The sequence below is a fragment of the Caloenas nicobarica genome, chromosome 19, assembly GCF_036013445.1.
Source record: "Caloenas nicobarica isolate bCalNic1 chromosome 19, bCalNic1.hap1, whole genome shotgun sequence".
NCBI lineage: Eukaryota > Metazoa > Chordata > Aves > Columbiformes > Columbidae > Caloenas > Caloenas nicobarica.
Window position 1 is genome coordinate 10,908,419 of NC_088263.1, and position 279,713 is coordinate 11,188,131.

At 50.3% G+C, this 279,713-nt stretch overlaps 13 protein-coding genes across 31 annotated transcripts in view; 6 read left to right on the forward strand and 7 right to left on the reverse strand.

Annotated features, from left to right (window-relative positions):
• The first annotated feature begins 387 nt into the window (after positions 1-387).
• On the forward strand, positions 388-24,657 carry ADGRD2 (adhesion G protein-coupled receptor D2). The gene is made up of 25 exons (XM_065648581.1): positions 388-447; positions 523-586; positions 1,013-1,243; positions 1,977-2,630; positions 3,275-3,373; positions 3,857-3,942; positions 4,334-4,615; positions 5,878-5,989; positions 6,364-6,498; positions 6,805-6,925; positions 7,404-7,509; positions 8,051-8,106; positions 9,253-9,379; positions 9,491-9,594; positions 9,693-9,795; positions 10,404-10,557; positions 11,364-11,497; positions 12,144-12,259; positions 13,900-14,020; positions 17,472-17,513; positions 17,727-17,780; positions 18,137-18,281; positions 18,829-18,887; positions 20,876-20,906; positions 24,580-24,657. Exons 1-25 carry the CDS (start codon positions 388-390, stop codon positions 24,585-24,587), a joined length of 3,204 nt encoding a protein of 1,067 aa, XP_065504653.1. The 3' UTR covers positions 24,588-24,657.
• Positions 24,658-27,869: 3,212 nt separating this feature from the next.
• Positions 27,870-43,437, reverse strand: NR5A1 (nuclear receptor subfamily 5 group A member 1). The gene is made up of 6 exons (XM_065648582.1): positions 43,336-43,437; positions 42,788-42,929; positions 39,228-39,868; positions 32,409-32,528; positions 31,775-31,922; positions 27,870-28,117 (listed from the first exon to the last, which is right to left on the reverse strand). Exons 1-6 carry the CDS (start codon positions 43,435-43,437, stop codon positions 27,870-27,872), a joined length of 1,401 nt encoding a protein of 466 aa, XP_065504654.1.
• A 7,478-nt stretch (positions 43,438-50,915) lies between these two features.
• NR6A1 (nuclear receptor subfamily 6 group A member 1) lies at positions 50,916-124,098 on the reverse strand. 4 transcript variants are annotated; one of them, XM_065648671.1, is made up of 10 exons: positions 123,971-124,098; positions 109,487-109,546; positions 68,720-68,950; positions 66,503-66,558; positions 64,407-64,564; positions 63,339-63,563; positions 62,611-62,865; positions 59,598-59,719; positions 57,321-57,473; positions 50,916-56,709 (listed from the first exon to the last, which is right to left on the reverse strand). In XM_065648671.1, the coding sequence occupies exons 1-10, from the start codon at positions 124,035-124,037 to the stop codon at positions 56,621-56,623; spliced, it is 1,416 nt and encodes a 471-aa protein (XP_065504743.1). In that variant the 5' UTR covers positions 124,038-124,098; the 3' UTR covers positions 50,916-56,620. The 4 variants fall into 4 exon arrangements, with proteins under 4 accessions (XP_065504743.1, XP_065504742.1, XP_065504744.1 ...); XM_065648670.1 differs by having other exon boundaries at positions 63,339-63,566; XM_065648672.1 differs by lacking the exon at positions 109,487-109,546 and having other exon boundaries at positions 63,339-63,566.
• A 377-nt stretch (positions 124,099-124,475) lies between these two features.
• On the forward strand, positions 124,476-132,696 carry OLFML2A (olfactomedin like 2A). 3 transcript variants are annotated; one of them, XM_065648759.1, is made up of 8 exons: positions 124,476-124,663; positions 129,012-129,275; positions 129,487-129,594; positions 129,718-129,903; positions 130,048-130,306; positions 130,421-130,654; positions 130,791-130,976; positions 131,207-132,696. In XM_065648759.1, the coding sequence occupies exons 2-8, from the start codon at positions 129,039-129,041 to the stop codon at positions 131,806-131,808; spliced, it is 1,812 nt and encodes a 603-aa protein (XP_065504831.1). In that variant the 5' UTR covers positions 124,476-124,663; positions 129,012-129,038; the 3' UTR covers positions 131,809-132,696. The 3 variants fall into 3 exon arrangements, with proteins under 3 accessions (XP_065504831.1, XP_065504829.1, XP_065504830.1); XM_065648757.1 differs by lacking the exon at positions 124,476-124,663 and adding an exon at positions 124,860-124,965; XM_065648758.1 differs by lacking the exon at positions 124,476-124,663 and adding an exon at positions 128,733-128,749.
• A 5,797-nt stretch (positions 132,697-138,493) lies between these two features.
• RPL35 (ribosomal protein L35) lies at positions 138,494-140,284 on the reverse strand. The gene is made up of 4 exons (XM_065648669.1): positions 140,208-140,284; positions 139,841-139,977; positions 139,336-139,417; positions 138,494-138,714 (listed from the first exon to the last, which is right to left on the reverse strand). Exons 1-4 carry the CDS (start codon positions 140,208-140,210, stop codon positions 138,565-138,567), a joined length of 372 nt encoding a protein of 123 aa, XP_065504741.1. The 5' UTR covers positions 140,211-140,284; the 3' UTR covers positions 138,494-138,564.
• A 573-nt stretch (positions 140,285-140,857) lies between these two features.
• On the forward strand, positions 140,858-174,818 carry SCAI (suppressor of cancer cell invasion). Of its 2 annotated transcripts, XM_065648747.1 has the most exons (17): positions 140,858-141,009; positions 152,232-152,363; positions 157,735-157,830; positions 158,446-158,532; positions 159,101-159,199; positions 161,424-161,520; positions 162,364-162,462; positions 162,706-162,858; positions 163,682-163,783; positions 164,071-164,172; positions 165,453-165,531; positions 167,634-167,733; positions 168,158-168,239; positions 171,794-171,866; positions 172,333-172,506; positions 172,721-172,821; positions 173,906-174,818. In XM_065648747.1, exons 1-17 carry the CDS (start codon positions 140,957-140,959, stop codon positions 174,053-174,055), a joined length of 1,779 nt encoding a protein of 592 aa, XP_065504819.1. In that variant the 5' UTR covers positions 140,858-140,956; the 3' UTR covers positions 174,056-174,818. The 2 variants fall into 2 exon arrangements, with proteins under 2 accessions (XP_065504819.1, XP_065504818.1); XM_065648746.1 differs by lacking the exon at positions 173,906-174,818 and having other exon boundaries at positions 172,721-173,848.
• Positions 174,819-176,261: 1,443 nt separating this feature from the next.
• On the forward strand, positions 176,262-191,963 carry GOLGA1 (golgin A1). Of its 6 annotated transcripts, none has more exons than XR_010607273.1 (24): positions 176,262-176,328; positions 176,686-176,994; positions 178,489-178,579; positions 179,081-179,155; positions 179,643-179,740; positions 180,224-180,256; positions 180,495-180,623; positions 180,936-181,105; positions 181,504-181,615; positions 181,738-181,833; positions 182,051-182,176; positions 182,519-182,614; positions 183,051-183,146; positions 183,402-183,554; positions 183,787-183,882; positions 184,085-184,174; positions 184,968-185,070; positions 185,947-186,104; positions 186,591-186,752; positions 187,243-187,302; positions 188,109-188,279; positions 189,106-189,192; positions 189,383-189,536; positions 191,794-191,963. XR_010607273.1 is itself a non-coding variant. In XM_065648535.1 (23 exons), exons 2-23 carry the CDS (start codon positions 176,863-176,865, stop codon positions 189,461-189,463), a joined length of 2,415 nt encoding a protein of 804 aa, XP_065504607.1. In that variant the 5' UTR covers positions 176,262-176,328; positions 176,686-176,862; the 3' UTR covers positions 189,464-191,721. The 6 variants fall into 6 exon arrangements, 4 of the variants coding, with proteins under 4 accessions (XP_065504607.1, XP_065504608.1, XP_065504609.1 ...); XR_010607272.1 differs by lacking the exon at positions 191,794-191,963 and adding an exon at positions 190,411-191,721; XM_065648535.1 differs by lacking the exon at positions 191,794-191,963 and having other exon boundaries at positions 189,383-191,721.
• Positions 191,964-192,468: 505 nt separating this feature from the next.
• ARPC5L (actin related protein 2/3 complex subunit 5 like) lies at positions 192,469-195,136 on the reverse strand. The gene is given in 4 exon segments (XM_065648543.1): positions 192,469-192,954; positions 194,275-194,451; positions 194,682-194,874; positions 194,876-195,136. Coding segments are annotated over 4 exon segments (651 nt in total). The 5' UTR covers positions 195,094-195,136; the 3' UTR covers positions 192,469-192,891.
• A 259-nt stretch (positions 195,137-195,395) lies between these two features.
• On the reverse strand, positions 195,396-199,196 carry PPP6C (protein phosphatase 6 catalytic subunit). Its single transcript, XM_065648540.1, has 7 exons — positions 199,084-199,196; positions 198,924-199,019; positions 198,722-198,787; positions 197,998-198,139; positions 196,968-197,047; positions 196,632-196,841; positions 195,396-196,200 (listed from the first exon to the last, which is right to left on the reverse strand). The coding sequence occupies exons 1-7, from the start codon at positions 199,156-199,158 to the stop codon at positions 195,952-195,954; spliced, it is 918 nt and encodes a 305-aa protein (XP_065504612.1). The 5' UTR covers positions 199,159-199,196; the 3' UTR covers positions 195,396-195,951.
• A 79-nt stretch (positions 199,197-199,275) lies between these two features.
• On the forward strand, positions 199,276-201,840 carry RABEPK (Rab9 effector protein with kelch motifs). The gene is made up of 7 exons (XM_065648630.1): positions 199,276-199,392; positions 199,467-199,612; positions 199,715-199,864; positions 200,103-200,264; positions 200,817-200,966; positions 201,134-201,283; positions 201,486-201,840. Exons 1-7 carry the CDS (start codon positions 199,334-199,336, stop codon positions 201,755-201,757), a joined length of 1,089 nt encoding a protein of 362 aa, XP_065504702.1. The 5' UTR covers positions 199,276-199,333; the 3' UTR covers positions 201,758-201,840.
• A 344-nt stretch (positions 201,841-202,184) lies between these two features.
• On the reverse strand, positions 202,185-206,589 carry HSPA5 (heat shock protein family A (Hsp70) member 5). Its single transcript, XM_065648539.1, has 9 exons — positions 206,502-206,589; positions 206,248-206,377; positions 205,919-206,150; positions 205,469-205,606; positions 205,121-205,233; positions 204,653-205,043; positions 204,104-204,341; positions 203,779-203,946; positions 202,185-203,411 (listed from the first exon to the last, which is right to left on the reverse strand). Exons 2-9 carry the CDS (start codon positions 206,361-206,363, stop codon positions 202,852-202,854), a joined length of 1,956 nt encoding a protein of 651 aa, XP_065504611.1. The 5' UTR covers positions 206,364-206,377; positions 206,502-206,589; the 3' UTR covers positions 202,185-202,851.
• A 1,333-nt stretch (positions 206,590-207,922) lies between these two features.
• GAPVD1 (GTPase activating protein and VPS9 domains 1) lies at positions 207,923-237,569 on the forward strand. Of its 7 annotated transcripts, XM_065648374.1 has the most exons (27): positions 207,940-208,127; positions 214,056-214,271; positions 214,675-215,289; positions 215,377-215,518; positions 216,744-216,830; positions 217,809-217,943; positions 218,062-218,251; positions 220,039-220,199; positions 221,047-221,176; positions 222,075-222,200; positions 222,752-222,925; positions 223,230-223,370; positions 223,882-224,016; positions 224,571-224,690; positions 225,182-225,259; positions 225,386-225,753; positions 226,233-226,320; positions 226,413-226,493; positions 227,141-227,263; positions 227,778-227,907; positions 228,304-228,413; positions 229,020-229,179; positions 229,654-229,841; positions 231,221-231,434; positions 231,986-232,058; positions 232,913-233,110; positions 233,809-237,569. In XM_065648374.1, exons 2-27 carry the CDS (start codon positions 214,087-214,089, stop codon positions 233,947-233,949), a joined length of 4,293 nt encoding a protein of 1,430 aa, XP_065504446.1. In that variant the 5' UTR covers positions 207,940-208,127; positions 214,056-214,086; the 3' UTR covers positions 233,950-237,569. The 7 variants fall into 7 exon arrangements, with proteins under 7 accessions (XP_065504442.1, XP_065504446.1, XP_065504441.1 ...); XM_065648370.1 differs by having other exon boundaries at positions 207,923-207,958; positions 214,675-215,518; XM_065648369.1 differs by having other exon boundaries at positions 214,675-215,518.
• A 14,690-nt stretch (positions 237,570-252,259) lies between these two features.
• MAPKAP1 (MAPK associated protein 1) overlaps positions 252,260-279,713 on the reverse strand; it is an 82,530-nt gene continuing 55,076 nt past the window's right edge. Inside the window, exons 8-12 of one of the 2 annotated variants that reach the window (XM_065648523.1) lie at positions 276,570-276,677; positions 268,927-269,067; positions 263,804-263,941; positions 255,350-255,447; positions 252,260-253,790 (exon numbers count right to left, since the gene is read on the reverse strand). In XM_065648523.1, the coding sequence (XP_065504595.1) occupies positions 253,665-253,790; positions 255,350-255,447; positions 263,804-263,941; positions 268,927-269,067; positions 276,570-276,677 (611 nt within the window). In that variant the 3' untranslated portion in view covers positions 252,260-253,664. The remainder of the gene's footprint in view (positions 253,791-255,349; positions 255,448-263,803; positions 263,942-268,926; positions 269,068-276,569; positions 276,678-279,713) is intronic. The other variant, XM_065648524.1, reaches the window with a different exon arrangement.

Consider the following 279,713-nt stretch of genomic DNA (forward strand, 5'->3'; position numbering starts at 1 on the left):
AAGCTGCCAGTGATTTGATGCTGTTCAACAGTGCAATTTATGATGGCTTTTTAATTTAGTTAATGCAGATAAAGGGGCTCTGCTGACTTGCCTGTCTATTAATATCACATATCTGTATATGTTTTATGATTAATTATTCTGTTTCCTGGAAACAAATGTTAAACCGAGACATTGAGTTCTTTAAGAACTGAGAATTATTTTGAAAGGATACTACCCAGGATGGGTATTTCAGAGAGAATTGTTTTCTCATTTTTGATTCAAAGCTTTCTGAGGAAAGCAGCTGTGGCTAAGAACTAGCTTCCTGCAGAACGCTTCTGTCTCTGCACTGCATCTCCAGTAATATTTTGTTTATTCTAGCGAAGGATGAAAGATTTCCAGCTGGTCAGCATGGTTAGAAGAGACTTGAGACCTGATTCTTGGTTCTTCAGCTTTCTGGTGGGTTTTATAGTAATTTTTATAATTTGAGTATTTGAGATAATGTTAGTGCTTTATATTAATGTTACAAAACATCCTTTCCAACAGGTCGTTAGTCTGTCCAGAAGTCTCTTAGCCTTTGCAGCCCTTGCCAAGAATCAGACTTCTAAAGGTTAGTGTTTTTATCAGCACTTCTGTATGTTTTCACAAGCAATATTCAAAACAGAGAAACAATGCATAAAAAAGGTGTCCAGTGGCAGAAACGAAGGTAAAGAGACTTTTTCCAGTACCCTATTTTGTGCCTGAAATTGTATTTGCATAGCTAAGTATTTGCTTGGCTAACTGACATTTCTGTCTCAAGTCAGCTAAGTAGTGCTAGTCTTTGTGCCACTGTCACCGCAAACAAAACAGATAATTTTGTGCTGGCAAATTGCATCTGCAAATGCAGAAGCTGGTAGGAGCTGGGAAGTGGAGATAAAATTATGGGGGTTGCCCAGGCAGGATTTGTAAATGTCTGGGGATGCTGCAAGTGTATGTGGCACAGAAGTGGGTCAGAGGCTGGAGTCTGTCTGTTTCTCCACATTGTGTCTTTCTCCAGGTTTTGCTCCTCTCACAATCGAGACCTCAAGACACATGTACGAATATGTGGCCACTGCTTTGGACTGGTGGCATGCAGACAGATACTGTGAACAACGCTTTGCTCAGTTGCTTTTTGAACCCCGAGGCAGTGAGCAAGCTTCCTTCAGCAAACTGCTGCAGTCCCAGCACATCAGAGGGTCTGTCTGGCTGAATGAGAGGGACGGTGTCCTGCGCAAGCCCAAACGGAGGTGTGAGTATCAGTGGGCTTGGGCTCTTTGAAGGCGTGTTCACTGCTGGATCTTTTTCATCCTGAAAAATTAATTTGACTGGAAAAGCTACAACTCCATTTTTATTGTCACTGTGGTACCACATAGGACCTCCAGTCACAAGCTGGGACTGGCAGTGTGGACAACAGTGACCCCAGCACATCAGCTGCCTGGTCACTGTGGAGGTTTTTTAACACATCGCAACAGAAGGGAGTTGCAAAGGGGCTTGACTGTTCTGTCCTCCCTGTAGGGCAGGTCTGGCTTTCCTCAGCCTCACTAGTTGTGACCTGCGGGTCCCACAGGGTGATGGTGCCAGGGACAGGACCAGGAGGGCGGGTATCACCCGGCAGCAGGGCACCGCACGGCAGATGCCTCCAAGGTGTTATTTGACTATGGTCTTGGTTGCTATAGCATGGGGTGCTTGGGAATGTGCTGTTCCTTCCAGATCCATTGTTTGCAATCCTATTTGCTAGAAACCTAAGTTTCTGTAAATGACACTTGCTGAAATGATGCAGTCTCAGCTTGCCTGAGATCCCCTCCAGGCACAGGCGCAGGGGAAGCCTTGCTGCGTGCTTGCACCATGTCCTTGCCTACAGGGTCCACGAGTTCTTAGCTTGAGTAGGAAACAAATGAAAAGGATGGTTTCCTCCCAGTAGAAGACAAGCAGACTTTGGCTCATGCTTCTTCCTTTATGCCGGCTGAAATTTCTCCTTCTAGGGGACCACATTGTACCAGTCTTGGTATTCGGAGAAAAAACAGACACAAAATACGTGAAGGTGCTCTCTGACTTCCCAGCTCTGCCTGCTGTCACAGCCTGCGCACACCTCCAGTGGGACACCAGCACCCAGGAGATTGCTACTGTCTTCTCCTATGCTGTGCCAACTTTCATTAATGAGTTCCAGCTCCGCGGCTTTGTCGACGAGGAAGGTTTTGTTCGGTTCGCTCTCATAGTCCACGGGCACCATTCCCCATACCTGCCCATGTTCCGTGCCGACAGACAGTGGCATCACTTCTGCGTGACCTGGCAGCAGGAAAATGGGACCTGGGCCATCTACGCTGATGGTAAAAGGAGGGCGTCTGCCAGCGGTCTGTGTGCTGCGGGGCCGTCTGCCCCCCAGGCCATCTATGGCCAGGGGACGTTCATAATTGGGCAGGATCAAGATTCCCTGGGGGGCACCTTCAAGGAGAAGGAGTCCTTCAGTGGGAACATCACTGACTTGCACATCTGGCAGAAGGTCCTCAGCGCGGAGCAGATTGAGAAAGTTCGGTCGTGCTCGGTGGTAGAGCAAGACCTTGTGTTTGAGTGGAGCTCCAACGCTCTGGAGGTTGAAAGCTCCGTTCAGGAGGTGACTGTGCAGTTCCTTTGCCCAGGTGAGTCTTGCTCCCCTTCGCTGCTTCAGCTCCCACCTGCCGCGGGGGTCAGCACGCAGGGACGGCCCAAGAAGCAATCCTTAGAGAGGGAATTCGGTGCAGTTTGTGGAATGATGCTTCTCTTTTGGGAAGGGAAGCACAAGCGGATTCAGAGCTGGACTGAGCGGTTTCCAAATTGTACTTAAAGGCACAGTTGTCACTAAAGCATTGGTCATTGCAGACCTCTGCAGTGACCCTCGCAAAGACGGCTCAAATGTGCTGGGCTAATTGCAGGCTTTCCTCCTCCTGAGAGAAACGGCTGACTGGTCAGTGATGGCGTTTGCTGCGGTTTGCACACCAGTGCTTTGGTGCTCTGCTGGGAGCAGGGATCTGTCCTCAGCCAGCCCAGCATGACATTACCAATAAATCACAAACTCAGGACCTGGCACTGCCACCTCCTCCGGGTTCCTCTGGAGAGACCAGGCTCATCGATGGCAGATTCTGAGCCCAGTCCCTGCTCTGGCTCAGCCATGGGGTTGCGTAAGGAGCAGTTTGCAGCTTTTGTTTTCAGCAGGGTGTGTGTGTTGCTTGCAGGAAACATGCTGCCTGCCGGGGGATGGCATGTCCCTGGGGAACATGAACCTTCTGTTTGTGTGTTTCCACAGGGCCTGTTGAGGAATGCCGAGTTTTTGAAGTTGGCAGCAGTGGATTCAGTTACGCATCTTGTTTGCAGTCTTTGCCTTTTATCTGCCGCTACAGAAAGGGTACAGCATCTGGTCTTTATTTATTTTTTACTTCCACGGCATTCACTCCTGGAGGTCCTAGCTAGGATGATGGCCAGTCATGGGGAGGCCTCATGTCTGCCCTGAAGACATTGCATACAAAACATGGTGTAGCCGTGACTTTGCTTCAGTTGCATGCACTCAGGTTATTTTGCTATTCTGCAGTTATTCAGTGCTTGCACATGTAACACGGCTTCTGGATGCGATGCTGTAGAGTCCCTCCCTATCCAGGCATCTCCAGACTCGCTTGCCAGGGAGACATGGGGAGGAGGCAGAAAATAAGTGTTAGACTGTCTCTCCAGATGCGATCTTGTACTAGAAGTGAAATACAGCTGTGAAATCTCTTTGTCCTGGCTGTCCTGCCACCCACCACTTGAGGACCATTCTGCAGGCTTTGAACATGACACATGTTAACCACATTGCTAGACGCCAGAGCCATGGTTGTGCTTTTTGTTTTATTCCCAGATGCATACTGGCAACTGAAAAAAGCTCAGCTGGAATCCAGCCATTCGCTCGTTGGTCGTGTGAACACACTTGCAGAGAGGACGGCGGTGAGTCCTGCAGCCCCACGCGGCAGCTGACAGCGGGAGCAGGCAGGATATGCTGGGGTGGACTTGCTGGCACCTGCTGGTGCTTGAGATCACTTTGCCAGCAGTTGTGCCTGTGGCCTTTTCTGTTGGAGAGTGTGGCCAACACAACTGTAACTCGTGCTGTGATCAAACAAGGAAAGTGTTGCTTCAGGTTGACTCCTGTCATTGAGGTTGAGGGGCTGCACAAGAGAGTTCAAAATGTCAGGGCAGATCTCCTTGCCCTAAGATACGCCTGGTTGGCCAGGCAGATGTCCTCACAGCAGCGAGGGCGTGAGGGGCATTGCCAAGGCATAGCTGATGATCAGGCAGAATCAGAGCTCTTTGCTGAACTCAAACGTCTTTTCCATGGCAGATTCTTGAGAACGTCTTCACAAGTGATGCCCAAGACATGAACCTCTCTGTTGCTCTTGGTGCCCTTGATGTCTTGGCAACTGTTCTGAGAGAACAAGAGACACCCGTGCTGGAGTCGTCTGACCTCCTTGTGGTGCTTCGGTTACTAAAGCAAGTTTCTGATGTGGAAGTCCAGGAGGGAGAGGACCTGGAGATGCTGGAGCAGCTGGGCCAGTATTACATGGAAGTGACTGAGTTGATCTTGGAACAGCAGAACATTGAAACATGGTCATCAGTCAGCCAGGTATCAGTGTCACAAGCAGTCTGGCCACATCTGTTGATCTTGTGTGTGCGGCTCCTTGGCCTGCGGTACGACCACAGGCTGAGGACCTGTCCTGGCATGGTCACATGTAGCCTTTCTGGCCGTATTCTGGAGCTTGTGAAGATGCTGCAAGCCTGGACATGGAGCCTGTTTGCGAGCTCAGCTGAGGGCCGGCTGCCTGCAAACAAATGTGGTGCCTTCCTTGGAAACCCCTCCAGTGGTTGTCTCAGCTCTCTTCAAACATCTCCCTTTGTCAGATTGGATTTACAGGGTTACACACAGCTGGCAGATTCCCGGTGCTCTGTAGATTCCCTGCTCCCACATCCCGCGGTCTCTGGCAGGGCGATGCCCTTCGCTTTGTAGTTTGTTGTATTTTCTGTGGGTGGGCTGCCAAGGAGCTATCTGTCATCGCCCCCCACGCTGACCAAAACACTGTCAGGCTTTGTGTGAGTGACTTCCATCATCCCACCCCCGCCAGAATTTTCTCCTTTGGCTTCTTCCCTTCTCACATGGGTCTTTTGTGTCTGTTGTCTGGCCCGTACTCCCCACCTGTCTCTGGGAAATGGGCAACAGTGTCTGGCCTGGCCAGTGCTCCAGGAACCAAGCCAGGGACCTCCAGAGACGAAAGGATGCTGAATAGTTCAAGTTTACCTCATCGCTTAGAGTTGTTTAGGTCTCCGTGGCCACAATTACTCAGAGCTTCCCGATAGTGGCATAAAACCAGCTCTGGCGCAGCATAGCTGGTGCAGCAGATGTATCTGTTGAAGGAGAAGGGGTTGAGTTTCTGTGCTACAGGGGTGGCACTTGTGCTGCCCGGCACACACAGGACCCTGAGCGGCGGGGCCGGTCACCTGCTGCCCTTCCGGCAGTGGATTCTATTTCGGAGTGAAACCTTCTCCAGGAAGAGAGGAAGGTTGTTCTACAGCTTTGCAAAAATCAGGAATCAGGTGTGAAAAATCAGTACTTTTTTTACAGAGGCTTATTTTGTTAGTTATTTCCATGCTGGTTTAGTGACTTTTTATAAAGACCAGCAAGTTTCCCTCATTGCCAGTCTTGTCTCTGTTGCTGAAGGAACTGGGAACATTCTTTATTGAAGAAATCAAAGAAAAGCAAAACAGAAGCCTTGAGTCCCAACTTCTCTTTTTCTGCCAAAGACCAAGCATTTAAGAAAACCCTTGTGAGCTGTGGGAGGTGTGAGCTGGTGATGCGGGTGCTGATTTCTGTTGCTCTCTCTGTGTCCGCAGGTTATCGGAGGGCCCATGGCTGTTGTTGAGCTCTGCGACAGAATGGTGTCACACTTAGCCCCGCTGCTGACCGCGGGGAGGACAAAGATCACGATCCGGCACAGGAGTGTCGGTGAGCGTCACTGGCAGAGCTCGGGGAGGGCACCTCACTGGGGCCCAGCTCAGTCAGCCCGGCTGGTTCCCAGTCCGGTCCTGGCACCTCTGCACCTCTGGCTCATCTCTCGTTAACACTACGGCTTTCTCCCCATTTCCTTCGTACGAAGTGTCACAGCGTGGGGGACATCTCTCACATTGTGAATTGTAAGAGACCTTTGGGCACAGGAGACAACCTGAGCCCAGATGCACACGATTTGTGCTGAAAGGGATCTGTGTGCTGCTGCTATGAGTCTTGGCTGCAGTTATAACGTCCTCGTGGTACTTTGCTGTGGCAGTAGGTCTGGAGGAAGGCTGAACCCTGGGTGGGTGCCTGATTTTACCCCTCCACAGGGCTGGAGGTCAGGAAGCTGGAGCTGAACAGGCAGGAGCTGGGCAGTGAGACATACCTGGTCCAGAGCCGTGAGAAAGGCGGGCATGACCTCATCGAAGTTCCCACAGAAGAGCTGCAAAGACTGAAAGCCAGAGGTGGGTTGTGACGCCTGTGCTTCGCTGGGTCTCCCCGTGGCACTTCTGCAGCATCATCCTTGATGGCAGGAACGGCTTACCTGCACACGTGCAGTCTGCAGAAGTGTGAGGAGGAGATGCCCGTGGTGAAAGGGAGCTGGGCTCTAGGGGAAGGATAATCTGCAGCCCCTCTACAGGCACAGCCTGGAGCTGTGGGTGCCCTGGACCCTCAGTATCACCCCCAGACTGGAGAGCGGTGCTGAAGCATGGGCCGCTCAGAACTGTCCCGTGTGCTTGTTCCCGTCCTCAAATGCCCTCTCTGTCCAGGTCTGCGCAGAGTCATGGTGAAATACATGTGGTTCGGCTACGGCTCCCTGCAGCGGTCCCTGTCTGGCACTAGCGGGAGCGCTGTCGTCCAGGACGTGGCTGCCTCTGATGGAGGACAGAAGTGAGTGGAACAGAACCCCCCTGCACCCCAGGGCTTCCCCCTTGGCACCACAGGATAATTAATTTCCAAGTCTACGTTGGGTCCCAGTGAGGTTGGGGTCACCTCTGCCCTGCTCCAGCCATCCCGTTGCTCCTTGTCTCCTGCTTTCTTCAATATTTGTCTGGTGACCAGACAACACAAAGGGGAGTCGGTGCTTTGTGGAGGCAGCGGCCCACGGCCCGAGCTGTGCGCTGGGGCTGCCGGTGTGCGCTGGGGCTGCCCCTGTGCCGTGGTGCTCGGGGTGGCTCTTGGGCGTGTGGCTGCTGCCCGTGCGGCCACCCGCTGTGCCGGAGCCGCGCTGCTCCCCGGGGCGCTCTCTAAACACTAGGTGGGGATGGCAGCCCGCACAGCTCCACAAGTGGCTTGGAATCTCTCCACTTGTATAGCGCGAGATCTGTTTTCTGAGCACATCTCGAGGTTCCTGTGCTTTCCCTCGCAGGTACCTGGGCACCACGGTGGGCACTGCTGTGATCTCGTCCACTCTGCTCAGCGACTACCAGGAGATCAGCATGTCTGTGCGCTACCGCCTGCAGCACCGTGTCCAGGTAGCCTGCGAGGGGGCTCTGCTTCCCCCAGCAGTGGCACAGTCATAGAATCATTTGGGTTGGAAAAGACCTTTAAGATCATTGAGTCCAACCGTAAACCTGACACTACGCAAGTCCACCGCTTCCAGGGATGGTGACTCCACCGCTGCCCTGGGCAGCCTGGTCCAATGCTTGATAACCCTTTCACTGGAGAAATTTCCCTTATATCCAATCTAAACCTGCCCTGGTGCAACCTGAGGCTGTTTCTTCTTGTCTTAACACTTGTTACTTGGGAAAAGGGACTGACACCCACCTCGCCACAAGCTCCTTTCAGGTCGTTGTGGAGAGCGCTGAGGTCTCTCTCAGCCTCGCAGGCTGTGCCCAGCCTTCGCTGCAGGGCCCCAGAGCCCTTGGGCGTAGGGCTGTCCCCTGCCTTGGCTCCTGCCCCCAGGGAGGTGTTCGTCCCGTGCTGACAGACCTTGTTGCAGCCCAGGAGATAAACTGCATCCATCTGCGCACAGTACGTGCACGGGTGGGTAATTTCTTCTCCCTCTGCCCGCAGGACCTGCCTGACAAGCTGGTGGGGCCCATCTGTGCCTTCTGGAACTTCAGCCTCAGGTGCCTTGTTTCAGTTCTGGTCCCCAGATTTATGACCTTTTACTTCCACTGCAAAACCAAACATAACAATATAAATATAACGGTAAGAGTAGGGATCTGGAATTCTTGGCCTGGTTTGCATGCTGGCATCCTCTGCTGGAATAGAGCTTTCTCTGGGGAAGATTTCCTTTGGAAAAGTCACTCACAAGCAAGTGACCTTTAATGAGGTATATACAACTAAAATGGAAAGCCCTAGTTAATTATGGTAGTTCCCTGCAACAAAGAAGGTTTAAGATATATGGCTCAACAGACATGCAGGACTCCCAGCCTCATAAATAGTGCTTGACACCAAGATGTGTTTTTGCCGAATGTTGCCGCAGCGAGAGCACTGAGACTGTGATATATTATGGATTGGTAATCAAGTCATTCAAGTGCAAAAAAACTCCCTAGAGGCACAGTCTTGTAAGAGGCATGGATCACTTTGGGGAAGGCGGGAAGAGGGTATTTTTGGAAGCAGCTGGTTGCTGCAGAAGCAGTTCCACCAGCCCTGCTCTGGATCGGATCATCCCTCGGTACCGGGGCAGTGCTGCGTGGTGAGGACAGGGCTGACCCGCTGCAGCCGTGGTCCCTGCACAGGGAGCCGGCATCCGGAGCTTTGGCAGCTGCCCGTGCAGCGGGGAGCAGCCAGCTGAGCCAGGCCGTCTCGTCCTGAAAACCAAGGGTCTGGTGGAACCGCACAGGGCACGTGGCAGGCCAGGCTGACAGAGGGGATTGGATATGGATATATGGATATATGGACATATATGGATATATGGACATATATGGATATATGTCCAGCGATGCTCTTGGTCAATGTGCTGTAAAAGGAGCTCTTCCCAGAGCCATGCAATTACTGCATTCTGTTTAAAGCAGTGATGGCTGAACTGTGCTTTTTAATGCAGACATTGACACTAGACTTATTTTCTTGTGCATGTCTGATGGATAAAGCCGATCTGCAGAAACACAGGATGACCCAAAGGAAGGTCCATATGAAGAGCTGTCTCTGATGTCCTCTTCCTCATCTCAACTCTGCTGCTTCTGAGAGAATGAAGTTCCCTTAATGCCTTGGCTTTCTGTTGAAGCGGATGGTAATTTCCATGTATTTTCCATTTTTTTGCTGCATGTTAGCCCAGATGCTGGTGGGATGTGGTCCACAGCCGGCTGCCATGTGGTGACATCTCTCCCAGACTCCACTGCCTGTTTTTGCAACCACACCACGAATTTTGCTGTGCTGCTGCAGGTGTACGAGATGCAGGTAAGCAGGGAGCCTGTCTCTGCTGATCTGCGGGGTGCATGCCAGAACTGCAAGCAGTCTGTGCTTAATTTTGGCGGTTTTGTGTCTTCTGTTGTTTCATGGTTGGAGCAGAGGACCACCAAGGAGGAGCTCACACTGCAGACCTTGACTTTTATTGGATGTGGAGTTTCTTTCTGTGCCTTGATTGTTACCTTCATTTTATTCTTGGCAGTTGGGTAAGAAAAGTCCAGACACTTGTAGCCTTCTCTGCTAGTAAGAACATGTGCACCCTTTCCTTTGGCTGCAGCTGAGACCTTCCTCTATCCTCCCTCAGTGTCCCCAAGAGCGAACGAACAACCGTGCACAAGAACCTGATCTTTGCGTTAGCTGCAGCAGAAGCTCTGCTCATGTTCAGCGGATTAGCCAAGACCAGCCAGGTAAGCTCACCACAAAGTGCCTGTTCAGCCCGCAGGACCAGGCCCACTGCAGCATTATTGTCAGAGCAAACAGACAAAAGGGTCATTCCTTTTATTAATGTTTCATTAATTACCTGTAACTTGCATCTAGGAAAGAGCTGTGTCTCTTTGTTTGGAGATATGCATATCTGCATTGTGCAATCTGTCAGGAACATTCATCTCTTTATTCTGACAGTTTATGACAAAAAAATTCTTCAGGAAATTTAAGTAGTTGTAAAACAGCAACACACAGTTCTGTCCCTTTCTGTGTCCTCTTCTGCATTGTGGGGCTGGTTCAAGAGCTCTGAGATGAGACCTGCAGGGAAAGTCCAAGAACTGCAGGAAAAGATGCCATCAGTTCCCTCTTCTGTGGTTTGAGATGGTCACAAGATGAAATGAGTGTGAGCTGCAGTAGCTGGGCTATTCATGTGCTGCAATTTCAAGTACTCTTCCTGATGCTTGTGGATGTTGAATACATTTCTGCACGTTCTGCAGCATAATTTGCAGATGACTCTTCCTCCTGAGCTCACCCACTCAGGAGCTCCCAGCAGACTCCTCGCGAAGCAGCACGTCATTTCTTTTCTCTGTAGATGCTGTGTTTCGCCGTCACTGCCTTCCTCCACCTCTTCTTCATGGCAGCCTTCTCCTGGATGCTGGTGGAGGGGCTTCTCCTGTGGAGCAAAGTGGTTGCAGTCAACATGAGTGAAGACAGGAGAATGAAGTTCTACTATGTGACAGGCTGGGGTAGCTGCAGACTCCTCTGTGCTGGGGACTCAAAAAATGTGTCAATTTTTTCTCTAGCAAAAGTTTCAATAGGAGGGATTCCCTGGTAGTGGTGCTGAGTTACATGAATGTTTGGTTTGATTCCATTTGAGAGCCCAGTGCCACTGCTCTGTAACGGCTTTCTTACCTTTATGTGTCAAATTGTCGGTCTTAGAATGTAAGTTAAAAAGAAGTTCTGTTATTTTTCTAAAACCAAGAGTTCAATACAAAAAGATGGAGGAGGAGATTTATGGCAAGTTCTTGTTCTTGGAGAGCATTACTGCTGTCTGATAGTAATTAAAATATAAATATGTTCCTGACTAAGCACCCTTTATTCTGAGTGAGCCCTTGAGGGACATAGAACTCATTTGAATATGCTGAGTTTCATACCAAAGAGGAGCCTCTTTATGTCGGTGCTCCTTGCGAAACACCCACCTAGCTGGGCATTGGAGAACTGGTTAAAATATTTTGGATTGGTTTATGTCTTTGATTGTCCATTTTGTTAAAAAAGCAATCTGAGGAGTAAATTGCTTTGGTCAGGACTCAGGACTTGGAATGCTTTATACCTTGGAGAATGATGCTGACAGCGTATAAATCTGATCTTGCAGAGCCAGGACAGATTTCAGCTGCAGCAAATTGATGTTGCTCATGGGGTTTCAGAGGCTGGGCTGGCTTATGGTGGAGCGTGTCTGGTCACGGGCATTTTGAAGCAATTGTCTAGAGCGCGGCTGACCCGCGTGGGTCACCTCTGCTTTTCTGGGGGGTTAATCTGTGGTTTTTTTCTGCAGGCCTCCCAGTCGTTATTGTGGGTGTGACCCTTGCAACATCCTTTAACAAGTATGTGGCAGACAACCATTGCTGGCTGAATGTTCAGACCAACGTCATCTGGGCCTTTGTTGGGCCTGTCCTCTTCATCCTGGCCGTAAGTGCTCAAACCTGCCGGGATGGGTAGTTCCTTGTGTCCGGTTTTAGGAAAGCACCACAGAATCGGAGTGGTCGGCACTTCTCTAGCTAAGGTGCTTGCTTGCAGGGCTCATCATGCCTGCTGCTTTTGTAGGAGAATTTTTATTATGCTTTGTATATATGTTCACAACACAAATAAATCTCTTTAACGAAAGCAACTTTTTGATTTAAAAAAAAGAAAAAGTGCTTTGGGAAAATTTTGCTGACCAGTTCTTGTATTGGCTGTTAAATTAGGAATGTAGGTAAATGTGTGAGTTGGCTGTGACATTGCCTTAGGTAAAGGTCTGATTTTATATTGGAATATGTACGTCCTTGAAGCGCTATCAGTATCGTTAGACAGCATAGTAGCAGGAAAAGGTGCAATGTTTAAGGGGTTCAGAGTAGACACTTAACAGGGAAGACATTGTGTAGAAGTTTTGAGATAAGTTTTATGCATTTCATACATGTGTGGATAGCTTGATGAAGCATTTTATTCACTGCTTCCTCAGAGGTGATACATTTCTGCCCAACTTCTGACACTCAGTTATTGAGTTCCCAGCAGAAAAGTCTCACCCCACCGGAGCTGAGATTCCAGCAGGTTGTTGGGTTCAATGGCTCTTTGACAGGTGAACACCTTCGTGCTGTTCCGGGTGGTGGTGGTGACTGTGTCCAGCGCTCGCAGGAGATCCAAGATGCTGACGCCCAACAGCAGCCTGGAGAGCCAGATTGGAACACAGCTCTGGTGAGCAGGGAAGGGGCTGCTCTGGGTGTGAAATGGTGGAATTACTTTTAAGCTGAGAGGCTTTGCCGTGGCGAAGTGAAAGACCGTGAGTTGGGGGAGTCAGGGCAGAAAGGATTTTCTCCTCTGTGGTGACTGTGCATCACCCAGAGGTGATCTGTCTGCTCGGACGGCTGTACCACTGAGAACCCAGCCTGGGGAGCCCAGGACGCCGGGGAACTCCGTCTGCACTCGCACTCCTAAATCTCAACTCTGTGGGTCGGGAGACCCGTGGCGGTGCCTGCTGAAGTCAAAGCTCCGCTGGGCCTGTTGGCGTCACCGGGAGCAGCAGTCAGGGTCTGGGAATGGCTGGTGCGAGCGTCCCCATCGTCTGCGGTGGCGACAGCGTGCGTGAGAGCGCAGGTCACACCGCCGAGCCGTCTGCCCCTCCGATGCCATCGGCGCTGTGCTGTGAGCAGCTGGCGGGTGTGCAGACGTCCTGGGGAACAGACCACAGGGAACAGGGCGGCAGCTTGGCGTGTTCCAAGGAACCCAGGGACCCAACTGGGTGCCCAGTTTCCCTGGAATTTTATTGAGCTCTGAGCCGCAGAAGCAGCTCCTCCCCACTTCCCAGAACACTGCAGTTTGAAGGGGTCATCACCGAACTTGTCTCACACCCTTCCCATCCTTGGCGCTTGTGTGTGCCCCGCAGCAGGATGCCAGCCGTAGAGAGTGTAGGGGGTCTGGCTATTCACCGTCATAAAAAGCATTTTCTGTATGAGTTTGGGACTTGGTGGATTGAAAGTCGTGCTGGTGGGGATTACATACATGGGGAAAGGGGCGATGTGGACTTCTGTAATCAGTCAATATAGAGAGACCTCTAAAAAACTGCTGCTTGAGTCATTACTTTATCATCCTCTGTGAGTCTTTATTGTTATTAGCTGGCGCCGGATACCCCTGCTAGACACACATTGTTCCCCTGTATCATAAATAAATTTTCCCAAATTTACAGAAGCACAAAGATAGGGCATTGCTGGAGGGCAGGGTGACATCCATATGCTAATAAAACAAACACAGAAGCCATCCTTGTAGCAGAAATTGGGGAGAAAATAGCTGTTTTCTCATGGCTAAAGACGTCAAAGAGCTCTGTTCTTGCTAGCTTCCAGTGATAAATAAAGAGCAGAGCTGGAACAATGGGGGCTGGGAGATGAAATGTTTGGTTTTTCCCCTCTTAACTTGTTCTGTTTACCAAGAAATTGGTTTGCAAAGGAATTTGTTCCATAGCTACCATCTTGGGTGCCTCTTGGTGCACACATCGTCTGAAAGGCACTTGCTGGGAAGGAGAGCTGTCTCCAGCATGCAGGCAAGGAACGTTTCTTCAAAACTGCAAGATACAGGTGCTCCTAAAGCTGTGGAGCTCTTTCCAGGGCAGTTCCACCCGTGTGCCCTGTAACCTGGTGCAGGTGCCCCAGCCAGATCACGGCAAGACCCCGCGCAGGGTTTGCAGAGCCAGGCAGGATGTTTGTCAGGACACCCCTGGGCTCAGGGACACGGGACACAACAGGGACCCCCATGGAGTGCTGGCGGTGGGGAGGCGGGTGCCACCGCACGGCGTTTCAGCTTCGGAGTGTGCCTGGGTAACCCTGAGCTCTTCTTCCCGGCAGGGCCACGGCCAAGCCTGTCCTGGTGCTGCTGCCCGTGCTGGGGCTGACGTGGGTGTGTGGGGTCTTTGTCCACCTCAGCATCGTTTGGGCCTATGTCTTCATCGTGCTGAACTCCCTCCAGGTGAGTCCTGTGCCAGGTGGATCCTCACTTCACAGCCAAGCAGGTCTCTGTGGTTTCTTGTGCTTCAGTGCACTGACTTGCAAGACCTTGGGTGGGTCAGGTCATCTCCTTCAGCCTCTTCATTCCTCTTTAGGAATCATCTGGCTACATTTTTAAGGCTATTTGCTTGTACTGGTGTCTTCCAGGGACACATCCATGACTACTATACTTCAGAGTAGTGTTGTTAATATGTTAGTATTAATAGGGATCTCTATAGGGCACAAAGTAACCCTGGGGTGTAAAACAATACTTAATATTTGCTTCCAAGTTTACCGATTTCATCAAAAAAGTTTAAAACTTTAACCAGCCTGTATGTGGTTAGGAGAGCAAAGAAAATGGCATTAGTCACAGCAGCCAGGAGTGCTCAGTTCTGCACTGAGCTAGGACTGTTCCCAGGACCTTGAGATACCTGAAACTCAGGAACACACGGTGACAAAAAGTCCCAGAATATGTGCTTGCCACCTGCGATTCGAAGCATCAGCCCCTCGTTGGCAGAAGCTTTCCGCAGCTGGAGAGCAAGCAGCTGTAGATGGAGCTAGAGCAGCGCTGACACTGCTGCTGCCCGCGCAGGACAGGACCCTCCGGGCGGAGGGACCACGCGTGGGCTCGGTCCAGCACGAACAGCACACGGGGTACCCGCACAGACCACGCGTGGGCTCGGTCCAGCACGAACAGCGCCCGGGGTACCCGCACAGACCACGCGTGGGCTCGGTCCAGCACGAACAGCGCCTGGGGTACCCGCACAGACCACGCGTGGGCTCGGTCCAGCACGAACAGCGCCCGCGGTACCCGCACAGCCAGCCCTGGCACTTTGCATTGCAGATTCACAGAGATATTTTTCAGAGTGCCTTGCCCAGTGCTCGAGGACAAATCCTGCTCCAGGGGATCCAAGTCAAACCACTGGGATCCAAAGAGGTCCCCTTCCCCATATCCCTTTTTCGTTTGGATGCACTAGAGAACAGCTGCAGCTCTCTCAGATGGAGCGGCAGAGTTCGCAGGGCTTCCCTCTGGCACACTTGGCTGGTTTCAGCGTGGCGTTGGCCCAGCTCTCCAGCTCTCCAAGGGTGGATGCAGGCGTTAGCACCACGTGCACAAGCCGGGTGGTTGCTCCAGGGATGTTCTCCCTGTGGCTGGCGCTGGTCCAGCAGCCGGGTGCTGCTCACGCACATCCGTCGGCTCTCGGATGAGGATGTTCCAAGGCCAGACAAGGGCCGCCTCTCCCTGCTTCGGCTATTAAGGCTATCAGAAGGGTGGCAGGAGGCCTGTCCTAACTGTAATTAAATATAGCATCAGTTCTTCTTGGCTTTTCATGCCATGCTTAAGTTATTGAGCAGAAGAGAACTGCAGGCTCAGTGCTGTGAAGAAGTGCAGTGAGCAGAACTGAGAACAGCAGCAGCATCTTTTCATTCACAGATAAAACCAACATTTCTCAACTTGGGTGAACTCTGTGAAGTTAAGAGAACACAGGGACAAAGCTGTCCCATTTCAGCCCCTTTGCTGACTGTCTTGTGGATGGCCTTGGGATTGCCTTTCAGGCCAGCGTGCTACTTTGCGCGCGAGTCTTGTGCAGGAGAGTTTTGCTGCTGTGGTTGTTTGTTTGTTTGACTGCCTTCTGTTTATCTGTGGAAACCAAAGCCTGGCTTCAAGGTTACTCTGTGCGTCGACACCAAGCATGACAGCTTCTGCAGCCAGGCAGTGCAGGAATTCAGCCCAGGGACTGAAAAGCAACGTCGTACGGCTGTGCTGGTGGCTGCCTGCAGGCTGGCGAGCAGCGGCAGCACCGTCCCTGCAGCCCACGGTTTCCAAGGCAGCAGCGCCAACACCCTGCCAAGCACCCAGTGCCGGGCAGGGGTGCCCGCTGCTGAAAACCAGCGTAGGGAAGACTGGCTGGCTTCGTTGGAACTGGTAGAGCTGGAAGGGTGGTCCTGAGGCTGGCTGAGGGCAGGGGCTCGCAGAGCCACTCGCCCATCGCCAGTGAGGCGGGAGCAGGAGATGCCATTGCTGCCGGCTGGGGTGTGCGGAGCACGTCAGGACATGGGTGCTGGACAGACGGACACCAGGCAGGAGCATCCGTCCTGCTCTGTGGGTCTCGGCATCTTCTGTGCTCTCCCTGTGGCCACCCAGTGCCTTCCCCACTGTGACCAGGGAGCCGGGGCACCGCAGGCCCTGCCGGGAGAAGATGGCATGTAGGCAGGAGCGCAGAATGCAGGCAGGAGCACGGGCAGAGCTGCCTCCTCGAGCCGCGGCTCCACTTCCACACGCCGCTGCAGCTGGGCCTCCTCTCCCTCCCTGCTCTCCTCCCCGCAGCCTTGCTGCCCCCCTTCCCCATGCTCATCCAGAATGATTATTTCAAGGAAGACCTGCCTTGGCAGCCTGGCCAGAAATCTGGTCTGGGGGAGTGACCGGCATTGCTGGCTGAAGGACAGGTCATGGCCCGGCGCCAGGGTACTGCTACCATCGCGCCTGCCAAGAGCTCGCAGATGAAGAGCGAGGCTCATTGAAGACAAGATGGATGACTTTTCTTGTTGCGGCTGATTTATCTAGCTGCGATAACAAACACCCCACAGATATAACATAAATCTGGTGGGCCGGATAGGGCTGCCTTAAGGCCAAAACTGTAGGTCTGGAGCTGTAATTAGCCCCAGGCTGTGGCCTCCAGGCGATGCTCGCTGCGGGCACAGCCTGGGCACGAAGCTGTGGCCGAGCGTTTGGTCGCGGCAGAGCGTGTCGCTGCTCAGCGTGTCGCTGCTCGCTGGCCTCAGGGTGCGCACACCAGCGTGGGCTGGGCGAGCAGGGTGGCCGAGCCGGTGCTGCCGGAGCCCTGGGCGCAGGCAGAAAGGACTGTGCAGACTGGGGTGAGCAAAGCCTCTGGGTGCGTGCCCTGCTGAATTCGGGTCAGAGGGTCCCGTTGACACTGTGGTCTGTCTCTGCGTGGGACACAGGAGCTGTCCCTGGCATCCTGCTGCACGTGGTCCGTGGGTGACTGGCGAAAGCCCCCCCAGGTCTGTGCTCGGTGGGAAGGGAGGTCTGCTTCCCAGATTTCAGTTCCTCTAGCAATCAGTTCCTGGTGGTTTCTGCTTCTGAGAGCTGAAGGTGTTTCCTGGGGGATTTTGCATGCACCAGTGAATGGGAGTACAGGAGAGCTTTGGGCTCAGGAAGCCGAGTGCCCAGTGAGAGATGCCCACTCCCCGCCGATGAAATGGGGGGAGAGGAGAAGGAAGAGGGACTGGGGCAGGAACCATCTCTCCTTTGGATTCTCTGTGAAGAGCCTGGTCTCGAGCAGTCCCTGGCTGTGCCATGCCCCCCTTAGCCAGGGTCCTCACCCGTTCTGGTGCTCATCAAACTCGTTTCCTCCCAAGTAACAAAAACCAGCTGCACATCTCTAACCCTTCCTGTGCTCTCTCCTTTGCAGGGCCTGTACATATTCCTGGTCTATGCCATCTATAACAGCGAGGTAAGTGATGGCCCTGGCTGGGGCTCACTCACTCATCACAGCAACTGTTCATTAGCAGTCAAGGGGTAGCTGGGGTTGTGGTAGGTACAACAGCCAGCATAACCCCGACTGTGCTACTAGAACAGTGGTGGCTTTTTCTCCATGACTTGCTGGCAGATCTCTTGGTCCGCTAGAGCTCCTGTGGCCCTGTCTAATGTCCTTGCTCTGCTCCAGGTGAGGAATGCCATCCAGAGGATGAAGGACAAGAAGAAAGCACTCTCCTTCACAGTAAGTTGCAAGGAAGCCCTGGTGCCCCCGTTGTTCATCTTGCACCACCAGAGGAGGGCCCTAGATGTATATGTGGACTCCTTTGAGGAGATGATCTTGGAAAGAAGTCTTATTTTTCTTGTCTTGTGTAGAGAGCCTGGCAGAGGCTGTCTCCCCTCTGTGCAGTCCTGTTGGACAATGCAGGCCCAAAGATAATCTACTCTGCCAGGCAGCAGCCTGCTGCGCCGGAGTGGGATGAGAGTTAAGGTCCCAGGGGCCACAGTGCAGATGAAATAAATCTTTACAGTTGGACCAGGATCTAGCAAAGACTCATGTTGCAATTTTCACTGTCCTGTATCGCTTCCCTGTCATTACAGAACTGCTCTCATCCCATCAACTACTTATCAAGTCCCAGAAACACAACGTCCTGGGAGACGGGGAAACAGAGTCCTTCTGCAGCTGAGGGCGCCTCGTCGAGCCCTGGGCAGAAAGACCCTCCGGTGAAGAACATCACCAACAGAGGTAAAGAGGGTTGTCATTGCTCTTGCCTCAGACTCTGATGAGACCACAGTAAAATGTTATTCCCGAGGCTTGAATTTTAGTGCAAATTCATTTGGCACTGTGCTGACTCATTTGTACACTGTGCCTGTGTGAGTGCTTGGGGTCTGGTGCTGCAAAGGCAGGACAGGGTGAAGGATTCCGGGGAAGGCAGGGACCATGTGCATGTGGATCTCCGAGGGGTCAGGGAATCCTGCAGGCTGGCTGGGCGCAGACATGGGGGTCTCATCACCATGTCACGCAGCATTGAATTCTCTTGAGACCAGAATCCATGTTTGTGTCTTAAAAGTGAGTTTTCTGGAGAAGGGCAGGCAAAAGTGGCAGTAGGAAAAAGGGCTTTTAGCTTCTGGGAAAACATGGTGTTGCATGGTCCAATCAATTTGTGGGTGCAATTATGCAGGTAATGTGTTTGGTCTCTTTGCTTCAGTGGGAGATATTAGGGGACACAAAACACTGACTTCTGGGTAAAGCTCTCTGGTCTCCAAACTCATTGTGCTGCTTCATCCCCTAGGAAATTTTGGAGCCAAAATTCCCATGGGGATTTCATCAATTATGTCACCCGAGAGACCGGTATGTAATGTCCTCTGTTACTCTTCCACCTTCAACCATACACAGAGCAGAGTAGTTAGGCAGGAACAGTGTCTGATGGTTCCAGTGCGGGGCTGGGACTGGGGACCCCTGGCAGTGTTACCAGCTCTGGCACAAATTCAGGGGTTTAGGTTCAGCAAGTCCCAGGAGCTGCCTGACTCCCCCGTCCTGTGTGCAGACTGCGGGTGACGCTGGCCCCCTCTGTCCCGGAGGGTCCAGGGGGTTGCCGAGTGTTGGTCAGAGACCAGGCAGCGCGGCAGCTCAGCACACGTGCTCTGCTCCTGGGGCCGGGGGCACACGGGAACAGAACAGGAGGAGCCGCTGAGTTTGAGCCAGTAAAGCACCAAGCAGAGGTCGGTATGGACCAAGGCAGGAGATTTCCCCCAGGGACAGCAGATTAAAATCGGGCAGCAGGGACTTGCTGTCCTGTGGTGGGCAAGTGGCATCTGCCCAGGGAGGGCAGGCAGGGCTGTGCTGCGTGCAGTGTGATGCAGAGCTCAGCAAGGTATGGCCTAAAGCAGGGAACAATTCAAATTTAACTACTCTTATACCACTTCCATCTCCCACTATTGAAATGATCATCAGTCCTTGTGCACTTGACATACAAGTGCTGTAATTTCCTCAGAATAAAATCCAACACTACTTTCATACGAGTCTCTCACTGAAGGATCTCTCTCTCCCTCTCTAATATTTATCCTTTGAAAACCTGTGTCACGTAGACAGCTCTTATTTATCCAATAGATAATACTTCTATAGCTGGCATATCGTTTTGAAGCCACTCAATAAAATCCATATTTTCATCTCTCATGATTTATATTGTGGTTAATGCCATTCTCCCCTCATGCTGAATGCCGACCAGGATGCATTCGCAGGTGATGCTTTTCTCAGCCAGCCAGGTGCTGGCTGTGTAAACCGGGACCAGGGCTAAGCTCCTGGCACCAGATACGAGACGTGGGCCAAAGGGATTAGCCAGGGGCAGGGGTTCCCTGAGCCACGGAGCACCAGGAGGCGGCAGATCCTCTAAATGCCAAGGCTGTGGCATTTACCAGCAGGCAAAGACAGAAAGCACTTTCTTCCGTGTGAGGGTCACTAAGGACTTAGCTGTATCTTTTGCTGCTTAAACATTGCATTTTTAACGTACTTGTTTCCTTTCTAACTAAGATGGATGCAGCGAAAGGCGAGGCCGATGCCAGTGCCTGCTGGGGAGGGGGGACACGTCCCCACTGCCGTTCTGTGCTGGGGCAGCACGGCTCTCGGTGTCCCTCGGCATCACTTGAGCCCCGGCCGATCCCCCCAGCCCCATCCTCCCCGCAGAGGTGGCTGGTGCGGCTGTGCCCCAGGTGGGGCTCCCCGCAATGGGTGCTGCTTTCTGTGCTCCTTAGTTACATAAATCAGGGCTGTTTTTCCTGCTCCCTGGCGAAATGAGTCACGGCACTCACTGGAGGAGTGGTGAATTAAGAATGTCACTGGCAGCTGCACAATAGTTTGGATGAAGAGAAGATGCTACTTAAAAACGTTTGAAAACACTCAAAATGACAAAACAGTGGGCGAGTGAAGATACAAACACAGACGAGATGTTCTTTGTGTTTCAGCTTTTTTAAATGTTTTTTGGTGATGTTTATTGCTGTTGGGCTTGGAGCAGGAATTTCACACCTCAGAGCATTAGCCATCCCTTAAGCACAGGGTGCGTTTTTTTCCAGCCAGTACAGAGGAGAAAGTCTCTCTCCTCTTTTCCTGGATTTTCCTGTGGTCTCAGCACAGTGTCCAGGTCACCCCGAAAGGTGCAGCTGTGTGCTCTGCGAGGTGCCCATCCCCTGGGGACCGGGATGAAGGCTCAGGTTCCCGGCTGGGCAGTAGCTGGGTGGGAGGATGAGTGTGGTGCCGGGGGAGCCCTGCCTGGGGCAGGGGGTGCCAGCAGCGAGACAGTCAGACCTGTGCCTTCTGCTAACAAATGTTCTCCCCTCTTTCAGGCTGTAGAGCTGACAGCGTTCAAATCTTCAGGTAACATTTGCCTACACCATTTCCTTTAATCTTTATTACTGCTGGTACTGGTGTTTGTGGTTGCATGGCGGAGTGCTGCCCAGAGGGCAGGGGATTTTTGCTCAGGCTTTAGGAAGCGTTTTATTTCCAGACTGCCCTGGTGGCTGCAGTCCCAGCCAGGCTGTTGGGAGATCCGTGTCCCCCCCAAACAGCTGAGGGACAGAGGGGGCTATGGAGCCCTGGCAGCTCCGCCTGCGCTGCCGGTCCCGGGCAGCACCGGTGGCTCAGCCAAGGGTGCCCATCTTGGGGTACCCGCCTGGTTTCTCCTGTGTCTCTGCACCTTTCTTGCTGCCCCTCGGTGTCTGCAGCTTGCTGCACGCTGGCTCCCGCGCCCCTCTGTGCCCATCGCGGGCTGTGGTGGGCAGCGGGTACCTGCAGGTACCCAGTGCTCAGCTCTCCAGCTGCACATCCCAGCACGGCCGGTCCGCGGGGCGCAGCAGGAACCCGCGCACGCTGCTTGCCACGACCTGGGCCGTTTTGAGGGGTGGCAAGAGCTCTTTGCTGCCATGGAGTATTTTAGAGCAGCAGCTGCTGCAGAAGGCGCTGGCGGGTGTTCGCAGTGACTTGCTCCCAAAGAAGGGCAGCCAGGGAAGGTGGGGTGTTCAGATGGCGCTGGATTTATGAGCTTAAAAGCAGCCATTTAGCATCTTCTGTTTCAGGTTGTAGAAAGGCCAATGTCACCATGGAGGTGGGTAGAATTAAAACCAGAAATCCCTCCTAAGCCCCAGACCTCTGCTTGACTGCAGTGCTGGGGAGAGGCTGACCAGGCACAGCTCCCTGCTCCCCCCGACCTCCCTGCCTGGCTTTGGGCAAGTCACCAGCTCCTCTGGGCACAGGCGTAGCATGTTTAGCTTTATTTCTTTTTACCAACCACTGCTGAGTCCTCCCAGTACCCACCATACAGTCTCTGGATGGGGTCACTCAAGCAGGTAGTGCAGTGAAGAAGCAGCGGGGATGGATTGATATTATTTTTTCTGCATTGTTACATTTTCTTTTGTCAAAGGAAGCAGTGCATTAGAAGGTTTCTGATTTTGCTCTACATTAAGTGTCTAAGCAGGGCATGCTTAGACTATTTTCAAGACGATGCCACCCAGCAGCATTGCAGCTTTCCTCCCCACAGTGGACACATGAGCGAGGCAGAAACGGTGGCATCTGGGAGTGAATGGGCTGCAGCATTTCAGGCGTAGGAGTGGGGTCTCAGAGGCAGCACGACTGCACCCAGCACATGCATTTGTGCTCTGTTCCCCCACACTCACCTTCACCTGCTCCTGCATATTTTAATCCAGCCACATCTGTAATTAAACTCCAGCTGTGCAAAGAGGCGGGTTGTTTAGTTTGGTTTTGTTTTCTAAGGTAAGCCCTCAGTGTATTTTTAAAAGCCTGGGTCTGCCCAGAGGATGGTGGGGATGCAGGGCTGTCCCCTCGCACGCCGGGGCTGCGGTAGGAGGAGGGGGTGCAGGGCAGCGCTGAGCACGGCCACCCCCGCTCGCACCCAGGGCCAGGGAGCCCTTGGCCGGGCAGCCCTTCAGCCTGGGGTGAAGGAGAAGATCTCCTTGAACCAGAAGAGCTCTCCTCTGCACACTTGTGGATGTGCAAGCTGGCGTGCGGCACAGCGCTGGTGCTGGCTATGCTGGTCCCGGGCGCCGGGCTCAAAGACAAGTGCTTCCAGCCATTGAAAAAAAACATAAAAGGCAATAATGCCCAGCTGTAGTAATGCCTGGAAGACCCCAGGGCAGCTCAGTGTTGAACAGGCTCCCGTCTTCACAGCTTGTTCAACAGAGCAAAATGTGGTGCAGCTCTTGGGGAAAACAGCTGCCGGGGGCAGCAAACCATAAACCTGTGTGTGTGGTGGTGAACGGGAGACAAATCATTTCAACACAGCCCCGCTTCCCCTCTCCTATTGGTTTTCTCCCAAAATACTTTATGGAAAAGAGATATATTTTGCCCCAGGTATCATTCTTTTAAAATTTCCAGCTAGCTCTAATGGAACTGGTGCTGTCCCAGCAGCCAGCTGGAGGAGGCTCATGCAGAGACCCCGAGGAGCCGCAGCCCCGCGGGGAGCGGGTGGGTGGGAGAGCGCTGGAGCCCGGGCGCGGGTGGGAGACTCGCGGCTTGAGTGACTTGGCGGCGATTGCCCAGGAAAGCTGTGCTGGATCTGGGGTGGGATCTGCCTCCTCTCTGCTCAGCGCCTCAGCCGTGCTGGATCTGGGGTGGGATCTGCCTCCTCTCTGCTCCAGCGCCTCAGCCGTGCTGGATCTGGGGTGGGATCTGCCTCCTCTCTGCTCCAGCGCCTCAGCCGTGCTGGATCTGGGGTGGGATCTGCCTCCTCTCTGCTCCAGCGCCTCAGCCGTGCTGGATCTGGGGTGGGATCTGCCTCCTCTCTGCTCCAGCGCCTCAGCCGTGCTCCGCGGGCACCGCGCTGGCTGCAGGCGCGGGCAGCAGCAGTGGGTCGGGGGGGTGGGATGGGCTCCCCACGGTGCCTCAACACGTGTGGGGACGAGGACAGATAAAATGCAGGTAAATACCAGGCCAGTTTCTGAACCACAGAAATGAGGACTTTTGCAGTGTGGCTGTGGCTGGGCGGCAGGCGCGGGCTCCCTCGCCACCCCCAGTATTAGGGCTCCCCCCACGAAGACTCATCCGCTCGGAGAGGCCGCACTTTTCCGCAGTAATGAGCTCCAGCCCAGCTGTACAAAGCTGCGTGTTGCCGCGAACACGCTGCCCGGATTCATTACACCCTTTATGTAAGCAGGGGATGGCCGGGGGGGGTTCACATATTTGCACTAACAATAAGTACCGTCTTCCTTGTCTTGGCAAACAAGAGCTCCAAGAGGCCTCCACATCCTCCATCTCTTCAAGCGATGGCTGCTTTGTTTCCCCACAATAATTTCATTATTCTGTCTGAATACATTTATATGTTGCTAAGCCACACATAGCAACATGGATCTTGTCTCCATGGCCCAGCCTTTCTGTGATCAATATTGAGTAATTCTGCAACTGTCGCCATACCGTGTTAAATATGATTGGGTTTAAAATAATAAGGAAATTATGAGTCTTTGGCATTCAAAGCCAGTGAAGCACCTGAGTGTTGTGGGCACTCGGAGAAATGCAGACCCCCACGCCAACCCCTGCGGTGGGATCGCCGCTGCCGGCCGTGCCACGGTCCTTCCGACGGGCAGAGGTACCTCGTGCCCTGATGGAAGGAGGTGCAGCCCATGCAACATCTGTGCTGTCTGCCACAGTAGCACTGATATTTTCATTAAATCCCATTTAAACCTCAGTCTCCAGCACTCTCAGAGCGTGGCGCTGTGCACAGTGTGCTAATTGCTGAGCAGGGGGAAGAAGAGGTTTCCTTATAGCCCCAGTCCTGTGCACAGAGGCTGCTTTGGCTCGCTGCCATAAGAACCAAATTTCAGAGACTCCTAAAGGGGCAAGGGGGGCCATGGGGTGGCAGAGCCGCATCAGCAAAGGCAGGGCTGGCTGTGCCCCGTCCTACATGCTCGTCCGACAGCAGGTCTGGGCTGTGCTTTCTCGCGGTGTGCTGGGGGACCCCAGTGGTGCACCTGCTGTCCCGGGAGGGACCCCCGCCCTCCCCGCTGCCAGCACAGCTGACACCGTCTCTCTTTTGCTTTAGGTTTCTGAGAGCGAGTTTCTGGGTGACGGGCCCTCGTGCCGTGGCTGATCCAGCAGCCGGGAGGACGGCAGGTCGCAGGACGTGGCTCCCGTGCGGAGGGCTGGCCCAGCCCGGGCAGAGCTGCTGGCGCTGCGCTCCCTCCCAGCAGCATGTGCGGACAAACCAGGGCAGGACTGGGGCAGCGTGGGGTCTCACGGGCTTCATCTGCAGCTGGAGCCTGCCCTGCTGCCCTCCAGGGATGGTAACCAATGGGCAGGTGCTGAGGAACGCAGCGGCTGGCTTCAATCCCTCGCTAACGCAGCTGCCTTCAATAACTGCTTCTGCCATGTAGGACAGAACTCTCCCTGCTCCTCCCAGGGCTCCCCCGGCCGGCGTGGTCCCTCTCCAGCTGGGGTTGTTTTCTCTTCCTCCATTCTTTGCGTCCAACTGGTTCTCTGTTATGTCCCTAGTGTTTAGGGAACATCAAATGTGTCAGAGTTTTTGCTGATTATGATGACAGTAAATGCTGATTTTAAAGGCAACCTTCCCTTCTTGTTGTATCCTTGTTGTATCCTTGTTGTATCCTTCCCTCCTTCCAGCCACAGAGCGGGCTTATGCGGCACTTGACACGGCTGAGCACAGGGGAGGGTGGTGTGGTCGCAGTGCAGGGGACAGGATGGGGACAGGGGGCAGAATGGGGACAGGACAGCGCACGTGCCCGTGTGCTGCCTCCCGCCACGCTGCGCTCCTTGGTCTCAGCACAGCGTGTGCTGGCCCACGGGTATTTACGTGCTGTTGGGAACTGCGGCTCTGGAGCAGCTCTGTGCTGCTCAGAAGCGCGAGATGGGAGTGCAGCGTCGCTCCGGGTACCGGAGTCAGCCCAGCAGCATCTCCAGCCGCTGGGGCTGGGGACAGCCAGGACGTGGGGCACTTCCCAGCACCGAAATATATGTACAGACGGGTCATCAAACCTGTGGCAGAGCTCTGTGCTTTGCTGTGGTTTGCTCCCTGCCACGGTGCCTGGCACACCGGGGGCTCTTGGCCACTGTGACCACCAAGGGCTATGTGAAAAATCCGGAGTCTAAGCTAGTTGCCCATAAACATTGTCATCCATGAGCTCACTTGCAAAACACACTCAGAGTCGCTATGGCAATTCCCAGCAACGCTTTGAACCAGATCTTGAATCACCAAAGCCTTGAAACACACCACAGCAGCCGTCAGGCTTCCACAGCCACCGTGTCCCTGTCCCGCCGAGGGCAGGTGACACTTGGGAGAGACACGGTGGGCAGCGCTGTGTGCCAGGGCCACACGCTGCTCTGCTGCCAGGAGGAGGCGGGGGCACCGGCAAGGAGAGTTAGAAAGATAGTCAAAAAAGACAAAGTCTGCCTTTTTAAATGAACTGCAAAATTTATTACAGTGGTTTGCTCCTGACAAGGAAGTTGGTAACCTCCTGCCTGGGAATGCAGAGTGGGGAGTGGGGAAGGGGAAGGATGAAAGGGAGAAGAGGATGTGAGAGTCACAGAGAGAGACACTTAAGGACACTTCTCATTTTCTGAAAATAAAATATCTTTTACCTCCAAAACCATTTTCTCCAGTTCTTTAAGTTCACAAAAAGAAGGTGAAACTGAACCACAGACTTCAGGAGGAAAATGCACAAACGTTGAAAAGCAGAGACAAACATGCTCTTCTGCATCTAACAAGCTTCCATAAACCGCGCGGCTCCAGGCACAGCGTCTGCAGCTCCTCAAGGCACCGGCTCTGCGCAGAACGAGGAGCCAACACCCACCGTGGAGAACAGCCCTGACCCAAGCCCAGCCACGGCAAGGCCGTGCGGGGCTGCCCGGTGGGGCAGGAGGAGAGGAGAGTGTGAGACTGAGAGAAAGCAGCAGGGACAGTTCAGCACGTCCCAGCTCAGGGGACTGCACCCCCCCAGCGCTGCCCTGTCGTGTCTGTGAGCCCCTGTGCCACAATGGGAGAGGAACCTCCAGCGCTTTGCTTGTGGCTTCAGCACAGCATTTGCTGTCACCTGGGGACACGCAGAGCACAACAGGGATCCAGGGGCTCAGCCCGACCTGGCATGAAGCACAGGGCAATTCTTATTGTTCCACTCATGCGCTTGGGCAGGTAAATGCAGGAGGGGGCTGCAAAGCTCCCGCAAGCCCCCGGGCACGTGCTGGCACGGAAGCAGCTCTGGGCTCTTTGCAGCCTGGACCTGCTGCTGCTGCACGGGCCGGACCCTGCACCTCCCTCCTGCTCTGCCACCAGCACGCGTGGGCAGGAGGGGACTGACTTCATCCCTGGTCCCGTGCTGCTCTGTGGGCCCTGCCTGGGTACAGCTGATGGCTGGAGCGAGGCAGGACCTGCACTGCCCGGGGACACCATCTCGGGGCCACCCTGTCCTCACACTTCAGATACCAGCTCGGGTCTCAGTGCTGATGCCCCTTGGGCACCACGACCCGCAAAGCTTTCCAGCTGCAGGGACGTTGTGCTGGCAGGGCCATGGCCCAAATTGTCCCAAGACAGTCCCCTGCTCCCAGTACCACAACTCTTACAGCCTCCGCAGCAAAGCTTTGACATCCCAGAGACAGGGTGACCACGGACACCCCTGGGCAGCGGGCACTGCGGCTGCCACAGGCTGCAAAGCCATGGCTGCTGCCTCCAGCACCAGAAAGCACTGAGCAAACGAACCTCAGCTGAGGGCTCAGCACTGCCCGTCCCTGCCTGCCCTCACCTGGCTGGGCAGCAGCAGGACGCAGAGCAGGCAGCACCCAGCATGTGCTCCTTGGGGTCCTGGCAGAGGTGTGCGGTGCCACCATCCCCAACCCCAGTCTTCTGCCTCTGTGACAGTGCCTGGGACACCCCAGCTGCTGCAAAACCACTAGCTGGGGAGTTCACCTCACCTTTCCCCTGCCCTGTGCACGAGGAGCCCTGAGACGTTGGGCAGGGTTGGGCGAGTGATGGCAGCGGTGGAGAAACGGCTGGCAGGGGCAGCAGGAGAGGAGCATAAACAGAAGAAAAGCTGCAACAGTCTTTGCCCTTCCTTCGTGCTGCAGAGCCGGGTCAGGCAGGCGACAGGCTGGGCACCGCGTGTGCAGAGGAGCAGGGGCAGCGCTGCTGATGGGCCAGTCCAGCAGCTGAGCGCACGGCCCCGCAGCCATCAATTGTCCTTACCATGTAGTAAAATAAACCATCTGGACTTTTCCAATAGTACAGGTTAAATAGCATCACTGAGAGAGGCGGGTTGGACAGGCGGCACCGGCCCGCCAGCCCCGGGCACACGTTCTGCCTCACCACACTGCTGGCAGCCGTGCTCAAGTCCGCTTGGCGTGCAGCATCTCGATGAGGAGGTTGTTGCAGGGCACCTCCCCGCTCAGGTGCTTGTGGTACAGGTACTCCTCTGCCTGCATGCTCAGCGCCCGCACCTCTGCAAGCCGCAGCAGCAGCTGCCGGAACTTGTCGGTGGCGTGGGGGTAGTGGCAGACGGTGTACTCCAGCAGCGCCGCGTTGGCCGTCTCCTGAGCTTCCTTAACCAGCGCATGGTTCTGCAGGTACTTCACGTCTGCAAGGGAGGAGGAGGATGGTGAAATGGTGCCAAACCCATGTGTCTGCCCCACCTGTGCCATGCTGCAATGGGTGCCCTCACACTCCCATGTCAGTGCCCCTTGTGCATGAAAATGCAGTGCAGGAGGGGTTCTGCTCCCCTTCTCTGCCCAGCCACAGCTTCCCATACCCATCCTGCCCCGCAGCTCTCCCCCAGTGCTAAAGACAGAGGCCCAAACCCCCTGGCAGCAGTAGGGCAGGTGCACCCCTGTCCTCACCGCGCAGGAAGCTGCAAAGCCAAAACATGTTACTGGCTGCACCCACACACATGGAGCCGCTACCATCAGCCCTCTCTAATTCCTGAAGGTCGAGGAAGCGGCTGAATTAATTCCCCAATAAACCTCGTCTTTCCAATGTGGCAACCAGGCTCACCAGCCTGGAAACCCTAATCCTCTGCACCTCGCCAGGGCTGCAGCAGCTCTCCCCTAATCCCGCTGCCAGCTCTGCTGCCTGCAGGCAGCAGCACCCGGGCACAGGCAGGACCGGCGACCAAGAGGCCACTGCAGCCCCGATGGCAACATGGCAGAGCCGGGCGCGCACAGCCCCAGGGCAGGGTTTGTCCCTAGGGACCATGGCCCAGGCTGCTGGGCTGGGGTTTCTCCAGGCTTTTGGGGCAGCCTGAGTGGGGTCTGTGCCCCAAGGACACTGCTGTGCTCCGGCAGAGCCCGGGGTGCTGCGGAACCCCCGGGGAGATGCAACCAGTGGCCATGCCCACGGCCGGGCTGGGCACTGCGTGGCGCAAGCATGAAGCGCCGCAGGTTGTGCCAAGATGCACTTTATCAGATCACCCTTCCCTTTTCACTCCGGTGGCACATTTGCTCCCATTGTGGCCATCTCCCTTCTACCCGGGTTGTTATGAAATCTCTTTATCTGCATAAGGTTATTGTGCGTGTCATTAAAAAAAAGAAGTTATATTGATAAATGTCAAATCTATCCCCTGAGTTGGCTCAACAATAGCTAGTTCTACTCGATGAACTCACCTGGTTCTCTGAAAGACCCTATTCACTGTTTAATTGAATATTTGAATAATCTTTTCATTCCTGCAAGGAATAAAGAATGTTGTCCAAATAACATTGACTCACTTCATTTAGAGACACTGCAGCAGTTGCAAAGACTGTCCTGTGACAAAGCCTCCCATCACACATACAGATATGCCTGGGATTATTTCTATGCCCTCAAGTGTTCTTCCTATTCACAGCTCCTTTTGTTTGGGAGAAGCTGCTGATAAATTGCAAACGCTTAAGGGAATGTGGGCTATAAAAGCCTCTCTTCCTCCCCTCCCCGAGAGTAGCTGCTTCATGAATGTAAGTCATGAAATCGAATGATAGGTCAATCCATTAAGGCTCTATTAAGCCCTTCTGTAGAACAAAGCTAACCTGTGCCGTCCTCATAAATATTGCTATTTTGAGAAGCCCTAATTTTAATTAAATCTCTTTACCTGCTCAGGAGAGAAATCTATTTAGAACTCAAATGGCAGCTCTTGTGAGCGGGGCTTGGCTTTGATTGTGTTGTGGCAGAGTGGTAAATGTGGAAATTCTCTTGTTAAAGGCAATTACATCCTGCACATAATACACAATCCCATCCTCTACAGCTGAGCCTGCGAAGGGCAAATTACTCCAAGTGAGCTCTGCAATATGGAGAGAAAAAGTTGGATTTGGGGCAAAATGATGTATGGGAAGATACAGCGATTTGATTCCACGTCCTCTCTGAAAGCCACTGCTCTGGGGAAGCAGAACCGCAGCCGCACTTGGCACAGCAGCCGTCAGTGCTGGGACCACGCTGCTCCTGCTCGCTGTGCCATGGGGCGCCACGGGGCAGCACACGGGGTACCAGCCCTCCCGGTGCTGCGGAAGGTCCTGGCTCGGGCATGAGCCCCACCGGCTCCTTTATTGCACAGCCTGGGCACTGTTTGTGCCACACCTTATCACTGTTTGAGCAGCAAACTGTCGTATCTAGTTTCTCTGGATTTCAAAACAGCTCCAGAGGCAAGCAAAGCTGCGGGAGGAGAAGCCGCAGGTGCAGGAGGGGCCGGCAGCATGGCCCCCGCGCCCCGAGACACCCACCCTGCCTGGCCCCCAGGGCACCCGCCGCTGCTGGATTCACCTGTTGACGAGGCCACCACCACTGCAAACCTGAGTCAAACTGGTGGGTCCTTCAGCCCGCACCGGCCCTGACCCCAGCCCCTGGGGAAGTGGATTCCCACTGCCTGCAGCATGTCAGTGCTCCCACTTCACCCGTTAACCCAGTGGGTGCTGCTCCTGGAGCAGGCGGCTCCTCAGGGACAGTGACATACAGTGCTGCAACCTCTCCATCAGGCACAAGCTGCCAGAACACAGAGAGGTGTCCGTACGGTGCAGGAGAGCTGCTAACACCTGCCGCACATGGTGATGGGGCACAAAGCCACTGGCAGGAGCAAAAGTGCAGAAGTGCAAGCACAGATGGAGGCGTTTGGACAGGGATAGTGTCAGAAATGGATTGGTATAGGGCGGGGGACAGTGCTGCCATGAGCTGGGCTCAGTGTCACAGCTCAGCATCAGCACCCTGGTGACCCAAGCACAAGTTTTCCTGGGGAAATGCCGATTCCTGCCCTGTCCGGGTGTGTGCAATTAGCAGTGGCCATGGAGGTGTGTGAAGTGAAGCAGCCGTGGCAGCAGAGGTGCGAGCTGGGAGCACGGCGGCCAGCTGAGCCCCTCACAGACCCCAGCACTGCACTCGTACCGGGAGGGGAGATCTCCTGCCGGGACAGGGCTGAGGGGGAGGCGTCAGCACCGGTAATGAAGGTGGACGGGCACCCTGTAGTCCCTGTGGTGCTCAGCACTGTCTGAGGCCACGCTGCAACACGGAGGGCTGAGGTCACTCCAGTGGGACTCTAACAGGCATCTCTGCCTTGGGGCAATGCCTGTGGGGAAAGAGGAGCACCCCTGGCCATGGTGCAGGGGGAGATGCTGCCCGCAGGGGCAGCGGCGTGGCCAGGGCAGGAGTAGGGCAGGATCGGGGGCAGGATCGGGGCAGGATCGGGGTAGAGCCACTGCGCAGTCCTGGGGCCATTGTGGGCTCTGGCAGCAGCACTTGCAGCTCCCGTGTATTTTGTCTGGGTGAGCCGGCACCGTGTGAACCCGCCGCCTTGGCCCAACCGCAGGCCCCAGGCTGAGCCTAATCAGAGCCACAGGCAGCCCCTGCCCGCCGTGCACAGGCCCGCTGACGCAAATCCCAGGAGATACGGCCGTCCCCGACGCTGCCTCTGTCAACACGCCTGTTTTGCTGCAGCTGTATCAACCGGTTGTTTCCCTGCCTAGTGCGACGGGCAAGTGACCAAAACAGGCACCGCTCACCCAACAGGTTGGCAACATCCCCCACGGCCGGGGGCAGAGCCTGGCCCCACAGCAGGAGACGTTTCAGAGCCCCCAGCGAAGTGTGGGAACCAGCAGGTCCAGCCCTCACTCCTGGCTCCTCATTGAAAGCCTCTTGGTCACCCGTCAGTGCAGCAGCCGGTACAGCCTGGGCTGCGCCTGCTCCCTCCAGCTGCGCGCCTGCCCCCCGAGACCCCGTGGCAGCACATCTGTGACCCCCAAATGCGGCCATCCCTCGTCCCAGTGGCCCCCACAGCAGCACTCACCGAGGCTGAAGAGGATGAGGAACTTGAGGCAGACGAATTCCTGCTGGTCCACCTGGAGCGAGTGCAAGTGCAGGACGAGCTCCTGCGCCCGCAGCACCAGTGAGTTCAGGATGGAGCCGGCCTGGGCCGCGATGGTCGACAGGTCCACCTGTGGGGAAAGGGACAGCATCAGCCACAGTCGCCCCGGCTCCCCCAGACCCACCGCAGGAGACTCCACGCAGAGCAGGAGCCGCGCACCAGCCACTGCACCCACTGAGAAGCAGGGGCTGATGGGTGAAATGGGAACCCCTTTTATCCAGCCCCACTTACAGCAGGGGAGCCCTTTGCAGAGCGCTGGCATCGTGGGCACCCACATCTCTAAAAATCATCCCTGGGGAGGGAAGGGGCCCCTTCTCACACCCAGCTCTGCAAAGGCAGTTGTGGCTGTTGGTCTTTCCACAAGAAACAGTTTTTGCCAGAAGCAGAAGCTGGACAGTGGGTTAGGATGGAGTCATTTGCACAAGCAGTCTTGAAGCGCAGCAAAAACAACCCAGCCCCCAGCACTGGGCTGGCCACGCTTGGTCAGAATTAAGACAAAAGTCACCCCCATGCCCCTCTGCAGCCACCGCCGCAGTGTGCGAGGGCCAGCGCTCACCTCCTGGCCGGTGACGAGCAGCACGCTGTGCTCCTTGCTGTGCTGCAGCTGCCGGTAGACATGGTCGAACACCAGCAGCTCGCTCCAGCAGTTCTGCAGCAGCTTCATCTGGTCGCCCACCTGAAACAGGCAGAACCGCCGCTGATCCCCCGCACGTGGGGCACGGCCGGGGCTGCCCAGGCTGCGTCTGCTCCCTCTTGTTTCCAGCTGGCAGGACAGGGCTGGGCTGTCCCCATCCCCACACCGTCCCTCCAGCCCCCAGCTCTGGGCTCAAGGGCCAGATCCACACTCCAGCCCCGGGGGCAGCGACAGCTCAAACTCACACATCAGCCACTGCAGCACATTGACACATTCGCACTGGACCTGGGCAGGACCCACCCAAGCTGTGTCTCACCCTGAGCGCAACAGAAAGAGGGTTTCTAGCAGTCCACCATCAGTGTCAAAAAATAACTTATGTTCACTGCTCACGCACTCAGAAGTAGAGCAGCAAGTCCTGCCACCACTGCTGTTACATGGGGCAGAGTGTGGATGAGCAATGCCTTGGCACGGATACGGCACCAACACGATGTGTTGGAGATGTGACAAACCTCTGCCTCCCTTTAAGACCCCAGGTGACCTGATCTATGGAGACTTGCCCACCCCAGGTCTGCTTGCAGCCCATCGCAGGAGCACATGGGGAGTGTGGGGTCATCACCTGCTTCTCCTCCAGTCCCCTCAGGTGGGCAGGGGGAGCTGGAGCTACACCCCAGCAAGGAGGACCCTGGGCAGCTGTGCAGAGCCAACTTGGAAGCAGCTCGCCATGTTTCGGTGGCACTTGCTGGCACTTATCAGCATGAGTTTTCCCCCATCGGGCACAACGTCCCCAAACCACACACAAATCTTTAACAAAATGACTGCTGGCCGCATCCCGGGGTGGGAGGGAACGTGCAGCTGCTGCACAAAGGCCCTATGTCTGCAGGCAGCTCCTCCGGATACTTTGAAATGAAAGAGGACAGTATCCCCCCTCTCCTCCCTGCCCGGGACGGCAGGGTTCGGGGGGGCACAGAGCAGCAGGGCTGTGGGGGAGCCGCTGGCGCCGGGACATCGCTGCGCCCTGCAGCTGCCACCAGCCCCTGCCCACGCACCAACACACACGTGATCACGTGCACCTTTGCACATGTGCCAGTGTGTTCGTGCAGGCACAGGTATAAACATCCACAGCTGTGCTTTCAAAGAAATGCCTGCAAATGCCCCTGGTAAAAAGCTCAGCCCAGGACACAAACTGCAAGGACCTCCAAAGGTCTCGCGGGAAGCGGCTGGGCTGCAGGCAGCGCCAGCCCCTGGCAGGATGAGCTGCCAGAGCCAACGGATGAGTTTGGCAAAACCAAGAGCCACGCCAGGCCCCCGAGCCCAGACTTGGGGGTGCTGCCACCCCAGGAGCAGACAGGAGGCACCGCAGGCGGTGCATCCCGCACTGCCCTGCCGACAGCCACCACGGGTCACCGGCTTCGACCCCTTCTCACGGCTGCCCGAGAGACCCAAGTCCTTCCTGCAAAGAGCTGAACCCCACCCTGCCTGGAGCCCCCGTCCCCTGCGCGGCTGGCGCGGGGCAAGGGCCGCGGTTCTCAGCAGCACCTCCCTGCAGAGCAGATCCGCTGCCAGCAGAAGAGCTCTGCAGTGCCATTGTGCTCGCTGCCTTTGATGGAAGGAAGACAGATGCAGTATCATAGGACTGGATAATACCCTCGTTTTGCTGAAGAGTCTGCAATAAACCAGCGCTGGGAGATTGCAAAAGGAATAGAAGTCAGATGAGAAAGAGCTTTATGGTCTTGGAGCCTGGCACTCCCCACAAGCCGCCGGGATTTGTTTCTCAAGTGCGGTGGGTGGGCAGTCCTGGAGGCGCAGCAGCGTGGGGAGGGAGATGTGGCGCAGGGGCAGCGACGGCGGCCGGGGCGGCAGAGCCCGCTCCTGCCTGATGGCACCAAACCTGCCTGCGGCGGTGTGCGGTGGGGCTGCGAGGCCGGGCTCGCCGCCACATCGCCCAGAGAAGGGAGGGAACCGCGGTGCACAGCCCAGCAGCACAGACCAGGAGGTTCCCATTCAGCTGCTGAACAAAGAAGTGGGGAAAAGCTTGTTCTGTATCAAAACAAAATGGAGATTTTCTACATCTGTGATTACGTCTGCCCCAAGCTCCTCCACTGCGGCTGAGCCCTGGCCTTGTTTTGGAAGCTCCTTCCTGTGCCTCATTCCTGAGTGCAATGAGCTCCGGAAGGGGAAGACTGAAGCTTTCGCACTGAAAATGGTTTTAAAAAATTCAGCTTTTCCGTAAAGAAGCATTTCAACATGCCATGGTGTAAGGGGACACAGTTGGGAGTGTGATGGGGTGGGCTGGGGGCTCTGGGGGCCAGCCAGGGCTCAGGGACATCTCCAGGGACCCCAGCCCTGCCTGCAGCCCAGAACCAAGCTGGTGTCCCCGTGCCCCGGGCTGGGCGGCGGCGGGCATCCCTCACAGCCCTGCTCCGGCGGCGTGGCTCCGCCGCGAGCGGTCCTGCCTGGAGACCCCTCCCTGTGCCCAGCGCCAGCCTGGCCGCCTGGGAGGAGCGGGTGGTTAATGGACACCACTCAGAGTCCATCAGCCCTCCCGGCCAGACGGCACGCACGCACTCTTGCCTTTAAAAGTTAAGCAAAGGATCTTCCTCTTTTAATGTCAAGGCTTTTCAATGGAGGGCTTTATCAGGAGTCTGATGCAAGCTGTCTTTAAGAGGCAATTTTTTTAAAGCAAACATTTAACCCATTCACAAAACACAGCAGCAAAATGCTCCCTGTGTGGGGGAGAGCTCTCCCCTGCCGCCCAGCCACCAAAAGTGCCTTTGCTGCTAAAGGGCTGCGCCCCACAGAAAAATGCATTTCCCTGCAGCAAAGGGGCTGGGACCAAGGGACAGGGGCAGGCCAGGCGTGCAGAGCACAGGCAGTGCTGCTTGGGTGCAGGGCTGCAGGACCCGCATGAGGATGGAGTTCTAAACCTCCTGCAGCCCTCTTTGTGGGTTCACAGGTGCAAGGGGAGGAAGGTCTTCGAAGTGTTGGGGCCCCCCAAAATGTGCCCAGGCCACCCCAACACCTCAGCACTCCACGGGAATGGTGCAGATCTCACCCCAGAGATGCTCTCCGGCCTCCTCCCAGCTCACTGGTGCAGGATTTGCCCCAGCAGCTCCCGCACAGGGCTCACACCAGCACGCTGAGCTGCAGCCTGAGCAATTACTGGGTGCGAGCAGGACCTGTCACCTTGGCTACCAAGAAGTGAGAAAGCAGATTAGCATCCACCAGCCACCCACAATCAAAACCCCACACAAGTCTGAGGTGTTAATGGTCAATGCAAGCGCCCATCCCCCTGCCCAGATACCACTGCGATGGGCATCCTGAAGCAACAAACCATCACGACCAGTGGGGCACAGCCAGGATCTCCTCTCCCTGATGGCAGAGCACGTTGCTGTGTCCCTGGCTGCTGCTTTTTGCTGGGGCTCACAGGCTGCAAGGCTGCATGAGCATCGTGGCTCTGAGCCCATGCCCAGAGCGCGGGCAGGGCTGTGCCAGCGGGACGTGAGCCGGCAGGGAAAGCTGTCACATTTCCCCCAGTGCATGGGATGCTAAACATTGCTGCAGCATCCGCAAGCAGAAGGAGATTTTCAATCTGCCAAAAACGCTCTGGCTGTTGGCCAGGAGATGGGGTCAAGATGACCCACACATGCGAAAGGCAGAGAAGCAACCGGCTACAAATCGGCTTCATCGTGGCTGCGAGATCTCTAACAAGATGGCAGGGAGAGCAGCCCAGCGGGAGTTTGTCCGTCTGTGGGAACGGTGCTGCCCTCTGCCAGCCCCCCACCGGCACTTGCCCACGGCTGGGAGGGTTCGCCCCGTCCCCACGGCAAGGAGGGCTGAGGAGGGGATCGGTGTGAGCCCATCACCCCGTGGCCACGCTGTGCCCCTCCACCGGCAAGAGGGACCCACCGCACACCCAGCCCAGTCTGGCCTTCAGCCTGAAACCGCGGCAATTTGTTTAAAATTCCTGGCTGCTCGTCCCAATCTAGAGTTCACTGCACCCCTGTGTGCACGATATTTAGATGTACGTACAGCAGTAACACCTATATATACCAGGCACTGCAAGATATGTCTACATAAACCTAACCAAATCAGGCACAATATGAGCATGCAAGTGTGCATATGTATGCACATCTCTCTGTCCGTCTCTCTCCATATATATATTAAAAAATTACATCTGAAAGGACAAAGTTGCCTGAGACTCATGACCCAACAAAATATATTTCAACCCCAGCCCATATTTTTCTTCCCGAAGAGATGCTGCAAATCTTCCCTCAGTCCTGACACATCTCATCTAGACTCAGTTAAAGTTCGTATTTATGGGCGTCAGCGCTGACCTCTTCCACCTCCGCCCGCGCAGCCTCGCACCGCGGCTGCCTGGCCAGCCCTCGATAAACAAGCAGGCCCCCAAATCCCCCTCTGCCGCGCGGCATTATTAGTCTTGCCTCCGAAGGCCAGCGCAGTCCGTAATTCTCTGCCTGGTGACACGAGATGAACGCTGCGACATCAGTCTCCCCAGCAGATTGGCATGGGGACCCTCGTTTGTCAGTGGCAGACTGACAGAATTACTGGCCCTTAAATGAAACGATATATCTGGGAAGTTAAATCTGTTTTCAATCTGACTGCCCCGCGCCTGCGGGCAGACGTGGCGTGTGAGCCGATGTCAAGAGGCCATTAGCCCATCTCCCCCCTCCTTCCGCGGGCGCAGCAGTGGAGCCGGGGGGGCCCTCCACAGCACCCCCCACCCCGCCGGGAGGAGATGGCAAAGCACCCGTCCTGCCCCTGCCCCTCGCTGGGCTGCTGATGTAAGAACGGGAATGGGCATGAGGGTGGGAATGGGAACAGGAACGGCAATGACCTCCCAGCTCTTGGGGGGATCTGCTCCTGCTCTCCCTGGGCAGGGAGCAGAGGCTCGTCCTGGTCCGGCATGAGCCAGCAGGTCCCCATGTCCCCAGGGTTTCCCCCTCCTCCCCAGGCTCCCTGCGAGGCTGGGGAGACGCCAGCTGGCTGCAGAACAGCCCTGAGGCAGGAGCACGGGCGTGCTGGGGAGCGGTCAGGCAGGGGATGCCGTGCATGGGGTATCAGCCTGCACCCCCACGGGACTGCCTGCAGCAGGGCCATCGAGCTCTGGGATCGTGACCTCGCTCTGTGCTAGCGGGCTTTAGGGCAAAGCCACAAACTCTGCGCTAGCAGGAGTTCATTTACCGCCCCAGCAGCTCTTTGCTTTTCTCTGCCGGGCAGGAGCAGGAATGGTGTTTCAGGAGCGGCAGATCTGCTCCCGCTGCCCCACACCTTCTCTCCGTGTGCCCAAGGGAAGCCACCACCTCACACCAAAGAGGACGTGCCATGCCGGGGGGGTGGCAGGCAGCCCCGAGATGTCAGTGACAGACCCAGCTGAGCTCCTGTCCCTGGGGCACCACGTCCCGTGTCCTGGGCACATCAGGGGACATGCCCCTCTGCCAGCAGGATGCCATTGCCTGTGCCCAGGTGAAGCCACTGGCACTGCCATCCCCCCAGAGCCCCACGGGAGGAGACGCACCCGCCGACACGGATTCACACGGAAACAGCCTATTTTGGTGGCACAATCAGGCTGACAATGGAGTTACAAGGCTACATGGCAATGCAGCCGGCAGCTGAATTTACACTGTTTACAATATCTCCTGCGAAACAACAACCACCCTGTTCCCAAAATCCAGGCTGGACACTGATATGATTGAAACGAGCCTGACCCACCCCCACAATGCCGTTTCCTGACACTGTTCTGGCAGCCGGGGGCTATTTTGAGCTGCGAGGCTCTGCCACACGGGGCCCCATGGCACCCTGCGGGTGGGCATGGGACAAGTCTGGCCCTGTTGGGGACATGGTCCCCACGGCATGCGGGAGGAAGGGGATTTTGGCCAGAGTCAGGTAGCACAGCCTCACACACGGAGCACAGGAAGGCACCTGAGTCTCCCAGCCACCCTGGGACATGGCTCTTTGGGTTTTGGCCACGTTGCAAAATTTTCTGTCCCATTTTTGCACCAGTTTGGGATCTTAGGTCAGCCCAGGACAGAAATGTAAAACAACTGAAAGTCTGGCAAGGTTGGCAGGATGGCAGAGGCTACCCTGCCTCTGCTAATCCATCCCTTGGCCCTAGTAAGTATTTGGGGGGGATTTACTAGATGGCATGGCCTGGCAGAATGGGGGTCGGCACCACATCCCCCAGCCAGGCATGCCCATGTGCTCCTGGCAGCAGAAGTGTGTCTGGAGGAGACCTGGTGGTGTCTCCTGCCCCGGCTGCCTGCTGCTAATAGGCACCCACCTGACAGCATCGATTTTCCTCCTAAAGGCAGAAGAGAGAATTGTCTCAACTATAATTCCTCAACGTTACATTTTTCAATTATATCTTGAGCTTGACACCACAGTCACTCTGCTGGCGATTGCCTCCACACCTGCCCCCACCGTGATGAATCTGAAATCATTAGCCCCACAGCAACAGCGGGAATCGCTCCAGCGCTACAGTCAGGTCCTGGCGCCTCCAGCTCTTACACACGGGGAGCCAGGAATGGGATGGGGACACACCAGCAGGTCTGCAGCATGGGTAGCCCCAGGCTCGTGCCCATGGGCATTTCCCCTTCCTCACAGCATTTCAGCCCCAGTCCTGCCTGTTACAGCATCCCGTCCTCATGGCATTTCAGCCCCAATCCTACCTGCCTCACACCACCTGCACAGTACAGCATCCCTCCTCCCTGCCCTCTCTCCTACCTCCAGCTCCTTGAAGAAGATGCAGCTCCGTGCCCACTCCACGATGGAGAAGAGGGTTTGGTCAGCCATCTTGCACATGAGGCCGAAGGTGCTGAGCTTCTCGTGCCGGCCTTTGCCTTGCTCTTGCTGCAGGCAGCCCAGGATCCGCGCCTTCACCTGTGCCTCGTTGGGCTCCAGCTGCAGCAGCTTCAGGATGACGTCGGGGATGTCGGGGGGGGAGCTGCTGGGGTAGGTCTCTGGATACACGTAGGCTGGTGCAGACTCGTGAGCGTTTGTGTAGTGGTCTGGGTATTCAGACTTGATGGTGCGGTTGGGGAAGGAGGGGTAGTGGTAGCTGGTGAGCGGCATGTGGCTGGGCACAGTCATTCCCAGGGAGGGCGTCCCGTAGGGGCTGCGCTCATAGTCAACGGGTGGCAGGGTGGCAGGGTTGGGTGGCAAGGTCTTGGACATGGCGTGGATGCTGTGGATGGCGGAGGACAGGCTGTAGTCGTTCTGCACTGGGGACATGATCTGAGGCACGGTCTCCAGCTTGAAGCCATTGGCACGGATCAGAGCTTTCTTCTGCTGTTTTAAGGCACGGTCCCGCTTGTACATGGGTCCAAACTTGTTCCTCCCTCCACGCATCCTGTCGGCACGCACGGCTGAGGGCAGAGAGAGGGCAGAGGCTGCAGTAAACCTGCATGGAGGGAGACCAGTGCTTCCACGTGACACAGAGAAAAAGACAAGGGAGAATCTGGTGGCCAAATGGGGCTGGGGGGCACGGGGGAGACCTTCCCAGAAAGCCACTGGCAGGACTGTGCCCATCCTAACCCGGTTGTGCACACGAGGGACATGGCACGGCAGGTTCAGGTACCTCTCCCTGGCTCTTGATTTGCTGGTGTAAACCTCAGAGCCTCCAGGCATTGCAGGAAAAGAAGAGACATTTGGCTTTAACTCCAAAATGGGCTGGGGGATAAAGCAGCTTGCATCCCTCACTGGTTGGGGGACAGCCCGTGAAGCCTGGGCAGATGGCAGGGCTTGACATCAGCTTTCATTTTTTTAACACCTGACCGTGAACCAACCCCAGGGGCCCTGGTTCACCCGCAGCCAGGCTGCACCAGCATCTCTCTGGTCCAGCCGGGCACACTGCACCCCACGGCAGGGCTGCGCCAGCTTTTGGGCAGGAGCCTGCCTGTCCCCGCTGGGTATCAGCCACAGCCGAGGGGCTCTGCTGGAGCGTCCTGCTGGTGGAGTCATTCTGATGGCCCCATCGCAATCTCACGGCTGTAGCAAAGCAGATGTTCCCTCCGAGTCCCCAAAGAAACCCAAGAATGTGTCAGAGCATGAGAGAGCAGGTGCTTCTCTGCAGCAGGAGCTCGTCCCTCTGCACTGCCCTGCTGCGCTCCCTTGGAGGAACTTCAGCAGGCTGGGAGCTGGACGGCGGTGCAGAGGGATGGAGGAGCGCACGCCAGCGAGCACAGCCCGCACACTTTGCATCAAAGGGAAAAAACCCTCTGCTAGTTTGTGTTCCCGCTGAGAGCAGGCAAGTCTTGCTTTTGTGTCTCAGCTGTTACCTCTGCCTCCCTTTCGCCTCCTCATCCTGCGGCCGCTGGAAGCACAGCCAGCCCTTCGAGGGCCAGGACACCTCCCAAACTCTCCCCAGGCAGGCTGGAAACGCGGGAGCGTTGGCCGGGAGCAGCAGCATTTCCAGGGCGAGCAGGAATGTGCTCCCAGGGGAGCCGCCCTGTGCTTCCTCCCTCATTCTTTATTCATGAAAACAGCATCTCGCTGGGAGCAGGGCAGCCAGAGACATCCTCTGAGGCGGGGGTGCCGCGGCCCCCCTTTCGGCAAGCCTGCCCGCACACCTCTGGGCAGCAGACAGCTGCCCCGGGGCAGTTCCTAACGGGGATACAGGGAGACAGCTGCAGGCAGCGTGTGTGCAAACCCCTGCCGGGACCCCCTGGCACAGACCCCCTCATGCAACCCGAGCTGGCACCAGTGGGTCTGGCACACCCTGGCAAAGCCAGAGCACACGGGGAACCCATCTCCCACCCACTCAAAGTAACGTGTTTGCATCGCTGCTCAAGGCCGGGCGGGGCAGTGCTGCTCTCCCCGGCCAGGCTTCACTGCAGCATCTCTTCAGGCACTTCAAGGGGGAGCCTGTGTCAACACTGTCCCCAAAATCAATTATCTCAGGCTTGCTTTTGTCCTGCAGAGCTGGAGGCTCAACTTCAGATTCCCTACCCAAGAATAAGAGGAACCAGGAAAGGTGGGCTCTGTTTTTTACCACAGAAGAGCAGGTCTCTGCTGAGGAGCTAACAGCAGGAAAATAAACAAAAATTCACAGTCACTGCCCTTAGGGGCTATGGGACAAAACGAGTTCCACAGTGAGCAAAAACTGCTGAAAACAAACAAACTGAGACTGTGCCTGTCACCCCGGGAGCCACCCCAAGCACTGTCCCTGCCTGCCTGCCCCCAGAGCCCCCAGCCGCTGCCCAGTGCCCCAGCTCTCCTGCAGCACCAGTCAAAACTGCCAGAGCACACATGGATTGATCCAGGGCACCAGTAACTCCAGTCCAGGGAAGACAGCGAAACTGGGAACAGTTTGGAGATGGGGCTGGAAGCCAGCCCACGCCGGGAATTTGCAGGGGCTGATTTGCGGCTCGTTGTTGTGTCTCATTCCCGCTCCTCTGCTCGCAGGCTCTCACCCCGCTGTGCAGGTACACACAGTACTTTCTGATTAACCTGCACTCTGCCCTGAGCACAGTGAGCCCAGCCAGGTGAGGGGGCTCAGCCTCACCAATACATCTGGCCGCTTTCATCCACTGCAAAATGTAAACGATTTCAGGGGAGAAGAGGTGCAGGGGCAGCTGACTGTGGCAGAGGGGAGCTCCTTTCCGCATCTGCTTTTGCTTTGCAGCCACTTGCCAGCAATCTGTCGCCCCGAATGTGTTTTGGTGGCCTGTGCTAAGTGTTGCAGAAACCATAACACACAACTTGGGCATGTTGGGGTCCAACTCTGATATCTCAATTGGGATCGACTTGTCTGACATGAGTGAGGTGGCGGCCGTGGGGGCTGTAATTGCACTCCCTGAGAGTCAGGCAGCCAAGAAATCTGTTATACTAAATGTCACCAACAGAAAAAAATATAATTCGTGGTAGGTCTGCAGCAGTTTTATTGTGAGCCCCATTATTTTTAACGTTTTCCTTAAGTCTCGGCTTCTGAAATTATGTGCGTAAGGAAAACAATAATTTCTACACTATTTCCCAACCATTCTGCCAGTAAAGAAAATCCTGGAAAGTTGAAACCGCAGCAGGCAAAAACCCGCGGGAAAACAAAACAAAAACAAAAAAAGAAAAAGCAGAAGGCGACGCGAAAAAACGAATTTTTTTTTAACTTGGGATAGAAAAACGGAATCGAAGCGGCCGCGGGGAATTACCGGCCCGGAGACGCGGCGGGGGCGGGCGGCAGCGGCGGGGACGGCGCGATCGCCACCGGGGGAACCGCGCAGCCCGCGCAGTCCCGTCCGCCGCCCCCGGCCCCGTCCGCGGGCGCGCAGCCCGGCCGTGCCCTGCCCTACCTTCCAGGCGCATCCCCACCGTGAGGCACTTCTGGAAGCGGCAGTAGGGGCAGCGCTTGCGCTGGGTCTTGTCGATCTTGCAGTTCTGGCTCTCGGTGCAGGTGTAGTGCTTGTTGTTCTGCACCGTCCGCTTGAAGAAGCCCTGCGGCGGCGGCGATGCGTCGGGCACCGGCACCGGCATCCCGGCACCGGCATCCCGGCACCGGCACCCGTCCCACCGCCCCCCGCCGCGCTCGGGGCGCCCGTCGCTGCCGCGTTCCCGTCCCGCCGCCGAGAGCGAATCCGCCGCTAACGAAAACGGGCGAGAAGCGGTCCGGGGATGGCCCCCCGGCCCCGGCCCCTGCACGGCCCCCTCCCCGCTCTCCGCACAGCCCCGGCTCCCGCTCCCCGCACAGCCCAGCTCCCCGCACAGCCTCGCTTTCCGCACAGTCCCAGCTATAGCTCCCGCACAGCCCCGCTCCGTGCACAGCGCCGGTCCCCGCACAGCCCCAGCCGCGTTTTCCGGTCCCCGCACAGCCCCGGCCCCGCACGCCCCGGCCGGCTCCTACCTTGCAGCTCTCGCAGGTGAGCAGCCCGTAGTGGTACCCGGAGACCTTGTCCCCGCAGACCGGACAGAGCTCGTCCAGGTCCTCATCATAGGAATAGTCCATCCCCTCCAGCGGCCCTGCTGCGGGACAAGCCAGCGGGTCAGCGGGACGGGGCGGGCGGGGGACGGGGACAGCGGCCCCGAGCCCCTGCGCTGGGTGCGGAGCGGGAGCGCGGCGCGGAAGAGACCGAGCGGCAGGTGCCGGAGCCCTTTATAGCGCCTGGAAGAGCATCTCCATGTTGGTGCGGGCGGGCGGCCAGCCCCCCGGGGGCTGGGAACCTCCTCTGGGGAGAGCGGGCGGCTCACGGCGCCGGGGACGGGGTGGGGGCGGAGGGACCAGCCAGCCCGGGGACACGAGGACACGGGGACGGGGCCGCGCTCCGTCCCGCTGCCAGCCAGCTGCCTGCGGGGAGGTGCTCACGGAGCCCCGGGAAACCTGCGTGAGGAGCGCTGGGGTGTGTGGCACCTCCCGACACCTCCTTTGGGACCACTGCTAGCGAGGCGACGGTTTGGACCTATTGCCGGTCACCCTGTGCCAACCATGTCCTGGTCTGCCTGTCAGACAGAGGTTGTTCACCGCCAGTATTTAATGCATTGCTTCACGTTCAGGGATTCTTAACGAAATGTTCCATGACGCCAGCAGCCTGGCACAGGAGCATCCATGCTCCTGGCACGTCCTGTTCATCAGGACACTTCCAGGCCGGCTTGCCATGTGCCGTGGCCCAGGCCCTCAGCCATGGGGAGCTCGAGGCTCCGGCTCACAACTCAGTCACTGGAGCTGAACTCGTCCCAGCAGCTGGGCCGCCCGCTCTTATCAGGAGCCCCTTTGTAGCTGGTGCAGACAGAGCCTGTCCCAGCGCGGGCAGTGGCCGCTGGCCCCACACAGCTCATTCCACACGTCTCATCCCGCACAGCTGATCGCACACGGCTTGTTCCGCAAGGCTCATCACACGCAGCTCATCCCCTGGCTTGCCCCACACACCCGCTGCGCCCACGGGTGCGGTGGGTAGGAAGCGGCACTGGCAGGGAGAACGGCAAACAGGAAACGGGCTCAGCAGGGCATCGCTCCAGAGCCACCAGGAACGGAGCCCAGGCTAAGAATAGCAGCAGAGCAGCCCCGGTGCGGGTCAGCGCTGTTTGGCTGGGAAGGAGCACTCCCACCGCCCGCGGAGCCCCTCGGACACAGCCCCCACACTCGCTGCAAGCTCCTGAGGGAGCTGCCAGGCAGCTGCAGAGCAGGACCTGCCATCCGGGAAGAGGAGCCCAGGAGGGGCTGCGGGTCGGGAGAAGAGCCGAGCAAACACTGTGAGGAACAAAAGCAACTTGGAGCTGAGTGCTGTGGTGCTCACCAATGCGGGATGGGGAAGGGACATGGGCTCAGCCAGTCCTCAACACTGAGGGGTCCAGGCCACCCACACGCCTGCTCCATGGTGTGGGGGCTGCCTGTCCTTCCATGGGTAACACACAGTGCTGGGGTGACCAGGGACATCAATCCACCACCCGGTTGGGCTCCCAGAGCCCCTCGGCAGCCAGATCTGCATTTCTGGGCAGCAGTGTGGCCGAGGGGCCAAGGCTACTGCGAGGCCTCACTCTGCTGCCCGCGATGAGCAGAGCCGCCATCCCCACGCCTGCTGATGGGGACGAGACGGGAAGCAGAGGCCCACGCACGGCTCCCGCTTCCTTGCCAAGCCCTGCCGTGTCCCCAGCTCTGGCCCCGGTTGCCACCGTGCCGGGGAATGGCGGCAGCGGGTGGGAGACAGGCAGGGTGGGGCAACCACGGTTCTCCCCACAGCCAGCTACTCACCGTGTGTGGGGCCAGCCAGGCAGAAGAGCCTCCCTCGCACCGCCGGCTGGGAGCTGCGACTCGAGAAGCCTCCGCGGGGTGCTGGGCACTGCTGCCCTGTCCGTCCCAGGCTGGGGGATTTATGGGACCCGTGTCCGCCGGGAAGGTGTCGGGGCTCTGGCTGCGCACACACCGTCCTGGGCAGGACACCGGCCAATCTCCTCCCCATGGGGGCCAGGCTCAGCCGGGATGGACCCACTTCGGTGCCTTATTGGCTTCTGTGGGCACGTGACCGCGCTGAAAAACATCATAATTAAGCTACAAAGCACTGCCCATAAACTAGCATTAGAAAGTGACAGCAGAGATAAGTGGGACCCCCACCGCAGATAACGTGCCAGGGGAGAGAGACCCCGCGGGGAGGCGGGGGGCACGGGTGGGCGGCGTGAGCGCGCCAGCGCCCACGGCCACGCTGATTTACTGCCCCGGCAGGAGGGAGAGGGCCATGGGCACGGGGCAGGACACATCCAGGAGGAGCATGAGCCCACAGCACCCACCCAGCGCCGAGACCTGCAGCCGAGGGGTCTCCTCCGCAGGGGAGGGTGGAAGGGGGCTCCTCCCTGCACGGGGCTCGGTGCCTGTGGCCACCAGCACCCACAGCCAGCAGCCCCACGTGTGCCGAGATGACACTGGGGGTCCCCCTGGGTCGAGGACATGGCGGGGCAGCCAAGGCCCTGGCAGGGGAGGTGTGTTTGCTGTGCAGGTTCTCCCACACCCCATTGCCGCGTACGGCCCTGACCAGCGGGCGCCACGCCGGCTGCAGGGCTTGGATTTCCAATCACCCTGCGACAACACGAGGGCAGCGAGGCCACGCGCTGGGGTGAGAGGCCACAAGTGACACCTCCTGTCTGCCAGAACAGGGACTTGCTCGTGCCGCTGGCCCTGCACTCTGGCCATCCATCGCCGCGGCGCCTCCCCTGTGTTTGTGCACAGGGCTCACCCTGTGCCCTGTCCCACAGCCACGACAGCCCCAAGCCCTCATGCCACACAGTGAGGGCTGTGCCATGGCTGTGCCACAGCTGTGTCACGGCTCTGCCCCAGCCAGGTGGCCGCTGGCATCCGGGGGGCACGGCCAGACCCACCATCCTGGGGTCTGGGGTCGTGGAAGGTTCTTCCTCCCTCGGCACTGACGCGGCCCCAACACGGTGTGACCCTGACAGGTTCTGTGGTGCACCCACGCTGAGGGGGGCTCTGGGAGCCACCGGTGCTGCGGGCAGAGGAGCAGCAAGCTGCACAGCCCTGCTTGTTTTTTCCTCACTCTGCAGCTGAAAAGAGGAGAAAAACTTATGAAAACAGAGCTCTGGAAGAAGCGCCAGGCCCGGAGCAGCTTCCGCCCTGATCCCCAGCAATTATCAGCCGCATGCCAGATGTTCCGACACGATGCCAATGTCAGAGAAAATAAATCTGTGGCAGGTTCAAGGTCCCTGCTGGGCCGGCACGCAGCGCCTCGCGGCTCAGCACCGCGCGAGGCGGGGATGGAGCTGCGGGGCGGCCACGGCCGCTTCCTCCCGCCCAGCATTGTTCCCCCGGGAAGCCCCAGCCTCACACCGGCCACTTGCTATTTTTGCAGCAAGGTGCTTTCAGGGGTGAATACATCCCCGCTGGCCTTGGGCACTTTCCTTTGCACGAGCCCTTGCCAAGGCCGTGGCCCAGCTCCTGCAGCGGGTGCACAGCCCCGGGTCAGGGCCAGCACTCGGGCCCCGGGGCAGCCCGGCAGGTCCGGGCCGGCAGCGGGAGACTGGATTTGGGGAGGGCGGATTTGGGGAGGTCGGGTTTGTGGAGGCCGCTCTGGATCAGCCACGCAGAGACCAGGCAGAGCCAGGTCCTGGCAGGGCGGGCACGTGGGGCGCCAGCACCGGGGACATTCAGGCCCCTCTGCAGCGCGGGTGCCAACACCAACACCACGGCCCTTTGCAGCGGCAGCACCGAGCTCATGCCTGTGCTGCTGTTCTCCTTCCTCACCCTGTGCCGCGCTTGTGCTGGCATGTGGGACCAGCAGTGCCCGTGGGGACCGTGGACACCCCCGCAGGACCGGCCAGCACGCACAGAGCCCATGCCGACGGCTGCACGCTGCCCCGGGATGGGGAGAAGGTTCAGACTAGGGTGACAATTAGGTGGCCACAGCACCCGGCAGGGAGGGACAGAGCGGCCCTGTGCTTTCCGTCACACAGGTCCCCAGGGATGTGCTGGGGAAGGGTTGGCTGATGTCCAGGGACAAGGACAGGCCCCAAAGTTGCTGCCCTGTCACAGTGTTGCCTCAGCCAAGGGAGCAGCACAGCCTCTGCTTCGTGCTCCTGCTGTGCCCAAGCACCAGCACATCCCTCACCAAAGCCCCGGCTTCCAGCCCAGCGCCTGCCCTGCTCCATCTCCTGCCAGCTGGGCTGTGGGGCCAGCGTGGCCATGGCGGAGCTGGAGCCCGCGGAGCCGCACCACCCGCCACGGGCCGCAGCCGCGCTTTGGCTCCTCACTGGTGCATAGCCTTGATGCTCAGCAAAGCATATCTCCTTCTTGGATTTTATCTCCATCCACTCAGCTTATCGGCAGCGGGGCAGCCCTCCTGCCTGCGCCACGTTCCCGGAGCGTGCCTGCAGCAGGTGTGGTCAGCACTACTGTTTGCCAGATCGCGCTGCCTGCACCGCCGGCTGCCCGCAGTCCCTGACTCCGGGGCCCGTGCCGATAACGTGCACGCGGCGAGGACTTTGGCGATAGTGTTCCCGATGACATTACCTTGTCCTCCGCATTCTTCCGATGCCACGCACGCCTTCGCTCGGGGGCGCGGGCAGGCCCGGCGCATGGCGGTGTGTGCAGATGGTGTGCAGGCAGCGCCGGGAACGCTGGTGGTCTCCTCCCGGGGGAACTCATTGACATATCAGTCACATAATTCTGCATAATTGGGACTTGGATGCAGCCTCTCTTTATGTTTCCTCTTGGCAGTTGCCAACAACATGAAGCACTCCTGGGTCAAAATGACAGCCTTTTGCTTACTATTCCTGCTTATGTGCCTCATTTTCTTCAAGGATAAGAGCTCTTTATAGGAATCTTTATTGTGATGAGGTTAGCAGAGAGAAAGATTTCTCTCCAGCTTTCTCTCTCTCTTTCACAGCTGATTAGTGGGGTCGGTCCACAGGGACAGCAACATGGAGCTTGAATCCAGCACCCATCTTGGGGTCCCCCTGGCCGCAAGCCACATCTGCTCGAGTGCTGTCCTACCCCTCCAGCCCCACTCAGGGGCCAGGGTCGTCCCACGGCACTGCTCGGCCCCGGTCCTGGGGGCTGCACAGAGGGAATGCCACCACCCCAAGCAACAGCACGGAGAAACCCAACCGCCGGGAGCTCGGGCAGGACTTACCAGGAGCACGCACCTCTCGAGCACGCTGTCACTGTCCGGCCATGGTGGCCCAACCTTTGTCTGACCTCTGCAGTGATGATCAACCCCGTCAAAAACACCGAGAGCAATTCTTGTACCTGCACTCGGCAAACTGAGACGTGAGACTCATGCTGGCCCATCAAGAGAGACCCACCAGTCTACTGCACGCAATGGACTGGTTTGCAGGTTTGAACTCCAGAGAGACAGAGACTGGGCAAGAGGTGAGGAAAGAGGTGAGAGCAAATGGTGACAAGATCAGGAGAAATTCAGGGAAGAGATGTGGCCTGTGCCGGACATCAATGAAGTCCTTCCCCAGCCCAGCAGGACACCCCGAGGGACCACCCCAGCCGCGCGGTGACCCAGCCTCACCTGGCAGCCCTGTCCTGGCCACTGGCCCTGGGGTGACACTCCTGGGAACAGCAACTCTTGTCAAGAGGAAAGCAGCTTATCCTTGAAAGTTACTTCGTGAAGGTCAAGAGTGGGACTGTGACAGAGCAGCCTGACAAACGCATCTCCCAAAGTCCTTGGGCCCGATAATGTATGTCCCATGCAATGTTGACACTAGTGATCCACCAAAGATCAGGTTAACAAGTTTGACGTTAGTGACAGTGTGATTTGTTCAGCGCTGGCTCTGAATTCATAGAGCGGCTGGCCTTCGGTGATAAACTATTGCACCGTGCGCACGAGGCTGTGGCAGTTGTCACCAGCTGGAGCACCGAGATGAAAAGGAAGCAGAGCTCTAATCAAAATACAGTGGTCAGCAGAGGTTGAGCCGAAAATTAAAATGTGCTGGTACTTTTCCCACTCCAGCCTGGCTTTCCAAGCAGCCTGTAGTGCCAGTGCGAGCAGAGGCTGCCCCGGCGCAGCTCCAGGGGCTCCTCGCGCCCAGACTGGCAGTGGGGACAACCCCACCACCCCACGTGCGCAGCGCGTCCTCTGCCTCCTCCCAGGGAGCGCCCCCACTGCTGACCTTCGGGCCCCTCTGTGGGGAATAAATCCAGGGCAGCGCCGTGTCAAAGCCACTCGAGCTGCGCCACGGAGAACTGCTGTAAACAAGAAAAATTAACACAATAGAGAGGGCAGGAGACCCGGGAGCGCTCTGCAGAGGAGCGGGGCAGCGCAGCTCACGTTGGGGTTGAAGTGAGGAGGCAATAAACCCTCTGGAAGGAGCGAGGGGCGGGTGCTGTGGTGGGGGGAGCGGGTCCCCGCGAGCGCAGGGGGTGACGGGCACCATGTGAGCAGCCGGCCAGGGGCAGAGGCGGCACAGCCGGGAGGTCCATGGGGGCACCAGGGGAGATGGGGCAGTTTGGGGCCAGCAGCAGCGGGAGTAGCTCTCGGGCTGATGGGGAGCCCTGCAACTGGGAACAGGCTCTGCCCCCACAAAAATGGCTTATTGCGATCCAGCAGCTCCGTGTTCAAGCCCAGGAGCTCTGTCAGTGACAAAATCCTTCAGCTCAGCAGAAACACAGGGAGGGCTGCATCACTGTGTGCCGGGAGGCAGACACCTCATTGCTATTTCTTTGCCATAGTATCTCCCATTATAAAAACGAGCGTGGAAAAAAATTCCTAAACACTCTTAAAGCACAAGAGCTTCTAAACGTTAAGAAGGAAGAATTTCCACTTTTATGAGTTTAGCAATGCGGAAAGTGCCAGCAGCCCTGTGCGAGGGAGCAGCGGCACAGGGCCGGCTGCTCACTTGGAGCCACTTTGCGGCAGCACCGCATGTCCCTGAGTGGGCCTGAACGCGGCTCCCCAATAGGCACAGACACGCAAATACAAAAAGTGCTTCTTAGTCTTTTAACACAAACACACCTCAATGGCACGGGGGATTGTTAAATGCCTCCTTCAGTCTGTCTCCGAGCATGCTGGTCAAGGATTTCTGGCATGTTTGCTTCTTCGGATTGTTCCTCCTGCCTGCAGCAGCCGTCACCGCACAGGTCTCCTCCTGCCGCTGGTGCAAACCCCCTCCTGCTGCAGCCCGCAGGGACAGTGGCCCACGTGAACCGCTGCGTGTCCTGGCCACCCCACAGCCAGGACCAGAGACCACATGAACCTTTGCTCTCGCATTGCCTCCGCTCGTGTCCCCGCTGCGGCTGCCCCGGGCAGCACTCGTGCGCCCACCCGAGCCCCCCACAGCACCAATGGCACCGAGGCCTCCCCAGACCCACAGGCAATTCCAGCCCGGCCGCAGGACGGTGACATTCTGGGCAGCACCACAGCTGCCACCCAGACCAGCGCTGGGCTCCGTCATCCCGGTGACCGAGGGAGAGCATGTAAGCAAAGAGCAGATGCCAGCGGTGCAGAACAATTCACATTTATTAGTTCATACAGCTAACACTCGCTAAACATGCGTTCAACACGTATTGGTCACATTTCCACAGGTAGTCAAGTCACAGAGCAGAGCAGCGGAGCAGGGGCAGGTCGGGCTGACACGGACCCGCGCCAGTCCCACCGCGCGAGGGGGACCGGCTGTGCCACAGCACGCCCAAGACCCGGCAGAAACATTCATTTGGTCATAGCGTAGTGAGGGAAAGGCAGCTCCCGAGAGGCGCAGGACCCGTGTCCCCCCGGGTGCTGCGGGGTGAGGGCGGCAGCGGCCAGACGCTCCCCAGCCCCGGCTCCGAGCGTGCCAACGTTCACCGTGTGTCATGCCGAGGCAACATCCTGCTTCCCTGATTTACACAAGGGATTGTGAGAAAAATGAGGTGTTTTACTAGGAGAAACCATCACCTGGAATACCAGCTGAAGGACCCGACGACCGGGACCAACCCACCTTGGAAACATCCAACAAACCCGCGCTGGGCCCAGGTTGTGAACAGCAGCTTGGGACAGCCGTGGTGACACCGCCACGGCACAGCGGTGCTGGGCGAGAGCACGGCGGGCACAGTTCAGCGCCTGCCCAGGGATCCAGGGGGGCTGTGAAGCCAAAACCGTCACCCGCAGGTTGAAATGCTGCGGGGGAAACAGGAACCAACACACAGCCCACGGGAAGGGAAACAAAACTCCCGCCATCACACACCCTGGGCAAACAACACCGGCTGTATTTTTGTTTTTCACACAATCCCTTTGAGATGATAAACAGGATGTCACACGAGGTAGTTTTGTTATGGAAATTGAGTCAATAATGTTATCAACTATTACAAGACATTTTATAAATTGAAAGAAAACAACGAATCACAAAAGGCTTTGTTAAGGTTGATCGTCATCTGGTTTCAATTTCTGTTTCTTTCTGCCCTTGGGGGCATTTCTTCCACCAAACCATATTGCTTCTTTCATAGACTTGTTAGAGCTCAGCTGCACAGAGGCTCTTTTCTATTTTTTTCAATGGGTAGATATTGCCTGGATTGGCCTCACCAGTCTTTTGCAGGGCTGGTTTAAACTCGGCTTTGCAGACCCTGGCGGGTGAGGCTGCGGGGAGGCGGTGTCAGCCCTGCCAGCCGCTGACCGTGCTCGGCGCTGGCGCTGCGGGCCGGACCTTCCGGGTGCTCCAGGCACCTGGAACTGAACCCGTTCCACACGTCAGTGCCCTCCTCAAGCAGCCTGACCGAGTCTGCAGCCTCATCGACCCGCGGTGAGAAAGTTGCCCTGACTGGGAACGAGGATGCTTGACCGTCAGAACACACCTCGGCCTTCCGGCAAACTGCCCACAAGCCAAATCGAAACCTTCTCCCCCAAAATCTCCATGTGGGGGCTTTATTCAGCTTTCGATGGGTCCTCCAAGCAAGTCGTGAAAGAAGCAACTGTTGCAAGATCAAAACGAGGGTTTCTCTGGGTCACTTTTTAAATACTTATCCCTGAGCTTCCGTGTATTGCAAACAACACACTGTGAACCCAGAGAAACACCACAGCTTGATACTGACACAGCCTATGTATTACCCTCCATTTACACATCATCTACACTTAAAAATTAGTTTCATACTTAAACTAGTTCCCCAAGTTTCCCCCTTTCTCCTGCCCTTTATGTGGCAGGGATGATTGCCGCTTATTATCCTGAGAAATACAGAAATAACATTTTCACAGACGCCAAGCTTCATAGCTTCAAATCAAAACCAAGAAAGAACGAATGGTAAATAGCACATTCACAGGAGAATCTTTTTGTTTGCTTGTTTTTAAAAATGTAGTAAAGATAAAAGAAATTCAAGTTTTGTTTTGTTTTGTTTTTTTCTCTTCAAAAAGGTTGGTTTGAAGGACAAGACTTAAAACCCCGCACCCGAGGTGGCTGCGGTTCTGTGCAGGAGCCTGAAGAGCAGAGGGCAGGCGGGTCCTGCCGCGCGTGGCAGCGGGGGACGGGCAGAACGCGGCACTCAGCAGGAGCTCCGGCCTTGGCGTGCCAGCGTGGGGGACACGGACGCCAACTCGGCCAGCGAGAGCCAGCCTGCCGAACGGCCGAGTGCCCGGAGCCCGGTTCGCTCGCCGGCTCGGCTCGCGGCAGCACCACAGCGCTGGGAGACTGGGTATCACTGGGGCAGCAGCTCGCCGGCACCGGTTGCCCTGCAGCTGGCAATTGACTGACCGGTTTGCACCGATCGCCCGGAAAACGCCGTGTCCTCCCCCTTGGTCTTTGCGTGACGGGAGAGGGCGAAAGCTCGGGATTTAGGAATTACAGAAAAAGCCAGAGCTGCGGCCCGATGCTGCAGAGCAAGCAGTGCCCTGCTCAGCACGGCGGGCGAGCAGGCGTGAGGTGGGAAAGCCCAACACCACTGGCATCATTAGCAGTTAGAAAGTAGCTCGTGCATACGCAGAACAGCCGGAGAGTTGGCTCCTGCTGCATCAACCTTGCCGTGCCCAGGGCCCCCCATGTCCGGGTACCCAGCACCTCCCAGCACCCCAGGCGCCCCTCTCGAGAGGCCAGGCACGCCGAGGACAAGGACACGGACAAGTCATCCAAGCCTGACCCAAAGGCAGCGTAAGAAAAGCCAGTCGCTTCCACAAAGCTCATGTTGGGGTGCTGGGGTCCCAGCTGGGCTCTCCCGCCGCAGCAGCTCCCGCTGGCGGCTGCGCTGGCGACACCTCGGCCGCGTCCCGCTGAGCCCGAGCTCTTCAAATTTATGTCCCAAATCTCTGTTTGGATTAAAAGTAACTCTTCAGCTTCACATCTGCACAAATGCTATGAAGGAGAGGAGGGGGTCAGCCAGCCAATTTATCTTTCAAATCGGGGATAAAAATTGACTTGTCATGGCAGAAAATTCTACCAAAGACTATTATTGTTGATTGATTCCTCTATGACAGAAGGTCAGATAAGCAAGAGCAGATAGATACCAAAGATAATGAACTTCCCCCTACTAGCATTAAGCACAAATAAAATATGAGTCCCTGTAAACCGAATGTAACGTGAAGAATGGAGCAAAAATTCCAACCTTTCCAGGGTGTCCTTCAAACCAAATTCACAAATACATCTAGTGACTGACCTAACGTCTCTACATCTCTAGCTACATTCCTACCTTCTCATAATACCTGAGTTTGCAATGCAACACATTCACTTTACCCTGTTTAAAAAATACAAGTCATTAGAGGACTTGGTGCAGAAGATATTACGCATGACTGTCCTGCGAGCTGGATTCTGGTTCACTGTATCAGGTCCTTCCTTACAGTCAGCTCAGGAAGGCTTTTCTACTCCCTAGACAAATGGGTTGTTAACGGACGCTGCTGTCAATCAACCTTTGTAAAATTTGCTTTATACAAGAGAAAGTAGAACGTTCTTGTCCATTCATCATCATAAATGAATTTAGGTTTTTTGTTGTTGTTGGTACAGCATTCGTCTTGGGAGTCTATTTTGGATAAACACTGAATATCTAATAGATTATTTTTGTTGGGTATTTGGCAATAAGATGACCACTTTTATGTACACTAATTAAAACAAACTCTTATTCATCAACAGATCATAATAATTCAGTAACTGTAGAATAAAATTACTCCTATTCAATTTTAACAATTCCTTGAGTGTATAAAACAGCAAGCCAGAAGATAACCCGTAATAAAAAGATCATATCAAGCTATTTGGAAATTAAACTTAAAAGCTGAGAAAGACTTTCTAACTTACAAACAGATACACTAAAATCTTCCCATTTACACTTGAGGTATAGGCTGTATGCAGAAGGCTTTCCTGAGAAATACGCGCTTGTCTCATTTTACAGTCAGAAAGTAAATGAGATTTACGGAACCACCTTTGGATTGTGAAGCTTCATCAAGCTGAGCTGCTGGGCCCAGCAGCTGATACCCGTAACACCCTATTAAATAACCCACACCGAGCAGCGAGTGGACGTTCAGGAAAGAGAAACCGTCGAGCTGGAAGGTGCCCAAGCGGGACGGCAAAGGCGGCGACGGCGCCGCGGGGCTGCGCCAGCCCCAGGACACGCGCCCCTCGCTGCGGGGGCACCGCAGCGGGGAAGGAAAGACGCCTTGGGGAAGGGGGTTTCTCCTCTGAGCAGTACTCACCGTGCCGCACAGCCGTCAGCGGGACGGGGAGAAACTGCTCCCTCCTACCCTGAAGGAACAGAAGTCGTTTCCCCAATTATTATTAAAACGGCATTCAAACATTTGTTGATGAACCTTCTTGCTACATAAACATCAGATTCATATCTAAGGACACGGGGAAGGAAACTCAGCCAGGGCGACACGGCTGCCCAGGAGAGCGACTGAGTCTGCGAATGGTAATTCTTAATGAAGGAGATGAGAACGAGAGCATCTCACCAACCTCCCCACCACGAGCGGGAAGCCATGAGGTTACTCGTGAGAACACCCAAGTCTAGATAAACACCAGCACTGAAGAGCTACTCAAACAACTAACCAGTTGTCACTAAACCAGTTCTGTGTGCCGCACTGGGGTGTGGAGGTTGCAAGATGGAAAATCCAACACTTCCAACACCCAGGACAGAAGAATTGACCAAGTGCTGCATTCATACCACCTTTTCCTGGTAAGCAGGGATTCCAGAAGCAGCAGAACAGTCCTGGCAGGATATGACCAAGGACCATGCACATTCCCCGAGTCCAGCAGAGAAAGCCATGCCGGGGGACACTGGAGTCCCCTGTCCCTGGTGGCATTGGTCACATCCGACCACAGATGCGTTAGGTGTCCCCAGAACGGGCTGCCTGCGATTGCTGCAGCGCAGCAGCTCCTCAGTGCTCAGACACCACCTTGGAGGAATGCACTAAGGGTCACTCCTGCCTCTTCACCAAGGAGGTTTTCCCTACTTTTGTGAACCTAAAACGGATGTTAAGGAACTGATGAGAAATTACTTGCTGTTCTTTAGCACCAAGAGTACCTTTGTGTAATATCAGGATCCTGCTGTGAACCTCAGCAAGGCAATTTCAGTGGAATGGAAAGGCGTGTGGGGACAGCGAGAGGCCGGCTGGTCATGGGGGCTGGGGCAGAGCCCCCGCAGTCCCGTTGGGACGAGGACAGTGACCCCCTCGCACCCCGATGCCGCTGGGGCAGGGAAACTGCCGGAGCTGCCGCCTGCCCCCAACAACTGCCGGGGAAAATAAACCAACTGGCTGCACAGACTTTTCCTTCTCCACTCCCTGCCTTTTGAAAGTTATTATTATATTTAAAGAAAAAAGGCTTGGCACTTCTCTAACACTCATTTCTCCAAAATTGTCCATTTGGGATCCTAACAGCTCTGTCAATGCGGTGAGGTCGTTTGCTCTCTACGACAAATGCTTTTGGATACAATTCATGGAAAGAGCAGTGCATGAACAGCATCTTCTCCTTGAGGTAGTCTTAGTCATCTCAGTCCCCAGCCCCCAAATACAAAAGAACTAACCCTAACAAACACTGTAACACTAAACATCTTCACATTTGTAAACCGCTGGAGAATGCATCTGCTGCATTCATACAGAACCATGTGCATTGTGTTGAAGATCATACATTCAACTCTGTCGTGAAATAAATATATAGGAAAAAGAGTAAAAAAACAAAAACAAAAAAGATTCTTGCTACACTGGCAGGGCCGCCCGCCATGCCCTGCCTGGTGGCGTTTGCCCCTCTCCCGGCTGAGCCGGCTCCCTGCCCAGCTCAGCGCCGGCCGGGCCGAGCTGCGCTCACTCTTTGCTCACGCTCGTCTTGCAGGAATGTAGAACGGCCTTAAAAAGGAGAGGCAGCTGCTCCAGGGGGACATTCACCATTTTTCCTGGTAAGAAAAAAACAAAACAAACCTCAGAATTAGCAGCCACTCTTGAATCAGATTTCAGAGACACCTAAGCCAGCAACGCTGGAGATGGTTTTACCTTGAACCTCTCAGAGAAACAGTTAATCATCCTACTGCTACATTAGACATTTGATATTCATTTGGACACAACAGGATTTATTATTTACTGAATCAAAAGCAAAATAAATGGCCAAAGTCAGATCAAAATGACTTTTCCACAATGGAGCGGTATTTATAGAAACTGGGAAAGACTGAATCCCGTCTCTCCTCCGACTCCCTTGCTGATCTCGATGAGTAAATGACGAGAGCTTCTCCGTGATTATTATCTAGATCGTTACAACGGAGCAGGATGAAGCAAAAAGAGCCTTGACACAGGGAGGCAAGTATCTCCCTTTGCCATAACATTCAGGAACAATGCTTTAGTAACACTGGACCTTGTGGATCTTATTAGTGACACGACTGTGTGTGAAAATTCACCTGCGGGTTTCAGAGGTCCAGACAAGCTGAAACCCAGTGGTTACAATGCAGAACTTTTAAAAGCAAATGTCATAACTTACACGTGATCCCAGTGGGAAAAGAGCTCGAAAAGTTACCTGCAATATATCGTATCTCTGGCAAACACATCATTAAATCCGGAAATCGGTTTGGCTGGTGTGGGTATTTGTACTCCGTAAAGTCCTGGCAAACGTACCAGTACCGCTTGTTCAGCTGCTCCAGCTGGGACGCGTTGCTCAGACCCCTGATGTCTGAAAGCGAATATGATCAGCGTAAGGAAAAACACGTCAAAAACACCCTAGAAGGGCAGCACTCGCACTTACTGCCATTCCTTCAGGAAACACAAACCGATTGCTAAAGCCCTGAGCTGGGTTCCTGCTTTGGTGACTGGCTCCCAGTGCCCAGCTGGCAAACACCAAACCCCCGTTCCCCTCGCCGTGTGCCGGCGTTGCCACGTGTCTTCACACGCGTCTGGGCGCGGGATTCCCCTCCACGGAAGGCCGGGTGAGAACAGCCACGTCCTAAGCTGCTCATCTGCAGAGCTCAGGGGACGCTCTTGGAGATAACAGCTCCAGCAACCTCAAATCCGCACCTGCCTGGTGTAAAGCAGCTGCACGTCAGGGTTTAGTCCTCACAGCAGATTCTGCGTAATGCTTCCTCAGACAGAAACATGTTGATTTTAGCTATATCATCTTGGCTGAGGAAAGCGCTCGACTCTATAATTCAAGGTATCATCATATTTCTCCCTATCTGCTTATGAATTATGTCATACGAGCTTTATAAACTTGTCAACTTCTTATTTTTAAATTTAGCTTTGCCAATGTCAGGCAACACACACAAAGGGAAAACAGACACTTCCAAGCTATGGAATTGGCAGGAGGTCCCACTGCGGTGATCAACAGCAGCAGGATGGGGCCGGGAGGATCCGCCGGCGCAGCAAGGACGCTGCGCACCCTCGCTGCAGGCTCCACGTTCCGAGACCATCTGACAGAAGAGCCATTTATCTACTGCCCAAAAGCTGCCTTTTAAAAATAATTCTCAGGTATTTCACATAAAAAATTGCAAACTTCAACTAAAAATAAAAGAAGACAGGAAGTTAATGGAAATACATTTTGGAAAACAATGGAGACAGCTCGAGAAGTGCATTACCCAGTGTCAGGAAACTGCCCAGGGAAGCAAACCGGATCCTCACCCGGCTCAGACTGACGCGTCAGCACTATCTCCCGCTGGAAACGGGGGGAGGAAAGAGCCCGCAGCACACTTGTACAGACTGCAACTATCTTTCATGGTACAAAAGGCTTTGGGGACATTTATTTCCAAAATCACAGTGGAACACCATCCAATAAGCATTTACAACATGAAGAAATGTCCCACAAGGCCACAACCAGCGATGGGGAAAGGGGCTCGAGGAGAGGAGACAGAGGCAAGAACCGGAGTGGGGACATGGACAACTGAGGACAAACCCATCTATTCCAAACTACCACAGCCTGCTGCGGCTGCTGCGAAACCACCGGCATCTCACACATTGAAGAGTTACTCTGCATGGATTCTGAAATGTCATGGGCTTTGCAAGAGACGGGACAGCAGCTTTACCGGGCTGGTTCAACCAGGGATTTAGTCCCTTCCCAGGGAGAGTTCATTGCCTGCATGTAAATCACAGTTACCTTTCACTTTAGAGAGCTGGGATGATGCATAGAATCTAAATAGCAGGAAGCTAACTAGGTGACCTGAGAATACACTGTGAAAGTAAATATTTAAAGAGTCAGAAAAGCTCTAAAAAAAGGGAGCACTGGTTTTACAAATTCACTCTTTAAAGCAGAAAAATGAGCAAATACATTTTCTAGTTGGGAATCTTTGAAAGGCTGTTATGCAAACAGCCAATGCTTACTTCAGAAAAAAAAAAGTCACACAAATTAACTGGTTTTAAAGTATCATCTAGTTAGCTGCCTAAACACTTACCTAAAGCAATAATACTTTTAGATGACACATTTTTGCCTGATGAAAAGTTTGTTAGCAACTGGTAGGTCATCACTCAGCCAAATCTTACGCCGAAGGTTTCCCTGGCCTCTCTGCTCTGTTCTAACTCTGGGGTCGGTACTGTTGGCACACATGTAAAACGACACCCTGACTGTCCTTGGTGTCAGCATTTAAAGGCAATAAAAGTTAGCTCAGCAGAGGGGTTCATTCCCTTCAGGATCTCTCCATGTGGGTACACAAGCGTCCCCTCCGCGGGACAGCGAACGCCCCAAGAGAGGTCTCGGCTCCAGCCCCTGGGGGTCTCGGGGCCCCCATTGTTCAGCAGGGAAGCAAAACCTGCTCAGGCTGTTTCAGAGAATCTCTCCAGTGGGACGGACACCTTCTCTCCATCGCCTCACCTTGATTTAGGAAGTTGATGGCTTTCATACACGCGTACTCCTCGTTGCTGACCTTCAACTGGTTAAACTTGCGAAAGAGGTAGATCAACCGCTCCATCACCTCCATCCCCTCTTCACTGAACCTGGAGGACAGAGATCACACATCAGCGCATACCAGATGAGGTCTGTACAATATAGGCAAGAAGCTTATTTTAATAACTTTGGAGATTTTAACATCTCGCAAGAGAATTAAAAAAAAAAAAAAAATCATCATTAAAACTGCTTGAAGTCTGCTGGCACCATTAAAGTAAAGCAGAAGAAGGAAAATGACTCAGTTATAAACTTGACTGTTACAGATGCATGGGGGATGCAAGTCTGCACAAAATCTCCCAGGAAGCCGCCTGATGGAGATTCTGCGGGTGCAGGACGAGGTTCTCCCGCTGAAGGTGGTGCCGGCTGCTGCAGGAGCGACGTCCCGCATGCGGCGCGGAGCAGCCGCGCTGCAGCACCCGGCGGAGCGGAGCTGCCGTGACCGTCCCACGCACCCAGAGCGGCCCCTCGGGAACACACCTCGCAGCAACATCCCCGGTTTCAAAGAAACCGCATATTGCAGAACTGCTCAGAAGTGGAACAGAAGTGTTTAGGGAAGCTTCAGCTGCGCTCTGGCATTGTACAGCGTGAAGAATAAGAGCACAGCCAGAAAGCCATCTTTGAATAGAACAAAAATAGAACCTTTTTCACTGAATAACACCTTATTTTGGCATGTGTGTTTGTTTACTTCAAAGTTACTTGTAAAATGCATGGTGGAGTTCGACCTCAGAGAAGTGGAAACAAGCTATCTGAACTGCAGGTCACTTCTTCAAGAAAGTAATATTGTAAGTGATGAAAGCCTTGTCGGCTAATCTAAAGTTGTACGAGTTTTTTTGCTCTCAAGTTGACATAAAAAAAAATCTTGCAGGTGCAAGATTGCAAAGCTCAAGAAGTTAATGAGCACAAAGACCACTCAGTCGTCTGTTGGGTTTAATTGTTTTTAGAGCATGCACATTTTTACTAGCCACTCATCACTTCATAAATCCAGGAGAGCTCTTCTCTCATTCCTGCAGTTGAACTGTCTTACTTTTGCGTGCATACTTTCCTCCCCCTTTCAAACAAAGCTGTTCTGTTTTTCACGGCCCTATTTCTTCTCGAGGGCTGACTCCTCCGCACACTCTTCCTCGCAGTTTACACCAGGCAAGTTTCTGGCTGGGAGTTATCGCGATCGGCCGGGAGGAGGGGGAAGGGAAGCGCTATCAGGAGTGCTGGGGGAGGTCAGGAATCTATTCATTTCATATTCATCTCCAGAAAAACAGCACAACAAAAGAAAACATTTGATCTAGCAAACAGAACATTGAGCCTGTTGTTAGAAGTGATTAAAGCACAGGGGCTGGGGAGCTCATCCTGTGCCTTCATTCCTCACCTACCCAAGCGTTAGCATTGCTCCCGTCATTTCGCAAAATAAGAACAGAAATTAACCCCAGAGTGCCACACGGTCACGGCTGTGAGACCTAAGGAGCTTCAGTTTGCAATGACTGCTGATCAACGCCAGAGCTCTCTGAGGGAACAGGGGCTCTTGGAGGACACCTCCAAACCTGAAGGGAGCAGCTTTTCCAGGAGCACGGGGGGAGCTGATCGCAGGGAGCAGCCGCTGCTGCTGGGCCGGGCTGCCCAGGGACGCCCCCCAGACCCCCGCCCTGCAGCCTCCTGCCCAACGGCTTTGTTGGTGTGCATTTCCCCACCTTACTAATGACAATTAATGACGTTTAAAAAGCAAAGTCAGAAGAGACCACAGAAACATTCTGCTCCCAAGAACACCTGTTTTCATCCATGTGCACAGATCTTCTCTGAAGGACTTTCGAGGCGACCAGCTCTGAATTGCCGGCTTCTGAAGGGCGAGGATTCCTCCTTTGTCTTGTTTTCTTACCTCTCGCTTGTATTTATCGCAAACCCAAAATGAAACAAACACTTCTCTTTTGAGGCTCTGACCAGGATAGCAGGAACAAAAGGATGGCTGAATGCAGGAACAAGTGTTATTGTGGTTTTCTATGACCCTCACCGTTCCTCGCAGGAGCAGCACCAGATGCAGGATGAATGGCCGGGCAGAACGGCGCCGTGGAGGAACCTGCCCCAGGAAATGAGACACCTGGGTCCATCCAGCACCCAGCTCCTCCGCTTGTCAAAACAGATGCACAAAGGCACCTCAAGGAACCGTTAGACACCGCGATGGCTGAGGACCACAGCAGAATTTTAGATCTCTGCTCAGACACTTGGATCCCCAGTGACTTTTGCAAAAATCGCCAAGCCCAGCAAAGGCAGATGTCAAAAGGGAGCACGGGCAGCAGTTTCTGTAAATCCTACCTATTCTGCTGTAATATTGTGAGACTGTGAGTCTGCTACCAAAAGGAGGCACCAAGACTACAAAACAAAACACCAAAACCAAAAAACAACACTCTGACCAAAATGATAAATGAAAGGCAGGCTCCTCAGAGCATCAGATAGCACGTACTATGGAAAAAACAAGAGCTAAGTTGCAACATCTTCAAATTTATGTAATCAAAACAATGAAATAGCAATTAATAATAAGCACTTTGATAATACAGACAACCAGCTTTGTGAACAACCTTTCCACTGCCCCAAAGTTTTTTAAATAAGACCTTCCATTCTGTATCTCAGGGTTACCCGAAGTGCTGGTTAGTTTTACTCTCCCTATAAAAAGGGCGGTTTGCAGGGCTGTGCTGGAGGCCGACAGCGTCGCTACAGCACCACACAGCACTGCGCACCCGCCCCTGCAGAACGCACTTTTGATTCACCACTGACTAACCCATGGTGCACTTTCTAAGCCTGCAACAACCATCCCCTAAAAAACAGAAAAGGAAACCAACAGCAGGTGAAGTGACCCATCGCAGGAAGGTGGTTGGTTGGTTACAGGCCAGAAACACGCACCCGACCGCCATCCTCCCGACAGCTCCTCTGTCCCCAGGTCCCACTAACATCTCACCTGTGCAGCTCGTCGTCAGAGGGAGAGTACTTGGAGGTGACGTCCGCGAGGTCACCAAAGATCTGCTTGCTGTACACAGTCAGCGAGGAGAGCAGGATCAGCTCCTGCCAGGTGGAGCTGAGCAGGCAGGTATAGTCCTTGATGGAGAGTTCGCAGAAGAACGGCAGCTTCTTGATCCAAGCAATCTGCCTGAAAAGCAATTCATCCGCCAGACGACACAACAACGCAAACAGCTCTGCCTGAGTCACTTTGTACCTGCAGGCACAGTTAATACGAAGGCATAAAAACAATTAACAACATTGAATGACATCATCTGACAAGGCACTTGAAAAGCAAGGCAAATGCCATGAGAATTCGTGTTCAAGTGCCCGACGTGCTGCTGCCCAGTGTCACCTGACAGTGGGGGCTGCGAGGGGAGCCCCCCGGGGTCACCCACCCGGCCGGGGGCTGCGAGGGGAGCCCCCCGGGGTCACCCACCCGGCCAGGGGCTGCGAGGGGAGCCCCCCGGGGTCACCCACCCGGCCGGGGGCTGCGAGGGGAGCCCCCCGGGGTCACCCACCCGGCCAGCTTCTCCCAGAGACACGCTCCCCGTGCCGATCGGGCCGTGAACACCCCTCCAGCCATCCCCCTCGCCACCAGCAGCCCCTGCGGCAGAACCTGGAGAGCTGGAGCGAGGGGACAGGCAGTGGCAGCAGGTCGGGGCAGCCTTTCGCGTCGCGCACACTCACCCGTCCTCGATGAGCATCGGCGTGCCGAGCGGCTCCACGTCCTCCGCTGACACCAGCTGATTGATAAGACTGTGCGACTGGGGGTCCAGGCTGCGCGTCTGGGGGGGCACCAGAGCCGAGTGCGCAGAATAGCTAAAAAGGTGCGGGAGGTACTGATAGTGCATGGACACCGGGGTCCCGATATACTGATCCCTGAGTGCGGCGAATCCGTTCAGCTCCACAGACCTGCTGGAAAAGGAAAAGCTTTTCAATATACTCCAAAAATTCCACCCAATTCATTAAAACGTTGCACCCAGCTCCATCAGAAATGTTAATGAAAATAGGGAGAAAAAAACAGAATGGAAAATGTCTTTGTATTTAAACTCTACACTGGAAATAATTGAGAGCGTGCAGACCAGACGCCTCACACTCATGAGCCTGGCTCAGCACTAGTTCCACTTAATGGAGGTCTGGGAGCTGCTGCTGAGCAGCCGTTTGGAGAGTAAACCAGAACTAACTGCACAAAGTATTTCCACCCCAGCTTCCTCAGAGGGCCAGAACTCGGGACTGTAAATTAAGTACTTACACAGCCAGTGAACACAAATATCACCCAGCTTAAAAGACAACTGAAAGCAGATGGAATGCAAGTCTGAGATTTTCGCCGTGTTTACAATCAAAGGCTGCAACAGACTTTAACGTAACACCATCAATTAGTAACCTAAATGGGGACATTTGGTTACAAAATCTGAGCACAGTGCAGAAAAAGAGCTTATGCAGAACGAGCAGTGAAAGGTAATCAAGTTCCCATGACCAGCAGAAAAAAATATCAATACAAGATACATATTTTAAATATAACTTGAACTCAACATGGCCTTCTTTTTCGTTTGCTCACAAGCATTCCACCTCGCAGTTCACCGCTTTTCAAGCCAGTGACTGTCTTTGTTAAAACACTCTGAAGCTGCAGGTCTCTGCAGCATGCTCAGTTCACAAAAAGATGCACTCACAGGGTGTTTTTCCTACACAGTACCAACCCAGGGAAAGACGGTCAAGATTGCTGTAATACAAAATTCTGCCAGGGGTCATTCCCACCTTGAAGACGGAGTGGAGACAGGTGAAGGCTGGTTGCTCTCAGAAACTCCATTTCCAGGGGAACTATGGTCACTGTCACCGTTGTTGCTCCATGACATGTTTGCCTCTCCCTCAAATTCTTGCCCAGACATAATTCTCTCAATCTCTTCCTCTGATATCTGTCAAATACAGGACCGCTACGGTTACTTCAGCTGAGAACAGAAATAAGGCAGAACCTCTGTACGTGAACACCTTGGCCGTGCAGCAATGTCCAGAGCTGGAACCACCCGCAGCAGGAGAAAGGCTTTGCCATTCCTGCACATCTCACATCTTCCCTTTACATTTACCAACATCCACAAGAAATTCTATTTACAGCTAATCGCGGTGACCTCCAGTGCCTGCAGTACAATTCAAGTGACGACAACACAGTAGGCAGGAATGGACACATGAAAAGACGATGTCAAATACATACAGCGATGAGCCATAAATCAGCCACTGTCACGCAGTGAAAAACCTGGGAGTAACTGAGGCCAGTTCATTGGGAACATCACTCAGTACTCGGCTGAAGAAAAGGCAAACGGAGGGTGGGGTAGGCTCTGGTTTGATAAAGCAATTGAGAGAGGCGAGGTGACATATATAAATTCAGTCAGGAAAACGTAATCAAACACCTAATACTTAAAACAATTATTAGTCAGTAATACACAGGAAGCTAAAATGGACCAAAAAAATAGAAGAAATGGAGTTCACTGAAGTATAAAAGTTTCAAGAAAGAGCTGGGTATGCTCCTGGAGAAATGTTGCATCAGTAGTGGGGAAAATGCAACATGACAATCTCTGGGCTTTTTTTTCTTTGATTCTGTGCATGTCCCTTAGTGAGGCTGGCACAAAAACCAGACAGACCTTGAGTTCATGTGCTGCAAGAAAGTGCAGTGAACTCTGAACATCATTTTCAAGGGCTAAACATTGTTTAGATGGTTTATTCCAGTCTTGCAAAATGGTCAGAAAAACATGGTAGGCTCCCCCAGGTACAGAATCTGAAGAGTGCAACAGCTGAATATTCTCACTCCAGGAAATGGAGCTGTTGGCGTAACCGATGGTCCAAGACAAGTCTCAGATGAGCCAGGGCCCATTAAGCCAGCAAAGGTGCTGGTTTACTACAGCTACATTGCTCAGAGAGGCAGCAAAAAAATGTTACCTGGCCAGAAATTAAATGTTTGCTCTTCCTTGATAGACTCACACAAGCTTTGAGAATCAGTAACTAATGCTGTTATAAATACGATGTCTGCAAACAGCACAAAATGTCCTGTCATTACTAAGAGATGTCTTTCTGATCTGAGCCAGGCTCTCTGGTGCTGACCACGGCACGGCTGCCCTGGCTCGCTGTCGCCTGCTCCTCGGTTTGCTCTGGAGGACCCTGCAGAGCACCTGCTGCTGGGCTTCTCACCCTTGGCTTTTGCACTGGGGTGAGCAGTGTCCTCATGGGCACGGAGTCACAGAAAATGCCTTCAGTGTTGTTTCTGTTTTATTAAAATAAATAGTAAACTTCTAAAAGACCGCTTTTCCAGAAGCGAGCTGGAAATGGCCATCATTTCTCAGGCGCGCGGTACAAGCTGCTGTGCTGAATTACCTCGCGCTTTACAAGACATCTCCAGACAAGCTGCACCATCAATCAGCGAGACATTTACTGGGTGCCCCACTTGCAACGACTGAAGGAATTGCAGCCGGCAGCCCGTGAGATTTACTGGGAGCTGTGGAGGGACAGACGTCCTTGTGCGGCTCAGAAAGGACAGAGCACTGTGACAGCCAGAGCCCGGTGTCACACGGGTACCCCGGGACTGCACCGTGTCCCCTCGGGGACCAGCAAGTGCTGAGCTTTATTTACACATCTCCTGTTCATGAGGTGTATCCCTAACACTGCGGAGAGCCAAAGCCCTGCTGTGCCCACGGGAGCTGAGAAAGGCTCAGCAGGGCTGAGAAAGGCTCCGCCAAACTGGTCTCACCCCCACCCCACGACGAGCTGTGGCCGCGGCCCGAGCCCACCGCCCCCGGTGTGTGTGCCAAGGCCACGGCCGAGGCCGCGGCAGCTGAAGGGAACCGCGGACAGGCAGCCATGCTCACCTGGACAGGTCCAATGCTTTTGTTTCTGCCTCCCGGCATGCCATCCTCTCTGATTGCTGAAAGAAAACAACCGGCCTCGGTGAGGAACACGACTGTTCAGTATGCCAGAAAGCCATAAGAAGGTATATGATATTTTTAAAAAAATCTTTACATCTGAAAATATCCATTTTGTTCATGAAAGCTGTTTACACAGAAACCTCCAGCGCTTCCCAGGGCAGTGGAGAGCTCACGGAGCACACAGCACGATCCTCACCCAAAGGGCATAAACACACCCACGGGGCTGCCAGCATTACTCAGGGAGTTTGATTTCTTCGTGTGATTCTTGAGTGACCGACAATAGCCATCCTTTATCACCATGAGTTCCAGGACAATTTGGGAGGTGGCGCATGGAAAGCCACCTGTGATTTAAAATTCAAGTTACTAGACTGGGCTATGCAGTTTCATTTCAGAAGAGCAGCCCAGTTTCTCAATACAGCAGCTGCACTTTTAAGGCTCTTTAAACAACTGCCAGGGAGCTTCAGTGAAGTCCAATTAAGGAGATCATCCTTTTAAGGCTGATTCTCCACCTTCCTCTTCCCCCTGCTTTTCCCTGCAGAAGACAACAGCGTTCGAGGGCTCCGCTGCTCCCTCCCCTCCCGGGCCGGGTCCCCCTTTATCAGGTCCCAATCTCTTTCCCACCGCAACCTGGCCAGACTTGGCAGGAGCCTCATCCCAGCTGTGCAGTGACCTTGCTGCTGCCGCTGGCCTCACGCTGCCGGCACCCGGGGCTGCACGGGCCCTCCCGGAGCAGAAAACAGCACAAAATTGAAGGGAAAAACAATTCTGTAGCAGAAAAGCCACACCGCTGCTCGACTTTAGATATCCTCAGTAAAAGCCATCCCGTCTGTCCCAGCGCTGCGCCCCGCTCAGGGTCACGCAGGCGGGTGCAGCCCCGGTGGGTGCAGCCCCGGCAGCCGCAGCGCGGCCGAGCTGCACACACCTGCCCGGGAACCGCGGCTGCCCGGGAACGGAACCGGCTCGGCCAGCGGCGCGAACCCCTGCGCGGCACCGGCCCGGGGCGGGGGCAGCTCAGCCCGCACCGTGCGGCACCGCGGCGCGGAGGAACCGCGCACCGGAGGAACCGCGCACCGGAGGAACCGCGCACCGGAGGAACCGCGCACCGGGCCGGGCAGCGGGGCCGCCAGGGGGCGCTGCGCCCCCGCGCCTGAGCCGCGTCCGCCGCCACCGGAGCGCGCGCTGCCGGCACCGGGCGGGGCCCGCGGGGGGGCGGGCGGGCACCGGGGGGCAGCTCCACGCCGGGGGGCAGCTCCACACCGGGGGGCAGCTCCACACCGGGGGGCAGCTCCACGCCGGGGGGGGGCAGCTCCACGCCCCGGGGGGGCTCCCGGTGCTGCTGCCCCAAGCGCACGGCGCCGGTGGGAGCTCAGCAAATGTCCCTGCGCCCCTGTGACAAACCCGCCCCAGGCACCGAGCAGCTCCCGGCGCCTCTGCCCGCCCGCGGCCCCACTGCGCGGGTGAAGAGGTGAGCAGAACACGCCGGCCTTCTCCAGCCAGTCCGGCTCCCCAAGCCAATTCCTAACCAAAGCTGCCCGCAGATAAGCTTCCCGGCTCAGCCCCAGATGCATTTTCTAAGGAAGATCCTGGTGGATTGCAAGAAATTTATGGAAGTTTTAGTGCTTTTGACAGGCGGCTTTCACATGAATGATGATGCTAAAGGCATCGATAGCTGCATTTAAAAACCATGAGATGACACCTGGGTTTGGCGGCAGGAAAGGGTCCCTCCCGCCATCCCCCCGAGCAGCCCCTGTGCCACAGCAGCATCTGCTGCTGCTCAGGCTCCTGGCTGCCATTACACCAAGAAATCTCTGCTTGTAATGGGTGGCAACATTTCCAGAGTTTAACAAGTCAGGATGCAAGGACAGATCTGTCAGGAAGGGCAAACTGTTATTTTTCCTGAAAAAAGGCATCACGGCAAGCAGTTCTCCAAATATTTACATGTGCTTTCAATTCATACAGGTTCTCCCTCCAATACAACAACGAAGTAGTTCAGGAAGAACTTTTCATCCATGTATAAATGTGCTGAAGTTTCACTTTTTCTTGTCAAGAATTTTAGGGGCAGAATTGCAATAGGAAATGGCAGCTGAGCAAGGGGCACCTGCGCTGCTGACACTGGCCCCAGCCTGTTCCTCCACCAGTGAAAATCCCGCTTCTCTTTACCTTTCCGGTTCATCCCCATCTGGAGGCATTTGAGCAGGCGGCAGTACTGGCATCTGTTGCGCTGTTTGCGTGACATGACGCAGTTCTTGTCCCGACTGCATCTGTAAACCCGCTTGTTGCAGATGCTGCGTTTGAAGAAGCCCTTGCAGCCCTCGCAGGAGATGATCCCATAGTGCAGCCCCGTCGCTCTGTCCCCGCAGATTAGGCAGGTTCGCTGATCCACCCGCTCATCTGGAGGAGAAGAGGAAAGGCTTGTGGTCAACCAAACGTCCTCACCGAGCGATCAGAAACTCTCCTGTGGGGACTGGGAAAGTCTCGGTGCCCGTGCCTGCCCGGACAGACGTCTGCAGAGCAGAGCGCGGCACAAACCTGGAGGGGAAGAAGGGTCTGACGCGCCCTACGCCAACTGCACAGACCAGGGGCTGCAGGTACAGAAACGGCGCCTGGCAGACACCAACGAACGTGAAATACCGTCCCACCTCACGTATTCCCGGGGCAGGCAGAGGGACCCACTCACCTCCTTGCTTCCTCCTGCAGCGCCAGGAAAAGCCTCGAGGCACAAGTCACCACCCAGACCCCAGTGAATTATGTTATTATTACAGAAATGATGGTACAGTTAAGCCACAATGATGTGATTTTCCTGTTCCTTTTCCAGACCTTTGGATGGCTAAAAATGTAAATTGAAGGACTCCCAGCAACAGGAGCTGTCACATTGACTTCAGTACCTTAAGACTCTAACGTTGCCTCTGAGGCCGAGCAGGGATGATGCACAGCTCAGTGAGAACCTGTGAGCAGCGAGGGATCTCTGCAGCGGCCAGGGATCAGCAGGGATCCCCGGAGTGGGCAGGGATCCCCACAGACACGGATATCAAAGGGAAAGGAAAAGCGAACGATGGCTGAAGAGACCCAGGTAGTGAACAACCCAGACGGACCCTCGTTATCTTGCATCTGCAGAGGGAGGCCTAACCCTTGCTTCACATCACAACTCAGCTACACTGGAAGTAATACCAGCAAGTTGCACCAGCAGCTTTTCCTGCAGCAGATGTTTAGCACGGCCAAACAGCTTAACCCCTCCCACGCCAGGCCAATCTGCCTTCCCCGCCCCAGGGGTTTAACCCATTAACATCCCGATGTTGCAAACAGAGCTGCACTTTGAGGATGGCCACTGTTCAAGTGCGTTCAGGGGTACACACAAATCCGCAGGACTAGCTCACCCTGGCCAAGGACAGCGGAGGCACCGAGGAACAGAAAGGACATGGCTTTGGTTTGGAGCAACAGGACTCCAGGAACCACACTTCTGGTTTTCACTGTCATGCATTTCCTAGGGTGTTGGTTAGAACATTACTTCTGGTATTTCTTGGCTTGAAGGTGCAACCATGCCATCTCCAATGGGCAGATTCAAAACAGAGAAACCACCTGACATGATTACTCTAAAAAAGAGAGCCTGGCCAGAGCAGGGAGGGAGGAAGAAGCCAGCACAATGCTGGGAGCAGCGGTTCTGTGAAACCATGCGGGCCTTGAAAAGCCCCAACCTCGGCACAGCGCTGGCTTGTGAGGATGAACTGGTTCAAACTCACTTCAGCACAACAACGCCAGGCCTGGCTTTCCTCACTTAGCTTTGACCAGGGACTTCTCCCAGATAAAGCTGGGTTTACCTGCAGGACTTCTGGAGCAGCAGGACGTGGAAGTCACAGTGAAGTCCTCTCCAGTCTTGATAAAGCCCAAGCAACCCGACAAACCAGTGTGTAGCTTCTTACTACTGGAGAGCATGTGAACCCAATAGAAATAAACGAGCCAAATGCATCGGAAATGAAACCAAATTTCAGTTACACAAGTCAAGTAAAAATCTAAACCAGCTGCTCTTATTCATGGGCAGCTTCCTCCGCAGTTTAAACCCAGTAAAAACCATAAACAATCTATCTTAATCTTTAAAAGTTTCGCTAATGCACAGCAGGCAAATTTGCGCTTTTATGCGAGTTTCACTGCCATTGTTATAAAACCTTAAAATAAAGAGATGAATGAAGGAAACGTAACCTTTAACTACAGAAACATATGTGGTGTCATCACCTCACTAAAACATTTCCCAGTTTTACAGGACAGACGACCTCAGGTATGTGCTTAACACAGCCCCAAAGGAATGCTGGCACAGATCAGGAGCAGGGCTATCAGAGCATCTCGCCGAAGGGAGGCAGCTAAACATGACTTTGTAGTCACCAATTGCATAATCTCTACCTTCAGCGATCTGATAAACGTGGGGAGGGAGTCAGGGGATTAGCCTGCGACAGAAGAGTCCTCTATCTGCAAGGCTTAGCTCAGCCCCAGCTTAACTCCCGGCCCTCCCCCTGCTCCCACCAGCAGCGCCATAGATCGCGGGGGATCCCGGGGTCAGCAGCGGCGGCCGCGCTCGCCCCGGCACACGGAGCCCCGAAACCAGCGGCTCGCACGCCCGGCGAGAGGCAGAGGGGACGCGGGGCCGGCGGCAGCGTCCCGGGGCCGGCGTCCGGGGCTCCCTCCTCACCCCGGCAGCCCAGGATGGAAATGAGCCTCATTTCCAGGCGCTGCTTTTTTGTTGTGGGAAGAATAGGGCCGTCGCCTGGTGAACATGGGAGGCCGGGACGATTAAAGAGAGGAGGAGTCAGAACCCTTCCCTCGCGTCCCCATCTCCCGCGAGCAGGGCAACGGCGAGGGGGTGCGAACGGCCCCATGGCCACAATCGCCGCACATGCCTCTCTGCACAAACTGTTCACTGGGTGCACTTCCAGATTAAAATCCACCACAGACCAGCGGCACACACCGTGAACAAAGACATGGACCTTCCAGGACAAGAGAGAGAAGTGCCCACACACCCCGTGAACTGCCGCTCGAACAAAAATCAGTAGATGAAAAGTAATTACCTACACAAAGTCTTAAGAGTTTCAGGGGTTTAAAAACGTCGTGCAGGCCCCATGTCCAGGCCCAAGGCTCTCCCTGCGGGTTTGCCGGATCCTGACCTCTGCTATTTTTCACCCTACTTAATGCAAGCGCCTTGTGTAGGCGAACGCAGGGACCGCCGGGGCAGAACCAGCGAACTCTGCAGAAATGGTCAAACACGGGCACATTTCAAGCAGTTTTACACTGGGGGTGCTCTGAACTCCCTTAACCTTGACATTTCACTAGAATATCAAAACACAAAGTATAACACTTTTAAAGCAAGTAGCCTCCCCCCTCCCTGGCTCTGTTACCTCATCTCACCAATTCCTCTGGTTTCAAAAGCCACACACGACGACGTAGGTTAAGAAACGAAGCAGTTGGTAAGTTTTTTCAAATACCTTGCACATGTTTTATTTCAGAGAGAGCGAGCTGAGAAAGCTCCCCCCACCTCAATTTTCCTGATGGGTCTCACATTTGACGAACTCATACTCGGGATATTCTGGCTTTGTTCTCACAGCCCATTGTAGCAGGGGCCACTAAATCAAACAGTTGCTGCTACGACAAAAGCACTCACAAAAATCTCAACCTCATCTTGAACCCTGAAGATTTTTATGGCTACTCCCTCACTAACCCCTCCCCAAAGCCACATTAAAGGATGTATTGTTTTCAAAGGTCATGGTAGGTTTCATACCACATTTTAATACAATGTAAATTCTCCAAGAATATTATGATGTTACACAAGAGTCACAGAAGATGATGTGAGAAAGTGAAGAAATCTCTACTTGTCTATGTTTTATAAGGCAAACGGTACAAGCAATACACTTATTTTTTAAGACCTGCTTTTCCCCTCCACAAAATGAGTAGTCTTGATAATTTTTAAAATAAAATTCCTACGAATTTCCAAAAGGAAATGTCTTTGAATCCTGCTGAAGCACACAGCAAAGACACGTACAGAAAACACTAAAGCACAAGAACGAGCATATAAAATACAAGGCAAATAAATTAAAGTACCGGGACACAGGTCCAGCCTTCAGTGAGGCTCCACCTGCACCGCTGCCGAACGCCGGGCGGGTGCCAGAGGAGACGCGGTGCAGCTCCCGAGGATGCTGCCTTCGTCTCCCTGCTGCGAGGAGGAGGAGGAGGAGGACGGCACCTATCCCTCCAGTGATCGCACCCATCCCTCCGGCACAGCACCCGCAGCTCCCTGCCTGAGACCTGCCCTGGAAATAAGGCCGAGTGCCCCACAGGCAGCTTGCGTGGTTGTAACTGCTGTGCTTTATAATGGAGCAGAAACAAAGACTTTATTTCCTAAAGCGAGGCCAAAAGCGAAGGCACAACCCACCCCGAGCAGACAGTGCTGGGACTCGGTCCTGCTGAAAAGCGAGAGGGAGGACATGGAAAGCTGCAGCTTGCAAAACTTCCCATTCGAACAACAGAATGAGATTTTTCAGCTAAGAAAACCTTATACAGCTAAAAAAAGATTACAGATGACACTCAGCACTGCAATTCATTGATATATTCAACATCTTTTCAACTGTGTATCATTTATTTGCTTCGTGATTAACTCACCCTATCACAACATGGCCCACGGTACCTTTAGCTGTTTAAATCTCAGTCTGCTCAATCCCAGCTGTTTGGGGAGGGAACACGCGTATGTTACTTTAACCCTAACAAAATCTCGCTCTCCTCTGATGATGCCGCAAACACAAGCAAATGTCTTCTTTTCCCCCTTATCTTTCCTAACTTTTTTCATAGTCAATTTTTAGTTTCAAGTGAAACATCTTGTTAAATTCAGTCCAAAGAACTGGGGTCGTCCCCCTCTCCCCACAGAGTGCTGCATTGTCCAAACAAGCCCACCCCCAAAACCAGGCGCGTTTGCTTCAGGGCCTTTTCTCTAACTTATAATCGATGAACACATGGATTAAATTTTCCGTTGGGCGGCTTCTCCCCAGGACAGCAGCAGCCGAGCCCATGGGCACAATGTACCGGGGTGTCCCGCTCCCCCTGCACCCGCAGATGGGGGTCCCAGCCCCTCGCTGGACGCGGGGAAGGCACCAGAGTCCTGCCTGGCCAGGCCAGGCTCAAAGAGCAGATTGTGCTGCCCCGGATCAGGCCGGCCATAGTGTGAGCCCGAATAGAATTAACCCTCTGTGAACTAAAACAAAAACATTTGTGTGCCCAGCTGGGATAAAGGTTAATTTAAATGCACAAGCCTCCTCAAGTCCTTTAAAAAAAAGGGGGGGGGGAAGAAAGAGGTTGCCTGCAACCTTATTCTCTGTACTGTAAAAAGATGTTGTAGTGACAGAGACACAGAGTGTGGCTGCAGTTTGAAAAGCACCAACAGAGTATTGAAAAGAGGAGACAGGCCAGTGCATCTCAGCTTTGGTCTCTCTTCCCAATAATTCAATAGAAAACTCACGGTCTTATTCCACACTGATTTTATTCCTGCCAGAGAAGAGCTCAGTAAGAAGAAAACCCTCACGAAAACAAACAAACAAAACCAGAAATCATCGGCTGCTTTTTTTTCGTGTGGGTATAAATCAAGAGCGTGCAGCTGATGAAACCCATCACCCTTCCCTTCCGCGGGCTGGGACCGATCACCATTTGCATATCAAAACCTCCTCTGTAAATGCCGCCTCTCCCGGCGGGCTGGGACCCCGCACCCCGTCCCGCAGGGCCCGCCGCCCGCCCCATTGTGCGGACAGGCAGGACAGGGCCGGATCCTTCCCTGCAGCACAAAGAGTTTGGAACAAAAGCCCCGGCCCCCAAATGTGCCCCCGGCGGCCCAGGGGCAGCTGCAGCTGCTCCCCCAGCGCCGTCCCACGGCCACAGTTCGCACATCAGCTCTCGCTTGCCGGTCGCTCTCCCAGGTGATCAGCTTTCTCTAACCCAATTGAAGAAGCAGCTTTTTGCACGGTTCCCTGCCCTTGCTCCAGCACGGCCATACGCTCCAAATTAAAACCTGGTTTAGGCTCTTTTTAAAAATGGGTACGTTCCAAAGCAGTAAGATTAAAAGCTGACTTGCCTGCCTAAAAATAATTCTGTTGGACCTATTTAAGTTGCCTAGATGTGCAACGACTGAGAATGATGCAGAATTAAGAAAATCTACGATTAAAACAACAACAACAACAAGAAGCCCCAGAAGTCCCTGCCTACAAGGAGGCAGGGCCTGGGCACGGCTAAAAATAATGACTTTTCAAAACGTGTGTTACACAAACATGCAGTGTGCTTTCCCTAAATATTTCGTCCTTACTCTGAAGAAAAGCTTTGCCACTGTCCTCAATCACAGGGAAAAAAAAAAGGGAAAAAAAAAAGCTGTAAAATATCTGTGGACTAGTCTTACTCTCAGGAGAGATGGAGCTACGTTATCAAGTGCCTACATGACCCTGATACTACCGATAATTAACAATACTAAAAAAAGCTCTACCAGATGGTCAATGGGATTAGGAAGTTTAAAATATAAACAAATTAAGCCACAAAACAAACTAATACCTTTTTTTTTTTAATTGCATAATCCGGTGCGCAGCTGAAGGCTGCGAGGCACGGCCAGCAGCCCGGAGCCGCCGTGGAAAGAAAGAACAGGAAAAAGCCTTTACAGCTGTTTCGCTACCGCAGCCCCGCTGCGGAACCCGAACCTGGCCCCGGGCCCCGCAGCCCCCGGGCGCTGGGACGGGGCAGCCCCGGAGCGGCCGCGGGGGACGGCCCCGCGCCCGCCGCACCCCCGCTCACCTTCCATGCAGGTCGAGTCCCGCTTCATCCCCCCGGCCGCGCTCAGGGCCGCCTCATGGCCGGGCCCGGCGGGGAGCGGGGCCAGCGGCGCGGGCAGCCCGGCTCGGCCATCGCCGCGGCCCGGGGCCGGCCCTATGCTAACGAGCCGTGATGTCACCCGGGCAGCCCGCCCCGGCCCCGCCGCCCGCCCCGCGCCAAGGGGCCGCCCCGCCCGGGTCCCCCGGGCGCCTCCCCGGGCGCCGGCGCTCGGCCCTGCAGCGCGGCCACAGCCCGCCCGCGTTTTTCCCCCGAGCTCCTCGCACGGCCGAGACAACCGGCTGCTGAGGGACGGGGTTAACGCACGGCAAGAAAAAAACAGGCCTTTGTGGTTTGAAAAGGATTTCTTCAAGCTGGTAACGACTATTGGCCAAAACCTCATGTTTCATTTTAATGACCGAGTCCTGCTTTGCGGCCAAGCAAACAGGCAGCAGCACACGGCGGGCAGAGCTGCCCGCACCGCACACACCAGCGTGGGGACAGGGACCCGAACCGAGCGGTGGCCCAAGGACCGAGCGTGTGCCGAGAGACGATGGCCGGGGTAGGGCTGCTGCACGGGCAGCTGGTGATGGACAAGCGCAAAGGTCAGGCAAACGATCAAACTTAACAGTATGACCAACACTGGCTGGTCAGTGAGCTGGCGTTCACCTCCTAATGGAAACAGTTTCAGCAGCACTATTGCTAGAATGGAGTTAAAATCACACCGGCCATAGCTCCAACAAGAAAATCAGCACTATGATGAAAAACACTACATGATATATTTGGTGTTTCATCTTTTCCCAATTTCTCCCTCTCATATGAAAAAGTCCATGCTGCCTGTCCTCCTGAGGCAGATCATCTCTGCCTCGAAACTGGGTGGCAGCACAAACTTTCATAATAAAAAACCCATAACTGATCTGCCTGCCTCAAAACAGGGACCACCGTGGCAGCCCTGGTAACGGTGAGCTCTGTCAGACACAGCCACGTGTTCTTCTGCAGCAGTCACCGCTTTCATGAAGTTGTTCTGCTCCTTCATCCTCCTCTGGGGATGAACTCAGCATTGGATGCTGTGCGGTTCCTGTATGCTGCAAACATGGGATGCCCGATACCCTGTCCCAGGGCTCAGCTGGGTTTGGCCAAGCCCAGCCCCAGGCTCTCCACAACAGGGCACTGAAGGGAATGGCCAAAAACGTTCCCGCTAATGCCCGGTTCAGCCTGTGCTCCAGATGTCTACACCGACCCCGTTCAAAAGCCAGATCTGCCTCTGTTCCTCATCCTGAGGACGGCAGGGCTCAACCACGCTCTGAGAAATGGTTGACTTAAAATAAACAAGGCACAGAGGCAACAAAAGAGGTCATATTTCACTCGATCCCAAGCCTGAAATTTTATTGCTTTCTGGTGACATCCAGCAATGCAAATAACACCCCCGTGCACGCCAGAGCAGAGTTGAGCAGCGTCCTCCTGCAGGCTGGGCACCCTGCTCCAGCAGAGCCCTTGGCGGGGGGGTCTAACCAGATGGGCTCAGAGGTCCCTGCCAACCCCAACCCTTCTGGGATTCCGTCTATTCATAATCCCATTTTTAACCCAGCATTTCTGCAGGAGCGAGCTGTCGCAAACCAGTCGTGCACTGGGCCAGGTCTCCGGTTTGCTTACGCTGTAAATCTGCAAAGTGGCTGTGCCGGTCCTTGACATGCTCTTCGGATTGACCTCTCTTCTTTGCCTCGGGGGTTACCCAAGCAGGGCTGTGTGAGGAGCTGGTCCCTGCCCTCGCAGCGCATGGCCAAGGTAAGCCGTGCCCCGCTGCACTATTGACACAGCTGCTTGCAATTGTGCTGCTCCCAAAGCTCCGCATTCTTCATCCCCTGCGAGCACTCGGCTCGCTCCGGCACCCCTTGGAGAAGTGTGACCAGAATGCAGAGTGCTTGTTTTGTAACACCGCAGCGCGATGTGGACACAGCCATCTGAAATAAAGCAACTTAATCTCAGGACAACAGGCCAGCATGAAGCTGCGCACATAACTGCTGCTGGGACTCAAACCAGGGATACACCAAACACTGCTAATTCAAAAACAAGTGCGAGTATAGACAAAACCTGGCCGGGAAAAAGGGTAGTTGACCAAACAACTTAAATCTTCCAAATTATGCAAAACTCACATTGAATACACGTCACAGTTTGTCCATAATAAATCCTTAAGGGAAGAAAATAATTGCAGAGATCTGGAACTGTCCTGTAAATTGAGGGGCCAAACTAGGAATGGGCAGAGGGCAGACAGAGACAAGAAAGATTAATTCCATTGTCTGAACCAAACAGCCTTACAGCCAGCCTGGTAAAAGGAAAAATGAAGTGGCTGGTTCTTATTTTAGCCTGAATCAGCCAATTCCCACCCCAAACAGAAAAAGCTGATGCTATTGTAACTGACATCTAAAATTCTAGAATAACACCAGTTTATATCAGTAAAAGCCAAAACCATTGCCAAAAACTTGACAAGTGACACTGCTGCCTCCAGTGGATTTATTGTCTTGACATTATGGCCATAAGGGACGGGCACAGAAAACAAGAGGCTGGGATCTTCCAGGACGCTGGACAGGCAGCCCCTTCCTCCAGCTCTCACCCTCCCACCCACCGGTTCATAATTCTCCAGGCTCCAGTGAGGCTTTGCCCATTTTCATGACAATCGGGGCTCTGTTGTGTCAACGCAGTTTGAGACATCGGCCCCTTTGTGGCACAAACAAAGTCTGAGCTGCGGATGACAAAACCGAGCACATCTTGGTGCTGAAGGCAACTAAACCAAGAGCTGCCTCCACATAACCAAGCTTGCCGCAGACCAAAATAAAACACTGAAGTGCATATGATTTCAAGCAACAAATTGTGCACAAGGAAATCCCAGACTCCTGGCTTTGGTTTTGCTTTACCAACAAACGATGGCACTGGCAGCATCCCCGTCCTGCAGCATCGATGCTCCTGAGCCCACGGTGCAGCACACGCAGGAACAGTCCCATGGGCACAGGAGCCTCCAACAGAGAGCGAGACCCACAGCCCATGTGCCAGAACCAAGCTGGTTTGCAAATGTAGCTGAACAAATGATATAAACTGAGATTAACGCATCTTGGCAGCCTCGGTACTGCAGACGTTACCACTTTCAGCCACTGCAGTGAGAAAACTGGCTCCAGGTAAACACAGCGCATACTTTCCCAAAAAACTCTGTTCCACTCACTCTATGTATACAGATATTTCAGAGGCAACTAAAAAAAATTAAAATAAAATTGTTTACAGAAGCTACGGAAGGAACTGCAAAAAATGATAATAAACGTCTGCCTGACTTCTGAGAAGTGTTGTGACAGCAGTTTCATCACAGATGTGGGTAATTCCTCTGCTCCCTAGTGCTAAATGCACCAGGAACACGGTGTTGGTAATTCTGGTGAAGGCATTCACTTGGTGCACATAAAATGAAGCATTTTCCTCCTTCTTACTAGTTTGAGAGGTTGTTGTGCAAAACAAAACCTTTTATCAAATGTCTGGTTTTATCTGTTTGTTTACATTTTTATCTGCTTGGCACTGAATTTGCCATCCCAGTTGACTGAGCGGCTTGCAAGCAGTGTTTGACTGCGGCTTGCTGGGTGACAAACAGGGGCACCGGCTCTGTGTGAGAGGGGGAAAAGCTGGGGGAGGTTAAGGGCTCCTTAGAGAGGTCACCTTCAGAGGAAAAAGGGAAAACAAATGGGATTGTAGGCATGAGGAGTATATGGTTTTACTGCCCTAGTGGGCAAGTACAAGAAAGGAGAATTGCAAAGGGAGAAGCTTTACATTTCTATGAGCAGGCAATCGAGGTCCATTCTAAACCCTTTGCAGAAAGCGCTTCCCTTCCTACGGGATGGCTCCAGCCCGTTCCGGGAGCGTCTTCTGGAACTCCCAGTAACCCAGATGGGGTCACGCAGCATCAGATCATTCCGGAAAACGGGGAGAGGTCCTTGAGCTGGGCCGCGTTCCCCGCAGTGCCTGAGCACCCACCTCTCACAAGGCAGGGGGCAGCGAGCCCGGGCTGCAGCCACCCTCGCCCTCCTCCCGTCCTTCTGCTGCTGGGGTAGATCCCACCGGGCCAATATTCAGGCCGAGCATCCTCCGAGGACACACCAGGTGCACATCCCACCTCCAGAACCAGCACACCCATCAACACCAGCATGTGCACGAGGGAGCAGAAATCTCTTTGTCCAAACCTGAAATGGGCCCATGCCTGGGTAGAAAAGGCAAATGTTCAGCGGGGTGCAGGAACAGAGGAAGGGCAGGCAGGTCAGAAGGCAGAGAGTATCTCCAGGATTTGAAGAGGTAGGAAAAGTTTGGCGCATTTAAGCAGTAAACTGAAACCCCAAAAAACTATTTTAGGCCTGACTTGCATAAATGGCAGTTGTACCAACTACACTGTCTGCTGCAGTTGCTGGTATTTTTAATAACAATAACAACAGAACTGTGTTTGTTATTCTAACTGTTGTTATTATTATTGTTCTGACCATGATTTCCAAATAGGCAGCAACAATTACTGGTATCCCCAGGAAAGGCAAACAAACAAACTAAACAAACCAAACAGTGAGAGTACATTTCCTCAAATTTCAGGTCAGATAGCAAAACAAAGAAGAAAAAAACTCCAGAACTAAAGCTGCAGATTCTGTACCTGCATGGAACACATTGTTATGACTGCAATAGTTAATTAGCTGGTTTAGATCATTAGGTGTGAGGGGCAGATCCTGCCCTGTGCCCTTGCTGGTCGGTGGGACGCGGCAGAGGGGACGGGAGGTGGCACAGCCCAGACCAGCGCACAGGGGTCGGGAGGTGTGTGACACCAACGTGGTGCTGAGCAGAAAGGCACGACCATTGCTTGGTCTAAGTGGCTTTATCTCCAAGCAAAGATAAACGCACGGATTCTATGGAAAGAGAGAATAAGTCGACAGCTGCTATTCCTGGGGATTTACAGCAAGTTCAAGCAATGTCCTACCCTGAGGTGTTCCTGTGCATGGCACTGAGATGGGGTCCCAGCTTGTCCCCCGCTGCTATCCAACCCTGTGTCACTGCCGCTGCCCCAGCCCGTGTCACTGCCGCTGTCCCAGCCCGTGTCACTGCCGCTGCCCCAGCCTGTGTCACTGCCGCTGCCCCAGCCTGTGTCACTGCCGCTGCCCCAGCCCGTGTCACTGCCGCTGCCCCAGCCTGTGTCACTGCCGCTGCCCCAGCCTGTGTCACTGCAGGGAGCAGGGCTGGCTCTGGCTGGCGGCTGGACAGGAGATGGCAGCATCCGACAGACGGACGGACGGACGGCCCCGCCACGGTGTCACCCCGAGAGGCACCGCAGCACCAGACGGTGACACAGAACCTGCGCTGTGCCATCCTCATCACACCGGAAAGCTGAGTACGATAAAGATACAAACTGAGACTTTGAAATCAGCTTTTCCTTCCTCAGGAGCAGAATCCGCCCAGCTCTGGGGCTGAGCTCTGAGCCCTCCTGGCCACCCGCGTTGCCACCAGACACGGCTCTGACACACTGTCACTGTCCCTGGATGCTCCTTAGGTGACCGGGACACAAATGACTCCTGCTAGCAGGCTGGTTGGCCCTTTGGTCTTATTTTTACTGCGATTAGCTTTTCTGTTATTGGGAGTAGCTATTTAAAATGTCTCTTTTTGCCAGTCTTCTTTGAGTATTACATTTAACTTGCTGAAGCTTGCAATGCTAGTTTCTTGTTTTACAAGGAAAGGAAAAGCTGAGCAGAGGTGTCCTTCCAGAATTTACAAGAACGGGAATAAAAGTCGGGGGGAGCTGTCTGGTATGTGCTGACAACACCCACAGGCTTCCCTTTTGTTCCCAGGTAAACAGCCAAGAACAGATCCATTCAGAAAACAGCTTATCCCATGGAAGAAACGAACATCGCCAGAATTCCCAGCTTCTGATCTTAACTCTGCCAACACCTGGGCTCAGGAAATTAAATCTTGTTATTCTGTCTGTTCCGTTGGAGCAGTCTGGAAATCCGGGATACTTCTGCTTTGCTACCCGCCTCCTACTGATATTGCTCTCTCTTTGGAACAGTTACCTCCCTGCCTTCCTTCTGCTAAATCCGACTCTATTCCTTTCCTTCAGATAAACCAGATTCTCGATTTCCACATCATTTCTGCCAGCAGCTCCTGGGTCCCAGATCGCACCCGCCCGTGGCAGCACGAGGTCCCAAATTAAGATGTACGTGGCTGCAAGAGCCCGTTTCAGCAGACACCAGGGAAACCCTCTGTCCTGCTCGCCGGCTGTGAAGCTGCACAGGGCAAACGATTCACATACTGACAGATCGCGAGGCTGCTGAGAGCAGGGACAGCTTCTTTGGGTGCAAAGACTGATCGAACACGCAGTATTTAAGACAATTAGATTTTCAAAGAAACTACACTAAACATTTCTTTCATGTGTAATCAAATTATGTTAAAGCAAACCTCACAATTTAAGCCATTCCATTGGTCAGCTCCTATTTGTTTTCCCTGCACCCTCATTTTTGCTCCAGATCTGTCACATTACATTAACACCTTTCCTACTCACTGCCTACAGAAATAACAGCCTTCGACATGCCTGCACAATCCATTTGTCCTGCTCTAATTACTTTTTGACATAGCCTCTTTTGCTGTTATCTTGCCTTTTCTGACCTCTGTCTGTATTAAAGCCATTTAAAATAATCTTTAAACTCAGTATCTATTGTGATGTGTCTTATATGATACTACTGGAGAATCAGGCAGCAACATTTTGTAAATCAAATATTTAAATCTATGGCAATAAGATAATGTAGTTCAGGAGGAAAGCTAGTCCATACTGGTTATAGCTGCAATGGGCTGTTCTTAACATGAGTCCCCAGGACTGCAACACATTTTCAGGATTAAATTCCTATAGTCATAAAACTGTTCTATATAACTAGGTAGCTCAAAGATAAATGGGGTTTTCTGTATACTAGGGAATTTCCCTCAACTCCACAAACGGGGAGAAAAGCAGGAGAAACTGAGAAAAGTGGTCATCTTGCACAAACCCACCCCAACAAGCACCGAACAAACGGAGCAAACAGGAGCCCCAAGCAAGGCTCCCAGCGGCGGCAGCTCAGAGGAACCAGGACAAATCCCTCTCCTCTGCAAGCCCGGAGGAGAAACCAGGAATCTCTGATCCCAATATCCCCCTGTTTCCACCAAGCCCATTCAAAAAGTGTGTCCTCATTCTCCTTTGTGTCTGGTTCACAGAAGATGAGTCTGTAATTACCAGCTCCTTCCCCGCTGGAGCAGCAGAGGATCTGCCCTGTGCCAATATCTCCTTCGGAGTCAAGAACTTATTCCATGTGATGGAACTAATGTTTTGGATGTCAGGTTGATCCCTCCGTACATATGTCTCACGATACAGTCCCTAACTACATTTTCACGTGCTATTTCTCACATAATGCCACCTCAAGCTCACTTAATTGGTAGCTAGTCAATATTTTACTCACTTTAGAAGATACTTCACAAACCCACATTTGCTCGGGTTCATTTACACCATAATTATCCAGTTCACACAAAGTCTGGTCTTCCAGATACAACCAGTGCGGATCCAAGCACAGCTCTCCTGGGAAAGCAGAGCTCCATATTTTGTCTTCCAGATGACAGCACTGTAAAACCAACGGGGGACAAAACCAGAGTCAATTAAAATACATTAAATGTAATGTAACAATGCTGTGATTTGTCATAGCCAGCCAAGCGGTTTCATTTCTTTGAATTCCTCTAACTTTGTCCTCAGGACATGAAGAGCCCATGCATGTTGTGGAAAGCTCTTCCCACGACACTTCCCTACACACATTTTTTATTTTTCCCTTTTCTTTCCTGTCAGCAGCCCTGACCACAAAAGCCTATCTCATTAAGGCATCTAAACACAGAAGGGACCCGTGGATCAAGGACCAGACCAGCCTGCTACCGGTCTGCTCAGAACACCCCTTGCTGGAGAGCTCTGGCATCCTTACGGATGGCACCGTGCATGCAAATGACCGACCGAAGGAACCCACCACTCCCCCGGCTGCCCGGGACTACGGCCCCTCAATTAGGGGCGTTGATTGCCCCTCATTAAGCGTGTCCTGAGCCGCACTCTGCGCACGGCAAACGCCGGAGCAACACGGTGCCTTCCCGCGACCCGGCGCCGCTGCCCCGTTCCGCCAGCTCTGCTGCAGGGAATGGGAAACCGCAGATTGGCCAACCCACCCAACTCTGCCCGTTCCTGCCGGGGGGCTGAGCGGCGTGTCCGTGCGTGCTGCAGCGGGACAGACAGACAGACAGAGCTGCCCTGCCGAGGTTTCCACGGCTGCTCCCCCGCCGCGCACGGGGTGTAACCGCGGGGATCCCCCGCGACGCCGGGGGCTGCGAGCAATGGGAGATGGTTTCAGAGGAAACATGTACCGTTCAGATTGGGAAGTAAAATGATCTGCCCCCACAACAGTTCCTGGACCTCAGCATCACATTTTTGAAATTCCAAGTGTATTATATTTTCACGTTGCTTATTTAAGATAAGCCTTCTCATTTTTTGAAAGTTAAAAATTAAAATCTGCATTAGTGCTTTTATCATATATCTTGAAAACAAGGCAAATAAAAGCCTCCCAGTGCTTACCACCAGGCATCTTATCGGCAGAAAATACAGGGCTGTTTGTGCTGTGTTGTGATGACTTTGCAGCGCACGTACCACAAAAGCAGCCTTTGCTACTCACAGGAGACGCTCTCTGGATGTTCAGATTCACAGATCTGATCACAGCGAGGGTGCTGTACCATGTGTTAGAACAGGCTAAATCACATCCAGCAAGTTTCTAGCCCAAATTTAGCAAACTATGCTTGCACTACATTTATAGGAGCAAATTCAAGATGTTAGATAAAGGCCACACCGGAATAAAAACACAGTCAATAGTTGGTTAAATCTAGAGTTAGGTTTATATAGTTCTACAGACACAGATGCCACTTAACAAAACGGAATATAAATATCCACAGGGCAGTGATGCTCTTATTTAAAGCAAAAAAAGACACCCATCTTTTCCATCCCGAATATAAGTCCTGCTGAAACCTAGTTACATGATTGCTTATTATTTGTAACAAAATACAAATGTTTTCCTTTATGCCCTCAGCAATCACAGATGAATCCCTACACCCACACCTTACTATATACGGCTGTGTAGAATATGAAGTACTCTGATCTAGTCTCATCCATCCACTAAATGGCTCCAAACTTTCCGTGCACACATTCTGTGGCAGTGCAGGGGGAGCAGCTTTGTGCCCTGGCGAACGGGGAGCGCAGGGTGACAGTCTGACATGGTGTCCTGCTGGGATCCAAGAATAGCAATGCCTTAAAAGGCAGCGATGTCGAGATCACAAGGAAAAGAGAATTAGGGCACAGCTGTGGAGTTCTGTAGGCTAAAACATAGACTCAATATGTCAGAGAAAATTAAATCACAGAGCTACATGTAATTTCTAGTCTCATAACTTGGCTGTAGCTGTGCAGAATTTGTGCTTGGGTCATACGTGTGAGCTGCTGTGTTTCTGCACACAGAAATAAGAGCAGAATTATTTTAAAAAGAAAAACCAGAGGATTTATATGCAAACAACAACACGAACACCTATGCTTTGAATGATGTTTACATACTATTGCAGCTCAAACACGGTTTTACAGCCAGTGTTCCACCCAGCCCTTGGGGACAAACAGAAAAGCTCCAGCCCCGTTCGTGGAACGCGCAGAGCTCACGGCTTTACCCGCAGTACTCGGCACAGGAAACTGAACCAACATGTTAGCAAGCTAAACACATCTGAAAAACACCTGCGTTTTCCTGTGGCTGTCAGATAGGGGAAAGAGACCTTTCCTCAAAAACAAAGGTACCAAAATGGATAACAAACTTTTGCAGGGGCTTTTCCCCCTTGAAGAAGTGACATTCTTTCATTTTTCAGAACAGTACCTACATATCGATTTGCTAGTATTTCTTTGTGCTTGAAGACCAGTAGTAGCTTGTCCTGTAAAAGCATTCCGTGTCCACGGAACACAGTCCATTATCCTCGCCAATATCTGCTGTTGCGGCCTGTGTCCGACCCGCGAACGCCGCGGGGCGCCGGGGCCTGCGGCGGCGAGAGCCGCGTGTGGAGCGGGGTTCCGTCCTTCCCCAGGGCCTCCTCCCCAGCTCCGGACAAACGAAATGCGGTAGGCATCGCCTGACGAGGCTTCACTGATCTCTTTAAATGGCTCTGAAGGCCAAGGATGGAGGAGGAAGGGAAGCTGGCAACACGGGAAGAAGAGGCTGACTGGGATGAGGCACACAAGGCGAGCTTTCCTAAATAACTGGTACTTGAGCACTGACGTGATACAGAACAGCAGGGGCCCAGAGGTGGGAAGCTGTACGTAATTACGACTCTGTTTAGCTGAGTGTATTTCCCGTGGAGCTGACAACGCACGGCTGCATGCAAGCATGCGGGTCTGTTGGGATCAGCTGTCCTTTGTCCCCAAAGAGGTAAATGATACATCTGATCTGTACACCAAGTTGAAAAACTGTTAAAGATTATGCTCAAGCTGCAGGCAGAGCTGTGGACCAACAACCTACAGGAGGCAATGCCTATGAAGGGATAATATAAGGAGAGATTTTACGAAGGGTAGAGAGTTCGGCGGCCAACAGATGGGGAGAAGCTCAAACAATCCATCGAGGGACCGGCCAGGGGACACAGCTCAGCGCTGGGCAAAGGAGGAATGTGCTGGGACAGCCCTCACGTGGGGAACAGGACACCCAGAGAGCAGGGGACGGGACACCCAAGAGCAGGGGACGGGACACCCGAGAGCAGGGGACGGGACACCCGAGAGCAGGGGACAGGACACCCAAGAGCAGGGGACAGGACACCCAAGAGCAGGGGACGGGACACCCAAGAGCAGGGGACAGGACACCCAAGAGCAGGGGACAGGACACCCAAGAGCAGGGGACGGGACACCCGAGAGCAGGGGACAGGACACCCAAGAGCAGGGGACAGGACACCCGAGAGCAGGGGACAGGACACCCAAGAGCAGGGGACGGGACACCCAAGAGCAGAGGACAGGACACCCAAGAGCAGGGGACGGGACACCCGAGAGCAGGGGACGGGACACCCGGAGCGCAGGGAGCCAGCAGAGCTGTGTGAATCCAGGCTGCAGCGCTGGAGGTGAGAAGGCTGTTCTGGAAGCTGCACACAGCGGCAGGTTCCCGAGGCAGTCCTCAAGCACACACGCTACACACGGGTACACGTGCACACCGCAGTTTAACTGATGGAGAAAATGCCAAATGTTTGAGATGAATTGTTTTTCCCAAGCAGAACTATGTATCACCTTCTTTAAAGCACAGCCTAGTTCATACATTTGCAATGTTTTTCACAAATACCGCACATGGTGCAGAAAACAATCCTGTAAATGAGGATGCAGAAAGAGGTCACGAGTTCTCTCAGAATCTCTTTTGAACAAGGGCTCGTCGCAGCCACACACATTGTCACCATCCATGCTTGGGTCCTTACGGTGACCTGCCACCCCCTGGGAGCTGGGACCCTGCGCTGCGGGGGTGCCCGGACCCCCCTCCTGCAGCAATTCCACACGGGGACAGAGGTCCCAGCAGGACAAGAGTCACCTCCCAGCACATGGGATGCTCCACTCCCTACTTCTTCCACCAGAAGAATGTGTTTGGCATTTACATGCAGCATTTACATACACAAGCATGGCGCTACACAGAAATGCATGGAAAACGCATAAATCGCAGGAACAGAACTAGAACGACAACAAAAAATCCAGTTCTCATGTGCAGAATCTCCCTCTGAAGCCGACGCAGGGCTGGGAGAGCGGCCACATGAAATCCGGCCGCTGGATCCTCTGCCTGTTCCTCCTGCCTAAAGCTCCTTCACAGGGACTTTGCTCGTTTCCCTCTGGCTGGTTTCAGCACCCCTATTACCCGAATCAACCCTGCCCTTCGACTTTGACCAAAAGAAACACACCGAGCCAACCAGAACATGCTCATTCCTTCATTACACCCAGCCAAGGCTCTGAGGCTGTGAAGAAATGCATTTTCCACCCCAAGCCCTGCGCGTCTCACGTACTGTCCTATTTCCTATTCACTCAGTCCCTGCGGAATTACAGTGTATTGACTGCAGATGCACCCGTAGTTCTGATGTCATCTCAAGGCGCCTTTTTTTTTTTAGGTGAAGCATCTATATTTCTTCTGTTCTGAAATGAAACTATAACAAGCCTAAAATGTCTTCAATGGGAAATTTCACAAACAGAGGATTATGACTTCAGCTACAGAATAAGCAGCAGGAGCAGATGGAACTCTTCAGAAACAATGATTCCATTTTCATGCAAATTTCCTTAGTAGTTAAAAAAAGACGAGGAAGAAAAAAACCACCAAGATATCAGAATGGTTTCTAAATGGAAGGTTTTTGAATGATGCTAAAAGCAAAGGCCTGGTCGCTCTCCCCAATCCAAAGCATTTTAGCAGCAGCCGGGAAAAAAAAAACACGACAAACTAAAACGAGATTCTGCACCTCCTCAGAGCCGTGCAAACAGAAATGGAAAATGGAATGAAAGTATATTTCAGTTTTTATGATTTTCAACATCAGCAGCAGCTTTGTGATAATGCATACTTCAGAGCTGATTCTCATGCTCTTTAAGAGCACAGACTTCATTCATGAAGCAGCATGACAAAAATTCTTTATCCACTTGATGAGTACAGAAGGTGACAGCCAGCGAGCAAAAGACAGGCCCAGGGACAGCGCCGGAGCGCCGACCTGCAGCGCGCGCTGGGGGCACGAGTGCTCCCTGATTACAGAACACAGACGTGCATTTTTCAGAGCCGAAATGTGGAAACTGAGCCAATTCTTTTGTTATTAATACTGGCAGCATACCCTAAAAACCAAATACACACACGAAGTTAGCAGGCCCTGTTTCTGGCTCTTCTGCTGACTTGTTACTTGGCTTTGCTCTTACACTTTCATTTTTCGCTCTTGTTTACTCCTCGAGTGAGAGAATTCAAGCTGCTGTGAGGACAACTGACACTGCACAACCCGCCCTGCAACTGTCGCTGTGCCACACCGCGGTGTAAATCACCGCACTGCTTTGTGTGTGGAATACACTGCAATGGCAATAAATGGGAATGCTATGGAAGGCCCGTGTAATTCCACTTTTACACGCTACTGTTTTCAACCAAGGTTTTAAAGCAGAGAGAAAACTACATGCACAGAAAAGCCAGAGTGAAAGGCAGTGCTGTTTGCCACGATGAACCAGGGGAGATGCTGCAGCCGGCCGGGACGGGTCCATCAGATGAGCCACCCCACGTCCCAGAGTTCTTCCTCACACCGCCTCTCCTGATGCTGCTCCTCAAGTTTTGTAGTGAGTCTTCATACGATTCTATTGATTCTGTCAAACCATTTCTATTTCAGTCAGTTTCATGTTGATTTTTTTAAAAATAGATTTTCTCCTTCCTTTTTCATGCAAAAGAGACACAAAATTAGCTTTAAATAAGACTGCAAAGAATGTTAAAGCAGAGGCCTCTGAACTATGTGGTCAATACCAAGAATACTTCTGTTTAATCCCATTCTACCTACACTCATACCTTTCATCATGCCACTGGCCAAATGTTTTCAGTTTGCATTTGCTCTCAAACTGAATCTGCTTCCTTCCCTCATTGAGTTGGATGGATTTACGTAATGACAGCTACCAAAAGCACAAAGCACATACAAAACAACTCAAAAAAATGGGCTCAACAAGGTTTATTTTCAAGCTTTTCCTTGCTTACTTCTTAGCAGAAGGATGTACAAGTAGAAACGATTTCCTCAGTTAATCCCTCTTTGACCCAAATTAACTTTTCCCAAACTATTTTCTTAAATACTTTGTTTTACAATCTGTCTGAATGAACTCGACAATAGACATGTTTGGGTTTCCCAGGGCAAGGCAGGGACAGCGACGGGAGGATAAGACAAGCTGGCCGCTGGGACGGCGCAGTGCCCCGGGCAGGTCGGGCTGTGCACCGCGGGACTCGGGGCTCCGGCAGCACCAGGACCTGCTCACTCGGTCACGATGGGTTTGGGTTTGCACAAACTCATTCACACTCTTCAGCAAGGAGGGCCAAGGAGAAACAGCGACCAGGACCTTGTACTACGCTCCCAAAAGGGAGGCGTTTGTACCGCAGCAGTAACTCAGGCTTAGCACAGACCTCAGCCGCAGGAACTGCTTGCCTGGCTGGGTCAAGCGTATTGGGTCTGAGCAAACTTACTGGAAGGTTCTTCCTTCCTCCTTCCCCTGTCTTATCACAGTTTTCTCCAAGACAGAACTGCCAGAAGGACTCCGGAATAACTGGGAGCAGCACACGGGAGTGCCAGCGTTACCTCTCTTTTACACAGAATCACAGAATCACAGAATGTCTGGGATTGGAAGGGACGTCAAAAGATCATCTAGTCCAATCCCCCTGCCAGAGCAGGAAAACTTAGGTGAGGTTACACAGGAAGGCGTCCAGGCGGGTTTTGAATGTCTCCAGAGAAGGAGAATCCACAACCCCCCTGGGCAGCCTGTTCCAGTGTTCCGTCACCCTCACTGAGAAGAAGTTTCTTCTCAAATTTAAGTGGAACCTCTTGTGTTCCAGCTTGAACTCATTACCCCTTGTCTTACTGTTGGTTGTCACCGAGAAGAGCCTGGCTCCATCCTCGTGATGCCTCAACAGATCTTTGCTGCTTTTTCCTTTTGACTTGGGTAAATTTAATGCAGTAAAACATAACACCAAGTTGATTACAGTATTGTAAAATGGCTGAAGGGTGTCAAACTGGGTCAGACTCCCACCCTGTCCCCCAGCCCCATCCGCCCTTGCCCGTGGAGCTTGTTCACGGCTGCTCCAGCAGCTCATCCCACTGGGAAACGATGGTTTCCACAGATCTAGTGAAACGCGGTTCTAGGTTAGTAATTGCAATGTACATCCAACTGAGTAGGACCCAGTGTTTTGAGAATGAGAGAAATAAAATTAGGATGAACCTCAAAATATTCAAGCAACTTAACCATTTGAAGATCATCTCTGGCGTGGGAGACAGAGAGAGGTATTTGGAGATTGGGATGTGAGTATATTTATACACTACGCCAAAACACTGTTCCTTTTTCTAGACCCTAACATTTCATATTTGAGGACTTTTATATTATTTCTGCAAATTTTAAAATTGGTTTACCAGAGGACTCCTGTCGGTCTTGCATTAGGCAGACGGCACTGAGTAACTGAACAGCAAGGAAGCTGGCTGGAAACTGGAGAGGTCACTGGGATGGTTATTGTGGGCAGGGTGGGCAGCAGATATGAGCTATCTCCTTCACACTCACAACAAGGAGGTGGGAACGTCTTGATCCACATCAATAGCAGCTGCGTGACACTGATATGAGCCTGGCTCACCATTAAAGCAGCATATTAACCTTTTTTTTTTTTCTAAATTGTTTCCTTTTGGATGAGTGCCATGTAACTGTCATTTGTTCTTTTCATTTCATTTTCTATTTATGCATTCATCCAGCCCTTGAGGGTGAATTCTATAGAAATCCATGTCAAGAATGCCCAAAAGGGACCTGTGACCCAGCCCTCCCCTGTGTCCCAGTGCCAACAGCGCGACATGTCTGAAAATGCCCAACAAACCTCAGTTCTACGAGACCAGCAAAAGGGCACGAACCGCGTTACGGCTGCAGCTCCTTCCTTGTCCAACCTCCAATGCAGAGGAACCTGAACCAGCAGCAGGTTACCACAGTCAGTACTAAAAGCATTTTAACAGCAGCAAAACACAGAGAATGGCCTTGTAGTGTTAGAGAGAGAACCCCTCCTACGGTGCATCCTTCACCTGCGGGACTGCAGGTTGGAAAGGACCTCAGGAATCATCCAGTCCAACCTCCACTCCAAGGAGGGTGTCCAGTACTTTGGTCTCCCCATGGCAAAATCTCCTCAGAGATACAAGAAAGGTCAGCTACTGAAAACAAGCAGAGAAAGAAGACTAAAAAGACCAGAAAAGAATGAGAGTGAGAAAATGGAACAAGTACATTAACTCCTCTCCACAGTCTTGCGCTCCCACTGAAAACACTTTAAAAAAACGAAGTTAGCGCATCCTTGTTATGCAATTCCAGAGACATCTGAGAGTCTGTTTTACTGTTCCAGCACAGGGAGAGGTTACAGACGAGTCCATGGGAGCAGCTTTGAGTTCCGTTAGTCTACAACCACCAAAACTAGCAAGTTAGTGGAATTCATTTATCTTCAGGTGATCTCATTTGAGAACATGCTAAAAGGCATTTTACTTCTGTCCTGCAATAAAAACAGCAGTAGTTGTTCTTGCTGGTCTCCCACAGCGGTGTTGTTACTAACAGGGACACTTGCAAAACGGACGGAAAGTTGCCTTGATGTTCTGTATTGTTCCGAGGCAGCTTTGCCCCTGACCGGGGCGGGATCCATCCATCTGCTCTGGGGAGACCATCCCCGAGATGTTCTCCAGCAGCCTACACTGTACTTTTAGAGTGAGGGACCCTGACTAGGACATATTATTGCCTTAATGCGACATTATTATTGCCTTTAAGCAGCAACATGGGGTCGGCTCGCATTAAATAAACGCCAGCGACGTGCAGGCGCTGAGCAGAGCCGCGGACAGGCCACGCAGTGAGCCGGTTTCCCAGAACTCGGTCCCAGGTGGGTTCCGGGTGATGGGTGCGGACCCCGCTGGGGACGGGAGCGCGGCCGGGGCGGCGCCGGGGCCGGGCACCGTGCGGGGCGGCACGGACCGGCCGCGGGCACCGGGGCCGGCCAGCGGGGCCCCAGCGCGTTGCTCTGGCACCGTCAGCCCGCGGGAGGGGCGGGGCGGGGCCGGGGCGGGGGTTCACTTCGGGGTTTTTGGAACCATTGTGCGATGCAGATATAAAACAAATCCCTCGGCGCCGCTTCGGGCCGTGCGGGAGCAGGGCAGCGCTGCCGGCGCCGCGGGGGCGGAGCAGCTGTGGGGCGGGGGCGGCGCCGGGCCCCGCAGACCGCCCCGGGCCCCGCAGACCGCCCCGGGCCCCGCCGGCCCCGCCGCCGCCCGGCACCCAAACAAGCGGCCCCGCGCCCCGGCCCGCGCCCCGCCGGCGGGGGGGGCGGGCGGACCCTCCGGTGCGCGGCCGCGGCCCAATCAGGCGGCGACCCCGCGTCGGGACAGCGAATCGGCGTCGCCGCAGCGCGCACATGACCGGCTGCGCCCCTGCCCGTCATCTGGGCCCTATATAGCGGGGCGGGGGGCGGCGGACGGGGCTGCACGGCCGGCGGGGGGAACCGCTGGGGCCCGCCGAGGAACTCGGCCGCCTGCCCGGGCCGGGGCGGCCCGGAGCTGCTGTCCCGCCTGCACCGGCACCAACTTTTTGGAGAGGGAGCCAAGCGCGGAGCCTTCCCCAGGAACGCGCCGCCCCGCCAGGTAAGGCGTTAATTGCGATTAACCGCTCGTTAGGGCTAACGCCGCCGGGGAGGGAGGGCGGGGGCCGCCCTGCGGCCCGACCTGCTAGCAGGGATTTTTATTTTTATAATTTTTTTTCCAGTCTCATTTCTGCACGTGTTCCTTTGTTCTCCGAACAGAAGCTTTTTTATTTTTTTGAACACTCTCTCTCTATATATAAAAATCTGCTAATGTAACACAGCTGGAGAGAGCCGCTCCCTGCGGCGGCCGGGGGGGCGGGGAGCAGGCAGCAGTTCCCCCCTCCCCGAAGAAGAAGGAGAAACTCGAGCGATTTTCCCCCAGCGCTGGAAGTTGCTCCCGGGGCTGGGTCGGTAACCAGACCCGCGTGTCGCCCGGGGGCTGGCGGGGAGGAACTGAACCAGACGGGGACACAAAGGGGGGGCAGCCCCGGCCCCGCGGGGCTCGGCGGTGCCGGTGGCCGCTGCCGCGGGGCGGGGACGCGGAGGAGGGAGGTGCCCCCGCTCCCCGCTTTTGTGTGGCTCGGTGCTGCTCCGGTGGCACCTGCGGATGATATCGCGACCGGGGGGCGCTTAGCGACAGTTGTGGCTGTCGGGTGAGGGCCACGCCAGCCCGGCGCTCTGGGCTTTGGTGTCCGGCGGTGCAGACAGGTCTGGTTCCCCCAAGCAGTCTAGCAGCCTTACTTCACATTAATTACCGAAACCCAGAAAAAACCACCAGGAAAATGAACCTAAATTTACAGTATTCTTCCAGTTCCTGCTCAAACTACCAGAAATTTTTCTTATAACTTACTCCAAAAGAAATTCAATGTATTTGCTCACCAAACCAATCTGCAGTTATTAAGTGTGACGCTTGCAACGGGCTCTGTGTACAATAAAAGACTTGGTCAACATGCGCTTACAAATCTGGTATGTTCTAAGAAAATAATTTTCATAAACTTTTCGTATCAGTTTTTCAGCAAAACCAGCTCATTTTTAAAGCTGTAAGTAGAATTACTCAACAAGTTTATAAAGTTGAGAAGGGGATGGTTTACCCTCCTGTTTTGTCCAGGAGTGCGTGACAACATATTTGTAAAGTTAATAAGTATTAAAAGCCACGAGGAGCATTCAAAGTGTATTTCAAACTCCCGTGCTTTCTGCAGCCCCGCCAGCCAGTTAAGCGTTTGCAGCCTCCACGCAGAGCAGAGGTTATTCACATAGCTGTTCAAGAAACTCCATTCATATATCTGACTACCTGGATTTGAATAGAAACCAGACAGCAATTCTTTGGTCCCAGCCACTATTCGCCCTGCTGGACAATAGAGATTTGTTAGCACACAGGCACAAGCCCTGGGACACAAAGCTGGAGGCAGCAGAGATAGGGGGGCTTCAGTGCACAGGAAATTACGGCTTTTGATGCACTGTTGGCAGGTCTGTCGGTTCAGAAAAGCAACATGACTGTGCCATGTTTAAGAGCTCCTTACTGCCATTTTTAACCACCTAGAATGTCATAAAAGCTTTATTGTCACAGTACATAAAATCATGAAGTCCATATGGCTACTTCTCAGCTGTGGTTGCTACCCTGTGTCTGGAAGGCAGAATCATGATCTGGCTGGAGATTTTAATTCATGGGTGGTGGAAATTAAAAGAATTTTGAGGCCAGAAAACCTCAAAGTGTTTATAAAAAGCAGAAATTCATTACTAAGGCAGCTGCTGTCTAGGCTGAGATGTGCTGTTGTTATAAGGGACCTCATTTTAACAGTGGCTCTAAAGGGATGAGCCTGGGCAGCTGATTTCATCGTAAAAGGTTCAGTAAATTTACTCTGTGCATCTCCTGTATGAGTTGTGTAGGAGAACATTATTCAGTTGTGTCAACATGGCAAATACCAAAATAAACACGAAAAACAAAACCAAAACATTGAGTGTCTGGTACCTCCTATTTCCCCTACTTTCCCCCCAGACTCGAGTTAAAATGAGAACTCCTCAGAGACTGGGCTTTAATCTGCTGATTGGAGCCAATGAGCAGAAATTATCAAGATTAGAAAACCCACAGGCGGGTTTATTAGATGAAAACCCTGCCCCTCGCTGTGTGCAGAGCCTCAGCTGAGGGTGGAAGGTGGGTCACTCAGCACCCACATTACAGGAAGGTTCGGGCTGTTCCTCCTTGTTTTCCGTATTTTTCCTGAGGTCTTACGCACCTGGTGAAAGCCCTGGTCCTGCTGGGGTGCACAGGCTCTTAGAGCAGCCGCATGGCTTGGTGCGAACATCCCTGCAGCACAGTGGGAATGCCAGGGAAAACGGTGAAACCGAGTTGTCATACAGTGCAGATGGGAAGTGGCTGTTTTTATTATCAACTGCAGATACAAAGTATCCTCAAATACAGAAAACAAAGGCTGGGCTGTTAGTTGCTCCTAAGTGTATTTTCTCAATGCAATCCTTGTGACCTCAGAACAAGGGGAGGAAGTTTGAGGTTTGGAAAGGCCATTTTCGGGGTGCTTTGAGATGCCCAGGAAGGCTCATGCTGATGATGGACTTGCTGCCCTTGCTCCTTGGAGCACCACAGGGAACAAGAAACCCTGCATGACTCAAACACCAGCATTTCTGAAAAAGTGACACTGTCTCTCAGGTACTGCTTGTAGGATTAACAGCAGCTGTGTATATGAGGGGCTGGTTCATACCATTTTCAGCTGCTATTTCTGAACATTATAAATACAAATGTGAATGTAAATACTTTTCACAGGAGTCAGTCTTGTCTGAATAATTATATAATTTCCTTGAGTTCTCTTCCTGATGTAGTACAATGGCTTGGGTGTATTACTTCTCACTAAAACTTGGGTGATAAGAATCAGGCTAGATTACAATCAGGTTATTTTGATTTTTTTGTTTGTGTGGTTTTGTGGTTTGTTGTATTTGGTGGTGGGTTTTGTTGTTGTTGTTGTTTCTTGCTGGTACTTAAAAACCCAGAAGGGCTGACCTAATGGAAGCCTTTGAACAAAATTATTACAGATTTTTAATAAAGGTTAAGGATATTGATGGCTCTACTTACAAAGCACTTTTAGATTAAATACCATAGCATTAAAATACAGCAACCTTTTCCATTACCTCTAGGACTGTTAATACTTGGTATTCATCTGGAGGCTGATTTTAAAATCTACCCCTTGAAAGTGCTGCCTATTAAAAAAAACATATACTGGAAAGTTAAATTCTGCCCTTGCAATGAAGTCTTAGAGTTTGAATACCTGTTAAGCGTGTCACTTTGAAGGGAAAACAGACCATTAGAGGTTGGCAAAAAGAGCTTCTGCCTCACCAAAACAGCCATAAAAGCAATGTCAGGCATAACTCGCCCCATCAACATCTGCATTCTGCACCTGGCCATGGCAATAATTCCATCATGCACACAAGAAAAGGATGCTGGTGGCTGCACTGGTGTGGTTGGTTTTTTTTTTTTTAATAACTGCTCACAGAAATAACAGAATTTAAAACTCTGTTTTCCCAGCTCCAGTTATGACTATTCCAATATAAAGTTTGTAAAGACTCACAAAAAAGAAGAAACCTGTTCACCACCACCAGACTTGGAAGTTGCAGCTGATGCAAAAGACCAACACATATATAATCTGACTATTCATTAACATATAGTATTGCTTTACAGGGTTAGTTGCCAATAAAAATGCATCAGGTATGCTGAAAGCTAGCAATACACTTGGCAATTTAACAAAAAATGTGGAATCCTAAGAATTTCATTTTATCTCAATAATAGCCAGCAGATGCTGTAGTCATTTCAAAACCACAGTATTGATTAGTATCATGCAAAAGTTTCAAACATTAATAACTCAAAAGACAAAAAACCAGGTATTTTTATGTTAAGGATAACATGGAAGCATGTTGGTTTTTTTCATAAGCAGCAACACTGACATATCCAGATGACATCACCTTTTAAATAGACTTCATTCTTACTTTCCCTGTACCGCCTGAAAATGTTGGAACCAACATGAGGACCGTGAATTGAATGACTGTAGCACAGAACCACAAATTCTGAGTGCACCGAGGTGCTGCATCTCAATGCCAAACCCCTTCTGCATTCCCGATTAACTGTGCCACCTAAATACACACGCGTGTGAATGAACATTGCAGAAAGCTTGAGCGCAGGAATTCTGCTGGGCAGCAGGGCACGTCATGATTGCACAGAACGGGGTTGTGCAACCCCCGTTGCTCAGCCCACGGTCAGCCCTGTGTGACACAAGCAGGCCAGACTGTCTGCATGAGACGCCAAGACGTGATTAAGGGCAGGGGAGCGCTGGGGGCGGCTGTGCGGGAACGGCACGCGGGCGCTGCCGTGGCACCCGGGGCTGCTCCCGGCACAGCTCCCGGCGCTGGGGGGTCTGATGGTGGCTGGGGGGTCTGATGGTGGCTCTGGGGCCAGGCACGTGGTGCCAGATACGGGCACGTGGAACCAGCTAGCCAGGTCCAGCCTGCCGTGCGTTATCAATCCAAAACATTCCTGTGGTACATTTGCTGAGTCTTAATTTGGTAACCTACATCAGTTTCTGGTTATCTGGAAAAGTAGTTTGTCATATGAGCATTCAAGACTTTACTACTTAGTTCTTTAGTGCTTCCTGGCAGACCGTACACTTACTTCACAACAGCACACGTCCATCTTTCCTCGTGTAGGAAGTCTGTAGTGCCTTCTCTAAACACATCTAAAGCCCGATGTCATGACCAAAAAGGACCGCTCTGGTCTATAAACAGAGGCGGTCAGGGTTTCACCATACGTACTGTAATTTCCAGCCTCCCATATGTACTTACACGTACAGCTGCACGCACACGGTGCCCTGGAGCATCGGCAGCTCCTGTGCACATAACGACAGCACCCGAACCTGGGGCTGCGCTGCCTGGGCCGGGAACGCGGCACCTCCTCGGGAAGGGCCGGGGGGCCACTGCCTGTCAGGACATGGTTACACAAGGACAGGAACACTCTCCTCTGTAGTGTTATGAAAGGCTATTCGTACTCAAATCTGTTTCTTCAGATGGAGTCTCAAATTCAGATTTTTTAAGACAATCAACATGTTTGCAGACAAGGTTCACATGACAAATACGGATTCTGGTTATAAAACAGAATGCGTTCAAGTTCGCCATATATTTTTTTTCTGCTAAAGATTTAAATATCATGTGGCTTTAGCTTTCTTTCTGTTCACTGAATATCAAGGTCAATTAGGAATGATGTCTGGCTAGTACTCTCAGAGCAGATTAGACAGTTGCATCAAAAACTAGGACCATGTATAGGTCATCTGTTACTGTGACCTAGATTTCTGAGAATCTGTTCAATTTGTTTTATTGAAAATGTGGTACTGTCTCAGTTCTATTTCTCATAGTAAACCTCTCTATAATAGCAGAAAATAGCTTTATTAGATACTAACAGACATTGGTTACTACTTCTGCTAAGACACAAAATCAAATCCATGCAGCAGACCTGTGCCTGTCATCCATTTAATTTTAAAATAACTTAAGGTTCTGAAAGGCTTATGCCTTATAATCTAAAGCATTTGGTCCACATGCCAAATACTAAGCAATCTGAAATACATAATAGCTTAGTTTCAGCTTTGTTTGCCCTATTTAATTCAACTTTTTCCCCCTCAGTAACCAGTGGATAGATGCAATATTTCTGCAGCCTACTTTGGAAATGGCCACCACACTGAAATATTTGAGTAAAGCGAGGCCATTTCGTGTGAGCTTTGTGGTGCCCTCGCAGGACGGCTGCTTTGGGTTACGCGGTCTGAGAACAGAACCCTGTTCCCTCCTGACCCCCCGTGTTTACCTACAGAGTATAAAGATTTTGCCATCTGAATGTTGCCACTGTTGCAGTATATCCACCTACGCTTTCTGGGTCATCTTTCTGAAACCACATAAAAGCAGATTTCCATTTGGAACATTTTCTGCCAAATTTCCCCTCCTCTCACAGCTCTTAGCTGTTCCGGTTAGAAAGCAATTACTGAGACATAGATCATGCAAACACACTACTTTGGTGTAATTGTTTTGGAGAGGGACAGGGAGAAGGTGAATCTTAAAATATTGGAAAATATTTTCTAAACACCAGTGAGTTCAGTGTAAAAGGAAAACTACCAAAATAATGAAGCGACTGTGAAATCTGCAATTCCAAGACTAGTACACCAACCAGATTTTAGAATTCTCAAGATCAGTCTGTGTGGCTCATCACAGCTGAGGTACCAAGTGCATCTGAAGAGCTGGGTGCTCATCTCACCCCGGGAGACGGGAGCTAATGCCGAACAACCGCAGGAGAAAAGGACACCAAAAAAGCCGATCTACTGAGATTCAACAATTAAAATCTCCAGTATGTTACTCCCTCATAAATTGTACTTAGTAAATCTGTTCCAAATTTTTCAAAATTTTAAAGCCAGTTCTACCAAGTCATCTGAATTTTATGCTACTTTCATATTCAAACTTTTATGTGCATCCCACAGCACACTGGGACCAATTTATTTTACAGGCAAGATAAAAACCCAGCAATATTTGGCTGACGTTATCCAAAGATCATTCTTCTAAATGAACATAAGTACATTTTCTCCTTTTTGTTTCACATGATAGCTGCATTTAAATAGCCTAAATGTATAATTCAGGAAAGAATGGCCAAGTCCTGCTCACCTGGGGGTCATACCCACATCCATCCAATATTTAAAAGCACAAAAAAGCAAAGAAATTAAGTACATGACAGAGGGAGGGAAGTCTTTCTTCCAACAGAATATTTGCCTGGTAACCAGATATAAGAGAGAGCCTTTTTTATTCCCCTCGATCATATTTAGTTGTTCTGCAAGAGTCTCTGAAGATACTTCTATTTTAAATGTTAACACCTGAAGAACAGTGACAAAGGTGCCGCTGCTCCCGCGTTTCCAGCTCAGCCAGAGATTGGCGAGCGATGAATCTCACACGGGCTGGGAGGACGAGGATGAGGAGGGTGGTAGGATGGACCTTCACCCATCTTTGTCCTGCTCATTACAATGTCACTGTCATGTCATTTGCTTTCCTCCGGTTATTTATAGTCATTGGAAGTAAAATCTTAATCATATCATGAAATTGAGTCTTACAAGATGGCAGCACAGAATCTCGAAGTCTATCAGATGAGAATTGTTGGATTATAAAGCTGAAAACCAGAAACTAATTATCTTCAAAGGGACAGTTATCAATGAATCAGGAGGCAGGATGATTACGAAAAGCCAATCCTGCATTTGATCCCTCTCCATCCACACCGCTTCCCAAGCAAACACTGTCATACCGATGACTGTGCCAGCAATTTCTAAAACGCTTAAAGGCAGAAAACACTCTCAGTAACAATCATCTGTAGTTAGAATCATCTCTCTCCTTCCCCAAACCAAGGCACAGGAACTATGCCTAAATTCGCAACTAATGGGAAATTGGTTTGATCTTCACAGAAACAGTTGCCAGCCAAAAAGAGCAGTCAGCATAGGAGGATCTTCTGAGGAAGTACTTATCCTAAATTCACCACCATAATAAAACAAAGTGTCCTCACTGTAGAGCAACGCAGTATTGCAGTGATGAACAATAATCAGCATGTTTGATATACCAAAAGAGACAATGTTATTTATATCTACAGAAGCTGCTTACCCAGCATTAGATGTGTCAGGGCATAGTACAACTGCAGGAATTCACGAGGAAGACACCTGAGATTCCTCTATTAAAAATGATTAATCTCATATAGACAATAATCTTCATGGCAACAAATGTTATCTTAAAAAATGGGGGATAAAACTTCACAGGGAAGCTGTGCAAATTAATGAAAAGCAAATGGCATTGATGGTTAGTGAATGCACAGAAGCCTGTCTCCAGAAGTCTGTGTGTGTACTGAAAAATGTCTGCAAGACAGGAGATGATTAGTGGGAAATATGCAAGTTTCTCCTGCTTAAATCCCTTTCCAGGCATCCATTAGCCACTGTTTTGATTTTATTTTAGAGTCAGAACTGCTTTATTGATTGCAGCCAACAGCTGCAGTTCAGTAGTGGTCCCAAACGTCACAGTAGGTTTTCTTCCAAAGACAATTTCTGAAGTTATGTGCAGTGAGATAAAGATCCACGGTTACTAAGGTATCATGGGCTGAGGTCACTTTTGTTCCATGTATGCTGCAGGTACCAACAGCTCATAAACGGGGCTGCTCAGACACCCCTCCCACCCTCGGGGGCTGGAAGCTGCTCTGGTCCCAAGGAAGCTCCTGATCCCCCTGGTTTGCCTGCTTGAAATTGTACTTATTCCTTTGGGAAATCTGGTGAAGAGGCAGGCAGGTCCTGCGACGTGTTGTGTAAGGTGAAGGGATGAGACGCAGCCTGTGAGACAGGAGAGCGAGCGGGAGCAGCCGGCACGGCTGGAGCGGAAGCTGGGCCAGGGCAGCGGCCCCGGCGCCCTCCTCGCTACGGGCACGCTGCACAAACACGTCCTTTAGCTGGGAACGGGACTCGGAGGGTTTGATTCTGAGAGCTTGTATGTTTGTTCTAGAAAGGTAAAATACGTTTTGTTTTAAAAATATAACTGTTTCAGTGGCTTGGAAAGAGTTTGGTAGAGTGCCTAAAAAAAAATCAGAGGGTATCTGATTACTCAACCCGGGGTGTGAGATTGCAAGAACATCCAGGCTAGCTCATTCATACGTGCCTTATTTTAAACTATTATCATGTTCAGCAAAAATAAAACCAAAATAATATTTTTCTGCTAAAAAAAAAATCACTTGTCGAGACTTAGTCCAATATTTCCCAAGAATGAGGAGTGTATAATATGAACTAATTACTGTTGCAAGATCACCTCCCTGTAGTTCAAAAAAGCTTTCAACTCTTCCATATGCTCTTGAAACAGAAGTTCAGACATCAAGTTTCTGAGGAGCAAGTCAAACCATTTTCCCTGCTAACACCCGACTCCAACGTTCCGCTTTCCCCCGCAGAACCAGCCCCAGCCCAGGGCAGCGCTGCTGGGCTCCAACTGGTCCTTTGTGCAGGCGAAGACATTACCAGGCAGGACAGAACTCCCTGACCCCCACTGGTTCACTTCAGAGGACTTCATTTTCCTGGTGACAGTCTGATTATTTGACCGCTCTCTACTTATCTTGGCCACAGCCTGTTCAACTCTGTGATCCCTTCAGGGCAGAACCAGAACCAGACAAAGTGTCATTTCAGCAGATACAGGAGAACTAAATGCAGATGCAACAGCCTCTGTCCCTACTCAATACTTCATTGTTTGTGCCGTAGTGTAAGTAACAGCAAAGTTGTAGGACCTGGCCAACAGTTACTCCAAGGCTGCACCAACTTGACCGAGTTCCTGCTCACAATTGCATTGAGACCTATGTTTGTCATTTTTTTAATCCTTTTAACATTTGCCACAGCAAAGGTGTATCATACCAGTTTAAGCTGTCATACAGTATTAAGTCAAACACCTTACAAAGGTCTAGGGTATGTTGTATCCACAAGAAAGCTTGTCAACTCAAAATGAGGTCAAAATAACTTGGTAAGTCCTCCATAAATCACTGGAAACTGGTATTAACTGCGTTTCTCTCAGGTCCCAGAAGACCTATGAATTTATTTTCTCTCGAATCGCTATCACAGCACTACATTCTAAATGGGCAAATGGGACAGACTGGTAACTCTGTCCCCTGATTTCATGTAGTCCCAAGACTTGTCAGGTAGTAGTCAAAGGAGCTTTCAACAGTTAAAAAATAAATCACCAAGGCTATTTGTAGAAGACTGCTGAAGCTGAAGTGTTTGGCCATGGCATCACTACTTAAGCACTCACCCAAATTTCAAGGAAACAACAGCAATAACTGAAAATACTGCCAGAGATTAGATGCTCTTGCCTCCCCATTGTCTCATCAAGGTGTATTTGCATGCTTAGGCTGCTGAAGGCATTTACACCTACAAAGAAACCAGATTTTTATAGTACAATTAAAGCTTGTTACAGGACAAAATGAACATGCTTGCACGTGGCATTTCCATGGGTGCTCGAAGGGCAATGCCAGCACGTGTGCTGAGCAGCCCCAGCATCCGTGAGCAGGGCCGCCCGCGCGCTGTCCGGCAGGGCGGCGGGGCACAGGGCGCAGCTGGCTCGCTCTTACACCACATGCACACGGTACACGTATTCAGCAGCACGTTAGGGCAGTGCTGTTAGGATTCCTGCCCTGCTATACATAAAAGCCTTGTTGTGAGGAACTAGTAGAATGATTGAATTGGGGTGTAAAAAAAAAAAAATTGTTCGGGCACTATAAATACACAGAGTACCAGAAACATCCACAAAATTTACCAAGTCCTGTCCCCGTACTTCACACAATTCACAGGTCAACCTCTCTATTTCAAAGTCTATAGACGTATTTTGAGGGAACCATTATTACTTATGTTGAAAGAAAACCTCATGTGCTCTGAATCTACAATATTTTCATTGTAAACTTGTACTCCTGCAATCCACCCCCCGACTCATGTCATTACACTGATGAACCTCACAGGGATTGCAATTTATAAGGCATTCCATGTAAGAGCTAACTTTCAGAGACCCATGTCCGACTGCCTTTAGCATCTGGGGAAGGTGTTGGGTCAACTTAATGCTTTTTCCATTACAGGGATAATTAAGGAACAACAACAGAGGTGGCAGCTGTCAACTGTGGGCAGGTTTCAGTGTGTCCCAGCCCAAACAGGTCTGAGGGGAAGGTGTGTTGAACGTTCAGGGCAGATGACAACTTTTAGGGTTTATCAGACCAAAGTAAGCAGGCCACAAAATAACATTCTCAACAGCATCTTACCAGTTCTGCCATGCTAATGCAAACAAAATTTTACAAAGCACAGAAGCTCCTGTCCTGGCTCAGACAAGTCGTTGCGTCCAGGCTGCTCCCGCTGCCGCTCAGAGACACCTCAGCAGAAAGCAAAACAGGGAAGCAAGCTGAAAAATGGCAGGGCCTGTTTTGTGATGAGAGACAGGCAATCACTTGAGCAACAATAGGAAGAGAAAGTGCTGGGCCAATGTGAAAGGGAAATCCCGTCTCGCTGCTGGCAGCGCTCGCTGCTGGCGTTTTCAGATGCCTCTGGCTGGGATGGGGTAACGCTCTCCATACAGATATATACACATCTCTGTATAGACACCCCCCCCCGCCCCGAGATAAAGGACTTGGAGAGTAAAAAAGAACATGGATTTTTATGCAGTTCTGGGGGTAAAGTGTCCAACAGAACAGCTGTAAATACTTCATCTTTGTCTATCCTGAGCCTTGGACTTATTGCCACTTACATTGTTTCCAGAGAATTATTTTATGATCTCAGAATCTGTCCAAAAAAATCTAGCTGATGGAGAGCTTTGAACTTTGCAAGAGGGAAGGAACATGCAGCCAGGATATAGAAATAACATGTACAGGGTTTTTTAAACATTCAGAAGAAATTCAAGCTCTCAAAATCATGAAAAGATAAAAGTTACCAAGTCAAAGGTCAGCAGAGGTACAAAAGGAGGAAGAAGTAGTGAACTGAGGACAAAGCCTCGCTCACAATGTAGTTTAAATGCAAACACACTGGTTTGGTTTGTTAAAACCAAAGTTTCATGCTTGACTTGAACTGCATTCCCTTGATTTATGTTATACCTACCACATGTAGTCACTCTCACACTGGGACACTCAGGAGGCTTAACACTCCAGGCTGAGCATTGCTTGTTATTAATTCAAGTTCTTTGTTCTTTCCACCAGCTCCCTCTCCAAAAAGAGGTCAAGAAAAAGGTGAGACTAATTTTCAGAGAATTCTTTAGATTTTCAATATCAGTTGATATTTAAATGGTGCCACTAAAATCAGTCCATTAAGGTGCAGACTACAAATGGTATTCTGGGAGCAGGCTCACCTCTCAAACAGCTCACCCAATATAGTATTTTATTAGACAGTACATTTATTGTTAAGTTACATGTATCAGCTCAGGATATTCAGAGAGACACTTAACAGTTGCTACAGCTAGAGAAAGTCTCTGAATTAAAAAAGCAAGTCTCCAGAATTTTGAAGTGATACATTACCCCCACTACCTCAGTAGCCTCCACCCACAGCAAAGTTTTTTTCAGATACAGCAGCAGATTTCACTTTTAACAAACAAGCTGCAAATAATTATTCTCTCAAACAATGCCAGGTGGAAAGAGTGAAGATAATTAGATGCAATAAAGAGAGTCCCTTTTTCTACTTTTCAGGGTAAAGATAATGCAATTCAGTTATTTTAACCAGTGCACTCTTAGGCAGACATTTACATATTCAGTTCAAAACTTGCAGTTAAGCTGCTCCAGTAACATTCTAGATCATATTAAAAATTATCTGAGGACCAGAGAAAGTTCTCATGCATTCCAGTAAGAAGCAGATCTCCCCATTCTCACTTTTGTTGGTTTACAGTTATGGGTGTTCCCCCCACTTTTTTTAAAGTGAACTTTATAAAGAAATTTGAAATATTACAAACACCTTAGCATACCTATTTAGCATATGCATCTCCACAGGAGTAAAGGCTGTTTCACAACTGCAATTCAGATACATTCAAAGCTGGTTTAAGAAACAAAGTCAACTTAGCATCCATAACTGTAGCGTTACACTTCTGCAACTCGTTAGTCCTCATGGTTCCATTTTGTAATTAAAATACTTGCAGTTTAAGACTTTACAATAAAGAATGTGCAGTCCTCAGCAGCATTTCCACTGCTAGTCTATAGAAAACATATGCACGGAAAATCTGTACGGTGCATGGTATACGGCATCTTTGGATAGCTTCAGTGAACATTCAACGCTGTCGGTGAGTTTGAGAACTACAAAAAACCATCGACCGTTGACTGTACCTTGAGGTTTATCACAAACCCTCTCTTAAATGGAAAGCTTGAACCTTCACAGTTTTTCACATATGGTTACCATTAACAGGTCATGATTTACTGATTATATTAAGAGCTACAAAGGTTGAGTTTTTCCAGTTCTTCTACTTTCACCAAAAATGAATTGCTATAAAAGAAATGTTTGTTTTCTCTTTAAAAAAACCAAAACACAGCAACTTTATAGTACAGCAGAATTTCTGCAAAACAAAGTGTCAGAGTAATGGAAGGTTTCGTATGGACAGCACAAAAGCAGTAATGTATCCACACCATATGGTACACTTGGAAACAAATCTGAGCACGGTATACATTCAAAATAGCAGAATCCAGGCCAGATCAGGAGGGAAACCTCCTTTCCATTTGGGCTGGCAACTTGAGCTTCACTGGAAAAAGCTTTGGAATGTCAGTTCATTTGCTCACAGAACCTGCGCTCGATTTCAGCAGCTGCTCGCCAGGAATGCCGGCCGGACCCGCACCCTGCCGCCAGCTCCAGCTGCTCCCGCGGCTCACGTGCTGCTGCACAGCCAGCCGGGGAACGCGCTGCCCCTCGGGGGCAGACAGCCCCTGCCCAGCAGCCCGCGGTACCCCAGGGCACCTCCCAGCGGGCTCCGTAGCTCCTGCCCGCACAGGGGTGCAGGGGTGCTCCCCCCAGGGACTGCAGAACCCAGAAAAGACGACAAGACTCAAAGCCTGTGCAGGGAACACTGTCTTGGGCCACTCTAGAAGAGCTCTTTAACATATATAATTTACTTCTGTATAGAGTCACAGCTGGGCAGCACTTCCAGAGCAGAGGCCTGTCCAGGCCCAGGAGAGCACGGGCTCCTGGAACTTACGGCTGTTCCCTCCAAGCACATTCTGCACCTTTGTCCAGAACGCTCTGAAGGAGCGGCACTGCGTCTTTAGCATCTAATGGCTGCAATCAACATTCATTGCTGTCGGTGGGTTTTCTTTTCTATCAACTCACTGATCAATGAATGCAAACTGCGGACCAGCCAGCTCAGAGACTGCAGTCACACAGCTCGGGCGTCTCCAGCAAGACAAGCGACTCCCGCTGTTTGCTGAAGCAGCATTGTATTCAAGCTACGTCTACGTAACTGTGTAAAGCACATCTATGGCTCTGCCATCATCTCAAGGAAGTTCAGGACACATCATCCAGCTCCTTTGGAGCACAGGTGCTCTTTGCCACCTGGCAGCCACTGCAACAATCAACATCTCACAGCAGTAAATTCTGGATAAAATAAGTATTTCTTGTAGAAAAGCAGCCATTGTAACAAGGCAGACACAGCTTTGAGGCATACAGACCATATGAAACATTCCAGGCACTTTGAGCTTCACCTGCTTATAGGAAATGAAACTTCCTCCTGCATGGCTTTGGATTGACAGGGACAGGAATGGGAGGGGGCAAAGCAGAAAATCTTGTTTCCTCCTCCATTTGCTTATAGGATTATTTTAAAGCAGCTTGTTCAGACATGCTGTGCTCACACCCCACAATAACAGTCTCCATAAGCTTGCTGCACAGTTCAAGTCAGAACTTACTAATGACTTTTAAACTCCAGTTAGGTGAATGTTCAAAATAAATCCCTGTTTGCTTGTTCTTCTAAAAGGCTTAAACTTGTTCAGTTCTATACAGGAGCAGCTTCACAGAGGTCACCAGTTACAAGCTAAACAGACTGAACTCTTCGCAAAACTGGGGCTTTAGAAAAAAAAAAAAATCTCCCCTCTCCCGCAGTCTGACAGTCATTCATAGCGATCATTTCTACCAAACCCCTCAGTAAGCACAGCAGTTTGATATAGGGAATTTACAGCAGTAGTACGAAAGTGAAGAGCCTGGGAGCATACCCATGGGAAACACAGAGGGGCCATCACCATTTGCTAATGCACAACAAGCAGAGGCTTAAACAGGCACTCCAGAGCTCAAATACTCTGGATGCACAAATAAGCTTAAGAATTCAGTTTTCTACTCTGTTGTGAAAATCCTCAAGTTTTTTTTGCTTTAATCATGTTTGGTAATGAGATGGCAAGGAAAAAAAAAAACACACATACTAGGGGAAAACAGGTTAGCAGACATGTTCAGAATTTTTGAAACTCCATGCTTGGGAAGCCTTAGATGTTTCTGGCACAAGCTGTTCGCTCCGTACCAGAGATCAGCAGAGCAGAGCCGCCTGCCCCCGGCACCAGCCCGGCAGGATGGCGCTGAGCACCAGCACAGACAGGGCAACCACTGCAGAACTGGGGGCTGAGAGCCCCCCAGCAGGAGCTGCAGGGCTCTGGCCGCCCACGCTAAGGACGTGGCTGCCCAGCTGTCACCCAGCCCGTGGGGTCACGGTGCCCGCACCCCGGCTGCTGCGGCTCCACCTGCCCACCAGCACTGAGGGGTTGATCAAAAGACAGGAAGACATCAAAAGAACTCAAGGAGCTCAGTTTATTTAGTTTATCAAAAGTTTATATAAATATCTTCATAGGGAACAGAGGTTTGACAAGCATTTTTCAGTTTAGCGAAAGATAAGGAGACAAGAAAGCTGAAGCTAGACAAATTCAGGCTAGCAATAATATACAATTAAGGGAAAAAGAGGGTAATTCAGTTCATATTAGATTGCCTTGCTTTTAGTATTTGGCAGATACATTATGATGTGAAAATACTCTGGAAAATTTAGGGGGTTTTGTACCATTTAATGCATGAGAGGCCTGAATGCAGCAGACCTGAGCTATGTCAGGCTATGAAGGTTCAACAGAATAATAGCCAATATATCTTCATAAACTAGACATGTCTAAACAGCAACTTAAATTAGTCTACATACGCATGTGAAGTTATCTGTTTCCTTATACAAGTGATGAACAGCATGAAAACCTAGCTAGATGCCTACCCAAGTGTGCTTCATTAATGAACACCAATAACTACACACATGTGCAACTCTGAACCTATTTATACATTTGTTACACATGACTGTGCTCATTATAAGGGGAACCATACTTATTGTAGAGGAACCACAGTTTGCCAAAACTTCAAAGCTCTCCAGTAAAAGTGCAAGTCCATGAGCACGATGCCAGCAGCAGAAAGGAAAGTGTCCTGACTCTGGAAGGCTTTTAGCAATTCTGAACATCTGAGCATTATTTGTAAAATGAGTTGTCAGTAGTCTATCACATTTGAAAAATCCAGAGACTTTCCGAAAAATGACATGAAAACTTGCTTTAAATGAGAGCACACAGAGCTCACCCCTTTGAGCACAACTGTTTCCCATGGATGCCAGAACTTCCACAAGTCTGACAAGGACTTGTTGCCATCTAGTGGGTTATAATCGACAGAATGCACTTGGTCCTTTGACACAGCAAATGCCACTAGATGGAGTGTTAAGAATTCTGAATCCATATTACTTTAGGTGTCCAGCAGCTCAGATTTTCACAGTCTCAAAAAGTTACAGGCCCAGAATTACAGTGCAATTGAAGAGAATTTCCCCAACTGCTTTCAGTTTCATGAGAAATCCCAGACTACGGATTTCCCAGTATAATACTGATACACTTAGAATACTTTAATTTCAGCATAATCTACCAGCACCTCAGGAGTTTCTCACTGTAACATACAGGCATCTCCACAGCTTTCACAGAGGTATCTCTGGCAGAAGAGCTCTCATGCAACCTACGTTCTGCTGCTGTAAATAGTGATGTGCAGACCTGCTCTGTGAGAAAGAGCTGGTCAGCTATCGGATACGGGAATCCTCACCTCCAGGAGTGAACGTTAGCTCTAAAACTTTGCTCAAAGTCTCTACCGTGAAGTATGAACTAATGTCTTGGAATTATCTCAAAGAGAAAGTGCACCTCATCACATAGCAAGAAAGGGGTACTTACTGCCCATGGGGTTCACAGGAGGGACGGGAGAGGAGGAACTCATCTGCTCCACATCTGCAGCTAATGGGAAAATGAAAACGAGAGAGTTGGGATCTGCATGTTACCAAGAAGTCTTTACTTTCAAAAACTTTCATGTACATTTCAATTGAATATGTGTATCTTGGGTCATCTGAGGAAGATGCTTTGAGATACAGATAGTTTAGCAATGTTGTCCTTTCCTCTTTTAAGGTATTTCTATCTCATAGACGTTATCTGCAGATCTACTTTTCTGAGCAGTCATATCAGTAGTCTAACTTGTGATGGTTTGAGAATATCAATTCAGAACAATGTCCAGCACAAAGAAACCCTGAATGTCAGCCTTGGACTGTATACAGTATTAACTTGTGAGTGGAGCATTACTGGGGAATGAAAGGACAGTCTCCCATCTGTGTCCAGTGCACCTGTAAAAGATTCCTGATAGGAAGAGACATCCCCTTCCAAAGGTTTGCAAAATGCTGGCAGTTGATCTGAAGCAGTATCAGAAACAAGTATCTTTAAATACAGATGCTCCAAAAGCTTTATTTTCTGACAGCTGAAAGAAGAAACAGAACTACCTTCCTGTGTTTGCCAATAAAAAATCCAAAGTCGGAACATGATCTGCACCAGATGCCCTCAGCATTTTGAGAAGGATCCAGCTTTCCAGGACCCAAATCAGGAAAGAACCATCTTCCAGTAACAGCATTAGTTTTAACTTAAAATGAGGTAAAGAAAGAATACATTCTTTGGGGCTTGGTGTCTCTCTCAAGAAGCCACATGCACTCTTGCCACATCACCACAAGTGCCCAAGTCAAACAAACCAGTCTCCATCTCCATCATGTTGATGCTAGTAGATACCACATAATTATATGTTATGTAATTCTCACTTAGCTTTAAGACCCAATAAATGCATACTACAAGTTTACATTCCTAACCACAGAACAGAGTCCCAGAAGCATAAGCTCAGCCCACAGCCAGGCTTTGCCACTGGTCCCAGTCCTGCGTTTCACATTCTTACAATTCCAGTTCACCCAGCAGCAGGCAGCTCCCTGCACGCCACTGTTTACTCTGGGAAGTGCAAAGTTCTGCCCTAATTAGGCAAACCACAAACAAATGTAAACACTTTAGCAGACCATTTTCACCGAATGTGGAGAGCAGCGTAGCACCACTTAGATCCGCTTCATCCTCCTGCCGCGCTGAGCAAGCACTTCACCTGATCCTACCTGGTGTTGCTGCACAACACTCACAGCTTTAGTTTAACACCCTGAATACCAGTGACAAACACAATGACAGTTATATCCAGACATGCCATGGGTTATTCCTGTCCTCCATTCAATTATGAAGACATTTACTGCCTGGAACATCTAAACATTCATTTATAATCTCACTTGGCTCTTCCTTGCAGTTCCTGCACTGCAAGTGTTCCGAAAGCTGCGTGTGCCATGCGAGGCTGCGGCATTCCTGACACGCTCCAAGAACCTTCCTCAGGCATCTGATCTGCTTACAGGAAAAACTGGATTTTGTCTTCCCATTTTCCACCTTATTACTATAATCTCCCTAATGTGGGAAGATTCTTCCTATGCACTACAGCAATTTCAAGTACCTGGAAAGTGTTTTATATTTTTTCCCCTATTTAAAGCTACACATTTTCACATATAGTCAAACTAGCCTGAGAAGTACAGCATTAAAGTTACTTCAGCTCTTGTGAGAGTGGCGAGATGGAGCCCGTGTGTCAGTAGGGAGCGCAGCTCGGCTCCCGGCAGGGCCGCAGCACCAGATGGTGGTTCAGAGGTACCTGCCGCCGGGCAGATGGCCGGAGCAGCGCGGGCACAGAGACCCTGGTGTGAGGAACAGCTACACCTGTGAACATCTGCAATAGCTCAGCAAGAGTCACTCAAAGTTAACCAAATAACGAATGTACTGCCTAAAGAGACATTTCTGAGCAGTAAGCATTTAGAGAGCCACTGTAAATTTAAATCCCGTAGTTTTAGATTGTTCATTGTAATGCCACATTAAAGGCTATAAACAGCAAAAGGCTAACAGTATTTCCTAGCTATACCTGGAAAGGATAATTTCAGTTCATGCTTGAAATCATAGATTTTAATTACTATTTCTAACACGTTCGCCAAGGCTATCACACTGCAGACACAGCTGCCTGGCTGCTCAAGTTCCAAGTCTAGAGTTGCCTCAGTGTCCCATCCAGTGCTGCTGTGACCCAGCCACACGGGACACCGTGCGACACCGCGCGACACCGCCAGGACTGCAGAGCACGAGCCGGGAACCCGGCGGGGCTACGGTACCAGCAGAGCACGAACACCTCTACACCCGTGTGCTACCGGCAGATGGGTGTTTGTAATCGATTAATATCAAAATCATACTTCAAATTATTTTTTTTTTTGTTACAAAGTATATAAAAGCACAAGTACTTATCCTACAACTTGCCTTGAATGGGTGGAATTCTAAGTTTCTCTCGTCCATGTAAATTAATATTAAAAAAATTTCAGACAGCTCTTTATTAAACATGGCAATGGTGGTTTTGTTCTCTTCACATACCCTTGACCGTTTTCATTTCCATCATTATAATGCAACACATTAAACACCTCAAAACAGTTCCACTAAGAGAGGAGATATGGATTAACAACCAGCTAAGATTTTTTGGAAACTGGTTTGCTCTAAAAGATGAAAAGGACAAAAGTCTGCTCAGCTATGAAGAACAGCTGCTGCCAATACAACTATTTACCCTCTGACCTCTCCTCTGCCCAGTAAGTGAACAGTGCCAATTGTTTTCTTGTATTATATACTGTTTACAAGCCCTGAGTGGCATGAAAGGAATTAATAATTTAGCTCATGGAGCTGATGACCTTTATTGGGGTACCCCTATTTGCTGAGCAGAAATCAGAGCAAAAAGCTCCCTTGAAGCCACAGGGTTTCTTTAAGAGTATCTCACTTTACAGCCTAATTGGCCACCATAACATAAATCAATTATTTATCCTGTTTTAAGCAACAATGCTACCTATTCTCAAGCACTCGATCTCTAACTTCCCTTGTATCAAGCCAGGCCTTGTTCTTTGACTTTTACAGCTGTATAGTAAACACGATGGCAAGGATGGCTTGGAGAACTCTGCAGGATTAGGAAGGTTTGGGAACACCAGCAAAAAGAGGTTATGCTATTTTGAACTTCTCTTGACCTTTGACTGCCCTTGTCCCTGTTTATGCTAATTGAAGGGGTATTTGGGCTACTCCTAGAAATGAACTTAGCCTGAACCTGTGACATAGCATTGGACCTGGAAGATATGGTGCAGGAGTTGTGGTACCCCTCCCCACAGGTACCTGCCGTACGGGAAGGGGACGGGAGGTAAAACACGGTGCCCTGAGCAGATGCAGGGACACCCACAGTCACAATAAGCAGAACGTGCTGATTCGGTGAGTTGCATCATCTTGCAGCACTTGAGCAGCTGCTGGCCTGCTGCAGATCAGTCACACCATCCAGCTGGTGAAATGCTGCGGTGCTTGCGGGGTTGCAAACTGAAGGACATCCACATGGTAAAACCTCAGTAAGTTGGATAACATTTGAGTAAAGGCTTTCTGAAATAAGCACACTATAAAACCAGGAATTCTGACCTTGGAAAAAATGCAGATAATCTAACATAGGATTATAGACTTCTCCCCTCGCAAAGTTAAAACCGAGGCATCAGAACTTCGTGTAAGAGATGGTGCTCCATACTTCAGACCTTTCAGTAGAATTAGACTTCTATTATCATTGAATAATTCAGGTCGGTCAGACATGACCTCCCTATGGTGAATGCTCCCAGTTACCTTCCTGTCCCCGTCCCGTCCCTGGCAACCCCTTCCAGCAGGATTCACCCCGTGCTCCTCCAGGCGCTGAGACCAGGCTGGCCAGCCTGCAGCTCCCGCCAGCTGCCGCACAGAGCTGAGCCAAAGGTGATTCATTACCCCTTATCAGCCCAATTTTACTATACAGAGACATTCCTCCCCTTTCCCCTACATAGGGTAGGGCTTCTTGTCTCACCTCAACACTGAAAACACACGCTGTTTGCAAAGAGGAGTGGGAAGTAAGGTCACCTCATGATAAATACTTTGAATTATTTTCATTGACATGGAAAATAATCACAGCTCCTGCTTACCAGCGTAACTGGAAGGAAACACAGAAGTTTAATGCTCCACATACTTAAAGAGCTATACCTGCACTGTATTCCTCAATAAACAAAATGCCTGTTTACATTCCAGTAAAATTCTGTCAGCATGGTATCTGATTTATTGATGCCATCAAAAGTCACAGGATTCCTGAAATGCCTCCTGAGACAGAAAAAAATCAAAGTAGACAGGAGATGTGTGTTGCTGTGGTATCAGCTTCACCGCATGGTTACAGCCTAGATTTCCAGCAGCATTCTGCATTTTCTGAAGCTGAGCACAGCCGCTCCTGGAGCTCAGTCCTGGCCCGCACGGGGGGACGAGCCCCCCCGGGGCCAGCCAGGGTCAGGCTGCTCCAGCCAACCCCGGCCGCTAAAGGCGTTCCTAGAAATTGTGCATCTTCATTTAGGCTTCTAGGCTACAGAAAGGGAAAGCTTAGTACATAGTCAAGAAGCAAAGCTTTTCAGAAAAATAATGACGATGAAGAAAGGCTCCAGGCATGTCCTAAACAAGAAGTGACATTGGGTCACTTAGTGTGAGCCCCAGGAGGGAACTGGAACCACCACAGTCTCACCAAAAAACACTGCTCACTAAAACGTCTTTCTTTGCCTGGAAATTGAAATCCATGTTAATCTTTCTCCACAGATCAATACTGGAATGTTTTACAATCTTATGGTGACATTTCCTTTCACTTTCCAAGTGTTTCATTCAGAAGGGACATGTTTGCGATGCTGAACGGTTCCTGCAGCCAGGCTTCCCTGCACAGGCACATCAGTGCAGCACCGCAGGTCACATCCAACTAGCACAAACGAAGGCTTCCGAAAGCAGTATGTCCCTTATTCACAAGGCTCAACTGCTTTTAAAAGGCACTCCATCCTATCTCAAGGATAAAAAAAGCCTACAAAATGAAGCAATAACCAATAGGAAAAATCTATCAAGCTGCCTCTCTCTTTTTGGGCGATTCACAATATTGTAAGAGATCAGCATCAGAGTTTTATGCAGCATTACACTATCAGCATTCCAATGCAGCACTGTCAGTATTAGATAAGCAGTAAACATAAAAGACCTACTTTCAATTTCCAAAGGACCACATTAGTGCTTTTTGCTACTGCATTACAACAACAGGCACTTACTCAAATATTTCCATCTGTTCCACAGCCAGCACTTCTCAGCATGCAACACCCCATTCCACAGGCATGCTGTCTTTGTCCCTAGACATGACATTTTGCATCTTCTGTACCATTTTGGTTGAATAGGATATCGCCTACTAGGCAGCCCAGACTGCTCCAATATTGAAAGATCAATTGCACAATCATTCTGTGAATCTGTGGAAATTCTGTATTTACTTTTTGATCACTGATAAAGTGTTGGCCAACACAAGGCATACTACTACAGCAAAATCCATCTACTGAGTCCACTAGAATGCCTTCTATTAAAAAACAGAACTAATATTTTACAAAATTAGAGATGCCACTGATATTTTTTAGAAGTTATCAACCCAGATTAATAGTCATCTACTGATAAATAATAGCACATGATGACAGAGAATATGCCAGAAATCATGTTGCAAATTAGCCAGTGTTGCCGGAGGTAAGTGGTTCTAGACACTGACCAGCACGTCAGGATAGAAACACCACTGCAAACAGACCTTTCATCAAAGCTGGTACCGTGCTCTTGGAATTCAGCAGCTAGTGCACAAGTGGCACCGACACTGGGATCCTGGAGAGGCACTGACACGCCATGTGTCTGAAAACTGCTTTTGTCTCCAACCTCAAGGTTAACCAACATAACAGCATTTATCTTCAAATTTGAATCAGTGGCAGTAATAGCACAGCTTCTAACTCTAACAGACTTGAGCCACACGCTGCCAACAGCTCCGAGCACTTGGCTCGCTGCGCCAGCCTGGGGATGAGAAGACCAACTAGTACTTACTAGTGGATGAATCGTGCTCGGGGGGAGGATCTTGACAGAATCCTAGAATGTGAAAAATAGGTGTAAGCACTACACAAGTTTCCTCATTGTTACCACACATGCACAGAAAGACTGAATCATCAAAATCAACCTGTGAATGTATAATCAACATTAAAACAGCATTAGAGGGAAAAAGCTTTCCAAGCACCTAGGTACAGTACATTCCTGTGATGCTCAACTGTGAAATGAGATGGTTGAGGACACCGACAGCAAACAGGAGCTGGGCCCACCGTGGAGTGTGCACACTCCAGCAGCGAGGCACTTCAAACAAATCATCGCCGGCGCCGAGGAGCTGCTGCTTGTGAGAAGGGGCTTGTGCTCTCCTGAAAGCCTTCGTGTGCTGAAACACAAAACAAGCACTACAGAAAGCCAGCAATTTCAATAGGCGGCAAATCAAATTGCAACAAGTCAGGCAGCATTTCATGTGAGGGGCAGTTCAGGCCGATCTAGTCTTGTGTGGGGGCAAGGGAAGAGCCCCCGTGCTGCAGTGTGATACCTGCTGGGGATCCACGCGAGCCCCCAGTCCTGGCCTGCGGCACGCTCATCTGCACAGCTTCCAGCACACGGAGAGCACGCTCCAGCTGCAGAGCCACTGACGCTAACATGCTTTAAAGCTGCAGCTTAATTGTAATCCCTGTGCTAGGGCTCATCCTCCTGTTTCTCTGCACCCATCCAGCACAGCAACCCTTGGGAAAGCACCATTTGGTGCCACCATTAGGACTGTTCCCTCTACGAGGCCATGGCACGGATGGGACCCGACCCGTGGGTCAGTCGTCAAGGCTTCAGACCAGCCAGCCGCAGCAGGACACAACACAGGCACAGCAATTAACTGCTGCACCTACACCCTCAAGAACATAGGTCCATACTTTGTTTCTTGGCAGTATTCACAGCATTAAATAAGGAACCGAGCAAGTCGCTGCAGACAATTGGCAGCGTATCAGTTCAGACATCTCCACTGACTTAATAAAGTCATAAAACGGCAGATATGCGCCCAGCAGCTGTGCCAGCTTCCAGCAGCGATTCAGCCTGTCCTCGCACGGTTCCTGCCGCGCTGGCACCCCGAGGTGGCCGTCCCTGTGCCAGGCTCCGCAGGGCACAGCTCCACCGCTGCACACACTTCAATATTATCTCTGGCAACTGTCTCAACTCTTGAGATCTTCATACTTAAAAACCACAGACTCTTGAGTTCTCGCCTCATATGTTAAAAAGGAAACACTCTAAAAATCAGAAGCACTCTCACCTCGGCACTCCCTGCTGTTCGCCGCTGTCGCGGTTCACAGATGGCCGCGTTGCGCTTGGCCAGCAGTATGGGGCAAGGCTTGTCATCCGAGCGCCCTCACCCCAGCCACAAACCGCGTCCAAGCTTGAAAACACCTTAGGCACCCAAAGGAAATAACACCGGTGTGAGCCGCTCTTTAGCGGACCGAAGCAGGTTAGGACGGTTCTGGAGCGGCTGCGCTGCACCGGGAACCAGCTCCGCACCAGCTACATCACTTCAGGTCATGCAAACCCCCAGTTTTACAGCGCACAGCACACTGCTGTACCAGAACTCTTTTGCAATGGAGAAAAGCCAAAACTTTACTTCAAGAGAGCTTTAGATTCAAGGTCATTTCAGAGCTTTTAATTACTAACTGGGATTTTGTCCTCAGCATTTCAGCGCAGCTGGTGATCTCAGTCATTAACTGTCACACAGGTGCATTGCAGAGGATCCCCGTTCCTGCCTGGCTCACCTCGGCACCGCCAGCTCCATCCACAAGCTCCGGGACTTGCTACGGCCATCAAACCAGCCCAGCGTGGCATTTAAACGTGTATTAAACACCAGTGACAAAGAAGTCAAGACTATTTCTGATGCAGTGTTTCTAAGTAAAGGGTCAGAAATGCTCTTCCTTGGCAGATACAGGATGCAGCGGGACAGTAACTGTTGTTCCGAAGGTGCTTTGCAGACAGCTGTATGCCAGGAAAATGCACATCATGTTGGACACAGGTCGGAGCCCTGACTCATGTTCTCCATGAAGACAGCGGGGGTCAGAGCCTGTGCTGGGGGACCCCGTCCCTTCCCTGCCCACCCTCCGGCCGTGCCCCAGTGCTCTCCCAGCCCCAGGGAAGCCCCACACAAAAGGCTCTTGGCCTCCCACCATCCAGGAAAAACTGGCACTTTCCTGAGAGTATTTGTGGAGAAGTGCCAGATTTTTTAAAGTTACACCATTTGTTTCCAGTTTCTGTAACTATTGAAATAGAAAAGCAGACCCAGCACTTGAAGCACAGAGCCAGGTCTGTGTCCAGCCCTCGACTGCACACAGGTTAACGGGGAGCAGCTCCAGACCCCCGGGTGCCCCTGCTCCGCCACCACCCAGACGTTCCTCAGGCACCCCAGGGAGACACGGACCAGAGCTCGGTGGGGCCACGAAGCTCAATGCCTCTTATTTCCTACCATACATGCAAGAGACGTTTTCCTCGGGAAGGAATTCTAGTGATCTACTTGCCAATTGTTTTACCATAAGTATTACAGCATTCCTTATGTAGCAGCTATTGCAGAGGCTTCCATAAAAAAGTTATAAACAACTCTGTTCCAATCTATAGCATCTTACCAGGAAATAACTCAAACAACCCCTATCCACTTGCTACAGTAAAATATCCAACAGATGTTGACAACTACCATTTACTTATTACTGGGCAACCTATATATCTACATATTTCTTTAACAGAAGATAGAAAAAGAGAACAAGCATCCAGAGGGACATTTCTTCCCAAGTATCAGTTTGAAATAGGACCTATTTCAAACTTACGTAGTTTCATGAAGAAAGTACAAAATTTTAAAATTCTGATCCTCTGGAGAAAAATATCCTGCTGCTGTATTTGCTGCTTACAGGACACAGCAGTTTGGGAACAGGAGACAAAACCTTCACCTATCAGCTACAGAAAGGGAATGAAAAAAAGTCTCAAAGCAAAACATAGTTCATCACTGGAAACAAAATCTTTAGTTCAAGCTCGGGTTGCCTGTACAACATTAAAGCCTTTTCTTTTACAAAAGACAGAGTCCTTTATACCAAGGGTATAAGTTACTACTTGTGAATAAGCACAAACACTTTTACTCTGTCAACATGAAGGGACATTTTTGGTAGGGCAAGCGATCCCTGTTTCCCACGTTGTGTGATTGATTAAGCTCTGTCCCTTAGAAGAGCTGATTGGTTTCCTGGTGCCAGGAAAATGATTGATGAATATTTCAAGCCATGGGCCTCTCTTCCCGCTGGGTGTCCTTTTCACAGGTCTCCAATGGGCCTGGGGATTTTTTTTCAAGACTAGGAAGTGTCATTTTTATGGATATCATCCTGTGATAGGGACAGTTCACTGAGCGGAGCACTATGTAAATCAAAGTGGAATACTAAAGGTCAGCTCAAGTGTTAAGGTGACAGAGCCACACAGCACATACCAGGTAAGCAGGAAAACACAAGAGGGCAAGGAAAAGCCTCCCAATGCCAGCAAGGCAAGCAGGAGAGCTGAGTGACCACCCTTGACTCGCTCCTGCAAACGGCAGCTCGAGCCATTACACACCACCAGCACCAAGTGGTTTTTCTCCGCTTCATCAAACACTGCAACGGGCCGTCAGACCCATTCTGTGGGAGCTGGGGTTTCCTTGCTTTTTAGGTACACGTGCGCACTTTCAAGAAAAAAAAAACTTCAAAGCTCAGAAACGCATTCTGCCTGGCAAGCACCAACTAAATATCTAATGAAGCAGCAATCATGAGGCTAAGATGTGATTTCCCAGTTCACATGCTAGATCAGAGTTTTATGAATCTTCAAACCCATCTCCAAGCATCTTATGGTCAGCATAGTCTTTTCATTTCAAATCATATGATGTCATTAATAGAATAGCAGTTAGCTTTTATGGGTGTTCAAGAAAGTTGATGAACCTGACACCACAAAAAGGTGACCAATCAGCATTTCATCGCAAGGCTGCGAGCTGCAGGAGAGGATCACAAAACCACAGAACAGCCACAACAGCTGTAATTTCAACCAGTTCCTACAATACTACCAGGAAAATTTCTTCCTGCTACCAGTTCTATCTTTGCTGCTGTGTACAGAACACTTAAGCTTTCATTACCATTTCACAGGTGCTTTAGGCAAATAGGACATCTAAAGTAACAGTATACTTACAAATAATTCTTGGTAATATTGCCAAATAATATAAAGTCAAGTTACAGCTGTGAGACTGAAGGGGCTTTTGGAGGACAAGTTGGTGTTCAGCAGAACTTTCAGAAACCAGTTCTTTGCAAATATTTTTACTACGACCATGACAGGCATCATTTAATCACCTGGCTTCATGATGAGGGCTCCAGAACAATTCCCACAGATAAACGCTGTGCTTCTCCGCAGTGCCAGGGTCAGCATCAGCCAAGTGAAATAACCCCAGCATGTACAGAGCTGCACAGCGCACACCATCTGACGGGTGAGGAACCAGCACGGCTCACCTGAGCACACCGAGCACCTTTGGGAACACAGCCCAGTGCTGCTGTTCCTGCTGCAACAGGAGCAATGTGGTGCTGTACGACAAGAGAACACTGCGATTTAGTCCCAGGGGCTTCAGAACTCTGGATTAAATTTCCACCAAAAAAACCCTAAAGTTTGCACCAAGTTTGAGCTGAGAGATATTTCCAGACAAGGTCACCACAGCAGTTTGTAGTCAGCCAAGCATTGGAGCCCTGGTGAATTTATCGGGATTTTTTTCTGGTGCATCCACAAATGGAAAGAGGGCTTAAAAAAAAATCCTTCGCACTGACCAGATGCTTCTCTAAGTTTAAATTTCACCACCAATCCAAGCCTATAACTGAGATGATTAGGCAACGGGAGGTAGACATGTAACTAATACTCTCTGAAGGACACGGGTCCACCCTTTGTAAATGAAACCTCCTTATCGAAGAGCTGTGGTAGAATTAAGATCCTCCAGACATATACTGCTTTTAAGATAAGTTATTGGTAATCATTTACCAATAAAGAACTTCACCAAAGTTAGCCTATCGGTGGTGTATTTCCTCTAACAAAATCTGTGCAGAATCATTTTTATCAATGTATAAAATCTGGACATCTTCTAATTAGGTAATGAGAGCTGTAATAATTTAGACTACAGCTAAAGCTCGAAGGGTCCTCTTGCCCCCCAACTTCCCTTTCTCAATTAACTCTGCAAAGTGATAACCACTCCGGCTTAAAGGCTAAAAAAAGGAAAGGATCGAAAGGCCAGTTTAATAGAGCTGGAGGGAAGAACGCACTGAGGTCCCCAGCAGCCAGCTGATGAAACCCGGGCCAATTCTCTATGTAAATGACTTCATTAGAATTACCAGATTACACTGCTGAAGGCCCTATTTAAATAGGCAGTTTATCAGCAGGATAAACTGTGCTCTCATTCTCAGAGAATGCTAGTGTGAATGCATTTGTTCAAAGCTACCACCATATAAGAGTTGAACAGTAATTTAATAAAGCACTTGCACGTTCCCTCCCACCCCAAAAAAAAAAAAATCACAAACGACTTGCTGGAGACAGGACAGAAAGATGACTATTGCCTCCCAACAATCAAGAAACAATCTTCTAGATGGAAAAGTTGCCTCATTTTCTATAATACAGGTTATTTATACACTGAAAAAATCCTGTTGGTGCAGTGTCATGACACACACTGCATCTGCTGAACATACACTGCCAGTCCTGGGTTTAGTACGAAAAGGCATGCATAAACCCATTTTCCTGATTAATGATCTACAGAGGCCATCAATACCAAATTCCAACTCTACACCAAGAGGCATTTTTCCATCTTGCCATCAAATTGTAACAAAATATTCAAGTTCCTCCTAAATTACAAGTCTTTTACTTCCCATCACAGACCCAAGCTCAGAATTCTATTATTTATTATTGTCTATTACTATTTACAAAAGCGAGAGCCATCTGCATTCAAAAGCCAGTACTGAGTCAAAATAACGCTGTAGCTTCTTGTTTATTCAGAGACATTTGACTTCAGCAGCATTGCCATTCGACAACTCCATTTGTTTTTCTTCCTAAATCTTCAAAGAAATGTTTATAGCAAGTAAACTAAGACCTAACTATATCAATGAAATCGTCTTTGTTAAGCAAAGGCTTATCTCATCAGATGCAAAGCAATCAAGCATAAAGAGCCACTAAAAATGTCAGTGTGTGCCAGCAGAGTTTGAGAGGCTGTGGAAAAAGGAAGGGACGCAAGCAGGGGGATTTTTCTTTGGAAACTTCACATTCTCTGTGCTCTTACAACCTTCCTCTTCTCTCTGCTGTGAACTTCATCCAAATTAGTAATCTGCCTATCTTAAACTCTGGTAATTTTAAAGGAGCACAAAATTCAAGTAGTTTCCTGATACTTAAATCTGTCTTCCAAGATCATACCACACAAAGATATTCTATATAACCTGTTTTATCACTGCTTTAGTTAAAACATAAAATAATTAAAACCGTGTAAAAGCCGTCATGTTTCATTCACAGGGAAAAAAGATGTCAACAGAAGCTACAAGGAAACTGCTCTTAAATGGGACCCTGTTGAGAAATAATTGCTAGTAGTGCAGGAAAAATGAATACCCTAATAAAATTATTTTTAAACTGATTTTATTCATTGTCTTTGATTTAGACAATGATAAAATGTTTCTTACATAAAAGGGGATGTACTCAAATTGACAAGGGAAAATCATCATCTTGTATTCTAAGAATGTCAAATGCCCCTTCAAATAACAAGACTGTAATTCACCATAACTGCTGAAATGAAATCATGTAACTGCATTTCAAAGTTATTCTGAGGCTTCTTTCACTGAAGACACCAATAAACTTACAGCAGTTCACTCAGGGTTAACATAGAAACCACACGGAGAGCTTAAGCTCAATGATTTTAACATAGCCACCAAGAATATAATGCTAGTTTTTATATATATATATATCTTCTGTATGCATGTCACACAATTTTAACTTTCCATAAAGAGTGAAGATGCTATACTTCAAGGCAGCAGAAGTGCTACGAACCTTCCTTAAAAAGGGGAAATGTTAAAGACCATTCGTTTTCCATTACCATTTGCAGATATTTTATAAGCCAACAAAGTACTAAACCAATCTTTTCTGCTCCTCCCCTGGCTGTTGTAGGCTTTACAGAGACTGAAGGTCAAGCAATGGCTCAACACTGTGCCAGTATTTCACATTTTTTAAGGCAAAGTAGTAAAAGGCTGTTACATCATTCATTCAGAAGACCAACCGCAGCCACAGCATCTATCACATGAAGCAGCCACGCAAAACACAACTAATTCTTAAAAGTAATCTGATGAATCAAAACAGATTCACCAAAAATGCCACATTTATGTGGGAAAAACAGTTAATGCAGACCAAGTGTTAATGTTGTTGCATTATTAAGGACATGAAAGGAACAGACACCTCAAGTCAGAAACTTCAAAAAATTTTAAGGACAAAAAGCATCATTTAATTAAGAGAAAATAAATTGTTTCTAGCATCCTCACAAAGTGACACAATTCAAAATTACATTTCAGGGTAATTATAGAAATACTCGTTCCTGTAACCACGAGCACCGTGTATGTATCTCGGTAGTGCTTCTATCCAGCAAATGCCAGCGACATCGCCTGATAAGCCTCTTTTGTCTGAGCAAATCCTTTGTAGAAAAGGGTACCTTGAGATGGTAAAATGCAATTGTAAACCATAAAAATTGGCAGGGACATTCAAGTGCAGATGCAGGCTCTGCATACTGAAGTGTAAAAGCGTCCCAAATGGTGCCCATAAAGCCCCGAGCAGCCCGGCCGGCAGAGCCGCGTCCACCGCCCAGCGCCGGGGCCCGGCGGCACAGCCCGGTGCCAGCGGGGGCAGCGCGCACCGACCCGTGCCGGGGACGGGGCACGGGGGGTGCGGCAGCGCCCGGGCCGCAACGCACACGGGTCACACGGGCACAAACACACTTCTTCGGGGAAAGAGGGCAAACGAGCAGGGAACAGCCCCGCTCCAGGAGGGGACCTGCTACAAGCGGAGGAGAGCCCCGCGCGTCCCCGCCCGCCGCAGCGCCGGCCCCGGGAGCGGCGGTGGGGCGGGCAGCACGCGCCGCCCGGCGCGGCCCTTTGTTGTGCCCCACGGCCAAGGAAAGTTGCGGCCGCCGGGAGCCCCGCGGCCCCGCAGGGAACCCCGCGGCCGCGACCGACCGCCGGCCCCGCCGGGGAGAGCGAGGCGGCGGAAGGGCGGCGGGCACAGCCCCCGGGACCGCGGGCACGGCGCTGCGGCACGGCCCGCGCCACACGGCCCCCGCGGCCCCGGCCCTGAGGGGCGCCTGCCCGGACCCCGCGCTCCACTCACCGTTGCGGGGCGGCCCCTTGGCGGCTGCGCGGGGCTCCGGGAGCTCCGCGGGCGGCTCCAGCTCCATGGCGGCGCCGGGGCCGCGCCGAGGCGCGGCGGGTCTCAGGGGCCCCGGCGGCCGCGCTGCCCCATGGCCGCTCCGGGCGCTGCTGACAGCCAGAGCCGCCGCTGCGGCCGCCGCGCTCGGGCCGGGCGCCCCGCCCTCCCGCGGGGCACGACGGGAAGCGTAGTCCGCCCGGCCGCCCGGATGTACCCGCGGGGCCGCCCCGCCCCCGCTGCGGCCCCGCCCCCCGCTGCGGCCCCGCCCCCCGCCGCGGCCCCGCCCCCCGCCGCGGCCCCGCCCCCGCTGCAGACCCGCCCCCCGCTGCGGCCCCGCCCGCCGGGCTCCGCCCGGGTCCCGTCTGGCTCGGCCGGGCCGGGGCAGCGGGATCGGCGGGGCGCTAGGGGCGGGGCGCTAGGGGGCACCCGCCGTCCGAGCCCGGATCGCTGCCTGCGGCACGGGGCGAGCCCAGCGCGGCACCGGGCACCCCGGGAGAGGGAATCGTCCGGGGCACCCGCCTCGACCGAGGAGGGCATCGGCCAGCCCGGGAAAGGAGTACCGGGCAGCCCGGGGAGGGAGCGGGCAGCCCCGGCACAGGGCACCGGGCAGCCCGCGGTACCGGAGAGCCCCGTCCGGGCCAGCAGCCGTCCCCGGTACAGGGAAAGGCCGGACGGCCCCGGGCGGGCAGCGGGCAGCTTCTCACGGGTGCGACCGCGCCACCCCCGCCTCCGCGGCGCCGTTCGCGGGGCCGGTGCCGCCGCCGGGACGGGACGGGACGGGGCGGGGCGGGGCGGAACGGGCAGGCGGGCGGGCGGGCGGCTCCTCCCCGTCGCCGGGCCGGGCCGGGCGGAGCGGGCGCTCGGTGCGGGCGCTCGGCGCCGCTCTCGCCATGCGGGCGCTGCTGCTCCCGGCGCTGCTGCTCCCGGCGCTGGCCGCGGCGCGCGGCGCCGCCACGGTAAGCACCGGTGGGACCGGGAGCGGGGGTGCGCCCGCCCACCGTGCCCCTGCGGGTGCCCGGGAGCGGGCGGGGGCAGCGCCCCCTCCCTGCGGGGCCGGTGCCGTCGGGACGGGCGGTGCCGGACGGCGCCGGTAAGGCCCCGGTGGCGGCAGCGGTCGCTGCTGTGCCCGGGCGGGCCCCGGGCCGTGCCGAGGCGGAGCGGACGGGGGGTGCCCGAGCACTCCGGCACCCCCGCGGGCAGGGCGGGCGGCACGAGCCCCGTCCCGGGCTAGCACCAGCACGGCAACCTACGCCGGGGACCGAAGACCGCGTCCCCGGGCACGGGCTCCCCGCTCTGGCGGGCAGAGCCGGTGTTTTCCTGCAGGAACAGATTTTGGGTCCCCTGGGAGAGCGGGGCGGCACAGCCCACGGAGCCGGAGCGTGGGACGGTCCCGGGCGAGGCCGGTGCGGTTCGGTGCCGGGCGCCCGACGCTGCGGGGGTTTCGCAGGGGGAATGTGTCGGGGGCTTGGAAGGTGCCCAAACCCCGGCGCTGTAGTGATGAGCTCTGCAATTAGCGTCTCCGTGCCAGAAAGAACAGCCCGGACAGGATTCCCCCGCGGAGCCGAGAGGAGCGCGGGAGCGGGACGGGGCAGCGTGCGGCAGCCGGGCCCTCCCCCGGGGCCGAGAGCCCTCGGGTCCAGCTCTCCCCATGGCTACTCTCCCGTGGGGTCCGTGTCGCAGCCGGGCCAGCCCAGGGTCCGGGACATGGGGACCCAGAGTAAGGGAAAGTGGTGGGAGCAGCCCCCAGGGAGTAAGGGCGATGATGCCAGGATCACTAAAGCGTTAAAGAGCTAAGATTTTTTCCAAGTCATTTGGTGGCACAAGATGAAAACGCAGCTGTTGTTTGCAACAGTTGGCGGGGAGTGGTGTCGGGGGGAGCCCCGTGCTAGGGTTCCCAGCAGGGTTTCAGGGTGACGCTGTCTGAAGGACTCTGGGATCTGCAGCCCGTGGACCCACGCAGTGCTGTCACCACCTCCCTCTGTCCCTCCTTGCAGGTGCTGCCTGCTGTACTGGGAGGTATTTTTCCAGTTCTTGCCGTTTGGATCAGATCCCATCAGTGGGCATGTGTGTGCCACCAAGTGTTTTGCATGGCTGTGTCCCTGTGACCAACATGGGACACCCGAGAAGCGCCTGCACCCAGGGCCTGGCCACCATCAGCCATGGCCAGCTCTGCCAGCCCCGCTCTGCCTCGGCTCCCCGTGCTGCAGAATGTGCCTAATGCACTGTGCCAAGCTTGGGAGGAGGAGGAAGAGGACAGTGACATGGTTTCCCTCCTGTGACAGGGACATGCCATCCAGCAGCTGTGCGAGAGGCGTGCAGCGCGACAGCGTGCTTATCAACACAGCATGTTTTCCTCCGAGACAAGTCCTCTGGCAGCAATCAAAGGACAGCTAAAAAGCTGGCCAAGGTTCATTGTCAAAGGTCCTGCTTTCTTCAAATAACAGCACAAACTCCATGCTCACATGGATGCTCTTGCAAGAGGTCCCAGAAACTAGTGAGGAACCCCTCAGCGAGGTGCAGGGATGCTGTCCCACGCCAGCCACGGCTGTGCAGCCTCATCGCAGAGCTGGGACCCAGCTGTGGAGGAGGGGCAGCACCCACCTGCCCGCACCCTGGGCTGGGGTCTGCAGCGAGCGGGGGGATTCAGGGACCTGCCAAAGAAACACCAGGAGACACCACAAAGGTTTATTGGAAAGCTATTAGATTTTGTCCCCAGGCAGCCGGGCAGCGTGCTGGCCTTCGGCAGGGGCTGCCTTATGCCCCTGCATCCCGACCCACCTGCACGCCGTCGGGGAGCGGGTCCCACCTGTGCTGGGGGTGCCGGTCTCTCCCGCACGGGGTCAGGGCACAGCCGGGTGCACCCAGCCAATGGACCGAGGCAGGATGACCCTTGCAGAATGGACTGTGTGGGGACCTTTTTTTAAGACTTCCTTGTTTATAACCTTTTCTGTATAAATAGGACATACGGTTCCTGTTTAAGGAAGCCGTTTAAAAGGCAGAACGAGGTTTAATGTTACTACCTCGCGTGAAGGCAGGCGGCTGCCCTGACTGGTGCACAGCGAGGCGCACACAGTCCTGGGAAGGCGCAGGCAGTCTCCCCCCGGCCCCCCAGCACCCACTCGCGCCTCGACCCGAGGTGAGCAGGTTTTTCTGTTGCTGGGCAGCCACGAGGCACCAGTGGCTGCCGGGTCCCTGGGCCGCTGCCTGCCTGCCCGGCCGGCTGCCCACGAGGCTGCACCCTGCCCGGGCCAGCGGCCGTTTGCTGGGACACAGGAGGGAAATGGCTCAAACCGGGAGGTCTCTGGGGAAGAGGTTCCCGCTTCGTGCCACAGGGCAGCCTCCATTTACTGGCCCCCCATGCTCTGCGCAGTGGGTACAGCCAGCGGTGGGGCTGCTTGGGGCACATATGCCACGCGTGGTTCTGGCCCGCTTGTGCCACACCTCAGCGGGACACGCGGGGCCGTGGTGCCAGCCGTGCCGCCCGCCGCGGCGCTGCCAAGGGTGGTGGGAGGGAACACACAGCCCGGGCCGCCCGCTCCCACGGGAAGGAGCTTCCAGCGCAGGCAGCTGCAGCCCTTCCCTGCGGAAGGTGCTGGCGGGCGGGGTCGCAGTGTGTCCCCGCTGGCAGGAACGCAGCATGTCCCTGCGGTCGGGCTGTGCCGCGGCGGTGGCTGCTGCCCCCGCGGTTGGTGCTCAAGGTGTTGGTGGGAATGGGGGACCCCAGCCAGGGGTTCATGTGGGGCTCCCTCGGGGGACACCAGGACCTCGTTCAGGGCTCCCATGCGGATGTGTGTGCACACCGGGACCTTGTGCAGCGCCGTGCATGTGGAGGGACAGAGGGACAGAGCTCACGGCAAGAACAGCAGCCTGGCTTGGGGGCCGGGGAGCTGCGGGGTGTGTGTGGAGGGGCCGGCAGCTCGCCGCCGGGCTGTGAATCGTCCTGCCTGTTTGCACAAGCCAGCATTGCCATGGGGAGGGCAGGGGGCCCAGGGAGCTGTGAGAGCCTGGAGACGTGGTGTTTGGGAAGGGGGTCCTGCTCCCTGCCGAGAGCTTCATTAGATGCTGTTCCATTTACAGCCCTCGGAACCGCCTGGTGTTTTCCTCCCACCCAGCTGGACCTTCGTTTCCCTTTGAAAGGGAAAGGCTTTTTTGAAATGCAAAATGCAGGAGGTTTTGCTGCCGCTTTAGGAAGGGCTGGGGGGAGCTGAGGGTCCCTGCGTGGGGGACTCTGCCCAGGGAAAGCCGCTGCCCGAGCGCCGCCAGCGCATCAGCCCGGTTGGGTGCAGGCAGGAGGGTGCCTGTGTGGCCGTGGGTGCTGCCGCAGGCGGGACGTCGGCCCTGTGCGCCTCTGCCCTTTCCCACACTGTGCTCGGGGAGGGTGGGAGAGCCAGTGCTAAGCTCATTTCCCAGCTCTGCCACCGTTCTGTTTCCCAGGGTGAGTCAGAGTATCCGTGGGCAGATCCTCTCCCTGGGGTCACTGTGCTGCCTCTCTCCTTTTCCCACCCCCCGGGTCCTTGGAGCAGGCACGTCCCCACACACGGGACGCCCAGCGCAGCCTGGCCACGCTCCTGCCAGCCCAGATGTCCCTCGGGGTGCACAGCTGGTGGCAGCGGGGGAGAGGGACCCAGCTCCCCATCCTGCTGCACAGGCGGTGCCTCAGCCTTTTCCCGAGCGCAGCGGGGGACAACAGTTCCTTATCTGCAGAAACCAACTGAAAAGCACCCTGGGCTCCATCGTCGCGTGAGTCAGGGCCATGTGCGGAAACAAGGGAGCCCTTGAGTGTGTGCCTCGGGCCATTGCGGGAGCTGCAGGAACCAGGCTCGCTCCGAGGTGGCTGCATGTCACCACGAACAACGAACCCTGTGTGGGCTCAGGGCTGTGGGTGCAGGGGGACGGGGGCGCTTCTGGCTCTCCTCATTGCTGTCCCTGCTCATTATCGCCTGGTCTTGCTTGGGTGGGATGCTGGGCTCACCAGCCACCCCACTGCCGCGTGTTCCCCCAGGCGCTGGGTGAGGCGGACCAGGTCCGGATGACCTCGGAGGGCTCCGACTGCCGCTGCAAGTGCATCCTGCGGCCGCTCAGCAAGGACGCCTGCAGCCGCGTCAGGAACGGCAGCGCGCGGGTGGAGGACTTCTACACGGTGGAGACGGTGAGCTCGGGGGCCGACTGCAAGTGCTCCTGCACCGCCCCCCCCTCCTCGCTCAACCCCTGTGAGAACGAGTGGAAGATGGAGAAGCTGAAGAAGCAGGCGCCCGAGCTCTTCAAGGTATCTGCAGGCATGGTGGGATGGTGAGCTGGGGCCAGAGACCCTCTCCCCACATGCAGGAGCCCATGCTGCCTGTCTCTGCCTGGCAGGTCCCAGGGCAACAGAGCGGTGTGGTTCCTGCGCCCCGTGAGTAGGGACGGGGACACGTGGGGGCATCCGCAGCAGCTGTGCATCCCTGCCCTGTGCCCCAGCTCCGGTTCTCCCTCTGCAGCTGCAGTCCATGGTGGACCTGCTGGAGGGAACGCTCTACAGCATGGACCTGATGAAGGTGCACTCCTACATCAATAAGGTGGTGGCCCAGATGAACACACTGGAGGAGGTGAGTGAGCTCCAGCGAGCGCCACCCCCGTGGCATGTCCTGTCTGGCTGCTCGGGACCGTCTGGGGCTATCGTGGGTTCCCCACGTGGGGCTGTGGGGCTTCACATCGCTCCTCTCCTCCAGACCATCAAGACCAACCTGAGCAGGGAGAACAACTTCATGAAGGAGAGTGTCCTGCACCTCAGCGACCAAATGAGACGCTATGAGAACTACTCCGACATCATGATGAGCATCAAGAAGGAGATCTCCAACCTGGGCTACCAGCTGCTGCAGAAGGACGCTGCCGCTGTCCCCGAGAGCAAGGCACAGGTACCCTCTGGGGACCCAGCACCCACGAGCGTATTGGGGTGCACCACACCGGCAGCCGAGGGCTGGTGCCCGTGCCTGCTGCCCGGCACGGTGACAGGGCAGGGGAGGGGAGGGGAGGGGGGCTGACTGGGCTGTGCCCCCCAGGACACGGCAGGCGGCCGAGAGAAGGAGGTGGGACGGTACCCCAGCACCCGCAAGACACTGGGGGACAGGCCGGCCCCCCGAGCACCCAAGGAGAAGCAGCTGAAGCCCGAGAAGCCCAAAAAGGATAACGTGAAGGCCAGGGCGGGCTCGCAGCCTACGTCCAAGCCCAAGCCGTCAGCGCACCAGCAAACCCTGGTCCGGGGCGTCACTTACTACAAGGCCGGGCAGGCGGGGGCAGCGGAGGGGGCCGGCAGCCGCGGTGAGTCCCTGGATGGGGCAGGGGTGCGGGGGGCTTGGGGCACCTTCCTGCCGAGGTGGAGGGCGAGGGGCTGCCCCCACAAATGTGCTGACCCCAAAACCCGTTCCCCCGCAGAGAGCGCTGCGAGGGGGCCGGCTGTGCCGGAGCGGCAGGAGGAGAGGGAGCCCCCGCCCCCCCCGGTCAAGGGCACCCCAGCTCAATCCATCGCGCGGGTGGAGACCCCCGTGCCCAGCGCCACGACTGCGCCCAGCACCGCCCTGTCCCCCCGCACCACCGCCCGCAGCCCCTCCGCCACCGGCCTCGGGCAGGGGGCTGACAGCACCAGGGGCCCCGAGGCACCAAACAGAGGTGGGTGACCAGGGGGACTGGGAGAGGGCACTGTGGTCAGGCTGGGCCAGCAATAGCCCTGCCATGGGGAAGGGCTTCCCCGCCCCGCTGCCTGGGGCAGGGGTGAGCCTTCCTCCTCCTCCTCCTCGGTACCCAGTGAAGGAGGTGGAGTGCGAAGGAACCATCGAGTCGGTGGATCCCCCCACGGAGCACCACAGCTACGGACGCAATGAGGGGGCCTGGATGAAGGACCCAGTGGCCAAGGACGACCGCATCTACGTCACCAACTACTATTATGGCAACAGCCTGGTGGAGTTCAGGAGCTTGGACAACTTCAAGCAGGGTGAGGGCTGGGGCGGAGCAGGCAAGGGGTCCGCTCCTCCGGGTGGGTGCCCAGCACCGGGCAGCACCGGCTGTGCTGGCTCCTGGGGTGGGGAGTGGATGGGGACCCGGAGGGGAGCACCCATGGGGCAGCAAGAGGGACACGAGTCCCCTGCTGCTGCCAGCGTGCTCGGGCCATCACACATGGGACCCCGGTGCTGCAAGGGGTCCCAACGCCTCTCCCGCCCACAGGCCGCTGGAGCAACCTCTACAAGCTGCCCTACAACTGGATCGGCACGGGGCACGTGGTGTACCGGGGGGCCTTCTACTACAACCGCGCCTTCACCAAGAACATCATCAAATATGACCTGAAGGAGCGGTACGTGGCGGGCTGGACGCTGCTCCACGACGTGGTGTACGAGGACACGACACCCTGGAAGTGGAGGGGCCACTCGGACATCGACTTCGCCGTGGACGAGAGCGGGCTCTGGGTCATCTACCCCTCCGTGGACTATGACTACTCGCAGCAGGAGGTGATCGTCCTGAGCCGACTGGACCCCGGGGACCTCTCGGTGCGCAGGGAGACCACCTGGAAGACGGGGCTGAAGCGCAACGCCTATGGGAACTGCTTCGTCATCTGCGGCATCCTCTACGCTGTGGACACCTACAGCCAGAAGGAAGGGCAGATCTCCTACGCCTTCGACACACACACGAACACGGAGGCAGAGCTGCGGCTGCCCTTCCTCAACCAGTACGCCTTCACCACGCAGGTCGACTACAACCCCAAGGAAAAGGTGCTCTACGCCTGGGACAACGGCCATCAGATGACGTACGGGCTCCGCTTCGTGGTCTGAGCGCTCGGCTGCGTCCCGGCTGCCCCCTTCCCCCCGCCACGCCGGGCCGGGGGTCCCATCGCAGCCCGGCCCCGGCTCCCCAGCTGGCCCAGGGCTGCGGTGAGCGCCCGGCTTCCACCCAAACCCTCCCACCCGCCGTGCCCGTCACCTGCGCCGTGCCTGCTTCACGCGGGGCAGGGCTGCAGGTAAGGGCAGCCCCCAGCAGACACCCCCACGACAACGTGGCCTCTGGGGCCATGGGGCTGCCCCACAGCCGGCAGCTCGGCCGGCATTGCCTTCCTGGGGATGCAGGAGAGGAGCCCAGCCCCACATCCCCGCGGCACCAGGAGGCAGCCGGGTCTGTGCCACCAGTGACACGGCAGCACCCGCCCCCACCACTGCGCCACGCACCCGCCTGCGCTGCACCCGGCCTGAGCACCGCTCCCGCACATCCCCACACCCCCTGGACCCTCCCTTGCTGTAACCACCAGCTGCCAGCGGTGCCAGTGCCTGACCAGCCCGGTGCCGGCTGCCGCGGCACGGTGCCCGCGCCTGCCCCGAGCCGCCGCGGTGCGGCCAGGGCCCCCTCGCTGCTGGGGCAGGAGGAGCAGCTGCAGCTGCCCATTGCTATTTTAGGAGACGTGATTAACATGCCTTTGCTTTTGCCGCTCGTTAGCTTATTATTTAAATGCATTCACCAGAGCCGGGTAGAATCCCCTCTCCTGGCAGCAGGCGCAGAGCAGCCTGCCCACAGTGCCAGGGGTGCCCTGCCTGCACCCCTGCCTGCACCCGGCATGGCGGGGGACCCTGCTGCCCTCCTGCTCTCTGCGGGGCAAGGGGCCGGGAGCACTTGGCTTGGTTTTGGTCATTTTAGACGTGAACAGTATTAAAAAAATAACAGATGTGAAACCGGGCTGCATGTGCTGTCGTTTCTCCCGAAGCCGGGCAGGGAGGAGCGGGCAGGGCGGGCACTCACCGTCCCTGTCCCGTGGCCAGCTGTGCCCAGGGTTTGCTGGCACACATGGCTGCCGTTCATTGCACGTCCGGCTGGCGCGGCTCCCCACGCCGAGCCCAGGGAGGGCACCCTGCGTCCTATGGCAGCGCCAGGCTGGGCAGCGCAGGGGCTGGTGACCCCGAGTGCAGACCTGGAGGGACAGGCCCCGCTGGGTCCTGGGGAAAAGGGGATTTGGCGTTTCCAGGTCTGAGCCACAGCCCGAGCAGCCGTGGGAGCGGAGCCGGCTGCGGGCAGAGCAGGGACGGGAGTGCAGAGCAGCTGCGCGTGGGCACGGCCGGAGCAGCTGCGCTGGCTCTGCTGCAGCGTTTGGCAAGTGTGGAGCTGCTGGGGGCCCCGTGAGAGCAGCCCCCACGGCCCGGCTCCTGCCTGTGTGTGCCAGGGCAGCCACCCCTCGGCCCCGGAGAGCCCCGCACACCGGGCCGGGTGTCCCTTCGGGCTGTGGCCGGGCTCCTCGTCCCGCAGAATTGTCACCGGGCAGCTGAGGCCAGTGTCCCAGGTACCCGGCACGGCTGAAATGTTTCCTACTGCAGAGAACCAAAGCTGGTGCTGGGCACAAGCAGCCCGGCATCCCCAGTCCTGCTCTGGCTCACGAAGGCACTGACCGTCCCTGCCTCTGCCCAGGCTTTGGCCCCACAACCCCGCGCTGCCGGTGCGGTGCGTCCCTCGCTTGGCCGCATGGCCCCTCCACGAGAAAGGACCGGGCTGACTTCCCCCCAGCTGGGTTCCTGCCAGGCTTTTATCTAGCAATCCCCAGCAAATCCCTGTCCAAACAATACAGATTTCTGACATTTTTTTGCGGTAAAGTAAACTCCCAGCACATCTCTAATTCCAGGGCTTTGTTGTTCTTCACAGGGGCTGCCGTGGCTCTGCCAGGCTGGGCTGCGGGACGCCCCTTCGCTCCCCGCGGGAGGAAAATGCGGGACGGGGTAATTAAACCCGCATGGCTGGAGGGCAGCGTCACCTCATTGCAGCCGTGGGGCCCCCTGCAAAAGCAGCACCCCTCTGAGAGCACACCCCTCACTGCTGCTAGCACCGTGATAACGAGAAGCTTTAAGTACACCCACATGACAGACATCTCATGAAATACATTCTCTCCCCTGGCCTTGCCCCTGAAACCTGCAGCCGTGTGCACCGGCTCGGGCGCAGCCCAGGGGCAGCTGGGCAGGGGGTGACACGGGGTGATGCGGGGGGACACGGAGGGATGCAGGGTGACGCAGGGTGACAGGGACAGTGAGCCTGCAGCAGACTGCGGTCTCAAGACTGCCGGACTCGGCAGCTCTGGGACACACAGAAGCCTCCCTCTCTCCCACCGCTGCCTGCGGGGACAGGGCTCAGATCTGTGTGTGGTGGGGGCTCCAGCCCCAGCAGCCCTTCCCCAGCGGGTCCTTGTCCTGGTCTCTGGTCCCGCGTTCCGCTCCTGGGCCCAGTGCAGACGAGGCAGGCTGGGGAGGACGGGGGTCCCCAAGCAGGACACGGTGGGGACACGCAGGTGGGGGCAGGATGGGCTCCCGCCGCGCCGGGCGCTGCTGACTTCCAGACATTCCTCCTGTGCGCGGCCAGCACCACCTCGGCTCATAACATGATTAAAAGATTAAAATCTCTCAGTTCAGCAGCAAGCAGCAAATGAAGCTTGAGACAGGGATGCTGAGGGACTGCGGTGCCTGAGGCCCCCGTGACGGCAACGCCAAGGGCGGCCGGGGCCATATGGGCGCGTGGTGCTGGCGCCACAGCCCTCCCTCCAGAAACCCGCTCCCGGTGAGGTCGGGCAGTGAAGCCCTAATCCCCCCCCCTCCCCTTCTCAGTTACCGGCTGGGTTGGTTTGTTTGTTTGTGGTGGTTTGGCCACAGTCCTGGCGGTCCTGCTGTCCACAGCAGCTCTGTGCCATGGCGCTGCCACCAGCCCTGCTCCAGGTGACATCCAGAGCCTGTCCCTTGGCACCTGCTGAGGGTGCACCAAAACCTTGGTCCTTGTTCCACCAGGTGCCAGCAGCCTGAGCTGGTGCAGCTGAACCCCCCCAGCTGCAGTTTGGTCCCACGGTGGGGCCCTGTGCCACAGTCACACAGCCCTTCCTTGGCCACGGAGACCCGAGAGCCGCCTGCCCTGGGGCTGCCGCGCTGGGACCGGCTGCGCTCGGAGCATCTGACGGGGGAATCGGGCCCTTCCCTCCGTTCTTATCTCCATCGGGGGCCAGTGACCCAGGGAACAAGGTGATGCGCGTCCGGCAGCAGGTGGGAGCAAGTCCTGGGGCTGTGCCCATATTGCAAACACACTTCAAAGCCGGAGCCAGCAGCACCGAGCGTCACAGGGATCTATTTTTATTGCCCTCCCTGAGCCTTCCCTCCACACGGTCCCTGCTGCCGGCAGGCCTGGCGCAGCCCTGGCAGCGCGGGGCGGGAAGGCGTTTTGTGCTGCTCCTCTCCCTCCCGCTCCTGGGCCGTGCCCTGGCTCCCGGCACAGCGGCAGCGCCGCAGGACACGCTCTGCTGGGGCGGCTCTGCTCTCCCATCCCTAAGCTGTGGCTGGCAGGGCAGCGACTCGCCAGGATGGGCATGTTCCTGCTGAGACCCACCAGCCCATCGCACCCAGGGCCAGCAGGGAGCCGGGGAGGACATGGACGGCGAGGTTCCGCTGGAAGGTGGGAAGCCATGAGCCTGGGCAGTGCTGCTGCTGACTCACCAGTGGAAACAGAAATTGGTTCCCAGGCTCACTGCTGGCAGCTCCAAACCACCCCGGCCCCATGGGCACGGCAGCCCCTCGGGGTGGTGGGTGCACCCCACAAACACCCCTTCCCCGGCAGTGCCGCACGGCCAAGGGGAAGGAGGGGTCTGCCCCCATGGCCGGGCTGTGCTCCCAGGCACAGCGGCTTTCTCCGTCACCCTGCGGATGCACAGCCCGGCTGGCAGGGACCCAGGAGCCCCGGCACACAGCCGTCCTGGCCCCTGGATCCCAAGGGCCACCTTTGTCCGGGAGCCCCCGGGACGGCGGGAGCAGGGCCCTGCGGGGCAGCGCCTGCTCCAGACACTGCCCGTATTCATGGGAGGAGGAGACCGGGGCAGCGCGGTGCTGAGTCCTCCACCAGCCCAGCCAACAAAACGGGCATTCAGGGCCGGGAGCGGGGGCTGCCCCGGGCAGACCTGAGCCGCCCGCGTGGCTGTTGGGACAGCTCACAACGCAGGGCTTGTTGTCAGCCCGATGCCCTAGACATGCTGCTCGCACGCAGCCATGCGGGACCCCTCTGCCCCAGCCCGTGGACGGGAGCGGGTGGCATGGTGTGGCGGAGGCCACCTGGTTGTGCCTGGGGGGGTCACTCCAAGCTCCCTGCCTGTCCTGCCTGCACAGCACTTTGTGTGTCCTGCCATGTCCTGGTCCCTGCGCAAACAAGGGTCAGCCCTCAGTGTTGGTGCTCAGGAGAGCTGCTAAGGAGCCATCTCGGAGGAGAGAGGCGACAGGAGCATTGCCAAGAGCGTCAGAAGGGCTTGTGTCCGTCGCAGCAAACACGAGCCAAGGGAGGTGGAGCCAGAGCTTTCCCACTCAGACCTTGCACGACTCACATCTGCCTCTGCCCTCTGTGAAGCTCCCCCTTTCCCCCAGGGAAGCTGCAGAATGCGGCCCAGGACCAGGTCCTGCCAGCTCCCAGAGACACCACCTGCACCCGGCCGGTGCCCACTGTGCCGGGGAGCGGGGACGAGGAACATCTGGTCCTGCTGCGCACTCGCCAGGGCACACGGCCAGGGCTCCCTGCGCGGTGGCATCAGCCCTGGGCCGTGCCCCGCAGTCAGTCGGCAGCTGTTCCTCCTTCCTCATCCCCACCCTGGAAATTATTTATTTGCTGAAGAACAGCATTCCTTGGGAAGTCTGCGCTAACACTGAGGGACAGCTTCAGTTACAAGGGAAAAATAAACATTTTGAGCCTTAGAGGCATGAGGCTCTGCCAACACTGGTGCTAAACCCAGGGCCAGTGTCTGCAGCAGAGCAGGGTCAGCACAGAAGAGCAGGGTGCCCCAGGACAGGGGCTCCAGGCGCCCCCCATAACAACCAGGCGGACTGTATAGCAAAGCTTCAAAGAAAATGCAGCAGGTTGTAATGGAAACACCCATTAGATACCTGAGAAATTGTACAAAGTGATTTACTTTCACAGGTGGCCTTGCTCTGAGCAGGCTGTTGCACCAGAGATTTCCAGAGGAGCTTCCAACCTTACCTGTGTTTGCTCTTCTGTGTCAGGAACGCTGGTGAGAGGCACCAGGCTCTCCTGGGACACGCTGTGGAGGAGCAGAGGGGAACAGAACATCTCTCCAGAAGAGAAGCCCAAACACAGCCAGGCACGATGTGACAGGGGCAGCCTCTGCCCCGCTCCCAGCCCAGGAACCAGCCTCTCCCGTGGCCCTTTCAGCCACCAGGCTCCCAGGCAGGAGCGCGTGGAGCCGGGATCCTCGCAGCAATGTGCCACAGGGCCACACGTGCTGCTGACAGGTCTCTGCTCCTCCAGGAGCTGCTGCCCCGCAGGACATGCAGGATGGCAACACAAAGCGTTTGTACCCCCCCACCTCCATGGTCCCACAGACACGAGCCAGAGGACGGTTCCACGCACAACGCTCCATCTCACAGCACGCTCCAGCAGCCCAGCGCTGTGCCAGGCTGCGCCCTTGGCTGCCAAACGTATTGCGTTCAGGCCCACACTAAGCTCCTAACAAAGCCATTGCACTGCCAGCACCAGCATCACCACAAAGCTACCCCTCCCCACAGCTCAGTACATGCAAAACATACTTCACCACACATAATTAGATCTCTCTGGTTAAAACTCGAGCCTTAAAAGTCCTTCAGATCTATGGTAAGCTCAGAGAGCAGAATTAACTTCCTTTGCCTAAACAGAATCTGGATCCAATCCAAGGATTCCATAGTGGGTAGAGAATTTTTCATGTGAGAATGCATTAGCTACACTAACACAAACCACAACTGCTGCAGCACTAATGCTTGAGGAGCACTAACTCTTCCTCACATCCGAACCAAAAAAGGCCTTTGGAATCACAACTCCATCTCTGAGTTCCAACCAACTCCATGTGGGACAGAAAGTCAAACCATTTAACTGCTTCAACTAAAAGTGTGGAACTGTGAGACCAGGGAGTGCCTTGAAACTTTAGAGGTAAAATCTCCTGGTTCAACCAGCTTGAGTCCAGTTTCCCGATTTGACCTCAGCAAGTCTTCACAGGCACACAAAAGGAACACTCGGTCTGAAACTGTCACACCCCCCTCATTTTCCTAACACTTAACTAGTCGTGCAAGGATCCAGAACAAGTGCTGACAGAATTCTTCCGTTTCAATGAAGTCCTCTAAACCACCTCAGCAAATTAGTTCATCTCTAAAACACTTAAACACTGGCACAAGACAGAAACTTCAAATATTTACTCTTAAGCTACTGAAGAGATGAATACCGACTCACTGGGAACATTTGTGTGAAGTTTCCATTTTAAATTGACCTCAAGCTAAATACTTTTTACATGTTAAGCTGAACCAGCTTCACAGATCTGTACTCATCTGCCTGCTCTTCAAAAAAACCAACAACCCTAAACAGCAAGTTATGTTAGTATTTTCATTACCAAAGTTGAAATAAACTTTCTGTAAATCCTCCAATTCACCTTCATAAAGCTGATGACTTCTTCATCCCACTGCTACTGAAAAAAACACCAGTGACAGCTTCCAAAGAAAATTCTATTTAATGAGACATACTCAGCCAATATAATTAAGAACTTTCGGCACACTGTAGTTTTATGCCTTGATGGCATATTTCCGGACAGGGTACAAACGTTCTTTTCGCTGCTGTTTCTTGGTCTTCAGATTTTCTTCGTGCTTATTTAATCTGCGTCGCATGGCACGAGTCTTCTTTGGCCGCAGATCAAGAGGCTTATACTTTTTGCCCTGTTTGCAAAAACACACAACAGTTGAGTTTGAGAGGCTGCAAGGCAGCAATCAGGTACGGGAGCTCACAGGGAGCCGAGATGCTTGTAAGAACAACATCAGCAGCAACGGTTTACACTCCTTTTTGATGGGACTGTCATTACAGTCCAAAGCTTAAGAGAACTTCTCTCCAATAGGAAACATGAGCTGATTCTATTTTTTGTACCAGTTGTACTAGCGTTGGCTCAGGTTGAAGTAATGCTTCATCTTAGAAGTCCCAGTTTTCCACCACCACCTGAAAAGGTTTTTTTTTTCCTATCCTATTCAACCCCCAAGAACTAATATTCTGAAAATTACAGAAACTTTTCTAGAAGTACACTGCACCCCGGAGAGGTGATGCTGGCCAGAAGACTGATCTGGCAAGCAGATTCACACCCAGCTTAAACAATTCAGGGCAGTCTTCCAGTAATATTTAAAAAAGAACCAGGACTAGAGGATTTTAAAACTAAACATAAATGAAGATTTTTTTCCTTGAGTTTTAAGCTTTCAAGTAACAATCCATAAAATTAGGTCCTTCCTTCAAACTATGTATTTGAAAACAATAAGAGAAAAAAGACCACTATGTAAGATACTTGGAATTACCTTATAAAACTTCCTCAAGTTCTCCTTCTGAGTCTGATTGATAACAGTTAAGACTCTGGCAATGGATTTGCGCACCACACGTCTGCAGGTGGAAAAAAAAAAAAGCACGTCTCAGAACATAGTGAAAAACAAGCACTACAGATTTAGAACCAACATACAGGAAACATGTGCGTGCTACAACCAAGTAACTCACATTGTGTGTCGCTGTAGCAAAACACTAACAACTTCTGGCACATCTCAGCTTAACATCTTTCGAGGTCCCTTTCAATCCCTAACATTCTGTGATTCTGTGATCTCCGAGCAAAGAGACGCACAAATGGATTTTCATGCCTACAAGCATCTGTGCCCCTTCCCTGCCCGGCCCCACGGCCTGTGCCAGCCCCTCCCAAACACGTCGCAGCGCGGCCCGCGCTCCCAGGCGGGTCCCCCCGCTCGGGCTCGGGGAAGCTCCCCCGCAGCATCGCCCCCAGCAGCCGCTGCCCCGGCCCGGCCCGGTCGCACTCACATCTTGGAGAGCTTGGAGGCGGCCCCGCCGGTCACCTTGGCCACGCGGAGCTGCGACAGCTCCACCTTCAGATCGTCCAGCTGCTTCAGCAGCTCCTCCTTCTTCTTCCCGCGCAGGTCTCGGGCCTTGATCTTGGCCTGCGGGCGGCGGACGGGCCGTCAGCCCCGCGCCCGGGAACCCGCCGCGCCCCGGCCCACAGCGCCCGCCGCCTCCCCGCCCCGCCCCCCGCCCTCATCCCCCCCCCAGCACGGCGACGGCGGGGCCAGGCGGGCAGCGCGGCGGGCTCGGTGCCGCGGCGGGCCGGCCGGCAGCCCGGTGCCCGCCCGGATGCCGCCGGATTGCGGCCGAGGGACAGGACCCCTCTCACCATGATGGCGGCACCGGCGCGGCTCGGGGCGGAAGGGACGGAAGCCGCGCGGGGACAGGGGGCGGAGGGTGCTGCCGGCCGGAGCCTACCAATCCGCGGCCGGGCGGGGGGAGGAGTCTGCGCACCCCCGCGGGCAGCGCGGTGGTAGCGGCCCGCTGCTGACAGGGAAGGCGGGAGGCTGCGGGACAGCGGCCCCTGGCGAGGGGGCTGCTGCGCGCCGCTCTGCCGCGGCGGCTCGGTGCTGCCGCCGGCTCCCGCCTCTCCTTCAGCCGCTGGAGCCCTGTCAGAGCGGAGCCGGTGTTCCCGCGCTGGCCGAGGTGCGGCACTTTTACTCCGTTAGTGGTGGGGACGTGACGGCGGGTGGGGCGGGAGCGGCCACGGCGGCAGAGCGGGGCTGGGGCAGCGGGGTGGCCGTGCGGGACGGGCCGAGGAACGGGCAGAGGGAGCGGGTCGGTCCGGCTCGGCGGGACAGGCCTCCCCGCACGGTGGCGCCGCCTCCCGCCGTATCCAGGCAGCGCCGTGCCTCAGCCGCCCCGCGCGGGCGGGCCGGGGGTTCCTGACTGACAGCCTGCGCCGCTAATCAGAGGGCCGCCTCGCCGTTAGCCTGGGCGCTCAGCCAATAGGAGCGGGCGGGGGCGGGGCGAGGCCGGCCCAGACCAGCGTGAGGCGGCAGCCGCGCTCCGCGCAGCCGGAGCCTTCGCCGCGGCAGCGCCGGCGGCTTTTCCCGGGAGCTGGCGGGGGCGGCGCGGATGGTGAGAGGAGCCGCCCGGCAGCGCCTGCCCCACGCCGGCCCAGCCTCCAGGTGCGAGGGGCGGAGCGGCGGGGCGCGGGCGGGGCGGTGGCGCGGGCGGGCGGGAGCGGCGGCGGCTGCGGGCGGCTCGGGGCAGGCCCGGCGGCGGTTCCCCCGCACCGCCGGCTCGGCCCTCACCGCCGGCTCGCCCCCGCAGAGCTGCAGGCCCCGCGGAGAAGCCGCGCCGCAAGCGGGAGCCCAGGTAAGGCGGGTCGGGCGGCGCGGCAGGTGGGGCGGGGCTGTGCCCAGCGGCCCCTCCCGTGGGGCTGCTCCCGGCGGCGGGGCGGCCTCGCCGCGGCGTCTGGCGCCTTCCGAAGCCGGGCGCAGGTTCGCAGGTGTGTGCCCTGGCCGGGCTGGGGGCAGCGTGGCGGTGAGGCTGCCCAGGCCCCGTGCACGGAGCCGCGCTCGCCGCCGCCTTTGCTGTTAACGGAGAAGAGAAATGCGATGTGACACGTTTTCTGCTTAGGCCTTGACTTGCAGTGTAACTGCAATAATCACGAAAACGGTCCCCTCTCTATGAAGTTCTCCGTTTTTTATGGTGTCTTCCCTCTCGCCACCCCGCCTCTCCCCGCTGGGGAGGCTGTAGGTGTTTTGCATGCCTTTGACAGGTACCTGCAGTTCTGCATCAGCTAATGAATCCTTTTGGATGAAATATTGCTGGGTTTTACAACAGCTGCCTGTGCAGTGCTGGAAATCCAAATTGCAAGTTCAACTGAACCATCGTGGATTTGGTCTGATTTAAAACTTTTATCTTAGCACCTCCCTCTTCACCAAATTCTTGTTTTGTACTGAGAAATGACCTGGATAGTATGCGATGTGAAATGCCCTTGGGGATAGAAGCTGGATGATTGTTATGTTGGGTCATCCCCCCGATTTCTTGCCTGTTACTAGCTATAAAAATGTCAATAACCAAAGGCTGCCCCAGATAAAACACTCAGGATCAAGACTGCAGGTTTTCAGAGTTTGGGTCTAATCTCTCACCTCAGAAAAGGACCTGTTTTTGTCAAAGCCTGAGTTGCACTTTTGCAGTTTAATAACCAGGCTCCAAGCTTGCTTGTTTAAGCTGTGTCTTGGCTAAGCAATTCTAGTCCTTCAACCTGCAAAATGGATCCCTTAATACAGAAGATTACCAGTTTTTGCAAGAGCTATCCAAATGCAATCCATAATTCTCAGCATCTTGTCTAAGCTAATGTAAAGCAGCACTGTTAGACCATGTGATGGCTAAAATGGTGATGTGAGACATCTCCCACCATTCCTGCGAGCAACAGCACCACAGTGTTGGTGGCAGCCTTTGGAAATCGTAGAAGATCGTCCTGTTACAGGTCTTGCTATGGAAGTTTGCAGATGTGGTTACTGCTGCCTTGTGTGAACCCTGTTGTGTAAGAGTTGTGACTTCCCTCGCTCAGACTGCTGCGGCAGTGATTAAGAAGCGTGACACCTGACTGTAGGTCATGTTCTTAGAGATGTTCTGATAAACTGGGTCACCATTTATGTTAAATAGAAGAAACAATGAGTCACTTAATTAGAAGCAAAGAGCATAATTCTCTGATCATTCTGGGCTGCCAAAATAATACAGGAAGTGTATGCAAATGTGATAGCCAGCTACTTTGCTACAGAAAATATAAAAACCATTTACAGAAACTAAATGGAGAGAAGAAATATTGCACTGTGCTATAAAGGAGATTGTGATCATTGTTTTATCTTGAAATATAGGTACAACACAGCATCAAAATTCAATTGGCAATCCATGTCCCTTGCAAACATTGGAAGATTTTATCACAAAGATGACTAGTCGGGCTAAGCTCTACATGTAAGAGCGATACAGACAGCAGCACCCTGTTCTGTGTTCGCCTGCTCAGCTGAGAAACTAGATCTACAAGTGATAAAATACCCAAGTGCTTAGCAGCGGGAGGAATACGTAGCTGGCCTGCATCGTTATTCGTTTCTGTGTTACTGTTTTATTTGGGGAAGTAATAAAAATGAAGGATAACAGTTAAAACCCGTCAGAAGCTTTTCCCCTCATGCAGATCTGCGCTGAAACACCGTGGTGTTGCCCGTGGTGTTGCACGGAAGGCACAGATTTAGGCGGGTGGGAGGCCGGGGCTGTCGCTGCCTCCTCTGCTGCCAGCGCTGCTCCCGTCACACGCTGCGACTGCACAGTCCCTGCTCCGCTGCAGCCGCGCTCGCCGCGTCCCTGCCAGCCACACCGCGCCTCTTTTTGCATCGCTTTTATTCTGGTTTAGCTCTGTTGGCTTTAAATAGAGTTGTTTATAAACTGTCGTGGAATAAATGGGTAATGGGAATTAATTTGATCACCTGGACGTGTTACTTTATTGGCTTATCTTTTATTCTGCATTGTGCGCTTTGGGCAAGGGAGGAAGAGTTCTGGCGTGAAAGTCTGTTCTGAGGGGCCGTTACTGCTTAAATAGCTAAAATTTAACTGTACTTTAAACAAAAAACCCTAACACCCCCCACTAACTCCCCAAAGCACGATACAGCTTGTGTGTTGCTGTCTTTTTTCACTGAACTTTTAATAGGTTAGGGTTTTCATGGCTTTCGTTTTGTTTTAATTTTTTTGGTGGTTTGGTTTTTTTCATAGAAATCTTCAGTTGCAGCAATTTTTTTAGAAGGAGAACCAGGTCCTGTACATGCAAGTTTTATAATAATTTTCTTTGGTGTTCTTGCATAAGAACATTCTGCAGGCTTGGCTTTTGTGGCTGAGCAGCTCCCTTTAAGCACAAGCGCTGTTCTGGTGTGTGCAGAGGTATGGAATGGGGTACGTGTTGCAGCAGAGGAAGCAGTTTAAAGGAGTGGACCAAATTGTGTGTGGGAGCTGCATGGAGGGTCAAACAGAGGTCTGTTTCTATAAAGTATGTAGGTTAGTTGCCAACACAAATATTACCTAGCAGTTTACATGTGCTGAGAGAGCGCAGTGCAGCCCTGCAAGAAGAGCAGGATAGAATAACCATCGCTCTGGTTCCCTGAGGATGTCAGGCAAGAAAGGAAGTGTGCGATGCCAAAAAGCCTGGATGGAGCAGCAGGTTTAGAAGACTTGTCGTCTGAAGTATTTTTAATTATTGCTACTATTATAAAGGAACACAGACTAGAAGCTGACTTTTTAAAAAATGTAATTAAAGCAGAAGTCAGCAGAGGGATTTCTGTGCTGCGTGACAGAGGAACGGTCCAGGAGCAGTTCCGACCCAGGCGGGTGAATTCCCAGCATGATGCTCTCGGTGCAGTTCCCGAGCTTGCTGGCAGCTTACTTCGGGAGGAGAACCGAGCTGATCAAAAAGCTTTCTGTAGCTTGTACTGCGCTCTCTTTTTTCAGAGTAAGGTTCCAGTTGGACACCAGCCATTGGCACCTTGGCGGGGAACGCTAACGAGATGCAGAATGTGATGAGAACTGCCCTTGTGATCGGACGCTGGCCTGAACTGCCATTGGGGCCATCTAGTAAATAATGGGACTTGCTAGAAAAAGGTGTCTCCATTGCATTAACATCAAGCTACATTGTACAGCAACCATTCAGTTTTGAATTAATGAGTGTACATCAAAGAGTTAAAACATCGGTTGTTTTCTGAGTAAAGAAAGAAAAAAACAAATGTATCTTGTAACTCAGATGCTTTTCAGGAACTTGGCCGCTGTGGATACGAGAGGCATGTGCTTTTCCGCCCTGCTTTAGGTGATGGGTTAGTTCAAGGGGGCCCAGATTTGGCTCAGTCAACACTTGTGTTGGCATCTTGCCATGGAGTGTGCATAAAATGGAGCTGACTGCAATTCCCTCCTCGCTCTAACATGGAGGGGCAGCCTGGGAGACCCGTGGCCTCGGGATGCCATGCTGGAGGTTGACTTGCCTGTGAGAGCCACGCTGGGATGTGCGATCCCTGCAGCATGAACTTGAAAGCAACGATCAGGTCACAGTACAAGTCCCTGGGTTGTATTTTGGTGTCCTGTCATAACTAATGTATTTCAGCTCTTGTTGTGCCTGTGCTCCCAAAATCTTTCTCCCTTCTCACAGTGGCTCACATGCTTTTCCAGATATATGAGGTTCATATCTCATTTGCAGACTCTTTCTATGATTTTTGTGGCTTATGTGCATTGCCACAAAATCAAGATAAAACACAACTGGCATTTTAGCTGCTCCAAGAACATTGTGTGTAAATAAACCACTAAATAGTTTAGCTTGTGAAATGTAAATATACACAGCTCAGCCCTCCGCAGCTGATGGTGTTTTTCTATCTCCCTTCTTCCCCTCCCACCCCTGCCAAGAGTAGGCTAGCCTGATGTTCTTTTTGCTATTGCTCTCTCACACAATTCAAATGACTACCAAGTACCATGTAGGTGGAATGCAGGCACCACTACAGATTCATGATTTGAAATTGGATAAAAGGAAACACTTGCATCCTCTTCCACATGGCTTCTGAACCATCTCCTAGGGATTCCTGGGCTCTGCTGACCCAGAAACTGACTTTGAGCTTGAACTCATTTTTAGTAGCAAGCCAGTTAAGTCAGTGGAAGAGCAGAGGCCCAACTGCGATGACATTTTTAGTCTTTGCCCTTTTTTTCACCCTGTACACAAAAGGTCACGAACTGCAGCGAAAGAGGGATCACAGAGGCCTCAGAGTGGACAAAGGTGGAACAAATTGCCAGTGGCAGAAACATAAATAAGAGAAGCAAAAGTTTTGTGTTACGTAGGCAATTGCAAAAGGCCATGTGCATCCCATGATGACATCACATCTCTTATATTGGTCTGTGCCTATAGTGAATTCAGAAGAGTGCTGGTAAGGTGTGGCGTCTATGATTTCAATGTGGAAGGCAGGAGAGATGACACTGTTTCCATGGGGTGATGGTCATGAGCAGCTCTGCATTTTTCTGGGAGAAAAGATGCCAAAGCTGCAGTTCTGGATACAGACAGGTGTGCTGTAAGCAAGAAAATGATTTTGAAAGACTTGTATACCAAATTAAAAGTGATTCTGTAGACTAAGCACTTATTCGAAACTGAAATAGTAGGATTGACACTGCATGCTGGATATTCAAACTCATTTGACTCAGAATGGAGGCAAATTTGTGACATTGGCTGTTTCCCTATGAGAGATATTGAGACTGTTCCTGCTGAGATGTCAAAGGTAAAGCAGAAGTTGCAGCTCACATGAGCTCTGTCTTAGTAGGAGACAGTGTTTGCAAATCCTCTGGTCTTCCAGCATGCTGAGGAATGAATTACACATTCATGTGAAAGTATTAAACTTTCCATTTGCAGTAACAAACTAAAAATCTTGTGTACCTGTGTGTACCTGCTGTCTGTCACTTCCACTTGCCACACCAGTGTGCATCTGGAGAATTGTGTGTGCATGTTTTATTATTTTTTTTAAAATGTCTTCCCTCTTGCCTAATCTTTAGATTACTTCTAGTACTACTTCTGCAAATTAACTGCAAAGTTAGTATTTTAGTAGGAAAAATACTTCCTTAGTGAATTCCCAATTGGAGTAGAACTAGTTGCACTTGCAGGTGACTTTAAGTCAGCTGCACTGTAGTTAGTTTACAAAACAGAAGTTCTTCACCCTCCTAGTTCATGTGGCATTTCTCCTTAGTACCCTTTTGAAATAAGCAAACATCCAGGCAGAGAGAACATGATTTGACCAGCATCATCAGCAAAACAAGCTAGCTCCATGTTTCTCTTAAAGTTACATTGTGAGTTGGTTTTTATTGTGGTGTTCAAACACAAAATGTCTCTGAAGCCTGGGCTCTGCCCAAGCGGCTCTCATTGTGCATTCTGTGTGCGTGTTGGTACAGCAGCGAGCTCAGCAGGCGCAGGAACCGGCTGGGTGTTCTGACACGATGCTGGACCGGGTGCTGCTGCCCCGGCTGCAGCCCCTGCCCGGCCGGGTGGGCTCATCCTGCCGCGTCCCAGCTCGCGGCTGTGCCAGGAGCTGGTGCAGTTGCAGGAGCTGCAGCCGCTGCAGTGCAGACATGCCCTGAGGTGAACAGTGGCTGGGGATGAGAAATGGCTGGGTTTGCTTCCAACTTGTACTAAAAACCTGAAATAAAATACAGATTCTTGGTCTAATTTTAGCCAAGAAGCTTCATTGGGTGACATTGATCAGTTCTCTGCATTGTAGTAAATTTGTTCCTGTGCATAGTGTGAATGTTTAACATCCACACTTTATCTTTGGAGGGCTGGAACGCCATGGAGATCGGTATTTATAAGGTCTGTGAAGTCACCTGTTAAATGGCACAACAAGTAACATGTTCTGATTTTTGGAACAGTTGCTTCTGAAAGATGCGCTTGTACTTAGACTTACAAAATCATACAATTTTTTTCTGAATGTGATAGTTTAAAGTATAAATGCTTAAAGATTAAAGACTAAATTCTTCTGGTTTTGAAGTAAGAAAGACAGGTTGTATATAATATATGTGAAGTATCTGTACTCCAGACTGCTTGTGTTCACTACTACGGGCTCTGGTTTCCTTGGTAAAATACCAGACAGAAAAAATGTGCCGCCAAAGCCTTTGTAATGAGATTGTTTGCCTCTAGTAGTACAAGATGAGAGTTTTAAGGGTAATGCTGACGCTCTAGTGAGAAGAGTTGTTCTGTCAATGATGGTTTAGGTGAAGTAGATAAAGCGCTGCTAGTAGGTACTCACAGTTTTTATCCTCTAAATACTCAAGCGATGGGGCTGTCCAGGTGACTGGATGCAGGACACAACCAGCGGAGGCTGAACAGAAGACAGACAGGTTGTACAAACGCTATGTCAGGAGGTCATGGTCCTGTGTCCAGCCAACTCTGCGGCCCTAGGAACCTGCCCCTGACTGCACCTGGCCCCACTCAGCGGAGCTGACACGTTCCCAGCTCCTGCCTGGACAGTGTGCCGGGCAGCTCACAGCGCTTTCTGGGGAGGGAGGTTTTGTTTCCTGGCGAGTGTCAGGTGTGAAGTTACGACCACCCTCTTCTACCAGGCAACGGAATGGCAGGTTACAGTGATCCTGGCTAACGAGTTGTGCACCTAATACAGTAATCTAACATATCTATGCTTGACTTCCATTGTCAGCTTCATTTCCTCGAACCAGAGTATTCTCCCATGGTTCACAGAGCGTGCCTGGTTCTACAGGCCCGAGTGCGAGCGCAGGGCTGGTAAGGAGTGCATGCCGTGGACTTCAATGCTCTTTTTCCCATCCAGCTGAGCCTGGAAAACCTTAGCTGAGAGACGGCAAACCACAGGGAAGTGGAAATGTGTGTGATGTAAGTGACACATCACTTGAAAAATCCTGGCTGGCATCGTGAAACTTTCATCCGCTTCCCACACCCATCCTCCCGCTGCTCTGCACAGTCTTGCCACCCTCTGGGATTCTCCTCTACCCTGCATGCTGCAATGGGTTGAATTTGTAAAATCTATTGATGTGTTGTATGAAGCAAACCTGGAATTGTGTGTTCTGAGAGTGTGCTGGAGAGAACCTGGCACACAAAGTGCGGTGCTTGGCTAGCACAATTCTTTTGCCTTGTTTGGCCTGAGGAGTTGGCAAAATCTTTGAGAGAATAATAAGTTCTGCTGCAAGTCACCATTTTCTGACTTATTTTAATAGTCTTTTAAACCAGTGTTTCAGTGTCTCCTTTAGCAGATTCTGGAGATAATTTTTTTTTTTAACATGCTACTTAAAAATTGTCACGCAAAACAGCCCAACACTTTTGCATGAAAGAAAGCAAAAAGTGCCAAATACAAGAACAAGAAATGAAGTAGGTGATATTTCTAGTATAGCTGGGCTGTCAAAACTGGGAGAACTGTGTTTGCAGAAGAGGAGCACAGATCTGTGGGTTACTTCTGGTACCAAAGAGAAGGGGAGGTCCACACTGTGGATGTACTACTGGTTGCATTTTATTTTCACGTGGAGCTCAGCAGTCCCTGAGGAAAGGGCGATGTCAGTAGCTATATTCCTCCCTCTGCTGTGCCCACTTGCTGTTTCTAATAATAATTCTTTCTCCTGTCTGTAATGCTGCTGCATTACAACAGAGTCTTTAGCGCAGGGAAGAGCTCCTCCTCTCCTGAGCTACTTGTGATAGTAGTTCTTGCTTCGTACAGCACCCAATATCACCCACTCCAGCGCATGATAAGCCAAAACAAGTGCGTGAGATAACTGATTTTATTTTCCTTCTCTGTCAGCTGGAAAAGCCAGCTTCACCTATCATTTAATGGCTCCTGTTGGCCTTTTTCTTTCCATCTTCCTTCATATTCAGAGATGTGCTGTGGCTGAGTGAAACCAGGGTTTAAATTGCAGCAGCGCCTGTCTCATGTCTGTAACCAAAATGCTTCTTTGAATTGGAGATCTGTAGAAGAATTACCTTCTGGCAGCTTTTCTAAAGATATCTCACAGAGGGAAATGGTCGTGCTTAGTACTACTCCACTTAGTTCTTCACTGCTTTTCTTTCTTGGCTGAACCCCTTATTCCTTTTCCTGATTATTTTTTCACAGAATCACAGAATGTTAGGGATTGGAAGGGACCTCAAAAGATCATCTAGTCCAATCCCTCCCGCCGGAGCATAGAAGGAAGACTGTGTGCCAGTGATGTGATTCAGTCTGAGTATCTTTATAATGTATTTTCTGTATGGTGTTATTTTGTAATCATCATGAAGATAGATTTGATGTGTAGCGAGTAAGGAACCAGTCCATTCTGAGCAGGACTCATGCTTACTGTTAAAGTGTCACGATTTTCAACAGGACTTTCCACTGCACCACGTACGCATGTAGATGCACTGGATCATTTCAAAGTCTTCCTGCTTTCTGAGTGCTGTATGTGGCAGAGCCAGAACCTGCCTTTAATTATCCTGCAAGAGACTGAAACTTGATCTGCTCCGTGTCCACCATCCCAGGTTGATGCTGTGGTGGCTGGGGCTGTTCGTCCCACGGCAGCTGTGCAGCTGTGCTGCATCTTCAGGTCATTACGGACAGGCCGTTTCATCGTGGTGTGGATGACTGAGGTTTCATGTCATTCTACTTTTAACCATGATTTGGCTATTTATGTACAAATGGATGTACTAATGTACTATGTTCTAACTTTCCACAAACTAGCATTGTGCTAAATATTTAGGAATTGGCTGGGCTTGCAGTAGGCTTTCAAAATACACCTTATTTGCCTATAACCTGAAAGGGGTTTTTTCTCCTTTCTCTGCAATAAGTATTTTTCCTGCCTTCTGATACCGCTCAGGTCAGCAGGCAGTGAATTTTCTCCCGTATCTCTCACTGATTTAATAAATGTCCCTCTTTGCAGTGGGTCTGGGGAGTCCCGCACCATGAGAACTGTGGCTGGTTGTACTTGCCTGCGCGAGGGTGGGCGCAGGTTCAGTTGGCCAATGTTAGCTGGGCAGTATAATTTAGGGGTAGCATAAAAGAAAATTGGCTTTGCCATTAAATTAAAGGAATGATGTGCAGACTGTATGAAACATACTTTGCAATTGAAGCAAACTCCTCAATTTTTGCAAATGTGTCCGAAGCTGCTGTCGCGTGCCTGGTCCAGCTCGGTGGAGTGCTGCCGACCCCACCGGCCTCGCCGCGGGACTCGGGTCACCCTCGCTGCGGAGCTCACGGGACCTGGGTGTCGTCCCTCACGCCGACAGCCCTGACTCGCCTCCTGGCTACTTCTGACTTCGTGTGTCAGCTTGCGCTGCTTGCTCCGATTTCATACGTTGGTGCTTTAAGTACTTGGTGTTGTGTGTGTCGTGCTGTGTGAATGTAAATGTTGAGAGATTTCAAACACAGGCCGGTGCTTCACCAGATTCACGTCCTGCTTGCTGGGCTCATACCAAAAGCTTGTGACATCTGGTTGGTATGTTTGAAACTCTCTTACGCTGTCTGGCACCCATGTTGCAGTTACCTGACAATAAGTAGATACTTCCTACCTTTTTCTGGAGCTGTTCAACAAGCGGTTTGTGCAGTGCACCACGTGTCCTTGCACCAGTGCTTCCGTGCACTGTCACTGGGTGTGTAAAAGACCAGTGGATGTGTGTGCTGCATCCTGGCTAAACTGGGATGTCATGGAAGTGCTGGGATGACAGGGTGTGCTCACTAACTTATCCCCAAAAGATGGCACGAAGTGTTTGTTCGGGGAAGTGTTTCTAAAGTCTGTTTGGATATTGTGAAGGTTTTTGTGACAGTTGATGAAAGACACCTTAGGGTATTTTCCAATGACCAAAGGAGTTAGCTTTGCCATTTCCTGGCTTGAATTGGGACTTGTAGGTAATTATTGATACAAATAGCATCCAAACGGAGATTCTGCACAAATGGAAACTTGTTGCTTAATAAAATGCTTGTCAGAACCGATAGAAAAGTTGCTGAAAGTCCAAGCTCTGCATTTGCCCATTTAGAGGAGTGTTTATCTTGCATTGAAATTATGAGAGACACAGCAGAGCCCGAGGCCTGGCAGCCATGTTCAGAGGAGTGCGTGGTGTTGCTGCTGCTGAGGAATCTGTAGCTCACCTTTGGATGGTCAGAAGGATAATTTTATATCTATGTATGTATCAAGCAAGATTTTAAAAGCCATTCTGCCTTTAGAGGTTTTCATATTCCTTTACTTACCCAATACTAGGATTAAATATGTTATATCTTAGTTTGTTGTTCAGGTGAATACTGTACAATATGACATTTTGCTCATATGATCAGTAAAAATAGATCTGCAGGTATAATTGTGGGCAGTGCAAGCCATGGAATTAAACAGGCATGGGACAGTAGAGAGGAAGCAGGATATTTTTTTAGCATTCTGTCCAAAATTGCTATGTTTTAGCAATAGCAACTAGTGAGCTACAGTTTTCAGCAGTTACAGAAAAAAATGAAATGTAACCAGACCTGAGGCAAGTCTCTCTAAATACAGCTGCAGGATAAACACCTCTGCAAAAAGGCAAATTTAGAGAGGATTTCTTTGTCCAAGTATGAAACCCAAGTACTGTTTGTGTTATGGTCCTTTTGTTGGCAGTTTTGTGTTTGTGAATACAGTCCTCAGAGATTTTTTTAATTTTATGACCGTTGTACCACTTTTATTTTAAATTTTTGTCTGTTAACTGGTGCATTGTGCAATAATTAGTCCCGTGCTTTGATTCTCAGCTGTTACTTTTAATGAGTCTCGAGAAGAGTAACCTGTGGGACAACTGCATGCTCTTTGTCGCCATCCCCATGGAACTGTACATGCATCTAATCTGGATGAGTTCATAGCAGCCCTCAATTTTTGAGTAATATGGCTATTTTCTTCTTCATAGGACTGAGTTTGCCCTAAAAGAAATCATGTCATCAGGAGGAGCTGAAGATGATATTCCTCAAGCAGAGAGGAAAACAGTGACAGACTTTTGCTACTTATTGGATAAATCTAAACAGCTATTCAATGGCTTAAGGTTAGTGCATTTTTGACAGTATTCCTTCAGAAAAGCATTGGAACATACACTTTAGTGAGTGATGCTGAAGTCAGTTGTACAATGAACATTTTGAACTCAAACCCAGTATGTTTATTTAGGAGAGAACAATATATGGGTAGTTTTGGACCATGTATGTAAGTATATCTGTAGGAGGAGAGGTTCACACATTTCTTCTGAGACAGCAGGGAAGGAAATGTGAGAAAGGTGAACTGAATGTCTCAGTCATGGTAGTTAACAGTAAACTAGAAGCTGGAAATTCAGTGAAACTGATAGAATTCCTTCTGAAATGTTGTGTATGAAGTACGCAATCAAGGGCTAGGTGTGGCTGTGTACAGTCAGCAGTGTGCAAGTCCCAAACCCCACAGTGTCTGTTCAAAAAAACCCCCAGTGATATAGGCACCCTGTTTGTATAAATATATGCTGAGTTAAAGATTATATATTCAAGAGCTGTTGTATTTCGGAGCTTTGCTGTAGAGTCTCTTAATGGACATGGTTTTTAGCTCATATCTTGTTGGCAGTTCAGCCTCTTACTGGTCTCTGAGTAATGCTGTATGTTTGGGCCCATATAGCTTGCTGTTATTCAAACACAGATGGTTAGCAAAGATGATAATCCTTTCGTGTGCTTTAGAAGTTGATTACCAAATCCAAAACAAACAGTTTGTGCTCCAAAATCAGAATGGTAAATGGGCAGCAGGGACAAGGAGTTTCTGGTGATACATTCAGCACCTCATGAAACAGCTGAAAGCAAAAGGGCTGAGATCTTGAGGCCAGGATTTTCAGGACCTTTTATGTCATTAGATTGCCTTGCTCGAAATTGGCCTGAGTCACTGCAGAGCACAGATTCATACAGTCCATGTGTGGATCATGGCACTCAAGTCGTATCACAGAGGTGGCAGAGTGCTGCAGCCCTTCTGGCTTTTCCTCTGGACATGGACTGAGATAGTGCTTGTATCAGATTTCCAGATCAGAGGTGTAGTTTCCGTGCATATCCATGGTACTTTGCCAAAAAGAAACCTTCTTATCAGTTAAAAGAAAATAGGAAATACCTTTGGATGAAACTTGGGCAATAAAAATAGAGAGATGGGCTTCAGCAGCTGGCTCTGCTGTGTGAAAATAAGAACATACCGGAACAGCAGCCCGCCTCTGTCCTTGCTTTAACTTGGCACGATTAATGTGGTTGCTTCTTGCTGTGAACTTGACTGCCATTTCACCTGTAATGCCTGTGATTGCTATGAGCATAATGACTGGATAAAGCAGCATTATAATTTTGAGGTATCTCCTCTGTTAGTGCGTGTTCTCTTCTGGGTAGTTCACCTGGAAATGACTTGGCAAATATCCTAATTCTTAGTCCAGTTGCTTGCTTTGCCCCCTAGCGTAATAAATGCGTTAGATTCATGCCTGCTGCCTTCTGTTTTGAGGATGACGATGGCCTTTGCTGCTGTGTTTTGTGCCATTCTCTTGTCCCTCCCCTGTTTCATGGAAAAGGAGTGATGGGGAGGAAGAGGAGAGCAATGATTTCCTTCCTGAAACCTCCTCTGGGCACTTCAGCTCCAGGGACTGAGCCTATAGCTGCATTGGCAGCTGCTGAGCTGCTGCTGCTGCCAAAACGCAAGGCTCAGCCTGCCACGTCTTTGTTTCAGTAGCGTTTCCTTCCTCTCTGCCCAGTACGGATGCCAAATACAGCATTTGAGGAAAACATATGATGATCTGCCAAGGTGGCTGCTCCAAAGTATACTTCATGCTCGTGCTACCAGCGATACCATCCTTTGGTGGCTGTGCCTGCTGAAATAGCTTAGAGGAGAGATTGTCTTTCTGGTGTCTGTACTCCCTTTTTGAACACCCTGAGCTGTAAGTTGGAAACAACTCGATGAAGTATGTTCCAATTGCTCTCTTCTCTCCTTTCACCACTTGCCTTTTTCTTGGAATAAGGCTGGAAAGAGAGAGCATGTATGGGGAAGCTACAGCACAATGCCGTTATCCCACTGCTGCTTAGGTTCTGGGAACAGGAGCCTGTAATTACCACGAGCCTATGAACATAAAAGGAAATTGCCTTTTTTATCATCTGTCAAAACTGTGAATGTATTTAAAGCTCTGAATGCTAAACTTACAGTTATTGTAACCTTTCTTTTTGAAGTGTACTGCTCAGTGTCTAGGACTTGCTCAACATCTGCAAGTCTCTGGAAGTTGTCCCCGTGTTGACAACTTCCATGCGGTGCTGACCAAACAAACCTCAGCACCTTTCATTGGTTTTCAGCCAGTGTTATCTGGCTTCTGCCAACAGCATGGCTGGAAGGAGCTTCTGACGGGAAATGAATTATGAACACATAAATGGTGCTGGTCTTTGCTGAGACTGTATGGCAAGATTCGATAGAATTCTAGACTGTCTCTGGAATTTATTCACCAGCCACCCTCATGTGGCAAGTGAACCAGTCTCCTGTGCGCCATGTGAGAAACCCATCCTTTTACAACATCTGAGCTTGTGTCTCTGTGTCCAGTTTGGAATGTTTTAAAAGCCAAGAAACTGGAAGCAGTTTCCACTTGTTGGAGGCTATTGTAATGAAGAGTGTAATGGTCTTCATGTCTGGATAGAACCATCCTAAATCAAAGGATCTCCGTTCCCTCCTCTGCGTCTGGATTCCTTCTTGCTGCTGACGGTGTGGAGCAGCAGCGTGAGCGCGGCCCTTGCCTCTCTGGTACCACGTCCTCAGCCACGCACACCCCACACCTGGAGGCTGCTGCCGTTTTCTCTCCATACTGCTCTAGTATCCTTCTGGAGATCTGGAAGTAGCAACATGTCTTGCTAAAACATAGGTCTTTTGCTCTCAAGTTGGGTGTGTAACCGTTTCTAGATCATATATTCCCCGTCTCCTGCAGTGGGAGGACCTGTGTTAATAACCCACTCTGCAATCGACTGAGACTTTAGTATTCTTTTGGGCTATTTCTCACCAAATAATGCAGATCCTCTGGTTGAATTTAAAAAAACTGCATTAAATGTCCTCTTTTGCATCAGTTTTCAGACAGCAAAATTTCTTCATATGTGGGAGCAGCATGCATGATGTTCAGAACACAAAACAGTAAACGCATGACAGCTCTTGTCTGTAAAAATCTGTGGTGAAACCACAGTAATGTATTGTCATAAATGAAGTTTTATTACAGCCATGTCAGAATACTATCAAAAGAACAAGTGCTACTGTCTGTTTCCATGGAGATCTTTCTCGTTCCCTGGGGAGCTGAGGAATCAAGGGTATTGTGCAGCTATGCCAGCTGCAATTAGGCAAGCAGGCTGCTGGAGAAGTACACGTGTAGACACCCAGCAGTGACTGTGGGCAACAACGGCCAAACACGTGTGCGCGGCGCTAACGGAGGCTTTTTAAAATGCCACTAATTTTCATATATTTTAAACTAATGCAGCGCAGCGAGCTGAACTGTAGGCTTTACAGGAATGCTTATGCTCATACACAGGAAGGTACAGAATTGAGGGGGACAGGAGTGAGCAAGGGAAGGTGGCAGGTGAGGTTTAAAGAGCGCCTTAGTTTACTGATGAGGAATATATACATAAGCATCACCAGCAAATAGTTACCTGCTTATTTCTTAATTTGTGCACATACCTACTTACCAGTGCTTGAGAGAAGAAGGGTTTTTTCTTGTCTCCTTATGTTAGGCCTTTGCTCCAATATCCTGAGCAACTTGGCCTGGAAAGCCCAATTCACTGCTGGTAGGGTTCTTTGAGTCAACTTGCTAATTTAGTCATTCTTTTTAATTTAATCTTTTTTTTTTTTTTAACATCAATTTTAGTGTTGATTTGTATTCACTTTTTTTAAACATTGAAACTTGTGGATGTACTAATTAAATTTAACACTACCTCTTCCTCTGTCAAAGCTTGCAATATATCTTAGGCATGTATTTGGACAGTTTCTTAACTTCTTTTGTTTAGTGAAAATGTTTACGTATGTTACAGCAGCAGAAAGTGGTGAATTATTCATTGCAGTAAATGCTTTAAATTTGCATGTGTTTGTATCAAGCTTTATTTGGAGGAAGATGCTGGTGCCCCAAAGCACATGTTTATACTCGTTTACCCCTTGCTACACCAATGTATGTTCCAAGATGCCAATTGTGAGTTTGAGGGGGTATTTTTTTTCTTTTGGTAAAATCCTGCCCAGATTCCTTTGCATCTTCATGGACCAGCAGCAGCAAGTACTGGAATGGTTTTTCAGGTTGGTAAGAGTCATAGCTGAAAACAGATTCATTTTACATGTAGTAACCGAGCTGGGTCCCTTTGAGCTGCGTGGGAAGTACGGCTGGCTGATGAGCAGAGGAATATTAATTTCCTTTGCTACCCAGGGTGCTGTTAGAGCAGTTGCAGTTAGAAACGTGCCGGTGTGCAGCTCTGGAATCGCCGTGTGCCGCTCCGCATGCCCGGCTCTCTGGAGGATGTGCCGTGTGTCCCAAAGGGGGGTCTTCCCTCAGGCTGGACCTCCTGGGCTGGGAAGTGGAATCTGCTGCTTTTCTGTGCCCGTCTGCTGAAGAGTGCGGTGTTGGATGGTGCATTAACCAGCACAGTGATTTGAGAGGGCATTCTCTGAAGAACTCGAATCATGCAATATTATGCCATCTTGAAAAAGCTGTTCCATTTCCACATAGAGTCGCAGACCTCCTTTGGATCAGCTTCAGCACAGATTTGTAAGCAACACGTGGTCAGTGAGACTGAGGGTTTATGGGCTTTGTTGTGTTTGTTCCAAGATTCAGGTAACTCCCAGGTGACGGCCTTCTGTTAGGATTGAGAGCACAAACCTTTACAGGTAAAATCTGTGGGACTGTGTCATCCTTGTGTGGTGGAGGTGGAGGGAAATTGATTACAGCATGGAAATGGGGTGGAGGTGTGAAAGCGGAACAGAACCAAATTGACTAACTCGCCCTGTAGCACTGGAGACAGATACGAACAAACCAGGAGGTCTCGGGTTCTGCCCTGTCCCTAACTGTGAGTTGGGGGTGACAGCTGTGGCAATAATTAGGAGACAGCACTGAAGAATTTCTTTCTCCCCGCAACACATGCTTCTTTCTCAAATATATGCGTATGCAGTCTTTTCTTGTATATATGTTAAACGAGTATACTGTCTGGTTTGTGGCATGTTTTTAGGGATACTGTGGTCAGATCTTCATGTATGTGCTTCCTGCAAGCTAACCGGGATTTCCTTGCAGGTTCCAGTAACAACAGCTTTTGAGAAATTACAGGAATGATAATTCTTGTAGTTCTGGGTGCAGGCAGAGCTATAAAGCATTTCAAGTGCATTCTGAACAAAGCCATCCTGACATTGACACAAACTCTGTGTTTGTCCCTTGTCTGTTACAGGGATTTACCTCAGTATGGCCAAAAGCAGTGGCAATCCTATTTTGGGCGAACATTTGACGTTTACACCAAACTGTGGAAGTTTCAACAGCAGCATCGGTAAGAGAATGTTGTAGGCAGACGTGTCTGTGGATTTAAGTGCAGCTTTAATATCTGGTACGTCTGGGGGCCCCAGTTAGGATTGAGATTTCACTATTATTCAGGCCTGAAGGGGGGGGAAATAGTCACTTCCTGTCGTGCTCACGGTCTAATGAATTAAAATGTTGCAGAGTTTTCAGTGTGACTTTTTCAGCAGAACCTTTTGCTCTATTTAAATGCCTGTTGCTGTAATACATTACCCAGGAGAAGCGGGGCTGGTGGCTTCCGCAGTGCAGAACCCATCTGGAGTGGTGTGAAGCATCTTGCTGCAGTGTGGGCTCTGATCCTTCACACCTTACGTCGGCTGTGGAGTCTGAGTGTTCTCCTGGGAAGCTGCGACCTTTTGTTGTGTGCATTTTGTGCAACACACTTAGGTCTAGTTTATGCAAGATAGATGGTGCTTGTTCTGGGGTGTGTGAGCAGCACTGCTGGCTCTGTGAGGGGCTGCTTCTGGGAATGCCAAGCCAGAAATGAAAGCTGAATCTGGCCCCAGAATGGCTCTTTGTCTTGTCTGCTGTGATGTTCTGAGAAATTCTGGAATGCCTTTTAATCTTTCTTTTCTCTCTTGCGAAATAGACAAGTGTTGGACAATCGGTATGGGTTGAAGCGGTGGCAAATTGGGGAAATTGCTTCCAAGATTGGGCAGCTCTATTACCATTATTAGTAAGTAAGCACAGAAAAGGATTCCGTTGGGGAATGCAGTGTTAGTGGCTGCTCCATGCCAAACATCTGGATACTCAGTCAGGAGAAATGAATCGTGATGCCTGTTTCTGGATGAGAAGGCCCCTGGGACTGCATGGGGGTGCTCCAGAGAACAGCACCGGTGAGCCTGATACCATGGTGCTGGTCACGCTGGTGCTGCCTGAGGATTTACCTCCTGTCTTAAAGTGTCTCTAAGTCTTCCGTGCGTGCTGCACTTGACAATTGTGTGAAAGCGTGATTTACAAGTTATTTACAAGTTTGGAAGCTTAACGTTCCTTTAAAATTTTCAGTTAACCTGTCACCTGTACATATGGGTACAAGACGGGCAGATTTGGTTGTCTGAAATGCAATCCAAGCTCTGAAATCTGTCTTCCTAGCAGGCACAAAGAATGAGAGTCTGGCTTTCCTAGGACGTTACTTGAGGAGGGAGTTTTGCCATGGATGCACAAGATGGTTGAGGGGGCAGGAAGGAGGGTTTGGCATGGATTGCCATCTGAAGCCCTGAGCTAATCTGATTCTTCCTCTGCAGCTTGCGCACTTCAGAAACCAGCTATCTCAATGAGGCTTTCTCCTTCTACTCAGCAATTAGGCAGAGGTCATACTACTCCCAGGTCAACAAAGAAGACAGGTATGTCTGAATGCATGCCCTTGTTCTTTCAAGACCAAAATGGTGTGTGAAAGCAGCAAATCTATAAACTGTAGGAGATAACTGGGATAAAATCAGTGTTGTTGAAGGAAGTTTGTTTTAATCCTCCTGCCATGATTTAAAAATCTCAGTGTTATGAACAAAAACTTTGCTGCATGACTTGAGGAACATTTTATTAGCTGGCCCTGGCTAGAAAGCTATTAGCCCCCAAGTTCAGTCGCTTTGAGTCCTGAGCAGTGTCAATACTGGAAGATGGGTCAGTTGGGCTGGAGCAGAGGAACCTGTTTGACCTCCATCCCTGGGAAAGTGATGGAACACCTTATCCTTGGTGCCATCTTAAGACATATCAAGGATAAGAGGGTCATCAGGGACAGTCAACATGGCTTCACCAAGGGGAAGTCGTGTTTGACCAGCCTCATAGCCTTTTATGAAGACGTAACAAGGTGGATTGACGATGGCAGAGCAGTGGATGTGGTCTACTTTGACTTCAGCAAAGCATTTGACACCGTCTCCCACAGCATCCTCACGGCAAAACTGAGGAAGTGTGGACTGGATGATCGGGTAGTGAGGTGGACTGCAAACTGGATGAAGGAGAGAAGCCAGAGAGTCGTGGTCAATGGGGCAGAGTCTGGTTGGAGGCCTGTATCTAGTGGAGTGCCTCAAGGGTCAGTTCTGGGACCAGTACTGTTCAATATATTCATCAATGACTTGGATGAGGGAATTGAGTGTACTATCAGCAAGTTTGCTGATGACACCAAGCTGGGAGGAGTGGCTGACACGCCAGAGGGCTGTGCTGCCATCCAGCGAGATCTGGACAGGCTAGAGAGTTGGGCGGGGAAAAATTTAATGAAATATAACGAGGAAAAATGTAGAGTCTTGCATCTGGGCAGGAACAACCCCAGGTTCCAGTACAGGTTGGGGAATGACCTATTAGAGAGCAGTGTAGGGGAAAGGGACCTGGGGGTCCTGCTGGACAGCAGGATGACCATGAGCCAGCACTGGGCCCTTGTGGCCAAGAAGGCCAATGGCATCCTGGGGTGTATTAGAAGGGGGGTGGTTAGTAGGTCGAGAGAGGTTCTCCTTCCCCTCTACTCTGCCCTGGTGAGACCTCATCTGGAATATTGTGTCCAGTTCTGGGCCCCTCAGTTCAAGAAGGACAGGGAACTGCTGGAGAGAGTCCAGCGCAGGGCCACAAAGTTGATTAAGGGAGTGGAGCATCTCCCTTATGAGGAAAGGCTGAGGGAGCTGGGTCTCTTTAGCTTGGAGAAGAGGAGACTGAGGGGTGACCTCATCAATGTTTATAAATATATAAAGGATGGGTGTCACGAGGATGGAGCCAGGCTCTTCTCGGTGACAACCAACAGTAAGACAAGGGGTAATGGGTTCAAGCTGGAACACAAGAGGTTCCACTTAAATTTGAGAAGAAACTTCTTCTCAGTGAGGGTGACAGAACACTGGAACAGGCTGCCCAGGGAGGTTGTGGATTCTCCTTCTCTGGAGACATTCAAAACCCGCCTGGACGCCTTCCTGTGTAACCTCACCTAGGTGTTCCTGCTCTGGCAGGAGGATTGGACTAGATGATCTTTCGAGGTCCCTTCCAATCCCTAACATTCTGTGATTCTGTGATTCTAGCCAGGCTTTTCAGGGGAACATCTGTCAGCACTGCAGTACAGCAGCCCTGTATCACTGACTGGGACAAGGTCCAAGAGCTTCAGGAGGCCTAACATCTTCCTTTCAGATACTATTCTGAGAAAGGTACACTCAGAACAGGGCTGCGTTGTGGCAGGGCAGAAAATGTGCTGCCTGCCAAGAACATAGGTATAAATAAGAATAGGTAGAGAACTCGGTTCTGGATCCTGATCTTATATTCTGGCCAGTAAATCTGGTTTCCCTCATTAAAATGTGATTCTATGGTTCTAAAGAAGAAATGATCTGAAGTTGCCATCAAGACAAATGCAGGTTAGTTAGGGAGTTTCCTGCCAAGCCTCTCTGGACTCAAACTAATTGCACATCTCTAGTCTTGCTGATGTCTCAATGCAGCTGTGTGCCACAAAAGGTGAAAATTTCCCTGCTCCCTTCTGATATCTGTTGATCCTATTATCTTCTCAAAAATCTCTCAATTTCAGTCTGAGTGCTCGAGCCATTTCAGACAAGGTTGTTCTATTTTAATCTCGAATTTGGCTGTGGTTTTTGTTGTTGTGTTTAGGCCTGAATTGGTGGTTAAGAAGCTGCGTTACTATGCAAGGTTCATAGTGGTTTGTCTCTTGCTCAACAAGATGGATGTCGTCAAGGACCTTGTAAAGGTACGTTAAAACAAGTATAAACGTGCTAAGGGGTGGGAGGTTGCTGTTTTTTCAGGGCTTTCTCCTAATTAAGGAATCCATAATATAGTCTAATTGAAGTTGAAATATCACTCATTAGATCGATGATCTAATTAGATCTCCCTCAGCAAGTGTTCACGACACACTGTTGCTTGGAAAGCCAGTGTCTCCTAGTTTGATGTTGAGCTTATTTCTCTTCCCTTCCAAACTGTTGAGCCATGTCTAGAACACATCCTGCATACATTTTGCACCTTCCAGAGATCCATCAAAATTGAACCTTGCTACATGATGTAGATATTACTACAAAATTGGACCCTTCCAACAACCTTGCTGTAAGCAGCTTCTGGAACTGACAGTTTTGTGTAGGTCGCATTGATGTCTTTGTGTCTAAGCTTACTTGGACTGCTGGCTTAGCCTAGCAGCAGCTAAAAAAGCCATACCATTCACTTCCTCAGTGGATTTAAACTTACTTGTAAGCTGAAATTTGAGTCCTTGGTATCCATAGTTTATGGTAATAACCACTGACATAGCTGTATGTGAGTAGGATAGTTATACTTAACTCCAGCTATTCTTTGCATTTGGACCTACTTAAAAGATACTTTGCATTGCCAAAATTCAGTATAGCATTGGCATTCTGTCTCCTGAAAGAGCACGTTTTGGCTGTCATGTTAGTCATAAGTGTGCTGCATATGTTCTCAAGTAACTTTTAAAAAAATTATTATTCTTAAAGGCCAGCATAGCTAACCAAATTGTGGAGCTACTGCCTGCCTGTTAAGCTCTCGGTGTAAGAAGTGACTATGTCTGTCGTTGAACTTTTTACATCAGGAGCTGTCAGATGAAATTGAGGACTACACACATCGTTTTAATACTGAAGATCAGGTGGAGTGGAACCTGGTTCTTCAGGAAGTGGCAGCATTTATTGAGGTGAGAATACTATTCCCTTTTGGTACCATGTGTTTGCTTGCAGTCCCTAAGAGCTGTTGCTTTTCCAGGCAGTAAGGCATTACTCTGTAGCCCACATACAAATATATGTATGGCAAATTAATTTAAAAAATCTGCCTCAGTTATGAAATGTTTACTCTAAGTGACAAGACCTTTGGACTTCTCTCTGACTGCAAATCTGTATGTTTTCTTGAATTCCTGATTTATTCTGGTTGCTTTTTTTAGGCAGATCCTGTCATGGTTTTAAATGATGACAACACCATTGTAATCACCTCTAACAGGCTTTCTGAAACTGGAGCTCCGCTGCTGGAGCAGGGGATGATAGTGGGACAGCTTGCTCTTGCAGATGCGCTGATTATTGGGAACTGCAACAACCAGGTAAAAGAAATGCCAGGGACTTGGGTTTGTATCTTTGGAGTTCAGAGGCCTTCCCTATGTGACATCCCTTCTGATCGTACAGCAGAGATTCCAGTAGAGGCAAACATGAAAATATTTTTATTCTGATGTTTGCAGTGCCAGTAAGAAGAAGAGGTTCTCAGATATAAGAGCTAAAAATGAAACGTTAGATATCAGACCTATGGTACTGACCTCTTATTGCTTATAGTCATCATGTTAATTAAGTAGATACAATTGATTTTTATATAGTAGATTGTTCTTAACAACATTCCAGCTTGAGAGGCCTCTGGAATATGTCTAGAAAAAGCTTGACTTAAGCTTTCACATGACATACTCCAGCTTGTCACAGCTTCAGTTGCAACAGGAAGGGGTTTTCAAAAGACGTTGAAGATCCTGTTGTTTAGATGATGATGTGAAGTTGTAGGGACTTCATGACCTCTCTCTGAGCTCTTTTTTCAGGTGAGCAAGGGAGCTGTATCTAAACTACAGTTCATGTATCTTTCAGGTTTTGTCTAAGTTCATAGTACATAGCGGTTTCACCACTTGATTTGTAAACACCTCAGAAAAGTCTAATTTGTGAAGTAGGGGTCTGCACTACAGTGAACTGGCCTGGTAGACCACTAATAAATAGACTTTGTCCTTTGTGAGCTCTTCTAAAAGTTATTGACAGGTCTTTAGAGGTTTACATCCCCGAGACACAGATAATGATCTGTCTGGTGTGCAGTTGAATCCCTTACCTGGATAATTCTAAAGAAATACCGTTTAGTCTGTGTCTGGCAGAATAAACCGTTTGACTCTTTTGCAGGTCAAGTTCAGTGAATTAACAGTTGATATGTTCCGAATGCTACAAGCTCTTGAAAGGGAACCAATGAATTTAGCATCACAAATGAACAAACCTGGAATGCAGGTAAGTTCCATTTCAGTGACAAACCTGGCAACAGATCTTAACTGGTTTTTGTTTGGTTTGTGTTAAAGGATGTCCTCGTTCAGTATTGTCACTGTGCAGAGCAGGTTAGTAAAGCTGGTGTAACTCTTACTAGAAGTTAGTGAAGAGTAGCTCAAACCTGTGGAGTTGGATCCAAGTAATGTTCTGGTTCAAATACTGTGCATCTTGCTTTACCCTTTAGCAGAAAATGCAGCATGTGCAGACCATTTTGTGTGAGAAATATGTTTGTTTTTGTTTTTTCTCAACAGGAGTCCACGGAGAAACCAGCCAGGCGGGAAAATCCTCATAAATATCTACTTTATAAACCAACTTTTAGCCAGTTATATACATTTTTAGCAGCATCGTTTAAGGTTTGTGAAACTGGTGAATTTATTTGTAATAGAAAAATATTCAGAATGGTAGGTGACACTGAATAAAATGTGCTTGAGAGATAGTTGTGTATGATTTAATTTTATCTAGTAATTTTATTTGTACATGTATAGTCACACATATACAGACATTTACATGTACAGACATATATATAAAAGAATAAGTTTTCTAGATAAACTTTATCTCCTATATATATTATATAGGAAATATTTCTGAGGCCGTCTGGAGAACAGAAGAATCTTAAGATTATTCTTCTGTTTCATGTTGTGCCAAACACAGCACAAAATCAGGGAATTATGTCGAGAAACTGTTGCTCTTCAGCACTGTGTGCCTGGTAGGTCCCCAGTTCTATATCCCATTGGAACTGTGTCTCTCCTGCACATGCTGCGGTTTTATCTGCCTGTCTTATTTCGTTACCCACTGTTCTCTTCCATGTAAATAATCTATACATTTGTAGACTTTTTTTAATACAGCTGCTATGCATATTTTAATTTAATAAAGTTGCTGTGCTCATTATGCTTAATTATGACTGTACAAGTCAGCAACGTAGGATGTAGTGGTAAAAACAGAATATGAATCCTATAAAGAAACACGTTTCAGTTTGTTTCAAGAAACAACTGTAAAGAAACAGCTGGTGAGCTGAAGTGCATCCTTAGGACTCCGAACTTTGGGTGCTTGCGTGCTCAGCCTTTTGCAGAAATGAAAAGCATCTGTTCCCTCATGCAGACAGTTCATTAGAAAGGTGGAAAATAGATTTCTTGTACAGGTCTGTACAGAAACCTTCATGTGTTGTGCTTGTCCAGCTGAGAAGGGTCAGGGGGAAGAGGCAGATGTTGCAGACTCTGGAGTATTTGGAAACAAAGAACCTCTTGTCGGATCCTGAATTGTTTGGGAGTTCAGGTCTGCATGATCTTGGCAGCTTTTGGTTTCCATATCTTGGAAGGCCTCGGATCTGGCGATACAGTATGAGAGTCTGTGTGGAAGCAGATGCTTGTTTAGTGCTGCTTGAACCTCTAATGATAGCCTAGAGGTCTGAGTGGAAAAAAAGGTATGAATGTGTGATCAGTTTATGTTTTTGTCTGCACACTCACTGATTTGAAGGGATGGGGAAGGGCATGTCCATACACAAAGAACAGAGTGAAGGGAAGCCAGAAGGAGTAGCACAATCTTAAATGGCAATGTATACATGAAGGTGATGATTGAATATTAAAATAAACTTACACATTCCTTCCCTTGCCACTCTTCTCTATCTGAATTTCAGGAGCTGCCTGCAAACAGTGTGCTGCTGATTTACTTGTCTGCCACGGGCGTGTTTCCATCAGGTCGTTCGGATAGTGAAGGTACAATAAAGGAATGCTCCCTGTCATGAACAGGGCTTGAATTCTCTTCACGTTCCAGGACAAGTGACCAAGAAAGATGTCACAAAGCTCCTTTTAAAAGACAAGTCAATTTTATTCTCCTGTCTGTTTAGTAAGATAGCCTTTTTTCCACAAACAAGAGTTAATTCCCTGTGCTTTAATTAGTATGCATTAACCTGAGACCTTTTCAAAGGACATACCCAGTTTTTGATGCATCTGAAGCATTAAAAGCTTTGCCAGTTTTGAAGACCACATGGCTCAGTTGATGCCTCAGTGCAAAGTTAATAAAATGGCTAAATGGCATTTGGTGATTCTTTCCAATGTCCAGCATTATGAGAACATGTGGTCAGGAGATGGGTGGTAAAAGGGCTGAAGCGTCTGCAGGGACTGTTCTATTTGCACGCTTGTTAACCTGACAATTCAAGCCCTTCTCATGATTTTTGACAATTCCCTTCACCTCATCCTCCTGTTCTTTGCAACCTAGCAGAATATTTGGATGCAGCTGCAATCTAAAAGCTGAAAACTGGTTGGCTGAAGTAAATACAGTCCAAAGATCTATTTATGTAATTTAAGGGAAAAAAAAAAATTAACATCCTAAATATTGTACACACTTCATCTGTTTGAGACTTGCATTCCTTTATAAGATGCATGCCTTGTCCATCCCAACGCATGATTTGTAGAGCTCTCAAAATGTTAAAGGAAAAAAAATCCCTGTCAGCTTTGGATTGTGGCAGTGATTTTTTTTTTTTTTTTTTTTTTAAACACTTTAACATTTTACTTTTTGCTGCAACTTGGTGGTAGGTTCTAACTAAACAGTGTTCTTTAAAGCCTGGGTTATGTCCACTTCACCGCATGTATTGTTTCAGTGTAATACTTACTGTAGAGGCGTCCAGGCTCTGTCATCGGCAGAGCTGCGGAGTCAGACTTCAGTTTTCATTCAACAAATCCCATTACAACTGCGTTCTTTTAATAAGGTGGCGTAGTCTGCACAGACGAAAAGTTCTACCTTATTAAAAGGGAGAGCAGCTGCAAGTTGCACTGTTTATTGCCTGTAAGCCATTTGTGTTTGACAGATCACATGAGACATTTGTAACAGTGCGAAATTAATGTACGTTCCGTTCCTAATCTTATATTCCCAAAGCTTCCCTTAAAATGGAAAGGTGCCTTATGGATCCAAACCTGACAAAATTGCATTTGGCGGCCAAATATGAGTCAACCAACTCTGCAAATGTATAACAGAATGAGGAAATCCTAATACTTTATTTTGCTAGTGTTAGTGACATTTCATACCCATCTAAATGGTGGAAATATTTCCTAGTATCTCTAGCACATTTTTTGTGTAGGATTTGATATTTTTATAGCTATTACTTTCATCTTTGCTCTCCTTCAGTTAAGTGGCTAGCTCAATTGTGCAGACTTAGTAGAATATTTCTTGAGCTCACCTTAGGAACACGTGTCCAGGCTGTGTGCATTTAAAATTGTGAATTCTGTATTTGAAATCTTAGGAAATAAACCTTTGCTGCAGATTTGAAATCTGGTTAGAACTGCTTTGTCCTTTCTAGGAGCATTGAAAGCATATTCATTCTCCTCCCTTTACAGTGTTACAACTGCAGATGATGGTAGTATACCTATTCTGAGAGGCTAGTGTTTTTGATTGATTTAGCCTTATTTTTTGATCTGAACCTAGAATACACTAGCTCATATAGTAATTTTACGGAGGTATTGATTTTTCCCGTATGAAATGTGTGATGGGTTTTAATCTTTTTGCTATGTAGAGTAACATGAGTCAATATTTGGATCTTTTGTATTATGTTTGTGGATAAATAGTTAATAAATAAAGTAGAAGTTATGAAGTTGCATTGCTTGCTTCTATTTGATAGATGCTGAAACTACTAAAATGCATAAAATCAAATATCTAGTTAGTAAAGTCTCCACATTCCTTCATTCCCTCCTTACAACTGCAGTAATTCAGATTCGCTTCGTTTTCTGGTATTCGTGGTTGTTTCCTCCCTTTCATATAATCATTAAATCCATAACAGGTGAGTTGCCTCTGCTAATTGTCATGTTCTTTTTGCCACGTGTAGGTCCGTATGATTTTGGTGGTGTTCTGACAAACAGCAACCGGGACATCATAAACGGGGATGCTCTCCACAAGCGAAACCAGGCGTACAAGGAGATGCACTGGTAAGTGCCCGAGCGTCTCTAAGAGAGAAAAAACGCACCAAAGCCTCTGGAATTCAAACTCTTCAGTGCAGGACATCAGAATGTAGATGGCTTGAAGTTGAACCATTAGAAATGAATATACAACTTTCAGTGATGACTTAAACACTCAAAAAGTATGACTGAATTAATGCAAATTATTTATTACTGGAAAGCTTCAAAGTAATGATGGATGACTTTCCCCAAAAGATAAATGTCTTTTATTTGGAAAGAACTAATAAGTGCAATAGCCCATATTATAGAGCATACTGAATTAGTTTTGCAGTTATTCTGTGAGGATGAGTCTGAGGGATCGTGAGGAATGTGCTTGCTGTGTCTGAGGAACTGGTGCGTTGCGCAGCTCTGCAGCAATTCTAGCGCTCTGTGAAGCGTCCCTTTCTCTTTTCAGTCTTCACCCTGGAGATCTTTACCCTTTCACAAGAAAGCCCCTGTTTATCATTGTGGACTCTTCAAACAGTGTTGCCTATAAGGTAAGGCTCTTGAAGGCAGCTGCTCGTGCGATAGGACGCAGTGTCAACCCCTAGTTAGCTTTCACTTATAACGGGCTATTTTTTTAAACAGTTTGTATTCAGTCTTTCTTTTCTTTTGAGGTTGTGCATGCTAGTCAGGATCTGATCCTATGAATAGGAACAAGAAGGAGAAGCACATGAACAGCCGCTCATTGGAAAGTAATAAATCCTCCTGGAGGGAAAAAAGGTTCAAGATTTCCAAGGTCTCTGGTGGGAGGTTTATTTTTGTTATATACCAAAGACAAATCTCGGTATGTGTGCATGGGGGAGGGAGATAACTAATCTACTTCTTTTTTTTCCAGTCGTTCAACACTCAGTTGCTTTTAAGCGACAGAAAGGAGTCAGAGCATTGAGCCTGGTCTTATAAGACATGGGGTGTCTGTGTCTGAAAAGTATCTGAACGAAGGAAATACCAAGACTGACATTAGCGTCCAGTGTTACTGTAGAGTGGTATATCTTGGACAAGGAGCCACCTTCCCAGGGTGCTGTGGACTTTCAGGAGAATTACTCCATGCCAGATCACCTTGGGAATCTGCAATTCGGGTAATACAGTAGCAGGCGTTTCCAGTGGCAGTTGCATCTGGCTGGCGTTACGACACTTCATGAATGGGACGATCAGAATGTGCTTTATCTGGGGAAAGTGCCACTTCCTTGTGTCTTCCTTTTTATAGCTCCATTATTTGCAGGGAGGGAAGTGAATGCTCACAGCTGTGCTTCAGAGGAGGAACGGGGACGTCTAGTGGCCAGATGAACTTGGTCCTCGTTCAGCATCCACAGTCTGTGTTGGTTGTTTTAAAGGCGCTTGTTGGCCAGTGAGAGGTACTAAATCAGGGGTCAGTATAATTCAGAATAGTTCTGTTTTGAGCAACGGAATTTTTACCTGACACTTCACCCTCGCAATCTGTTGCCCCTGAACGTAGGCAGGTAGACGTGTGGGGATGGGTTTTGGTGTTTTGGTTTCTTTCAGCTGTAGGTAGCTGGCAGAGCTCTGTCTCTGTATTTTCTAGCCCTTGTAAATTCCTGTTAGTTGTCATTCTGTGGGTGCTTACATGCTTGGTTCCTTGTCACCAGAACACACTGACAGAGCTGTCCTGCGACTCTTCTCTGGCTGTGCTGCGAGATGCTTTGTAGACTCGAGCACTGGCACAAACAAAGAGGTTCTGTACAATTGTGAAAGAAGTTGCAGTCAGCATACTGACTTTTTCCACATGGCTGCTCTGATGGTTTCTGATGGGACTGGAGCTATCCTGACATTTAAATGTCACTGCTAGCAGTGCTGGCAGTAACGGCAACTGCTCACACCTCTCTTTCTGCAGCCGTTCCTGCTCTCCCGCACGCGTTCTCGTCGCTGCCTCTCTCTGGAGGCCTTAAATGGTGGTGACTGAAAGTCAGTCCTGCCAGGAAGTGACTTGCCAGTTTGTCAGATCAGCAGCACTTGAACAGCTTCCTCCGCTATATATTTAGCTGAAAGTGGAAGATAACTGCAAATCGAGCATATCTACGTAAAGCCATGAATTTTTTTTAACACTTACATTTAAATACAGATGGCTGTGATCTTGAAAGTTACCACTGTATAAGTGGATGAAATCATATTTTTAAATCAGTATCTTCTTGTAGCTCTAGTTGTCTAAGATTATGGTCAAATGCAAAGTCTTAAAAAAAAATCCAAACCAAAACAAAAACTGCAGCCAGTAAGAATGCAAGGCACTTGCCAGTGATGTGGTATAAGCACTCAGCTTAGTAAAGCTTACGTGGGAAGTGACTTCTTGTGGAGATGACAGGTAGTTCTTTTTTGGAAAGATATGTATATGACACACATTTTAAAAAGCAGCAGCATTTCTGTCGGAAAACTTGAGTGCTGAAGTATAAAACCAGAGTCAACTCTGAAACAAAAGTGTGTTTTACCATTTTTGGAGGGGTCTGTGCATGGAGAGGTGGGGCCTTCCTTGCCCAGAGCTGCCTCAACCAGCCCACAGGGCAGGTGTCTCTGGCTCCGAACGCGCTGGGACACAGAGCAGAGGTGGTGGGGAGCGAACCCTGGCGAATCCGTTCACCGAGTGTGTGGAGAATCTGCTTCGGTCTCCAGCTGGGTATTACCAGGTAGAATTCAACGTGCGGATGTGCTCATGAACTCTAAACGTACACGTTACTTGGGAACATGTCACCTGCTGATGTGGATTCAGTTCCAGCTGGCGATGTCTGGGGAGGCTCCTTCGGCAGTTTAATGTGTTTCTTTGTAGTACAGTTTTACTAGTTACAGGCTGGGCCTGCGCTTACTGTCTTCATGGTAGTAGTCTTTGTTTCTCCATTAGAGACCAAACCTTAGTATCTAACATTATAAATCTCCCTTGGACTCTTAATGAAATAAAGGGGTTTTAGGACTAGTCAGCACTCTGTCAGACATGGGAAATGTTTTATTTTGATTAGACTAGATTACTGTCTTTAGTATTTAGCAGACTTCGATTGAATTAATTCAGTGAAACTAATTTAATTGAAATATACTGCCCAGAAGGGAAAGTTCCATTTGAATTAAGCAGACACCAGAAGGAACTAAAAAATGAGCTTTTTGATGACCACCCAAGCAAATCCTTCTGGTGATGTATACCTTACATTTGTAACCTGCCAATTTTCAGAGTATAATCTGCAGGAATGTGTGTTGCACTCGTGCTCTGGTTTGAATGTGTGCTCTCATAGGATGCAGACACGATCATTTACATTTTCGATGGCTTTGTGAGCCTTCAGTTTTAGGAAAGCTGTTTTGGTGAGACATGTTACAGCTAATGAGGTTGCATAAATGATTTTTTTTTCCTTGGTGATAATTATTACCAATCAGTATACTTGCCAGATGTACAGAGGGTAGGACTGTTACCAGGTAATTGCTAGTGAAACTGGACACAGGCATCATCGGAGGTTTCTGGATAAATTCTTGGGCAACAGGACACTTAGGCCATATTTAAGGTGCTGGTGGAAGGTGCATGAAACTAGTATTGTAAATCAAGGGTTCGGTATAGATGTTCAGGTTATGACATACTTGCTTTAAAGGAAACTTATTTTAAAACTTTTCTCCCCTGAGCTCTTCTGTTTCATCAGAAATAGTTCCTCCTGCTAGAAAGAAAAGGGGAAATAAATCACTTGGATGGGATAGTTCAGTTGGTATTGAGGAAAGATGCTACATCTATTTTGACCTGAAAGCCAAGGGCTTTCCTTTTTATTGCAGAAAGTGATTTTTTTTCAAGTAATATATTACTACTGAAAGCCATATTTCCATGGAATTAGTGTCTGGTATCAGTAGCAGGGAAATGAGAGAATTAGAATTCCTTTGAAAAGCAATGGGTTATAGTTCCATGCTGTGGTCTATAAGTCAACTCGTCAGCCTCACTGCCAGTGCTGCACTGTGTGACGGGCGTTAGTGTGTTCTCTGTCATTAACAGTCTCCGTTTGTACCTTTAACCTGCTTGAATATTCAAAAGTGAGCAAAGTGACCATCAATACTTCAAAATTCTTCTCTGTTACAGAATTTCACAAACTTATTTGGACAACCATTGGTGTGCTTGCTCTCTCCAACAGCATACCCCAAGGCATTACAAGGTATGTGTGGTATTGCATTTCCTAACAAGCTGCAGTTGCATCATGTATTTGTTCCAAACAAATATAATTCAGATTCTTCAGGAAAAGGTAGCTTTTCATCACTAGGTAATCCCTAAATCAGATTATCGTTCCCTGAACCAGTATAATAAAGTTTAGTTACTGTTTATGGCAAATAATTTATTCAAACAATGCAGATGTTAATGAAGACATAGGCCTCCCACAGTCAATGAGAAAATCAAATTTCTCATGGTGTTAATGTACATCCCCCGTAAGCCTTTATTGCTGGTCATTGCATCCTCTTGAGAAGAGCTCTGCCACAGAGGAGATGTGACAACACAAGGAGTAGTTCCTCTGTTACAGGATTTAGTGGGTGAGCGACTTCATTCTGTGGCAGGGTCAACTCTGTTTCATGTGCCAAATGTATCTCTTTTTCTATTGATTTTTTTTATTATTATTTTTTTTTCAGATCAGTCTCAGCGGGGTAGCCTCTTCACGCTCTTCCTGAACAATCCTTTAATGGCATTCCTATTTGTCTCTGGATTATCAAGCATGCGCAGAGGACTGTGGGAGAAGTGTCAAGATTACCTTCGAAAAATCAACCGGGATATTGCCCAGCTGCTGACCCACTCCCGTTCCATAGGTATGTGCCTCAAGGTGCACAACTGAACCTCAGCATGCTGCTTAAGCAGATGCTGTTTTTTCTTGTTCAGCCTTTCCAAGGGACAGAAAAGTGAATAAGGGGAATGCACAAGTATTCATAGTGGTTTCCCTCGAGTCTCCTTTTTGTTTTTTCCTCTTTTTTTTTTTTTTTCTTTAAGCCTTTCTAAACTGAGTTTTCTTTGCCTTCTTTACAGATCAGTCCTTCCTTCAGTTTTTTGGGGATGAATTTCTTCGCTTGCTTCTAACAAGATTTGTCTTCTGTTCGGCCACCATGAGGATGCACAAAATTTTCCGGGTATGCAGGAATATGTATCCGTTTGTGGAAGGACAGGCCAGTGCATATGGAACGGCTCTGCCTAGGGATGGAAGGGTCTCAGGGCCAAGTGTATCACCGTGTCTTCCGCAAGCTCACCGATGCTCACATGCTGATGCCTACATCTTGTATTGAATCTGTGCCTTTGTGTCTCTCCAAAGGCGTGAAGCCTTTGACTTGCTGAAGCTGTATTCTCCTACATGAGCAGCAGACACACTCTAATTCATGTATGTCGCTCTGAACAGCCTTGTCTGCTAGAAAAATTCCTCTTAGTAATTCAAGATTATTATTTCTACACAATTAAAAAGATACAGAAGAATATACGAGGAAGTGGGGAGGAGTGGAACATTATTGCTAGAATGTATTCTAGCGTGAGTGGATTTTGAAAGGTCTTTGAAATGTAAATGATTAAACTAAACAGGAGGATGGCATCTTCCTTCCCGTTTGCTAGTGTGGTGCCAGCAGCCAAGTCTGCTGCTGGATCTACACCATTTTATAGATGAGAGTGTTGGCGTAAAAACTGCCTGCTCCATTTTAGACGTTACAGAAGAAAATGGAAGTTGAAGCACAGAAATATACAGTATTCATGTACTCTAACTGCAGACATCTCATAGCTTTCCAATCCTCAGCTGCCTTGGCTTCTCGGATATCAGGGAGAAGCAGCAGGTCTTCTGTTAGTGGGGATGGATTTGCCCGCAGTGTCTTAGATATTTGGTTTAGGATGAGATGAATCTCCCACTGGAGATGCTTACATGTCTATAATTTCAAGAAATCAACTCCAGCCTAGTAGATAAGTGCATGTGTTTTTTCTTTCTTCTTTTTTTTTTTTTTTTTGCAAGGCTTCTGTGAGCATATTATTAAACATCTTAGATGAATGGGCAGTTTTATTGCCACTATGACCATCTCTGAGTCAATGGAAAGAGAAAACGGAAAGAATATTTTCTCCCTGTGGCATGCTACACAGATTAGGACTCCTCTTAGGTGAAATTGGCCTTTTGCAATCTTCTTTATAAAGGGTATAAAAATAAATGAATGTCTGATTCTCTTTGTTTTCACTGTCATCTAGCAGGAGACTCGAAATTATCCAGAATCTTATCCTCAGCTGCCGAGAGATGAAACGGTGGAGAACCCCCACCTCCAAAAGCACATTCTGGAGCTGGCTTCCATCCTGGATGTCAGGAATGTTTTCCTGGAAAACACCCTCGATGACTATTAAGAGAAACTGTCTTACTGCAAAGGGGTTTCCCTGGCCACAGATTTTGAATGGTGCGGTTTTATAATGTGAAAATCATAAAAGGAAGTACTTGATTTTATTTTTAAATTTAGGACCATTATTTTAAAAAGTTATAATAAACAGCTGTTAGTTTAGCTGTTCCATTCTGTATGGGATCAATTTTATAAGCAGAAGTTTTCATGTCTTTTAAATGTTGAACTAAAGCATCATTAGAGGTTTATTTATGGTCTTGTGGCTATCAACCACATTTCCAACAGCTGATCCTAAGCATAGAAGTATTATTGGTTATCTTTACCCCACATTTGTGGAAATCCTTTATTTTTATACAATTTTAAGAAATTGGGAAAAAATCAATAGAAAAACAATATTTTATCCCCAAAGAGTCTGGATTTGAAATGGTAAGGATGGAACCACGCAGTGCAAACCAACAATAGCAATAAACCAGAGTCCTTCATAACAAATATATTTTTTCAGTCTTAGCCAAGCAAGTAGACAAAACCACAGACAATTAATTTGCATTTGGAGCAGTGGGTTTGACGTGACATTGTAAAGATATTTAATGCTCCCCATAAATTTGACACAGCAATTTTCCAGATGAATTTTGCACTGCTGGCCAAGGACACAATTCCCAGTCAGCCCAATGGGATTCACAATGACAAAGCTAAGCCAGCTGTCCCCATCTTGCTGTCACATGGGTCACCTCGCCACGGGTGCTGCTGCCACTGTGCTCCAGGAGGAGAGGCCTTTCTCCGTTCTGATGTGCTAGACGCAAGTTCTTGCATTTCCAGCAGGCGTTATCCCTCCTCTTCCTGTGTGGATGCGATGTGTGGCTCCCAGTGTCACCAGTCCCTGACAGGAGCTGAAGGACTGTCCCCGTAGCGCCGAATGCCAGCGCGTCCCACCGCTCCGGTACCTGCCTGTGGGTGCTGAGCCCTGTGCCCTGGGAGAGCTGCTGCTGCTCTCGTGCAGGTTGAACACGGCAGGCGCTGCCGCGGAGCCCCGTGCCTGCCGTTCCATGCTCCTTCAGACGGTACCGCCTTCCCTGCCGAGCGAGAGGAGCTCCTGGCAGCGAAGGTGTGAGCAAGCAGAAGGAACAGAAAATATTTAAAACTATTAAATGAAAAAGTCAATTGGTACTGTTCCACGGGCTCCTAGAAAAGTGGTGAAAGGGCAAGTCTGATCGGTGCTTTTATGTTGAACCCCAGCCATGCCTCTATTTTTAGGTGAAAAAAACGCAGAACTTGGCGATTACCATGGTATCGCGGTAGGCCTGTTTGCAGTGCCATCGTACGAGCTGTGATCTAGTCAGCAGAGAATGGCAGCAGATCAGCACTGACGGACCCGTTCAGCCGAGGAGAGCACGGTATGAACAGCGAGAATTGCTGGAGTGCAGCTGGGAGGTTTGCGTGGAGGTTCTCTGTAGCTGGGCTGAAGCTGACGCCATCCATTCTGTAATTTCCCTCGTGTAACCGATTCTGTGAATGCTCGTGTTCGTTGTAAGCAGTCTTGCAGCTGGTGTCCCGAGCCCCCGCCACGTGGTGCTGCTCTTTGGACTATGGCAGAACCCCGTTACCTGGGATGTGGAGTTCATTCTGCAGAGCGTGTTTGTGTGTGTGCATGTGTGTTCTAGGCGTTTGTGTGTATATGTACAATACGCATACATCTACTGGCTGGTGTAAATTGTAAATATGTATATATGTATAGGTACTTGTTTATGTATTAAAAAGAATGAAACAGTACGACGTCTATCATTTGGTTCAAGATTTCTACATTTGGCAGATCTTTGGGAAGATCGAGGAGTGTTTCTGCATTCACAGATGTTTTGCTCAACGACCCCCGGAACTTCTGCCTTTGTCGTGGGTGTTCTGGGAGGTCAGGGCCGCGTTGGCGCTCCTGCTGGGATTAAAACGAGAACTGCTCTTCACTGCAGCGATTAACCCTTCGTACCGGGGCCGCCCTGCAGCGCGGGCCCGCTGCTGCTGCCCTTACCGCCTTCCCAGCCGTGACCCGTGTCCCCTGGTGTATTGTCAGCAGCGCCCGGCCCCGTCCAAGCACTCTGCTGCCACTGACCTGCGCCCGCCGCCCGCCGCCCGGGCCGCTCCGCTCACTCGCGGCGGGCGGGGCCTGCCCGGGGATCGGGCCCGTCGCCCCCGCGCCTGCGCACCCGCTCGCGCTGCTTCCGGCCCGCGCGGCGCTTCCGGGTCAGCGTCAGCAGCGGAGCGGCCGCGGGCCCGGGCCAGGCCCGGCCATGGACGGTGAGCGCGGGCCGCGCCGCGGGGGAGCGGCGGCGGGTCCTCGGCTGCCTCAGAGCGGGGCAGCAGCCGCCGCGGCCCCGCCCGGGCGGGCCAGCCCCGATCCTCACTCCCTCGGGGGGGCGGGCTGCGGGGAAGCTGCGGGGGAGCCTCGGCCACCCCCGGCCGGGACGGCCCCACCGGCCGCACCGCCCGGAGCCACGGCTGGCGTTCGGGTGGCGGTGGTTTGTTTTTAAAGGGCTCTGCCCGGGCGAGCTGCTGCTTCGCCTCTGGTAGCAGGTGCGAGAGTAAAAGGCGTTTAGTTAAATGTTTAATGTGGGTTGAAATTTTTAGTGTGGAAACCGTGTCTCTAATTTGCAGGTACTGTTGGGCTGTGAGGGCTTTAATGGAACTAGAAATGCAATAAGACTGAGTGGATGAGGCACAAAATTAAATCTCAGCGTCTGGAAGCTTTAAACAGAGCATCAGTATATTAACTGGATTGGAGATACTGGCTTTTCAAAGTATCTGGCTATTTGAGTGCTACAGAGCCAGAAGATGTTTGCGAAATTGAAGAAGAAGCTAGCAGAAGAGGCAGCGATCGCCCCCCGGCCCGGGGGGGCTGCGCGGATCCCCCGCTCCGTCAGCAGGGAGTCCATCGCCTCCGGAGCCGACTCCGGGGATGACTTTGTAAGCTGCTCCTTGCTTTTAATTTTGATTTCTCTTACAGCACATGCAGCTATACAGCCAACCATTTTAAGTCTTGTGTATGAGTTCAATACATATTGTGGTGGGTTTACACTTTGGTGCGTAAATGAATCATTAGCTTATATAAACTTAAATGCTGAAGAGAGAATGTTTGTATGTTAACTGTAGTAACTGGGGGGCTCCTATTCCCATGTAAACAGGAGTTACAAAGCTGTCCCAATGCAGAACATTGTTAAAAAGACATAAAACATTGACTAAAGCTGTAGTGACATGTGCAATACCTATTTGTAAAATCGGTTACTGAAGTAGTAGTGAAGTGAGGTAGATACTGAGCAGCCATGGTCTTGCTGTGGGGCCGTGTTTACCTCTCAGCTTCCTGGTGCTCTTCCTACTCCAGCATGTTCTTTATGCAACGTGTGTTCAGTTCAGCTGCACACAGAACTATTGTAGTTCCTCCAATGTCTGGTTTAAACTCTCATTGTAAAGCATTGTTTACACAAACTGTGTATGTGGGTGAAATGAAACCCTGTAGCGCTCTGGCACCTCTGTCCCTTTTTCAAACCCAGATTAATCCAGTGTTGCGCCACTGTTGGAGCCAGCAGTACCCACTGTATTGCAGCAAGTTGCCTCGTGATTCTCTTTTGCCATCTGCAAAATGAAGAAGTTATTTACCCAGTTGGGTTTTAACTCACTTTTTCTGAAGCTCAGTTGAAATTCCAGTTCTATTAAGCAGAAGGCTAGAACTCCTAATGTTTAGATAAATTTTACTATGCAAGTATGTTAATCTTGTGTTTTTCTAAATTTTTTTGGCACTTAAATTCTCACATAGAATTTTCATTTACCATCTTCTGAGTTTAGAGAACAGAAAACAAATAACAACAGCCGCTGAAGTCTTGAGTGGTTTTCAGAAAACCTTCAAGATTTGGTTGTTTTAGCAATATTCATTTAACTACTCTTAATATTGATTTTTATGGAGGAAACCACCCCACAGAGAATCCTAAGCCAGTTACGCAGCAGACTTTGCACGGAGAGCCGGTTGCGTGGCCAGGCTGCTGCAGCAGTGCTGGAGTGAACCCGTCCCACCTGGGGAGCGTTGCTGGTTCTTTTCTCCTTATGTGGTTTTCCAAAAGACTTTTGCCTGGACCCTTTCTGAAGCCTGTCCTGCAGAGCTGGATTTTTTCCCTGTAGCCATTCTGTTGTGCCGTCTCCTCAGCAATCAGTTGGAACAAATAGTTTTCAGCTACAGCTTCTTTAAAAGTGCTGTATTTCATGGGCCAGGCCAGCAGTGCAGAGCTGACTATTTAATCCCTGTTTTGCCTCTTCAGCATTTTTTACACATTCTGCTGTGCTAGTACAACTTTCTCCTTTATTTGAAAAGCTGAAGCATTATTCCTAGGGGGATAGCAGTACTTAGCATATGGCAGGATCACTGTTTCTGAATTTTGTGAGTTACCTGAGTGTTGTTTTCCTACTAAGGCTTCTGATGGAAGCAGCTCTAGAGAGGATCTTTCATCCCAGTTGTTCAGAAGAAACGAACAAATCAGAAAACTGGAGGTGAAGCTGTCTGGTACGTGTCACGATATGTATAAAACTCTCGTGTTGGGTGAGCGGGAGCCCCAGTCAGGGCCCGGCCTCGGAGCCGCGGTGTGGACGAGGATGCACACGCTGTGAGCTGCCCTGTCCTCGCGTCCTCCAGGGAGAGGGACCTTTCCCAAACACAGCTGAATAGCTCACTGCTCTTGAGTGAAGTAAAAAGTGGGGTTAGTTCTTCATTCTCTGGTCCTGCCCTTTTTTGTGTAACCAGCACGCCCAGGACAGATCCTCCTGTTTGTACCAACCATTTAGCCCACGGACAGTACAGAACTACTCACTTGTGTTTGTTGTTATAGTCACCCAGTTTTCCTCAGCAGGAATGATTTTCTGGTTGAGAAAATCATCATCATTTTCCACTCATCCTTTTTTCTTTTTTTTTTCTTTTTTTTTTTTTTTTTTTTTTCCCCCTGCCCTGAAAACTTCCTTCCCCAATGTCTGTTCATTCCTGGTCTGTGCTTCTCCCTCCTCACACAAGATTATGCTGATCAGATCCGAAACTTGCAGAAGATAAAAGAGAAGCTTGAAAATGCATTAGAAAAGCATCAGGATTGTACGTACTTTTCCTTTTTTTTTCTTTAAGTTGAAAAGTGTTATGGTTGGAAGGAAACGGGTTTGCTGTACAGATGGTTTAATAATTTCCTTTCAAACTGTGTGCTTCTAGGTTACAAAGAATTAGAACACAGTTCTTGCCTTATCTACAGCATAAAAAGGAGCAGTAGCGTGGTGGCTGTTGAACAAAGTTGTTCTTGCACTCCTTTTGCCAAATCTGGGGGTAATGAGCATGAGGGACCTTTCTGAAGCTCCAGCTTTGCTCTGATCCTGTGTAGAATGGCACTGCTGTGTGCTGGGATCTCTGGCATTTGTCCAGTGCACGAGCAGTGTGAGGTGATGAGCAGCACAGCGTTAGTGCTAAAGAGTCAAGATAGGGCTCATTACTTGCAGAAGAAGCTCTTTAAAGTTATAAATAACTTACAGAAAACTGAGAAGCAGTTTTAAAAGCTGAGTTTTTAATGTAGCCGGTGCTTTTGTGTTGCTAGCCTCCATGAGGAAGTTCCAGGAGCAGAACGAAGCTCACCAGGCCAGTCGAGCGAAGATGGCAGAAGGAATGGCTTTGGCCTTGGAAAAGAAGGACCAGGTACCGGGGCGTGGGGACCCCAGCGCATGAGCTCGGGCTCTGAAGCAGGTGTCACTGTTAATTAAAAGCCATTCAGCGCTGGGTGTGCTCAGCCTGCCAGTGTTGGGGAGAGGCGAGTGTTCCGTTCACATGCCAGAAATGGTGTAGGACTTGTCGTTGTTCTCACTGTTACTGTTTTATAAAAAGCCCACAACAATTCCTGAAGAAAGGCTGAGCTTGCACTTGTGTTTAGTAAGATTCAGTTGCAGTAGACCTGTTGTCACATTTATTTTATTTTACTTGCATAAAGCTTTTGTATTCAGGTAATGTAAATGATTCCTCAGTGTTTAGTATTAAAACAACTAGCTGTTCCTTTTCTTTTGCTGAAAACTTAGTTCTATGTTAACAATACAAATCCTTTTTATTTTATTTTTTTTTAACTATAGTGTCCTTGAAAGTCTACAAATTGATTTGTGGTTTTTTTTTTCCTCCTTTCTTGTTCAGGAGTGGATGGAAAAACTGGGTCAAGTTGAAAAGGTAATTAAACTTTGTGGGGTTTTTTGTGTTCATATTTGTAAACATCAGCCTGCACGCCTTCTACAGCTCAACTCTGTTCAGCCCTTTTTATTATTTGATCTTTGTTCAGTGGGAGAGGCCAGAGATTTGCATGAGTTATCGGCCCCAATGCTTCAGGAGCGTTTTAACTGAACTCCCACTGACTTGAAATGAGCACACAGGTATTCTTAGATTCCTTTTGGTTTTATTGGTTTATCAGGAAAAAAAAGTGCTTGAAACACAGTTACGAGAAATGAGGGAGCAGAGTTTGAACCTTTTTCAAAAAAGAGATGAAATTGATGAACTGGAGGGCTTTCAACAGCAGGAAATTGCCAAAGTTAAACACATGGTAAGATAATTTTAAACTGTTTTTTCTTTTTCCTTTCCTAAAATTTCTGTTAGAATACCAAGCTAGTGGTAGCTCTACATTATTTTTTTAGCCTTAGCGCTTGTATATGGTCTTGGTCAGTGTCAAAATCCCAACAGCAGGTACATGCATGCAGCGTAACATGGTTTATTTCAACAGCGGCTTTTCTGGGAGTTATTTGTTATTTCATTTAATGCAGCTCATAACTGGATAAAAGAGGCAAGTTTCAGTGAGAAGACTTTATCAGTATTATCAGGTCACCTGTATTGTCAAAGATAACGTTCTAATATTCAGCTTTTGCAAAAGGAAGAATCTCTGAGCAGCAGAGAGCGGGAGCTGGAGGCGTGTGCTGGTGAGCTGACGCGCACCACCGAGGCGCTGCAGGGCGCCCGCCGAGAGTCCTGCGGCCTCAGGAGGGACCTCGAGGCGCTGCAGCAGCAGCTGCTGGAGCTGCAGGCGCAGAGGTACGGACGTGCTGGCCAGGACGAGCCGCGCTCGCCTTTCCCCCAGGCTGCTACTGCCTGCCCACTTCTGTCTTTGGGAAGAGTTGAAATGTGTAGTGAGCTGACTGAATGGTATGACCATGTGGATGTGCACGCCAAGCTTGTATTTCTTTTCAAGCCAATCAAAGTAGTAGTTGTTTAGGATTTTGTAAGCTCGTTATGATTTCTCTTTTTTTCGTAGTTTGAATGCTTAACTGTCACCTGTTTTTGGAGAATGTGTAATCAAGCAGTGGCTGGTTTTAGGACTAGAAAATCTTGTTGATGTTGCCTCGTCCATTTTCATAAGAAGCAGAATTATCTGCTAAAGATTATTTTTCTGGAACAGTATGTCACTTTTTTTTTATTCTCTTTCTGTGAAGAGATGAACTAATGACAGCTGAGACAAATGCAGAAAATAAGATCACTGCTCTGGAGTTAAGAGAACAGGAGCTACAAACTGTCATTCAGCAGCTTTCTGTAGACTTGCAAAATGTAAGTTTGAGTCAAGTGAGATTTGATTCAAAGAGCTCCTTGTCTGCAGAAGTTAGATTCGATACCAGTTGTGTGTTATGGAAATGTAAGTTTCAAAGCAAGTAATTTCTCAAAACTTTTAGGCTCGACTTGCTGGTTCTGGTTGTGAGAAGAGACTGGAAATGTTACGGGTGGAGCATGAATCTCTGAAGGTGGAATATGAACAAGACAAGCAAAAGGTTAAGTGTTTTCAGATGCATCTGCTGTTGGCTGGTGTAAAGGTGTACGCTTGAGTAATGCACTGTGAGTCTGAAATTTGGTGTCTAGATAGTGTTTTGGGATCATACTGTGTTTTAAAATAGGACTTTTTCTGGTGGTGCTTTTTAAAGTCAAACTGTAATGGATTAGCTGAAAGCTTCACTACAAAAAAGATTCTGTGATTTCATGTTCCCACAGATGACTCTTGAATTTGCTGAGAGAAGTAAACTTGCTGAACAGCTGCAGGAAAAAGTGTTGTCTTTGGAAAATAAGCTAGAAAGAAATCTTTCAGGGGATGAACATGTGCAGGAGCTACTCAAGGAGGTAATTACGTATTTATAGACAGCTTAAAAGTGCAATCTTAGTGAGTTTTTTTAGGACGTACGTTACTTGTCACACATGGAAAGAATATATGATAATGTAACACAGGCTCCTTTGTCCCTTCAGTATATATTGGCATTCGTAATCTTAATTTTATCGTCTCCAGGGCAATGTGATCTGTGGAGGCATTATGCAGTAAGCACCAAACTTGCTGTTTCCCCACATCGAAATAACTGTTCTGGTTTAGTTTGACATTATTAATGAAATATAAATGAAAATCTTAATTTAAAAAGATCTTATCTCTTTGTCCTTCCTTCCTCTTGTTTGTCTCAACATAATCTTCAGAAAGCTGCTCTTGAGCAGAAAGTGGATGAAACCAGGCAGCAGATACTAACAGACAGAACACTCCATGCTGAGATGGTGAAGCGATTGGAAACACAGGTATTGCTTTTTCACTGCAAATTCCTGTTGTTTTCGGCCTCTTTATGCCCTGTACCTGCTCCCCTCACTGCACTTGTGCTCTCAGCCAAAGGTGATAAATGTGTCACATTTAGGCTTCAAAGGCAAGTCTAGTAGATCAATGTCTCGGGTCATCTCCCCACCACCAGTGCTGGAGAAGGGCCCAGAGCTTCTGAAGGTCGAGATTTCATGCACGGCTTCCCTGGCCTAAGAAACAACCAGCTGAAGTGCAGGTGTTGCTGGGGGCAGAGTTCTTAAATTGGTGCACGTCAAGTAGGCAGTCTCTGAACTATATGTGGTTTCATGGTTTTAATGCTTACCTTCTGCCTTCCCCTACTGGTTATCCCACATTCTGTACATTTTTTCTAATAATGTAGGTGCCAATGGATAAGGAATTTAATGTATGGTTATATTTTAGAATAAAGAACTGGAACAAAAACTACAGATTGCAACAGAAGCATTGAAAAAGGGCGAAGAAGCAGCTGCTGAGCAGGATCTCAAGATGCAGAAGCTGGTGAGTATGCTGCATGATGTTTCGTTGACCAGTAGCAGATCAGTCTTCAGCATCCCCAGAAACAGTCATTTCTCTGTTCGTTGTTACCCAAGTGGTTTCCTGCTGTTTGTCTCCTGAATGAGTGTCTGTATATGGACACATGGTGCTGTTCCAAAGGAGTGTTGCTTCAGTTTGAGTGTGTCTCACAGAATGGTGTCCGATTCTTGTCAGGGCTTCAAAATACTATTTAACATAGTGTTCTTTATTTCCCTTAAGCAAACTGATCTAGAAGACGTGAGAAGTAACCTACAGCAACAGATTTTAAGTGAGAAACATCAGTACGATCAGAAAGTTACTGGGCTGGAGTCTCAAATTGCTGCTCTTGAAGCAGCCTGGGAATTTGATAAAACAGCTTCTCAGCACAAGATTGTAAGTACGGAAACTGTTCAGTGGGCTGTGTGAGTCTTCTTCAGAAAATGATTCTAATGCGGCTTGTAGACTTTACACAGTCTGAATGTTCTTATTCAGAGCTCTTAGCATTATAATAGAAGATCTCTTACTTTGAGAAACTAAATGTGAACAAAGCATTTGATGTGTTTAATTGTTTAAACAAAGCATTAGTGTAATTGTTCTTAGTATTTAAGCACTCTTTATTTTACAGAGCCAGTTGGAAAAGGAGAATGAAAATCTTAATGGAAGCAGAGAAGAGTATGAGAACTCTTTAAAAAAACAAGAGTCTGAATTGAACAGGCTAAAGGTAAGGGCTTGATGGGCCTCTTACATCAGTTCTGTGCAGATAGCTGCAGTGAAACAAAGCAGCAACTCTCATTTGGAAGCGTAAATCATTGTGTGTTAGAACACCCATAAATTCTAGCTGCTAATGGATTTGGATTTGCAGATGAGACACTGACTTGATTTTAGTTGTTTCAGGTAACCTCTGAATTATTTTTGGTTTGCAGAATGAACTGAGCAGCAGAGAGACTGTCAGTGTCGAAATTGCCAAAGCATTGGAAGAAACACGAAAACAAAGAGAGGAATTACAACAGCAGGTTGGTTAATACCAACAGTCTAAAATGTATTTGGGTGCTCCCCACCTGTCACAGACCAGACTAGATTTGGACTTAATTATCCTAATAGTCAGGAACATTAATCAGAATCTTAACCTCAGCATGCAAGACAGCAGTGCTTGCCTCAGTAAACCTGGAACCTCAGGATGTAATTGCCTATGATCAACACGAGTTATTCCACTGGAGGGATGTAAAACGCTGCTGACTGCAAGGCTGAGGACGCTGATGAGTTTGTGGGCTTGAGTTACGGCAGGTTGCGGCAGTTGAATATGAACAACTGAGGGGAAGACCAGGTAGCAGCAAGTGGACACATTTGCTCAGAGTGAAGGTAACCAGCGCTGCAGAGCCTCACACGGCCGGCTCTGCTCCGTGCTGGTTTACAGCTGCTGGCTGTGGGACGGGCTGGGACAAGCACAGGGTATATGGGCAGCACAGGGGGGTTCAGCTCTTACAGCACATCAACTGCCGTGTCTTTTAATGAGGTCAGCATCAGGGAGGTGATGCCTTCTGTGAGTCTCTGGATAGATCCAACATCCACGCTGTAACGCTGATGCTGCACAAACCACTTTTCAATATGTTGTGTTGCCTGGCACGGAGCCCAGGCAGCCCAGTTACAGATACCGGCCACTGCCATCGTCACCGATACGAACATCCCTCTCCAGTCCTTCCCACAAAAAAACATTCTGAACCTCTGAGCGATGCTGAAATCTTTCAGTGCTCTCTTCTGGTTTTATGTCTTTAATGATGTGTGTTTGTTTGTTTGCCTGCTTTGAAGGTTTCACATCTGGCTTCCTTAATGGAGGAAAAAGACCAGCTGATCGCTGAAAAATGTGATACACTTCTGAAACAGAAGGAAGAACTAAACCAACTCAGTCAAGGTTAGACCAAACGAGTCTGGTGTATCCCAGACAGCTTTATCCAAGTACAGTCTCTAGTTCTGAGCTTGCCTGTCTATAGAATGTAATAATTCTAGATTTCTCTTCCATATTTTATCTATTAGAATTTTCAAAATCTTGTATCCTTCAGTAACAATTGGACAGTCTCTCCACTGTGTTCTTAAAACCACTTTTTAAATCAAAGTGTTATGTTTATACACCATAAAATAACAAATCTTGCTATACTTTCTGTAAATGATTGTTTTGTGCAAAACACATGAAATAAATGATGCAGAACAAAATCTGCTACTTCATTGCACCACTAAAAACTGCATTTGCTCGAAAGATTATTTATAGTCTCAAAGAGCAGCTGAAAACTGATATCCCAGAGTCATACTAAATAACGAAGTGCGGTATCTTCACTCAGTTCCTGACACCTCTGTGTTTCTCTCCTGTGTTGCTGTTATTTAGAAGGGGAGCAGAGCTGCCAGCCCCCGTTGCACCATTGCCTGCCTGGCCGCGTCTCGGTGGCCGTTTGTGCCAGCAACCAGTTGTGCTCGCGGCTCAGCCCCAGGGGTTCCTGTGCAGCTGTGGCTCAAGTCGCAGAGTCTTTTGGTGGGGTCTGTTAGAGCAGGAATAATTGATAACTCTGTTGTTAAGTATTAAAATCACACTGACTTTCAGACATGTAAGCTGCTCCTTTGCAAAAACGTGCATGTGAGCTTGGGTGGTTTAAATTCTGTCTTTCTGTCTTTACAACAGAGCAAGGCAGAAAGGTCAGGATTTACTGTCACTGTAACTTGCTTTGTTGAAGAAAAATACTTAGTAACTCCCATTTGATTCAGTAGACTGATGCTATGCAGGTCTCTCCTTTCTCAGATCGTGAAGCTGTCTTGCTGCAAATGCGTCAGCTGCAATCTGACATGGAAGCAAGTAGCAGCCGAGCAGCGGAGAAAGAAGAAATGGCAAGAAGGGAAATCGATGAGCTAAAGCTGCGGGTACAGGAGTGCCTGTTGACCAGAGAACATGAGAAAAACGTGAGTGGAGTTGTAAAGCTGATCTGTTCACACTTCTCAGGAAACGGGCGCATGTGCAGGAGACCCCAGTTGTGTTGTGCTGGCGGTACCTGCTGGGAGCTCTTCACTCTGACAACTTGCTCGTGACCTGGAACACCAGCAGTGTAGGCCACCAGTATCATTCGTTCCCTGTCTTCCTAAAGAAAGCTGTTCCTGCCAGATCTACAACTGGTTTATGAAAGACAATGCCTTATTTTATTTGACTCATGAAATGTCCTGAGAGAACCATTATGAAACCAATGAGACAGAGACCAAAAAGTAGTAAGCAGGGCAGAGAGAGATGTAGCCAGCTAGATTGCCACTAATGCTTTCTGGTTTAAAAAAGCAACGACCACCACCCTGCCACAGAAACAACAACCAAAAAGAAGTCTTGCTTTCTCCCTGGGGAGTGTTACTGTGCTGCAAATGTCATGATATCTCTGCAGTTTGCTCTTTTCATTTTTTTAGGTTTCAGAACTAGAGGAATCGATGGGAGCCTTGAACAACAACCATTTCCATTCTCCAGGAAACCGTGTGGTGGAGCAGAATGGAGAGGTGGCAGCTGCAGACATCATGCAACTTCAGAAGGACAACAGAGAGCTGGAACAGCAACTTGCTGAGAAAAACAAGGTGAACTGAAACAGCTGTTAGTCTTTTCCCTTTTAATTAAGAAGCCTAATAATGTTGCTGCCCATGCTGCAGCCTTAGAAGGACAAGCTTACCAAAACGGCAGACCCAGTCTGAATCCAGGATTCTGTGAGCAAACTTTTTTTCCCTCTGGATTGTACAAGGCTCTAGCAACAGTGGATAAAAACTGCAGCCAGAATTGTAGGAATCCTTATTTAGTTGGAGGAAGGATGCACCAAATAATACAGTTTCAGGTTTCCTGCAGAGCCCTTTTGTGTGAATTCAGGTCACTCCACTGTGCTGTCACATGCCTGCTAATGTGTGCAGCTGGACAGGCAAGACATTCAGGTTGCTTCTTCAGAGCTGTCAGCATTGTGCAATGATTGTTTCATTAATTATACGTGTTAGTCATGGGTTTTTCCAGGTACCTGTGGGTCAAAATGTGTCCTGACGGTGAATACTGTGTCAACACTATCCTTTGCTCTGCTTACAGATGATAAAGCAGCTACAGCAAAGGATGATGGAACTCAAGAAAACCCTCCAGAAAGAGCTGGTAAGGGTTAGGTTTGTTCAGTCTCTTCAGCTGGCACTTACTGACAGTTCCTTGCACTCCTAATTCCAAAAGCTTGACTACTAGCTTGAGTGTCATTTTTGTACTAGGGATGTCTGCAGCTTCCTTGTGTTTGCAGGTTTGGTGAACCCTTAAATGAAGGAAATACTTTATTCTGGATCATTTATTGAATGAATGGTGTGACAGGGAGCCATCCCCACTCAGCTCTTGCAATGGAGAATTGGAGCTATAGCAGACCTCTGTGTGGGAACCTTTAATACATTTCCGTAGAGGGAACAGCTGAGGTTTGATTGCTGCTTTGCTGCCATTCAGCGAAGTTTTACCATGGGAGTGATATCTGCCCCAGGGAAAGCTTCCCTTAAATCCCTCTTAGAACAGACTTCCTCTCCAAGAAAAAACTATTCTATAGGTTTTAACATATTCTGATGTTATTTTTGTTCTGAGCTTGAAAAATGTTTTAGAGAAAGCCCATATTTGAAAGGCACAGAGCAGCTTAGTGACAAAAGAAAATGATCAGGTGATTGTTTCTGCCATGGAGCCTGTTCCATGCTGGTTTGGGTAATGTCCACGTAATGCTATCAGCAGTTGGCGTCTGTCCTGGAGTGTGGGGAGAGGTGAGGGCTCTTCTCTGCCATGGTCCCGTGCAGGATGAGAAGCTGGTTCTGTTGATGCCCAGGTTGTACCCACCTTGTGGACATGTCCCTCTGTGTTAGATGTCTTGGACCCAGATCCTCTCCCAGCATCAAGCTGACAGAATGTAGAATGTACTTCTCTTTTTTTTTTTTTAGAAAATAAGGCCTGACAGTGAGGTACCTGAAGTACGTGAAAAAGCAAATTCTGAAGTGCCTAATGCTTCTGTGACTGTCACAAACAACTCTGATTTAAATGACTCGAGGGAGATAAACTTTGAATACCTTAAACATGTTGTACTAAAATTCATGTCCTGCCGGGAATCTGAGGTAAAGATGTACATGTACCTTCTCTTTCCAAGTCAGTCTCTCTCTAGAAACTGCCACCTTCTATGCCAGTTCTATACTTTTACACTTAAAAAGTTGTTGTCTGATTTAGCACAATGAAGCAAAATAGCTAACAGTGTTATGAACTAAAGGAAAGGGAAGTGTGGATTTTAAAGAGTTAATTATGTCTGGAACTTAAAAATCTGAGACCTAGACCACTCGCTATTGGTCTGTAAGACGTAATTCCTTGTGCATTTGGAGCTCCTTCACATTCTCCACATTGTGTCAAAAAACGGTAAAAGAAGTCTTGCCGACAATGTGCTTTGCTTAATTGCAAGTCAGTGGGCAGGATCGAGAAATAGTTGTGCAACTCCACAGTATCCCGAGTGCTTGACTCCTTTACTAATTCTGCATTGTGTACCCCATTTAGAACATTAGTACTACAGAGTTAATACAGTGGAGTGTATGTTTTAAACGACATCATCTTTCCTGCCTACAGGCTGGTTTGATCAACTTTTCAAAGCTTAAAAAACCCAGGATGCCACAGGAGCCAAGCTGCTTCTCTCTTCTAACTAACTAGGCTCCCCATTTGTGTTCTTTCCCCAAAACGCACACCCATGTTAAAGAACAGAAAGCCAGGCAGCACAGACAGAAGAAATCAGGTACAGGCCATCCTGGCCTGGTGGAAGTGGGGAGAATGGAAAGCTGCTGCTCTGCGCAGTTGTGACTAAAAATCTGTGACCAAACCCGCAGAAAAACTGCTGCACCATAGTCCAGAATGTAGAGCCCGAGAGCATCATAAGCAACAAAACACTGTGGTTTCTTTCAGGCATTCCATCTAATTAAAGCTGTATCTGTGTTACTGAATTTTTCACAAGAGGAAGAAAACATGCTTAAAGAAACTTTGGAGTACAAGGTAAGGGCTCTGTTCCACTTTTGCTCTCTAATGGGACTCCCAGCACACGGAATGAAAATTCTTGGGTGCTGGGAGATCATGAAAAGTATCTTTCCCAAATGTTGGCTACAATAATAAATGTAATTTGTTATTAAAATGGTAGCTAATCACATACATGTCAAAAACTGTGTATTGTGCTTTCCTGTCCCAGATGTCGTGGTTTGGGTCCAAGCCGTCTCCGAAGGGCAGTATCCGGCCATCCATCTCCAGCCCAAGGACACTGTGGCCTTAAGGGAACCTGAAGATGGGCAGTCAGCAGCCAGCTGCTTTTTTCTGTGAAAAGAACGCTGAACACGCTAATTCAGGTGTGTCTTAATCACTGTCATTGCAGTATTTTGTACAAGAACTGACACTGTTTACAGAGCTAATACTGTGCAAGGAGAGATTTTCACTACGAACTGAAACACGTTTTCTGCGTTGGCTGTGGGGACTGTTGGCTCGATGGTCCCTGCTGGAGGTCGGCTCCTTGTGCTCATGGGTCTGGGTTCCTTGGCACCAAACGGTGCCGTTCACCAGCTGACACCGGTGCTGGCGGTTCCGGCTTCTGCCCCGTGTGGCCATTGGGACGGTGGTTCAGCCTCTGTCCTGCGGTGCTGAGCTGAGCGGCTCCGGCACAGGGAAGCTTCCCTGTCTCGCTGTGCAAAGTAAGCCATGGAAAAACCATGTTGGCAGCACTATATTGAGTGTTTGAGAGATTGAAAAGCTTTTTGAAGAACAGGAACAGGAGCTTTAACCAAAAAAGAAATCTGCCTTGCCTTGTTATACTGACATAACTAATAGTTCGCATTTTTTCATATCACTGTGTAATTTAAGGTGCATATATCCTGGCCTGCAGTCCTGAAGGCTGCATGTTGATGATGATTATTTAATTTGAGAGCACAACTTTAGAGTTGTCTGATTTTACTTTTCTTAAAGAAAAATAATATTTAAAATGGTCTTAATTATAGTACCTAATACTCAGTCGCCTTTAAAACTAATCTGTTAGCCTGTACCATAGGTTGTTAGCATTGCGAAGAAGGGGTAGTAAACCATTTTAAATTTTTAAAGCTGAATTCCAGGTATTGTAAGTGCACACTGAGAATGCCTTTTATTTAAAAAGAAATAATAATCTAGTGACAAAGGGTGAAGAATATTGGTACTAAACAGTTTGATTTTTTTTTTTTTTTTCCTTCTTCCAAGCCTGCTAGCAGCAAATCTTCATAACCGGTATCCCCTCTTTGGGTGTGGTTTTCTGTACTTCAAATGCTGAAAAACTGTTATGACCATGTTGCGGTCCATTAACCTTGTCCTCACTACATGGTCAAAGAAACGCTGCTCATGAGGTTTTCGGTTTTGAGGACAAAATTCAACTCTTCATGAATAAATCTTGGTGCCAGCAGCTTGCTTCCCTTCCCCCTTAAGAGGACCAAGGTGGCACTTGCCTCAGAGCAGAACCACAACTTTGCCCATAGTTATTGATACCACTGTGAAACCAAGATGAAAATGGGCAGCAGCAGTAAGTCTGACTTCTTAAAAATGGGATGTACTTTCAAAAAACTACATATGTGTGGAATTCAATGAGCAGGCTGCGATTCTAGTAATTCTCTTAAACGAGGTTTGTGCTACTAATGATACTTTTATTAAATATATTCAAGCAAATTGAACCTGTCCTGTAGTGGAGATGTGGTCACCGTCCAGGTTTTTAACGTTGCTTTGCCGTCGGGGTCTGGGTGACCTCGTGGCGCTGGAGGTGTCGGTCCGGTGAGGTCGGGTATGGAGCGGTGAACGTGCTGAGACCTGGCCCTGAGCTGCCTCCAGACACAGGTCCTGGCAGCAGGTGACCTGCGCACCGGTGACACTCCTCACTTTAGCGCTGTTGTATTTATTTGAAGTTAAGAGAACCAGCAGGATTTTTCTAGTATGGTCAAACTTGTCCAAACACGGTCTTTAGTAACCGGACCCATGGCGCAGCATGGAGGGGTGTGTGGGAGGAGTACAGCTCTGCTCTAATGGGTAAACAGACAATCCAAAACCAGATTTAGATCGTTTGCTTCTCTACTGAAACAAAGCAGGAGCAGGGTAACCGTGTTGGTTCTGGGAAGGCTTTATTCTCTAAGGTCCTTTTCTTTAGCGTGTCCCTTCGCCCTGGCCTGTTTCTGAGGGGTTCCCTCTGCTCTCGCTCATCCTGCTGAATGACTAATCGGTTTGTGTTGATCCTGGCTTGAAAGGTTACTGCTGAACAGCAGGAAAAGCAGGACAGGCAGCCTGGAACAGAGGGACAGAATCTTAGTGCTGTGTTCACTTACACAACTTCAGTTTAAGATCCCAAAGCTCATACAGGATCAACTTACCGTAAAGGAGTTCTTAAGGGTTGAATTTTCCTCATATATCAGAGCAAGAACGGTCTGTATACATGTATTAAAAAGCTAATGCACTTTCCCTTGTATACATAATCCTTTCTATGGCCATTGGATTTCTTTCCTTCTATGCTGTAAATATGGATTGTATTATGAAACACTATGAAATTCGTGGTGCAATACATTTTGGATCAAAACCCCAATCTTGCTTTCTTTCTCGTTATAGTTCTGGTTATCTCTACTTGGACGCTGTAGCTATTTAAAATTGAGAGAGCTTTAAAGTGTGACCCAAACCCCACTCTGCCGGGTGTGTCAGCTGCTGCCGTGGGGCGGCACCCCAGGGACGGACCGAGTCCCCAGGGACGGGCCCAAGTCCTCCTGCCGCGGCTCCGCTGCACCGGGAGCAGCCGCAGGAACCAGGATGGAGCAGCATCACAGGCAGGTTCCTTACCCAGGGACATGGAACAGCCCCCACTGTCCCCAGGGCGCTGGGGACAGCCATGGTTTGAACAGAGCAGGGATAAAACATCTGTGTCCTGACTCGAGGGAGGCAACTCATTTTGCTTTACGCAAGTCTGTCAGAAGGTGAGGACACACTAACACATAAGTTAATAAGTTCTGAAGTATTTTCTTGACTTTCTAGGATGGACAAGAATATAAAAATCAAACCATGGGTGATTATGTATTATATTTATATTTACTGCATCTTAGCAGCCTTGATTGGAACAGCTGAGCTTGGTCTCACTCCCTACAGCCCACATAGCCGGATTTGGAGACAAATTCTCTGAACAGTTGGAGTTAAGAGCATTTATGCAAAAGTGGACACTCAGAATTGGTGTATTGCTGGCCTGCTTTTCAATAAGAGTCAGGCTTAGATTTAGCAAAAAATAAATGACTTAACTCGCGATCCAAGAACTTTATTAATGCAGCAGGCACTTTGCAATGAAACCAGCCCCACAGTCCAGTTCATCCTTCGACCCCATGCACAACCCGCCAGCCTCACCAGCGCTTCTCCCGCCCCGGCGCTCAGGCTCCTCATGTAAGCAGCACACGCAGGGTCTTGTGTCACCACACCTGGATAAAGCAGCATCTGGAAATATCTGTTTGCTTACAGGAGAATGTCTCAGCTCCTGTATTTGATGGTCGGAATATGCAGGAATACCTCTGCCCTCCCCCACCTCTAAGGTTAAACACATTCCGAGAGGAGGTTTCCACAGTATTTCAATAGATTGCGATCTCTAACAAAGATGGACCAGTCTCATTTCAGCTAATTCCTTCTTCCGAGTCCAGAACTGATCATGGTCTTGGTTCAGTTTCCAGTCCTTTAAACAGTCTTTCTGGCTGTCAAAACTCTCACTATGGAGCCGAGTCCACCAACTGCTAATGCCTGCGGGGACAGAAAAGGAGAGCGGTGTTACAGAGTCACCTTAAAACAACAGGCATCTTAAAACAACAAACATGTTCAATAACAGAAGAGTATGTGGCTTTTCTCCAAAAACTTTTCATACAGAGGCAGCTTGGGCTGTTCTACCTTGTCCTACCTCTTTTTTGCTCTCAAATCTTTAAAGCAGTTAATTCATGAAAATCTGTTTTCTCTGCCTCTGAGCACGCTGCACATCTTACTGGTCATGCCAAAGAGCAGCACAGGAGCACAGCTCTAAACCCTGCCTGGCCCGATCCAGACCCGCCTTGTTCCTTTCAGAACAAACAGGACGAGATGCTTTTCGTGAGCCTGTGTGCTCCGAGCCCAGTCATCCTGCCAGTTGGGGTAGGGCTGGGTAACGTCACCCACCTGTGGTTACCTGAACACAGCCGCCAGTGGAAACAACAGGAGGAAAAAACAAAAACCCAACAAGCAGAAACATGTTCCTTGCTGTCCTGAGAAATCCATTCCTCCTCCCCGTCACTGTTCTGCAGAGCTGGTGACAGCTGCCAATGGCTGGACTCACTGCACAAGTTCATTCTTTACATATCGCAGGAAAAAAACCCGTAGTTTGTGAAGACAAGCCCGGTGTCCCCGGCAGCTGCAGGGCCGGCAGCACAGGGAGCTGCAGTCCCAGGGGAGCAGCGGCCACAGCCGCAGCCCGCGCAGCTGCGAGAGAGAAAGTCCTTTCACCCGGCACCGGGCAGCTGCTTCATGTGTCACAGAGGGAACATCGAACTCCCAGTGGCTGAGCAAACACATCCCACCCTCCCTGTCTGACCGCGGGCCCATCGCAGGAACGCGAGAACTGCTCCGGGCCGCAGTGGGATCTATTTGGGAATCTCAAAAGCCTCTCCTGTGCAAACTGCGCAGGTTTGCTCAATCCCGTCACCAAGCCATGCCAGGTGCTGCCGGCAGCGCTCTGCTGACACGAGCTGCCACGGAGCCTCCTGAGCCCCTCGCGGCCGAACACGCAGCGACAGGAACGCGGCTGCTGTGCGTCACCCACCCCCGGCTGCGCTCCAGCTCCCGAGGCACAGAAACCACAACGCGTCCTCCAGCAGCCACTGCCCTGGCACCAGCCTCAAGCCCCCAGCTGCGGATAAGCCTGGACAAAGGCAAAGGCTTAACAAGTCCCAGCTCAAAGAGACCAACGACAACGGGAAGTGCCAGGGACTGTTGAGCACTGAGGAGGCCCCGCCACCATCTGCTGCTCTCGCAAAAGCACCGACCGTGACCGTGACCCTGCAGAGCGCGGCTGAGCCAGGAGAGCACCAAACGCACCTTTTCATGCCACTGGAGCAATATTGCACTGCTGTTTTCTGTTGGCTTTTCAAATCCTTTATAAATGTACTTCATTAACAAGTCAATGCTGTTCCTGTCCAAGGAGTTCACTGCTTGTTCTATTTCACTGCTTTTAAAAGACGTGAGGACCTTCAGCATCGTTCCCTGCGCCTGCTCCTGCGAGACACGGGGAGGGGAACAACGTGAGAACCGGCAAAGCTGAACCGAGCCCAGGACTCGTGTGGGCGAAGTGCTCAGAGGAGGGTGGGTCGGGGTGCGCGGCGGGGGAAGCGCTTTCCAGGGCGGGATTTGGGAGCGAGCACACGGGGAAAACTTAATTGCTGTGTCGCTCATTAGCGCCGATCGCGCCCCAGTCCCGCAGTCCCGCCGCCCCCGGCCCCGCTGACCTTCCCCGCGGGGCTCCGGCCGCTCCCCGCCGCGCTCCGCAGCGCCGCCAGCAGCGCCCGCAGCGCGTCCCCTCTGCGGCCTCGGGTCAAGGACTCAACGGCTCCGCGGGACGGCCCCGAATCCCGCGGTCACAGCGACACCGGCCCGGCGGGAGCAGCTTCGGGCCGCCCCCGCCCCGCCGACCCGCGCGGGATCCGGCCGAGACCGCGGACACGGCGGCTCCGTCCCGCTCCCGGGCCCGTCCCGCTCCCGGGCCCGTCCCAAAGGATATTGCCTCAGCAGCGCCTCCACCTCGGGGCCCGCGTCGGGCTCGGCCGCCGCCGCCTCCTCGGGCTCCTCCACGAACCGGTTCTCGTCGTACTGGTCGATGTCGAGACGGCGGAAGCGGGAGGAGAGCGTGCTGCGCGCCATGCCGCCGCACCGGAACCGGAACCGAGACCGCGCGCTGGGCCTGGCCCCGCCCCACCCCGCCGGCCCCGCCCCCTCCCCCGCCGGCCCCGCCCCCTCCCCCGCCGGCCCCGCCCCCTCCCCCGCCGGCCCCGCCCCCTCCCCCGCCGGCCCCGCCCCCTCCCCCGCCGGCCCCGCCCCCTCCCCGCCGGCCCCGCCCCCTCCCCCGCCGGCCCGCGCAGGGGGCGGAGCCGCGAGGGAAAGGGGCGGGGCCCCATGACGTCAATCACCCGGGGGAGGTTCGACTTCATTAAAAACACAAAGTATCTGAAAAAATCAGAACAATTATTTTAATGTACAAATCCGATCGCTGTAGCAGGTTTTCGTGGGTTTTTACCGGAATTCTCAGAAAACCAAAAAAAAAAAAAAGGGAGGGGACTCGGCCCCTCTGGCCACTTTATTTCTGCACCTAAAACCAGGGATGAGGCGCCAGCCGGGGGGACAGGGACACAGCTCGGGGCACCGCGGGCCCGGCGGGAACTTTGCTGCTGAAATTCCTTAAAACTTACCAAAAAAAGCTGAATCTCACACCGGGACCGAGCTGCTCCCCGTGCGGCACGATCGAGACACGGAAAACGTCTCGTCTAAACCCAGAGCTACACAAGGACTACGGGCGGGAGTACAAATTACAAGGACATAGTACAAATACTCTGAAATCATTCTAGGGTAGGGGAAAAAAAAAAAAGAAACTTGCTACAGACACCATAATACACAATAAATTTAGATAATTTAAAAATAAAAAAGGCAAGAGGCAGCATTTCAGCAGCAAAGTGCTCAATAAAAAGTATATTGTAGGGGAGGGTCCGGGGGCACAGCGGGGGCTCAGAGGAAATAGGGGGTGGTGGTTCGGGGGGGGATGACGCGCTCGGAGTCGGGGACCGCACGGAACAGCTTTGGTTCTCTGGTATTTACGTCTTTGAAGACCATGATTGACGCGATGTTCCCGCAGCGGTAGCAGTAATTGGGGGCAGACCAGACCGTCACCAGCTTCTCATCAAACATGAACTTATAGCCCTCGTGAACCAGCTGGTGCGCTCGGCAGATCAGCTTCAGGTTGTTGATGTGAACAAACTGCAAAGGGAAAAAGGAAAAAAGGCCAAAAGGAACGTGTGGGTTTTCCAGGAGCAGCTGCAGGTCACGGTGCCTGCCCCAGCACATGCACCTGAGGGGCTGGAGCAGCTTTTTCACTCTGTGCACTGAAAAAAGTGTTGGGGTTTTGAGGCCTGAGTGGTGAGAAACACCCAACAGCTGTGACACGTCAGTGCGTGCTACCCAAGAACTCTGCTCATCGCGTCCCAAAGCAACAGTCAAGAATTGCTAAGAAAAAGGTTATTTTTTTTTCTCCTACATCCTCTAAACAGTATCCTGCACCAACCCCAGTGACAGCCGCGAGCCTCGCTGCGTTACACTTCTTAAAAGTGAGGTCACAGTGACAGCATCCGGCAGCTTGGATGCTCCAGCACCTCCCAGAGTCTTCCCGCTGCGCGCGACGGCATCGTTACCTCGTTTGTGACCTTGGCGCCAAAGAGCCAACCCGCTCCTCGCGGGCTGATCGCCCACGTGTCCACGTCCTCGGGGTCTGACCAAACGAGGTCGCAGAAGGCGCCTTTGTGAGGAATTTCCTGATTACGTTCAATGGTGCGAATCTGATCAAGTGTCTTGATGTCTGGGGAGAGGCCGCCGTGCACACAGAGAATCTGCTCGTCTATTAACTGCAGAAGAAAAGACATGTGGTACAAAATCCTCGATATTTTAATCCAGCCCAGTGTGACCCTTAAAGGTCACGGAACCCAGAATTCCCAATCTAAGTGTTTTTGTGCTGTGGCACTGACACTTACAGCTGCGATTGTGAGCATGTCGAACACTTTGGTGCAGTATCTCCACGCGTTCGCATTTCCGTATTTGGTTTGGCACTCATCTGCAAAGCAGAGAATTGTTTTATTTGTAACAGATCGGAAGGAATTCAGGCAGGAAGCTCAAAGCTGCAGACGCACCGGGCGGTGCCGAGGAAATGGCCCCTCATGCCCCGTGGCTGCTGATGCTCCCGCTGCTCCCAGGGCTGGGTGGCTGTGAACTGACCCTGACGGAGCTCCCGGGGCTTCGACTGGCAAATTGCATCCAGGAGGACTGAGGCAGAACGTGTGAACCCAGTAGGGTGAGCAGGAGATGTTCTGAGCGCCAACGGGAGCTACAGGGCGTTGTTCAAACCTTCAGCAGGTGTTTCGTACGCAACTTGTGAACATTTGCACTTGCTCTTGTCGACACATTACCCAAAACAAGGTATGTTACAAGCCACAGTCTTTGTGGCAGGTGTTACATATTTTCCAGGATTTCCTCGGGTTTTATCAAAGCCTCACAAAACAAAAAAGAAGTTTCCAAGGAATTTAACTCCCTCAGTTTTTCAGACAGTTGTTCTGCTGCTGATTTGTTGCCAGCGGCATTTGCCCAGATGCTCGCTGCTGACAAGAAGTGACTTCCACAGCAAACTCTGTGTGTGCCACTGATTTTAGCTACGCTGAAACTTAAGGGGAATTACAGCAACATCATGACTTGTGTAAAACCTTTCACTACAAATACCAAAGCACATTCTGTGTAAATACACGTGCTGTCTCTAAAATTGAAAGTGGTACCAAAAGCCAAACAGAAACCCCGGATGCTAGAGAAAAAGAACAGCAAGATCTGGACTAAACCCCGTTCTACTTCAGGACCATGAGGATCATGTTAACAAACGACAACATCTGGGTTTTTCTGAGCCCGCTGCCCACTCGGCCCCAGGCAGCGCTGCCTCCAAAGCCGGTTTCCCAAGTGGAAGATGCCGAACGCATTTGTGGCACGTTAGTCCCACTCAGAAATTGTTTGGATACTCACCATAAAATCCGTACACTTGTGTGATTTGCCGGCTCTCGTGGTTGCCTCGTAACAGCGTGATGCGGTCAGGCCACTTGGCTTTCAGTGCGAGAAGGTAAGTGAAAGTCTCCAGACTGTAATAGCCTCTGTCTACAAAGTCACCCTGCAAGTCACAATAAAGTTCGTGAATGGAGAAACGGTCAAAGGGAAAAAAAAAAACCCACAAAGTGACAAATCCATTATTAACTTCTCATGGTGCATAAAGAGACCTGATGCTGAAGGGAAGGCGGGACCTGTGTGATCTATGAGAACTTGTTCTGTGGCCACTCAGAGATTCAGGTTTGGCCACCACGCTCACCAGAGCTGCGCAACACGGCCCAGCGTGACCCATCGGACCCCCCGGCTGCGGCACCGGCACGGCGCTGCCCACGGCACCGGCACCGGCACAGCAGTGACTGTGGCACCAGGACAGCTCTGCCCACGGCACCGGCACCGGCACAGCAGTGACTGTGGCACCAGGACAGCTCTGCCCACGGCACTGGCACCGGCACAGCACGGCGCCAGCACAGCTCCTCCCGCCCGTGCCGCTTCACACCACCCAAGTGACGCTTCACACGACAGAACCGTCTGCAGCCGAACGGCGACCGCAGCGCTCGCAGGCCGGGGCTGGAGCTCAACCAGCGCATCGGGTTTAACTCTGAACCCATTTTTCAGCACCTGCCGAGGGGCGGCCCAGCGCACCCACCATGAAGATGTAGTTGGTGTCGGGGACCTGCCCGCCCGTCCGGAACAGCTCGCACAGGTCGTAGAACTGCGGAGAGAGGAGACGCGTGAGGGCGGCGGGAGCGGCCCCGGGGCTGCGCTGCGCCGGGCACCGGGCGGCGGGCATGGCCCAGGGCGGCGGGCACGGCAGCGGGCAGCGCGGCGCTCGGGGCCGCCGCCGTTACCTGCCCGTGGATGTCCCCGCAGACGGTGACGGGCGTGGACACGGGCTGCACGTTGGACTCCTCCAGCAGCAGGTCGCACACGTAGTCGCAGAGGCGCTGCGGGAGGAGAGCGCGTCAGGCCGGGCCGGGCCGGTCCCCCCCCCCCCGCCCGCGGCCGCACCTTGAGGTCGTTCTCGGGCAGGTACTTGCAGAGCCGCGCGATCTCCACGTACTTGTCCAGGTCCAGCGGCGCCATCTTGGACGGCGGCTCGGGGCCGGAAGCGGGGCCGGAAGCGGGGCCCGTGACTTCCGGGGAGCGGCGCGGGCCGCCGACGCCAGCGGAAGCCCGGCGCACTTCCGGCGGGCGCGGGCCGGAAGGCGGCAGCCGCTTCCTGCCGGGGCCGCCCTCCGGTGCGCGGGGTCCCGGCGCCATGGGCCCGCGGGCGCTGCCGCTGCTGGAGCCGGGGCGCCGCCCGCAGCCGGGCAGGTGGTGAGTGGGGCGGGAGCGGCGGCCCGGCCCGGCCCGGCCCGGCCCGCGCTCAGCGCTGCCCTCGCTCTCCGCAGGTACCGGCTGGCGCCGCGCGGTGAGCGGCCCCGCGGGCGGGTGGGGCACGGCTGCGTCTTCCTGCCCGGCGGCCCCGGCCGCGTCCTCCTGCTGGGCGGCGCCGACCCCGCCGGCGCCTTCGCGGACGCGCACTTCGTGGAGCTGGGTGAGCGCCGGGACGGACCGGGGGGAACGGGGCCGGGCCGGGGGGAACGGGGCCGGGCCGGGGGGAACGGGGCCGCTGCCGACCGCGCTGTCCCGCCCGCAGGCGCGCTCCGCTGGGCCCCGGCTGGCTGGAACGGGCTGCGGCCGCGTTACGAGCACGGCACCTTCCTGCCCACCGCCTCCCCGCGTCTCTGGGTCTTCGGTGGCGCCCACCCGGCGGGGAACCGGAGCTGCGTCCAGGTGCTGGACCTCGGTGAGTGCCTGAAGAGCTGGCGGGCCGGGCCCCCAGCCCCGGAGGTTCCCCTGGAGCTTGGTGTCCGTGCTTGCCCTGGCCGTGGGACGCATGGGGCTCGGTGCCGGCTCCGGGGCTGCAGGAGCTGTGGGCAGAGCCACTGCCAGGCTGCTTTGTGGTGGCCGTTGCTTGGGAGGGGAAGTGGAGGGTGTTTTCTGTTATTATGTTGATTAATTTATTAATCAAGTGTCTTAATTAGAAATAGGAACCTGGGAGAGTCCCCAGGTGAGCGGAGTGCAGCCAGTGCCCAGGACGTGTCACACCTCCTCAGCAGCCATCGGGAACCGTCTGTTCGTGTTTGGAGGAGGAGATAAGGGAGCAGAGCCAGTTAAAGACCAGCAGCTTCATGTGTTTGACACGGGTACCTCTGGATGTGTAAAAGGCCATTTTGCTAAACGGTGGAACCCGTCCTCTGTTGAATGGCAGGTTTGCGTCTCGGGTTCACTCCCAGGCGTGGAAACATTGGGTTCCTGCTTTGGCTCTGAGTTGGAGTGGATGGGTGGCTGTTCCTCGCTGTTGATGTGCATTGATCTTTATGTAGTCACTGGGAATTTGAGGCAAATTGGCAGCGTAAAGCTCTGGGACAAGGAACGCTGTGGGAGATGGTAGTGGTTTGTCACGTTTCCCCATAGCTGGTTCCTTTCCATGGCGGCATCGTCCTGTGCTGCTCCTGTACTGTCAGTTGTCCTGCTCGTTCTTGCAGCCCTGTGTGCACCCAAAAGGGTTTGAATTAATCCATCCTAGAGGTGCCCAAACAGCATACAGCTCCACCGCAGAGCTGGCCTGCGCCGGCACCCAGCACGTGCTCCCCTCTGCCCCTGCTGGAAGCGCTTCCTTGGGAAGCCTCAGAGGGCTCTGTGCTTTGCAGAGCTTCCAGAGTTTTCCTCCTAACGCATCGTGCTCCTATTTCCAGCCACTCTAACCTGGTCCCAGCCAGATACTCGTGGTGATCCCCCCTCTCCTCGGCACGGACACGTGGTGGTTGCAGTTGGGACCAAACTCTTCATACATGGAGGTTTAGCTGGTGATGTTTTTTACAATGATCTCTTCTGCATTGATATAAGTAAGTACAGATATAGGTAGAGCAATAGCTGTTGGGTGATGTGTTTTGGGTTTGGGGACCGTTTTTCTAAAAGATCAGTTCTTAATATTACCACATTTGTTTAAAACAGCAAAACCCATGGGTTTTTTATAATGCCTAACCATAGACGTGTTCCTTTTCTCCAACAGATGACATGAGATGGGTTAAGATACCAGCCACTGGTGACGTCCCGGGAGGACGGGCATCTCACTCAGCAGCTGTGTTTAAAGACCACATGTACATTTTTGGCGGAATAGGCCCAGATGGGGCACTGGACACTATGTACAAGTATCACACAGGTAGGGAGGCCTCTCATTTGCCTAATGGTAAATGCTGCTGTGTTGGAAAATGCTTCTGGGCTTCATCCCCCAAGTAGTGTCATTGCACTGGAGTTACACCATGATGTTGAAAACTGATCTGGTTCCTGCTGTCATTGTCCCAGCAGCTTCTCAAGCCTCTGAAGCTGCATTATAGGACATGAGTTGTCTCTTTGCACTGCAGAGACGCAGCAGTGGACACTCCTGCAGTTTGACACCCCTCTGCCTGCCAGGAGGCTGGACCACGCCATGTGTGTCATTCCTTGGCGGGTTGGCAAGAGCAGGGACACAGGAGCTGTCACCCAGGAAGAGGGTGACAAGGCCAGCCCCCTCCAGAGGAGACAGGGTGAGGAGGGACATGCTGGGGACACCATCCTGCATCTGCTGTTTGTGTTTGGGGGGATGGACACGCAGGGGCAGATCTACCGGGACTGCGTGGTCAGCCTGGTGGAGTAGCAGCTGCACCCTGCGCAGCACCAGCCCTTTGCAGTGCTGAGGGACTAATTCTTCTTTGCAATAAACAGATTCTTGTCCTCAAACAGGTGCCACTGTGCTCACACCTGGGGGGCAAGGGCTTTCTGTACCGCTGCAGCTGTCTGGCTGCTTTCTGCCAGAAGAAACTCCTGTAAACACATAGAATGGCAAAGCCACAGCGTTGTCTGGAAACCAAGTTTTTTGGGGGGATGATTCAAGGTTTAACTGTCACTATTTTGAAAATGAGTGAATGAAAACCAGAAGGTGGTTCCCTACACTAGGGTAACATGAAGTGCTGAGTGGTTTTAAGGAGGTATTAGGGCAGGCACCACAACAGCTCCTGTGCTCAGTTCAACTCCTTATCTAATCCCGAAGATCAGACAATGATCACAGTCAAATAGAGACTGAGTTCCAATTAAGCTTTTTTTATTAGAAAAAAAAGTTTTAAAAACCCACACAACATTTATTGGGTGTAGACTAGCTTTCAGCCTTCAGAAAACCAGTCATTTGGCTCATGTAACACTCCCAAGTTCCTAAAATAGCTTTAATACTGTAGGAAATTCTATTTGTAGTTAAGCTGGTCTCCTCTCCCCTGCTACACCTTGCATTGAAGTTTGCATCAAACAGCTGCCACAGCTCTGACTGATCACTGGCCATACCCACTGCCCAGCTGAACCTCAGCATTTGGGCACAATCCCCACCCCACTTAGAACTGGCTGCTGCAATAAGGGAATAGAAAACACAAGCTGGAGCATAGTCCAGTGTAAATAACAAATTTATTGTGGTCACCTCTGGTAGAAAAGTTCTACACCAAGCTCACATGACCGAGTTGTTAAATAGAACACATCCACTGCCAGTACATCTAAACCCTTTTTGCACTGACACCCCTGCTGCCCTGCCCTCCCCAAACAGAGCGACTGCTAACGAAAAGCAGAATACAGCCACGTTGGGCTAGCGGTTCCAGCTCCACTCGCGAGTGAAGATTCAGAGTTACATTCCAAATTAAGAGTTCAATATTTTAAACAAGTGTTCCTGAGTCCAATATATACACACACCACATTCGGAGACACCAGTATCTACAACTCGTCCTTCTCCGCCGCTTCCTCTTCTCCTGGGGGAGGGCCCGCGCTGCCATAGAGCTTGCTGACAATTGGCTGAACAACTTCCTCCAGCTCCTTCTTTTTTGCTTTGAAGTCTTCAATGTCCGCATCCTGATGGCTCTCCAGCCACTCGATCTTTTCCTCTACTGCTTTCTCTATTGTTTCTTTGTCATCAGATGACAGCTTCCCACCCAGCTTCTCCTTGTCCCCAATCTGGTTCTTCAGGGAATAGGCGTAGCTTTCCAGTTCGTTCCGGGCATCAATACGTTCTTTAAGCTTCTTGTCCTCCTCTGCAAACTTCTCAGCATCATTAACCATCCTCTCAATCTCTTCCGGTGTCAGACGATTCTGATCGTTTGTAATTGTGATCTTGTTTTTGTTCCCAGTGCCCTTGTCCTCAGCTGTGACACGGAGGATTCCGTTCACATCAATTTCAAAGGTGACTTCAATCTGGGGGACACCACGAGGGGCAGGAGGGATTCCAGTGAGATCAAAAGTTCCCAGCAGATGATTATCCTTGGTGAGGGGACGCTCGCCTGGAGACACAATTAGATACAGGCACAATCAGAGATGGTTTCTTTCTTTCCTAGCTGTGTTTGTGCTTTGTGAAGCCATGAGCTACACACTTTGTCAAGGTAAGGCTTTAATTCCAACCTGACTCCTGTCTAGACATTCCTACAGCATCACCTCTTAACTCCAAAGGGCTCTTCAAGATAGAGCCATGGAAAAAGACATTTCAAAAAAGTTCTAGTAAGAGCTTTTGATGCAGGTCAAAAAACCTGATCAGAGCAGCTTCAGAGAGCTACTGCTACCAAGCTCTTCTCCATCAGGAGATTATCTGTAACCATCTACAGGTACCTACAGATTCCAGGTGTTACTCAGGCCACCACAGGTGACACTTACCTTCATAGACCTTGATTGTCACAGTTGGCTGGTTGTCAGAAGCTGTGGAGAAGATCTGAGACTTCTTCGTGGGAACAACAGTATTTCTTGGGATCAGTTTCGTCATGACACCCCCGACGGTCTCAATGCCCAGTGTCAGGGGACAGACATCGAGCAGCACCAAGTCACCTGTAAGAGCAAGGGAAGACTGACACGCTGCAACCTGGAAGAGGCCTCAGGCACAAAATGCCCTAAGGACTGGAAAAGAAAGTTCTCCTGCATTTGTCAGTAAGCAATACCCACTCCAGGCACCACTCTCTTAAGGTGCCAGTGAAGGTGTCATTACCTGTGTCCTGATCCCCAGAGAGAACGCCAGCCTGGACAGCTGCACCGTAGGCTACGGCTTCGTCTGGGTTAATGCCACGAGAAGGCTCTTTCCCATTGAAGAACTCTTTAACCAGTTGCTGTATTTTGGGGATGCGAGTAGAACCACCAACAAGGACAATCTCATCAATGTCGGACTTTTTGAGGTCAGAATCTTCCAGAACTTTCTGAACGGGCTTCATAGTGGAACGGAACAGGTCCTAGGAAGACAAAAAGAGGCCAGGACTGTAAGACAGTATTGCCATGTGCCTGGTCTCCAGATTATGCAGCCTTCGGGTACAAAGGACAACCACAACAGAGGAGGAACATCGGCTGGCTTGCGACCAGCCTGGATGAGACCTCAGCTGTCCTCAACGCACACCAGCCAGCCTGGCAAGGAGCAGCTGCTGGTGCTTTAGTGCAGGTGGAAGTTATTTATACTCCACAGTGCGGTGTCATAGCACAAAATACTGCACTTGACATATCTCCAACCTAGAGCTGAGGCAATGTAATTTTACCTTTCTAAACTTACCATGTTCAGCTCCTCGAACTTGGCTCGAGTGAGTGTCTCTGAGAAGTCCTCTCCCTCAAAGAAGGATTCTATTTCAATTCTAGCCTGGTGCTGAGATGACAAGGCTCGCTTCGCTTTCTCCACTTCCCGTCTTAACTTCTGCACAGCTCTGTTATCCTTCCTGACATCTTTTCCGGTTTTCTTTTTGTAGAGTTTGATGAAGTGTTCCATCACGCGTTGGTCAAAGTCTTCTCCACCCAAGTGAGTGTCGCCATTAGTAGCCACAACTTCAAAGACTCCATTGTCAATTGTGAGCAGGGAGACATCAAAAGTTCCACCACCCAGGTCAAACACGAGGATGTTCTTCTCACCCTCTCTTTTGTCCAATCCATAGGCGATGGCAGCAGCCGTTCTGCACAGGAACAGCCCCATCAGACACTGGCACTACCCTCCACCTCCCCTGCAGCACAACAGGTTAAAGCTACTTACGGCTCATTAATGATTCTCATCACATTCAACCCAGCAATAGTACCGGCATCTTTTGTAGCCTGGCGCTGAGCATCATTGAAATAGGCTGGCACAGTGACCACAGCGTGGGTAACCTGAATGAGGAGTAAGAGATACAATTTAGTTATAGAAATTTTGAGCAGCGCATAGCTTGTAAATAACCACAACAATGCTGATAACAAGGAGCCCATTGTTCTTTAAAGAGAGGTGAAAACCCCCCACCAGCAGCACTGATTTTAGGGTTGCAAGCCTAGTCCAGATTCAGCCCCCCATCTCTAGTTTTGTGAAGCTGCTGCTTTGAGTTCTCAGTAGTATCACACAATAACTCACTTTCTTTCCCAAGTAAGCCTCTGCAGTTTCCTTCATCTTTGTCAGGACCATAGCAGAAATTTCTTCAGGAGCAAATGTTTTTGTCTGTCCACCTCCAACATCAACTTGAATATGGGGCTTGGCTTTCTTTTCAACAACCTGAAAAGAACAACATACACTGTCTTATTTAACAATACACAGAACTAATTATTCCCGCCTGTCCAAGGGTTTCTTTCTCTCTGGAGACTAAGCAAAGCCTCTACATAACAAGATGTAATGCCAGCTATCAGAAGGAGCTGTTGTCTGCAGGCTATAGCCACGTAACAGCCCCCTACCCCTCCACGAGGTGCTCAGAAGGCACCATGATTTGATAGCATTGCCAGAGGAAGGCAGGCAGCACCCGCAGCCCCTCTTCTGACTTGACATGCGGGTCCCCCTCCCACCATCCACCCCTCCGCCTGCGGGGCTCACCTTGAACGGCAGGTACTTGATGTCCTGCTGCACGGAAGGGTCATTCCAGGTGCGGCCGATGAGCCGCTTGGCATCAAACACGGTGTTCTCGGGGTTGGACGTCAGCTGGTTCTTGGCGGCGTCCCCGATCAAGCGCTCCCCCTCGGGCGTGAACGCCACGTAGGACGGCGTGATGCGGTTGCCCTGGTCGTTGGCGATGATTTCCACCCGGCCGTTCTTGAAAACGCCCACGCTGCGGGACGGCGGAACCGTCAGGCGGCGCCGCGGCCCGCCCCCCCGCCCCGGGCCCCCCGCCCCCCCGCGCCGGGGCCCGGCCGCTCCCCACACACCAGGAGTAGGTGGTGCCCAGGTCGATGCCCACCACCGTGCCCACGTCCTCCTTCTTCTCCTCCTCGTCCGCGCGCGCGGCGCCCAGCAGCAGCAGCGCCCACAGGAGGTGCCTCATCCCGGCCGCTCGCCCTGCCGAGAAGCCGCCGGTCACAAAATGGAGGCGCCACGTGCGCGCCCGGCACCTGCGGTCCCCCCGCCGCCCCCCGGGCCGCCCCAGGCCCCGCCGGGCCCGCACCGCCGCCGCCGCACTCACCGCCACACCCGAACCGCCGAGCCCCAAACTGCCGCTGAGGGCGCAGGCCGCGCCGCCCGCCCTTATATACCTTCCGTTACTCCTTCGTGGAGGATCGCCATTGGCTGCAGAGCCCTCGCTGGAGCCTTCCTATTGGTTGGCTCCTACTAAGCTGGCCTTCCTTGATTGGTCACATTCAGGCAGCCCCCTCTGACATAAATGGCGCGCCCCCTTCTGCCATCCCATTGGTTCACCTCACCGGCGACGCGGGCCTATCAACAGAGAAGCGTGAGCCAAGCGGAGGGAGCTCATTGGCTAGAGAGGAGCTCATTGGCTGGGGGCAGCGTCATGGCGAGGCGAAGGCGGGGGGACGTTCTGGAAGTTTCCATGGTTACCGGGCCCGGGTGCGCCAGGGCCCGTCATGGCGGCGCGACGCGGCCCGCGCACCCTGGGGGCGGTGGAGGCGGCGGCGGCCCCGGGGCCCGGCCCTGGCCCGGTGCTGCACCCCTCTAGCCGAGCAGCGCCAGGCCCGGCGGGTCTCTGGAGGCCCCGTTAGCCCCGTGGGCTGCCCCTGGTGCTTCACACCGGGTCAGCTAGAGAGCCAGCGGGTGTCCCCAGGACACTTGTCACCACCCGAGTTGTGATGCCTCAGCACTGAGTCACCGCGTCCTCGCTCAGATGCAGCTCAATGTTACATCAGCCCTCGGCTGCTCGGGGTGGGAGCGCCACGGGCAGGGGACGGCGCAGACCCTGCGAGGCCCGGGCCGCCAGGTCACCCCGTTGCGTGGGCGACAGCCCCGGATGTGTCTCTGCCGCCCATTGGCTTAGACATCTGTGGATCGCGTATACACACGTGATCCATCTGCTCGTATGCAAAATGGCATTTTAAAGCAAAAATCTCAACTACACGAGTCTGATTTAAAGCCAAAGTTTTGGGTGGTTGAAGAGTGATGTAAGATGAGAAATTAAAAGTTGTCCTTTCACCTTTAGATGTTATCAGGTCTGAAATCCAATAAAAATAATTTTGGGCGATTATAGTATAAAAACAGTGGCTCCAAATAGACCTGCCGCTGCGTCAGCATTCTGAGAGTGAAAACTACTTTTTTAAAGTCTCCTCTTGTGCCCACGGGGCCTGGCTGGGCTACTGGGATTCCTTACGGAGCGAGACTTGTCGAAACACTTCGCTGCTGCTCAACACACATCTGGAAACGCCATTTGCCGCTGCTGCTGTTCTCCCTGTCCCGCAGTACGGTTTTCATCCTTTACATCCGTTCGTGGCTTCGCGTTTTTCCCTCAGCTCTGCGGTGACTCCCAGCGCCTGAGACAGACCCGTCCGCCGGGGGCCGGCGCCCCGCTCCCCCGGCCCGGCCCCGGGACTACAAGTCCCAGGAGCGCGGGGGCCGCTCCCCGGTCCCGCCCGCCGCCTGCGCAGAGCGCGCCTGGCCCGGGGCCGCAGCGGGAACCGGGGCGCTGGCCGGGTAAGAGCCGCGCTGTCCCCCCCGCCCCGCTCGGTTGCTGCCCCCTCCCGCGCTCCTCGGAGGAGGCGGAGCGGGCCGGGCCGGGGAGGCGGGCGAGGCCGGGCCGGGGCTGACAAACCGCTCCGGTGCTTGAGGGCGGCGCGGGCGGCGCGGCGGGGAGCGCGGGCCGGTACGTTGCGTTATTTACACGGGATTTCGGGCGGGGGGGGGCGCCCGGAGCCGGGCGCGGGTCCGCGGGGGCGCGGGCGAAGTTGGCCGTGCGGGTTCCCGGGTGTTCGTCCGCTCCCGCGCGGCCGCAGCTGCCGCGCCAGTGCCCGGAGCCGCGCGGGGCTGCGGGACCCGCGAGCTGCGGCGCTGGGCGCGGGGACCCGGCGCTGCCCCGCCGGCTCTGGACGGCCCCGCCGCCGCCTTCGTGGCGTTTGTGGCGTGCAGGTTTAAAACTTGTAGCTGGACGAGTGCCGTGACTTCCCTTTTTTGTTAGTAATAGACCCTTAATGCTGAAGAACTTGATCAAGCAATTATCTGTCTCTTTTCTTGCAAAGTCATGATACGGCGCTCCGGAGGAGCAGCCGTTGGGTAAAGGTCTGGCACCGTGTGGCACCACGCGCAGACAGACAGACAGACAGACAGAACGCTGGTTTGTGGGCGACGCGCTGGACTCGCACGTAGAGGCTGCAAATTGAAGTTGATGGAGGGGGGAATGACACGGACAGCACATGAAATGTGAAATACTGCGCTTCTGTAAAAGCAGCAGGATGGTGCTTTTAGGAAACTGCTGCTGCTGTGGAGCGTTCCCAAACATATATAAGATGGTCCATGTGAGAGGTTTGGTGTGAGGTTTGTCAGGCCCTGGGGCTGACACTCTCTCCCTGTCGCAGCCGCCCCTCACGGCGGGCGCAGGTGGGACGTTTCGGGACGGGGAGGGAGCTGCTGGGAGCGGCTTGGTTTTGTCACCTCGAGTGGCTTCGAGTTCCGCGGTTCTTCTGCCTAAAAGTTTATGAGTATGACCCCTTGCGTAAGGGGAACTCCTCTTTCTAGCATCACCAGCAACTGGAGTAGATCGTTAGCACAGTTATATGCTTTTGTTGATTTTCTGCAGCACAGTAATACTGTGACAGATAATTTAGTAGCCCACTGGTCCTGTGTGTTACTGATAAGCTCTTTTACAGGGCATGAGAAACGAGGTGCTCCTCGCACGTACATCTTGCTGGACAGACAGTTTGCTCATTGCTTGTTCAGAGCAGCCACTGGGCAGAAACGAACTTGAGGCATGAGTTTCCTATTAATATTGATTAGGTAGTTGAACTGAAGCAAATCAAAATGCATTTTGCATGTTGTGCACATGTTTTGAGATGGCAGATGTTGTAACGTGTGAGTTCAGCAGATGAGTCCTGGGTTGTGGTGAACTATCTTACTGAAAAATGGGATTTTTTTAGCTTAGCTTTGGGAGATAGGCTGCTAGCTTGTATAAGGAAATGAGGCTTGTTAGTTGTCCCTATGAATATGAATGAAGAACGAGGTACTTCATCTGGGGTGAATTAGCACTGAAGCTATTACAAGCTTGCTTAGGAATTATTTTTTCAGTAAGACAGTAATTTCAGTTTTGCCTTGCTCTGCCCTGCCCACGTTAGATCTGCCCAAACTTGCTTTGGAAGTTGAGCCTTGCGTAGCGAGACTCAGGAGGAGAAAATAACCCTGAGCAGGAAATGCTGGAGGAGGAAGAAGAATCTGGTGTATGAGCAGTATTTACTACTTGATCTCTTTTCTGTCAAGAGATGTCACTTGTTCCTGTGTGCCACAGTACAAAACACTTGGTAAGGTGGAGTTCCGTACCTAAAGATTAAATGTAGTGTTTTCCAGGACTTTTAAACGTAGGAAGCAATCTATATCCTGCGTTCATCAAAGGCAGAGATTGTCTTAGGTTCTGAACAAGTTTATGTCACGCTGACAGCAGGGCAAGACGTCTCGGATGCTGTCAGGTCATGCAGGATTTGCTGTTGATACGGTGGAGCATCATGAAGTGAAATCATTTAAATTGTTGTGCCAAGCAACTCTTGCCATGTCACAGCTTTTAGTACGTTACTGAGCAGTCTTGAAATAACTGACAAAAAACCGAAATGTTTTCGTATCAAAATGAAATTGCCAGAATTGAAAAACAATGTGTAGATAGCAGGATTGATTTAATATCTGTTGTTTTTACAGCCTCAGCAGACTGTTGGAAGACATTTAGGAGATTTAGATACTTTATACAACTACAACCATCTGTTATTTCAGGTATGGTGCATGGTAGCCATAAAACAGGTAATTGGATAATTATGGGCACCTTTTTATTTATAAGAAACCGATAATCTGACCAACAACTTTTTGGCACTAGTACCCGCTGAAGCTGCCGCCGCTGGCTCGGCTGCAGTGCTGCCGTCGCGGTGCGTTACCAAAGCCGTGACCGTGGCTGGAGCTCCTGTCCCGGCTGCGCAGTGGCCTGGGAAGGTCCGAGGAGGCAACTCTTGTCTTTTCACACTGATCGTGAAGGCAGGAGGTTTTTGGAGGGGAGCAGCGTGTGTCACGTAGGTGTGTTACTGACACAAGAGTTTCTTCTTTCAAGACAGGCTGTGTTAATAATACCGGTGTCTGAAAAGAGTAATAACGTGTGCGTCTTGCTCAACAAGTTCTTTGGGTTTCCTGGACTGTGTGGCAAGTTCTCCCGGAGCCGTGTGGAGCCTGCTCAAGTACCTGCTGTGAGCTCTGTGCTCTCAAATGTCTGCCAGAAACTGACGGGGAAGACAAAGTTGTTTGCACTGTCGCTTGCTATACTCGTGTGACTTCAGAAGAATTCTTTTTTAAAAACCAGTAAATGGGAGTGAACGAGGCATTCCTCTTCAAAGAGGTGAATTTCAGTAGCAATCACTACCAATCAAATTAGTGTAATTTTCCTGGAGGATTATAAAGACAGGGAAGCTGCTGATCCATTTTCATGTACATAGGGTAAAAACTGTTGACATCCTGTGGGCTGACAGGAAAAGCCTGTGGATTTTCATAGTTCTGGACAAAGCAGTGGTACTTATTAACCTGCTGCAGTTCAGTTCCAAATCAGTTCTCTTGATATCATTATTTCTGCTGTTCTACAGTAGCGACGTGTGAAAAGCGGCCAATTGATAGGATATGATCAAGTATTCATGGGATCAGTGTATTTAGAGGTGCAGATGCAGGCAGTGGTCGTCCTTCAGAGCCTTGTTTGGTTTGGGGCCTGAAGTTTACAGTGGTAATTAGTTTAAAAAAATGCACAGCAATGTGCAACTTCTCCCGGTTACGCAGTGCTTCGGTGTCTGTTTAATGGCTGTGAGACTCTGTCGTGAGGAGATGCACAAATCATGTGGGTGTTAGGCGGTAACTTCACTTTCTGAGTATGCACAAGGCCCATATTGTCTTTTTTCCAGGTGGCATCACAAGTGGTACAATATTGGTTTGCAGTAGTCTGACCTTTTCTACTGTTTTGTTGCTCTTTTTATTTGCTGGCCAGGTGGGTTGTACACGCATATATTAGGACTCTGGACTGTGTGGGAGTCTTATATGCTTTCCGAGTATTAATTGATATTTTTTAATTTATTTTAAAAAAATTGTCTGTAGCTCCACAAAAGGTTACCAACAGTTTAACTGGTATTTCGATAACTATAACTTACCACAAAAAGTGTATTGTTTCCAGGCCACCTTTGTTGCCGGCTGGGCTTTTGGCGTTCGCTCCCACCTGTAGGCTGGGGGAGAAAAAAGCCGTCGTAGAAGCCGAAGGCTTAAAGTGCTTAGTCCACCCCTGGTGCTGGAAACAGCTTCTCTAGTAAAAAAAAATAAATGAAGACACTGAGTGAAACAGTGAGAGAAGTAACTTTACTTGTAAGTATATGAGACACCTCAGAAGCCATTTAATCAGCTTGTCTACTGTTAAATGTGTTTATAATGAGTGACCCAAAAATAGAAACTTGTTTTGAAATTTGGCAAGGCGGAGGCACAGGAACGCAGGCTGAGTCAACGGGCTGTTTGCAGCGGGTGCCCCGTGTGCTCCCCGCTCCTCCAACGCTCGCTCACGAGCAGGAGAACCACTTGGACCGACTGGCCGGAAAAGCGGAGCCTGTGGGTGGACACCTTAAAATGGAGAATGTCGGGTAGAGGTGCTGAGGTGTGGGGAGCTGTGAGCAGCTCTGCAGTGCAGCCGCCCCGCGAAGCCTCTGCGAGCGCAGCAGCTGGTTCTGCAGGTCTCCAGTACGTGTATCTCGATGGGTGCAACTGCTTGTTCCTGGCTGGTATCAATAGCTCACAGCCTAATAACTAGTTACTGCGGGGTTTGCAGGCAGTATCAAGTTTAATGCTATGGGGTTTTTGTGAGCCCTAAAATTCTAGGACTAAAAATAAATTTGTTGCAAGAAGTTATTTGTTTCTCAAAGAGCTTTGCCAGTAACATCAGCGTTTCTTTTTCTAATAATTGCTCTGAGACTGTCCTAGTTAAAAACATGTAAATTATTGCATCCTTGAAGTTCCTTCCTTAATCTCATCTTCGGATGCATGGGCTGTAGCCACTGGTTTGGGTTGCGGGGTGTTCAGTTTGGGTTTTTTGAGGGTTGTGTTTGTGTGGGTTGGTTTGGTTGGGTTTTTCCGAGAGCTTTGTATACATGGTTGTCTGTATTTGCTGGGAATGGACTCCAAACCATCAGGTGGGATAAGATTGCAATTTTTTCTGCATGAAGACTTGTGACAGCGTCTCTTTTTGTCGCTGCTAGGGTTTTGGTTGTGAGGTTAGAACTATGGATGGAGGAACTTAATGACATGCAGGGAGCAGTGATGGTTGTCAGTGCACCTGGTGATCGGCCTTTCTCCGCACGCTGAAAAGACCCAACAAATGTAAAACCTGTGCCTAATTAGGGAGCTAATCTGTATTCTTCAGAGGGATCATCTCCTGCCATGCTGAGCAGTGAACCGCAGATCTTGGAAACACTGAAAGGGGAGAGCGTTAGGCCAGTGCCCGGGACGGTATTTGTAGTTTCTCAGGCGTGGAGAAACGGTCGCGTGGACGAAGCTCCTCGGAGGCCCTCGGGCGGAGGGCAGGAGGAGCTCCCGTCAGCGCAGCTTTGAGGCTTCCAAGCCAGGTCCCTGCACAGCTCCGACGGATCCGTCACCAGCCCGGCCGACAGGCCGCTGGTACAGATTGGATCTGAATCAACCCTCTTTTCTTCCCAAATTAGCTGGTGTGGTTGTTAGTTCTGGTGGGGAAGAAGACATAGAGCAGTTAATCATTAATTCCATGGAAACATAATCTGATCTACATGATTCTACCCCTTCCCTTGGCAGCATTAATGCAGTTGATGTTTTTTTCTTCCATAGACTTAATTTTTAGATGGATTAGCTCCTTAAACATGTTTTGAATGGTATGGTACTCTGTTTATCTAACTGGTAATTAAGATGTTGTCTGATTATGAAGTCAGAGCTAGTATTACATTGAGACATAACAGTGGTTTGTGTAGATTTTTGTCCCTGATGTGCTATGAAATCCTATGGTTGTTTCAGTTTTTCTCTCTTTAAAACAACATTTTTGGATCATGGCCCAAAGAAATATTCTTCTGAATTGAAATATTTGAGGAATTTTTTCTGAATGAATTCTACTGTTGAGCAAAGTCTCCAGACTTCCAGCTTCTGCCTTATCTGCGTATTGATACTTGATTTTTATTTTTTTTTAATTAGTAATACTATTATTATTGAATAGTTTTTTTAGCAGGAAAGGCCCATGTTGGAGGTTTGTAGCGCTGTGCTACCGCTATTTCAGTTCATGAGTTGAAAATATAATTTGCTACTGTGCAAGTGTCCCTGATGTGCTGACGTAACAAGGGGTTAATGAGACTGGCAGTTAGGAAACCTTGCATTAAGAAGGACTGATAGTCATTAGGTGATGGGTTCTGAATTTGAGAGAACATCCTAATGTGCTAAGATGGACGGGGCACCGCAGTATTTCCTGCTAAGTGTAAGTTTGCGACCTGCTTCTCGCTTCCTCGGGGCAGACAGACCTTGTTCCCTGGCTGCTGGAACGTGCCTGTTTCATTTTCCTTCTTTGTTTCAGTGAATACTGTGGAACCCGCTCGCTGCCCAAGATGGTGAAGCTGGACATACACACGCTGGCCCATCACCTCAAGCAGGAGCGGCTCTACGTAAACTCAGAAAAGCAACTTATTCAGAGGCTCAATGCAGACGTCCTGAAGACAGCTGAGAAGCTGTACCGCACAGCATGGATTTCCAAGCAGCAAAGGATTAACTTGGACAGACTGATCATAACAAGGTGACTTGGTGGGGGTGGTCCTGGGGAGAACAAGCTCCTAAACTTTGTGAATTGCAGCAAATCCATCAGATTTTTCACGCTTAGTATCTGGAGTCCCTCACTGTACTAATCATAAAAATAGTCAGGTTTTAAAACGAATCTCTGCTTGGGAATCTGACACACCTGAAACTTCCTTGTTGGCTGTTGAAGCTACCTTTTCATAACATCTAATTTGTTTTTCTTCTGTTCATAGTTTATGGGAACGAACTCTCCTTATTCCTGAATTTGTAAATCATTTGTGTTCGCTGTATGGAAAGACTGTTGTCCTTGGTGGTAGTCTTGCAAGAGATTGACCACGTGGCATCTTTTATGAAGTTGGTTTGCTTAAGAATTACTTAAACTGTTTCAATGTTTTCCTTTAAAGTGCTGAAGCTTCTCCTGCTGAGTGTTGCCAGCATGCTAAAATCTTGGAGGATACACAGTTTGTGGATGGATATAAGCAGTTGGGATTTCAGGAGACGGCTTACGGAGAATTCCTGAACAGGCTGAGAGAGAACCCAAGGCTTATTGCGTCCTGCCTGGTTGCTGGAGAGAAGCTCAACCAGGACAACACTCAGAGTGTCATTCACACAGTCTTTACCTCCATTTACGGCAACTGCATCATGCAGGAGGATGAGAGCTATCTCCTGCAGGTCCTCCGGTACTTGATTGAATTTGAACTCAAGGAGAGCGACAACCCGAGGCGGCTGCTGAGACGAGGCACCTGTGCATTCAGCATCTTATTCAAACTTTTCTCTGAAGGACTCTTTTCTGCAAAACTTTTTCTTACTGCAACTTTGCATGAGCCCATCATGCAGCTCCTGGTTGAAGATGAAGACCACCTGGAAACTGATCCAAACAAGCTAATTGAGAGATTCTCTCCAGTACAGCAGGAAAAGTTGTTTGGAGAGAAAGGCACAGAAAAGTTCAGGCAAAGAGTGCAAGAGATGGTTGACTCCAACGAGGCCAAGCTGGTGACCTTGGTGAACAAGTTCATTGGGTATCTCAAACAAAACACGTACTGTTTTCCTCACAGCTTGCGCTGGATCGTGTCACAGATGTACAAAACGCTCTCGTGTGTCGACAGGCTGGAGGTTGGGGAGGTCAGAGCCATGTGCACAGATCTTCTCCTCGCGTGTTTCATCTGTCCTGCAATCGTTAACCCAGAACAGTACGGGATCATTTCTGATGCTCCTATAAATGAAGTGGCAAGATTTAATCTGATGCAGGTATGAGTCATTTTAAAGTAGTCTTTAAAAAAAAAAATGGGAAATGTTCTTTGCCTTTTTTTTCCACTAGAACTGATGTTACTACGGTAAAGTTACTGTCTCTCCTACCTATAAGACAAATGCTAACAAAATACTTGTATTATCAGTGCTGAAAAGGCATGCTCTAAAGTTTATCTGTTTGCTTGAAATATCAGCTTAAAAAAATTATAATGTATTCCTTTATCTCTTAGAAGAGTTGCAAATGTACTTTATAAACAGCTATTATAAGGGATGGAACTAAAGTGTAAAAGTGACAATAAGTAGAATTCTGGAATGTGCGTAAACTAATGTTACGCTGTTCTTGCTAATGTTAAATATTATGCCAAAATAATGAAGTATTTTGCTGAAAACACCTTCTTGTCTGGCAGCAGTGAGCGGTGGTGCTGCTGGGTAGTTATCTACTGTTCTGTTAGGCCTTGGAGTATTCCCCAGCCCTCGTGACACATTTTTGTCTCTGCAAATTCTGAGGCGGTTTAGTGATAGTATGCAGAGGTGTAGTCTGAGGGTATTAAGCAACACTTGTTTGACTGAGGATATTCTCCACACAAGTAGAAAAACCTGCTTTTTAATGCCGCCTGTGACCTGGACGGTGCGAGATTCCCACAGTGTCACGTTCTGGTGAGTTTTACGGACAGGCCCTTGCCGGCGTTTTCTGCGATCCATCCACAGTCCTCTCCTGTGTCACTGCTGGTGGGTTGCAGCAGAACTTGCAATTGGTGACTCTAAAATTGAGAGTTGTTTTGCAGTTGGGGATTAGTGAGGAACATATGCTCTGAAACAAGGGTTAGCCCTCTTGCTTTTTTTTTTTAATTCCTCCAAAATATTCTTAGTAAAATACATACAGCCTTTTAAAATCTCTAGGTTTAGGATGACCTAGATTCAACTCTCAGTTGCGACGTGTTGTAAAAACAAAACATGCTTTGTTCCTGAGGAAGTATGGATGCTCAGAGCATACTGTGTGTGCAGATTTTCTTGTTTAATGTGGCAACTGTTTTTTTCTAAAGCTTCTTGCACTTTTTATGCCCCAAAAGCAAGTGCAAGACTGTCCACTCAACCAGAAGTATTTCTTGGAGTGTTAAATGAAGATAAATTTAGAATGAAGGAGGTGACGTAACTAATTTTTAAGTTGGGGTCCAGCATGATGTTGTTTTGAAATGCTTATTCCTCGTATTGCGTCTTCTTTCAGGTTGGGAGACTCCTGCAGCAACTGGCGATGACGGGTTCTGAAGAGGGAGATCCCCGTACGAAGAGCAACCTTGCGAAGTTTGACAAGGTAGGAGTGCAGACCGAAACAGCAAAGGCTCGTGTGCTTACCTCACCCTTCTGCGGTCGCTGTTTTCAGACATTGCAGAGGACGTACCAACTTCTGAGTTGCGTGTACCGAAAGCAGATTAAATCCTGCACAGAGCTGGGAACAAAATTCTGGGTACTAGAGTTAAGGGTCAGGGATTCTCACTTTTACTCTGACATAATACTTCTTAAAACAAAATACAAAAAAGAAATAAAAGCAAGTTACCTTTTAAACATAAATGCTGAATTACTGTCTGTGTTTGTTCTACTGAACCTAATGAAAACACTTTGATCCAAAGACAACTTTTATATGAAATCTGGTTTAAGACCAAGTAATTTGTTAGTACAAGAATATTCTGTTCCTTTTTTGTGTAGTTTTGCTTTTTTTAATTCATTTTTTTCTTTGTTAGTGTGAATTGTCCATAGCAATACTGAAATTAGGTTCATCAGAGGAACTGTGACACTAATGATCTTTGGTGTGTTATCATATGTTTAAGAAGCTGTTGGTTTGCTTGTGTAGCTTTCAGATTTTTGCTAGTTATAATTGTTACACATTCCTCATACAAAGTTTCAACTTTTTTTAAAAAGTAACATTCAATCAGATTAGAAAGTGATATTGTGTGTTACTTCCTTGTTTCACTTTTAGTCTGTGCTCAGCAGATTCTTCAGGAAGGGGCAGTTTAATTGGCATGACAGTTTAAATTTTAAAAAAATTGTAAGAAGACACTTAAGTAAGTAACACTTTTGAATGCAGAAAAGGAATGAAGGAAATGCTAAAACTAACGGCATGCTTTCCTTGCTTGCTCTTCAGTGACTTTAATGATATGTGGTGTTTTATTCCAAGATTTGAAAAGTAGGAAGCAAAACTTCTATCATAATGTAACTCAACTCTTGTCATAACTGATGTTCTTTCCAACCTCTAGTGAATGGTCTCCATTTAAAGCTATTTTTCTCGGTGCAGAGCTGTGTGGCTGCTTTCCTGGATGTGGTTATTGACGGCCGGGCAGTCGAAACTCCTCCGATGTCTCCTGTGAACCTGCTGGAGGGGCTGAGCAGAACCGTGGTGTACATGACGTACAGCCAGCTCACTGCCCTGGTAACGGCTTCAGTTCTTAACAAGAAGTATAAACTTGTCCCTGCGTGTTTACAGATGGGATAAACAACGCTGGTAATTTACACTGCAGTTCTTACCAGTGCTAATTCTAAATTTTTAGGTTGGCTTTATGCGGAATGTAATGTCAAGTGATCAGCTTAAGGAAGATCGGATGGCTTTGGAAAACTTGCTGGCAAGCTTACCCCAGAACAAACCAGGGAAAAGCAGCAGCCTTGAAATGACTCCGTATAATACCCCACAACTTTCTCCTGCAACTACTCCAGCTAACAAGAAAAATCGATTACCGATAGGTAAGGAGAGCAAGCAGACTTCTTGCGTGATTTCTGATGCCTGGATACATTTTCTGTGCCATTTTTTCAGTCATCTCTTGGGGTTACGTTTTGACTACACCTTCGGTTCCTACATTTTCTGTGTAGATGGTGAAGAATTCCCTTTGCATGGAAGGGCAGTAACTCCCTTACTTTGTGATGCGAGTTGATGAGCTGCTCCATCCTGGGTTGAACTTGGGAACAATGCTGGAGCGGCTGGTGGTCACGGCGCCGGCGTGACAACAAGGGGAAGGGCTGAAGAGAGGAAGCAGATGGAGGAGGGAAGGTTGCTCAGGAAAGTGGGAAGACGGAGGCGATGACAACTAGTGGGATAGAATAACTATTGAATTTTTGTCTCAGAAGAGAGCAAATGTGGAGGAGGATGAAAAAGCAAGAGCAGATCTTCTAGAGTATGTTCTGAGAAGAGAAGGCTTTCTTCTTTCTCCGTCATTTGCCCAGCCTAGTTCTAATTGTTAGTGTATTGTAATGCAATTTTATGTTTGGGTTTTTGTTCTCTTTTTGAATATAATTTCTGGGTTTTAAACTTTTCTGTTTCTCTTAAACTAGGAAGTGTGGTACTCTTCTTCAGTGTATATTTACATGAGCATGACCACATGGGATATTTTTGTTTGTTTGAGAGATTTGGTGTTAGTGTGTAACAGGATGAAAATATTTAGAGCCTGATAAGTAGCAAAAAAAGCCCACAAAACCAACCCCCAAACAAATCTATGCCGTGGGGGTTTTTTTAACTCCTGAATGGTTCTGGTCTTATGCCTGTAAAGCAACGGCACAACAGCATTTATTTTATGGTATAAAATAGTTTTTGCTCAAAGTTTTGCTTTCTTTTGTTTCATTTTAATGCTTTCGAAATCCAGGACAGCAATTGGCAGCCATTACTGCCTGGGACACTTCTGCTGCCAATCTTTCAGCTCATATAACTCTAGTAACCCCTTTTGGTGGGTAATGCCCTCTTTCCATTCTTCTCTGTGAAACTTTTCCGTAGAGCATGTGACTTTAGCATAGCTTTGCTTTGCTTTAGCCGTCAGTTGCTTTTTCAGATTTCTTCATTGATTTCTATATGAAACTCGTGTTGTATGTACGTGTCATTTTTAAAAACACCTCGTGTGCCTTTGTGTGATAATCAAAATTTGGCTGTGACTTCTGCACACTTGCCTTGTTTTCCCTGTGTCAAACAAAGAAATAACTGGTGTCATGCTGCCATACTTAGAAATTGTCATTCCATGTGTATGTTTTTCCTTCCATGGTGCCAAACTAATAGAGAGTCAAAAACCAAGCAGAGTAAACCACCTGACGTTGAAATTGTGTGTCTGGGTTTGAGACAGCTGTTAGAATAAGATTTCCCTGCTTTTTAGGAGAAAAAAACTCCTAAATAAATTAATTAAAGTTATAAACCACAGGAACCTAGACCTTTGGTGGTGGTGGTGGTGACCATCTTCTTCATTTTCCTAGTTAATTTAGTAAGGGTCTTTCTGTGATTCAAATACCCTGAATTTATGTAGGTGAACAGGACATAGTTTCTCTAAACTTTGAATGTTGAAATGTTGAAAGTTTGCTTTTTCACAGTTCAGTACTCAAATTTAAACACTACTTCCATCTCTCAAAGTCTGACTTTTCATTTTGTAAGTTTATTTAGTATGCATATTATTAATTCAAAACATTGGTGTTCTGTATTTCAGTTGTATGGTCTTTTTTTCCTCCTTAAACAGGGAAAAGCTTTCTAATATTGGTGTTTCAAAATATTTTCTTAGCAACCCGTAGCAGAAGCAGATCAAACATTCTAATGGATCAGCACGGAGATCACGAAGGATCCTCCCAGGAGACCATCCCAGAAGTTCAGCCAGAAGAAGTGCTGGTGATTTCTCTGGGGACAGGTCCGCAGGTTACTCCCGGCATGATGTCTGAAAATGAGGTATGCAAAAACTATCAGATGTTTTGGGAAGTGCAGCCTCTGTGTTTTCTAATGGCAGAACAGTTAAATTGTGACACTAAGTCTGGGTAATAAATCCAGAACGGGAATTTAAATCCTCACTTTATTTTATTGAATTTGGGGGTTGTACCTTTCAAATTTCCCTTTGATTGTTGTTGGTTCTTTTCCCCCTCACTCAGTGTACCTGCAAGGCGTGAAAAGCGATATATTATATTAATACAGGACAAATGAACCTGGTGGATTTCTGAAGAGGCTTTGTCACCTCGCGTGCTTCAGAGCAAACCTGGGCTATTGTTACTGAGTCTGAAGAAACTGATTCGCTTCCCGCGCTGCTGGGTCCTTTGGCCCGAGCGGCGCGTGGACAGAACCGGAACGCTGCTCCTGCCGGGTTTGGCAGCTCCGACTGGCAAAGCCCAGGCCCCGCTTCTCGCCGTGGTGGCGTTGGGTACGGCTGGTTTACAGCCTCTTCCTTCACCAGCCGGAGCACAGCTGCTGCTTTCAGCTTTGCAGCCTTGCCTGATAGTTCGGATTATCTCCTTTTGCAGCCTTGTAACAATCAGCTTCCATGTTGTATTAGTCTGCTGGGTGATGAGGGAGCTGGTGGCTCCCTTATTATCAGGACTTGCCTCGTGTTCCCATCTTGAGTCCCCTACATTCTCTCCAAGCTCTGACTTGGGCTTTTTTCAAATGGAATGTTAGAAATCTGATTGTGCCATTAACATCTAGGGGGAAAAATGCAAAAAATGAGCACAATGTTTTGTTTACTGTTTAATTATCTGAAAACCAGATGATTTTAAGTGAGTGTTGTTTCTTTTCCCCCATTCTCCAGGTCTTAAATATGCAGCTTGCAGATGGTGGGCAAGGAGATGTCCCTGTTGATGAAAACAAACTCCACGGTAAACCTGATAAAACCTTGCGCTTTTCCCTCTGCAGTGATAATCTGGAAGGAATATCTGAAGGTGAAGGGCTACTTAAGTCTTTAAGAAGTTTTGTCCTTTTTTTTTTTTTTTTTTTTCTCAAGTGTAAAAGGAACTTCTGTTAGATACAGCATGTCACCCTGTCGTCTTTGCCATTTTGAAGACTGTGCTATTTTACCCTGAGAGCCATTCAGAGAAAAAAGTCTAGAGCTAAATTTTGATGTGCAAAGACCTAACTGAGTCTGAGGATTAGGAAGAAAAGCCTAAGTGTATTTAGAAAGAGAAAACAGAGCGGTTTATTTTCTTTTGAAACTGAAGTGCAGTACTAATTATTAAGATAATCTAACTTAGCTCTAAACTTACACTTCTCAGACTTACTTTTCATCATGTTTTAATAAGCTATTACATATCTCAGAATACATTCTGGACTCTCAAAAACTTTATAGGAACCTCAGACAGAAGCAAACAGAAGTTTATTTGTGGTATTGAAGAGGTTTGTACAGATTACTCAGACTCAGCCTACATTATTTTGTGTAACTTCCATAATATAGTTTTTGCGCGCGCTCTCTCTTCAAAATCAGAAAACAAATCAATGGACAAGTAAACAAATTAATGGCACAGACTTTATTGACTTTTTAGTTACAGTTAAGTATGGTAATGGTGAGATTCCAGCCGTTTCTGGTAATGTATTTGTAGGTTATTTTAATTAGTGTGGCACTGTAAACATGGGAAGTACAAATCACAGTGTGGGTTAAGTATCTATTAAATAGGCATCAAGAGTAGAGCAAATGTACGTTTAGTTCATCAATTCAGTATTTTACATTGGAACTGCTAGTTCATTTATTTTCATCTTTCTAGTTAATTGTGTCCTGGATTGTTAATGCTGTATATTCAGGAAATGTTACTCAAATTAGCTTTACAGTAAAGTCTGTTTTCACAGGTCCTTCGAATCGCTCCAACTCTGTGTCCTCCCTGGATTTAGAAGGAGAGTCGGTGTCGGAGCTCGGCGCGGGCCCCTCCGGCAGCAACGGCGTGGAAGCTCTGCAGCTGCTGGAGCACGAACAAGGCAGGTGCACGTTCTCTGATACAGGTGGATTGGAGTGGTCCGAAAGCATCCGGATGGCTTCCTGCTCGATAGATAGTGGTCAAAAGCTGGAACGGGTTGTCCGAAGTGGCGTCTCCAGCCTTGGAGATATTCAGAACATGACTGGACATAACCATGAGCAGCCTGCAGTAATTGACCCTGTTTTGAGCGGAAGGTTTGGACTTGAATGATCTCCGGAGGCCTCAGCTTTTCTGTGATAAGTTCCTCATACAGAAATTGTATCAGTTTCTTGATAGTGCACTGAATTTTATTCGTTTTGTCTGACAATTTGGTCAATATGTCACCGTGTGTAGTTCAAGATTTTTCTTCTTATGTCTCGAATGTGCTTAAAAACTGTTTTCAGGCACCATCTCTTGAATAGTATAATAGTGCTTTAGAGGCCTTACTTTAAAGCACTGTTTTACCTGACAGAATTAGAGTGTTGTTTTGTTTGGATTATTTTTCCTATTTTCAAGCAGAAGTGATTGGAAAAGCCCTTAAAAAAAAAATGAGAGCTTTTTATTTTTCCATAGCCACAACTCAGGATAATCTTGATGACAAGCTCCGTAAGTTTGAAATCCGTGATATGATGGGATTGACTGATGACAGAGACATATCAGAAACCGTGAGCGAAACTTGGAGTACGGATGTCTTGGGAAGTGACTTCGATCCAAATATTGATGAAGATCGTTTGCAAGAAATAGCAGGTAACTGGCTGGTACACCTGGTATGTTAAAACGCTTCATGCTTGCTCTAAAATAGCGAGGCTGCAGAGCCCTCCTCCTCTCTTTCTAAGTAGGTGTGTTTGCACTGATTAAACTGCAGCTTTTCTGTAGGAGGATTCTGTGTGCATGGCCTGTGTTGTATTTGGTTGTTCATTTCTACCTTTTCAACGTTATCTTTCATGACCAGTTTACTAAGGACACTTAAAAGGTGTTCTTATTTTTCTCTTGTTAAGAGCTGTTTCAGGAGGCCTATATCTAGCTATGTGCTTTGGCTTTACTTTTGCAGGTGCAGCTGCAGAGAACATGCTAGGCAGCTTGCTGTGTTTACCAGGTTCAGGATCCGTGTTGCTTGATCCCTGCACAGGTTCAACCATATCAGAAACCACAAGCGAGGCCTGGAGTGTGGAAGTATTGCCAAGTGACTCAGGTCAGAACCATGCAGGTTTTGCTTATTTCTGTAGCATGAATCAAGACTCTTCCAGAGGCATGTAATGCCAAGCAACAACCTCTTTCTCTCTTTCTTTGAGAAATTGCTGTCCTAGGGTTAAGTTAGCATTTGTGAATACTTCCAATGTGAAAAGGACAGGCTGTTCCTGGGCAGAGAGAAGATGGAAAGCATTGTGAGAGAGTTACTGTTACTTAGAAATCACAGCTTACCTTGGTTAGTGAAGACTTGACTGTATATGGTTCTCTCTAAGAAGTATGATCCTTAAACCAGTAACAACAACTTAGAATGCCCATGCAGGGAGAGTGCTGCTGTCTGCAGAGTCTGCCTTCTCTATGGGGGAAACCCTTGCTGAAGGGGTTGAGTTAGCTTAGAACTTCATACACTAAATAAACACATAACTGCCCCTTTCCCTCTGTCTGTGAATATTCAGGGAGCATGGCATTGAGTAATGATACTTTTTCTCTCTGCTCTCATTGTTTCCCTTTTGTAGAGGCTCCAGACTTAAAACAGGAGGAAAGGCTCCAAGAACTGGAGAGCTGCTCTGGGCTGGGCAGCACGTCTGACGACACAGACGTGCGGGAGGTCAGTTCTCGGCCCAGCACGCCAGGCCTCAGCGTTGTATCAGGTGGGTGTGGTTGCCTCCGAAAACACTGCGGTGCTGGAGCGTGGTCAGCATCTGCTTTGCTGCGCTTTAGTTACACGTAATCTCACTCACAAAATAACTTTTTGCACCCATTCTGGAATTTTCAAAGCAGTAATTCTTTGTTCATCTTGCAGAAAAAAAAAGGCAGCTGAGCACTGAATACTCTGTGCTACAATAGCAATGGTGTTGATTTAGAAGAAACTTCTAACTTTCTTGCATTTAGTTTAGTGTCACAACTATTTTTATTTAAGTAAATCAGCATATATCTACTTCAGTTCTTAGTTCTCTGCAAAATACTTAGAGTGAAGAATCTTTCTAATGCAAATTTTCAAAGCATATTCATGGCTATCTTAAAACAGTTGTAGAGCAGAAATGTTATTTTAGGAGTGTAGAAGTTCAGAATGAAATGTCTATAGGTGCTGCTGTGAGTTAGGGCTTGATTATTGCATTGTTCACCAAACATTTTAACACCTTCAGGTTTTTGTTTCCTTTTTCTCTGAAAGACTATTACAGATTCTTCTTTTGTTATGTGTAAGGTATTAGTGCAACATCTGAAGATATTCCTAATAAGATTGAGGATCTCAGGTCCGAATGTAGCTCTGACTTTGGGGGAAAAGATTCTGTGACAAGTCCTGACATGGATGAAACAGCCCACGGTAATTAAGCTCCTTACCTGTAACTGAGAATCCAGATCTCTGGTAATTGATGTCTTGCAACGGTGCTTAAAAGGACATTTGTAGAATCATTACATTTTAAAATTTCTTCCAATTTCAAAGTTCTGGTGGCTAAGCTTAACATTTTCCTTATTTGCTTGCACTGTATTTGTTTGACAAAGAGTCTCCAGTATTTATAGTACTACAGCTTGAGTACTAGATCCAAGTTCACCTCTTCTTAATTCGGTTTGATTAAATTGACTGTCCTCTTGTCCTTCAGAATTGGATCTCTCCTCAAGATTTCTGCACTTTTTGTGATGTAATTCTTTGCTGATTTCAGCATACTCCAGAGATCTTCCTATATAAGAATATCTTTAAAAGTATTTTGCAATATGAGTGTTACAAACTTTTGTTGCTGAGGGCTTTTTTTCCAATGTCCCTTCTGTGTAGGTAGTTCTCATGACAGCGCTAACTTTTTTCTTTCTGTATTTCAGGAGCCAGTCAGTTGACATCTCCTCCTTCTCAGACAGATTCTTTGCTTGCACTGTTTGACCCTCTGTCATCAAATGAGGGTGAGTTGGAAAGAATAAGCTTTTTTAAAAAAAACAAGTGTTTTCAATGCTTGTGTGTTAGTGTTGGCTAGTTTGGAAGAATCTTAAGAGAAATGCATGTGGTTTCTTTTGTGTTTATGACCTCAGGTGTATCAGCTGTAGTAAGGCCTAAAGTACACTATGCAAGACCCTCTCACCCCCCACCTGATCCACCCATCTTGGAAGGAGCTATGGGAGGTAACGAGGCCCGATTACCAAACTTTGGGTCTCACACTTTAATTCCAACTGATTTAGAAGCGTTCAAGCAGAGGCATTCTTATCCAGAAAGGCTGGTCCGCAGCAGGAGTTCAGATATAGTGTCATCAGTTCGGAGGCCCATGAGTGACCCTGGCTGGAACAGACGTCCTGGCAACGAGGAGAGGGAGCTCCCGATGCCGAGCGCCGGAGCAGCTGTCCTGGCGGCTGCGTCTCAGTCCTCGTCTTCCTCTCCCAGTAAAGACTCCTCTAGGGGAGAGGTAAGGCTTCTGTTTATCATTCTGGTTTTTCTAGCCTGCCCACTTTAATTTTGCATCTAATGCCAGAAAGCTGCTATTAAATGTGTTCAGCCAAGGAATTACAATGCACTTTCGTTACCTTTTAAACATTGACCAGTAATGTTTTACAAACTAAAGCGACAGATGTTCAGAGTGGCTTAAATGAATCTGGCTTCTCTTAAATTTAGTGGATGAGTTTTACTTGATTTGGTGGGGCTTCAGAAATAGATTTGTTGTAGTGTTTAAAATGCTGCAGCATCCTGAAAAGTAGTTTTCTTTAAATAAGAAACAATAGGCTGCCCTCCTCAGGAGGGATATTTCTGATGTAACCTGCTGTGGCTTTCCGTGCTCTGCTGTAGTTCTGTTCTACAGTTGACACAGCATAACCTGATGTTGAGGAGAAAATTTGTCTTTGCACGTGATGTGGTAGATGCTCAAATGTAGACTCTGCCCTTCTATAGATTGAAGATCGAAAAGACAGTGATGATGAAAAGTCTGACAGAAACAAGCCCTGGTGGAGGAAACGTTTTGTGTCTGCCATGCCCAAAGGTAGGATCATGTCTCCATTAGCCACTTTCTTAGTTTCTTCAGTCTGTCCATTATCTCAGAATAGTCTTTGATAAGGTACCTTGCATTTTCAGCTCCTATTCCATTTAGAAAGAAAGAAAAACAAGAAAAAGACAAAGATGACATGGTGCCTGACAGGTACCCAGCGCTTCAAGGTATGTGAATAATATCGTTGTAGTAATTTTCTCTCATAACGTGCCCTGGATTGTTGCAGAGTGCCCACCAGATATCTGTTTACAGAAAGGTATATGCTACTGTAGTTAATGTTCACAACTGCCTTTCTGAATAAGAAGGTGGATAAAGACGTCTTGCCTTGAAGGCTGTTTTTAAATTGCCATGCTTCTGTCAATATGTATAGTGGTGGGTATTCACTCAAGTCTTCACTTTTTTTTTCTCATTATAAAGCTCACGTCTTTATCATAGCTGAGCTGTAAGGATAGCTGCAGACACGTTCCCATAATAATTACTTCAGTGCTAAATTAAACATGATTTGAGCCTGAATGTTTAGTTTTCTGTTTGCCTAATCATTTCTAGAAGTCTTCAAATATACAAGAACCATTTGTGTATACAGTATAAGTATGCTAAGGATCTGGCTTTATTTATTCACCTTCATTGTACTTTTTTTTGCTGCTTTTGCTTCAGGCATTATAAATGTATTTGAATTGTGGCTCCATGGAACACAAACAGCTATTTGTTTGATGTGGCTAAAAACAGAGTCCAAATGTCTAGGTCTAAATTTTGTATTTGCTTTCGGTTGGCACAATACAGGGTTAACTCCTGTTGTTTTTAATGGTCTTTTCAGATGATCCCAGCCCAAGAGTCAGTGCCCAGGCACAAGCTGCGGAGGACATTCTGGACAAATACAGGAATGCAATTAAAAGAACCAGTCCTAGTGAAGGAGCTATAGCGAACTATGACAGTGCAGGTAAGAACTTGGCTTTTATAATCAGCACCAACATAGTTTCTCCTTCTTAAAGATAAAAACACATCAGTATCCTAGATAAATATTAGTCCTAAAAGCTGAACAACGTGAGCACCAAACCAGGAATATTTGTCAAATAACCTGTGGGACACTCTCTCAGAGACTGGGAATTACAGCAGTACCCCCAAGCACAGCTTTCATATTGTCAATGAGCTGCTCGGTTGCTAATAGCACATCTCTACCAGATTTTCGGGTTTGTGTTTGTTTTGGTTTGTATTTTTTTAACGGATACTGAAGAAGTATATTGCTTTCCAGAACTGACATAATTGCTTCTCAGTGACTTGTAGACTGTATATTCTTAATACCCTTTTTTCACTTACTCAGAACAAGTTGTCATCTTTGCTGTCGCCCCAGCCTTGGAGTAACAAGAAGAAAATAGAGAATTAGTCTAGCTGCTGCTTCTGACTCGTGTCTTCAAGTGTAATGTTGTTGGGTTTTTTATTTTTCATTTCCATAGAGACTCTTGGGGATGGTGAAAGTATGCATGACTCTCCACGTGATGAGGCTTTGCAAAACATGTCTGCAGATGATCTTCCAGACTCTGCAAGTCAAGTAGCACAGCCACAAAGTTCTGCTTTCTCCTATAGGTAAATACTTTTGCAGGTTTAATCTTACCCACAAGGTAGAATGGAAGTCACATGATTGGTTCCTGCAAAAATCTTAATATGGATTAATTGTAAACTTTTATGTGCTTTTAGTTTTAAGCATCTCAAACTGTTGTGTTTCTACTGGTGAAGGGGAGAATATTGTAACCTGAGGGGACAGAGCAGTTCAGTGTTAGGAAAATTCCTTTGAAACTGGTCTAGGTGCTATATCAAAAGAACTGATATTCTGAAGTCTTGACAACATTGGTGTGTTAAAATTATATTAAATAACTTTTAGGCAGTATTAAAAACAAACAACCCCCGCCCAAAGTAAGCACTGCTTATTGAAGAAGCAGACCTTGCAGCAACTTTGTTAAGAGAATATTTTTCCTCTTTAAGGGATGCAAAGAAGAAATTGAGATTGGCTCTTTGTTCAGCAGATTCTGTTGCCTTCCCAATGCTGACACATTCAACAAGGAATGGTCTGCCAGATCACACAGACCCTGAAGGTAAATGTTCCTTATGCATACAGATATTTTGTATTGTGTGTGCTGCCTCTTTTCTCCCATCCACAGATATAGAAGGGCCACTTTCTGCCCCCCCAAATGTTTTCTTTCTTCCTCCACAAACAAACCTGTCAACTACATCTAGTCTCATTTTTTGTAATGAAGCGTCTCAGTGACAGTGCAGGCAGAGCCTGACTGAAGCTGTAGAACAGACTCCCAAAATACTCTTGGCAATCGTGCTACGGTACTGGTAGAGTAACTTGAATGATTTACCGAGTCTTTAGGTTGACTTAATATATGTGTCTTGTGCTTGCTTCCCTCCATCCCATCTAGGTTTATTTGCAGACAGGTGAATTTGTACCTTATCTGGTCCTCTTCATGTTTCAGAATGGTTCTAAATACTAAATAAGATAGTGATATGAAAACTTATTGCTTAATATCTGGAAAATTCAGGAACACTTATTAAATTGTTACTAAAATCACATTTATTGCTTAATGTACAGAAGTTTTGGTTTTAACTGTTACATGTTTCCCATATTAAAAAACATTTTTATTTTCATCATGCCTATATTTCTTTTCCTTAATAATTTTTCCTTTGTTCTTTATTAGATAATGAAATTGTGTGCTTCTTGAAAGTTCAGCTAGCTGAAGCTATCAACCTCCAAGACAAGAACCTGATGGCCCAGCTGCAAGAGACAATGCGATGTGTAAGCCGCTTTGATAACAGGACCTGTCGAAAGCTGCTGGCATCTATTGCGGAGGACTATAGGTAGTTTGTTTGGTATCTTATTATTAATGCATTTCCAAACGCATATATTTGTTCACTAGCAGGATGGGAAGATCTTTTTTTGTTTTAAATTGTACTTTGCCAAATCAGGTTATTACACCTCTGCTTCCCCACAAAATGGTGAAATTGTCTCCCCTGTTTGCAAACAGCTTAAAAAAACTTGGACCTGAAGTCAGTCCAGGTAGTAATAAAGTCAGGTTAAACCAGTTTATGGCCAATGTTCAGCTGTAGCACACAAGAGGTGCTGTTGGAATGTGCTTTGGTCTGACTCTCTGGAGTGCTGCAAGCAGCGAATTCAGTCAGAGAAATCTGTGCAAGGCAGAACTTCCTAATTCAGGTGTTGTCTTTGTTTTAAGAACAACAGGTTGAAGATTCCTCTTTTACAGCTTTACAGTTTATAAAGCTATTGGCCTCTATCTTTATTATGAATGTAATGTAGAACACTCTTTGTTTTAGGAAAAGAGCTCCATATATCGCTTATCTAACTCGATGTCGCCAAGGCCTGCAAACAACACAAGCACACTTGGAAAGGCTGTTGCAAAGAGTTCTGCGAGATAAAGAAGTGGCCAACAGATACTTCACTACAGTATGTGTGAGGTTACTGCTAGAGAGCAAAGAAAAGAAAATAAGGGAGTTTATTCAAGGTAAGATTAATGCAGACTGTGGAATGTTTATATTCCTTTACTCCATATTTAGATGCTGACTCCAGTTAATGTTTTAAAATACAACTTCTGATTGGAGAAGCAGATTCCTAAACCAGTTTTCATTTCAGCTGGTGAATTAACGGCTCAAATAGACAGTGACTTAACAGTATGTTGTGGCAGCTAAGTCATGGTAACTGCATTTTTCTTGGGCTAAGAGAAAAGGAAGGTAATTTGACCTCACTTGGCCTAAAAAGTTAGGCTAAATCATGGGGCACCTGCCCCATGAAAGAAGCATGAATACTATTAATTATTTTAGATCTACTGATAAATGCTAAATTAAGTTGCAGCAGGCAGACCTTGGTACAGAACCCATGGTTGTACCTTGGAAGATGTGGGGTAAGTAGTAAGAAGTAGTAATAAGAATCAAATGAGTCAAAGATTCAAAAATATCATAGCGTAAGGGATATTGGCACCAGGAAGACCACTCTCTCAAAAGAGGGTCACTTAAAACAAACTATTTCTATGTTCTTTATGCACATACCTGACTTAATGAAGTACGTAAGAAATTTGGAGTCAGTTCTTGCTCCTGGAGCGTATGGTGCTGCATATTAAATGTGCCTGAATAGGCTGGAATTAACACGAGAACTTATATTTACTGGGATTAAAGTTCTGGTAGAAGATTCGGTGACCCAGGAAGGAGTTAAAGCCCTTACCTTGGCCAGAAAGCAGACAGCTATTTCTGGGAGCGCTACAAGAGCAGTTGGCAGCTGCGGCGTGCAGGCTGCTGGCAGATGTGAGTGGCAGTCTCCTCTGCTGCACCGCGCTAGAAATGTGAAGCCGATGAATGGCCAGAGATTTGGTCACGCTGCATTAACTTGGCTGCATCACTCATCCTGTAGTTTGTAGATAAATATGAATGTTGTAACTATGCATACTTAATCAAGGTAGGTCTAGGAAATGGTACACATGGGTCTTCGTGATATTTTCCCTGCCCGTCCCCTTTTCAGCATCCGACAGCTTTGCGTGCGCTGGTTCCTACTGGTGACTGTCGTAGGGATTGTTCTGGGTGTTATCTCTGTGGGTGGCTGAGAAGGAGGCAGAAGAGCTGGTACCGCAGAGGAAGTGATTAACATGGTATCAAGCAGAGTATTTTGACCATATGCTTTGCTAAATGTGTTCTGTGTGCTTTTCCTTTTAACCCTTCCGTTTATTTCAAATGTTCATGCCTGTGTTCCCCTTACCAGGCCATGGGCAAAACAGAGCCTCAGTGCTGCCTGGCAAGAAGTCAGAAGTTGATTCTGGGCCCTTCTTTCCAGAAAACCCATCAGAAATGTGTTTTACTTAACTGAACGTTCTTGCTCTTTTTACTTTTTAATCAGATTTCCAGAAACTCACAGCAGCAGATGATAAAACAGCCCAAGTTGAGGATTTTCTTCAGTTCCTCTATGGGGCTATGGCTCAGGATGCCATATGGCAGAATGCCAGTGAAGAACAGCTTCAGGATGCACAATTAGCTATAGAACGCAGCGTGATGAATCGGATTTTCAAACTTGCATTCTACCCTAATCAGGATGGAGATATTTTGCGTGACCAGTAAGTTAATGTAATTTGAAGTACCTGGTTTCTCTTTAGCAGTTGGTGCAGACGGAAGCTGTGCGGTCTTTGTGTGACAGACTTGACTAAGTCAGCCGTGCCATACAAACTCATGTTCTCTTTCAGAATGTTTTGTAAAAGAACAAGGAAGTGCTTTAGCATCATGTGCGAAAGTTTGTGTTTGCAACAAACTGCTAGAACAGAATAAAATTATAAATGTAGTGCCTTGGGATGCAGACTTTCAGATCTGCAAGTGTCTGTGCTGAGGGAATGACCCAACTCTGCTTCAGGACTCCTGGTTTTGGAACAGTATTTCCCATGCATTTGGGGTTTTTGGGTTCTGTGCTGTAGAACATACACTGTGTGGTTGTACTTGGTTGTATGGCAAAATCCTCTGCACCTCTATCGACCTGCTGTCCATTAGCTGTAGGACCATCATGATTATATACATTCCCGAAGATCTCTCTTGTAGTATCAAACTTAGTGGGAAATGCCATGGGACTACTGGCTGCCACTTACTTTTCCCTCTTGTTTTTTGTGTTTGTTTTCAGAGTCCTCCATGAGCACATACAGAGGTTATCTAAAGTGGTGACTGCAAACCACAAAGCACTGCAGATACCTGAGGTAACAACTTCTCCTTCTCTCTCCTGTGTGTGTCAGGTGCTCGGTTTTGCTTGTGTTCAGGATGGGGAGAGGGTTGGTTTGTTTTACACTTAGAAGCATTGCTTTTCTATCTGTGACAGCTGAAATATCCTGCAGGAAGAACATGCTGTACCCATGCTTTGGTATCTTCCACTGACTGATCATTCCAAATATTTTTTTTTTCTGAGCTTGATACTTCTGTCTGGATAGTAACATTGAAGAACTAATACCACACTGCACTGAGATGCAGTAACTTCCTGATAATTTGCTTCGAAGACAAGATTTGAATCCTTTATGGTTCTAATGTGATTTGTATGCCATGGCTGGGGTTTACAGTTGCCAAGTTAGCTTTCAGAACTAGCCAGCTTCAACAGAAGCTTTGCAGATCTGTGAATTTGCCCAGTGCTTTCACTTTCCTCATGGTTAACAGGATAACTAAAAGCAGGTTGGTAGCCTTTAGAAGGATGTTTGCAGCCGTCCTCGTTCTCAGTTCAGCACTTGAACGGTGTGACTCAGAACGGTGAGTGTTCCTGAAGCTGCTGATACAGGAGATGGAGATGTACAGCTCTGCCTTCATCTGGAACCGTGTACTGGGAAAGTCGGGGAGAAGCACAGGCTAATTATATTAATTGCACATGGAGTGCTGGCTCCTTGTAGTTTTTACTATAACACAGCAGGAAGCCACCTTCGTTGTGAGTGCAACGTAACCATCCTGACGTAAAGCTTCCCGTTGCTCCAGGGCCTTGCTCCTGCCTGCAAGTCTCTGGTACTTCAGATCTCCGTGTTGCGCAGCAGTAGCTTGGACAAACTGGCAGCACGGTGTTTTATTTTTCTAGGTATATCTCCGGGAGGCACCATGGCCATCTGCACAGTCTGAAATCCGCACAATAAGCGCTTATAAAACCCCCCGAGACAAAGTACAGTGTATCCTGCGAATGTGTTCAACCATCATGAACCTGCTTAGTCTGGCAAATGAAGATTCAGTACCTGGGGCAGATGATTTTGTTCCTGTTCTGGTCTTTGTCCTCATAAAGGTGAGTTCTTTTACAAAGATCACAAACCACAGCTAATTTTTGTAATAAACAAGCAAATTTTAGGAAAAAAAATTAATGTATTTGGGTAATTGGAAGCATGCTAGACTGAAAACCAGATCTAATTCAGCCGGTTTAAGCAAACATCAGAAATCCGATCACAGTTATGGTTTTTGACTCCAAGCAGACTTTGCCTTTGGCACCCGGGAACTCGGGTGTGTGTGGAGCGGGGTGTTTTGAGGTGCGTCCAGCAGCGTCTGTGAGCTGTCCTGCTCAGTGGTGTCCTCCTCCAGGACCCAGATCCGCACTGGCACGTTGTGTTGCTGACCTTTTTTGACATATGAGCGTTTGGAGAATGGTCTGTCACGTATAAGATGCTAAAACAATTGGCTTTTCCGCGTGTCGAAATCCTCGATTACTTTCGTAGATACTGCCGGTGTTACCCTTATTTTCTTGGCCTGCTGGTTGTTTTTCCTTGTTGGAAAAATGCTCCTTTCGTCAAGTCTGATGCCTTCGGAGCGTGTGAGATGGGGGTGGTCTGGATAACCAGTCACTACCCCACAGATGCGTTACGTGATAATGTGTTACAAACGTGGGGATTGCTGCATGAGTAGAACTGTATTTCTGTTCTGTATCTTGTAACATTTCGTGTTTAGCTTTGCAAACAAGCTGTGAGTTTCTCTTTCTTATTTAACCCTCAGGCAAATCCACCTTGCTTGCTGTCCACTGTTCAGTACATCAGTAGTTTCTATGCCAACTGTTTGTCTGGAGAAGAATCGTACTGGTGGATGCAGTTCACGGCAGCAGTTGAATTCATTAAAACTATTGATGATCGCAAGTAGCTCAAACTGCACGCGTATGGGCAGACTGTTAGCAGAAGAGCATGTAAGAATGTACAACAGCTGCAAAAGCTAAAGAAGAGACTTTCCTTGTATAATACTGTACAGAATTGAGGCATTTTAAAACACACCTTTACTAATCAAATTAATTTAACAGATTTTTCCTATTTTATTTTGGTTGCGTTTTTCTCCCCTGTAGTTACTGGCACTTCAAAAGGGACCACAGTTTTCAGGTATTTTGGAATCTCAAAGCATGCAGAAAATTCTTCATGCTTTTTCCACCACCCTTCTTCCTGAATTCTTACTCACATGAATAATTCACCTCATTTAATTTCTAATGGAAAACTGAAACAAGAAGAATCAGGGCAACACTTAGTATACTTTGTAGCTTAATACACCTTTTATTAATAAACACCAGCCACACTGAAAGTTTGTAGTAGCTGACGTCAGTTATCAATTATATTTCACCTAAATTTAAAATCTGAGAGGACAGTGTAAATATTATATAACTATATTTAATGCATTGCGATTATCTTTGGACTCATTATCCTTTGAATAAACAAGCAAAAGCCTCTCTGATCTCTAACAGTTGTGACATACTGTGTTTGGGTAATGAAAGGACTTCCTCAGAAGGCTGAGATTAAAAAAGGGCAAACTGAACTATTTATTAAAATGTAATTAAGATTATTGAAATTTCTAAAACTGGAATTTATAATAGACAGGGCTTATTAGATAGCTAGACACTTTTTGGCTAGGGCATTAGGGTGTTACAAAGGTTTGGGTATATAGAGGAGAGGGACTGTAAGTTACAATAGATAAGTCTAATATAAAAAAGGAGAAATAAAATACCTTAGTGTAATATTTTTTCTGAAGTATTGTGTATACTGTACAAACCCCAGAGATCCTTAACAGAACCTTGGACTGTAATATATATTTTGATTAGTGACATTAAATACATATGCCAGGGGTTTCAGTGAATGTTTTTACTAAATGTTCTTCGTGTTGTCTGCTATGCAGCAGTGCAAGTTTTACTGTTCATATAAAATATTTTAAAATATAACACTGTTCTTTATGAAACATATCATGACATCAGTTCAGGGTGTTTTATAGATTTCTCACCCCACCTTTCCCTTAAACTGACAATTACCAATTGAAAGAAGTTTTAATGCACAACACCACATGGATTTTTCATGAGTGAAATGATCTGAGCGATGGCCGGTGGTTGTTTTCTGTATATAAGCACTTGCTGTTCTTTTTTAGCTGGAATTACAGTGGAAAAGGACAGTGAGCATTTAACTTTTTCATGTCAGTATTATTTCTTGCTCTTCCTAGAGTGTTTGTTGCACTTCTGCCAGAGGGATGTGTTAAGACTTGGGGTCTGTAAATGGCAAAGAAAACAAAATCTCGCATTCTTTTCCAAGTATGAGTAATTCATGTGTGTGCGCGTTTTGATGACTAAAACCTGTAAGCAACTAGTACTTGGGAAAATCGTTTGGATAACTGAAATTAGAGCAATTTATGTAAAATATCAAGTGCTTGATTGGCTGTGCTACTTGTCAAGGCATAATTAAAGAAACTCACTTTCCAGGACTCTTGTATGTAATTCAGGACAGCATTTTTGCCAAAATAATCACAAGTGAGAGAGTGGGATGGTAACTTTTTTCTTTTATTTATAGCCTTTCTCCTCTGTAAGAGACTTGATTGTGTGGAGGAGCAATACTCAGTAGAAACAAAATCCTTCTGATCTGCCTTACTGTGGTAACTCAGCCTGTGTTGCATCGCAATATTCTGGTTCTTTAGCCTTGGTGGGGTTTTGGTGCTGAACACGTAGCTCAATATGGCAAGCACAGCCCTGACCAATAACATTCAGCAGCAAAGCACAAATATGCCCTTGAAGATATGGCTAGATCATATCTAAAAGCAATATAAATTTATTTATATTGAAGTGTCCTGTAACATTATTACTTGAATATCTGAGATGTTAAGACCGGTGTATAAAAGTTTGGGTTTTAGGCGAGGACAGTATTTGTACAGTCCCTAAAAAAGGCACAAAGACACTGAAGTGGGTGATTCCCCTGCACATTGCTTCTGTTTGCAAACCTGGCAAGCGGGATTTGATCTCTTGGATTTGCTCTCATGGAAAGTGCAAGAACCATTTCCTTCACAATTTTTATCACTTTGGGTTTTTTTGCATAGAGAAATACTTAAAAGAACTGGAGTCTTTATGATCATCATTATTATTATCGAGTTATTTTTAAACCCCTAAGTGTTTCAGTGAGCCCCGGATGAGCTGAGAGTCTTCATAGCAAGATGGTCCTTTGCTTCTTTTTTTCAACCTAATCTGAAAGTCCTTTATATAGTCTTGGTAGATGTAGTTAGAGAATTAGGTTTTCGAAATAATTAAAAACCTCATTGTAATGTTCTCTTACTACTTTCCCCTGGTGTCCTGTAACGTTTAGTTTTAAAATGATAAATTACATGAATAGGAAGTGACGTTGTTAGGTTTTGGTGTGCAATAGTGAAGGTGAAAAGACAGCGCGTAAAGGACCAAAAGTAACAGAACTGTTGCCAAAAGGTGCCAGCCAACCACGTACCTGTTGCTGTAAACTCGGTGCTTTCTGTTAATGAAATTCCTTCAGTCGCTGAAGGGTGAATGGAACGTTTTGGGGGAGGCCGCGGGGAGCAGGTCGCGGCCGGGGCCCAGCGCTGGCGTCGGTGGCTCTGGCAGCTCCAGCCCCGCGCCGGCGGGTCCGTGTCCGTCCCTGTCCCACGGGCCGCGGTTCCCTTTGCTGGGCAGAGCTGTGACGGGAAAGCGCTGGGTTTGTGTCCCTGGGAGATTCCTTTTCGCTCCTGAGATTTCTCTTTAATGCTTTTTAAAATCCTTTTTAAGGAGAATTGGGATGTGTGTGGCCTATTGAATATTTGAGTTGAAAAGTTTTTCTTTAGAAGACCTTATACTACCAAATGCTGAATGTAACTGCCATAAATTTCAGGAAAAAAAGCCACGAATGTGATCCTGTTTCCTGTAGGTGCATTTCTAGTGAGCGCGGTGTTGGTTCGTGTCGTTTGAACATGTTTATGCTCTGCGAAGCCGGATTCTCACAGCGGTTTGAGCACTCGCTGCCGCGGTGGTGCTGGTGGGGTGGACGGGCGGCAGCAGGAGCTGGGCCCAGCGGGGCGGTTGGCGGGGTGAGCTGTGCCCGCGGTGCCCGCGGCAGCGGCGGTTGGCGGGGTGAGCTGTGCCCGCGGTGCCCGCGGCAGCGGCGGTTGGCGGGGTGAGCTGTGCCCGCGGCAGCGGCGGTTGGCGGGGTGAGCTGTGCCCGCGGTGCCCACGGCAGCGGGAGCAGCGGGGACGGGGGAGAATTCTGCGATCTGGGCAACGGCTGGTGACTCGGTTGAGCCTGCACTACTTGAGAATTAACCTCTGCTGAGTTAGTAGTGTGTGTTCTGTACCTTTTAATTGTGCTTTACCTCTATTTAAAAGGTTTGTACTGCCTCTCCTCTTTGAAACTGGTAAAGCCTTTATAAATCTAAATTAATGAGCTTGCACAATCTTGTATACAGGAAACCCATCTTGTCTCTAACGTGATTATTAATGTATTATTCTGTAAAAACTTATTAAAAGGAGAGCAGTTTAACCACCTGGGTTTCATGTTTCTGCCTTGTTCCACGAGATCAGCGGTTGCTGGCGATGGCATTGCAAGCGTGAGCAGCTTCACGAGGTTCCGTTTCGCGTCGCTGCTGGGTTGTACCTCAGACCTTTTTCCACACGGGCACCAACAGCTCGCGGGGAGCAGGCACTGGCACAAAGAAACAAGGTGAGGTTCAGGGGAGGCCGCACCGCTGAGCTGGCTGCTTGGCGCAGAGCTTTTCAGTTACTTGTTCTTAATCGTGCAGCTTGGCTGTCCTGGCAGCTCAAGAGAAGAAAACGTGTCCCTGCCGCCACGGCACTGGAAGGTGCCTCACCCTGGGGCAGGTGCCAGGACAGCGGCTGTTCCTCCGCCGAGTGCTGCTCGATGCCTTGACGGGAGTGCTCGAGTCCAAAAGTACCAGGTTTCAGTCGTTTCTCAAGAAACGTTCACAGCAGTGGGATCTCGGTGGCGGCCGTGCATCCCGTCCCGGTCCCGCCGAACGGGGCCGCTGGGCGCAGCAGCGGGACCGGGTCGGATGCACGGCGGTGCGGTGCTGCCGTGAGCTCTGTCCCTGCAGTGTTATTGACCTTGATTCTCTCTCATTTGCATCCAGCATTTTTCATCCTCTGGAATATGGTGTTTGGGGACCTTTCCATCATTAAGTGGATTTACAGCAATTTCCTTATGTGTTTTCTCCAAGGGATTCTGTTATGAGAGGCACATTAAATCTCCATTAATACCTCATTATCCGACTGATAAGATTACCATGATAATGAGGCAGAAATTCTAATTGTTTCACTTCTTATTGTGCCTTTCATTAAATCATATACCTGGAAGTTGCCGTTGCAGAGGGGAGCTCCAGCCTGCGGCCCTCGGGAGGTGAGCCCCTCCCTGCGCGCCCTGGTCCTGTCCCCGGTGCCTGAGGGACGTGCTGGCCCTCGCTCCTGCGCCTCCTGACGTGGCTTCTGCTCCACCGCCGGGCTTCCAGGGGCCCAGGGCCTTTGGTAACCTGTGCTGGGGACCGTGGTTTTTGGGGGCGCACGTTCTGCGTGGCCCGGTGCACATGCTGTGGTTTTACAAGCCGCTCTCTCCCGAGGGCGTTGAGGCGCAGGGTGTGCAGCCTCCTCCAGAGCTGTTACAGCCCATCAGGTCAATGATCCATGAACTCAAAAGTCTCTAAGCAGGAGCAATTATTGTCTATCATGTGTCAAAGGCACCCGTATTGACCCCATAGATGGAGCCATTATGGCCTGTTGAGTCAACGATCCATGAACAGGAGTCCCTGGGAGCAGAGCTCTGGACAGGCCCCTCCAGCACCGTCAGTCGGTCCTGTCCCTCACCAGGGGCTGAGGGATGCAGCGGGTGCCCGGCAGGCTGGATTTGGGGTGTGGGGAGCACAGGCAGCACAGGTGCTGCCAGCTCCTGCGTCCGACCCCAACATCCCGCTGGGCTGGGGGACCGGCCCCCCGGGGCTGATCTGCTCCTGCCACCCTGGGGCGTCTGGTCCCCTGTGAGCAGCACGACCTGGGCTCTGGGCGGGGTGGACACCTTTGTGGGGCTGTGTCTGTCACACGCTGCTCGTGAGAGCCCCAGCCTTGTCTTGGCCACCAGCCTGTGGTCAACCTCATCGGGAAACGCTGCAGGGGACCCGCATGGCACCAGATCCAGCTCCCTCTGGAGCGGGCAAGCCCTCCCTGTGCACAGTGCTGTTCCTCGGGCTTGGCTCACGGCTGCGCGCCGGCGGCACCTCACCCCGCGGGCAGGGCTCGCCAGGACGAGGACGGCAGCAGCTCCTGCCTTGGGCACACGGCGGCGTTGGGCGCAGAGCCCCCGGCAGAGCTGCGAGCCGGGTGCACGCAGCGCTGGGGGATGTGTCCCTGGCGCTCCTTCCATCCACCTCTGCAGCAAAAAAATGTTATCCCGTACAAGTGGACTTCATTAGGCTCCTCCTGCGCTAACGAGGCAATGTCTCCATAGTAACTGGCACATGTGGAGAGCAGGAGGTGCAGAGGGACGGGGAGACAAAGCCTGTGCAGCAGTGGCGGGCAGACTCACGGCACAGCCCACGGCACCCCACAGCCCACAGTGCTGCTCGGCCGGGGGCGATGCCCCCTCGGGCCCCGCTGGCGGCGGCACAGCACCCACCCCGGCCACGCTGCCCCCCGAGGGGCACAGCCCCTGTGTGCAGCACGGCTGGTGCTTGTGGCAGCAACCCCCGGACGTGCGGCAGCCGGGCCATTGCTGCAGTGGGACGGGCGGCTTTTGGCACCGGCTGCGGAGCCGGAGGGTGACTGTGGGTCCGGGACAGGGTGGCCGTGGTTGGGCGGTGCTGCAGCACCTGGGCCGGGCAGGTGTGTGCGGGCAGCGGGTGCGTTGCGGGCAGCGGGTCCCTGCCCTGCCCGCCGCTGCCAGCCCCGCCAGCAGCGCAGCCACTTAACCACAGTGCCAGCACAGTCGTTGGGCTGGGGTTAATCAACATTCATTCATGTTTCCAAGTGTAAATTGAGCATTTGTTTAATTATGTGTAAGTAGCAATACATTCTGGCCATTATCTAAATCACTATTTTATTTCCTGGATGTGGTTTCATAATGCTGGGTTTGTGCTCCAACCTCTGCATCATTAACAGAGAAGAGTTAATGAATATAAAAGCGTAAAGGCTAATTACACTTTAATTTACAATCATGGTCTCATTTTGGGACCACATGAAATCTGTTTTGAAAACAATTAGAAAAAAAAAAGCCCAGTGAAGGTCTGGTGAGTAGAAGGGTTTTGGCACAAAGTGGATGGTGCCGGTGGCCGCCAGGCCCGTAGCAGTGTGGCCGCTCGGCACTGGTGAGGCCGGGGCTGCCCGTGGCTCCCGCGAGGGGGCCGGGTCCCTCTCTGTCGCTGCGGCCCCGCGGGGTGACAGCCCGGGCTGGTGGCGGGACCCCCCCAGGGCTGGTGCTGCTGCGGTGACGGTGCCGAGGGATGGAAATTGGAGCCTGAGCGAGAGTGCAGTTCACCTGAAGGAGACAAAGATTTATTGGGCTGCAGATGTTGAAAGCAAAATTCAGCAAGACTGCTGACTCGAGCACTTTGCAGTATTTACAATTACTGGGGATCTAATAGCTTTCCAGCGAGCAGGGTGCGGCAAGAGCAGGTACCGGTGCCCGGCTGTTACAGGGGATGGTGTCCGAAATCAAAGCTCATGGTGGGAGAGGTGATGGTGAGCGGTTTCAGGCTCTGGTTCTGCTGTGATGTCTGCAGGGGGATTGCTCTGACCAGCAGAAATTGGGCAACCTCGGGTGCCACGTTTGGTGTCATGGTAGCTCCCTGCAGGCTGTGGCAGGACAGAGCCCTGGCCCTGTCCCCCACCGCCAGCAGTCGCCCATGGCAGAGGCCATGGCTTCGTCCAAGGGGCTCCCTGTGGCTCTGAGGACTCGTCTGGTGCAGCCTCTGTGGGTGCTTGGCTCCAAAAGCGGGAGCGCTGGCAGCTGCCGTGGGATGCTGATCTCGCCAGGGTGCAGGAGGTGGTGGCCGTGCTGTCCCCTGCCTGGTGGTGAGTGCCTGCCCAGAGCCAAGTGTTTATGGAGCTGCTGCTCGGCTTCCCTGCCCGGGGCAGCCAGTACGGCAACAGCTGCTGCATTCGCCAAAACTGTGCTGTCTGTGCCCACATCCGTCATGGTCAGCCCTGCTGCCCGCTGCCTGCTCGTCCCTGCCCGGGTTCTGGGGCAGACGGTCCCAGCCCGTGTCCTGCTGCGGCACTGCCTGTGCCGGCGCTGGCCCTGGCAGTGGGACAGGCGCCAGCGCTGCCCCCACCGTCACAGCTGGTGCTGGGTCCAGGCCCTGGGATCCCCTCCCAGCTCCTGCCGCAGGTCCCGGGTGGGATTTGGTGCTGAGGTGTCGACCGGCGCGGTGGGGAGCGGGGCTGGGGCTGGGGCTGGAGCAGGTGCTGTGCACTGGGCGGGGGGGTGTGTATGCGTGCACACGTGCGCTCCTGTGTTTTGCAGTGGGTGAATATCTGTTTGTATTTCCTTTATTGTTCTGATTCCCTCAAAAATGAAATAAAAGCCGCGTGCTGACTGCAGGAGGGAGCGGTGGCTTCAGAGCGAGAGGCTCATTCTCTCCGCTGGGCTGGCTGCCTGCAGCTGGCAGAGGAAATAAATCTCCTCGAGAAAACCACTTTGCTCACACAATTTCAATCCAGCAGGGCATAGTGGCATCACTCACTTCTTGTTTTATTTAGCTGATAATCTTTTATTGGGCCAGTCAAGCCCCATGGAAGCGCAGTCAGTGCCGTCCCCCGCCGCCGCGGTGCTCGCAGCCGGGAGCTCACCATGCCGGCCGGGAGGGCAGCGATGCCCACGGTGAATCCCCCGCCGGGCCCGGCTTGGGCAGCGCTGCAGCCGTGCGGGTTGTGTCCCCTGCACGGGTCCCTGAGCTGTGGCCCTGCAGAAGCACCGGAGGCCCTGCAGTTCTGCTCCCCCTTCCGTGGCTGAGGACAGGACGTGTCCTTCTCGCCAGGTGTCTCTGGCGGTGGCCCAGGGCCATCTGCTCAGCCGGGTTTAGAGGACTCAGCAGTCGCAGCAGCCCCAGGGGCTCTGCAGATGCCTCTCCTGGTGATGGATGTGCTGAGCCCGGGACGGGGGCTCCTCCTACATTTGCCATCACAGGCACCCGATCACCCTCGCTGGGGATGTCGGTGCTGCGGCTGTGCTGTCCCCCAGGTCCCTGTGGGGTCCGTGTGCCCAGCAGTGCGAGCACGTCCCCGCTCTGCCGAGGGCACCTGGGGGCACCTTCCCCCTGCCTCCCCCGCTAACACGTGTGCTGTGCCACAGCCAAAACCTCGCGCGTCCCTCAGACAGGTTTGTCATCCGGATTGTCACTGCGTGGCAAGGCCGTGTCACTAATGAGTACATCCAGCGGGCTGAGTGCCTGCGGTCGCTAATTGAAAGCGTTCACAATTGGGAATTAACATGGGTTGGGAACACTCCCTGCACTGGTGAAGATTTGCCTTTCAAAAACTCACCAGCTGCTCCAGTGGCAGAGGCAGAGCAGCCGCAGTGCCCTGACCTGTGCTGGGAGCGGCCAGTGGCACCGGGGCAGGTTCAGGGGATCGTGTCCCCACGGCCCAGCCCACCGCGGCAGCCTGGGCAGCTTGGGCTATGTTGGCGTGGGACGCAGCCACGAGGCACCGCAGTGGCACGTGCTGTCCCCTCTATCCCCCAACAGCTCGTCTGTGTCCTGTTTGCAGGGCTTGGATGATGTGCAGGAACGGTGCACAGGAGGGGCCAGGGTGACACCCGGCCGTGCCGTGCTGCACCTGTGGGTGCCGGAGTTGCTGTTGCCGGCGGTGCCGCTGCCGGCTGCCGTGAGCCCTCCCGCCTGCAGCTCCAGCAGAGGTGGCTGCTGCTCTTCCCAGCGCAGGGCTGCTGCGAGCCGAGCTGCGGTGGGCTGGCTGCAGATGTTCCTTCTCATACTTAACCCTGAGAAACGCGGCACCCAAACCTGCAGCTGAGGTGGTGGCGGGGGCTGGCGGGGGCTTTGGCTGTTTTGGGAAGTGTCAGTGTGATGTGTTTTGCCTTGCCAGGGCTCACAGCTTGTGCATGAATCTTTGCAGCAGCACCAGTAATCTCTCGTGGAGGGCGAGCGGGGGCCAGGGGCTGCAGCCCCCACCTCCCATCGCTGCTGCTGCATCCCCCCAGGATGGCAGGGACCCACTGTCCCCGTGGCACGAGCCAGGCCCTGTGCTCACCGTCCCTTGTGGGGCTTGGCTGCCCTCGGCTCCCCATGGCAGCGAGATCAGGATGCCGGTGGTGCTGGGCATCGCCTCAGCCTCCCCGCCGCTCCCCTGTGTCAGTGTTCCCGTCTGCCCACCAGTCCTTGTCATCCCAAATCTTATCAGCACTGATTTCATATTTACTTCCAGATCGTGGATGAAAATGTTGAACATCATCATTCGATGATGATTCCCCATTGACAACTACTTTTTGAGACCTGTCACTCAGCTAATTCTTAATCCTTTTAATGTGTGCTCTATTGATATTATATAGAGCTAATTTTTTAATCAAAATGTCATGTACTATTAAATCAAATGCCTAACAGAAGCCTAAGTATACCACAGCTTCTCAGTTGCTTTTATTAGTTAAACTTTTAAATTGAAAGAGTGAAACCAAATTTTTTGACAAGCCAAGTCCTACTTTCCATAAAACTGTGCTACCTGGTGCTGATTACAGCCCCATTCGCTATTGACTGTGGCTGTTCCAGCTCCTTGCTGCTGCCTCGGGATGGATGCTGCAGAGGGGTGAGCTGGGGTCACTCAGTGCTGATGCGGGGCTGGGGTCCCGGGGTGGCCGCGGTGCTGGGGTGGAGGAGCCGCGCTGGGGCCACTTCACAGTTAATGTCTTGGTGGGGAAACGGGAATTTTCCTCCATGCTGGATGCAGCCTCTGACCTGAAAACCACGGCCCAGCCTCTGCGGTGCAGAGCAAGCGCAGGCGAGCAAATGTGATATGACAGCCCAAGACACACCAATATGGTTACCAGCTGTCCGGCCGCCACTGGGCTGTACTGGTTGGGAAGGCACTGCCCCAATCACAGATGCATTTCGAGGGGAGGAGGGAGGTGCGGGCAGGGACGTGCAGGCAGGCACACGCTGCCCAGTGCCGTGTTGCTGGGATGGCACCACTGCTCACCAGGGTCATACGAGCCCACCACGGTCCCACGAGTGTCACCCTGAATGGGTGTTCGGGCACAGTCTGCCCAACGCCGGAGCCACCCTGTGCCACAGCAGCCAGGCTGTGGGGAGCCCTGCCCAGCGCCTGGGGAGCCGGGGCTGCGGGGACCCCGCAAACCCCTCTGCCCAGGGACCCCTCGCTGCTGCCCGCACGGGTCCTGCACGGTCCGTCCTGCACCAGGTGGCTTCGCTGCTCTCTGCCCTCCAGATCAGGCAACTCTTTGTAAATCTAAATTAATAAGGTTGCATGGCTATAGACACAGGAACATGCGCTGTATCTTGTCTTTGTCGATCAATGCATTATATCATCCCATAAAACTGATTAAAAAGCAGAGCAGTTCATCTCACCAGGTTCCACGTCTCAACATTATAAATTTCATATTATGGTTAATGATTGTCAGTGCAGACGGAGAACACGCAAGCTGATCAGTATTGTAGTTTATAATTAATTATTGGAGCATTGCTGCAGAGGACACTGAGGAGGGGGTGGCTGCTGATTAGCAATTTGTTATCCCTATAACACCAAAGAGCGACGTGGAGGGGAGTTTGTGTGTCTGGCACTGCCCATGCCCGAGCGCCACTGCCAGCAGAGGGGTCCTGGCTGAGGAACGGGGCACCCGCGGGAACGTCACCACACGTGTCCCCATCGTGCCTCTGTGGGCACGGGCAGGTCACGCAGGCGCCTGCCCACCGTCGGGGCACGGCTGGCAGCCTGGGGGCTCCCGCTCCCCTGTTTCTCCTGCATCCCCCTGGGCGCTTCAGGCGCCCCATTGTCCGCGGGGAAGCTGCACTGAGCAGATGTCTCTGCCCCAGCTCTGGACACGGGCATGTGGGTCCCTCAGGCGAGACGGTGACCTGGTTGCCAATGCCAGCTGCTCGGATGATGCTCTGGCACAAGACCCCTGCCCGGCAGCCCTGCCCGGGGCTGCCCAGGGGCTGAGCCCCCCCGGCCGGGCCGGGCGCTTTTCCTCTGCTCAGCCCTGGTCACTGTGCCCCCTCCTCCTGCAGCTGCCATCATTTCATCACCCAGAGCAGAGGAAAGGCAGAAAATTCTTCAGAACGAGAAAAAACAAACAAAAAAACCCCAAACCAACACTAAAGTCCCATTTAAAAAGAGCAAACATTGGCAAGTAATTGGATTAGGTCTTTATCAGATCTTCTCCTTCACAATCATCAGTCTGTTCCTCCACGGGGGGTGCCGTCTTATCACAGGGATTTAACTTTTATTGACTAATAATGATGCTTTACAGAGAAAGAAGCGGGGCCCTGCGCCAAGGGGAAGTGTCACAGCCTCGGGAAGCCACTGCCATGGTGCTTTGTTTGCTTATTTTCTGTTGCAGGGTTTAGTGTGGGGATGAGTTTGATCCCCCCAGCAACAACGTGATGAGAGGCACCAAACCGGGATGCAAAAAGACAGCTTTTTTCTTTTTCCAAATAGCATGACAGGCATGTGGGGCTGGGAAGAGACACCTTGGAGAAGTGACATTGCCTGCAAAGGGACCTGTGGAGCCTGTTTTTTACCTAGTTCACCAGAAATCATGAGGTTGGTATTAGAGGGGGGACAAAAACCCCACACTAGACCAACTCCCGCATCTCAACTGGGTCTCCGGTGGGGGAGACCCTTCCCCAAGCCAAACAGTAGCCGGGGGCTGCTGAGGACGTGGCGGTGGCCCCCGCTTGGGTGCCAGTCAAGGGTCCCCGGCAGCATCAGGCGGCGAGCGGGGCGGTGGGCACTGGGGCTGCGTCCCCCCCGTGCCATGGCAGGGTGGGCACCGGCTCCTCCAGGCTGCCCCAGCGTGGGGGTCTCGCCACGGCCCAAACAGCCCCCAAGCTGCCACGTCCTGGCGGGCGGTGTCGGGGCTGCTGTGGGTGGGCGGCCCTGGGAGCTGAGCGGGTCCCCAGCTGCGGCCAGGGCCAGGGCCGGGGCTGTGACGGTGGCAGAGCCGCAGGGCTGCTGCCGACGGCCTCAAGATGGCACGCTAAGAGTGGGAACCGCGCGCAGAACAAAGACAGCTCAGCCCAGCCCAGGCCCGGGCTCCAGCCCCAGCCCCATCCCACATCCCATCCCGCAGCCCCAAACAGGGTCCCCGGGGGCTGCAGGGTCCCTGTCGCTGGCCCCCGCATGGGGACAGCCGGGCGGGAGCTGCTGTGCCCCACTGAGCATCGGTCACCGAACAGCACCGATGTCCGGACGGCGTCAGGTCAGAAAGGCACTGCGGGGAGACGGGCACCCCATGGGTCAGGGACCCGGCACCCGCTGTCAGCAGGTCCTGCAGCACCGGCCATCGCTGCACACAGCACCGTACCAACGGCACCACCGCTCACACCGCGGCGGCGCTGGCTGCGAACCGGCATGCGCACACACCGGGTCAGTTAACCCGGGTATTGAAGGCGAGTTGTTATCTCCGTGTATTTGTCTGTATTTAGACGGTCTCTGAGAGGCCTCGCAAGTGAGAACAAGCTCCCTGGCAGAGCCGCAGCCCCTCGGAGGCGGCCGAGCCATGCGGCTGCCCCCAGCCCGCCCCCCCGGCACGGGGCAGCGGGACCCCCAGTGCGCACCCACACCCGCCGCGCTGTGCCAGGTGTCACGCTGGCACGTCAGTCACAGCCCGGGAGGTGACAGGGCTGATGTTACTGTCACAACACCGCGTGTCTGCGGGGACTTTGTGGGGTCTGGTTGATGTTCCAGCGCACCTTTCCTCGCAGCGCTCTGGGCAGGGACGGTGGGACGCTGCAGCAGCGCAGGGACGATGCCCGTGGCAGGTGGCAGCACAGACGCACCGAGCCCTTTGGTGCCAGGTGTGATGCCGGGGGGTCCCGGCTGCCCCTGGCTTGAAGTGCAGCCCTGGCGCTTTGCCGGGCTGTGGGCTCCTGCGGCAGCCGGCTGGTTCTGTCCGGGCTGCTGGGACCATGGTCCTGCCGGGCTGCCCCGCCACGTCTCTCCCCGTCACCGCGCCGTGAGCCCGCACCACAAGCCTGCACCACGAGCCTGCACCACGAGCCTGCACCACGAGCCCGCACGGCGCTGCCGGGAGCGGGGCTGGGGCAGGAGGTGCCTGTCCTGCTAATTAGTGTGTGCTGAGGAGGAACTCGCTCAGCTCTGTCTGGCTTGACATTAAGACCTAAATTTGCTGTAAAACCAAATGGATACACACACCCACATCTCTAAGGCTTTTAGTTCAGCAACAAGTGAATCCATCAAAGCCCAGCACCTAATTTAATAGCAATAATGAAAGGTGTGCGTCACTATTAATTTAAGCACTCCAGCATTAGCCTTGCACTTAGAAACCAGCAAGGCAAAGCTATTTACAAATGAATGTACCAGGGCAATAAATTGAAAGTACTGGTTTGACCTGTGGTGGCTGCTTTCTTCATTTATACATAGATATATTTCTATAGATGCATTTATTCCCATCTCTTTAGCAAGGCCTCCCTAATTAAGTTGAAGTGGCAGTGGAAGTGTGGCAGTAAGTGTGGAAAGAAGCTGCTAAAAACATATTTAACTCATTATAAATAATCTTTGATACCATAAGGTTGGATAAAGGTTTGCGGTATCAGAGCAGGCCGCCAAGGAAGGCCAAGGGGATCGCCTGCAGCAGCGGGAGCATTTGCATCGCACCGTTTGACCTCCTTGCACTGCGGGAAGGAAAAACGGCGCTGGTGCGGGAGCCCCCGCTTGCACGGGGGCCCTGGGGCGCCAGCACCAGAAACGGCACCAGTAACGGCACCAGCAGCAGCGCTGGCTCTGGAGCACCGGGGAGCGAGGCAGGTGAGTGTCTGTGGGCACAGAGGTGCCGGCCCCGCGTCGCCGCGTGTGCCCCAGGATGATGTGTGTTACGAGGAAGGTGTATGTCACCCACATTAAAGGAGTTTAATGTGCTCAGAGTCACATTATTGTACCCTTGTAGAATACATTATCTGTCACGCTGCTTTTACAGGCTGTCACCTCACAGAAAGGCTACAGTGTTCCTGGAAACCATTATCAGCCTTTAATGATATTATCAAAATTGGAGCGCGGGGTGGTGGGGCCGGGAGGCGGCACTGCCGTGGCTGCCGCTTTGTGTGCCCACGGATGAGCCTCCCGCACGCCTGGCGTGGCCGGCACGTGGGAACATCTGTGCCGTGGGGACGGGGACGGGGACGGGGACGGGGACGGGGACGGGGACGGGGACAGGCGAGCGCGTGTGCCGGGGCAGGAGCGGCCGCGCTGGCAGGACGGGGCTGCTCAGCCTGCGCACGATGGCCCCGCATGGCCCGGCCGTGACACGCGGGGGCTGCAGGGCCGTGTCACCCCGGTGGCCGTTGCTGTGAGGCAGAGCAGCACCTGCCCGGCCTTCTGGGGCAAAACTCAGCGGCCGAAGGCGGGATGGGGGCCCTGGGGCTGCTGACCCTGCAGCCTTTTTCCTGTGCCAGGGCTGTTGGGGACACTCTGGCTGCCACCCAGCGCAGCACGGGCCGGTAACCCAGCGGAACCAGGGGCTGCGTCAGCCTCTGAACATCGCTCTTCCCTCTCCCTGTCAGGTGAAATTAAAAAAAAAAAGGGAGCCTTCTTTTTTGGAGTGTAATCTTCTGTCTGCGACAAGAAGCCACATAAACTGATAAATTGCAGATTAAACGAGTGCCACACTCCACTTCAGTCCCTGGCTGTTAATTCCCCAGTTGTGCAATTCCCCGCTCGCAGGGCCTGTCAATTCCGGCTAATCGCAAGCGGCACTAAAACACTCTGCCCTGACAGCCCCAGATCAAGGAACCCCCGGCTCCTCGCTCAGGTGATTGCATGCATCACATGCACAAATCAGCAATATGCCAGCGGGGCGGAATTATGTCCGATGACAGCCCAGACATGAGGTACATATTGCGGAGCCGGCGAGCCCCAGCCGCCGTGACAGATTGCGGCGCGGGGCTGCGCGCTGGTGCGGGAGCTCCCGGCTGCACCCAACACACCCGGCACTTGTGCCACGGAGCCGCCGGCACCTCGGCTGTGCCGCTGCAGGACGGGGCAGCGCCGGCCCTGTCCCAGCCCTGTCCTCTGTGGAGCTGCCACCCGGGCTGCCCGAAGGGGCCGGTGCCGGCTCGGGGTGAAGCTGTTCCCGTGCTGGTGCGGTCGCCGGGCGCTGGGGGTGGGAGGGTTGGGGTTGGAGGGCACCGCAGGCACGCGGGGCCCTGGTCTTCCCACCCGTGATGGGGGAAAGCCCCGCTCAGCCCAGCCCCAGCTCTGTTTTAACATTTAACTTGCCTTAGTCTGTGATCCCGAAAAGCTTAAATTAATGACAGCCTTGCAGTTGCTCATTAATAATTGCTTCATTACTGTAGGCGATTGCATTCTCCTGACAATAATGGTGTTTGCTGGTGTATTTCTAACTTTCTGGCATTTCGACTCCCTAATAGAGCCCCAGCACTGCCCGAGCTGAAACCCCCCTGGCCCGGCTCAGCCCCGGCGCCTTCCCCGGCACGTGTGCGTCTTCGTGAGCTCCTGAGAAGTCTGAACCCACTGGCGGATTCTCAGCCTCCATCACACACTGGGGTGATGCTCATGCAAAGGGCAGTTTGGGAGCAGCGCTGCAGAGCGGGTGGGACGGGAGCCCCGCTGAGCGGGGCAGGTCCCGTGGGTGCAACTTGTCCGCGGTGAGCGGGGCTGGCGGGAGGTGCAGAAAGGTTGGCGGTGCTGTGGTTGGGGCTGCCGCAGCCTGGGCCCCGCCACTGCCGCGACGGCGGCTGGAATGCAAGTGCCGCTGTCAGCTCCTCCGAGAAATCCATCAGGCGGCAGCAGTGTTGGCAATGGGGGAATCGCGGCCCCGTCCCCGCGCTCGCGGTGCGGAAGTGACCACTTGTGCCCCAGTTTAGCCTGAGCCGCCGGCTCGGAGCCCATTATGGCATCGCGTGTGTTGCCCCTGCACTCCCCACCTGGGGAGGGGGCTCATTTGTAGTTAAAAATCTATTGTGACTTGTCAGAAAAATGAATAAATGAGCACATTATTTTTTCATTTTGGAGCTCAGCATCTGTTTGTCTAATCAAGAAAGAGAACTGGGAAAGTCAACCAGGGCTGACGCACACATTTTATTTAACTTTTCCTCTGTCAAAGGAGTTTAAATGTGTAATGAACAGGCCATGGTGATTTGAAATATAATCCCATTACTCTGATGAGATTACCAAGGCTGTGAGAGTTCACAAATCATGCTTAGGGTTTTTAGAGCAAACAACACCCTGTTGAGATTTTTTCTTTTCTTGCATTTAAGCAGAGGTGTGTGGGGAGAATAAAACATGACAGTGCTTAACCCTTCGTGCCGCGGCAGTGCGGCTGTGCCGGGGCGGCGGTGCCGGGAGCCCCCGCTGTCCTGCCCGGCCTCTGCTCCTGCTCTGCCTGCGCGTCTCCGTCCTCGTCCCAGCGCCCGCACTGGGGAGGCTGCACTGGGATGTGATTTAAGGGGCATTAATTTTAGCAGCAGCAGCAGCACCCAATACCACACGCTGCCACAGCAGCGCATTTCCATGAAATTCATGGGCCCATTACAAACATGTCTCCATAAATAACTCCCCCCATTAATCTCAGGGCTGCACCCAGGGCTGTATGATGGTTTTTGCTGCTTGTCCCGGTGCAGGGTGGGTGCAGGGGCAGCAGCAAAAGCGCCTGGGACACGCCAGGCTCCTGCCAACCGAACCCCAAAGGAACCTCTGGCTCCGACTCCCGGAGCTCACGGCAGAGCCGGCGTCAGGCTCCCCAGTGCTCTCGCCCGGGATGCAGCACGTGCCCAGTGTTCTCTGCTCAAAGGTGGCTCTTTTGTTTCCCAATATGCTGATGGGACCCAGGAGGTAGCACGCGCTCGTCCCCACGCGCTGCGGCTGCTCCCCCCCGGGCCATCCCCACCTGCCCGATGCTCCTGAGCAGCAAAGCCGCTCGTCAGCATCAGCTATTTTATTCTTTCACGGATCTCCCAGACAAACGCTCAGCCACCCAGGAGCACAATGAATGACCTCGGGGTCTCACCACAAAGGTCACTCATCTCTCCTGGTGGACTCTCACCAGGTCTGTGCCTGCAACTCTTCGCAAGCACACGCTCTGCTCCATGAGGTGCCATCGGCCGTAAAACCCCAGGTGCACGTGCAGCCGGGTCCCCTCCAACAGCAGAAGTAAGAGAAAATTCAGCAAAGCTCCGATGCCTCCAACAGCTCGTCCGTGAGGAGCGTCCTCGTGGCGTGAGCGCAGCCGCCCTCCCGCCGGAGCCAGGAAGGCACGAGGAACAGCTTGCTTTGCTGACCCAGTTGAATGCCCATCTGAATCAATTAAATCTACAACTACCGGGAAAGACCAGCCCGTGCTGGGTTTGTGTTCAGCTGCGCACAGATTGCAACCATGAGCTCCGATTTAACCCTTTCAGCAAGCACCAAATGGTAGAAATGTCTGTTCGGAGGGAGAGGCTGTTCATCTCCTGAAACGCTGGACGTTTCCAGAATTTTGGGACGGTTTCCTCCACACCACATATTCAACTGGATCTGAATTTTGAAAGATCTTATCTGCAAACAGCCCTTTCAGAGCAAATAAACTCATCTGGGGCTCCCCAGCCCGGCTGCTCCCCGGACGTGCCGCGTGTCCCGGCTCTGCCGCAGGGGAACACCGTGCGCGGCACAACGTGAGAGACGGTGCAGCCACGCATGTCTGCGCACGGGGCTCTGCGCCCACAGATATTGCCACAGTTCAGCCAGCAGAGATTTGTTTATTATGTGAGTCTTTAGGCTTTGCTGAAAGCAAAATACTGCACATATGGAATATCTACTGATAATAAATAAATGTAAGTGGGTGGCAATAGCATTATGGCCATGGAGAAAACGAGTAGACTTCTATATTTTCTGATAGCAACGTAGGCAATTTTTGAGTTCAGTTTAAAGAATTGAAACTATGTGGCAAAAGAACATTCACATAACAACTTTAATGTTAAATAGTTCACAAAGTTGGTTAAAAGAGTCATTTACATTGCATTATTTGAAGGGTCTCTCCCCATTGCATCTGTGCTGCATTTGCACATATAAAATATTAAAAAATGTAATATCACACTATAAAATATTTTTTCTCCTGTTTTGCAGATATTGTGGAAGACTGTACAGTGAGGACAGGGCTCCGCTCCTGCGGCAGCACCGGGAGGGCTGAACCTTTACAAACCGAGAACTTAAAACACAACCGATAAGTGACAAGTTGTCTCTGCCTTCGTGTTTCCTCCTAAGGTACGTGTTAAGGCTCAGAAAGTTTTCTCTACAAAAGCAAGGCAGGACGCTGCCAGAGGTCACGCAGCGGCGGGGGAACCTGCTCTGCCCGCAGGACCTGCAGCCCCGGCTGCGGTTAAATGCTCCTCGGAACCGGCGGCATTTTGGTGATACCGAATCCCCGGCAGCCGCGCAGAGCTCCGGCCACGGCGACTCGGGGAGATTTCTGAAGGACACCTCTGGTGAACTGAACCAAAACCGCAGCTCTGGTTCCCAGTAATCCCCTTCACGTGTGGACAAGGCCAAAATAGTTACAAATCCCAGTACAAAGCAGGTCTTAATTTTTATTTTTAAAGAACAATATTAAGAAAAAGAGAAGGCATTTCTCAGTGTCTCGAGGAGCTGCGGAGCCAGCGCGGGCAGCCGCGGGCAGGAGGATGCTCCTTTCCACCGCGGAGGTGCTGCCTTGATTTCAAAACACTGTGGTGACTGAAGCAAATAACTTCCAATAAAACGTATGCAAAGCTGAAAAGCACAGTTAAATAAAAATATTTCTGAACAAAACAAACCACAACAGACTCGACCGTCTCAACGTTTCTTCACAAATCAGCTCCCTGCACCGGCTGCTGTTCCCTGGCTCACGGTTGCCTCCTGCACTTCAGCAACAGCAGTGAAACCATCTGGGACTCCAGCCTCCCCCCAAAAGAACTGTGCATCATATGGACCTTGAAAAAGATTACATCTGTTTATTAATAGTAAAAATGGATACATTTGTCCTACATTTTGTTTTTAGAAATTTGATCATGTCACAAGCAATACCTGTGTGTACGTGGGTGTATTACAGATGTATATAATTTATTTTAACCAGGCTGTGAAATAACATGTAATCACATCTCTTCTTGTGATTGTACATAATACAGTAATTAAATGATGCCAGTCTACGTCATTCTCTTATTTCTAATCAAAGGAACCTGAAGCGTAACAGTCTTCTTTCCGGCTGATATGGCTCTTTATTGTGTCACGGGGGAGACTTCCCATCACCACCGAGGGAGAATCTTCCAGCTGGCAGCGACGGGCCGTTGGGTTCTGCGCGGCCGCTCCTGCCCGTGCGGCGGCAGCTCCCGCGGCCCCCGCGTCTCCCGGGCCGCGCAGACGGGCTCTCCTCGGCCAGGCCTCACTGCTGCCCCGACTTCTTCTCCTTCTGGAAGCTGAAGCTTGTTCTCCTGCTCAGTTTTCTTTGTTTCTGAGCAAAATAATCTGCTCTGGCTGTGCTTGCTCGCGACTCCAGAATATAGTTAACCTGCGAGACACGAACCGGTATTTAATGTCGTCGGTGCCTCGGTGGGGCAGCCCAGCGCGGGCAGGGCCCCTCTCCCCGCCCAGCTGAGCGAGGCTTTAGTAAAGCCAGTCCCCGGTGGTGCAGAGAAGCGGGAGAGCCCGGCTCTGGCAGCCGCTGCCCGGCCCTGGTCCCCACCGCGGCTCCCGCGTCCCCTCCCCACATCCCACCCGCGTCACCCGAACCTCCGGGACCGAGTCGCAAAGACACGGAGCGCCGGCCTGGTGCAGCAACGGGCTTCAGTAAACACCTTCATCAGCTTCAGTAAAAAGAATTCTTCCCTTGCTATGTTTGCATACTCAGCTGATCTCATCGTTTCCCTGTGTTTTGGCACATTTTACTTGATGAAAGCATTTTTAAATGATATTTAACAAGCCTGCTATTCCCTAAATTTATTATCTCCAGTGCTTTGTGATAATCACATAGATAATTTTAATGGAAGGTTAATGCAAGAATCAAAAAGATAAAAATGCCCTTTGGTCTGCCATTAGCTGGTTAATACGCTGTGGCTTAAAACTTGCACAATTTTATGCACTGTAGAGTGTTTCACTTTCATTTCATATTACAGCTTAAGGCATAAAAGTATAGGGAATTTTCATGGTCAATAAAGCCTCGGTCTTTCTCACTTGATCATGTAAAACCCCCTAACTTGAAAAGTGTGATTTCCCTGAGACTGCTAATACTGACGGAATTGAAAACAAACTGGTAACTTATGCATGAAACCAGAAAATGTTCAATATCAACAATCTGCAAGCTAAGAAAAAGCTGTTCAATAATATTTCTCTCTTGAATATTCATGTTAGTCCTAGCAAATGTTTTTCTTTTTTTAGCCTTCTTTTAGCACCAGTCTCAGATGTGTCATGTGCTCTGGATTACAGGGGCTTATTTAAGATAAAGTAGGAACAAAAGACTTGGCCTAACAGTTCATGAAGTAAGTTGAAAATCCCCCAAATACATTCACCTTCTACATTATTAATAAAAATTATCTTATCATACGTCAGTTATTTAGCAATCCTCCAAACTCCACATAGAAAATCAAAGCAAACATAACAGATGGCTTGCCAAAATTACTGCTTTTCGAATTCTGAATTGCTATAAAATATTAGTTTGTGGAAAATCAAAATTAATCATTCAAGACTGTAACAAAAATTTGTTTCAGAAAATAAGTCTGTATGTGTATGTACTGAGCCACAGGAAAAGCAAATAAATCTGATGAAGTATCGGGTGGGAAAAACAACCTTTTCGCTTTGTACAAACGCTGCGTTCGGAACAGACGTGTGAAGGGCACAATGAAATTTGGTATTTTCCTATTAAATTCCACAGAAAACCAGTGTCTCTGTTAACTAGAAACAAATACGAAAGGGACCGTTGTACAGAAGCCGGCCGTCCCTGTGCGGCTGTTCTCAAACACCGACGAGGCAGCAGCAGCCGCAGCTCCTGGCGCCTCGGGAGCCCCCGGACACCCACACGTCCAACAAGTGCTAGAACACCCATTCTGGGGCACGTTAACATTTAATACTCACCTTCAGTACAATTTCATTGACGGTAGCAGCATCTGATTCAAAGTAAAGGTGTTTGTAGTCATGATTGCTTAGATATGTAAGTTTAAATATCGCATGACCTGCAAAGACAAGAAGAGATGCGCTCAGAGCGTTGAACGCGGCCGCGCGCACAGATGGCGAGTCCCGCGCACCACCGCGCGCCAGAAGGAGCCACGGAACGCTGACAGGCTTCTCATGTCATTTCAATTTAAGGCAAGTGGTGGCTCACAGGAGCAGCTGAACCCGGTTCAATAAAGTTCCTTCTCCCATCACAGCCCCGCTGCAGGAAATGCAGAATCCATCAAACGGCTGGTTAGCTCCCGCTCAGCCCGCCAGTGCATTTCGGCTGAACTGCCACATTAGGGCGGCTTTATGGAACTACTCACTGTATAATCACCCCATGCAGGAGATAAGGGTTATATTTAAAACGAAAGGCCAATTAACCCCAGCCCAGCCCGCGGCCGTGGCTCCAGCGTCAAGGTCTGTCTGCAGAATGGGTGGGAAGGCAAAATACCCTTCACCTGTGTGGGTGTGCACGGCTCCAAAATTACAATCAAACGTATTCTATACATTGTACTTTTCCCTCAGTTTTGTCATAATGTATTCAGTTCAAAGGTCAAAGTTAAGTAATCCATAAAGTAACAGCCACATTACTGTAAATTCAGGTCTTTCCTGGAGGAAAGCTAATTCGAAGCCTTATTTACATTATCTAATTCTCCAGGTTACCAAAAAGTGACTGATATACGCTCAGATCTGTGGCCAGGAAATCTGAGATGCAAGTATTTTATTGTGGCATGTTAATTAAACACCATTATGATGCACTAATCTGGAATATAAAATCTATATTGAAAAATTGGCTAATAATAATAATAAAAACCCCTTTAAATCATTTGACAAACGATGCCTCAGTGGTACTAAAGATGCGGGAATTCCTGGCCGCGCTCATCAGCATGTTAATGCATGCACCCTGGCTCTGCTCGGGACGGGATTGAGCTTCTTTATGATTCTGAGAGCATGCGGGCACCATTCCTGGGGACCCGACACCGCCCTTGTCCTTGGACATTTCATATCACACACAGTTACGCAAACAGACTACTAGAACTGAAAATCAGGACGGCACAAAACATGGTCTGCAGGATCCCAGCGAGGCTCTTTGTCTGGGGTGTGGGCGGCTCACGGTGGCTCCTGCCGCGAGTCGCGGCTCCGTTCACCCCGTGTCCAGGTTCGTTCCACGTTCTCCCCGCTCTGCCACCCGGCGCAGGGACAGGACATGGAACCAGAGCCACGTGTTCATGTGGAACCCAAGCGAGATCCCGGCCTCTGTCCTGCTGGTGGAGAAACTCTCCCCAGTGCCCCCGTCTTTCTCTTAAACCCGCGATTTACTCCTCCTTTCCAGCAAAAGCATTTATACAGCTGACAGAGCAGAACTCTGGTTTTGAGCACTGATTTTAGAATTGTGAGGACTCGGCTCTTTTGACGACAATTAGAGGGACAGACGCTGGTAACGGCCTCACCGAGCCATGGGCTGCGCTCAGTGGGACGCTCGGCACAGGGGACGCGGCGCGGGGGATGCTCGGGGGCACAGGGGACGCGGCACAGGGGACACTCGGGGGCACGGGGGACGCGGTGCTGCCGCTGAGCCCGATGCCAAGATCACAGCGCGGCCTGCGCCCTGACGGGTGATCGAGTGCAAAGAAGCTGAGAAGACTTTTCTTTCGAAAGCCCCATTACAGCATTATGTTTATGTGCTCCGTGTCCACATTACACTATTTACAGCATGAAATATTAGTTCATTGAAATCCTAACTGGCACTTTGCTCGGCTACTATCCCAGCCAGATGGAATTTCTGAATTGTGAGATTGATTTCCATTTCCAAGAGGGCTTAAATATGTGATGTACCTCTTTCCAACAGAGCACCACCCTTGACAATTGAGACATCAGCAGGAACTTCAATGGGTTTATACTTCCATATAGGAATATCTGGTAACAAACAGCAGCAGCTCAAGTGGCTCCTACTGCACACGGTGGCAGAATGAAAACAAATGCAGATTTTGCACGAACGGCTTCATCACCGTGGCTCCTACACAATCAACCCTCTCTTTTGCCAGTGCCACTCTTTAAAACTATATGCACTGAATGAAATCACTAATTAGATGGAGGATGAAAGGAATATTCATGACTTGGACAAAAAAGAAAACAAACACTGGGAAATGCAAATTTATGTTAATTTTTCAATATACCTTGATGATTGCTTTGTCATTACAGGGCCATAAGGCAGAAGTCAACAATTAAGAGTTATTAGTGGGATAAATAGCTAGAGAAAGACCTCTCTGAAGAGCAAAACACTTATGGGCATCATTTGATATCATCACAGATTTTTACTCTTTCAGAAACTGTGACTACAACCGGATCAGACCTTGAAATCTCTTCTCACAGACTCAGAACGGATTACAAAGAAATAGAAATATACTAGTAAAAAGGCAAGGAATGATGAAAATAAAATACACACAACCAATGTTTCTGTACAAAGGCAAATTTACTTAAAACACTGCATGAAATGGGGTGACCTCTGCTCACCAGCCACTGTTACATTTCATCTAACAGCACTGGGGAGGGACTCTGGTGTCTGAAATCCATGTGCGTACCCCACAAATGAGGCTGTGACCCTGGAGCAGGGCCTGAAGGTCCTACAAAAACACAAGTGTTGCTTTAGCATCACAACACCCCTCCTGGAAAGCTCGAATAACAAGCAGGCTCACGAGTCTTCTGCTGGGGGTGCCGGGGGTTGCAGGGAGGCGGCACCGAGCGGGCTCGGGGACACGGAGCAGCAGCGCTGTCCTGAGTGCCACAGGGGCTCAGCCCATCCTCCGCAAGCGACAGTTACCCAGAGGCTGGTGTCCAGAGGATGGAGCCCTGACCCCGACATGAGTGGAACCACGGCGGGGTCCGACCCCCGCGTCCCGGTGACCCGTCTCCTGCAAACCCGGGCAGCACTTCAGTGGCAACAAACGATGTGAACGTTCAGGACAAAGCAATCGCTGTAGCCCTGCCGGCTTGCCCGCTCCTCTCAAGAGTGGCATATTTCACGATCACTTTCCTACAGCTCAGGTCTTTACACTCTGCTGTGGGCTGATTATAAACCACTGCCATTAGTGGATGTCTTGTTCCCAGATGTCCTGAAAGCAGAGGTGCTACTGAAGTGCTGCACACATCCCCTTTTGTGTCAAATTGTGGTAACTATTCACACATCGGGATTTTTTTTCCCCCAAAGCCTTTTGTTTCTGCTTTGAATTATTATGAAAGGCAGAATACAAATAAATATTTTTGTGAGAACGGTGAAAACTGAGGTGGAACTCGGGGTTGCCCACAACCTCTTCACCAGCAACCTTGTTTGGGAAAAAAGATGATAAATAAATCAAAATGCACTAAGCAGTGTTTCCACATGGCAATCGCCTCCTTCATTGCGTCTGCACCTCATCAATCACGCCATTGTCTGCCTGAAAGGCGAGTCCTGTAAATGTCAGATCCACTCAAGCCCAAGGAGAAGCGAATCAAAATGCAGCACGGAGTTTTAATTGGATAGTGTAATTAAACTAAAAAACCCCAGCAGAATAGCTTTGACAGGATAGATGAAGACCCCTTTTAATAGGGCTACAAAACATATTTGTTAAAAGGATGAGGCAATGCGCACTCCTGATTGTGCTCCAGGGGGCTCGCATGAAAGGCTGTTGAGCAGGGGTGGATTTAACGAGGTGCAGGGGCCGCCCCGGGGCCCCAACACCCCCGGCCTGTCGCCCCAACCCGGCGCGATCCCGAGCGCGGCCCAGGCCGGGGGGAGCGGCAAACCCGGTGCCACCGGTGCCGCCGGTGCCTGCGCTGCCGTCCCGCCGCGGCGCTGACCTGCTCTGCAAACTGCGCGGCCCTGTGCATTTGGACTCATTTCTGTTACACACTTGGAGATTTCTTTCACTCCAAGCCTGAAGTTTGGGAACATTTTCTCTGCCGAACCTATTTTTTACCTTTTGATCTGAGTCTCTGATGAGTCTTCTATCAAGTGCAAACTTTCTTCTATTATTTCACGCTCTGCCTCATTCACAATGGGACCCAGCCCACAAGATTCTGTGCAGTTTGCAGAGCACACGGGTGGTTGTTGCCTCTCTGCTCTGCTCCGCTGCAGGCTCTGAGCAAACTGCAACGTCTCTGTTCCAGCTCCTGAGCAGCAGGAATCCATCCACACCTTCCCAACGCTTTCTGTATGTTTTTTGTCCTTTTACAACCCAGTAATGAATTCATTAAATTAGTACTACCCAACGTGCATAATCTGGAGGAACTGGCTACTGAATTAAAACATCAAGTTCCTTTAGCTTTAAGTGCAAAGTACCCAGCAGCAGCGCAGGCATCACTTGGGCTATCACTTACAGCCAGCATGAATACTGCTGGAAAAGCTATTTTCGTGCAGATGTGGAATTCAATGGGAAAGACTGACTCGTGTAGCAACATCAATCAAAACGTCGGCTCCGCTGGCAGCTCTCGACAGTACGGCAGGTTCAGAGGTCACAGGATAAAGAAAAAGCCGAGCTCTGGTTCAGCTCTAATATCTCCTCGCCACAAGTCGTGCAGAGGTACCTGCCCCCCTTCTGTACCAGGCGGCTTTCATTAATCTTCTTGCCATCTTTTTTAACTAGTCATGCAGAACCGCTCGATAGCGAGACATATAATGGGGAGGCCCTGTGCCTATTACCAGGTTAACACTCTGTTAAGCCCCAGTGCAACAATGGAATAAGAATTTAAAGGAAATCTTAAGCTGCAGGGTGCAAAGCAGGCAATTAAATTACAAACCGAAGTTACCAATGTACTCCGTGACCTACAGAACACCTTTGTTTAGACTACCTTCATATCAGGGACATTCGGATCTAGCAATTGAGATGTATCGGCTTTATTAAAAGGAAAAAAAAGCAAGAAAAGGATCATGGAGAATATTTCATCAGCGCTTCAAGTAAATAATCAAACAATACTGATTTCTGCAGCTATCATAAAATACTCACGAATGGAAAACCCCACGTTATTTTGAAAACTATGAGTGTGCCCAAGTTCTGAGCCCGGGGCCAGCAAAGCGCTGCCTGCGGGGCTGCTCGTCCCACGCACCCGCGCCGGGCACTGTGGCCACCGGCACCGCAGCCACCGGCACCAGGACCACTGGGCACCGCGGCCACCGGCACTGCGGCCACCGGCACCGGCGCAGGGGCAGCCATGGCGCAGCTGCCACCACCGCGCTCGGGCCACCTGCAACGTGGACAAAGGCAACGGCCAGTGACACTGAAGTTTCTCCCTTGTCCAGGTAATGTAAGAGACATTAACAGAATCAGATTTCCTTTAAATTACACTATTGCAAAGGGATATAATTGTATTAAACGTATTATGTTGCTTCCTTAAGACTTTATATTATGTACACTTAATTGAGATACAAAGCTCTTTTCAGCTATAAAAATGACAACTACTTTATTAAGGCTTAAATCTTATTTCTCAATGATAGGATGCTTCCTTTCAAGATTCAAAACATTCAGAATCTCTCGTGATAATCAGACTGAACCTGATTTAAACAAGCCGTTTATACGCAGTGTTTTCAGGTTCTAATGGCATTTGATCGAGCCAGCAGGGCCATTACCTCTTCCCTTTGTCTAAATTCAGGGAGTCTGATTTAATTTACAAATAAAAATTCAAATGCTGACCCAGGCCTACTACAAGGGCAAACAAAAATCATCAGCCATTCCTGCCTACAATACCCACACTAATGGCAAATTAGACGCCAAAGCTTTCTATTTTCATTTTCTGTTTTCACTGAGCGCAGCTCTAAGTCCGGCAAACTCACAGCACAGGAAAGCATCAGCCGCACTGGAAATATTCACAACACGTCACCCCTGAAGTTGTGGAGTCCTCTAACACTCAAAAGAGTGCCATCAGAGCTTCGCTGCACGAAACTGTCTTTTCAAAGAAAACTATCAGAAAATAAGCAGAGGCTCTCCACTGCATTGATACACAATTTCTGTTCTTACATTTCTGCAGAAAAGCATCAGTGAAAACTCTGAAATCTCTTTAGCCTGCAGAGAGTAAGAGCTAACAGAATATTGAACTGTGCTGTTTCCATGTTCAGAGGAACCATTGCTGCAGAAACCTGCAGCTGCGCCGGTCCCAGCAAAGTCCCCTGGGCCTCGCTGGAGAGCACGGTCGCTCTGGGAGGCTCCTGCAAACCTTCCTCTCTCCAGAGGCACAACAAGTCAGCCCAGCAAAGCCGGGCTCCACTTTATTACAGCCGATGCCTGGGGAAGGCTAGGAGCCTCATAAACCATACGCGGAGCTTTCACCCGGTGTAACCGCTCGAGCACTGCTACATGTGCACAACAGTCCTGAAAGACGAGATGGAGCGTGTTTGTGTTACGAGAGATAACCACATGAAAACAAAATATATTGCAGAACTCAAAGACCTTATCTTTACTCAGCCTCTCTTTCTTTGCAATAATTCATTCAAGGAAGATCCGGGAATAATTTTTTTATGTAAACTCTGCTACAAACATATATCACTATGCTGATAAAAATCACAGACAAAACTTGTGAAATACAGTGAGTTTCATTCCTTTATGCTACTAAAATAACTTTTTTCCATTTAAAATTCAAGAGATACTGATCTGCTGTTGAGTCCCCAAAATGCATCATTCTGAGGTGTCACACTAGAAGCCTCTTCTACTGGCCTAAAAGAGTGACTTTGGGAACCTCTTTAGCGAAGCGGGAAGAGGTCAGCAGATTTCAGGAGGAATTATTTTCTCCTTCTGGAACTATGCTGAACACTTATTTAATGGGAAAAGTTTATGACAGCCATGTGAAAATGAGTAAATCAAAACCTTGGTGTCCTAACCTGTCGGCATCCTCACAAAGTGACCACATTCTTCCTCCAGTTGGAGTCCTGCCCTTCCACCACTGGATGCTGTTTGGAGGTGAAGTTCTGTCCCTTGTATCTCCCTGGGTTGGCAGGATTTGGGTACAAATGCCATTTCCTAAAGCAGCAGGTGCTGCCTCTGGGGCTGAAGAGCTCCATCCCCAGCAGGATGCGGCTCTGGGGGTTCGGCTGGAAGGTCTCAGACCATCGTGTTGATGGGAGCGTGAGCTGGAAACCCCAGGTTCCAAGGTTGGCTTTTCAGACACAGCCCCTTTTTGTGGGCACAATTTTACCACCATAAGTATTTGCATTTGAAATGAAATGTGGCCTCAAACCCAGAGGTGTTACCGTGTTTACAAGTGCAAAACCACCTTGAACTGTAAAGACAACGGCTGCACAGTTTGGACTGTCTGGTCGTTAGGGAAGCCTCTCCTTGGGATCACATCTTCCCAAGGACCATGAAATCTCGCTGGAGAGACAGAAAAGGAAGATAATAACTGGACTAAGAACATGGAAGTAGGAAGGGGTAATGAAGGGGAGAAAGATATAGTTCAATAATTGCTGATAAAATCTGTGGCAGCCATAAATTTACTCTTCCAAGAGAATTCAACAGATCATTACCTCTGTAAATATGTATCACATAATTCTCCCTCTCTGTCACCTTGCAGATAAGTACTTAATACTTAGCATCCCTACCCTGCAAAAGCACAAGTGTAATAAAATCCATCTGAGCTTTTGAACCGCAGTTACTTTTTGATAGTAGATAGTTACATTTTGGCACCACCGAGAGACATTGCCCAATTCCCCCAGGGCCTATCCAGTGCTTTTTAAAACAAATTGTACAGATCTAGACTTCCATTACTCCACTGATACAACAAGCAGAAGCGCTTGGCTTGCCAAGTCGTGCTCTAAGGACAGCAAGCCCTGACCTCTTGCCGCTGCGGCTGAGCGGGGATGCCCAGCAGCTCATGTAGCTGTCGCTGCTGTCCGGCACGGTCACTGCTTTCCCAAAACCCAACTCCCAGAGCAGCACGTCGTGACCCTGCAGCCACGGCCAAAGTGAATTCAGATGGCACTGCTACTTACTGTATGTCTGAGATCCTCGTTTGCACCTAAGAAATTGTTTAAAACCAACTTGGATGTTAAGAAGTTCAAAAAAATTGTAATTATGTTGAAACCCGTATTTGAGCCCCGAGCTACGGGCTGGAGAGCAGGCGGGCAGAGCCGGCGTCTCCTTGGTGTGACACTGCCAGCAGCTACTGCCAGGGGGCAAGAAACACTCTTAATGATGCCATTAGCTGTAAGCAGCATGAAAAGGACACTCATAAAATGTGTATCTGTTTATGTTGTGTTCTCTGTAACAGAACTGAGTCAGATTAAAAACATTCTATAAAGAATAAAATACACCTATAGAAAGAAAAGGACATGGCAGCAATAATTCTTTGGACATGTAGCACATACAGGGAGGGAGAGAAGAGAGAACATAAATAAAAAGGACTACTCACTTGGGCTTTTTTCTTCCGCAAGGTCACAGGCACAGAGGAGTTCGGAATCGATTGAAATGGGTTTCTGCTTAATCCAAAACTTAGTGCTGGCCTTCTGATTAGTAACAGGGTCTATCTCTACCTTGTCTCCAGAAATACCTGAGATGAGAAAGAATAGAGAGCCACAGCAGTGATCTGTTTAAGCGATTTCATATCAGCTGTTTGACACACTTTATAAATCTTAAATGGGATGAAAGTATATTGCCCTTTGGGGCTTTTTGAAAGCACAGGAGCTTTTGAAACCAAAAGCAAACGGTTATCAAACTGCATTGATAATCTGCATTTGATTCTCCTGCATAAGCATACCAACAAGAATGAAACCATGGAACACATTCTTTTCAACACATACAGAGCTCTTCTGGAAGCAGTAGCTACATGAGCTGCAAGATTTATAAGATGATACTGCTAGTTTTTCAGTCACCACCATTCTATGCAATAGACACTATCACAGCCCGCCCCTGCTCTGTGTCCTGCCCAGCACACACACCATTCCCTGCCACGAGCAGCACAGAAATGCTCTCTGTTCACCTGGGTAACACAAAGCTGTCCAGCCCGGAGATCCTGGGTGGTTTTGCCCCGCTGGCGAGCGGCAGCCAGCGCTCATCAGGCGGCTCTGAGCGTGAGCCAGGACCGTGCGGCTGCAGCGCCCGGGGGTCCCACGGCAGAAAGCCCCCATGTCCCCTCCCCAGGTCACCCGCAGCTGGAGCAGCGTGTGGAACCGCCCGACGGTCCCTCTTATCCGTCCTGGTGTCATCGGGGCAGTGCCCAGCAAAACGCCACTGAGGGCAGAAGCTCACTGGCCAGAAGCTGTGGACACGACTGAACAAACCTCCAGTGTGCTTTTTACATCAAGATGTGGGGACTCTTCAAAATAATTGTATTTCTTCAGTCATGAGTTACAGGTGAAGCTCATGGGAAAGCGACAAAAGGAAGCAGTACAGGAAAAAAATATTTAAATATCATTTAACTCTTGCATCTCTGGAAAAAACACAGAGATAACCTTTTCCCTCGGAGGGGTTTGACTATGGTGCTTCCAATACACGACACTCGGCTTGTCTCAAGCACAAGAAAAACTAAAGGAGCTGATGATAAAACTTTCAAGAGATGTGACAAAATAAAAGTAAGATGCCACACATGTAACGACTCTCCCAAGCTCTCCACAATTAACCCAATATTTCTCAATGTCTGGTCATGGCTGCAGAATTTGCAAACCAGGTTGGTTTGTATTTTACGCCAATCACAGCCCTTCCCACTCACACCGGGTCCCTTCGCCGGGAGCTCATCTTTTAATAACACCACCAACCCCCCGTCAATCCAAGATTGCGCTTTGTCATTAAACACACGTCACATCAGAGAGATCACATTTCAATTAAGCGTTGTATCAAGAGTCCAGTTAACACAAGGACTGCTAGAACTCGTAACGTGAGCAGGCTGATGCTGTATCTGGAGCACATTTTGCTTTGTAATCTAATTTTGGACAAATTATTTAAAATTGGCATTGTTATTCCACTGCAATGGTTAATTATTCAAAATGGCAGTTTCTGTAGTTTAAGGAAAACATACAAAGTCAATGGTACAAGTTCTTATTTTCTCACTGAAAAAAGTCAAGGCAAGTTCTAAAAATAAAGGTGCAAATTCTTTGTGTGCAAGGGTTGTTCCCCATCCCTTCCTCTAAAAATGTCACCCCTGAAAATATGCTTAAAAAATGTTCACTGTATGGTCCTGCAACTTCAGAATTCACAGTCAGTCAATATTGTTAATGCACCTTGTTAATTTGATAGGATTTGTCAGGTAACTCCACTGGAAAATTATATAAAACTGTTCCAGATGAACAGATGATAGTGACATGAATTAAAGTGATAGAACAATAGTGGAATATAAACCAGAAATGACACCCAAAGTGGCTGTTGATTTATTGCCATCCTGAGTTTGGTTCTGGGCTTCCATGTATATTAGTGCTACAAATCTGGGTCCATTTAGCAGTGAGATGCTCATACATACATCACCAGCGCCTGCTCCACACCAAGGTCACTCCCCGTGGCATCAATCTTTTCAGCAGAGGCTACTTCCCCGAGCATGGATTTTGCAACCATCTCAGATGTAACAGACTTCCTCCTCTTTCATCTTTTTTTTATCATGTAAAATACACTTTAACTTCTATTATTTTTATCTGCAAATTGTTGCTGTATACTTCATCCATTACTTCTGTATCTCGACATCGCTGGCTTATGCTCACACACATCCAGAGAGCACATTGACAAAGAATGTTGTCTTTTTTCTGTTATTGTTCTCACAATCTGGATGTGTTGAAACCTAAAATCAAAACACTATTATGTATGTGGCTTCTGCAGTCTCTGTATCACAGCACAAATTAGTCACACTCAAAAAACCAAGTAAAAATGCTTCTTCTACTATTTTTTTAATTCATTCATTTTATCAAAAGAAATGTCTTGGGTGCATCATTCCAGTAACACTGTTCTGTTCGTGCCTCCTTTGTTGGGGTCTGCACCTGCCCCCCCTTTTCTGAAATATTTGCCAGCAGCCATTTTCCAAGACAATATGCTTTTCGTTTTGCTAATGCGATACCCACACAAATGTATCTTACTCCTTCACAACATTTACCTTTGTAAAAATGTGGAGGGTACAACTGTATGTGCCTTACAGTGGAATATGAGCTAAACCAGAAACCCCAGCGCTCACCCGGCTGTGGGTAAAGCCACAAACCCACCCGGCAGAGCGGGCATGGCTCCCGCGGTCGTTACGTACCGCTTTGTGCTGTAGGACTAGGCGCGATGTACACAGACAGCTTACTCTGAGACTTGTGGTAAACCTTGCCTCAAATTCAATGATCGGGCCTCAAAACAGCTCTAACATTTCAAAAAGAGCCGGTATGCAAACAGTAATTCACAAAGGCAGCTCACGCTATTGCTCCCTGTTCTGTGCAACTGAGACAGAACGCAGCACGGCAGCGATTCAAACGCAACACGGGTGCGCGTCCTGCAGCGCGGGAGCAAACTGGGAGTGCGGGAGCAAACTGCGAGTGCGGACCGGCGGTGTGGGAGCAAACTGGGAGTGCGGGAGCAAACTGGGAGTGCGGACCGGCTGTGTGGGAGCAAACTGGGAGTGCGGGGGCAAACTGGGAGTGCGGACCGGCTGTGTGGGAGCAAACTGGGAGTGCGGGGGCAAACTGGGAGTGCGGACCGGCGGTGTGGGAGCAAACTGGGAGTGCGGGGGCAAACTGGGAGTGCGGACCGGCTGTGTGGGAGCAAACTGGGAGTGCGGACCAGCTGCACAGGGTTTTCTGCACTGGTCCGGGGGTCTGGCCCGCGGAAACGTCCTCCCATGGGCTGCCAGGGACTGGGGCTCGCCCCGAAGGACCCGATGTTTTCAGCGCGTCCCCCTTGCCGTATTCTTGCTCCCACCCGGCTCCCGACACCTCCGCACTGTCCACAAGGGGCAGTGGGACCATTATGGATCCTCGGCGTCCTCTAGCAAAACTGGCACTGTGCTACGGCGGATACATAAAACTGATGACATAAAAATGCTACAGAGAAAAGTCTTTCCCATCATTAAATGGACACAGAATAGCTCCCAAACCACAGTTACGGATGAGACATTAAAAAAATTAGACATAGATTTTACACTTCAGGCTATGGAGCAGTCTGGCACTCGCAGAAGATGAACACGTTAACAGTCAGCAGCCCTAATCCAAATAGCACCTCCATGCTTATTTTACCAGCATTGCTCTTTTAATATCTTAAAAAATTTCAGGAGAAACCCCAGCGACATACATTTATTTTGACTTTATTTAGAGGTTTTGATGCTGTACATTTGCCCAAACTTGGAATATCTCACTGGGGTTTTCTTTGATTTTGAAAAAGTAATTACATTACAAAAACCACATTGTCAGCGTACTGCCATCAAAAATATACAAGTTCACAGATTGTTATAAAAGGGAAATTTTATGGTCCTTACACTACTGGACAGGGTCAGCTCCTTCGCTGCTACACGAGTTAAGCCATTTGTTTCATTTAACAGCTGTTCTTCCTTAACCATTTATCTTCCCTGATCTGTCATGACCTTTTCAAGCTCTCATTTCTGACACTTTCCAGATACAGTGAGTCAAACTTCACTGGCAGCAAACTATCACACCCAGATAGTTGGTCAAGAGCAGAAAACGTGCCCAGCGCTGTCCTGCCTCAGCACCAGCACATCAATCCTTCCCTAACAGGACAGCCCCAAATAAACTAAGAAAGCCTTGCCTGTAAAAATTTGAGAGATATAACTTTTGTATGTGCTTAAGGGTGGAGGAATGAAGAGACCGTAGTGACAATGATACAGAAACTGCTATAGTGTGAATTTTACAATTCTACTGAATTCTACAGAATAAATGTATTTTGTAAACATAATGGCACTTAATATTTTACTGCTGAATCATTTCTTTATGGAAGGTATTTGCAGGAATGTCACAGGTCACCTACCAACGCATCATTAATCAAATTTTCACAATTTAAACACAAAGATAAAAAACCATTCAATCATTTTAGAACAGTAATAAGGCTTTTATAATTCAAGATTCTGTCATCCCTTGGCCTTTGGGTTTTCAAAAGCATTCAGAAAGCTAATAAGGGCAATATAAAACCTTTTGGAGAATACTAGTTGTACTTTGTTCCACCTCAAATTTCCTCTTGTTTGTTAAAATCTTTCGGTCTCAGAAAAGGAAAAACCTAATCATTCCTAATTTTGCACGGCGTCATTTAAAAATAACAAAACAGTTGGCAAGAAGCTTTCTATTAGGAAGCCTAGATTAAAAAAAAGAGAGTGGGTCATTAAATAATGGCCTTCTTTTGGAAGAAACATGTGCTAGCTGATTGCGGATAATAAAAACCACAATTTCAACAGAAAGCAGTTTTTTTAACCGCTGAAACGGTAGCAACGCTTTGGAGTGATGTGCTCCACGAGAAAACAGACCAACATGATAATGACTGCTTTAAAAACACCTGAGATGGACAGGCAGCTATTAGAGATGGCCAAAGGTTTGAACCGTCCCATTTTCCCCAGCGTTACAGTAGGGATTGATTTACCTAACTGAACATCAGTGGTGAATCGAAGCCGATGGATCATGCTGACTTTGAAGGACTTGTAATGGTGGCTGCTGAGCATGTCCTGGACGGTGGCGATGTCGATCTGGGGGTCCTCCTCCGAGACCTCTTCTCCTCTCGAGCCTGCAAAACAAGCCAACAATAATGAACGAGAGGTTTAAAATCCCACGTACGATTCAGCTAGCATTAAATACGGCTGTGACGTCTGTAGCTGCTGAGGGCTCTTCAAGAAACAACAAAATGCTCAAGTCCCTGTCCCTGGGAGGAGGAAATTCTCACCCTCCATCCAAAGCCAGAATCACTAATTCATTAAGGACAGCAGGACACACGTTCGTGTCCCACAGCACGAGCAGTGACACGAGACCCCTGGGGCTGACCCGCTGGGACACCCCAGCCCGGCCCAGCCCGGGCAGGCGGCACTGGCGCTCCGCTGTCCCCAAGGGGACGTGGCGCTGGCCCCTCGCTGTGGCACCCGCAGCACCCGCTAACGGGGCTGCGCTTTATTTACTGATTAGTATTCTCATTACTACTGCAGGTACTGGCTTTATAAAAGGTAACATCTCATTAAGCCAAAATGCCAATTACTGAAAAAATATAACGCACTTTAAAGATTTTTTACATTTTATGACGTTGGATTAACACCAATTTAAACATTACTATAATGCGATATATAATTTTGTGCAGAGTAATTTCTATGCCAGCTGCTAATAAAGCATCTCAGCTCTAAATGATCATTCAGATGCTGTTAGATAAAGTGGTATAAATATGTTTGAAAACTGATTTAGCTTCTTACAGAAGATACTGAAGAATGACACGTTTTGTTTAATTTCCCAGCTAATGTAGTCCTAAAAGCTGAATCAACTGCCAGTTCAGAGCACTAAATTTGCTGCAGGAGATTAATGAAAACTTTCTATTTCGCTGAAATTTTAATAATGGGAAGATGAGATGATGGAATTTTAGTACAGGTCTTAAAGATCCAGCAAAGCAGGCTCAGAACTCGTCAGATTTTTTGCATTAATTTTGTTTGAGACTTGCACAGTTGGAGCAGCCTCAACACTAACGCTCCCCACACCGACCCTCCCGCTGGGGCGCTGGGTCCCTGCAGACCTCAGCTTGTGGGGCAGCCACGGCAGTTCCCGTGCTTGGGCCCCACGACATGGGATGGTTTTCCAGGAAAGGCCCCGGCTCCTGGGGAGGAAAACCCCGGCCCTGGTCTCAGACCGCACTGTTGCAGCAGCAGCTCCCTTTTCGCAGTGGAATTCAGCGTTCCAGAAGTACCTGCTCTTTGCTTCAGCCAAGGACATGCTGGGGCGGTGGCCGTGAGCAGGACAAACCTAAGTGAGAGAGAAGAAAACCCCACCGGAGCATGGAGCGTTCTTCTGGCTGCCTGAAAGTGTTCCCTTTCCTATCTCTTAATTCCATAAGAAATGTCGCTGCCTATGACAAGTATCTTTCATGTCTGCATCAAAGCAAGACTAGCATTTGCTGTTAAATGAGTCAAAGTGCATGTTGAGAGTGTAAAGCAGGATATTCCCATTTCACAGACATCAGCCACATCAGCTTTCCATCTTGCCTCAGGGTCAAGGGGATGCCACGGCCTCCCAACACACAACCAGGGACCTCTTTTTGGGGAAGGGGGACAGCAGAGGGTTAATTACAAATGAAGCTGTGCCATTTGACTTAAAAGAATTCTAAAAATCAAATGAAACAGTCTACATGTGAATTTATGCAGAGCCATCTTAACATTGCAGCCACTCTACGCTCCAGAATGACAAGATAAATTGTAATGGCTCCTTCAGAGACATTACAATGTATTTTGTCAAAGACCCCTGTGTTAATGTCTCTATACTATGGATTATCATAATGTATCATGTCAAACCCTCATGCTGCAGTACTTCAAAGATACACTGAGATATGTCAAACTTTTTGGTGCTCTTAAAAGCACCGTGCAGCACTGTGGCACAGCGGTGCCGGGCAGCCGAGGAGGGGGATGGCAGCAGCACCGCTGCCTGGCCAGGGAACCGGGACCCTCCTCACCCGCAGGGACCAGCGATGTGTCCGGCCGGCCCCGGGAACCCGGACCCTCCTCACCTGCAGGGACCAGCGATGTGTCCGGCCGGCCCCGGGAACCCGGACCCTCCTCACCTGCAGGGACCAGCGATGTGTCCGGCCGGCCCCGGGAACCGGGACCCTCCTCACCTGCAGGGACCAGCGACGCTGGCTGGGCGGTTACACCCGGGTGTGCTCCTGCCTGCAGGGAGTCGGCGCTGGGGACAGACCAGGGACAGCACACGGCATGAAGAGCACGCGGCTGGGAGGGGAACCCTGAGCCCCACACATTCCCATCCGCAGGGAGCTCGTTAGTGCTGCCCTGAACGAAGCCCCGCTCGGGATTCAGGGGAGTCACCTCCCAGCGCGTGGCAGCGTCCCAAGGGCAGGTGACGAGACTCCCCCGTGCAAGGGGACAACTCTGTACAGCAGGGGCTTAACACGGCGTTACACCAGTGGACAACCTGGATCGGCAGCCGTAAGAAATCCAGAAATAACACAAAGGATGGCAACACCTTAACTTGCCCTTGCACCTCCTGCAAAATGCTCTCAAAACTCTTCGCCAGACCAAGACCCACAGGACGCTCAGCGGGTGCTGCTGCCCCTGTGCTCCCCACCGTCTCCATCCCCGAATCACCCAGAGTGGGCACTACGTGTTGCTGTAATGATGCCGAGTCTTCCCAGACTTCACACACCCAAATTAAAAGTATTAGAAAGAAAATCAGCAGCCTGCCAGATCATATCCAGGGGAAAAACTGTCACTACAGCTAAAAACACAAGCACCTTGTCAGCACCTGAACTGCCGGAGCAGCCGAGCAGCGGGACTCTGCTCTGGAAGCCTTTCAGATCCTCCGTGTGTCGGCACCTCTGCCGTGTTTGTTTTATGAAGCTTTGTGAATGGATTCAGGTTTACAGAATTTCTACAGTTGCTGCTCTTGGGAGAGCAGCCAGGAACTCCACCATCAAAACAGATCATCTGTCTAAAGATGGCAAGACACACGGACCCCTGCGGGTGCCCGGGATAATGGCAGTAATATCAGTAACAACAGGGAGAAATGCCCTGCAGGGAAAAACCTGACTGCAGAACTTGGCATATTGCTGTGACCCCGCAGCTTGGCGAGGACGGCTGTGAGACCGCCGGCGTTCCGCGCCAGCCCTGCCAGCTGACTGGGGGAAAGCATAAAAATATTTTCCACATGCAAGCAGCTGTGAATAAACCTGTCAAATATTTACAGGCCTGTCAGGGTATTTGTAATGGAGATCACAGTGTGGCTTTTGAACGTAAAAGCTTCTGCTTGGGAAGACAATCAAGTAAAGTGGATGCTCCAGGTCTATTATTCAGCCCAAGAGCCGACCCGGCGACGCGGCTCTGCTGGCACAGAGAGCGCTCGGGGCGCGGGAGGAACAGATTCCTTCCACAACACACAGAGACTCAGTTTGCAAAGACCTCTGCAGTTTTCCTTATAGTCTACCTAATTAAGATTACTTTGTGAAAGAAAACGTGAGAAAAGGTGAAATCAGGTGTGGGATAAACAAGGTACACGATGAGACGCTGCATGAAGTGCAAAGCACAGCTCCGAGGGAGGCACCTCCCTTGGGCCAGGACAGGGGACCAGTTACTGGAGAAGCAGGGTGGGAAAACCCATGGAGGGAGCAGGAAAAGAGCCGCGGCCTCGGCACCACGCTGGGGACACCGGGATCACCGGGACCAGCCGGCCACCACTCCTACCAGCTCTGCTTGCCACAACCGCTCGTACCCAGCAGCGACTACAGCCCTGCCCGGGCACACACGTCCCTGGCAGCCACACGTCGTTCTGCTTTAGCCATCTGATGGTCAACTCGCCCATCTCTGTCCTCAGCAGAGGGACTCCCAGCAGCCGCGCTGCTCGCGTCTCTGCTCAGCGCTTGTGCAGCCAAACCGCACCGAACACCAACAACAGCCTCCTACTTCAAAAAAAACCAAACCAAACCATCAACAGGGAAGTGTTTTCTGCCCACAGAAGCTGAATAAAAAGCACAAACGGCATCAAGGGTGACACACTTCTCTTTCAGACGCGCACTGCGGTGGAGCACCATGGTGTCCCACCAGTCACAGCCCTGGCACTAGTTTGCAGTCTCTAGATTTGACAGATTTCCCAGTCTAGAAACAACAGTTGAAGATCTTTACTCTGTTGTTGGGTCTTTTTGCTTTGTTTTGTGTTTTTTAAACCAGGTTCAGCATAGAGATACTATTTTTGTTCAAGTACTTGAACTACTGTGAAATACAGAGTTATATTTGTAACTCAGTCTGATCTCATCATAGAGAATTCCGACAAACAGTAATGAAACAACAGGCGCTGGAAGCATGAGTCTGAAAACAAGGTAAAAGCTAAAACAAGGAGCTTATCCAAAAGGGGATCCTGTGAGAACCAGAGGATGTATCAAAATGACACATTAGTAGTATCAGAATATTGAACGCTGTATGTAGCCTATTCAAGAGCAAGTGAATCAGTATTTCCTTGATAAAACAACAAAATATAAAGTTAACTGCATTGCAAAAATGTCCCTTATTACTTTAATGTACTAGTATATTGCTTAATGAAAGTTCTTAATTGTAATACAATTAATTACATACACAGAGTCCCCAATTACATTTTCCAATAAGACATTGGCTTTGGTACAGGTCTAAAGGCACTAAACCAATTTTAATATATTAAGACCAATTTCCCTTGAATACTAATTACTATCTAATGATAAAATGAGAAAGAGGAACTTTCCAGAAGTAAGATGGTAAGAATAAAACTAAATTAGCCATGAACAGTTTGCTACTACAGATAAAAGCATTTCACATTACAAAGTGCAGGCTTTTAGTTTAAAGATAAATCTTTGTGCAAGTTAAAAAGTTCTGCATACTGGAAACAGTTTATTAGTCTGAATGCTATTAGCAAATCTTGGCTAGATAGGGGACTTCTTCATGCATATTTCTTAACAATGGAAAGTTTTCTGTTTCATTTAATATCCTGAAATATAAACTTTCTATTTGCCCAAAGGAAACTGGCAGCTATTTTACTAGCAGATGTTTGGCATCATACATATATATATTTATAAATGAATATGAGACTATGAAGAGCACATTTCCAAATAATAGATGTTATAACAGAGTTCTCCCTGACTGGCATATCTGAGTTGAAAGTATTTCAAACAAAAACGAAATGCACAAAATGAATATTTCATTTTGATGTTAGGATTGTCAAGCTATTGTTTTATTAATAGTGCAAAACTGTCAATATTTCTGTTCTAATGCCACGCCAAAAGATAGCTGCTTAAGCACTACAAAAGCCAATTTCTTATTGTGTACTGGGGGAACCAGAGCCTGTACAATGCATGAATTATGACTGATCTTATATACCGTACTGTCCTTGAACATCTATGTGTGCGGTTAACTGCAGGGGTGTTTCACATCTATCCCTGAGCAGGGACAACGGAAAATTACTTGAAATTCACCCACATTTTGGGGGAGAAACTATAAGCAGAAAATTTCTCCTGCATTCCTCATGTGAGCTGGGTATCAATTGAGAGAACAGTAACAGCACAGCAGAAAGGAGACAGGACCCACGTACGTATTGCTTGTTTGGCCTGGATTACTGTCAGCCTTGAACAAACTAAAGCGGTGACTCGCTCTTGAACTCCGCAGAGTCACAGTGTCTGTTTGGCCTTTGCTGTTCCACGTTCCAGGCTCTGGCTGACGAACACGGGACCCATGAAGGGACAAACAACCGCCGTGATGTGTCGCCGCTGCAGCGTGGTAGGACGGGCCCAGCCCAGGGTTCCCATCACCGGGGACATCAGCGTCCCGGCCACAGGCCCAGGCCCCGCTCTGAGCTGGCACCGTCCATTTGTTTACGGAGGGGCAGGAGAGCTCAGGAATTCAGGGGCCTTTGGAGGGATCTGCCCTGCGCCTTCCACAGGAGTTCTGCTGGAGCTGGATTTGTGTCCTCGCCGGGAGGGAGGAGCAGCAGCGGCTGCACAAGGACTTCAGGTGTTCCCTCGACATCACCGCTGACACCTCTTCTGAGACAAGGCTCTGAGGATCTCCCAGAGCATTTGCTACTGGTGCAGAGCAGAGCGAATGCCTCCTGCTAAACCACCTACAAACTTACAATGAATTTAAAGTAATGGTGCAACCTGAACCTAGTCACTCGAGAGAGCTAAGAGCATCAGCAGATACAGCTACAAGCCACAACATCCCTCCACAGACGAGCAAAATATGTTAAAGATGCAGCATATACAATATAATTTAATTACAGAGCCTGGATAAAAGAAATGTTATTTTAAATCAAAATTTGCAAAACCTATGGAAGTATGACTAGTATGCATCTCTTCATAGATTAAAAATCGATACAAAAATAATAGCCAGGATGCAGACGTCGGAGAATTCTGGCTTGTGGAAGAGTGCAACTTGATTAGCGAGGTTACAATTGCTCCATTTCCTCACGCACAGCACCCCGGCTACCTCCTGCGCATTCTTTCCTACACTTTCTTAGAACCGTTTTACAAAGAAACGAACCAGGAGCACCAAAAATATTTGGTGCAAGTCCCGCTCCACGGAGCACGGCAGGCACAGCCGAGCGTGATCCCGGCAGCGTGTCCCTGCTCCGCACCGCAGCACAGCCCGGCATCGCCCTGGACCGGGAGGCGCTTCGGGATGCTCTGCTGTCACACCAGGATAAAATATGAAATGCTATAGCCAAAAAGCATAAATGGAAAGGTCTAATCTCTGTAAAGAAAGAAAAAACCCCTCTTCTACTGCTTGAAACAGGCTCTTACTGTGACTGTTTGCAGCAAATATTCTGACCATCGTCTTGGCTGAGAGCATGAATGCTACTGGTTTCCTCATTAGGACAACCAATATTTTTACAGCTGAATTAAAATGGAATGAAAAAAAAACCCAAACTGAGAGCATGACTGTTGGAAAGAATGAAGGACAGACCAAAATGCAATGGAGGACAAACACAAATCAATGTTAAATGCCCTTTTTTTAAAATTTCAGATAATTCCTTGTAAATAAATAAATCAGGAAATATGATTAGGACCATTAAAATAGTAACATAATAAAAATATTTGAGCATAGCTGGAGAGATTATTTGTCTAGCACTTAAAAAATCATCATACTGCTCTAGTTATATGTGCATGGTTAATTTCTTTAAATTCTACTAGAAAAAAATCACTGTCTCTAACAGCCGTATTGACACGGCAAAATACACTGCAGACCAATCACTTTATTCACTAAGAAATGCCTGCAACAGAAAAAGTTTCATATTTCCATGTATTTCAGTGTTGGTCATAACTTTACAGAGCAGAGTTTAACAGATAAAGATTAATCATGAAGTGATAAACAGGATGCAGACTATTTACTAGAAGGTTTGAAATCCATCATTTCCCTCTGGAATATTGTTCTGGCACAACTGAGAAGTGCCTCAGGAAAGAGAGTCTCGTCAAAACTTACTTGCCCAGACAGCACAGCTCATATTCCAAAATACAGAATTTATGTGAGTTTAAGCAGTTTACAAGAGCAAAAGTGAAAAGGGGAAACATACTGTTCTCCCGGACCAGGCAGAATTCCAAAGTGCTCTGGCTCTCCAAGGTACAGTCTAAATCTACTGGGACATTAGGTTCATTCTGCTTCTCCAGCCGATACTGAGGACCTGAAACATAAAGTAACTTGTAAAATCATCTGTTTTCTAACAAAGCGATGGCTTATCACGTTCAACTAACACGAGATTACTCGTACCTACAAGTTAGGCAGGTGGATGTTCATGTTTCAAGGCTCTTTGCTAAGGGGAGGGGCCCTGTCACAGGAAGGGAGGGGATGGTGTGCAAGAAAACACAATATTCCAGTCACCTCCAGCTGTCTGACAGCACTGCCCAACAAACTCCTGTCCAACATGGCACTTTTATTCCTACACCAGACCAGCCTGTACTAAATCCCCTGCCTGTGCTGCATGACAGGGGTATTGCCTGTTGTAAGAAATATCTACTCGGACCTTGGTGTTTCTGGGGAGGAAAGTTGGCCTTTCGTGACCTGCATTTCGTCACGAAACTCAGCTCCGTGACACCCAACCTGGCAACTTCTGCCTCTGCCAGGGCCATTCCCCAAACACCTGCGCCGAGCGCGGGGTGACGGCTTTTATGTTTTCATGGATTTTATCTTTTTCCAGAGAACTGCACGCTGTTCACCTTGAACCGCTTCAAACATCAGCAAGTACAGATGCTGTTGCTTCAAATGAATTATTTTCATATGAGCCACATTTAACTGTAGTTCTTCAAGATCCAGGTCCCAACTTCCTCCTTCTCAAATCATATCACTGAAGGGAAGACATTACTTGAAAAACTGTTTTCCAGTAACCAAAAACGGATTAAAAAAATGTTTCTACAAAAATTAGGCCACTTAAAAAAAAAAAAAATCTTTTAGCTGAATGGATCCTTAAACTATTTGCCTTAACTGGAACAAAAGAGCACACGCTAACACAACTCCAGGTGACGGCCCTGTGAGGCAGGTCCAAAGGAGCCGATGGGGTGAGAGGACCCGGCTCGGGTCAGCCCGGCTTGGATGAGCCCAGCTCGGGTGAGCCCGGCTCTGTGCAGGACCCTGGGCAGAGGAAAGGTCCCTTCCCAAGGCAGGAGCTGGTGCAGCTGCGCTGAGCCCCGCAGTGCGGTGGGATCTGCTCCTGCTCACACCAGGTTCTCAGCTGTGTATTTCGGCATAAGCTGGTAAAATAATGCTAAACAGATATCTCAAAAACTTAAAGTGATGCAAATCACCTTTAACAAGGTCTTAATGTAACAAAATAACTAGAACTGAAATAATGAAATCTATTCCCTCTTTATCAGTACTTAAAATATTTCTGAATGTTTCCTGACTTTGAATTATGAGAGTATATGATGAAATATTTAAAACATACCAAAAAATTAAGTATTTTAGCCTCAGATGACATGCCTAAGAAATGGAATTTGTTAGCCAATTAATTTTAAATTTACTACAGCAGAATTTCAATTATGGCTTCTCATTTTGTCTCCCCAGAAGCCCTGTGAAGCACTCACCACGCAGCCCGAGCACATTCTGCTCCCAAACGGAACATTATTTCTCCACGAAATGGAGCCCCATTATTCCCGGTGGCGGTGGGAGCGGACTCAGCGCCGCGGTGTGCGGGGGAAGCGCAGCCGCTGCCTCCGTGCCCGCGGCACCGGCCACCGCGCCTGGAGCCGCTCAAACATCTACTAACAACCCGCGCTGGACAAAGAACAGAGAGGCAAATATGTACAGCGCCATCGTTACTCCTCTCCTAGCTACTGGAAATGTGATTAAAAATTGAAAATAAATTAAATAAACAGAGGCCTGGCTTGTTAGGCAGAACCAAAATATACTGAATTGAAACAAATATCAAAGCTGTAAATCAATTTGTATTCAAAAAATGCTGTAAGTTTTAAAACAGAATCAGCGGCAACAAAACCTTCTTGCTTTGTCCGTTAGTCAGAAACACCTGCCGGAGGTTCCCAGACTCCAGACGCCGACGGGTGCCCAGCGACGCCCCCGCCCGCAGCACCGCTGGCTCCCACCGAGCGGCCGCGCCCTTGGTCCCAGACCCGTAACCGCGAGTGCCCCGAGCACGGACGGAGCCTGTTCCTCCCCAGAGCCTCAGGTCCGCCACCGGGCCCTGCCGCCACCGGGCCCTGCCACCACCGGGCCCTGCCACCACTGGGCCCTGCCGAGACCGGGCCCTGCCACCACCGGGCCCTGCCACCACCGGGCCCTGCCGCCACCGGGCCCTGCTGAGACCGGGCCCTGCCGCCACCGGGCCCTGCCGAGACCGGGCCCTGCCGCCACCGGGCCCTGCCGAGACCGGGCCCTGCCGCCACCGGGCCCTGCCGAGACCGGGCCCTGCCGTCACCGGGCCCTGCCGCCACCGGGCCCTGCCGAGACCGGGCCCTGCCGCCACCGGGCCCTGCCGAGACCGGGCCCTGCCGCCCCCGCACTCTGCACTTGTCCCAGCGGCTGGTTCTCCAGCGCAGCCTCCGTCCCACTGGGGACCAGCACAGGTGGACTTGGCCGCACGGGGACTGCTGCCCCCGGCCCAGCCCCAGCCGCTGCCCTCGGGGACACACCCAACACTGCGTGAGGAGCCAAGCAGATCCGTCCCACAGAACACACTTTGAAGTACTAATCTTCACTTACCCCACTAAGCCATTTCTGTTTATACAATTTCCTTTTGCGGGCTCAGTGCTGGGTGAGCGCTGCTGCAGGGACCAGCTCCACAGCACGGACAGGGACTTGCCCTGGGATTTGTGACAGCGGAATGAGGCTAAAGGACAGACAACAACGCTACCGCTAATGGACAGACATCAACGCTACAGGACAGACAGACATCAACTCCACCGTGGCCTCCAAATCCTCAGACAATCACACGCGCATGACGACAAGGGGCCAAAGTTAAGAGCAGGAGCTTGGCAGTGGTTTCCCAGCCCTCTGTGTGGATCTGATTCCACCAGCTGGATCCACTTCCATATGAATAACTCCCTTAAACCATAAAATACTAAGAAATTCATTTTTAAAGTGTAAATGGATTTTTAGTGTTATCTACTTTTAAATAATATATTCTAAGTATCTGTACACATTTACATGACCTCTGCTTCACAATACAAATACTCCCAGCCAACAGCATTTTTCCTCTTCTAGGCTTGCC

Bases quoted from the DNA above. Each gene is read 5' to 3' on its own strand.
- ADGRD2 (XM_065648581.1), top strand. From the start codon at position 388: ATGGTTAGAAGAGACTTGAGACCTGATTCTTGGTTCTTCAGCTTTCTG. The intron at 448-522 runs GTAATTTTTATA...CCTTTCCAACAG, and splicing joins GCTTTCTGGTGGGTTTTATA to GTCGTTAGTCTGTCCAGAAG. The intron at 7,510-8,050 runs GTAGCCTGCGAG...CTCTGCCCGCAG, and splicing joins GCCTGCAGCACCGTGTCCAG to GACCTGCCTGACAAGCTGGT.
- NR5A1 (XM_065648582.1), bottom strand. From the start codon at position 43,437: ATGGACTATTCCTATGATGAGGACCTGGACGAGCTCTGTCCGGTCTGC. The intron at 31,923-32,408 runs GTGAGCGCTGGC...CTTTCCCCACAG, and splicing joins TGCTCGTCACCGGCCAGGAG to GTGGACCTGTCGACCATCGC. The intron at 28,118-31,774 runs GTGAGTGCTGCT...CCTCCCTTGCAG, and splicing joins CCTCATCCTCTTCAGCCTCG to ACGTGAAGTACCTGCAGAAC.
- NR6A1 (XM_065648670.1), bottom strand. From the start codon at position 124,037: ATGGAGCTGGAGCCGCCCGCGGAGCTCCCGGAGCCCCGCGCAGCCGCC. The intron at 64,565-66,502 runs GTGAGCATGGCT...TGTATTTGACAG, and splicing joins AAAGCATTGGACCTGTCCAG to ATATCAGAGGAAGAGATTGA. The intron at 57,474-59,597 runs GTGAGGCGATGG...ATTCGCTTTCAG, and splicing joins CATCAACTTCCTAAATCAAG to ACATCAGGGGTCTGAGCAAC.
- OLFML2A (XM_065648757.1), top strand. From the start codon at position 124,900: ATGCGGGCGCTGCTGCTCCCGGCGCTGCTGCTCCCGGCGCTGGCCGCG. The intron at 124,966-129,011 runs GTAAGCACCGGT...GTGTTCCCCCAG, and splicing joins CGGCGCGCGGCGCCGCCACG to GCGCTGGGTGAGGCGGACCA. The intron at 129,276-129,486 runs GTATCTGCAGGC...CTCCCTCTGCAG, and splicing joins AGGCGCCCGAGCTCTTCAAG to CTGCAGTCCATGGTGGACCT.
- RPL35 (XM_065648669.1), bottom strand. The intron at 139,418-139,840 runs GTGAGTGCGACC...TTCCACCTGCAG, and splicing joins GCCTCCAAGCTCTCCAAGAT to ACGTGTGGTGCGCAAATCCA. The intron at 138,715-139,335 runs GTAATTCCAAGT...TTTTGCAAACAG, and splicing joins ACTTGAGGAAGTTTTATAAG to GGCAAAAAGTATAAGCCTCT.
- SCAI (XM_065648746.1), top strand. From the start codon at position 140,957: ATGGTGAGAGGAGCCGCCCGGCAGCGCCTGCCCCACGCCGGCCCAGCC. The intron at 162,463-162,705 runs GTGAGAATACTA...TGCTTTTTTTAG, and splicing joins AAGTGGCAGCATTTATTGAG to GCAGATCCTGTCATGGTTTT. The intron at 172,507-172,720 runs GTATGTGCCTCA...CCTTCTTTACAG, and splicing joins GACCCACTCCCGTTCCATAG to ATCAGTCCTTCCTTCAGTTT.
- GOLGA1 (XM_065648535.1), top strand. From the start codon at position 176,863: ATGTTTGCGAAATTGAAGAAGAAGCTAGCAGAAGAGGCAGCGATCGCC. The intron at 180,624-180,935 runs GTAAGATAATTT...TCTAATATTCAG, and splicing joins TTGCCAAAGTTAAACACATG to CTTTTGCAAAAGGAAGAATC. The intron at 182,177-182,518 runs GTAATTACGTAT...CATAATCTTCAG, and splicing joins TGCAGGAGCTACTCAAGGAG to AAAGCTGCTCTTGAGCAGAA.
- PPP6C (XM_065648540.1), bottom strand. From the start codon at position 199,158: ATGGCGCCGCTGGACCTGGACAAGTACGTGGAGATCGCGCGGCTCTGC. The intron at 198,788-198,923 runs GTAACGGCGGCG...CTCTCTCCGCAG, and splicing joins GCGGGGACATCCACGGGCAG to TTCTACGACCTGTGCGAGCT. The intron at 196,201-196,631 runs GTAACGATGCCG...TTCCCTTTGCAG, and splicing joins GCGCCAAGGTCACAAACGAG to TTTGTTCACATCAACAACCT.
- RABEPK (XM_065648630.1), top strand. From the start codon at position 199,334: ATGGGCCCGCGGGCGCTGCCGCTGCTGGAGCCGGGGCGCCGCCCGCAG. The intron at 200,265-200,816 runs GTACCTCTGGAT...TCCTATTTCCAG, and splicing joins GCTTCATGTGTTTGACACGG to CCACTCTAACCTGGTCCCAG. The intron at 201,284-201,485 runs GTAGGGAGGCCT...TTTGCACTGCAG, and splicing joins TATGTACAAGTATCACACAG to AGACGCAGCAGTGGACACTC.
- HSPA5 (XM_065648539.1), bottom strand. From the start codon at position 206,363: ATGAGGCACCTCCTGTGGGCGCTGCTGCTGCTGGGCGCCGCGCGCGCG. The intron at 205,607-205,918 runs GTGAGCCCCGCA...TGTTCTTTTCAG, and splicing joins TCAAGTACCTGCCGTTCAAG to GTTGTTGAAAAGAAAGCCAA. The intron at 205,234-205,468 runs GTGAGTTATTGT...CTCCTCATTCAG, and splicing joins AGGCTTACTTGGGAAAGAAA to GTTACCCACGCTGTGGTCAC.
- GAPVD1 (XM_065648370.1), top strand. From the start codon at position 214,087: ATGGTGAAGCTGGACATACACACGCTGGCCCATCACCTCAAGCAGGAG. The intron at 221,177-222,074 runs GTGAAGGGCTAC...CTGTTTTCACAG, and splicing joins TCTGGAAGGAATATCTGAAG to GTCCTTCGAATCGCTCCAAC. The intron at 222,201-222,751 runs GCAGGTGCACGT...ATTTTTCCATAG, and splicing joins GCTGCTGGAGCACGAACAAG to CCACAACTCAGGATAATCTT.